This window comes from Heterodontus francisci, chromosome 2 (assembly GCF_036365525.1).
Source record: "Heterodontus francisci isolate sHetFra1 chromosome 2, sHetFra1.hap1, whole genome shotgun sequence".
NCBI lineage: Eukaryota > Metazoa > Chordata > Chondrichthyes > Heterodontiformes > Heterodontidae > Heterodontus > Heterodontus francisci.
In genome coordinates this window covers 136,792,757-137,081,114 of record NC_090372.1, presented here as the reverse complement: position 1 = coordinate 137,081,114, position 288,358 = coordinate 136,792,757, and the positions used below count along the sequence as shown (strand labels likewise).

At 44.5% G+C, this 288,358-nt stretch overlaps 2 protein-coding genes across 2 annotated transcripts; one reads left to right on the top strand and one right to left on the bottom strand.

Moving 5' to 3' along the window:
- The first annotated feature begins 68,083 nt into the window (after positions 1-68,083).
- Positions 68,084-188,303, top strand: LOC137347149 (insulin-like growth factor-binding protein 4). The gene is made up of 4 exons (XM_068011301.1): positions 68,084-68,520; positions 163,291-163,490; positions 172,819-172,947; positions 184,779-188,303. Exons 1-4 carry the CDS (start codon positions 68,172-68,174, stop codon positions 184,929-184,931), a joined length of 831 nt encoding a protein of 276 aa, XP_067867402.1. The 5' UTR covers positions 68,084-68,171; the 3' UTR covers positions 184,932-188,303.
- Positions 188,253-193,364, bottom strand: igfbp3 (insulin-like growth factor binding protein 3). The gene is made up of 4 exons (XM_068011315.1): positions 192,792-193,364; positions 191,440-191,660; positions 190,826-190,945; positions 188,253-188,989 (listed from the first exon to the last, which is right to left on the bottom strand). Exons 1-4 carry the CDS (start codon positions 193,132-193,134, stop codon positions 188,870-188,872), a joined length of 804 nt encoding a protein of 267 aa, XP_067867416.1. The 5' UTR covers positions 193,135-193,364; the 3' UTR covers positions 188,253-188,869.
- Between the last annotated feature and the right edge of the window lie 94,994 nt (positions 193,365-288,358).

The window sequence follows — 288,358 nt, the reverse complement described above, 5'->3', positions numbered from 1 at the left end:
GAGGAGATAGGGGAAGTGTTAAATGAATATTTTGCGTCAGTATTTACAGTAGAGAAAGAAAATGTTGTCGAGGAGAATACTGAGATTCAGGCTACTAGGCTAGATGGGATTGAGGTTCACAAGGAGGAGGTGTTATCAATTTTGGAAAGTGTGAAAATAGATAAGTCCCCTGGGCCAGATGGGATTTATCCTAGGATTCTCTGGGAAGCTAGGGAGGAGATTGCAGAGCCTTTGTCCTTGATCTTTATGTCGTCATTGTCGACAGGAATAGTGCCGGAAGACTGGAGGATAGCAAATGTTGTCCCCTTGTTCAAGAAGGGGAGTAGAGACAGCCCTGGTAATTATAGACCTGTGAGCCTTACTTCGGTTGTGGGTAAAATGTTGGAAAAGGTTATAAGAGACAGGATTTATAATCATCTTGAAAAGAATAAGTTTATTAGTGATAGTCAGCACGGTTTTGTGACGGGTAGGTCGTGCCTCACAAACCTTATTGAGTTTTTCGAGAAGGTGACCAAACAGGTGGATGAGGGTAAAGCAGTGGATGTGGTGTATATGGATTTCAGTAAGGCGTTTGATAAGGTTCCCCATGGTAGGCTATTGCAGAAAATACGGAAGTATGGGGTTGAAGGTGATTTAGAGCTTTGGATCAGAGATTGGCTAGCTGAAAGAAGACAGAGGGTGGTGGTTGATGGCAAATGTTCATCCTGGAGTTTAGTTACTAGTGGTGTACCGCAAGGATCTGTTTTGGGGCCACTGCTGTTTGTCATTTTTATAAATGACCTGGAAGAGGGTGTCGAAGGGTGGGTTAGTAAATTTGCGGATGACACTAAGGTCGGTGGAGTTGTGGATAGTGCCGAAGGATGTTGTAGGGTACAGAGGGACATAGATAGGCTGCAGAGCTGGGCTGAGAGATGGCAAATGGAGTTTAATGCGGAAAAGTGCGAGGTGATTCACTTTGGAAGGAGTAACAGGAATGCAGAGTACTGGGCTAATGGAAAGATTCTTGGTAGTGTAGATGAACAGAGAGATCTTGGTGTCCAGGTGCATAAATCCCTGAAGGTTGCTACCCAGGTTAATAGGGCTGTTAAGAAGGCATATGGTGTGTTAGCTTTTATTAGTAGGGGGATCGAGTTTCGGAGCCACGAGGTCATGCTGCAGCTGTACAAAACTCTGGTGAGACCGCACCTGGAGTATTGTGTGCAGTTCTGGTCACCGCATTATAGGAAGGATGTGGAAGCTATGGAAAGGGTGCAGAGGAGATTTACTAGGATGTTGCCTGGTATGGAGGGAAGGTCTTACGAGGAAAGGCTGAGGGACTTGAGGTTGTTTTCGTTGGAGAGAAGGAGGAGGAGAGGTGACTTAATAGAGACATATAAGATAATCAGAGGGTTAGATAGGGTGGATAGTGAGAGTCTTTTTCCTCGGATGGTGATGGCAAACACGAGGGGACATAGCTTTAAGTTGAGGGGTGATAGATATAGGACAGATGTCAGAGGTCGTTTCTTTACTCAGAGAGTAGTAGGGGCGTGGAACGCCCTGCCTGCAACAGTAGTAGACTCGCCAACTTTAAGGGCATTTAAGTGGTCATTGGATAGACATATGGATGAAAATGGAATAGTGTAGGTCAGATGGTTTCACAGGTCGGCGCAACATCGAGGGCCGAAGGGCCTGTACTGCGCTGTAATGTTCTAATTCAAGTTCTAATTCTAATGTTCTAATGTTCTAATTCAACCTCTCTGAGAGTAGCTGTAGCTAGTTAATTAGGTAGCTAGCTTAAACTGGTTTCTGAGCTCTAGCAGAGCTCTAGCAAAATTGACTCATCATTGTTTACAGAGAGTATAAATTCAGGGTACTCTCAGTGCTGCTTGAATGCACAGAGGTTAAAGAAAGGAGTGTGTAGAGTGAGGGAGTTCAGTGAAGAGGGAACTATAAATTAATTAAGAAAATAAATTTAATTTAATTAACACAATAAAGATGGCAGGACAGGTGATATATCACAGCTGCAGCATGTGGGAGTTCCTGGATGCCATGGCAACCATGTCTGTAGTAAGTGTCTGCAGCTTGAGGAGCTTTGGCTCAGAATAGATGAACTGGAGGCTTAGCTGCAGAAATTGTGATGTATCAGGGAGGGGGAAAGTTACCTGGACACTTTGTTCCAAAAGGCAGTCACACCCTTAGGATAGGGTTGTCTGATTTGTTCAGTGGTCAGGGACAGGAGGGTATGACAGTGAGTCAAGCAGGTATGGGCATCATGAAGGTTGGAGTGGAGGAGCCTCAGCCCTTGCAATTGAGCAACAAGTTTGAGGCTCAGGCAGCTTATATGGACAAGAGCGAGGGCTGTACTGTGGATGAGCAGACTGATCATGGCACCATGGTACAGAAAGCCATTCAAGTGGGGGTAGTTCAAAGGAATGTTGTGATAGTAGGGGACAGTATAGTTAGGGGGATAGACACTGTTGTCTGCAGCCAAGAGCGAGAGTCCAGAGTAATGTGCTGCCTGCCTGGTGCCAGGGTTCCGGACATCTGCTCAGGGCTGGAGAGGAACTTGGAGGGGGAGGATCCAGTGGTCGTGGTCTATGTAGGTACCAACAACATAGATAATTCTAGAAAAGAGGTTCTGAATAGTGAGTCTGAGGTGCTAGGCACCAAATTAAAAATCAGGACATCAAAGGTCATAATCTCTGGATTATTACCTGAGCCACATACAAATTGGCATAGGGCAAATAAGATTAGAGAAATTAATGTGTGGCTCTCAGACTGGTGTGGTATAAGTGGGTCCAGTTCGTGGGACACTGGCAACAGTACTGGGAAAAAAGTGGGATGCACCGTTGGGATGGTCTACACCTGAACCATGCTGGGACCCGTGTTCTAGCGAGCTGCATAACTAGGGAATTAGAGAGGGTTTTAAGCTAAATAGTGGGGGCAAGGGACCAAATCTGGGAAGATGTGGTAAATCAAAGATTAGAGACAAGGCAGGAGAGAAATGCATTACTAAGCGAAACGATAAAGAGACTGTGACAGGAAGGGACAGAGAGTACAAATCTAAGAGAAAATTAGCAGAGGCCAGAGGTTACAAAAATAATAAAAGGACAAAACTGAAGGCTCTGTATCTGAATGCACGTAGCATTTGAAACAAAAAAGATGACTAATAGCGCTAATAGAAATAAATATGATCTGATAGCCATTACAGAGACATGGCTGCAGGATGACATAGATTGGGACCTTAATATGGAAGGTACATGACATTTAGAAGGACAGGAAGCTAGGAAAAGGCTTTATTAGCCCAATAGAGAGCGATAACCTAAGTTCAGGAAACCAGGATGTAGAAGCGGTTTGGGTACAGAAATGATAAAAGTAAGAAGTCACTCGTGGGAGTGTACAGGCCCCCTAAAAGTAACCACATGGTAGGATGGGGAATAAAGGAAGAAATAATGGGAGATTGTCAGAAAGGTATGGCGATAATCATAGGGGATTTCAATCTACATATATACTGGAAAAATCAGATGGGCAAAGGTAGCCTAGATGAGGAGTTCATTGAATATTTTTGGCATAGTTTCTTTGAATAGCACATTCTGGAGCCAACCAGAGAACACTCTCTCTCTCTCTTGGCATTTCTTCGCGGACCAAGAGTTTGGGAAGGTTGTGCTCATTGGTTGCAGGCCCACTGGTGGTTAGTCAGGCCTATCCGTGACTGGCAGATTCTTCCACAGCGGGTGCAAATGAAGGTGTAGTTGCTGCTAGGGGCTACTGTATCTATCCTTCTCCTCCTTTTCTCTTTCATGCTTGTTCTTCGCTCAGTCTCAAAGGTATCTGTAGCACTCCCAATGTAGCATCTCCCGGCATCAGGATCTGTGGCCTGTGCTTCCCACTGGTGATGGTCGATGTGGCACACAGAGAGGGACTTCTTCAGGGAGTCCTTTAAGTGCTTGCATGGGGCCCCTCTGTTCCTTTTAGCAGAGGTCAGCTCCCCATACAACATGATCTTGGGCAGGTGACTGTTGTCCATCCAGGAAACGTGATCCACCCAACGCAGTTGACTTTGCAGGAAGATGGTCTCGATGCTGGTGATGTTGGCTGTTTCCAGGACTTCAATATTTGTGATGCGGTCCTGCCAGCTGATCTTGAGGATGCTGTAGAGGCAGCGTTGATGTAAGTGCTCTAGAAGGCGTACATGACAGCGATATAGGACGATGACTCGGCGCCATACAGAAGGGTAGTGAGGACTATGGCTTTGTACACTTTGTGTTTGGTCTGTGCTCTGAGGCTATGGTTGTTCTACACTCGTTTGTAGAGTCTGCTGAATGTACTGTTTGCTTTTGAAAGCCTATTGTCCACTTCCTTGTCTATGGTGGCATCAAATGTGATGATGCTCCCCGGATAGGTAAATTGCTTGACGGCTTTTAGCTTGGTTCCCTCGATGACAATGCTTGGTGGTCTATATTCTTCTTGGGGTGCAGGCTGATGCAGGACCTCAGTTTTCTTTAAACTGAGTTTTAGTCCAAAGAGTTGTGCCACCTTGGAAAAACGTGTTGTTATACGTTGCAGGACTGACTAACTGTGGGCCAGGACAGCACAGTCATTGGCAAAAAGAAATTCACAGATGAGTTTTTCTTATGTCTTTGTGTGAGCCTGAAGACTGTGGGATCAGAATTCCTCCCCCCCAACTGGACTGTAAAACTGGACTTTGTGGAGTATGGGGAAGGAACCCCAAACCCCATGGACACTAGTCCTGTGAAAAAGAGCCAAACCTCAATACAAAGCACACAGAGGCAGGCTGCATTCCGATGGGTCAATTTTCAAACATTCCAACATCACAACAGCACTGATACTGTTAAAGGACTGGAATTTGCGACATTATTATAAGAGTGACAGAGGATAACTGCCATCATGTTAAGTGATTGGGGAAGCCATTATTATAACTAACTGGCTCCAGAGCACAGCATTCACTCCTGTCAAGACAGGAGAGAAACCTCTTTCATGGCTATTAGCTTTGTAGCCTGGGTTACCTCACCTTGGTGGGGTTCATTGTTCTCAGTCAGGGAAATCAGATCAGCACTAAATGGATCTGTCTGGACCAGGCAGATAACAGAGGAAAGAGATTAAAAGTGCTGATCATCCAGCAGGGTGGCTTCAGGAGATGTGTTCATGATATTTCGATAAGGATCATCATAAAAAGGACAAGATCGAAGGGTTTGGGGCTACAGTTATGTGAAGAAGGGCGGGGACCGGTCGTCTCAGGTCCAGGCCTACAATCAACATTGGTAATGACCAGCCGTGTGGGTGATGTGACTTTTTCAGTCAAATTTTGAAGGGGTTTGTACTGTGGGGCCTGCAGTCGGAAGAAGGGTCAAATTTGGTCATCTTGACTCAGGGCCTACAATCAACACTGGTACCAACCGGCCGTGTGGGTGATTGTAAGTGTTTTCAGCCAAATCGTAGTGATCTTGGAATGAGGGCTTTGGGACAAAAGCGTAGTGTTTTTGCCTGAAATTTGTAAGTTTAAGCCAAGTCGTAGTAACTTTGTTTTGGGTAACTGGGGACAGTGGTCAAATCACTGAAGGGTTCAGCTGGGAATTGGGGTGTCAATTTTAAGTTACTGCAGGAGGCTTTGTACTGAGGACAGCTTTGTTTTATTTCTGTTTCAACTAACCATAGAGGTGTCTGCATTAGGGATATTATTGGATTCAATAAAACAACAATTCATGGTTAAGCCAAACCCTGTGTCATGTGCAATTTTGTTCTTGTAATTCCTAAAGTCCAAGACTTGTAGTAAGGGGGTACGGGAACGGAACCTCTTACAAGACGCCTGAGGTTGAAAAAGCCTCCATCAGTCTGGAAGTATACATAAACTCTCCTTAAGGTCTTCCGTTGCCTGCTGCAGCATCATGCTGAAAAAGATGGTGAACAATGTCGGGGCCAGGACACATCCCTGCTTCACGCCATTGGAGATTCGGAAGGGACTTGAGAGGACGCTGTTTTGCTTGACTTGTCTGTATTGATTTTCATGAAACTGCTTCACAATGGCCAGGAACCTGGGTGGGCATCCAGGTTTTTCAAGGATTTTCCAAAGTCCATATCTGCTCACAGTGTCGAATGCCTTGGTGAGGTCTACAAAAGTGACGCATGGGCCTTTGTTTTGCTCATGAAACTTTTCTTGTAATTGTCTGAGTGCAAATTTAAAAAAACACCATGTCTGTGGTGCCTCTGTTTGCTCTGAAACCGCACTGACTCTAGGGAGGTTTTCTTCTGCAATGGTAGGCACAAGCCTGTTCTGAAGTATTCTAGCCAGAATCTTCCCAGCAATAGAAAGGAGGGTGATCCTACGGTAGTTGGAGCAGTCTGATTTTTCTACTTTGTTTTTGCACAAGGTGATGATTATGGCATCACGACGATCCCGTGGAATCCTGCCCTATTCCCAGCAGGCAGTGAAAAACTCATGGAGCTTGGTGTACAGGACAGGGCCACCATGCTTCAAGGCTTCGAGTGGAATTCCATCGACTCCGGGGGCTTTGTTGTTCTTCATCTGGTTGATGGTGGTCACAGTTTCCTCCAGAGTTGGGTTTTCATCCAGTTCTTCTTTGACGGGCTGTTGTTGGATGCAACTGATGGCAGGATCATGCACTGTGCACTTGGCACTGAAGAGTGTTTCTAATTATTAATGAAGCAGCTGTCCCTAACCAACAACTTCTTTCAGCAAAGAGATCACTTCAAGACCACATGGATGCGTCCCCGCTCAAAACACTGGCACCTGATAGATTACATCTTGGTGCGCCAGTGTGACCTAAAGGGCATCCTGCATACTAGAGTCATGCCCAGTGCTGACTGTCATACAGACTACAGGCTCGTTCGCTCAAAGCTGAACTTCCATTTCAAGCCTAAGCCCAAGAACAGGCCTAGAGACAACCCATCAAAGAAATTTCAAGTCAGCAACCTGCAAACCTCATCTTGCAGAGATAGATATCAAGCAAGCTTGCAGACTAGACTGGAACATTCCGGATCTCACTGCTGATTCCACTCTCGAAGAACTCTGGGAACACATCAAAGCTGCAGTGCTGGATACTTCCAATGAGGTCATCGGACCCAGCACCAAGAAGAATAGGGACTGGTTTGATGAAAATAACAAGGAAATTCAAGATCTGCTAACAATAAAAAGGTCAGCACACTGACCCGAAACGTTAACTCTGCTTCTCTTTTCACAGATGCTGCCTGACCTGCTGAGTGGTTCCAGCATTTCTTGTTTTTAGCTCATGCTCTGTTCGCTAGCATGTTTCAAAAGACCTGGATAAATATCTGGTTGGGGTGAGAAGAACATGAACAGATAGAGATGACTAAATGTTCTGAAAAGCACAAAGGATCCTTGGCATGCAGGTGCATGGAAACATTGGGCTGGATCTTGTGCTTAGCCTGAAGGTGGGTTTCGTGGCAGGGGACCCGAAGAATCGGAGCACAATTGTCGCACGGAACCTGATATCATAATTCTGGGTTCCGATTTTCCTGGAGGCGGCAAGGTTCTGTGGCGACACCTCTGCCGCTCTGCGACAGGACCATACTTTAAATATGTTAATTACCTTTTTGCACTAATAAGAATTCACTACGAACCATCCAGCCGTTCGCAATCTTCTGCTTGATGTGTGGCACTCACCTGCCTTCACCTTCCCGTACTTGAAAAGCTGGCGTCACCGAGGTGACAGTCCTTGGTGCCTGCAATGGTTTGTTAAGTTTTACCTTGCTATCCTGCAGAATTTGTTGCAACATCAGACACTGCCACTCAGGTTAATGCCCAGAAGTGAGGGGAGGGAGGGAACTCTGCAAGTGTATATCTCTAGGCGGGGTTGGGGGGAGTGGAGCGGGTGGGTGAACTCTGCAATTGTTTACCATTGAGGGGAGGAATGGGGGTAAACTCTGCAATTGTTTGGAGTTGGGGGGAGGGTTGGGGGTGAACTTTGCAAGTGGATGCACTATTTGTGGGTGTGGGGGGCAGAACTGGGAAACTGCTGCTTTTGTCAGGGGTCCAGTGCAGGCAACTCAAATGATATTCCGATGGTCATATTGGTTCGCACTTATTTAAAGGTTGTGCGATCAACATCATGCCATACCATAGAGCTCATGCTGAAATACTGCTGAAGCAGAAATTAACACAAATCTTTGCCCAGATAGGTGTACATGACCTTTTGAAGGAATCCAATGGGTATGATCCATCCTGTTTTCCTGGATTCCCTTGCTGTCATGAGGCATCTCTGCTGGAGGTGGGCCCAAGAGGCAGGTACAGCCCAAGAGGCAGGTACAGCCCAAGAGGAAGCCCCCAAATGTGAGCAGCAGCAGCCACCAAAGGGGCAGAGGAGCCCGGATACACCAGGGAATCTATCGGACTTGGATGACATACTCCAGATGTCAGAGCGCCAGTGTCAGAGACGACTGTGGATGACCATAGAGGCTGTCACACATGGCTGCACACTGATGAATATTGTCCTGCAACCAATGGGCTTTGGTGGTCACCCTATGCCTGAGGCCCTCAAAATTACTGTGGCCCTAAATGTCTACACCTCTGGATCATTCCAGGGATCCACTGGCGACATGTGTGGGGTCTCAATCCACAGTGCACCGCTGCATCAAGGAGGTGACCAATGCTCTGTTCAGGAGGACCAACAACTGTCTGCTACAGGACTGACCCTGAGAGTCAGGCTGAGATGGCCATTGGATTTGGGGCCATTGTGGGATTCCCATAGGTGCAAGGTGTCATCGACTGCATGCATGTGGCCATCAAGGCTCCCACGAACCAACCAGCCGCCTTCATAAACAGAAAGGGGTTTCATTCCATCAATGTCCAACTAGTGTGCGACCACAGAAAGTGCTTCCTACAAGTATGTGCCCACTTCCCAGGCAGTTGCCATGACTCGTACACATTGCGCCAGTCCCAGGTGCCACTGCTTTTCACTCCCCCTGTTCACCTTCAAGGATGAATTCTTGGGGATAAGGGCTACCCCTTGATAACATGGCTTCTGACACCAGTGAGGAACCCCACCAATGATGCTGAAGAGCGTTACAACACCTATCACAGCTCCACCTGAGTGACCATCAAGCAGGCCATCGGTATGCTGAAGATGCGCTTACGCTACCTCGATAGACCTGGTGGAGCCCTACAGTATGCACCAGACAGGGTTGGATGCATCATTGTAGTCTGCTGTATTCTGCACAACACTGCAGTCCAGAGGGGGCAGGCCTTGCAAGATGGAGGTATGGGAGCAGGGCACATCCTGGGCACTCAAGAACAAGCATGCATGGGAACACAAGAGAGCAGTGATAGAGGACCAACATGGCAAGCAGCGAGCAAGGTAGGCATGGTAGCGACTGATAACTGAGCACTTCCACAATCCCTGATGTTCAATAAATATATTTGAAAACACAACTCACCATCTTGTATGTAGTCTGAAGTCCTCTGCCTCCGTAACATCTGTCTCTCCAGCATGACCAGCTGCAACAAACTGAACCATTGCCCATGTAACTTCATTCGTGCAGTGTCACATTATGCCTATTGGCATGGCAATGATGTCAATGGTCACATTGGCGTGTCTGTAAGGCTTATGACGCAATTGAAAGACACATAATCACTCCATGGTGGAATGAGTTATTCAGACAATAAAGGCTGATGATTGGCAGGGCAACACATTTAATTGAAGTGCACATGACATATCTGTCTCACCCGTGAATACCCATACGTGTCAAGGTGTCTTTTTGATAACTTTGTGGGTGCCTCTTTGCAGTGTTACCTCTCCACTGGCAGCTGGACTGGAGGCAGGCTACTGATCACGCTACCCATTGGCCTGGGATGACCTCGGTGGTCGTCCTTTGGGTGCCTGAGGCCTAGAGGGTCCTGGCTGCCTGAAGGCCTCCTGCACCAGCGCAGGGTTGTCCTCAGTTGTCACAGCTGCTGGAGCTGGACACACTGGCGGAGGGGCTGAGGAACCAGTGTCCACACTTGAATTGCCCTGAAGGGAGACCCCAGTAGTGGAGCAACATCTCTCCTCCTCTCTCTCACGGTTTGTTGGAACCTCACTGCTCCCCGGAGAAGGACCAGGAGCAGGAACACTTTCCATGCTCCTGGTCCTTCTCTCACCCTGCCACTGCTGAATTGAAGTCATGGTCAAGGCAAGGGTTTGCAGGTCATGGCACATCTGTGGAATGTGGCTCTCCATGAGAGTCGCCAACTTCTCAATGGATGAAGCCATGCGCTCACGTGCCTGGGACATGGCACCAGTCATGGCATAGATGGACTACTCCATCATCCACTCAAGGCTGCGCATGACCTCTGGCATCTCTGCCAGATGTTGCCTTACCACTCCCTGCAACTCCAGCATGCCCTGTGCTGTCGACACCAGAGGCTCATCATCAGCCTGGGGCTCAGCATGGGCCTGTCCACCCACAGTCCTGCGACTGTCATAGGCCTTGGCTGTCTCAGCCTCAGCCAGCTGCTCTGGCGCGTGTGCAGTGCTCCCACCAGCTTGTGACCCTGACTCTAATGCTGATCGGATACCCACCGAGGTGAGAGTATCTGCACTAGTGGAAGGTGCAGAAGTGTCATTGGACGGTGCATCCTCTAAGTGTTGCTCTCCCTCGGAGGTTGTTGTCGTTCCCTTGGTGCCTGCAAGCATTTTTGAGTGCCGCCTCGCAAGGTACAATGTGAAGAACAGACATTCAGGTGTTATGGTACACGTTGCAATGATGACAGCATAGCATTTGCATATGAGATGTAATTTCGATTCATGCCGTGTTTGGCAATGATCACTCTCTTCAACTGGGACCCTGAGCTCCAGTCCGATATGGCTCCTTGGCTCCTGGCTAACTCCAGTGCCTCCTCTTCAGCCTGTGACACAGGCCTCAGGTCAGCCATCCTGTCACTGGTCCTGGATGTCTCCCTTTTGTTGTGGGTCCACTTCTCCTGAAAGATCAAGGATGCAATCACTGTTAAGTTCCAAACATCCCTACAACACGTCAATGCTAACATGAGCCCCTATTCTGCACCAGGGGGAAGTCACCGCTCTCATAATGCCCCTAACTGTCATGGATCTAACTTGGGCTACGATAGAAACAAGGGGAACTGGTCTCACTTAGTCAATACTCTGCTCTCATTATGCTATGACCTTCCTATCATTAGAACGGCTGTGTCAACGGTGTACCTTTACTTACTTGTGGGCAAGTGGATCGCAGCAAGCTACATGGAACCACAAAATTTACCTTGGCTGAGCATAGGAGGTCATTGACCCTCTTCCTGCACTGAACCCAGTTATGATGGGTGACCCCCATGGCTGCTGACCTCCTCTGCGATCCCAGCCCAGTGTTGTTTGGTCAGGCAGGAGGACCTCTCTTCCATCGCTGGGGAAAAGAACCTGCCGCCTATCTCTTGCAGCCTGGAGGAGAATCAGCAGAGAGGCATCCCTGAAGCGTCTGGCCACCCTTGTTCTGACCTCTGACATTCTCAGCACTATGCCCAGAGGTTCTGCTTGCTGAGGTTGCAATTGATGCTAATGTACAGATGTTTTTGATGAATGAGCTGCTGTAAATCCAAGGAGAGGGTTAGGCTTAGGGGGCTGGCAGCCTTTTAAAAATGGCACCAGCACCTGATCCAACATCAGGTGTCGCTGTTCACAGTGTCGCCAATGCCGGCCCCGCCATGTGACTGGGGGGATGGCTGCCGTCATTATGGTAAGTGGCCGCCTGCAGCATAATCACAGTGGCATGGCCACAAGGGTCATGTGCAGGACTGCCGACATTTTGCTCACCTGCTGCCACTCCTGGTGGTGCGATTACAAAATCCAACCCATCATATCAAAAAAAATTAGTCAGAGACCAATTATGTAGGATATAAAACTAGATGGATGTTCTATCTTTGCCAGGGCAGGGTAGATGCTTTGTGAAATAAAAGGTTTGATGTGCCCAAGTGATCTTTTCTGATTCCATATTTACTAATGGTTCTATGTTGAACAGGTTTCAGGTTCTCACTACGCTCTCAAAAGAAATAACTATGATCACCACAAGGCTTGAAATAAAAAGGGATATATGATCTCTAACTGTCTCTCAAATTTCAAAAGGAGCCGAAATTAAAACACGCAACTAAACATAAAATTGTAATGGAAGATTTGTTCCAATTCCACTGAAGGAAGATTTAAAATAACCAATGTCCCTCAGGCTATTCAGTTCATATGTTAAACATAAACTATCTGCAATCTCCTGAGCTAATAAAGAACAAGTTCAAGCCAGATGTACAATTGAAACTGGCACCATTGCACTATTTAGTTATAAATTGACAGGTATTTATAGCCTCCCATTAAACTGCAAACTTTATATGTTTACATTGTCATTATATTTGTTTTTGTTGCATGAAAATCAAGATCCAGAGGAAGCAGAGGCTGTCACATGACCTTAGAGGTCACTATCCCCACAGATGCTCCCTTCAATCACCAGGCTTTCAACAGATCCTAGTGCTGTGCATGTCTCTCTCAGGACATGCTCTTATGCTATGTTTTCTTCATATGAAGTTTTCACATGCATGTGCAAATTACTTGACTAACCTTTAAGGCGTGTGACCCTGTGTCAGCCTTTGTATTTTGGCTCCATGACACTCAAGCATTTCTGTTGTTAAGTAACTGATACAACTCCCAGACTCCCTGAGATGTCTTCAATCTGTTTTGGCTGTACTTCAGTCTCTAATCTTTTACCGCCATTATGCTCACAGCTCACAGGATATGGCAACTTCACTTTGAAGTTAACAATCTTCACTGCTATATAAAGCAATTTACAAGATCATTAACTCAGTTGCCAGACAACATCTTGCAAAAAAAATCTTCTAAATTCTTAAAAGTAGCTATTGACATGCTAGCAATAGGAAGTGTTACCTGCAAGAGCTGGAAAATAACCTGGGGCGATTTGACACTTATGCTCTTTCCCTAGCAATATAATTAAATTACAACTGCACTGTGCTAGTTAAAACTTGTGGGGTGTATATTGCGAGAAATCTGTTCAGAAGTAGAACATTTGTTTTTAACAAAAAGGCTTTGAATGAGCTGTTATGTAGGCCTGTATCATAATTTTCTTAGCGACAAGGACCAAAAAGAGTGAAACAAAGGCTGGGATTTCAAGGGATCTGGTGGGAAAGGGAAGGCAGAACTGGAAGCAATGGCAAAGACCCTCCCATTCTGACTCCCATTCTCATTGGCATCTTGTGCTGGCCAGCCAATTAATGGCCAGCAGCAGAGTGGCTGGCCACCCAGCGGCCGCCGCCGGGCTTACAGGCAGTGGCCGAGTCATTACCTGATGAGGAAGGAAATTCTGGTGCCATGTTTCAAAGGCCGCCAACACTCGAGCCCTGATTCGGATGCCCATTTCTGCATCATTCCTCCCAGCAACCATCCTCCAAAGATTAGGCCTGCCAGCATCTAGCTATCAGTGACCCCTCCAGCATCCAGCTACAGTGACCCCTCCAGCATCCAGCTGCCAATGATCCCTCCAGCATCCAGTGACCCCTCCAGCATCCAGCTGCCAATGACTCCTCCACCATCCAGTGACCCCTCCAGCATCCAAGCTGCCAGTGACTCCACCAGCATCCAGCTGCCAATGACCCCTCCAGCATCCAGCTACCAGTGACCCCTCCAGCATCCAAGCTACCAGTGACCCCTCCAGTATCCAGCTGCCAATGACCCCTCCAGCATCCAGCTGCCAGTGACTCCACCAGCATCCAGCTGCCAGTGACTACACCAGCATCCAGCTACCAGTGACCCCTCCAGTATCCAGCTGCCAGTGACCCCTCCAGCATCCAGCTGCCAGTGACCCCTCCAGCATCCAACTACCAGTGACCCCTCCAGCATCCATCTGCCAGTGACCCCTCCAACATTCTCAGAAGTAAGCGTAGGAGAAAAGCCCTTGCAGGCATGGCATGATCCTGGGTGGTCCCATGGTTCAGTGACAACTCCCTGCAGGGTCTCCTCCAGGCCACTCGGGCAAGGCAGGAGGTTCTCTTCCCCAAGGAAAGGAGGAGGAGACCACTGCGCCTAATGAAGTGAGCCTGGATGGACATCACAGAGGAGGTCAGCAGCCATGGGGTCATCTAGCTGCAGTGCCTCAAGCGCATCAATGACCTTCTCTGCTCCACAAGGGTAAATACTACAACTCAGTTCCCTCTGGGGGGGTAGCAAATGGATAAGTGTTATGGTGTGGATGGTGGAGAGGGACAGCCCACCATGTTGGTGCCAATGGGTGCAGGCTGCAGCATTTCCTTGGAAAGAAATGGCGATAGCTCTGTCAAGGGGAGCAAGCCTGGCACTGCCGACCTTCGCAGGGTGGCTCCAGCGTGAGCCAATGCCACATGCATACTATTGGCCCCAGAAACAGCAGCAAGTTTGTAGATGATTTGATGTTTTGTTTGCTCTAGTGCGGTTATTAACATTGTTCTTCCACGTTCCCACAGAAGAGGGCCCAGAATGCCAGTGAGAGGGGCCAGACCAGTGCGGAGTCCCAGTCATCACCATCCTAATGCCCATTGGAGGAGGAGGCCCTAGAACTGGCAGGGATCATGGTGGCCACTCCATCGCAGACGGTGAGGTCAGAGTGCAGTCGCAGGAGGGTGAGTTGTCTCATCACCAAGCCCAAGGGAAACCTTAGGCGAGCATGAGGGATAGTGTTCATGTGTCCTCCAATGTACAGACATCGATGTGAGATGCAGGCAATTTTGGGCTCCTGCCTGGAGGGAGGCAAAGTGCCGATCATTCTGTTCTCTTTCGCAGGTCAACCACAAGAACAGAGAGCTGCTGTCTCCAGTGGACAATCGTCCACCTCTGAGGAGGTGGAAGGGACCTCAGAGGGTGCGTCATTACATTTCCCCACACCCTGCGCCAACGCAGATACTTTCAACTTGGTAAGTATGCATTTGTGAGTAGATTCAGGGGCACAAGCTGGTGAAAGCACAATACATGCGCCTGACCAGCTGTCGGAAGTTGTGACAGCCAAGGCCACCGACACTCAGAGAAGTGTGAGAGGCCAGGCCTATACTGAGCCCCAGGTTGATGACGTGCCTCTGGAATCGTTCGTGAAGTGGCAGATCCTGGAAGTCCACTGCGAGGTGTTTGGCGGAAATTTCAGAAGGTATGTGCACCCTGGCTCGGACAGTGGAGGAGTCCACCCAGGCCACGAGGGATGCAATCTGTCTCTTGTCTCAACATGTGGCCTCTTCCATCGAGAGATTGAGGACTCTCATGAAAAGACACAACCAGCAGGCCAGTTAATGGATGCTGGAGATACACACAGACCTGTGTGCCATCAACTTGTCCATGAGCTCTATTCAGCATAGGCAAGGCAAGGCAAGGGAGGGATGTGACCTGGAGTTTCCACCACATGCTCTCCTTCTCAGGTCAGCAGGAAGGTGCAAGTGTGCCTTATAAGGGAGGGGGAGCAGCTGCATTCTGTGTCTGTGGGCTCCTCTAGGGTGCTCCTGCTGTGGCCAGTGACACCAGTGTCTCAAGGTGCCGCGAGGTCAGAGGAGGCTCCTGCACCTGTGCAGGAGGCCCTCAGCATGCCGGGCCTTCCAGGACTCAAGCAGTCAAAAGACAGCCGCCAAGGTCATACCAGGACACAAGGCAACAAGGATAGCAGCCTGCCTCCACCACAGCTGACACTAAAGGGGGAAGCACCTTGTAGGAGCACTTGTAAAAATAATTAAGAAAAAAACACTAGATGCACTTGGGACTCATGGGTGAATAGATAGTTAATGCTTCACTGCTTGTGTGAGATGATTTATGTAATAAATATTGGATTTGGTTTCTGTTAATTTCCATCCATTGCTGGTGACCCCCTGGCAGTGCAAAAGTAGCATGGGTCGACCCAAGGGCTGTCTGTTCATCCTTTTCACGTTGTGGAAGTACCAGGTGGTAGTGACCGAGGGGGTCTGGGCTAAGAGCAAAGTTGAGTGGCATTAGTGTTGGTGGAATGTTGACTGGTTGGCTAGTGGGAATAGTTAGCTGAAAGGAGTGAGTATAAGAGCCTCACAAGCCTCCCTTGTACCTATGTCACCGTGCCCTCCATGCGGCCCCTCATGTCTTTCAGGATGCTGTGGCTGGTCATCAGATTCCTCATGTTCCTCCTTCCCTGAGGACTCCTCGCGCTCCACTAAGTCCTCAGCAGCCAAGGCCTCCCCCCTCTGCAGTGCTGGGTTGTGTGAAGTACTCCAGACCACTACTATCTGGGAGACCCTTGCTGGGGCATACTAAAGGGCCCTTCTGGAATGATCCAGGCACCTGAATCTCATCCTGAGGAGACCAATCGTCAGTTCAACGGTGGCAAAGGTCACCGCATGGCTCGCTTTGTAGCATTCCTCTGCCTCCGTCCTAGGGTTCCCACTGGTGTCAGCAGCCATCTCATCCCTTGTCGGCAAGTATCCATCCTTGAAGGCGCATGGTGGGGGTGAAAAGCTGTGGCACCTGTGGGTGCCAGAGAATGCAAGTGTCGTGGCTGCTTTCGGGGTACTGTGCACACACCTGCAGCATCCGTTGACAGTGGCCGCAGATGAATTGCACACTGAGGGAATGAAATCCCTTCTGGTTAATGAAGATTGCCAGCAGGCCTGTGGGAGCCTTGATGGCCTCATGCATGCAGTCTATCACACTTTGCACCTGGGGGAGCTCTGCCATGGCGGCAAATTCTCTGGCTCTCTGAGCCTGACTGTCTGCTGTCAGTTCAGTAATGAATGTACTGATGTACTGGCTGGCCCTCCTGAAGAGGGCATCTTTCACCACCTTGATGCAGTGATGTGCGGCTGATTGGGAGGTGCCACACATGTCTCCGCTGGGCCCCTGGGATGATCCTGAGGCAAAGAAATACAGGGCCACAATGATCTGGACAGTCACTGACATCGGGTGACCACCATTACAATCAGAGCTCATCTCCTCCGCCATCATGGCGCACAGAGGACACGGCCTCTCAGGAGAGACACAGTTTAAGGCAATGCTGCCTCTCTGATATCTGGAGGCAACTCCTCCTCTGTCTCTGTATTCTTGCAGCAGGGTACCTTAGTCACTGCGCTGGTGCCTACTCGCAGTCCGCTCTGGGGCCTTCTGCTACTTCCCCATCAGGAGGCTGCACCTGCAGGTGGCCAGCAGCTCTCTGCTGTCCCAATCTGCATGCTCGCACCATTCCATTTTTCAGGTTCTCCTCGCTGGAAGTCCCGGGTGCTCCGGTTTCCTCCTACAGTCAAAGACTTGCAGGTTGATAGGTAAATTGGCCATTGTAAATTGCCCCTAGCGTAGGGATGTGGTAGGGAATATGGGATTACTATAGGGTTAGTATAAATGGGTGGTTGTTGGTCGGCACAGACTCGGTGGGCCGAAGGGCCTGTTTCAGTGCTGTATCTCTAAATAAAAATTTTTTTAAAAAAATGAATGATACCCACTTGGGCACTGCCAGTCTGGCCGGTACAGCCTGCCAGTAGCTGTTCCAATGCTGCCCAATCCACGCACCTCTCCATCCCTCTCTAGTGAACCCCTGCCAGGAGCACGATCTCATCAAAGCGGTCTCGACCCCAAAGCAATATCTGCCCAAGCAACTAAAGGGGAAAAAAAAACTTACTCCACGGCTGTCGAGTGCAGCAATGAGCTGCCGCCCATTGCCGCCTTTAAAAGCTGCTGAGGCTCCGACACCCTGTGCCCTTACTGTTAAATTTGGAGGGGTCCTTTAAATCACGATCAGTTACCTCATTAACAAGCTTAAATCCTTGTCAATTGCTACTTTCAAAATCACGAGTGGCGTCCTCACGTGGCTTCTCATCCACCACTTGTAAAATCCGGGTCTGGCGTGATGTCGTTGTTGGGGGGCTGAGCCGATTCCATCCTACGTAATGTTACAGCTCCCATGTCTATTGCCGTCCGTTTCTGCGGCATAAAATCTCTGTCAAAGTATTTTTGCCGAATTGGATCAAACACCAAAGGGTATTAAAGGTTTGAAGTACGAAGTGGGATCAGTCATCAGAGGAAGGTGAAACAAGTGGTGTCATGGAGCAGACCTCTACCATAAGAATAAACACAAACTCATCTGTCAGCTCCTCTTGGCCTGGACCACCAGCTGATATAATACACGTCCAGCCCATTACTCTCCTAAAATGGCAAAAGGGGTCCTTTGTCTGTCATGGGATCTGACTTTGCAATTTAAATAAGTTCCTAACAGATCTGAGGCAAATGTTCTAACTGCCCAGCATGATGATTACAGCGGCTACTGCGATAGTGGGAATGAGATGGGAAGTCATTCCTTACCATTTCTGGGATGATACCTCCACCTTTTCAATGGGTCGGAGGGCTCAAATTCTACCCAATGGGGCTTATGAGGTTACTTGTTAATGTTTTAATAAAGCCTTTTAATTAATGAGTTTCATTTGGATGTTATTGAGCTCCTTTTCCATTCATGCCCACTTTATATGAGTATGCTTGAGAGCAGGGGACAACACATTAGAAGAATGGAAACATTTCAGTCAGTGATAATAAATCAGAAAACATATTCATGTGCTCTAGCTATTCCTTTTCTCTTGTTTTATTGGGTTTATAATTGGACTTTTTATTGATTTTAGGAGACATTAGAATTATAGACAAAATTTTCCATTGCAGACTGGACGTCCCCGGACACATAAGGGTGCTGTCGGGGGGTGATGGGCCTACCAGCTACTCAGAGCAGGTCCAGCTGCACCAGTTATGCCACCTGTCCCTCCTCTATTATCTTCCTCTAACTCAACAGCCACCTCTCTTTCATCATCATCCACTCCATCAGCAGATATCCCTCCTTCTAATACTACTTACAGGCATTACTTAATCACTTAAGTAATTCCAGTTGTGTCGCTCATGTTTGCACTCCAGGAGGTTGGGCCATGAATCCTGCTGACACTTCAGAAAGTTGGTGAGGTGAAGAGTGCAGATGGGTTAAAATCAAACCCACTGGATCAGGCATTTAAGTCATGTTCTGAAATCTTATTCAAAATTCTCGTTAAATTAAGCAAAAGATCTTATACTGGTTGTAGAACGCTTTCATGAAATTCAAAAAGCAACATACTGTGGATACTGGAAATTTAAAATCAAGATAGAAAATAGTGGAAATACTCAGCAGGTCCCGCAGCAACTGTGGAGAGAGAAACAGAGTTAACGTTTCAGGTCGATGTTCTGATGAAAGGCCATTAACCTGAAACATTCTCTGATTCTCTCCACAGATGCTGCCAGACCTGCTGTGTATTTCCAGCATTTTCTTCTTTTATGAAATTAGTCTAATTGCCACATGATAAATTCACCTAGCAGATCACGGTGGTAAGGATCAGTGAAGACTCTGTAGAGCTCTATTTAAAGGGACCATCTCCTTCAATCAGGCGGGTTGCTGGTTTGTCCTGTTCAACTGCTGAATAACACCTGGGCCATTACTTGGGCTATTCTTTGAATTCCACGACTGACTCATGGGGCTGAATTTTCCAGTGGGTGTTGGGACCCCAACGCGGGCCCATATAGGTATCTGTAGCTTGCCCATGTCATCAGTGCACCTACCGGTGCAACCTTCCAGGAGGCGGCCTCCTAATTCGCCTCCTCCATGCTTACCATCATATTAAGGACGGTTGGCACGTTCCCAAGGTTGATGGCCCAATCAGAGGGCCGCAGCACAAGACAGCTGGCAGCCTCACCGAGAGAGGTGGATGCTGCTGAGGCAGAAGGGCGACCTCAAAATGGAGTTGCTTTCAGTTGCCTGCATTGAGGTCAGAAAATAAAGAGGCCCGAAGCTGGTAGGGCCATTGGAGTGGAAGGGAAACCCTTCCGTGCAATTGGTTTCAGGTGTGGTGGTGAATGGAGCACGGAGCCTCCAATGGCCCCCGGCCTGCTACCGGGATGCCGCCTCCAATGAGGTGCTGAGCTCCGCACTCGGCTGGGAGTGGAGATTGGGGGCACTCCAGCAGCAGAAAACTACCAGACCCGTCACGAAACGGCCCCTAAGATCACCCCTGGAAAATTCCCCGGAGGTGGGAATGCGCAGGGAATTGTCCTGACGCGAGTCCCCCCTATTTTCCCACCAACCCCCCAAACCTCCAACACTGTCTCCATGGGGCCGGAAAAATTCAACCCCAGGAGTTTAGGGACCAACTTTTCCTAGCTCTGGAATGATTATCTACCTTGCAAATATTTTAACCCTCTCATGCGTGAACTGGTAGATTTGCCTTTTGGGCTGGAGAAGGAGGGGAGCAGCAAAGAAGACAGGAACAAGCAAGAGCAGCTGGGAGAAGGAGGAGGGCATTGTGGAGGGGAGTCCTTACCCACAGTAAGTCTCCGGTGAACACTTTTTCCATATCAACCTAACTAAACAGCAATGTATGAGGTTCCAGCACTTCGTAAAGGAGGTTGTAATGGAGTTCAGTCACCTGCTGAAAGCACAACTGGAGCACCAAACTAGGACATGGGTAGCACTGCTTGTGGCTGTCAAGATCCCAGTGGCCCCTCATTTTATGCCAAAGGGCTGTTTCAGGTTCTAGCAGGTGACATCAGTGACATTTTGCAATTTGCTCTTCACTACAGTAGCAGGAAGGTAACCAAGTCTCTCTAATTCACGTGGAACATCTATACCTCCTTCCTCATGGACCAAGAGAAGCGAATAAGTGAACATGCATGTCAGGTGTCTCCAAAGTGCAAGGGGTCATAGAATGTACTTGCACTACTTTGTGCACTCCCCATTGCCAGACTGACAACTTCCTCAACAGAATAGGTTACCATGCCCTCAATGCCCAGCTTGTTCACAACCATAGACAGCACATAATTCAGGTTTATGCCCAGTTTTCTAGCAGCAGCCACGATGCCTTCATCCTGTGCCAGACCTCTGTCCTAGCTCTCTCACGTCACAGGCTGTCTACTTGGCTCAGACACAGAGTCAGTCTACAATGAGAGCTGTGTGACCATCCAAAATCTCCTTGAGCAGACCATTGACATTTTCAAATAATGTTTTGCTGCTGGAACTGTTCTGAAGGCGTCCTGCAGTACATCCCTGACCACGCCTCCCAATTTCCTGTGTGCTGCTTATGGCCTTGCACTGCTTTACAGAGCGTACAGGCCTCAGCATCACCTGGGCAGGAATAAATGAAGGAGAAGGAAGAACATGAACAGTGTTACGACCATGGTGGAAGGATTGCACTGTTAATTCAGTCCCACTTCTTCACAGGTCACAGCACATCAATACATTTTCCCACTGACCAAAACAGCCAATTAGATACTCTATTTATCCCCAGAATAAAGCACACCAACCAGGTTTCTTTAATCAACAAAAAATTATCCATTTATTACAAAACCAAGTCTTAACCAATAATGAAGTAAATCTATATATGAATCAAGATATTTAAGCTCCTTATTTTTTCCTAACCCTCATGCACACAGATACATCCAAAAACCAGTTAACTGGGAAAAAAGGGATTTTGGTTTATAGCTGTTTCATAGGAATAAAAGGAATTAAAAAACTTAGACTACCATGATCTGGAAGGAAGTTCTTCAGTTTGGCGAGGTGTCCCAAAGTCAAATAGTTGGATTCCACTCAAAGTCTTTCCAGGTAAGGTTGATGAACAGTCTGTGATGGGTAGGCGTTCAAAGAACTTCAACATAGCCTTCACATAGGTCTTCCATCAAGGGTGTAGCAACAGGTAGCAACAGGTTATAGTTCTCACATTCGATGCAAAAGTCCCTTTTTTGAAGATGAAAGATTTCTGCAAATTCAGTGTTTCTTCGAAAATGCAGGAGGCAACAGTATCACTTCATATAAGCTTTTGCTTTTCAAGAGCAAGGATTCTTTACAGAGAGGTAATACTTTTCTGGTTCTTCTTCTGATCTCTAGGCAGATCAAAATCAAACCTTCCAGAAACAAGACACATGCCAAGTCATAAATTCTGTCTTGTCACTACAGAGGGTGGCTCTTTGGTCAAATCCCCTGCTGATTTCCTTGAAATTACCGGCTTTCCGGTCCTTGTTTACCAGTTCAACTTTTGTTGATCTTCCTTTCAAAACATCCATAAAGTTCAGCTATCTTCAGGTGTCTCGATGTTGACTGAAATCCTTCTTAGTTTTTAAAAATATAGAATCCCAAGTTTTAATACAAGAAAATGGAAATCCTCGTAACAACAGCATCAACCAGCAGTCCCCCAGGCTGCTTGAACTGTCAGGGAACAACTGATACAAGACTGCTTCACCTGAACCATCCCTCCCTTCTCTCATTCACCAACCTGCCATGTCTATAATTACCCTCCTTATAATCACCATTTGATTGCCCTCCTGCGATCCATCCCTCACACGTATAAATAATAACAACAAATCCAGAATACCCAAGTTCATGGCAAGATTTGGATAACAGTTAACTTGCAGAATTGAGAATCGTCCTTGCTAAAGACATTACTGCCTGTCTTTGTGTGCATGTTGACCTTTGCTTGTGCTCTTACAAAGTATGTCCCCAGTGGCTACAACTTGGGAGGTGGAAGATTGCTCAGCTTCAGATGGCCATGATGGGTGACCTTGAGTGCCTGGCTGCAACCTGCAGCATCTTGGTGTGGGCCCAGCTGGCTGTGTGGCACTGACAAGGATGTTAGTGGGGTGTGTAGCAGGAGAGCAGGCATGCTTCCGTCCTGAGAAAGTAATGGATACAGAACATGTCTGCTGTAGGAGAAGGAAATGGAGTGAAGAGTGGTGCAGTGATTGGATAAAGTGAAAGGTAATGGGGGAGAAGGGCGTTGTGAGTAGTGGGGCTGCAGGTGGTACAAGTGTGAGCAGGGATTAAAAGAGGTTTAAAGTAGAATTCTTACCTTGAAGCGCTGATGAGTTCAGTAAATTTTTATTGCCATTGTAACCATGGCCTGGGAGCTAAGCTCCTGATAGTCACCTCTTTGGACACTTCTGTCCACTTTGAAGGTGTTGCCTTAAGGATTTTCTCACCTCAAGAGGGAAAACAGGATCTGCACAAGGACCTCTAAAAGTTTATCAGAGAATCTGGGTGACTTATCTGCAGTGCTTAAAGCCATGTTTGCCCTTGGACTGCATTTTCTTCTGCCTGCAGCCACAGTGTAACTCCCCTTTATGAGTTGCAGACTGCCTTTAAGTGGTATTTGTGATGCCTGATTTCCCATCCCTTCTAACAGCCAATAAGCAGTATGGGTAGCATTGGCTGTACACCTGACTAAAGGTAATGACTTCCCACCACAATTTTCATGTGGACCCTTGCTAGATCAAACTAAAACGTATCCCTCTGTCCTTTTCTCCTTCCATAGCTCTGCTCAAATCAATCAAATACAGCATGCTTTTCGAAAAAAATGTTGTCTTCCACCTTTTTCACTGTAAATTAAATTTTAAATGTCAAAAATAAGCTTTTAAGCAAGGTAATAGAAATAATAACATTTCTTAAAATATTATGACTGCACAATTGGGCACAGATGTGAAAAAGTGATGCATGCAGTGCATGCAGCTACTTCCAGTGCTGCCTACGCAGCACTCAGTGCTGGGAAAGGCATTAAAACCGGGCGTGCCATGCATGTGCTAGAAGCTTCAGGAGAGGTCTGATCGTGACATCAATCAGCCGTTCTGGCTGATTTAATGCAAGTTTTCATAACTTCGACCACGCATGTGCTAATCACTCTCAGTTTAATATGCGTTCAGCTACACGAGGGACTCTGCACTAGTGCTATTTAAAAAGGCAGCCATCCAAATTGCCATCCAAGGAGAGATGCTTTTGACTTACTTCTGCTGTGGAAAAGTTTGTGGAAGTACTGTGGCTTGTTTTTGGAGGTCTATTGGTGAGTAGGTGCATTTATTCAGCAAGGCAGAGGGCTGGTGTCAGGAGTCCCACGCCAGGCCAGAAAGATGAATCAAATCCCACCTTGGCTGTATGGGGGTCTATGGCTGCATTTTACGGGACTCAGGCAGTTAACTGCCTTTAAGGACGGGCATCCCACCTGCAAGAGCTGTCAGCCAATCAGAAGGGCCTGCAGCTCAGCATTCCCAGCATTGGGAATGGTGGCTACTACTGGAACTGCTGTAGGCCCAACACCAGGTGCAGTTCTGGTGCCCCGGACTCCAGGTAAGTGGGGCGGGCTTACCGAGGCCATTCAGGCTGGGGGGGGGGGGGGTTACTTGTTGAGGGCGAAGGGAGGGTATTGGTGCAGGGAGCCGTCCGAGGACCACAGATTTCCCAAGCAGGAGATCAGCCCCCCCAGCCCCCCCAAGCCCACAGGGAGGCTGTCTGGTGTTACTGGGTGGATTCTCCACATGGCAGAAGGGCCCCCTCCAACCCCGGCCATTGGTAAAATGCCAGCCATGGCAGGTAGAGGCCCTTAAGTGGCCATTAATTGGCTACTGAAAGGCCTCAATTGGCCTCTGAGCTGGAAGGCCGTCCTCCACCCCCTGACTCACCTCACTATTTTATGGCCACACCTCCCACCCTGCCCATCCCTAGCGGGCTGATAAAATGTAGACCCAAGTCTGAAAGATGTGTGGGGGACTGTAGTTGTAGTGTCTCTGGGTCTGCAACATAACTGAGAAATGAAGCAGAGGCTGCAGAGAGGTACCACACTACAAAGAGGGACAAGGCAGAGGGCTCTCCACAGAAGGCCCTGCCTACCATGTGTTTTTGGAAAACACTTTTCATTATCTCCACCTCACACAGGAGCAATCCCTGAGGCAACTCAGATTCAACAAGGAGATGGTCATAGAACTGTGTCACCTCCTTCAACAGGACCTGCAGCCTAATGCAAGGATGAGGACGGAGCTGCCAATGGTCGGAAAGCTCATGATCACATTAAAACTCTATGCAAACAAATCATTCCAGGCAGGATCAGGTGATCTATCCAACATCTCCCAGTATGGAGTCCATTGCTACATCCTGGAATGTGACAGAGGCCATATATGCAAAGAGAGGTAATTACATTGTGTTCTCTCTGTGCAGGGAGAAGCAGGATAAGCAGGCATGTCGATTTGCCAAGATAGCAAGATTACTGATGGTGCAGGGAGCCATCGGCTGAACACACTTGGCTCCGTGGGTCCCTCATACCAACGGAGAGAAGTAAAGGAATCGCAAAGGGTTACACTCCATTAATGTGCGGTTCATATGTGAGCACAAATCGTAATGTCAGTGACTGCCTGCTATCCTGGCAGAAGCCACAACACTTTCATTCTGAGGCAGTCTGGCATTCCCACCAACTTTGAGCCTCCAAGTAGAACCAGAGAGTGGTGGCTAGGCGACAGAGGCTCCCCCCTCCACCATCCGACAACGTGAGGACAATGGGCATGTCATGAAAGCCATGGAACCACTGGGAACATCATACAGCAGACCAACAGCATTCACAAGCAATATGCCTGTTGCCTGGTCCGCTCCATGGAGCCCTCCAGTACATGCCGGAATATGTCTCTAAATTCATGATGCTGTTTTTGCTGTGTCCTCCACAACATCACCATCATTAGGGTGCAGCCATTGCCACCAAGCATCCAGAGGCCAACTCAGGAGGAGGAGGAGGAGTACAGAGTGAGGATGCAACTGGGACCTCTACGTTCTAGGAGGGCTGTCCGAGAATGCCTGCTCAGACTCCATTTCCCTAAGGAGAACATCTCCACTATGGTTCCCCCATTCCCCACATTACCATACATATGGTACCATCAAAGGTCTCCTTGTCCAAGATCCTGCACTAAAAACCACCACCAATAACCTTTCCATAACATCTTTATCCAAAACCACATCACTTATACAAACAATAATGAACTACTCATCCTTGTGTTATGACCGAGGCAGGAGGAGCGCATTGTTTATTCCAGTCCCACTTCTCCACAGGCCACAACATATTTCAATGTTCCCACTTACCAAAACAGTCAATCATAACAGGGGCGGCACAGAGGTGCAGTGGCTAGCACCGCAGCCTCACAACTCCAGCAACCTGGCTTTGGTTCTGGGTACTGCCTGTGCAGAGTTTGCAAGTTCTCCCTGTGACCGTGTGGGTTTCCTTAAAGTGCGCCGGTTTCCTCCCACAGCCAAAGACTTGCAGGTTGGTAGGTAAATTGGCCATTGTAAAAATTGCCCCCAGTGTAGGTAGGTAGCAGGAGAATTGAGGGAAGGTGGGGATGTGAGAGGGGAAAATGGGATTAATGTAGGATTAGTATAAATGGGTGGTTGATGGTTGGCGTGGACTCGTTGACCTAAAGGGCCTGTTTCGGTGCTGTATCTCTCTATATACTCTATTTTTCCCCCAAATTATCAGTTTATTATAAACCAGGTTTTAACCAATAATTAAGTAAAACATACTCACAAATTGAAATATTAAAGCCCCTTATTTATCCTAGCCCTCACACACACACACACACACACATACATATCGGTTAACTGGGAAAAAAATAAAAGGGATTTTTGTTTCCAGCTGTAACAAAGCAATAGAAGGATTAATAAAAAAAACACTGAAAAGAAGGTATGGAAAGATGTTTGTTTTGGTTAGGCATCCCAAATGTGTGTCGACGGATGTCAATGGGATCTTCCCAGAACAGTTCTTTCCAAGTGATGATGATGATCAGTTTGGGTATGCCTTCCAAGAGATGGAGCTACAGAGGCTCCAAATAGGTCTTACAGCAGGAAGGCAGCAACAAGGTTTCAGTGCCTGTACATTCGGTGCAAGGTTCCTTCAAAGGGGTTTTGGAATTTGCCACATTGGAAATACAGGTTTTTTTTAAAGAGATGAGCTTGTATTCTCTTCTGTTGCAGGCAACAACTCAACTTGCTTTTTTAACATTTCAAATTGAAACTAAAACTTTCCAGAAGCAAGCCTCCTGACAACCATAAATCTTGGCTTGTTACTTCTTTGTAAACATCTCCCCACGTCAAAAACAACCCCTGCTGCGTTATTTGAAAACAAGTGCCTTCCAGTAAATGTTTATAGTTCAAACTCAGTTTAAACCTTCTGGTGACCTCCCTTAAAACAAAACATCCAAAATTCCAGCATCCATGGATTCCTTTTCAGTTTTAAGATGCAAATTCTCAAAAATTTGCAAAAAAATGGAAACACTCGTAACACTTGTACATTCCCTTACTGCCTGTCTTGTGGGTGTGTTTCCCTGATCTAGTACTCCTATTCAGTGCTATCCCAATGTCTGCAGAATGGTTGTTGGAAGACTGCTGATGCTCAGTGAAGGAGATTGTAGATGACCTTGTAGGACAACCTTGTGCAGCTCTGGGCCTAGAAGGCCCAGCTTTGGACTGCACCACCTCTGCACGGGTGGCAGCAGTTTCACCTGGCTGGCTGGCAGGTGGTAGCAGTAGCAAAGACACTGGTGGAATAGCAGGGTGGGAGATCCTGTTATCTTGTGGGAGGATAGAGGAGCTACTGCCACTTCCATGGGCTGGTATCTCAGCAATTCTATAACCTGTTGGGGACAGATTGCTGGACTGCTGTGAGATACTGCATGCCCCTTTGTGCATTGAGATCTTCAGGCATGACAGCAGCAGTCTGTGGCAGCAAGCATGAATTGCATGACCCCCGACTGAGCTTCCACTGCAGCACTGAGATGTTGGGTGACTTCTGCCTGTGCTGCAGTGGAAGCTGAGACAGCAGCCATCAGAAACTGCATCATGACTGGGTCTGCATGTGCTGCCACTGCGGAAAGGATGGGCTGCAAGCTCTGCACAATGCCCTCTGTCACACTGGAGCCAGACTCCTTCATGCTCCTTGGCAGTGAGAGAAGGCTGTCTGGCAGGCCTGCCAATGCCCCAAGTATCTCCGTCTGCATGTTCATCAGCGTTCTCCTGTATGCCGTCCCATCAAAGTCCTCATCTGAGTCCCTGTAGCAGAACTCGTCTGCAACCTCCCCCTCCAGTGAGCCAGCACATGAGCTGTCCTTTCCCCTTGGCCTGGTTGCAGCACACCCATGCCTAGTAAATCACCATGTGCAAATCCAAACTCTATACTAACCTCTAAAGTTTATGCAGTGCCAGTATCTGAGCTGGAGGCTGCGAGTGTAAGATCAAGTGACAGTGCTTCTTCATCAGTGGTGTCCTGCTGCTCTATCCTAAGGCTGCTATGGCTGGGCAGGTGGCTTTTCTTGGTTATCTGAAAGCAGAAAATCAGAGGGGAGGTTTGGCATGAGGGAAGTGGTGGAGGGGTGGATAGCAAAATGTCCATGGCAACATTATCTGCAGCTGGCCTTCGTGTCAGGTAGAAGTATAAGGGTGAGATGGGATTTGAGCAGGGGCAGGAACATACTGTCATCCTCAATGTTCTCAGCGATGCTAGATGCATTGGGCTCTATATAAACTTGGCCCATGATCAGGAGCAGCCGCTTCTCTTTAGGGTTCAGGAGATGCAGGTGTGCCTGTCCTCTGCTGCTTCTGCTCTGCTCCCTTCTGTATTGTGCCAACTTGTTCTGTAAAAGAGAGGGAAAAATGTCAACGATTGTGTTGCAATGGGTTTGGGTGATGTGTCTGCCATGGATGAATAGCTGGAGGCATGTGAAGGCAGTAGGAGATGGGTGTGAGGCTGGCATCGTTGGTAGGTGTAAATACTTTACAATGAATTGGAGAGGATGAATTTCCAAAGATTTATTTCAGGAAAACTTCACATTTAAAATTATTAACAACTGTTTTTTTTTATTATGAACTGCTCAATTTTTGGCAGTTAAATAGAACTGTGATTACTGTGTCTGTGGTTTCTTTGATCCACATTTAGGCCTGTACTTCCTTTGAAAAAAAAAATCCTGGTTTTTGGGTGGTCGCCTGGTTTGTCTGCAATATCTTCAATATTCTCTCTGGGAGTCAGTTGCAAACATCAATCACCATACAAGGGAGATAACAGGAGGCCTCCCTGAAAAAATACACAAATGCATCAAATTCCCAAAATTTACTCCTACTTTCATTGTGCCCTTCAACTACTACTCCTTATTACAGTGACAACCGCTTGTGCCTAAAACTCTTTCAGGCTTGACTCTAGCCATATATTCCAATGTAGTGCTGCTTGAGTGTTAGGTGGTTATAAGATTGGTGGCTGGGAGTGTACCAATGCAGACTGAAGTAACACCCAACTGAATGATGTCAGTGTCCTTGAAGGACCTGCCTCTAATCACATCATTTGTGTATCCAATGCTTACTGAGTTCAAACCAGAAGCTACCTTTTGTGCTGGCTTTGGAAGCTACTGCTTGGTTGCTGGTCTGTCAAGAAAAATAGTAACATCTGCATCAACGCCATACAACCGGCACAGTGGCGCAGTGGTTAGCACCGCAGCCTCACAGCTCCAGAGACCCGGGTTCAATTCTAGGTACTGCCTGTGTGGAGTTTGCAAGTTCTCCTTGTGTCTGTGTGGGTTTCCTCCGGGTGCTCCGGTTTCCTCCCACATGCCAAAGACTTGCAGGTTGATAGGTAAATTGGCCATTATAAATTGCCCCTAGTATAGGTAGGTGGTAGGGAAATATAGGGACAGGTGGGGATGTGGTAGAAATATGGAATTAGTGTAGAATTAGTGTAAATGAGTGGTTGATGGTCGGCACAGACTCGGTGGGCTGAAGGGCCTGTTTCAGTGCTGTATCTCTAAATAAAAGATAAAAAAATAAAAAACCCATTAGTCCTGGGTTAATTATCTACATGAGAGCAGATTAGATAATGCCAATTACACCCTGAAAGCCTGAATTTGGGCGCTCTTTAGGCCATCTTATGGAAACAGTCATTGCTGTAACCCTGGAAGTCAGATTACAGTCACTAGGTCTTTCCTCACATTATGCCACACCTCCTGTATTGCATTGCAGATGAGAGTTTTGGATTCTTTGAAAGCTTCTACCATCTGCACCACATGACCTGATATTGTCTCCACTGTTGCATATGAGATCTACCCTCCTACATCATAGATCTTTTAAAGGCTTGGCCAAGAAATCTCAGTCCTTGGGCTCCTTCGCCAAAAGCAGCCATTTTGGCTCCTTGTGGAATGAGTTTGGCTGTTTCTTCTTCCAGTTCCTCCTGCTCTGTGGTTCATTCAATGATAGATCCTATGTCTCATAGTGTCCTAATTCCAAACGGGTGTATCTAGGCTGCTGCTGGAATATGTAAGGTACCATGAAAGAGTGGGTGAATCATGTGAAAGGTTTCATGGCAAATGTTAGGCTGTTCATCAGATGTTTTCTGCAAGCATTCAGCATGGGTGAGAGACAAAAAAAATATTTGCTTTCAGAGGGTACACTGACCGATGAATCAGATGATATGACTGACCAATAGCCTGAGGTCTTTGAAGCCATCAGAACCTGACAGCTCTCCTCTCAGTTCTCCATATCTCACAGCCTCCCTGTAGTTTCTGCCCAGAAGTTGCAGAGCTTCCTCCTCACACCACTGAAAGGCCTAATGGGAGCCATTCTTCCACCCATACCTTTGCCTCTGGTTGGGTACATGTTTCTCACTTGCAAACAACAGAAAAAATGTCGTTCATGCTCCAGGTTAATACACAATGAGAGTAAAATTCAGCTTCAACAGGGTTACAAAATGAATGTTAGTAGATCGACCGCCCATTATAAACCGACTATATTTCTTTTCCATCGTCTTTTTATCTGGTGGGGCCATAAATTGCAGGAATATAGTACCAGCACTTGTGAGCTGCAGTGAGGCATCTGCTTGATACCAACAGCTCACCGGTGGCATGTAAATGAGCTCTGGGCCTCAAAATGGTTTGACCTCATGACAGCATGTAGTGAGCACGATACACTACCACCAATGCCCATTCTCCGCCTGAAGCTAAAGTTGGTCTTCATTTTTCATAAGAACATAAGAAATAGGAGCTTGAGTATGGCATTCAGCCCTTTCAGCCTGCTTCACCATTCAATACAATCATGGCTGATCTTCTACCTCAGCTTCACCTTCCCACACTATCCCCATCTCTTTTTATTCCCTTACTACCCAAAAAATCTATCAATCTCTGTCTTTAATATACTCAAAGACTGAGCATCCACAGCTCTCAGGGATACAGAATTACAAAAATCTACAAACCTTTAAGTGAAAAAATTTCTCCTTATCTCAGTCTGAAATAACCAACTCTTTATTCTGAGACTGTGTCCCCCTAGTTCTAAATTTCCTATCCAGCAGAAACATCCTCCTAACATCTACCCTATCAAGCCCCTTAAGAATTTTATGGGCTACAAATTGGATAGCCCCATTTTTGGACGCGGGGTTCATAATTCATGACCTGCCTGTACCGATTAGGAATGAGCTGGGTGGCACATAAAATTGGGGCACACATCTCATCTCCATGATTGTTGTGTCATGCAGACCCCCACCTGCCAAGAATGAGGCATAGTAATTTCATCATATGAACATTGATTTTAAGCTATTGCTGGAGTGAAGAAACGACTTGTTGAGGATCAGCAGACACTTGACAGGTAGAACATTTGCATACTAAGAGATAGTGCTTGGAGAGACAAAAGAATTGCTCACTGATACAATTAACAGAGATTGGGCGGGCAATGGTGATCCACATCTTGTCGGGGTAAGAGACAGCACTACACCCCACCTCCCCCCCACCACCCCCAACACTGAGAGCTTTGAAATCCACAAATACAGGAGTGTTTAAACCAGTTAGTCACATGACTAATCTGCTGGCCAACTTGGAGTTTTGAATTGTGCCACACAGAAAGGGACAGAAGACAGTTTGCAACTGAAGCTGGAACAAGGAAGCCTCTCTCCTGGCTGGCTCTCTCTCACTTTCTCCCAAGCCACCGGACCTATGGAAGACACATTAACCTCAAGAGAGAAAAGACTCCGACATCGAAATAAGTTGAAGTATGCACTGGGCCTCAACGAATTGCAGGACTTGTCGGCAACCAAAGGCTCCACATTTTAGTGCTGTATCTCTAAACAATAAACAATAAACAATAAACAATTAAACTTAGAGGACTATAATTATAATCCCAATATTGCCTCAAATGTTTCCTCTTTATTCTTTCTACTTTTTCTGTCTCTATCTGCGTGTGTATTTATCACGTATGTATGCTAGCGTGGTCACATCGCATATTTGTAGTCGTTGACCAGATTAGAGTTTAAGATGAATAAACTTCCACCTGTCTTGTTTAAATCGAAGGAACTCTGTCTGATTTCTTTGCCTTACAATTGGAGTAGTGAACAAGGGTTCACTGAGGTGGAGCTAAAAATACGGTGTTTCTAAAATTAAACCCTGCTGCATTTAAACCAAGCAAAGGCTGAGAGGGAACCCCTAGATCCCTTCTCATCTGGTTGTAACAGTAACATGGCCCAAGGTGGATTCCGTGCTGAACTGATCTCTGTAGCGCTGCCAGTGGCCTCAGTGCACTGCAGGTGGCAGAGTAGCATTCTGAAAACTGTACATGCTCCAAGCATTCTTCCCTTTTTAAAGGCACTGTCCCGAGAAAAGAGAAGCTGCAGCAATGCACAGACAGCTGGATAATCATTTTGGAACACTGATGGAAAAGGAGGATGTTACACCACACCAGGGAAAGGGCTCCCTGCTTCAGCAAAACCACCTTGGAGGTACTGATCCAACAGGTGGAGGCCAGGAAAGAGGCTATGTTTCCACCGGGGCGGGGGGGAGGGGGAGTGGGGTGGGGGGGTGCACTGGAAGCCTTCACAAATTAACTTCGGTAGGGAATGGGAGGAGGTGACAAGGGAGATTAATGCCCAGTGTGCAGCACTAAGGACATAGCAGCAGTGCTGGAAGAAGTTTAATGACCTCACACAGATGGTCAAGGTGAGTGACTGCATCTCCACATCACATCTCAGACCCACCACACCACCCACTTCTCACACTGCTCAATGTTCCACACCTGCATCACTCATCCAGCAACACACACTGACATTCAGGACTCATCCTTAACACCTTTAAACAAAACCTCACCCACACATACCTTCCAATCATGGCAGCCACACACACACACCGCTCCATGCCTCTGCAAAGTTACAGCTATTCAGCTATGGTAGGCATACCACCCAAGCACATAGACACAGACTCATTGATATTCTGATACTCAGTCATCTCTCAAGCGGGAGAAGGTGATCCACAACAGGAAGGAAACCTACAGAACTAGCGAAAGACCAGCATGCCTGCATCCCCTCAGCAGCCTCAAGGAGATGGGCCATAGAATCAGTGGACCAAAACTACACAGCCAGTGGCAGCCGGCGCTCCTGAGGTCAACAAGGATGATGGTAAGTTGCTGACTTCTGCACCTTCTCCACTCACTCCTCACTCTCATCCTGAAATATGTCATGACTTGGAAACCGCAAATGAAGTAACTGTGGACCTTTCTTTCCTTCTCACCTGCCCTTCTCTCAACCATACCCTCCCCTCATGCTTTTGTGCTTTAAGATAGCCAAAAACTGCCACCTGGTCCAGCACGGCAGCTTCATGAGGAAGGGTGTGAGCAACACTAGAACTCTGAGCAGGAAGCATTGTTACTTGTCTTTACATTTGGAGCCACTAGCTCAGATACTGGCACAGTCCTTACCTTGGAGGGTAGTATTGAGTTAAGCTCAGCACATGGTGAGTCACCAAGCATCAGTGAGTTGCAGCCAGCCTGGAGAGATTGGTCAGCTTGTGCATGGACTCCCCGGAGGACGAGGTCGCAGGTGTGTTCTGTTACAGGGGATTCCGATGACGACCTAATTGGGGCTGATGACAAGAAAATGCTGATGATGATGCATACTGAGATGTTTGGTGCATTGGTTAGCCTGTTGCGTTGTTGGGTTTGCATTAGTAGCATTGTATGGAATTCTAGAGAGATTCTTAGACTCCAGTAAAAGTTAACTAACAACTCTTTGCTATTTACTGTTACTATATACACTTTCCGCATGCCACCACAAGCTACCTAAGCTAGCATCCTTCATGCTGCTATACATTCTCCTTCTCAAGTCTATCTCATGTGACTGTTGCATCATCATTTGTACAATGGGAGGGTGTCTCTAACTGTCTTCGATATTAAGCATAGTCAGTATGAGGAATTAGGCGCCAAATTAAGAAGCAGAACCTCAAAGGTAATAATCTCTGGATTATTACCTGAGCCACGTGAAAATTGGCATAGGGAAAATAAGATTAGAGAAATTAATGCATGGCTCAAAGACTGGTGTGGTAAAAGTGGGTTCCGGTTCATGGGGCATTGGCACCAGGACTGGGGAAAGTGGTGGTTGTACCGTTGGGACGGTCTACACCTGAGCTGTGATGGGGCCGGTGTTCTAGTGAGCTGCATAACTAGGGAAGTAGAGAGGGTTTTAAATTGAATAATGGGGGCAAGGGATTAAATTTGGGAAGATATAGTAAATCAAGGAGTAGAGGCAAGGCAAGCGAGAAAGGTATTAATATGGGAAATGATGAACAGACTGTGACAGGAAGCGACAGAGTGTACAAATCTAAGAGTAAATCAACAGATAAGGCTAGAGGTTACAAGACAAAACTAAAGGCTCTGTATCTGAATGCACGTAGCATTCAAAACAAAACGGATGAACTGAGAGCGCAAAGAGAAATAAATAAGTATAACCTGATAGCCATTACAGAGACAAGGACGACATAGATTGAGACCTGAATATTGAAGGGTACATGGCATTTAGGAAGGACAGGAAGCTAGGAAAAGTGGAGGGGTAGCCCTGTTAATTAATGATGGTATTAGCGCAATAGAGGGGGATGACCTAAGTTCAGGAGACCAGGATGTAGAAGCAGTTTGGGTAGAGATGAGAAATCATAAAGGCAAGAAGTCACTTGTGGGAGTGGTGTACAGGCCATCTAACATTAACCACACGGTAGGATGGGGTATAAAGGAAGAAATAATGGCAGCTTGTCAGAAAGGTACACCGAAAATTATGGGGGCTTTTAACCCACAAATAGACTGGAAAAATCAGATGGGCAGAGGTAGCCTAGATGAGAAGTTCATAGAAAGTTTTTGGGATAATTTCTTGGAACAAAACATTATGGAGCCAACCAGAGAGCTGGCTCTACTATATCTGGTATTGTGCAATGAGATAGGGTTAATTAATGACCTCATAGGTATCCCCTAGGTAGCAGCGATCATAATATGAATTAATATTACATTCAGTTTGAGGGAGAGAAGAGTGGGTCTAAGACTAGTATTTTAAACTTAAATAAGGGCATGAAAGCAGAGCTAGCAAAAATGAACAGGCAAATTAGGTTAAGGGATAGGTCAATAGAGATGCCGTTGCAGACATTTAAAGGGATATTTCAGAATACACAGAATAGATACATTTCAACGAGAAAGAAACATTTCAAGGGAGGGAACTGCTATCCATGGTTAATTAAAACAGTTAAAGATAGTATCCAACTTAAAGAAAAAGCCTATATTTGCACAAAGATGGGAGGCAGGTCAGAAGATTGGACAGAATATAAAAAACAGCACAGAATGACTAAAAGATTGATAAGGAAGGCAGTATTTGAGTACGAGAAAAAGCTAGCTAGAAATATAAAGACAGATAGTAAGAGTTTCTATAGATATTTAAAAAAGAGTTAACAAAGTGAGCATTGGTCCGATAGAAAGTGAGTCTGGGGAATTAATAATGGATAATAAGGAGATGGCAGATGAATTGAACAGATATGTTGCATCGGTCTTCACTTCTGAGGATACAAGTAACATCCCAGTATTAGCTGTATGTCAGGAAATGGAAGGGAGGGAGGAACTCAAGAAAATTACAATCACCATGGAAGTGGTACTGAACAAATTGTTGGAAATGACAAGTCCCCGAGTCCTGATGGACTTTATCCCCGGGTCTTAAAAGAAGTGTCCACTGAGATAATTGATGCATTAGTTTTAATTTTCCAAAATTCCCTAGATTCGGGGAAGGTTCTGTTAGATTGGAAAATAGCGAATGTAACTCCTTTATTCAAAAAGGGAGGGAGACAGAAAGCAGGAAACTACAGGCCAGTTAGCTTAACATCTGTCTTAGGGAAATTGTTAGCAGCTATTATTAAAGACGTCATAGCAGGGCGTTTAGAAAAATTCAAGGTAATCAGGCAGAGTCAACATGGTTTTGTGAAAGAGAAATCATGTTTCACCAATATATTGGAGTTATTTGAGGGAGTTACATGTGCTGTGGATAAAGGGGAACCGGTGGATGTATTGTACTTAGATTTCCAGAAGGTATTTAATAAGGTGCCACATCAAAGTTTATTGCAGAAAATAAAAGCTCATGCTGTAGGGGGTAACATATTGGCATGGATAGAAGATTGTCTAGCTAACAGGAAACAAAGAGTAGACATAAATGGGTCATTTTCTGGTTGGCAAGATGTAATGAGTGGTGTGCCACAGGGATCAGTACTGGTGCTTCAACATTTTACAGTTTACATAAATGACTTAGATGAAGAGACCAAAGGTATGTTTGCTAAATTTGCTGATGACACAAAGATAGGTAGAAAAATATCTTGTGAAGAGGACATAAGGGGGCGATAAAGGAATAGATAGGTTAAGTGAGTGGGCAAAGACTTGGCAAATGGAGTATCGTGTGGGAAAGTGTGAAATTGTCCACTTTGGCAGGAAGAATAAAAAAAGAAGCCTATTATCTAAATGGTGAGAGATTGCAGAGCTCTGAGATGCAGAGGGATCTGTGTGTTCTAGTACATGAATTGCAAAAGGTTAGTCTGCAGGTACAACGACTAATTAGGAAAGCGAATAGAATGTTATCGTTTATCGCAAAGGGAATTGAATACAAAAGTAGGGAGGTTATGCTTCAGCTATACAGGGCATTGGTGAGACCACAGCTGGAGTACTGTTTCTTCTTATTTAAGGAAGGAAGTAGATGCGTTGCAGGCAGTACAGAGAAGGCTCATTAGACTAATACGTGGAATGTGGAGGCTGTCTTACAAGAAAAGATTGGATAGGTTCGGCTTGTATCCGCTGGAATTTAGAAGAGTAAGAGGCGACTTGATTGAAACATGTAAGAAACTGAGGGATCTTGACAGGGTGGATGTGGAAAGGATGTTTCCCCTTGTGGGAGAATCTAGAACTAGGGGTCACTGTTTAAAAATAAGGGGTCGCCCATTTAAGCCAGAGGTGAAGAGAAATTCTTTTTCTCAGAGGGTCGTGAGTATTTGGAATTCTCTTCCTCAAAAGGTGGTGGAAGCAGAGTCTTTGAATATTTTGAAGGCAGAGGTAGATAGATTCTTGATAAGCAAGGGCATTGAAGGATGTCGGGAGTGGCTAGAAATTGGAGTAATCAGTTCAGCCATGAACTTATTGAATAGTGAAGCAGGCTCGAAGGGCCAAGTGGCCTACTCCTGCTCCTAATTTGTATGTTCGTGTGTTCATAAGCCTTTACATCCTTATACTATATCTTGCCTGAAGTCTTTATCCAACTGTTGTGGTCAAGTGAGGAGGCCCGAATGGCTTCCCTCTTTTCCCTCTGTTTGTTGGACCACAACAGGTTTAATTCTTTTCTTAAAGTGGATGTAAAGATCAATTCAGTATGTGTTTGATTACTTACTTGCTGTGATCATAACATGAACCAATCAGACAGGTTTTCTTAAGACAACAAAGAAAGAGGTTAACTATATTGTACCTAAACCAAACTAATAAAATAATAAACAATGCACCAACTTTCACTCTGTAATGCACACAGTAGAGGTTTACACACACACAAATAGGTTATAGAGTGGGGAAAGGTTGACTGGTTGAGTTAGAGTCCAGACTAAGGTATACAGTCTGTGGATTTTGTTGATTCGACTGCCTTCTAGCTGAATTCAGTGGTCCTGAGGCTTTTATTTTGAAGAGGTAGATCACAGGTTCAGTGAGTCTCTTAGAGATAGTGATGCGGATGATTTCCTCTGATGGGGTTTCTGATTGTAGCAAGAATATGAAAAGGTGGTCAGTCAACAAGCAGGATTTGAAAGCTTTCAGGCTGGAATGGAGAAAGATAGAGAGAGGGATCCCCATTTAGGGTCTGCTCATGTCGGAGTCTAATTGCTTCTCCTCTGCTGCGGAGAAAACCCCAGCTTAAAACCACAGATGGGGAATGGCTTGTCACATGACAGTCACTGATTCAAACACAACATTTAGCAGTATTTCTTCTTCTCGCTAAGAGAACAGGTAGTCCCTTTATGCTTCCTAGGTCTTGGTTCTTGCTGGGAATTGCACAGACATTTTTTTTCTTCCACCTCACAAGCATTGCAGTGCAGGATACAGCGTTGCCAATTAGGTAGCCAACTTAAGCTGCCAGCAGTTATCCTTTTTTTAAATGTTCATCTTAAATTTCTTCAAAAAAAAATGAATTCAGATCTCCAGTCAGTGAATTAAAGAAAATTAGCATTCAACAAAGCACACTGGCGTAACACCTCACCACGATGCAAAATGAAATGTACAACAGCAACATTTCATTCTGAGGTCACAAATTAAGTAAAGAAACTGTACACACACTCATCAGTCTCACTGTCATGGCCATAGTCCAGTTTATTTTTATTAACCAGGGATTGTGCACGAGCACAATTGGGAACTTCAACTGCTTTTGACTGGGCTTAATCAGCTTGCATACACTGAATTTCCCTGTCTATTTCTACAATATCTTCATTTTCCAGTTTCTCTTTATCAGTGAACTCAACCCTGGATTCAAAGTTGTTCATAATTTTGTGAAAATCACCCAGTGCATTGTGTACATGTTTATTTTTCTGTGCTCATCTAGCCTGACCCACAATTCCTCCTCAGTTAGGATACTTGAGGTGCAGTCAACACCGCCATCACCACCCTCTAAATCTGCTGCACTGGCAGGCTGTGACTAGTGGGGTACCGCAAGGATTAGTACTTGGGCCCCAGCTGTTCACAATATATGTCAATGATTTGGATGGGGGACTAAATGTAATATTTCCAAGTTCGCGGATGACACCAAACGAGGTGGGAATGGATGCTGTGAGGAAGATACAAAGCGGTTTCAAGGGGATTTGAACAGACTTAGTGAGTGGGCAAGAACATGGCAGATGGAATATAATATGGAAAAATGTGAGGTTATCCCCTTTGGTAGGAGGAATAGATGTGCAGAGTATTTCTTAAATGATAAGAGATTAGAAAGTGTAGATGTACAAAGGGACCTGGATGTCCTCATCAATAAGTCACTGAAAGCTAACATGCAGGTACAGCAAGCAATTAGGAAGGCTAATGGTATGTTAACCTTTATTGCAAGAGGATTTGAGTACAGGAGTAGCAAAGTCTTGCTTCAATTGTACAGAACCTTGGTTAGACCGCACCTGGAGTACTTTGTGGAGTTTTGGTCCCCTTACCTTAGGAAGGATATTATTGCCATTGAGGGAGTGTAACGAAGGTTCCCCAGACTTGTTCCCAGGATGAAGGGACTGACCTATGAAGAGAGTTTGGGGAATCTAGGCCTGTATTCTCTAGAGTTTCGAAGAATGAGAGGTGATCTCATTCTCATGATCTCATTGCGCCCATAAAATACTGAAAGGGATAGACAGGGTAGATGCAGGTAAGATGTTTCCCTTGGTTAGCGAGTCTAGAACCAGGGGACAACATTTCAAAATAAGGGGGAAGCCACTTAGGACAGAGATTGAGGAGAAATTTCTTTACTCAGAGAGTTGCAAATGTTTGGAATTCTCTGCCCCAGAGGGCTGTGGAAGCTCAGTCATTGAGTATGTTTAAAGTAGAGATTGACAAATTTCTAAATACCAATGACATAAAGGGATATGGGGATAGTGTGGGAAAAGGCATTGAATTGCATGATCAGCCATGATCATATTGAATGGCGAACAGGCTCGATGGGCTGAATGGCCTATGTTCCAATAAAAACCTTTTGAGGCTGAGAGTTTTCCTTTGGCTTATGAGCTTTTCTGTGTCTCCCATCAGAATGTAAATCTTTAATTTCTAGGTTTTCATTCTTAATTTCCTCCTGCACCTTGGTCAGTTTCCTGGGACCTAGGTGATAGGGATTTTGTTTTATGGGAAGGGTCTTTCCTACATCCACATTGTGTAGGATTAAGGTTGTGTACCCTGGTTTATCCCTGCAGATCCCTTTAAACGGTGTGAGTAGCCTTGTTAGGTCTTGTCACTGTTCTGCATTTAGATAGGAGAGTACAGTGTCTAATTTCCCTAACATTTCAGTGTTAGCTAACCGGATGATAGGGGGTTCGATTTGAGAATCTTCCTGGCCTCCCTCTAACTTGTCTTCGCTGTCCCTTTCACCCTCCTCTTTCCTGACTGCCTGACAGACTTGCACTTGTTTGTCCCCTTCTTGGCTTTGATACCATTTTAACATATTGATGTGGCATAGCCTTTGCTTTTTCCTACAATCTGGGTTGTCAGTTATCTAGTTCACATGGCTAATTCTCTATTTGGGCCACTAAACCGGGCTTTCAATGGTTCTCCCTGTATTGGTACTAACACATGGTCTCCAGGCTGAAATGTTCTGGCCTTCACATGTTTATCCACCTTCCTTTTCATAATTTCTGAGAAGTTTTTCGGTGTTCCTGAGCCACCGTACAGGCTCTTGCGAGCCGTTCTCGGAACATGGAGATGTAGTCTAACAGGGAAGATTTGTCCCTGGGTCTCAAAAACCTTTCCTTGATTAGCTTCAGAGGACCTCTCACCTTGTGTCCATAAACTAATTCAAAGGGCCTAAAGCCAGTGGACTCATTAGGTGAGTCCCTGGTAGCAAACAGAAGAAATCCCAGCCCTTTGTCCCAGTTATGGGGGTACACATAGCAGTATGCCATGATCATTGTCTTTAGGGTCTGGTGGTACTGCTCCAAAGCCCCGTGTGACTGTGGGTGGTCGGCTGCGGGCTTTAACTGGGTTACCCATGACCTTTTGAAAAACACTAGACATAAAATTTGTGCCCTGATCTGACTGGATCTCAGCAGGCAGCCCATACTGGGGAAGAATTGGGTTAGCCCCTCCATCACTACCATGGCAGAGATAGTTCTTAAAGGGATAGTCTCTGGAAATTGAGTAGCCACATCCATAATGGTGAGAAGATGATGGTATCCCCCTTTTGTTTTTGGCAATGGTCCCATACAATCTACCAGCACTCTGCTGAACGGTTCCCCAAAAACCGGTATGGGAATTAAGAGGGTAACTTTTATTGCAGATTGAGGCTTCTCCACAACCTGGCACGTATGGTAAGTCTTACAAAACTCCACTACATCCTTGTGGAGTTGTGGCTAATGAAAATGCTGTCTGACGCGAGTTTGGTTTTTCTGATGCCGACATGTCCCGCCTTTGGAATCTCGTGCACTATTCTCAATATTTCCCTACAGTACCTCAGCAGCACCACTACCTGGTGAACCACTGTCCACTCTTCTTCTGTATGTCTGTGAGGAGGTCTCCACTTCCTCATCAGCACCTCATCCTTTAAATAGTACCACTCTGGAACTCCCTCTTCTTCTGCTTCAGTTCGGGCAGACTGTGCTAACTGTTTTATCATCGGGTTGGCTTGCTGAGCCTCGACCAAGGAAGACATGTTTAATCCATCCTTTGAGTCCTTTGACTTCCCGAAGAAGGTTTCAGATAACCAGACATTACAAGACATCTGTCTGCAGTGCCAGTTCAGCTTTCTTTGACGGAGATTGTTTGGCCATGAATCGGGTAACCACACAGTCAGGAAAAATGCCAGGGATCGTTTCCTGTAACTGCTCTGATTCCCTGACCTCTTTCAGTCTCTCTAAAACCACTGGGGAAGCTATCACCTTTGCCCTACCAGATCATTACCCAGGAGCAGGTCGGCCCCGTCCACAGGCAAACTAGGGACAATCCCCACGGTTACTGGTGTACCCGGTATAAAGGAGTGGGCATATATTTTCCTCTGATACCATTTACTAGCACTCTAGCATTCAAAGAACTCTCTGGGGGAAAGGTCATTCCTTTTCCCAGCAGAAGGGATTGGGTGGCCCCTGTATCCCTAAGTATGACTATGGGCTTACTGTCTCACTCGAGGACACTTCTGGACACAAAATTCTGGTAACTCTCAGGGATTTTGTTAAGTTTTCCCACACTTTCAGTGGTATGTTTACAGGGTGAGACTGCTGCAGTTAAAGCGACAGCCTGGTTTGTTGTGCTTTCTATCAGGGCCCCTTTTCCTGCACTAGGCTGTTGTACCCTGACTAAATCTATGGGTTTTCCCCGTAACTTCCAGCAGTCAGTTTGAAGGTGACCTGCCTTGTTACAATGGAAACATACAGACTTCCGGGTGTCATCCCTGCTCTCAGCACCTTCCTTTTTGGCTGTGTTTCCATCTCTCCCTTCTCGCCCATGGCGTTTCATCCTCCGATCACTCTCCCACCTTCTATCCTTTTCAGGTTTTTGAAGGTGACTAGGGAAGTCTTTCCCTTGGAGAAAGGGCTTGTGAATAAGTGTATAATCATCAGCCAGGATTTCTGCCTGCCTGGGTCTTGGAACCTTTTGTTCCTCCACATGGTTTCTTATGGAAAGGGGAACCAAGTTTTTGAACTCCTCGAGGAGGATCACCTCTTTAATGTTTTCATAAGTGGACTCTATCTTAAGTGCCCATATCCATTGGTCAAAAGCTTTACCCTTTTGAACTCAATGCAAGTTTGCTCAGGCTGCTTTCAAAGAGTTCAGAACTTTTAGTGGTATGCCTCTGGTCCCAGCTCATATGCACTCAGGATAGCATTTTTAGTCATCCCATAATCTGATGAATTCTCATCAGGCAACAGTTAATAAGCCTAATGGGCTTTTCTGTCAGTTAGTTGTGCAATAACAGTGTCCAGCTGTCTACAGGCCACTTCAACTGTTTTGCAAGCTTTTCAAAATGGATGAAAATTGCTTCCATATCCCCTCATTGAACTTTGGTATCAACTGGGAGGACTTTAAGAGCTCAGCACCTGGTCCTGAGCTAGGAGTAGTCCCCTCACTAACGGTGCCTTCACAGGGTACGTTGGGTCTTCCCCTATTTAGTTCAAGCTGCCTTAACTCCCTTTGGAAAACTCTTTCTTTTTCCATTTCCTCCTTTTTCTCTTTCCTCCCTTTCTTTTTCTTTCCTCCCTTTCTTATTCCCTTTCTTGGATTTCTCTCCCCTTTTTCTCTCTCTGGAAAGCTTTTTCTTTCTCTCTTTCCTGAAACTCTCTCTATTCTTTCTCCTGCTGGAAGTCTCATGCCGGTCTCCTCTGTTCTAGTTGTACCTTAACTCATGTTACTTTGTCTGTTTCAGATTCTATGCCAGTTTCCAGTTCTTCAGTATAAATCTTAAAATGTCTGGCCACAAAGGTTTTAGGATTTCAGGCTTCCTAGCTTTTAGTTGGATAGTAATCTCTAATTTCCCAGCTATATTCCTCAACTCTTAACCTGGCCCAAGTGATTTCATTCTGTTCTAGGAAGGTACTGGCCTTGAATGTGGACATTTTAGTACTCTAGCATTGAAAACCACAAGAAAACCTGTACTGAAGTTTTAAAATTATTGCTGGGGATCAATTTGGTTTCCTGCTTCCAATTTCCCATTTGTCTTTGGGTTTGATCCAAGACGTGAACCCCCAAATTTCTGTTGTGGTCAAGTGAGGAAGGCTTTCCTCTTTTCCCTCTCTTTGTTTGACCACAACAGGCTTAATTACTTTTTAAAATGGATGTACTGGCCAATTCAGTAGGTGTTTGATTAATTATCTGCTGTGATCGTAACAAGAACGAACTGGACAGGTTTTCTTGCGATAACAGAGAAAGAGGTTAACTTACTGGAAGTTACATACATGAATACACAAGGCCCTCTTCTTTGCAGACAGAAAGAACATGGATAAACATTGTGCCCGTTCCAGTTAAACAAAATAAGTGACAGCCATTCACTAGTTCATTGCTCAGGGCAATGCCTTGACCAATCAGAGTCAAGCTGCCTGGTTTAAATTTCAAACAGAGTTTGGCAGTTAACTGTCAGTTACCATAAACTGGCACATTCTCCATGGCAATGCCTCGACCAGTGTTCACTTGCCAACCAATCAGCACTCTCTTCTCATACAGTATAAAGTCGTTGATTTCCCTGACATTGGTATTCTTGCGGATTGTCCTGATGAGTACAAGACGAAAAGCTTCGACAACATGTCTCTATTTTCAGCAATACTTTAGGGAAAAGTGATCATAGTATGTTAGAAATTTCCATTAAGTTTAAAAAAGATGGAGTTCATTTCCAAAACTAGGGTCTTAAATCTAAACAAGGGCAATTATGAAGTTATGAGGAGCAAATTGGCCATGGTGGATTGGAAAAGTACATTAGCTGGCACAGACACGATGAGCCAAGTGGCCTCTTTCTGTGCCTTAAACTTACTATGATTCTATGATTAAAAGTTTTTTTTTCTTTTTTTATTCATTCACAGGATGCGGGTGTCACTGGCTAGGCCAGCATTTATTGCCCATCTCTTATTGTCCTTGAGAAGGTGGTGGTAAGCTGCCTTCTTGAACTATTGCAGTCCATGTGAGGTAGGTACACCCACAGTACTGTTAGGAAGGGAGTTCCAGGATTTTGACCCAGCGACAGCGAAAGAATGGCGATATAGTTCCAAGTCAGGATGGTGTGTGGCTTGGAGGGGAACTTGCAGGTGATGGTGTTCCCATGCATTTGTTGCCCTTGTCCTTCTAGTTGGTAGAGGTCGTGAGTTTGGAAGGTGCTATCTAAGGAGCTTTTGTGCGTTGCTGCAGTGCATCTTGCAGATGGTACACACTGCTGCCACTGTGCATCAGTGGTGGAGGCAGTGAATGTTTGTGAATGGGGTGCCAGTCAAGCGGGCTGCTTTGTCCTAGATGGTGTCGGGCTCTTGAGTGTTGTTTGGAGCTGCAGCCATCCAGGCAAGTGGTGAGTATTCCATCACACTCCTGACTTGTGCCTTGTAGATGGTGGACAGGCTTTGGGGAGACAGGGGGTGAGTTACCCGCCACAGAATTCCTAGCCTCTGTCGTGCTCTTGTAGCCATAGTATTTATGTGGCTAGTTCAGTTCAGTTTCTAGTCAATGGTGACCCAAAGGATATTGGTAGTGGGGGATTTTGCGATGGTAATGCCATTGAACATCAAGGGGAGATGGTTAGATTCTCTTGTGTTGGAGATGGTCATTGCCTGGCACTTGTGTGACACGAATATTACTTGCCACTTATCAACCCAAGCCTGAATATTGTGCAGGTCTTGCTGCAACTCGACACCGGCTGCTTGAGTATCTGAGAAGTTGCGAATGGTGCTAAACATTGTGCAATCATCAGCAAGCATCCCCACTTCTGACCTTATGATTGAAGGAAGGTCATTGATGAAACAGCTGAAGATGGTTGGGTCGAGGACACTCTTGAGGAACTCCTGCAGTGATGTCCAGGGACTGAGATGATTGACCTCCAACAACCACAATCCTTTGTGCTAGGTATGACACCAACCAGTGGAGAGTTTTCCCCAATTCCCATTGACTCCAGTTTTGTAAGGTGTGCCTTGATGCCATATTCGGTCAAATTCTGCCTTGATGTCAAGGGCAATCACTCTCATCTCACCTCTTGAGTTCAGCTCTTTTGTCCAGGTTTGGACCAAGGCTGGAATGAGGTCAGGAGCTGGCGGAACCCAAACTGTGCAAGTGCCACTTGACAGCACTGTCGCCTTTATGGTGACTCCTTCACCATGTTGCTTTGCCTCCCATGTAGGCACATGCAAGCCCCAAAGAGGAGAGAGGTATGGAGCACTCATATTGACATAACACAAGAGCCATTGACTCTTCCTGCATCGGACCCAGTTGCATTGGGTGACCCCACGGCTACTGAGCTCCTCTGTGATCTCCATCCAGGTTTGCTTGGTCATCCCTTGGAAAGAGGGTCTCTCGCCTTTCCTTGTAGCCTGGAGGAGAATGAATATATATCATTCCCTATTGCCAGAGAAAGCCAAAGACAGAGAGCTCTAGGATTCAACAGGATTGCAGGATTCCCCATGGTAACCATTGACTGCACTCATGTGGCCATTGGAGCTCCTCATTTAAACTTGGAGGTGTTCAGGAACAGGAAGAGATTTCATTCCCTCAATGTATAGCTTGTCTATGACTGCTGGAAGTGCATCATGCAGGTGAATGCCTGCTATCCAGGGAGTGAACATGAATGCATTTACAACGAAACAGTCATTCGTGCCACACCTTAAACTTCAAGGTTGGCTACTAGGTCACAAGGGTATCCTCTGATGCCATGGCTCATGACTCCCCTGTGAAACCCCTAGACACCAGTTGAGCACTCAGCCACAAGGAATATCATTGAGCAGACTATTGAGATCCCGAAGCAGAGGTTTGGATTCCTTGAGCGGTCAGGAGGTGCCCTGCAGTACATGGCTGAGAAGATGTCCATATTGGTGGTGAATTTACTGCAATCCCCACAATCTGGTGATTGCTGTTATTACCAACAATTGTGCCAGAGGGTCAAACTCAGGAGCCACAAGAGGAGGAAGAAGAGTAGGGGAAGGAGGAGAAAGAAGAGGAAGAGGAGGAGGGGAAGACATGGAGGAGGAAGGAGAAAGAGGAGGAAGTGGAGGAGGGGAAGAGGTGGAGGAGGAAGTGGAGGAGGGGAAGGGGAAGAGGATGAGAGGAAGAGGACGAGGCAAAGAAGACAAGGGGAAGTGGAAGAGGGATAAGAGGAGGAGGGGAAGAAGAGAAGGGGAAGAAGAAGAGGGGAAGATGAAGAGGGGAAGATGAAGAGGGGAAGATGAAGAGGGGAAGACGAAGAGGGGGAAGACGAGGAGGAGGCGTGAAAGAGGGTGAAGACAAGGAGGGGAAGAGAAGGAGGGAGAAAAGGAGAATGGGAAGAGGAGGAGGAAGGGGGAAGAGGAGGAGGAAGTGGAGGAGGGGAATTGGAGGAGCGTAAGTGGAGGTGGGGAATTGGAGGAGGGGTAAGAGGAGGAGGGGAAGATGAGGAGGGGAAGACAGGAGGGGAAGACAAGGAGGGGAAATGAAAGAGGGTGAAGACAAGGAGGGGAAGAGGAGGAGGAGGAGGAAGAGGAGAAGGGGAAGAGGAGGCGGGGTAAGAGAAGAAGAGGAGGATGAAGAGGAGGGAAATTAGGGGGAAAACCAGAGGTTTCCAGGATGGGAAGAGGAGGAGGGGGAGTGGAAGAGGGGAAGAGGGGGAGGAGAAGAGGGGAAGGGGGAAAAGGAGGAAGGGGGAAGAGGAGGAGGGTAAGAAGGGAAGGGGGAAGAGGAGAAAGAGGGAGAGGAGGAAGAAGAAGAGAAGAAGGGAGACTTGGGGGAGCACCAGAGGTTTCCAGGTGGACAGGCTGCACCTGGGAGGACGCTCGCTAACATCTAATTGAAGAGAGCTTTTGAGGGACGTCGCACACCAAAAGACCCTGGCGTACATTGTCACATGATGTACCATCCTTGACTGAGGATCCATCAGGCAGTCCATCATCTGTGCACAATCCTTTCAACCCCATCCCCATGAGAGTTCCAAGAAGAAACGACCACTGATTCCACCACAACCCAACTACCATCATCACTCTTCATCAACATCAAAAACAAACAAGGGAAACATTACACAACTAACAGCATTTACAAGTACTGAACTATTCACCCAGTGCTTACCCTTAGTGGCTATCTATAAGTGCTCTTGTGTAATCTAGAGCTTCTACAATGTGCAACCCCAGTGGCAACAGAAGGTGAGGTGGATGGCTGCTCAGAATCTGAAGAGAATAGCTCAAATGCCCTCTAAGGACACCCTCAAGAGGCTGTGAGTCATGATGGCCCCGCCTCAGACTGCACCAACTCAGCCCTGGTTTCAGCAGTCTGGGCAGCCTGGCATTGCAAGGGCAATGGTGCAGTGGCAGGGAGCGGAGCAGAGAGAGGCCAGTATGTTCCTGCTCTATGATGCCTGTACCGCTATATCAGGGCATTCTGTTCAGCCTACCCAGATGGAGGACAGATCTCTGGGAATCGGAGACACTCTGCAAGCCCCTTTCAACTGAGAAGCCCAGAGCCACCATGGCAGCTGCCTGAGCTTCGTTTGCAGCACTTTGTTGTTCCATGGAAGCTGCTATAACTGCAGGAGAAACTATGACCTCAGTCATCAGACATTGTTTGAGGTTGGGCTTCACAGGCCACTGGATGGAATTGGTCAGCCCCTCCATGCTGGAAAGAATGGGTTCCGGGCTCTGTGTCCAGCTATGGCAAACAGGCTTATTAATAGCTAACTTATTATGTACAGTACAGAGCTTACTATTTACAGAACTTTACTCGAGGTGCTCCAGTAGCAGAGTGACATAGGCTTGTAGTCACATGACAATGTCCTGGTACTTAGCTCATTAGCATACTAAGATCTTAAAGGGACATCACTCTTAAAGGCAATCATACAACACTCTCCATCTCCCAAGCCACAATGCATAGGCTTTCAGATAGTCTCTCCATTACGCCAAGTATTTAGTTTGTCGCACCCATCAGCCTTCTTCTGAATCTTGGCCCTGCAAGATCCTCATCTGACTGCTCTCGAGCAGAACTAATGTGCCACCTTTCCCCCCAAAAGGTGGCATCTGTAGTGTCCCTTCTACCCTGCGTGATTGCTGCCTGCTAGTGCCTGGTGTGTCCCACCATAAGTCACTCTCTTCTAAGCTAGCCTTTAAGTTACACGTGATGCCAGTCTTGGAACTGGTGTCTGCTACCGTAGTAAGTATTGACGCAGTGCATTCTTCCTCGCTCTCTGCCTTCTCCTCCTCCCATTCCTTCTCGGTGCTGGTTGCTTGTCTTGAACCTTTTCCATGGGTGCAAGGTGAATCTTGCTCCTGGGAGCCTGCAATGATAAAGCTGGAAGGGTTAGGGTGCAATGTACGTGGCCCCTGTAGTAGTGATGAGACCATATGGGGTTTGGGAGTGAGTGTAGGTTTGGATGGTGAGAGATCAGGAATAGTTGCGCACCTATAAGGAAGCTGGAGTGGCCACATACCTCTGGGCAATATATCCCCTGTTCTGCCTCTGACCATGAGTTCTCCCACTCCCTCCTGATTATGGCCAGCACTGCCTCCTCAAGGGGAGTGATCGTATGCAGACGTCATTGGCCTCCCACAGTCAGGTTCCGCTGCTGTCTGTTATGTGCTATTTATTTCCATTTCCTGGAAGTGAAAAAGTGGTGAATATGAATGAGTGTGTTGCCAGGTGTAATTGTGCGTGATGCCTCACATGTTTGAAGGGCTGTGACATGTGTCTGAGGTGCGAGCAATGCCTATGAAAGATGCACTATTGCTAGGTGTGTGAATATAAGTGTAGAGTTAGATGGTGGATGAAGTGTGTTGAGGTTCTGATGCTGATAGTGGTGGAGTAATTACTGAGAAGTGTGTTTGGGAAAGGGGATCATACCTTTACCACTCATGGCAAATCATTAAATTTCTTGCAGCACTGGAGCCATGTCCTGGGGCCAGGATTCCTGCCTGTGTCCTCCAGGGCAATCCCCTCTCACGTGCCACGCATCAGCTGCCTCTGTGTCCTCCTTCCCCCCCTGCGGTTGGAGGACATCTCTCTCCCTCTGTACTTCCTCCACCAGCAGCTTCAGTGCCTTATCAGAGATCCTGAGCATCCTCTCTTCAGCTCTTTGAGACATCCTTCCACTCCCAGCCAGCACGCTCCACATCTTCACTGGAAATGGGCAAGTGCAGGCTATACATGCACCTCCAGGAAAATTGTGTCAAATCAGCAGTTGAGTGCTCAACCTGCAATTGTCAATTTCAGTGTTTGCAGGCATGTTCAAATCATGTTAATCATCAATCAGCCTGAAAACTGGGTGATAAATTCAAACTTTCAAATGGGCATCGCATAGTACCATGTAATGCCTTTTCTCACCCTTTGGTCAAAATAACCCCTTTAGTCACAAAAATATGGTGGGTTATTTGGTCAACGGGTGAAAATAAGTGGTAAATGGGTGCAGTGCTAATAAGACACACCTGTTTGAAAGTTCAGATTTAGCACACAGTTTTGATCCTAATCGCCTTTAATAAAGCTGTGCTGCCTTTACTTAATTAATCCACATTTGTCCATTTAAACTGACTGGCCTGTAGTTGCTGGGTACGTTCTGACACCCTTACTTGAACAAGGGTGTAACATTTGCAATTCTTATGTCCTCCGGCACCACACCTGTATCTAAGGACAATTGGAAGATTATGGCAAGTGCCTCTAATTTCCACCCTTACTTCCCTCAGTATCCTTGGATGCATCTCTTCTGGCCCTGTCTAATACCTCCTATTGATCAATTTTTAGCCCATCCAGTGTCTCCACTACCTCCTCTTTCACCATGACTTTGGCAGCATCTTTTTCCTTGGTAAAGACAGATGCAAAGTACTCATTAAGTACCTTAGTCCTGCATCCTGCCTCCAGGAGTAAATCCTCCTTTTACCACCCTTTTACTATTATATGCCTATTGAAGACTTTTAGATTTCCTTTTATGTTAGCTGCCAGTCTCTTCTCGTACTCTCTTTGATTCTTAGTGGTTTCTTAAATTCCCCTCTGAACCTTCTATATATTATGGCACCCCATCCACCACCTTCAACATTTACTCCCTTCACCACCGACACACACTGGCAGCAACGTGTACCATCTACAAGATGCATTGCAGCAATTCACCAAGGCTCCTTCAATAGCACCTTCCAAATCTGCGACCTCTACCATCTAGAAGGACAAGGGCAGCAGATGCATGGGAACACCACCACCTGCAAGTTCCCCTCCAAGCCACACACCATCCTGATTGGAACTACATTTGCCATTCCTACACTGTCGCTGGGTCAAAATCCTGGAATTCCTTTCCTAAGAGCACTGTTGGTGTACCTACACCCCAAGGACTACAGCAGTTCAAGAAGGCAGCTCACCACCCCCTTCTCAAGGGCAATTAGGGTTGGGCAATAAATGCTGGCCTAGCCAGAGATGCCTACATTAAAAAAATCGGCCTTGTTTTCAATAGTATTATCCACCTGACATCTGTCATTTGCACCTTTTTTCTGCTTCATCTTACCTCATCTCTTTCATCATCCAGGGAACTTTTTTTTTTAGAGATACAGCACTGAAACAGGCCCTTCGGCCCACCGAGTCTGTGCCGAACATCAACCACCCATTTATACTAATCCTACACTAATCCCATATTCCTACCAAACATCCCCACCTGTCCCTATATTTCCCTACCACCTACCTATACTAGTGACAATTTATAATGGCCAATTTACCTATCAACCTTTTGGCTTGTGGGAGGAAACCGGAGCACCCGGAGAAAACCCACGCAGACACAGGGAGAACTTGCAAACTCCACACAGGCAGTACCCAGAATCGAACCCGGGTCCCTGGAGCTGTGAGGCTGCGGTGCTAACCACTGCGCCACTGTGCCGCCTCTGGTTCTGTTTGCCCTACCTTTCCCCCTTATGAAAATGTGCCTTGACTGTACACAGACTATCTTCTCTTTAAAGACAGCCCATTGTTCAGTTACTGTTTTGCCTGCCAATTTACTTGGGCCGGATCCATTCTCACTGCATTGAAGTTGGCCCTCTCCCAGTTAATTAGCTTTACTTTGGCTTGCTCCTTATCCTTTTCCATAGCCACCCTAAATCCTATGATGCTATCGTCACTCTCCTCTAAATGTTTCCCTGCTGATACTTGATTCACATGACCCACCTCATTCCCCAGAACCAGATCCAGCAATGCCTCCTTCCTCATTGGACTGGAAACACACTGATGTAGAATATTCCACTGAACATCCTCTAGAAACTCTTGCCCCTATCTGCCTTTTACACTATTTCTATCCCAGTATATGTTAGGATAATTAAAGTCCTCCCAATGGAACTATTCTATAATTCTTACACCTCTCTGAAATTTCCTTGAAAACGTTGTTTCTCTATACCTTTCCCATTAGTTGGTGGCATGTAGAATACACCCAGCAATGTAAAAGTACCTCTATTATTTCTTAACTCTAACCAAATAGATTCTGTCCTTGACATGCCCTCTCTCTAGCACTGTAATGTTCTCCTTAATTATTACAGCTACCCCTCCTCCTTTCCTTCCCTATCTTTCCTGAACACCTTGTATCCAGAAATATTTACGATATAGTCCGACTCTTCTTTGAGCCAGGTTTCCATTGTTGCCACAATATCATATGTCCACATAGCTATATGCATCTGCAGCTCACCAACCTTATATACCACACTCTGCACATTCATATACATGCACAGTAAACCTAATTTAGATTTTATTACATTCCCTCCTGCTCTGACCCCACCTAATGCCTTATTATTTCCTACTCTAGTGTTAGCTGTCTTTCCCAATTCTCTGTGCACCTTGGTTTTCCTCTCTAATTTACCTCTTGATTCCCACACCCCTGCCAAGTTAGTTTAAACCCTCCCCAATGACACTATCAAATGACCCCATAAGGACATTGGTCCTGGCTCTGTTCAGGTGCAAACTATCTGGCCTGTACAGGTCCGAGTTCTCCAAGAACTGGTCCCAATGTGCCAGGAATCTAAAGCCCTCCCTCCTGCACCATCTCTCCAGCAATGCTTTCATCTGCTCTATCCTCCTATTTCAATGCTCAATTGCATGTGGTACTGGGAGTAAACCAGAGATTACTACCTTTGAGGTCCTACTTGCTAGTTTCTTTCCTAGCTGCCTGCAGGCCCTCATCCCTCTTTCTACCTATGTCTTTGATACTGATATGGACCACGACATTTGGTATCCATAGGACACCACAACATCTATAAACGTGCTATTCACGGAACTCTCAGCCTCACGGATGCACAGCAGTGACACCAATTGCTGCTCTAGCTCAAAAACCCAGAGATCAAGCTGCTGCAGCTGACGACACTTCGTGCAAGGGTGGTTGCCGAGGACATGAGAAGTTGCCTGGAGTTCCCACATGGAACAGTATGTGCACTCCACAGGTCTGAGCTGCCTTGGCATGCCTCTATTCATTATATTATTCAACTTCTTTCTTCTTCTTTGGCCTCCTTGTCTTGAGAGACAATGGGTAAGCGGCTGGAGGTGGTCAGTGGTTTGTGAAGCAGCGCCTGGAGTGGCTATAAAGGACAATTCTAGATTGACAGACTCTTCCACAGGCGCTGCAGATAAAATTGGTTGCCGGGGCTGTTACACAGTTGGCTCTCACCTTGCGCTTCTGTCTTTTTACCTGCCAACTGCTAAGTCTCTTCGACTCGCCACACTTTAGCCCCGCCTTTATGGCTGTCCGCCAGCTCTGGCGATCACTGGCAACTGACTCCCATGATTTATGATCAATGTCACAGGACTTCATGTCGCGTTTGCAGACGTCTTTAAAGTGGAGACACGGACGGCCGGTGGGTCTGATACCAGTGACGAGCTCGCGGTATAATGTGTCCTTGGCGATCCTGCCATCTTCCATGTGGCTCACATGTCCAAACTTACTGCTTAAATAAAAAAAGACTCACCAGCTACTCACCAATCAGCAGTATTTCCTTTGCTGGCGTCACTTTATTTTGTAGGGAGGTTAACTAAAGTGTTTTTACTTGACTCCTATTATCTAAAAGCCTTAGATTTCACTTTACTGAAAAATTCAGACTTCTTTACTGTTCCAATCCTCTATTATTTAATTTCTTAACTTTATTCCCTAGATCTGATTGATTAATTAAGCACTGATTTTAATTGTATGATAAATTATAAAATCAGATTTAGTTTTAGCTTTTATACGAATGAATCAATTAGGTCTTATTTTATATAATAAAAACAGAAAGTGCTGGAAGTACTCAGCAGGTCTGGCAGGATCATGGAGAGAGAAGCAGAGTTAACATTTCAGGTCTGTGACCTTTTATCAGAACTGGAAAAGGTTAGAAATGTAATATGTTTTCAACAAGTGAAGGGGGGGAGGGGGTTGAAGAGAACAAAAGAGAAGGCATGTGATAGGGCAGAGAGTAGGAGAGATTAAATGGCAAAGATGTCATGGGAGAAAGGCAAAGGGAGTGCTAATACTTGTGGTGAAAGTCAAAGCATTAGTCCAGAGAGAGTGCTAATGGCAGAATAACGAACAGCTCTGTCCAAAAGTACAAACATGAAAAAACAAGTTTAAGACAGGCCATGGTTAGAAACTAATAAAATAAAATAATAATTTAGAAGGCTGAAATCTGAAATTGTTGAAATCAATGTTGAGTCTGGAAGGCTGTAGAATGCCATATGACTCTATGACTAATTGGAAGATGAGGTGCTGTTCCTCGAGCTTGCGTTGATGTTCACTGGAACACTGCAGCAAGCTAAGGACAGAAACATGGGCATGTGCGCAGGGGGGTGAATTGAAATGGCAAGCAACCGAAAGCTCGGGGTCATGCTTGCAGACTGAGCAGAGGTGTTCTGCAAAGCAGTTACCCAATCTGCGTTTGTTCTACCCAGTGTAGAGGCAACTGCTCTTGTGAGCAGCAAATACAGTATACTAAATTGAAAGAAGTATAAGTAAATCACTGCTTCACTTGGAAGGAGTGTTTGTGGCTTTGAGGTTTGTGGTGAGGCGAGAGGAGGTAAAAGGCCAGGTATTACACCTCCTGCGATTGTATGAGAAGGGGCCATAGGAAAGGGATAAGGTGTTGGGGCTAATGGAGGAGTGGACCAGGGTGTCACAGAGGGAACAATCCCTTTGGAATGCTGACAGAGGAGGGGGCTAAAAAGCATTTGGTGGTGACATCACGCTGGAGGAGGTGGAAATGGCGAGGATGTAGCTTTGGATGTGGAGGCTGGTGGGGAGAAAATGAGGACAAGGGGAACCCTGTCACAGTTCTTGGAGGAAGGGAGGGCAGAAGTGCAGGAAATGGGTCAGACATGATTGAGGGCCCTGTCAACCATAATCGGGGGAAATCCTCGGTTGAGGAAAAAGGAAGACATATCAGAAGTGCTGTTATGGAAGGTTGCATCATCAGAACAATGCATCAGAGATGGAGAAACTGGGAGAATAGAATGCACTCCTTACAGGAAGCAGGGTGTGAGGAAGTGTAGTCAAAGTAGCCATGGGAGAAGGTGGGTATATAATGAAAATTAGTGGACAGTGAATCCCCAGAGATACGAACATACAAACGAATTAGGGGCAGGAGTAGGCCACTCGGCCCTTCAAGCCTGCTCCGCCATTCAATAAGTTCATGGCTGAACTGATAACCCCACAGTTCCACCTACGCCCAATAACCTTCCACCCCCTTGCTTATCAAGAATCTATCTGCCTCTGCCTTCAAAATACTCAAAGACTCTGTTTCCACCACCTTTTGAGGAAGAGAATTCCAAAGATTCACGGCCCTCTGAGAGAAAGAAATTCTCCTCATCTCTGTCTTAAATAGGCGAACCCTTATTTTTAAATAGTGACCCCTAGTTCTAGATTCTCTCACAAGGGGAAACATCCTTTCCACATCTACCCTGTCAATACCCCTCAGGATCTTATATGTTTCCATCAAGTCGCATCTTACTCTTCTAAATTCCAGCAGATACAAGCCTAGCCTGTCCAATCTTTCCTCGTAAGACAGCCTGCCCATTCCAGGTATTAGTCGAGTAAACCTTCTCTATACTGCCACCAACAGACTTACATCATTTCTTAAATAAGGAGACCAGTACTGTACGCATTACTCCAGATGTGGTCTCACCAATGCCCTGTATAGCTGAAGCATAACATCCCTATGTTTGTATTCAATTCTCCTTGTGATAAACGATAACATTCTATTAGCTTTCCTAATTATGTGCTGTACCTGCATACTAACCTTTTGCATTTCATGCACTAGGACACCCAGATCCCTCTGTATTTCAGAACTCTGCAATCTCTCACCATTTAGATAATATGCTTCTGTTTTATTCTTCCTGCCAAAGTGGACAATTTCACACTTTACCACATTATACTCCATTTTCCAGGTCTTTGCCAACTCACTTAACCTATCTATATCCCTTTGTAGCTCCCTTATGTCCTCTTCACAGGATACTTTCCTACCTACCTTTGTGTCATCAGCAAATTTAGCAACCATACCTTCGGTCCCTTCATCTATGTCATTTATATAAATTGTAAAAAGTTGAGGCCCTAGCACAGATCCCTGTGGCACATCACCCATTACATCTTGCCAACCAGAAAATGACCCATTTATGCCAACTCTCTGTTTCCTGTTAGCTAGCCAATCTTCTATCCATGCCAATATGTTACCCCCTACACCATGAGCTTTTATTTTCTGCAATAACCTTTCATGCGGCACCTTATTAAATGCCTTCTGGAAATCTAAGTATAATACATTCACCAGTTCCCCTTTATCCACAGTACATGTAACTCCCTGAAAGAACTCCAATAAATTGGTTAAACATGATTTTCCTTTCACAAATCCATGTTGAATTTTTCGAAATGCCCTGCGATAATGTCTTTAATAATAGCTTCTAACATTATCCCTTAGACAGATGTTAAGCTAACTGGCCTGTAGTTTCCTGCTTTCTGTCTCCGTCCCTTTTTGAATAAAGGAGTTAGATTCGCTATTTTCCAATCTAACAGAACCTTCCCCGAATCTAGGGAATTTTGGAAAATTAAAACTAAAGCATCAACTATCTCACTAGCCACTTCTTTTAACACCCTAGGATGAAGTCCATCAGGACCTGGGGACTTGTTAGCCCGCAGCTCCAACAATTTGTTCAGTACCACTTCCCTGGTGATTATAATTTTCTTGAGCTCCTCCCTCCCTTCCATTTCCTGACATACAGCTAATACTGGGATGTTACTTGTATCCTCAATAGTGAAAACTGATGCAAAATATCTGTTCAATTCATCTGTCATCTCCTTATTATCCATTATTAATTCCCCAGACTCTCTTTCTATAGGACCAATGCTCACTTTGTTAACTCTTTTTTTGATTGTCTACAGAAACTCTTACTATCTGTCTTTATATTTCTAGATAGCTTTCTATCATACTCTAATTTTATCTTCCTTATTCATCCTTTGGTCATTCTTTGCTGTTTTTTATATTCTGTCCAATCTTCTGACCTACCTCCCATCTTTGCGCAAATATGGGCTTTATCTTTAAGTTTGATACTATCTTTAACTGTTTTAGTTAACCACAGATGGCGGGTCCCACCCTTGGAATTTTTCCTTCTTGTAGAAATGTATCTATTCTGAAATATCCCCTTAAATGTCTGCTACTGCATCTCTATTGACCTATCCCTTACCTTAATTTGTCAGTTCATTTTAGCTAGCTCTGCTTTCATGCCCTCATAATTGCCCTTATTTAAGTTTAAAATACTCATCTTGGACCCACTCTTCTCTCCCTCAAACCTAATGTAAAATTAAAACATAATATGATCACTACTACTTAAGGGCGCCGTAACTATAAGGTCATTAATTAATCCTATCTCGTTGCACAATACCAGTCTAGTATAGCCTGCTCTCTGGTTGGCTCCATAAAGTATTGTTCCAAGAAATGATCCCAAAAACATTCTACGTACTCCTCATCTAGGCTGCCTCTGACCATCTGATTATTCTAGTCTATATGTGGGTTAAAAGCCCCCATCATTTTCTCTATACCTTTCTGACAAGCTGCCATTATTTCTTCCTTTATATCCCATCCTACAGTGTGGTTAATGTTAGGTGGCCTGTACACCACTCCCACAAGTGAAATCTTGCCTTTATAATTTCTCATCTCTACCCAAACTGCTTCTACATCCTGGTCTCCTGAACATAGGTCATCCCTCTCCATTGCGCTAATACCATCATTAGTTAACAGAGCTACCCCTCCACCTTTTCCTAGCTTCCTGTCCTTCCTAAATGCCATGTACCCTTCCATATTCAGGTCCCAATCTATGTCGTCCTGCAGCCATGTCTCTGTAATTGCTATCAGATCAGACTTATTTATTTCTATTTGCGCTCTCAGTTCATCTGTTTTGTTTTGAATGCTAAGTGCATTCAGATACAGAGCCTTTAGTTCTGTTCTTTTATTATTTTTGTAACCTCTAACTTTCTCTGTTGATTTACTCTTAGATTTGTACGCTCTGTCCTTTCCTGTCACAGTCTGTTTATCATTTCCGATATTAATACCGTTCTCTCTTTCCTTGTCTCTACTCCTTGATTTACCATACCTTCCCGAATTTGATCCCTTGCCCTTATTATTCAGTTTAAAACCCTCTCTACTTCCCTAGTTATGCAGCTTGCAAGAACACCGGCTCCAGCACCGTTCAGGTGTAGACCGTATCAATGGTACAGCCACCACTTTCCCCAGTACGGGTGCCAGTGCTCCATGAACCGGAACTGACTTCTAACATACCAGTCTTTGAACCACACATTAATTTCTCTAATCTTAATTGCCCTATGCCAATCCAGAGATAATTACCTTTGAGGTTCTGCTTCTTCATTTGGTGCCTAGTTCCTCATACTGTCTATGCCGAACCTCTTTCCTTGTCCTGCCTGTGTTGTTGGTACCTACATGGACCATGCTGACTGGATCCTCCTCCTCCCACTGTATGTTCCTCTCCAGCCCTGAGCAGATGTCCTGAACCCTGGCACTGAGCAGGCAACACAGCTGTCTGGACTCTCGCTCTTTACTGCAGAGAACAGTGTCAATCCCCCTCACTATACTGTCCCCTCCAACCACTACATTCCTTTTATTGTCCCTCCACTTGAATGGCTTCCTATACCATGGTGCCATGGTCAAGTTGCTCATCCACCCTGCAGCCCCCACTCTCATCCAAACAAGCTGAAAGAACCTCAAAACCCCTGTTGGACAATCGCAAAGGCTGAGGCTCTTGCACTCTTGCCCTCTTGTTCCCCTTACCTGCCTTAGCTGCAGCCACAGTCTCCTGTCCCTGACCACTGACCAAATCAGAAGACCCTATCCTAAGGGGTGTGACCGCCTCCTGGTACAAAGTGTCCAGGTAACTTTCCCCCTCTCTGATGTGTCACAGTGTCTGCAGCTCAGATTCCAGTTCAATGACTCTGAGCCAAAACTCTTCGAGCCGCAAACATTTACTGCAGACATGTTAGCCCTAGATCACACTGGCATCCAGGAGCTCCCACATGCTGTAGCCGTGACACATCACCTGTCCTGCCATCCTTAATGTGTTTTAATTAACTATTTAATTATGTTATTCAATTATTTATTTTCCTTTTTTATATATATTTTATGAAGCTTAACTTTACTATTTTAAATGTTATAATTAGAATGGACCTTAATCACTTACCAGATACTCACCAAACAGACAACTTCTTCCCAATCACCTACCTGCTTGCCTGTGATGTCACAGCTTACCAGGTACTCACCAAACAGCTCCTTCTACTGCACCGAAGCAATAACCAAATACTGGAGGGTTAGAAGAATACAAAAAAAGAGGAAAAATGGAAAAATGGAGCACCTCTGCCCCCTTCACCGAACTCATCACTCACCAAACTCGAATCTCCAAACTCAGCTTTTAATCTGCACTCCCTGAGTCTAATAGATGTTACCAATGATAATGAAGCTTTGCCAGTACTAATAAACCTTATTACTATTAGTAAACCTTACAAATACTGATAAACCCTAATAATACTTGATACAGCTTATGTTTGAAGTTGTCCTTATTTGAACTAATACACTCACTACTTGTCTCTCTCTCACTCTATTATAAATTATAAAATTCTCTTTAGTTTTTAGTTTATATACTAATAAATATATCAAGTGTTATGCTATGTTTGATTTAAATTAAATTAAATCTTACCTGTATACTCACTCCGGTGGCTGTCTGTTTCCTGCTCTCACTGTCAATTGTGACATCACTCTGATGTCACTTTTTGATTTTTCTGCCCTGCTCCTGCTGCTCCCGCTGTGCTCCTCTCGCTCTCTCTCCACTCCCGTTGTGCTCCTCTGTCTCCGCTCCCGCCGTGCTCCTCTCGCTCTCTCTCCACTCCCGTTGTGCTCCTCTGTCTCCGCTCCCACCATGCTCCTCTCGCTTTCTCTCTGCTTCCGCCGTGCTCCTCTCTCTCTCTCCACTCCCGTCTTGCTCCTCTCTGTCTCGCTCGCTCTGTCTCCGGTCTCTGACTCTGGGCTTTTGGCCAGATGGAGATAGAGAAGTCGAGGAAGAGAAGGGAAATGTCAGAGATAGGCTATGTAAAGATGAGAGAAGGGTGGAATTTGGAATCAAAGTTGATGAAGTCTTCCAGTTCGGGGCGAGAGCAGGAAATGGCACCGATACAGTCATCAATGTACCAGAAAAAGAGTTGGGGGAGGAGGCCTGAGCAGGACTGGAACAAGAAATGTTTAACATACCCCACAAAAAGACAGGCATAACTAGGACCCATGCGGGTACCCACAGCAACACTCTTATTTGAAGGAAGTGAATGGAGTTGAAGGAGAAGTTGTACAATGTGAGAACAAGTTCAGCCAGGCAGAGGAGGGTGGTGGTGGATGGGGACTGGTTGAGCCTCTGTTCAAGGAAGAAGCGGAGAGCCCTCAAACCGTCCTGGTGGGGGATGGAGGTGTAGAGAGATTGGACGTCCATAGTGAAGAGGAGGCAGTTAGGGCCAAGAAACTGGAAATTGTCGAAATGACGTAGGGCATCAAAAGAGTCACGGATGTAGGCAGGAAGAGACTGGACTGGGGAGAAAAGATAGAGTCAAAATAGAAAGAAATAAGTTCAGTTGTACAGGAACAGGCTGAAACAATGGGTCTACCAGGTCAATCCTGTTTGTGTCTTATTTTATATTTGATTAATTTAGATTCAATTAAAACATTACCAAAATATTTACCCCGACCTGCTTTCTGTTTCCCCGCACTCTCTGCTGATTCTGATGTCACTCTGACGTCACTTTTTGATTTCTCCTGTGTTTGATTTGGCTCCCACTCCTTTCTATCCCGCCTCCGATCTCCACTCTGTTCCCATTCCTTTCTATCCAGCCTCCGTTCTCCACTCTGTTCCCACTCCTTTCTATCCAGCCTCTGATCTCCACTCTATTCCCACTCCTTTCTATCCCGCCTCCGATCTCCACTCTGTTCCCATTCCTTTCTATCCAGCCTCCATTCTCCACTCTGTTCCTGCTCCTTTCTATCCAGCCTCCGATTTCCACTCTATTCCCATTCCTTTCTATCCCGCCTCCGATCTCCACTCTGTTCCCATTCCTTTCTATCCAGCCTCCGTTCTCCACTCTGTTCCTGCTCCTTTCTATCCAGCCTCCGATTTCCACTCTGTTCCCACTCCTTTCTATCTGGCCTCTGATCTTCACTCTGTTCCTTTATCTCTGGCTCCGATCTCTCGCTGTGCTATTTTCAAAATAAAAGCGGGATCTGCATGTGGTGAGTCACCAGACAAATTGGGCTGCAGACAGGGGAGGGGGAAAGGATAGCACAGGGGCCAACTCACCACAGGACAAGGCCGCACAAGAGTTCTGCTGCACAAGACTCAGATAAGGACTTTGATGGGACAGCCTACAGAAAAAGGCTGATGGAAAACAACAACAACTTATATTTATATGGCACCTTTAACGTCAAAGACTTTTCAAGGCACTTCACAGGAGCATTATAAAACAAAATATGATGCCGAACCACATGAAGAGATATTAGGTTAGATGACCAAAAAGTTGGTTTAAAGGAGTGTCTTAAAGGAGGAAAAGGAGGTAGAAAGGCAGAGAGATGTGAGCAGGGTATTCCAGAGTTTAGGGCCTAGGCAGCTGAAGGTGTGGCCACCAACAGTGCAGTGATTAAAATTGGGATTGCTCAAGAGTCCAGAATTAGATGAGCGCAGATATCTTGGAGAGTTATGGGGCTGGAGGAGATTACAGAGATAGGGAGAAGGAAGGCTGTGGAGGGATTTGTAAACAAGGATAAGAATGTTAAAATCAAGATGTTGCTTGACTAAGAGCCAATGGAGGTCAGCGAGCATAGGGGTGATATGTGAATGGTGTGAGTCAAGGCATGGGCAGTAGAGTTTTGGATGACCTGAAGTTTACAGAGGGTAGAATGTGGGGGACCAACCACGGGTGCATTAGAATAGTTAAGTCTAAAGGTAACAAAGGCATGAATGAGGGTTTCAGAAGCAGATGATATTAAGGAGGCGAAAATAAGCAATCTTGATGATGGCACAGGTATGTGGTCAGAAGTTCATCTCGGGGTCAAATATGACACCAAGATTGTGAACAGTCTGGTTTAATCTAAGACAATTGCAAGGGAGAGCGGCATGCACCTAGAAATCCTTCGTGCAGTGGTAAACCTGTCAGAAGGTCTGCTGTCACTGGCAAGGAGCATAGAGGAGTTCAGCTCCAACTTGGTTTATGGTTTAGCGCAGAACTTGGAGCTCATTCTTTCCAGCGTTCCAGTGGTGGCCAAGTGAACACTTGTGGACCCGACTATGATGCAGCACCTGATGACTGATGACTCAGCTTCCATGGCAGCACAAGCGGAAACCACCCAACATCTGAGTGCTATAATGGAAGCTCAGACAGAGGTCATGAAATCTCAGCTTGTTGTCATGCAGGCACAGACTCCTGCCATTATTGCTGCAGATACCAGTGCTTAAAGGGTTTCTGAATTTCATAGCAGTTTTCAATCTGTGCTCTAGTAAATTACTCGGATTACTGAGGACTGCTCTGTGGGATTGGCAGTGGCTCCATGAAGCATGATGCACACACTGTTTCTGGCTTAGGGGAGGTAAGAGAAATGCTCCCCGAATACTCTTGGTGGATAAGGCTTCCTGTTGAGAGTCCTTTTGTCCTTACTTCTCCTCCCTCTGCGAGCAGCTTGTCCTCTCTGCTGTCTCTGTTCCATCTCTATCTCATGCTGCAGCCCAAGGTGAACTGCAACTATCGTACCCTTGAATGGAAGCAAGTGGTCTGACCAGAACCTTGCAGTCATAACAAGGCCTTCTCCATGTGCAGCACCACTCCCTGTCGACCTCATCATCTGTCAGCAACTGTTAAAATGTCTACAAACTGAAACAGAACCTATAGAAAGTTGTGCATGATCCCTTTAAATAGCACTGGTTGGGGGTGCGGTGGGGGGAGGGCGGCGGGAGGGAGTTTCCTTTCCTGCTGCTGAATTCATTTTCAGCTGTGTGAGATTAAGAGAGGGTTGTACTTGGAGCCAGGAGATCAAAAATGACAGCATTGGCAACAAATCAGTGTTATGCGCTGACTAATGTCATGATCTGCCTACTCTGCATACTTCCAGCACATGCTCCTAAGACCCGCGCTAATGCCCTTACCAAGATGCCATTCAGCGCAGGCCACACCAGAAGTGTGCGCGCACATTGTGGATGCCATTTTGGTACCAAAATTAGCACATACAACTAAAACTATGGCACTTTGGAGCCCGGTTTTTCTGTCTAAAGCTTTAAAAGTCTCAAACTTGACCCCAAACCAGATTTAACATGCAACCAGGAGGTGGGTTTTCCAATTAAATATTCCAAAGAGGTTACAGCCTCAGATTTAACCTGCTTTGCTGGTTTAACACTGGCCTAATGGGTTCCAAGGCCTCAGTAAACCCATCAGCTGAAGGGAGGCAAAGACAGCTTTGGGGAGAAAGTAAGTGCTTCTCCCCCAGCTCCCTACTCTCATCAATTACTCCCCCCCCACTCCCTTATCCAAGGGATTAGGAATCAGATACCCCCACCCCATGCTCCTGTTAGTAGCTGCAAGCTATTTACCTACTGCTACAGTCTGTTCTGGTGTGCTTCCAACCAATTGAAACTCAAGCCTGTCAATCAGGCTGACTTCCGAGCAGGGGTCCTGTCAACAAACAACCACACACGCTGCAGAGTCAAAACTCCACAGCATGCGGGGAAACCCAAACTTCCAGGTTTCCTGACAGAAACTCAAGATTAGGGTCTATGGCCAGGATTTTACCAGCATGATATGAGTCCCAATGTTGGGTACCAATTTGGATCCTGAACTCACACGGGCAAACAGCAGGACTGCAGCACCAATTTTACCAGCGATAGCCAAATAACAGGCCGCCACCAGAACCACAATCCCATTAAGGATGACGGCTTGCCTCTCTGACCTGCCAGCCCAATGAGAGGGCTTGCAGCTCTCTAGCCTCAGCAGTGCCTCAATGTAGCTGGCAGACTCCTCACACGGCAGGGAACCGTTCTGACGCTGGCAAAATGTCGGCTGGGTGGTATAATGATCATCAATAAGCCAATTCATTACCTTAATTGGCCGGCCGCCTCTGGTTGGCAGGTGGCCGAGCCCCTTCTGTTCCTTCCTTTGGTAATATCTCATGGCGGTGAGAACATGTTGAGCTTCCCTCCCTATGCTTTCTGCCACCATTTTACCACCCCCTCTGCCACCTAGTCCATCTCCAAAGGACTTATATTTCTCCTGAAGGAAAACAATCACTTTTGGTACACTAATACAAGATGTCGGCCCATCGTTTCTTAACACTCATGTTGTGCATCCACTCACTTTCCGCAATGATACATCATAAATTCACACTGTCAATGTGGGAGGGGATATTCTTATATAATTTGTGATCGATGAAAAGTTGCCACACTTAATACGATATAGTATCTGCATGATTTGCATGATTTGCATGATTTACAGTGTCAGTGGTAAGTTTAAGTGAGTGGACAAAACTATGGCAAATGGGGTTCATTGCGGATTATTTTGAGTCATCCACTTTGAACCCAAGAAAACTGAATCGGATGATTTTCTAAATGGTGAGAAACTAGGAATTGTACAGGAGCAAAGAAATTTGGGAACCTAAAGTGCACAAATCATTAAAAGCTAGTCAACAGGTACAAAAAAATTCAGAAGAGAAGATTAGCATATTAGCCGTTATGTAAAAGGGGCTGGAATGTGAAGGAGAGGAAGTTATGCTTCAGTTGGATGCAGCCTTGGTCAGACCCCAGCTGGAGTATTGCATTCAGTTTTAAGCATTCCACCTCAGGAAGGATATATTGACCTTGGAGTGGGTGCAGTGCAGATTCACCAGAATGATACTGGCTGGGACTTAGAGAGTTATGTTATGTGGAGAGGTTGCATAAACTTGACTTGTATTCCCTTTGAGGGGTGATTTGAGTTAGGTGTTCCAAATGTTGATAGGATAGATACGGTGGGGGAATCAAGAACAAAGGGACATAATCTTGAAATTACAGCTCAGCCATTTAGGAGCAGAGTCATAGAGTTATACAGCACAGAAACAGGCCCTTTGGCCCATCATATCTGTGCCGGCCATCAAGCACCTAACTACTCTAATCCCATTTTCCAGCACTTGGCCCGTAGCCTTGTATGCTATGGCATTACAAGTGCTCATTTAAATACTTCTTAAATGCTGTGAAGGTTCCTGCCTCTATCACCTCTTCAGGCAGTGCGTTCCAGATTCCAACCACCCTTTGGGTGAAAAAATTCAAAGTGATTATTGACAACGCAGCCGGCAGCTGACGTCATCCGACTGCGCCAATCTGCACACTTGCGCAAATTGGTCCCTACCCTCTGCGCATGCGCTGCGTTCCACATCGCCAGGACTGGTTGCACATGCGCAGATGACGTCATCGCGTAACGTGGGCAGAGGGTGGGGGGAGCGAAGAGTGGGGAGAGAGCAGCCGAAGACCTTGATGGTGGCGGGTACGCTCTCCTCCTTCCGACCGCCGCCCGCTCCCGACCTCCGCCCGCTCGCTCACTGCCGCCCATCTACTTGCTCATACCCCCCCGCCCGCTCACTCACACCCCCTGCCCACTCGCCACTTCCCCCTGTCCGTCCACTCCCTCCGTCCCCTCCCCGGCCCACTCCCTCCCTTCCCCGGCCCGTTCGCTTTCTCCCTCCCCAGCCCGCCCGCCCACTCCCCGGCCCACCCGCTCGCTCCCCACCCCAGCCCGCTCATTCCCATCCCCTCCCCGGCCCATTCGCTCTCTCCCCTCCCGCCATTGTGTGCTGCTATGTGTTTAGGTTGCCATCATGTGATTATTTGAGCAGCGTCATCTTTAATCCTTGCAGCTGCCTGACGTCGGAGACTGCGACGTTTTAGTAGCATAGGCTGCATTTGCGCATATGCCACTGCACCGCTACCTAGTGGTTGCGTTGTCAGCAAACGCTGCCAAAAAAAAATTCTTCAAATCCCCTCTCAACCTCCTGCCCTTACCTTAAATCTATGCCCCCTGGTTATTGACCCCTCCGCTAAGGGAAAAAGTTTCATCCTATCTAACCTATCAATGCCCCTCATAATCTTGTATACCTCAGTCATATTTCCCCTCAGCCTTCTCTGCTCTAAGGAAAACAACCCTAGCCTTTTCAGCCTCTGTTCATAGTTGAAATGCTTCAGGCCAGGCAACATCCTGGTGAATCTCCTCTGCACCCTCACCAGTGCAATGACAATCCTATAGTGTGGTGACCAGAACTGTACACAGTACTCCAGCTGTGGCCTAACTAGCGTTTTATACAGCTCCATCATAACCTCCCTGCTCTTATATTCTATGCCTCAGCTAATAAAGGCAAGTATCCCATATGCCTTCCTAACCACCTTACCTACCTGTGCTGGTGCTTCAGTGATCTATGGACAAGTACACCAAGGTCCCTCTGACCCTCTGTACTTCCTAGGGTCCTACCATCCATTGTATATTCCCTTGCCTTGTTAGTCCTCCCAAAATGCATCACCTCACACTTCTCAGGATTAAATTCCATTTGCCACTGCTCTGCCCATTTTACCATCGTCCTGTAACCTAAGGCTTTCCTCCTCACTATTTACGACACCACCAATTTTCGTGTCATCTGCGAATTTACTGATCATACCTCCTATATTCACATCTAAATCATTAATGTACACTACAAATAGCATGGGACCCAGCACCAATCCCTGCGGTACACCACTGGCCACAGGCTTCCACTCGCACAAACAACTCTCGACATCACCCTCTGCCTCCTGCCACTAAGCCAATTTTGGATCCAATTTGCCAAATTACCCTGGATCCCATGGGCTCTTACCTTCTTAACCAATCACCCATGTGGGATCTTATCAGAAGCCTTACTGAAGTCCATGTTGACCACATCAACTGCTTTACCCTCATCTACACATCCAGTCACCGCCTTGAAAAATTCAGTCAAGTTAGTTAGACACGATCTCCCCCGACAAAGCCATGCTGACAATCCATGATTAATCCCTGCCTCTCCAAGTGGAGATTAATCCTGTTCCTCAGAATTTTTCCCAATAGTTTCCCAACCATTGATGTTAGACTCACCGGCCTAGAAGTATTTTTTCATGCAAAGTAGAAACCTAGAACTCTCTCCCCAAGAGGCTGTGGATGCTAGGACAATGTAGCTTTCAAGACTGAGATAGATACATTTCTGTTAGGTAAAGGTATAAAGGGATAGAGAATAAAGACAGAAAAGTGGAGTTGAGGTGCAGATCAGCCGTGATCTAATTAAGTGGTGGAGCAGGCTAAGAGGGGTTGAATGGCTTTCCTGTTCCTAATGTTCCTATGAATAACCACTAAAATTGTTTATCCCATATTAACCATACATTGTAAAATATTACTGCCAAACATGTAAGGAGTGGAGTGACATTTGTTGAAAAGCAATAAAAATACATAGACATGAAAAATATAGTAGCATCTAATCCGAACACAAACATGTTAATTGTCAGTGCTGTTCATTTAGTTATAAAGGCTGTGCCTGTTTCTGGTCAATATCAAAATTGAAAACAACGAATGAGGAGACCGTCCAGCAACTCTCTTGATTCTTAAAGAGCTAGACTCCTAACAAAATGTTACCATAGTTAATGCTTTCTTCAGACATCAACACAGTGTTTTAACCCAGCTAACTATATCGTCTCGTGACTTTTGTCTTGCAAAGACTTTTTCCAGGCAACTGATGTCGGCTGCCAGAAAATGGATATCTAATTTATGTTTAAATTCTATTACATCTACCTCAATGCTTTTCAATCATTTTTACTTCAGTTTCTTTTACAAAATGAAGAAATTATAGAGATCAAAGGTGTGTTAGTGTTCACTGTCACTGTTGCTGTACTGTTAAGTACAAGGAGAGCAGATTTATTGCTTGCTGAAAAAGTAATGAAGTTATCACTGTACATCCATCTGTTTCTTGGGATAAATAGAATGTCAAGTCACGACTATGTTGTTTTGGCTATAACCCAATTTTTCAAGTTCCTACTGGTACAACTATGTATTTAAGACCCAGCGAAAGTATTTTTCCACTTCATGCTGTACGATTACACCCACATGTACGGAATAGCTAATCAGAGTCCTGACCGGAATTTATCACTAACTAGTCTAACCATTGTATAAATAATCCTGATTGCCCTCGGAGAGGCTAGGTATTGTGAGTCCGCTCCGGTTCTCCATCTGGTTTACTTACTGTGTTTCAATGTGTCTTTTAAAGTATTGGAGTGTTCTGCTTGCACTGCTTTCACCACTGATGCTGGAGGCATCTGGGCCGATCCGCTGCTTGCCCTGCACCGATGAGAGGTTGGCACACTGCCCACCCGTGGATAATACGTGCACAGAAGAGATGGTGAGGGAACCCGGCTGTGGCTGCTGTCAGATGTGCGCACTGTCTCGTGGCCAGCCATGTGGGGTGTACACAGCACGCTGTGGCACGGGGCTCCGCTGTTACCCCCAGCTCGATGAAACCAGACCTTTGGAGACACTCATGCAGGGACGGGGCATATGCACGGAGCTAGCTGAGGTTGAAAGGATTCAAGCAATACAAGCAGGTAACCAAGAAAAATACATTTGTAATATGGTGATGGAAAGAACCAACCTAATATGTAATAATTCCTTTGTTATTAGTAATAGCATGATACTCTAACTTTGCTGCAGTTAGAATTATTAGAATAAATGAAGATAACGTACAGTTGCTGGTACAATTGGACACTAATATCACTTATAGATGGACTATTGGTTTGCTTACCCGAAATTCCTACAAAATAAAAAGGGTTTGCACTGAAAATGAATGTATCTTCACGTGCTGGCTAATATTTATCCCTCAACCAACATCTCAAAAACAGAATATCCGGTCATTATCACATTGCTGTTTGTGGGAGCTTGCTGTGCACAAATTTGCTGCTGTGTTTCCTACGTTACAACAGTGACTACACTTCAAAAGAATTTCATTGGTTCTAAAGTGCTTTGTGATGTCTGGTGATCATGAAAGCCGCTATATAAATGCAATTCGTTCTTTTTACAAAGACCTTTATAAAATGGCACAATTTTGAGATGTTTATATATAGTAAAAACCGAAAGAGGTGTGAGTATTCTTTAGTGTTTGAAGCCTTGTTCTTGCTGATGTTTGACTGCAGGAGTGTTTAGCTTACAGATCATATGTTTCTGATGATAAAGCACCTTCTAATAAATGCTTCATTTGCTGCATTCCAGAGAAATGATCAGAAACACACATGAAATAAACAGAACTATGTCGGGGGGGATAGTGCATTCAATGCTGCTGAGCGCAAGACAAATCTATAGTATTCTATAACGAGTTAAAAAATAAAATTACAAGCAAGGAATATTTTGATTTCATTAAAAAAACATAAATGTGTTAAAACGGAGCTGGAAAGTGTGATATGATTTACTTCATTGCTTGCAACAACTATGTAGCTCAAGTCTGTCATGCTTCTGAGTCATTTGATCTATACCCCCTCAGGTAGTGAAATCTGGATCATACTTGTCATCGTTTATATACACTTGTAGAGTTCACTCATACAGTTGTCCTCTGTGTAGACCATAACACAAGGAATGTTTCATGGAACAGTGCCATCAAGTCATAAGCTGCACACTAAATAAAAGAAAGAAAAGCAGATATTTTTGTTTAATATATTTTAAAATTATGATCTCTGGGGGAGCCAAATTAGAGCCAGATGTTTGTGTTGCTTTTCAGAAGTGTGTTTATAGTCAGAGAAGATTAGCACAATGTTTCTGTTCATATTAAATCCTGTTATGGTATTATCCATTCCTCATCCCACCCCACATACACGCACACAGCTGGAACAACATGGCATTCACCAGCATTTTATGGAATTCAGAATTTAAGATGAAAGGTGCTGATGCATACAGAGATTTAAGGATCTCCTGAATGATGAGGATTTCCAAGCCTCTTTTCATTCCTGTGAAAAATGATCAGAACTCACATGCATACACAGCATTTGAGAGTTGTGGATCGACCCCACTTATGAAATGATTTGAGAGAGGAGATATGATTATGGATTTCCAAACAGCCAGGAAAGTAGACTCTGAATGCAGTGAGTACTTTGAAATAATTTTTAAAAATGTTAGGACATGTTTAAGAATATCAACTCACATAAGTTTGATAAGATTTCAAAATGAACAGCCTGTAATTACAGTAATGCAGAGTTTGGAGATGAGTTGTTTCAAAAGGGATTAAAACAGATTTATCGCTGAACAAAGATATAGATGGCGATAAGCTTCTATCTACGGACAGCTGATCTAAGATGAATAGGAAATGGAGGAACAAATTGTGGCTGCTCACTGAACAGTGCCACTGAACCATACAGGCCAGGAAAGTCCTGGTTTCTACCCCAATTTGTACACTGTTAGCTGATCTCAGCTGGGAGGTAGCAAGAACATTAACATTTGCCTCACTATTACTAGGCTAGAGAGAGAGAGAAGACCACACAGGACTCATGCTATCAATTGCTACATAGTGACTCCTGCTGGAAATGTTGCGGAGATATGGTAGGTATGAATTTCGACTTGGCCAATGCCTGTCATGGTCACTTAGCCTCCCTCTCTAGCAGATCATATAAAGAATGGCAAGATCAGTGATTGCAGCCAGCACCGTGCCACAGCATTAGTGACTTCTGGAAAGAAAGAGAAAGAACTGAGGGATAAAAGATCTGGGCTCCGATTTTAACTCTGGGCCAGTTAGAAGCTCACCTGCTAGTCCAGAAATGAGTCCTGGGGTATTTTAATTACCAGATCTCATTTAAATCACACCAGCTGACTCCGCACCTGTTCTGGGTAGGAAGTTGGCAGGTAGTGACGAAAAATCTCGCTCCCCAGACACCACTCCTGCCCCACAGGAAAAGTAAAAAAACACATATTTTTGGACTTTTTCTGGCCCTGATTCTTCTCACCACTGGGTTGGCTCTGTAGCTTCCCACTAACTCCAGCAAGTTGAAATTGCAGGCAGGTCCCGATAGCCTAATTGTGCATATGTTAAAAAGGACCCAGGTATCATTTGGGAGGTGTCCTGGCTGCTGCAAGACAAACACAATAAGGCCGTGATTGATTAATTGCCAGCGGCTTTGGAGCGTGTAAGTAACCTGAACAATTTTAAATGCCCATCTGTCTGTCGTCTGTTGAATGGAAAGGGTTATAATCAACCCCATGCTCTGGAAACAGTACAAATCCACTAATATGATGAACCAAACAACCTACTCTCATGTCAGATTTAAATATCTCTTTATAATTAAGCTTGTGTGAGATATCCTGAATTTCACTATTCCTTTTCACAAGTCTTGTAAATCTGGCTTCCTTTGTTTCCTATGACCGGCGGTGATTGTTAAGTGGACATGCCACGGAATGCACCCCAATTCTCACTCATACTGTGAACTGTTCTACAATCAGTAATGTGACTCAGCTCCTTCTCGATTGTAACACATTTGTACTGATTGTGGTTCTCTGGTGTTCACATAGTACTTTGATAGGTCAGTGGTTGACTTAAGTGCATAGCTGTACGAAATTTTGTGCAACAGTCGTGCATTATAGATAGATCTTAATTAGCATGATTCAATATGTTCCCATTAGGTTATTAACCTGTTTTCTCCTTTATGTGCTTTTCATCTCAAAAGCATTCACTTATTAGGCATTCTCTATGAAATATTGGGAAGAATTTCTGTTGTGGAATTTATTTTTTTCTTTTACCTGTAACTGAAGATTTGCCTAATTTAACTTGTTTTTTTACTGTTATTGTTTTTAACTTGCTGTATTTTAATGGGTTGGAATATAAATCTTATAACCTAACATACTGAATGTCACTGTATGAAATTGAAAATATAAGTATAGCAAAATGCATAAAATGGGCAAAAGTTAGCATTTAATGAAAGTTAAAGGCTAAAATGTTTCTATTGTTAGGAATCAATACATTGAATATTTAAAAAATAGCATTTTTTATATTTTTATTGGCATTTCAGAAATATTTTTCATCAGTTGTTAAGTGGAATTAGCTGCATTTATAGAACTTGTTGTGTAAGCAGGTTTCTGATACTGTGCTGTCTACCAACGATGCAATGCAAGGATTGCCTGCGACCTCACAATTGCTTGGTTTTGCCCTGTTGTCATATATGAGACATTTCATCTGAGTTTTACAAAGTGGCTTTCTCAATGTTTCCAGTCAATAACAACAAGTTTTTGATCCTTTACTGGTTGTCAATAACATTGAGTAAGCATGTGTCTTCAATGGAGCCATTTTTGGTTCGCTGTGTAGAAACGCCACTGATCTGATCTGTTTGTAATAATTTCTGCTGTGCTTTGTTAGAAGACAGAGAGTTTGAAGTATGCATTAAAGTCACCATCAAAATAAGTCACAAGTGCTTTATGACAACAATGGTTCTGTGTGCTTTCCAATAAGCTGTACAATTTGTACCAAAACATAAACTCCACAGCTCAAATCTTCTCCCTCACCTTTCAACCTAATAATGAAGGCAAAACTTGGATGGCCCAATGAATTTCTTTTGAAGTGTAATCACTGTTGTAATGTAACGTGGCAGCCAATTTATGCACAGCAAGCTCCCACAAACAACAATGTGATAATGACCAGATCATCAGTTTTTTTAGTGATGTTGGTTGAGGGATAAATGTTGGCCATGGCAACAATGGGTCAAAATTAGCTACAAAGCAGAAAAACAGAAACGTTGCACATTACTCATAAAATGATAGTGAAATAAAGCTATTTAACACAGCCGTCCATGTCTCCGCTTTAAAGACGTCTGCAAACGCGACATGAAGTCCTGTGACATTGATCATAAGTCATGGGAGTCAGTTGCCAACGATCGCCAGAGCTGGCGGGCAGCCATAAAGGCGGGGCTAAAGTGTGACGAGTCGAAGAGACTTAGCAGTTGGCAGGAAAAAAGACAGAAGCGCAAGGGGAGAGCCAACTGTGTAACAGCCCCGACAACCAATTTTATCTGCAGCACCTGTGGAAGAGTCTGTCACTCTAGTATTGGCCTTTATAGCCACTCCAGGCGCTGCTCCACAAACCACTGACCACCTCCAGGCGCTTACCCATTGTCTCTCGAGATAAGGAGGCCAAAGAAGAAGAAGAGGAAGAAGAAGAACACTGCAATTAAATCCTGTGAAAGTAGGCAGTTGCGACAACTAAATTTATATGTTCAGCATCAAGGCTTTACTAAAAGTTTGATTTTCATGGTTAGAGCTGTCAGTCTGCAAAGGTCACTTGCAAACCAAAATTAGATATACAGCACTGAAACAGGCCCTTCGGCCCACCGAATCTGTGCCGACCATCAACCACCCATTTATACTAATCCTACACTAATCCCATATTCCTACCAAACATCCCCACCTGTCCCTATATTTCCCTACCACCTACTTATACTAGTGACAATTTATAATGGCCAATTTACCTACCAACCTGCAAGTCTTTTGGCTTGTGGGAGGAAACCAGAGCACCCGGAGAAAACCCACGCAGACACAGGGAGAACTTGCAAACTCCACACAGGCAGTACCCAGAATCGAACCCGGGTCCCTGGAGCTGTGAGGCTGCAGTGCTAACCACTGCGCCACTGTGCCACCCTCTTGTGCCTACTTTTGATAAAGGTGCAAACTGCCGACTACTACGTGGATTCATTTGAGTCAGGTGATGTGACCCAGTGGCATATGAACTCTGTCATGATTGAAGGTAACCAGAGTAGCTGGGCTCTGCTTTCATTGGCCAGAACACTTGCATCTACATGCTGTCAGCTTCCATAAATTCTTCCAGGCAGAAGAGTTGTGGCTATCTTTTGTAAAGGAAGCCATTAGAGGGTCAAAGCATAGCTGTCATGCATGTTTATGAAATGAATGTTTCCTGTCAGCAAAGGCTTGAGAAAGGGTTAATTGATTGTGCCTTTTAGTTCAAACTCAGGAATCAACATAGTTCTGAGTTAATCATCACCTCATCTTGTCTACCTAGTTAGTCATTTAACTGAACTTCTCCAATTTTAAATTTCCCTCAGGGTACAAATGACTTTTATATCCCTCAAGTCTTACAGTCATTACATTCCCTGTAATCAAATCACCAGAAATGAGGTCTCCTCTGAGGTCTCCACAAATATCATTAGATATCAGCCAGTAGGAGGCACACAAAAACAATTTGCAGACACTTCTGCCTCTGATGTTTCTTCTCTGTGGCAACATAAGCAATTTGGCAGTGTGCAAGATTAAACCTGCACCCGTTCCCCCCTATCCCCCACATTTGTTATTGGTTTCAAACATTAGTTGTTCAATGAGCTGTGCCACTGTGCTAAAGAAAAGCTTTGCAGTTTCCAATAATCCTTATCCAAACTCAGTCTGACTTCCAAAATGTTTGGAATGTTTAATTGCAATTTGTTCTTAATTTTAATGAGGTAGTCAGATGTATATGTAGCTCTGGTGTTGATTGAGTGAGTGGATGGTGTATAATTGGGGCAGCAAACCCGAGGACCTTTACTTGCCTGACGGCACAGCATGCCACTCTGTGACTCTATGACACTCTGCAACCAGGGCACATTTTGAGAGCAAAGGGCACTTTTGTATGTTTCACTTGTATAGATTTGAAGTACTTACAAATAGATTTAAAATACTTACAGGCACAATTTTGTGTGTTCAGCATCAGAAATATGTTAAAAATTTAAAATGGGTGCTGTTTATATTTTATTTTCAAAATGTGTTTTTTTTTAAGAGGGTACTGTACTACTATCAGGAGTAAAACTTTGTTTGGTTGCATTCTTTGTTCATACAGGATTTTTACAATGTTACATTGTATTTATTGTTGATTTAGATTGTGGCTTTTTTGTATTTATTTGGATTGTTGACAGCTTAATGTAAGTTACTGCAAACACAGTTCAGAAGATAGCCATCATTTGGGTTACTTTTCAATTTGCTGGTTTGGAGAAGCAACAGGAATATGTGAGGGGGCATGAAAGGGACACGTACTTAAATCTGAGGTGGTATTGCCAGAGCACCCTCATGCAACCATCAATAATTAGGGGGATAGAGGGTAGGCTATGCTGCCACAATCGATAGGAATACCCCAGGAGGGTAGGTTTCCTATTTGATATCAGGGCAAGGGATATTTCATAGCTGCTAGAAAGGAACTTGTAAGGGAATAGAGAATGAACTAGTTGTTCTGGTCTATGTCAGAACCAATGACATGGGAAAGAAGAGGGAGGAGCTCCTACTGAAGGAATATCAGATGCTAAATTTAAAAGCAGGACTTGAGGTGGTCATCTCCAGTTTACCAACTGAGGCATGTGCTAATGGCGTAGTGGTAAACAGATAAGGACAGTTAATGCAAGGGTAAAAGATTGGTGTGGAAAGAAGCGGACCAATTCACGGGACTTTAGTACCATTCTTGCTACAGGAAAGAGCTGTACAGCTGGCAACTGTACCTGGATTGGACCATGTCATAGGAGAAAGAATAAAAAGGACTGTAGTAAGGCCTTTAAACTAGAGAAGGGGGGTGTTTCGTCTTTATGTTGTTTCTGGTTCCCAGATGTTGGAAAGAATCACACTTTAAACTTGGAAAAGGATGGAGTCAGTCTTGTTTATTTCAGCACCATGCTTTGTGCTGCAGAACCCTGATTCCACTGGTTCTTGTGTTACAGATAACATGACACCCCAGTGCAGCAATGAATGTGGCCCCCTACTGGAAAACTTAGACATAACAACTAGTTCCTAACTAATTAGTTCCTAACACTTTACAGATAGTATAACAATATATACATATATAACATCCTCTTTCTTTAAAACATAATGTCCCTATATCAATATAACTGACGATATAAATAAAAAAGATCATCTGACTTGTGGAAATAATCTGAACCCCTTTTTAGAGTCTTTTATAGCATGCATTCTTTTTTTATATTATTCACAGCATCACTTGGGTGGTAAGATGTGCCTCCATCTTGTAGATTTGGCATTTGGTGAGTTGGCCCTCTGTACAGCTGATGTTGTGTCATTTGCTGGTGATGTTGTTAACATTGTCTCGCTAGATAGTAATGTTTCCAGTGTTGTTGGTAGTCTTTTCTGTTGTTCCAGCACAGGTGTAGGTCGAATATGGATTCTGTTCCTTCTCATTTGGTTACCGGTTTCGGTCTCAATGATATATGACCTTGGAGTCTCAGCTTCACTAACAACTTTTGCTAGGCTCCAGGTTTTCATGATTGGATCCTGTAAGTGTATGGTTTGTCCTTTCAACAGCTCTGGTAGGGATTTAGCATATCTGTTGAAGTGTTGAAGTGTTGCTCTCCTTTTACCTGTGCTTCAGTGGGTTGTTGTCTCACTTCCTCCTGGTCACTTGAAGGATGTATTTTGCTTGGCAGAGTTGTCTTATATTTTCTTCCATTTAACAGTTCTGCAGGTGATTTCATGTCAGCCTTGAGAGGTTTGGATCAGAGCGACAATAAGACCAGGTTTGGGTCTTCCTTCATCTCTTGGCATTTCACAAGTGTTCTTTTGACCGTCCGGATGTGTCTTTCTATAAATCTGTATCCCTGTGCGTAGTGTGGTGATGAGGTGATGGTGTTGAACTGATACTGGTCAGCGAACTCCTTAAATTCTCTGGATGTAAATTGGGTGCCATTGTCACATATTAATCTTTCAGGAATCCCTTGCTCAGCAAATAGAACTTGTACTGCTGAGATTATTGTTGTGGCTCTCAAGTCTTTCATCTTGCAGATAAAAGGGAATTTTGGGCAGCAGTCTGCATTTATGAGATACCATTCTTGATTATGCATGAATAAATCGACTCCTACAGTATGCCATGGTCTGGGTGCTACTTCAGTAGCTATTATCTCCTCTTTCTGTTGTAAGTTGCTGTGCTTTTGGCATACATTGCATGTAGACACCATATTTTCAATATCTTTGTATATGTCTATCCAGTTCACAGCATATTTGACTCTGAGCTTACACTTCACCATTCCCATATGGCCTTCGTGTATCTTTTGGAGAAGTTCTTCCTGCATTGTTTTGGGTATGATTATTCTGGATCCGGCCAGCAGAACACCATCTTCTAGTGAGATGTCATCTCTGATAGATCAGTACTGCTGTATTGCTGGCTGTGTGTGCTGTATCTCATCAAGCCATCCCTGGCTCACTTGCTGAGATAGCATCTGTAACTCCTCATCTTTGCTGCGCTCATCTATAATTTGACTTTAAGGCCAAAGGGTAGATGCAGGAATTTGTACCATCCAAAGAGTGTGCTGAATGTTGTCAACAGTGAAGATTCTGCGTCTAGCTTCACATTCCAGTAGCCATTTCTGGCATCAAGCCTGCTGAAAACTTTTGTCCCGGTCAGTGCTGGTGTGATTTCTTCCAATGTTGGAATAGGATAGTGATCCCTCTTTATTGCTTGGTTAAGATCTTTGGGATCTAGGCAAATTCTTAGCTGTCCATTTGGCTTCTCTCTCACCATGATGGAATTTACCCAATCTGTAGGCTCCGTGACTCTGGCGATCACCTTCTTTGCTTCCATTTCTTGGAGCTCTCTTTCAAGCTTTCCGTTTAGTTCTACTCGTACTTTACATGGGGATTGAATCACTGGTTTCATCGCTGGGTCAATAGTAATTTGATACTCAAAATCTTCGAAGCATCCAACCGTCTCGTCAAAACGCTTTGGGTGCATTTGTACCAGATCTTCTTTGCTTCTTATCGGAGGGCACTTTTCAATGGGTGTATTATCTTCAACCCTCAGTGTCACCTCTTTCACCTCATGGTTTACTGAGATAATATGCAGCTCTTCACAACTGCTCAACCCCAGGATAGCTGGATCACCTGTTTCTGTGACGCAGAACATACAGTTAACGTCTTTTCCTTTGTGTGTCCCTCTGATTTGAGTTGTTCCTAGCAGTCGAATCTCAGTTCCCCCCTATGCTGTTAGCACGACGTTGTTTGGTCTCAGAGCACCTTCCCTTGGATCACCATTTTTCTCCAAATTTTCAGGAAAGATCTGCTGGTATAGTCTGAGCGGGATGATGTTACTCTGCGCTCCAGTATCAATCTTCACCTTCAGATTTATCGTTGTGGGCTTATTTCTCAGCCTCTTCCTGATCTGAATGGTTGTGTGAATTTCTTTTCTCTGGGAACTGTCACATCCAGTCATTTCGTGCAATTCCATGGATTCTATGTCTATCATATTCTCAAACCAATCGCCATCTTCCAGGGTATGGATGTTTTGGTTTCTTTCACTATTCCTTCGCCCTGTTACTCTGGGTCTGATGACTTGTCTACCACCTTCTTGCCTTGTTCTGCACATCTTTTCCCAGTGATTGGTCTTTCCGCAAGCTCTGCAGATTGATCCATATGCAGGACATTTCCTTCTATCTGTCAATTCATGTGGTTGTCCAAACTCCAGCACGTATTTCTCTCTGTTTGGTGTGCATTCATTAGTTGTTGTTTCACTGCATCGACCCTGCTGCCTGTCTCTTGACTTAACTGAAGGCTAGCCATTTGGAAGGTCAGAATCTTCAACTCTCTGCTCGTGGCTTCATGTGCTCTGGCAGTGTCTACAGCCTGCGATATTGTGAGCTTGTCCTGTCTGATTAGAGCTTTCTGTACTTCAGGATGTGCAGAACCCCAAATGAGCTGATCTATCAGCCGTTCATCTGTGTCCTTAAATTTACATTTTCTGGCTGCATTTTTCAACCTTGCTACAAAATTGTCAATAGGCTCACCTAGTTCCTGTCTGAGGCCTTGAAATTCATATCAGTCTATCCGATGATTTGATTTTGGCTGGAGATGGGTGCTGAATCTTTCAAAAATTTTGTCTGGGTTTCTGCTGTCCTCTTCGCTTAGGTCCCAGCTGTTAAATAAATGTAAGCCTTTATCTCCAGCCCACAGAAGGATATAGCTGACCCTCTCCTCTTCACTAGTGCCTTTTAGGAAACTACTAAATGCCAAATTGCACATTTGTTTCTCAAATGCCTCTACGACATCATCAGCTCCCCAGTTCATGATGGGTCGTAGCAATGCATTCATTCCCATCCTGGGAGACACTTAGATTTTTTTTTTAGAGTTTTCGCACGAGTCACTCTGTTTTTCTGTCTCTCTCTCTGGCACTAACTTGGGTCACATTTCTCAATCTGATGCTTTTAAAAATGTTGTAGGTTTACTCACAGACACTCGCTGCCACCATGTTTCATCTTTATGTTGTTTCTGGTTCCCAGATGTTGGAAAGAATCACACTTTAAACTTGGAAAAGGCTGGAGTCAGTCTTGTTTATTACAGCACCATGCCTTGGTGCTGTAGAACCCTGATTCCACTGGTTCCTGTGTTACATATAACATGACTCCCCAGTGCAGCCATGAATGCGGCCCCCTACTTGAAAACTTAGACATAACAACTAGTTCCTAACTAATTAGTTCCTAACACTTTACAGATAGTATAACAATATATATTGTTATATTTGAGAGGATAGAATATTAGGTAAAGATAATAAAAAGAAGAGCTGAGAGCCAAGGTCAACGTACAAAAACAAATGAAGATAACATACATATGCAGTGAATAGAAAATATTATGGGAAGCAATAATAAAGTAAGTGACAAAAAAGCAGGAGCAATGTAAAATAAGACCATATTAAATTGTCCACAAAGCAATGTTTCAGCAACAAAACAGGGGAAATCGAGACAATAATTAAAACTGAGGAAATAAATGCAATAGGGGTAGCATAAATATGGTATAGACAGGACAAAACTGGTAGTTAAACATTGTAGCTATAACGCATTTAGAAAAGAAGGGAAGGAAGAAGAGGTGGTGTTGTAGCTGTGTTAATCAGAAATAGGATGATGGCAACAGCAAAAAGGACATAACTAACAAACTATTTGGTGAGATCTTTAAAATGAGTGAAAAAACAAATAAACTGGCAATGAAAGGAAGTGAAAGGCATTGGAGTTGTTACAGTTTGTCCAAGACTCATTTCTGACCCAATATGAAAGGAATCCAACAAGGGAGGAAGCACTGCTAGATTTAAGAATGGGAAATGAACCAGAATCAATAAAATAAATAAGCATCGAAAATCATTTAGGGAGCAAGTGTGGGAGGACATCGAAGGAGTAGTGATCACAATATAATAAGATTTAAGATAATAATGATTGCGAGAGACATAAATAGTACAAATACCAAAGTAATAGGTTGGGAAAGAGCCAACTATGAGGGCATGAGGATCCAAATAAGGATGATAACCTGGAGAAAATTACTGACAAAGAAGTAGAGTGGAAATATTTAGAGGAGATCCGAAAAATATATTCTCTTGAAAAATAAGAACAAACCAGCTGAGAATGAAATGTTGTCAATAAATAAATCAATGAGAATAAAATTGAATCTGAAGAAAAAGGCAGGCATATTTAGATAAACAATATAGGAGAGGATGACAAAAGGGAATATAAGTGTAGGAAAGCGGTTAACAAGATAATTAGGAAGCCAAGAGGTAATATGAAAAGAAAATATCAAAGAATATAAAATGAAACAACGAATTAGTCTATAGGCATATAAGTAATAAAAGGAGAATTAAGATAAAGTCAGTGAGGGATGAGCAAGAAAAACTCACAGGAGATGACACTGAAATGGCAGTGATGTTGACTAGATTCTGTGCCTCAGTTTTCACGGATATAAGTACTAAACAGTACAGGAGAGCTGTAGAAGTCAGGAGGAACATTAAAAAATTAAGATAGAAGGAGATGTCAGACAAACTGGTCAAACTTACACAGGACACAAACCTGTGTCCACATGGATTGCACTCATGGATACTCATAAACTCTAGGCAAGAGATAAAATTAAGTTTTCATAAAAAAGGAACAGTGCTAGATCACTGGAAAATGGCAAATTTAATTCTTATCTTCAAAAAGGGAGAGCTACAAAGGAAACTACAGACCAGTTAGATTAACATCAGTCATAGGAAAGATGTTGGGCTGAATTTTATTTTCCTGTGACCGGGAGCAGAGGCGGGCAAAAAAATGTGGGCTGTGTGCCGCAATGCCACTGTGATCTAGCATGCAACGGCTCATCTGCATACGCTTGGCAGCCCGCCTCCCCCCAGTCGCATGACAGGAGGCGGGCTCTGTGATGCCAGCAACAGTGTCAGCTGCCTCTGCGCAGGCGCTGACGTCATTTTTAAAGGGCTACCAGATCTGCACAGTTGAAGCCCATATCGCCCCCACCCCCCATCCCCTCCCCCACCACCCCTCCATATACTGTAAATTGATTTCTGGCCGGTTGCTGCCCCCCTCAAAACACTTGTATTTTATATGTGACCTCCCCCCACCAACAACTACACAAAGTGCAGAAGTCACCGTTTTCCCCCTCCCCTACAGTACACATTCAGATTTGACCCTGTTTCCCCCTACCCCTCCCCCACTACACTAAAAATCCTAAATTCCCCCTTCCCCACCTTGGTGGCTGCAGCTTTCCCAGGACAGGAAAGTGAAGGTGCGTGAGTGCCGGCCGTCGCATGGAAGATCACAGTCAGCCGGCAAGATTGCAGTGAAAGGTATGTTAATTTATTCATTTCCTTTATTTTAATATTTAAAGTTGGGTCCCGTCGTCGAGTGGCAGGGGGACCACCATGGAGCCTCACCGCCACCTGGAGGATCAGGCCCGACAATCCCGGCATGGGACTCCATGACGGACCACTGCCTCAGCGATCTTCTGGAACTCCTGCCACGGAGCCCGACATAGGGAGCTCAACAACATTCAGCTTGTTAGAATCTTTGCAAAAAGATTGGGTAGTTAAATGTCTAGAGACTAAAAAATAACAAATGGTCACCACAAATTTGTAAAAGGAAGGTCATGTTGAAGCAACCTTACAGAATTCACTGAAGAAATAAGAAAAAGAGTAGAGTAAGGAAAATTTCTCGTCCTGACAGAAAGTGGGCAGTGGTGTTCCACAAGGATCCCTGCTGGGACCACTGCTGTTCACCATATACATAAAAGATTTGCAGTTAAAAATTGGAGCAATGGGGCTAAATTTTACCGGCCCCTTGACGCTATGGGTCGAGGCAATGGGGCCGGTAAAATTATGAACATACATACGAACATACGAATTAGGAGCAGGAGTAGGCCACTCAGACCTTCAAGCCTTTTCCGCCATTCAATAGGTTCATGGCTGAACTGATTACTCCACATTTCCACCTACCCCCGATAACCTTCCACCCCCTTGCTTATCAAGAATCTATCTACCTCTGCCTTAAAACTATTCAAAGACTCTGACTCCCCCGCCTTTTGAGGAAGAGAATTTCCAAAGACTCATAACATCTGAGAGAGAAATTTTTTAAACAGTGATCCATAGTTCTAGATTCTCCCACAAGGGGAAACATCCTTTCCACATCCACCTGTCAAGACCCCTCGGGATCTTACATGTTTCAATCAGGTCACCTCTTACTCTTCTAAATTACAGCAGATACAAACCTAGCCTGTCCAATCTTTCCTCGTAAGACAGCCTGCCAATTCCAGGTATTAGTCTAATAAACCTTCGCTGTACCGCCTCCGACGCATTTACATCCCTTCCTTAAATAAGGAGACCAGTACTGTACACAGTACTCCAGATGTAGTCTCACCAATGCCCTGCATAGCTTAAGCATAACCTCCCTACTTTTGTATTCAATTCCCCTAGTGATAAACGATAACATTCTATTCGCTTTCCTAATTACGTGCAGTACCTGCATACTAACCTTTTGCAATTCATGCACCAGGACACCCAGATCCCTCAGCATTTCAGAGCTCTGCAATCTTTCACCATTTAGATAATATGCTTCTTTTTTATTCTTCCCGCCAAAGTGGACAATTTCACACTTTACCACATTATACTCCATTTCCCAGGTCTTCGCCCACTCACTGAACTTGTCTATATCCCTTTGTAGCTCCCTAAAGTCCTCTTCACAAGTTACTTTCCTACCTATCTTTGTGTCATCAGCAAACTTACCAACCATACCTTCGGTCCCTTCATCTAAGTCATTGGTATAAATTGTAAAAAGTTGAGGCCCCAGCAAAGATCTCTGTGGCACACCACTCATTTCATCTTGCCAACCAGAAAATGACCCATTTATACCAACTCTCTGTTTCCTGTTAGCTAGCCAATCTTCTATCCATGCCAATATGTTTGTTACCCCCTACACCATGAGCATTTATTTTCTGCAATAACCTTTCATGTGGCACCTTATTAAATGCCTTCTGGAAATACAAGTACAATACATCCAGTGGTTCCCCTTTATCCACAGCACATGTAACTCCCTCAAAGAACTCCAATAAATTGGTTAAACATGATTTCCCTTTCACAAAACCATGTTGACTCTACCTGATTACCTTTAATTTTTCTAAATGTCCTGCTATACCATCTTTAATAATACATTCTAACATTATCCCTCAGTCAGATGTTAAGCTAACTGGCCTGTAGTTTCCTGCTTTCAGTCTTGCTCCCTTTTTGAATAAAGGAGTTACATTCGCTATTTTCCAATCTAACAGAACCTTCCCCGAATCTTGGGAATTTTGGAAAATTAATACTAACGCATCAACTATCTCACTAGCCACTTCTTTTAACACCCTAGGATGAAGTCCATCAGGACCCAGGGACTTGTCAGCCCGCAGCTCCAACAATTTGTTCAGTACCACTTCCCTGGTGATTATAATTTTCTTGAGCTCCTCTCTCCCTTCCATTTCCTGACATACAGCTAATACTGGGATGTTACTTGTATCCTCAATAGTGAAAACTGATGCACAATATCTGTTCAATTCATCTGTCATCTCCTTATTATCCATTCGTAATTCCCCAGACTCACTTTCTATCGGACCAATGCTCACTTTGTTAACTCTTTTCTTTTTTAAATATCTTTAGAAACCTCTTACTGTCTTTATATTTCTAGCTAGCCTTCTCTCGTACTCTAATTTTACCTTCCTTATCAATCTGTTCGTCATTCTTTGCTGTTTTTTATATTCTGTCCAATCTTCTGAGCTGCTTCACATCTTTGTGCAAATATAGGCTTTTTCTTTAAGTTTGATACTATCTTTAACTATTTTAGTTAACTACAGATGGCCGGTCCCAACCTTGGAATTTTTCTTTCGCGTTGAAATGCATCTATTCTGTGTATTCTGAAATATCCCCTTAAATGTCTGCCAATGCATCTCCCTTATCCTAATTTTCCAGTTCACTTTAGCTAGCTCTGCTTTCATGCTCTCAAAATTGCCCTCATTTAAGTTTAAAATAATTGTCTTGGACCCTACTCCTCTCTCCCTCAAACTTAATGTAAAATTAAATCATATTATGATCGCTGCAATCTAGGGGCGTCTTAACTATGAGGTCATTAATTAATCCTATCTCATTGCACAATACCAGATCTAATATAGCCTGCTCTCTAGTTGGCTCCAGAACGCATTGTTCCAAGAAATTATCCCAAAAACATTCTATAAATTCCTCATCTAGTTTACCTCTGCCCATCTGATTTTTCCAGTCTATATATAGATTAAAATTCCCCATAATTATCACTGTACCTTTCTGACAAGCTGCCATTATTTCTTCCTTTCCACCCCGTCCTACAGTGTGGTTAATGTTAGGTGGCCTGTACACTCCTCCCACAAGTGACTTCTTGCCTTTATAATTTCTCATCTCTACCCAAACTGCTTCTACATCCTGGTCTCCAGAACATATGTCATCCCTCTCTATTGCGCTAACACCATCATTAATTAACAGAGCTACCCCTCTACCTTTTCCTAGCTTCCTGTCCTTCCTAAATGCCATGTACCAATCAACATTCAGGTCCCAATCTGTGTCATCCTGCAGCCACATCTCTGTAATGTCTATCAGATCAGACTTATTTATTTCTATTTGTGCTCTCAGTTCATCTGTTTTGTTTCGAATGCTACGTGCATTCAGATACAGAGCCTTTAGTGTTGTCCTTTTTTAATTTTTCTCACCTCTAGCCTTATCTGTTGATTTACTCTTAGATTTGTACGCTCTGTCCCTTCCTGTCAGAATCTGTTTACCTTTTCCCATATTAATACCCTTCTCTCTTGCCTTGTCTCTACTCTTTGATTTACCATATCTTCCCAAATTTAATCCATTGCCTCCACTATTCAGTTTAAAACCCTCTCTACTTCCCTAGTTATGCGGCTCGCTAGAACACTGACTCCAGCATGGTTTAGGTGCAGATCGTCCCAACGGTACAGCCACCACTTTCCCCAGTACTGGTGTCAGTGCCCCACGAACTGGAACTGACTTCTGCCAAACCAGTCTTTGAGCCACACATTAATTGCTCTAATCTTATTTGCCCTATGCCAATTTGCATGTGGTTCAGGGAATAATCCAGAGAAGGGTGGGTTAGTAAATTTGCGGATGACACGAAGGTCGGTGGAGTTGTGGATAGTGTCGAAGGGTGTTGTAGGGTACAGAGGGACATAGATAGGCTGCAGAGCTGGGCTGAGAGATGGCAAATGGAGTTTAATGCGGAGAAGTGTGAGGTGATTCACTTTGGAAGGAGTAACAGCAATGCAGAGTACTGGGCTAATGGGAAGATTCTTGGTAGTGTAGATGAGCAGAGAGATCTTGGTATCCAGGTACATAAATCCCTGAAAGTTGCTACCCATGTTAATAGGGCTGTTAAGAAGGCATATGGTGTGTTAGCCTTTATTAGTAGGGGGATCGAGTTTCAGAGCCACGGGGTCATGATGCAGCTGTACAAAACTCTGGTGAGGCCGCACCTGGAGTATTGCGTGCAGTTCTGGTCACCGCATTATAGGAAGGATGTCGAAGCTTTGGAAAGGGTGCAGAGGAGATTTACTAGGATGTTGCCTGGTATGGAGGGAAGGTCTTACGAGGAAAGGCTGAGGGACTTGGGGTTGTTTTCGTTAGAGAGAAGGAGGAGGAGAGGTGACTTAATAGAGACATACAAGATAATCAGAGGGTTAGATAGGGTGGATAGTGAGAGTCTTTTTCCTCGGATGAGGATGGCAAACACGAGGGGACATAGCTTTAAGTTGAGGGGTGAAAGATATAGGACAGATGTCAGAGGTAGTTTCTTTACGCAGAGAGTAGTAGGGGCGTGGAACGCCCTGCCTGCAACAGTAGTAGACTCGCCAACTTTAAGGGCATTTAAGTGGTCATTGGATAGACATATGGATGTAAATGGAATAGTGTAGGTCAGATGATCGGCGCAACATCGAGGGCCGAAGGGCCTGTACTGCGCTGTAATATTCTAATTCTAATTCTAATTCTAATTATTACCTCTGAGGTTTTACTTCTTAATGTGGTGCCTAGTTCCTCATACTGACTATGCAGAACCTCTTTCCTTGTCCTTCCTATGTCATTGGTGCCTACATGCACCGCAACGACTGGATCCTCCCTCTCCCTCTGTAGGTTCCTCTCCAGCCTTAAGCAGATGTCCCGAACCCTGGCACCGAGCAGACAACACAGGCATCTGGACTCTTGCTCTTTGCTGCAGAGAACAGTGTCAATCCCCCTAACTATACTGTCTCCTACAACCGCTACATTCCTTTTTTCTCCCTCCATTTTAATGGTTTCCTGTACCACGGTGCCATGGTCAGGTTGCTCATCCACCCTGCAGCCCCCACTCTCACCCAAACAAGCTGAAAGAACCTCAGATTTGTTGGACAATCGCAAAGGCTGAGGCTCCTGCACTCTTGCCCTCTGGATCCCCTAACCTGCCTCAGCTACAGCTACACTCTCCTGTGCCTGACCACTGACCAAATCAGAAGACCCTATCCTAAGGGGTGTGACCGCCTCCTGGTACAAAATATCCAGGTAACTTTCCCCCTCCCTGATGTGTCGCAGTGTCTGCAGCTCAGACCCCAGTTCAATGACTCTGAGCCGAAGCTCTTCGAGCCGCAAAAACTTACTGCAGACGTGTTTGCCCTGTATCACACTGGCATCCAGGAGCTCCCATATGCTGCAGCCGTGACACATCAACTGTCCTGCCATCCTTAATGTATTTTAATTAACTATTTAATTACTTTATTCAATTATTTATTTTATTTTCCTTTTTTTAAACGTTAGGATTAGAATGGACCTTAATCACTTACCAGATACTCTCCAAACAGGTAGCTTCTTCCCAAACCAATCACCCACCTGCTTGTCTGTGATGTTTGACGCTATGTTTGATGTAAATTAAATTAAAAGCTTACCTGTATACTCACCCAGGCAGCTCTCTTTTTCCTTGCTTTCACTTTTGATTGTGACGTCACTCTGATGTCAGTTTTCAATATTTTCCTTGCTCCACTCCTGCTGTGCTCCTCTCGCTCTGTTTCCGGTCTCCAATTCTGGGCTTTTGACGTGTTTTTTAAACCTCCGCTCCCACTGTGCTCCTCTCTCTCAGGCTCTGTCTCCAGTCTGCGGGCAGAGGGCGACCTCAACCCATGACGTCAAGAAGGGCCCACTGCATATTACTGGCGGCAGCGGGACCTTGGTACGACCCCCCCCGCCACCGACCACCACCTGGCAACAGGTCCTTCATCGGCATATGCAAATTTAGATTAATAATATGTAAATAAAATTACCTGCAGGCAGTGGCAGGCACATGCTGATATTATGGCCGCCATTCATGTTTCGAGCGCCTTCAGAACTCTGTACAGACTGCAAAGGCGGGAACCTGGCGGGGAGGGGTTAGGAATAAAACAATCTTACTTGGATGTGGGGATGGTGGGAAGGGGTGAAGGGCAAAAGTTTGAAGGTTGGGGGGTAAAGTTCGGTTTTATTATCCCAGGCAATTAAATGACCTCTTGGAGGTGGGGGGAGGGAACGTTTTTATTTAATAAAAATTGATCATGATACACCTCTAAAAATTAAAATTAATTGTAAGGGCTTAAAGCCCTTTAAAAATGGTGCTGGCGTCTGCACAGTGGCTGCAGGCGCCGTTGCTGTGGACACGGTGGCCACCCCTTCTACATCATCGAGGACGGCCGCTCCGTCCCCTCAATTTAAATAAGCCCCGCACATGTAATTTTGCAGGGGCTCAGGGATGGGCATCTGCGCGGGATGCATGCCGCCATCAGAGTTGGCTCACAACGGCGCACACGTAAATTCAGCCCATGGTATTTAAAATTTTCAGATGACACAAATTGGAGTATAGCTAATAATGAGGAGTATTGCAATAAAATGCAGGAAGACTAACAGGCTTGCGGCGTGGGCAGATAAATGCCAAATTAAAATGAATATAGCAAAGTATGAGGTGGTTCATCTTGTTGGGATGAATAAGGAAGACAATTATTCTTTCAAAATAACAAACTACATGGAGTAGAAAAGCAAATCTGTGAATACAGATACATAAATGGCTATATGTAACAACACCAGTTGATAAAGCCATAAAGGTCAGAATCTTCTGGACTTAAAAAATTCTCGAGCATCAGGATCATTTGCAGGTCTCGGCCCTGCTCATGTCAGTGGTGTGCCCCCCCGGTTGCCTCTGAGTTTGCCACCTAATTATGGATAGCATGCGGAAGATTTGGTCAGCAGTGCGATTGAGAGTGCTACATTTCATGGGATATCGGCAGTCTGTACAGTGTACCCACACCCCGCAACCTCCTGGTAAAGATTGACTCCCTCAAAAATGATGATCATGCTTCACACATCTGCCACCTTGGTTCTCTCACTACTCTCGGAGAAGTAATGTATCCATGCAGAATCATTTTTTTTATTTATTCATGGAATGTGAGCATTGCTGGCTAGGCCAGCATTTATTTCCCATCCCTCATTGCCCTTGAGAAGGTGGTGGGGAGCTGCCTTCTTGAACCGCTGCAGTCCATGTGAGGTAGGTACACCCACAGTGCTGTTAGGAAGGAAGTTCCAAGATTTTGACCCAACGAAAGTGAAAGAACAGCAATATAGTTCCAAGTCAGGATGGCGTGTGACTTGGAGGGGAACTTGCAGGTGTTCTCATGCAACTGCTGTCCTTGCCCTTCTAGGTGGTAGAGGTCGTGGGTTTGGTAGGTGCTGGCGAAGGAGCCTTGGTGCATTGCCACAGTGCATCTTGTAGATGGTACACACTGCTGCTAGTGTGCGTCGGTGGTGAAGGGAGTGAATGTTGGTAGTGGTGGATGGGGTGCCAATCAAGCAGCCTGCTTTGTCCTGGATGGTGTTGAGCTTCTTGAGTGTTGTTGGAGCTGCACTCATCCAGACAAGTGGAGAGTATTCCATCACACTCCTGACTTCTGACTTGTGCCTTGTAGATGGTGGACGGTCTTTGGGGAGTCAGGAGGTGAGTTACTTGCCGCAGGATTCCTGGACTCTGACCTGCTCTTGTAGCCACAGTATTTATATGGTTACACCAGTTCAGTTTATGGTCAATGGTAACCCCCAGGATGTTGATAGTGGGGGATTCAGCAATCGTAATGCCATTGAATGTCAAGGGGAGATGGTAAGCTTCTCTCTTGTTGGAGATGGTCATTGCCTGGCACTTATGTGGCATGAATGTTACTTGCCACTTATCAGCCCAAGCCTGGATATTGTCCAGGCCTTGCTGCATTTCTACACAGACTGCTTCAGCATCTGAGGAAACGCGAATGGTACTGAACATTGTGCAATCATCAACGAACATTCCCACTCTGACCTTATGATGGAGGAATGGTTATTGATGAAGCAGTTGAAGATGGTTGTGCCTAGGACACTACCCTGAGGAACTCCTGCAGTGATGTCCTGGAGCTGAGATGATTGATCTCCGACAACTACAACTATCTTCCTTTGCGCTAGGTATGACTCCAACCAGTGGAGAGTTTTCCCCCTGATTCCCATTGACTTCAGTTTTGCTAGGTAGGGCTCCTTGATGCCAGACTCGATCAAATGCTGCCTTGATGTCAAGGGCAGTCATTCTCACCTCACCTCTTAAGTTCAGCTCTTTTGTCCATGTTTGAATCAAGGCTGTAATGAGGCCAAGAGCTGAGTGGTCCCTGCGGAGCCCAAACTGAATTTTGGCCAGAATCCTTTCGGTCTGTCTCAGACTTCCAGCTGATTTAAGCTGACATTAATTCTACTTGGAGTATCATTACTGAGGAAGAGCATGGTGCTCATTATTTTCTCCTAGTATTCATGAGTACGATCTTGGGCTCATTCTCAAATTCTGCTTTGTTTTATTTCTTCCCCTACCTTTTTACTGTTGTACTATTAAAATACTAACTTACTGTTATGTTTTATATCTCCATTTATAATTTTTACAGGTCCTTCTTTGACTCTCGGTTCATCCTCTTATCATGTTTCCATATGTTCTGCATTCGTCCCGGTTAACTCCTTCACCTTTCTCCCTACAGGATTTATGCATACTATTCTTCCTTCTTCTTTGGTCTAATGGCCTGAGCCCTGCTGTTTTGCTCCTTTGTTGACCTGAATATCTGCCAGTACAGGCAATGATGACTCCTTGCTGTGAGTTCGCCTCCTTTGAGCTGATGACCTCCTGACACCATGTGGGACCCAAGTGATGTCCAGAAAATTTCATTGCATTGGTGAAATAGGGGTTAATTGTATATTTAATTACCTGAATTGGCTTCCTGCTGCTCTGGGCAGGTAGCCATTGCCCTGGGAGCCCGCCTACAGTAAAAGCACATGGAGACAGGAACACATTGAGGAGCCGGCCCAACACTTTTTCAGAACTTCTGTGGCCCCCGCCACCGCCTCCAAAGCCACCTTCCAGGGCTGGGGAAATTCCGGCCAAAGAGTGAAAACAATGTTTTGGGGTTTATTTATTCGAGAATAGAATACAAAAGCAGTGTAGTATAGTTAAATGTGTGCAGAACCTTGATTAGGCTGCTTGAAGTATTGGTCCCCCATACTACAAAAAGGGATATTGAAGCAATAGAAAAAGTGAAAGAAAATTTGACAAAAATGGTAGTAGCATCCTCTCAATCCCAACTATTGGAAAAGATTAAGCCAGAAAAGAGAAAACTAAAGAGCAGACCTGATAGGGTACTTTCAAATTATGAAGGGGATTGATATGGTGGATTTGGAAGAACTGTTTCTAGTTGTGTGTGAGTCCATAATCAAGAAAGCATAAATATAAGATAGCCTGTAACTGATCGAATGAAGAATTTAGTAGGAATTTCTTTACACAAAGTGGTGAGAATGTGAAACTTTGCTGCCACATGCAGTGATTGAAGCATATAGCACTGATACATTTAAGGGGAGGTTTAATATGTACACAAGGGAGAGCGAATGGAGGGATATCAGGGCAGGGTGAGAATGGAAAGAGTCTCGTTGGATACTCATCTGGTATGCCCATTCAATGGGTGGAATTTTCTGAGCTTGCATCTGCACTCACGCCTCTCTCTCCAGGCACCTCCTCACATCCCCATCTTAACAGCCAACACTCACCCTCACCCTAATCTGATTTATTCTATTCCAGAAAGTCAGGTGATGAAGGATAGAACTGGAACCAGTCTTTACACACTTTAATAATCATTTATTTACAGAGATACGTACTACAAACATGCGTCTCCGAACCCAACAACCACTGTTTCAGTCTCTTTCTATTTATAGGAACAGAAATGAATCCCCAGTTAATGCCAACTACCTGTATAAAATTAATGTACAATAAACAGATTCCCTTCTCACTCTTTAAATAAAAATTAGAGTTTATATGTACAACCAGAAATTCAAAACAAATTAAATGAAAGACCTCCATATTCTGTATAAAGCATTATATTGCAAGACACCTCTTCTCTAGGACTCCTAACAATTTCTTTGCATAAGCATTTCTTTTTGTAAAACAATCTGACAGTTGATGACCTGCATCGACTCATTTAATCTTAGAGATTTCCTTTCTCTTTAAGTAATTGTTTCAAGCCAAAAAAGTCAATCTGTAACCTTTTCTCACTCACTTTTCAAAGTATACATTATCCCACAATAAACTATTATCTACGTAACATTCAATGGGTATTCTGTCTTCAGTACACCCCTTGTATAGAATCTAATTTAAAATATTTGACAAATAGAATCCCATATTCATTGCCTCCACAAAAGCTAGTGTATCAGCAGCCAAAGTACTTTTAACAATCCTTTTTATTTTCTTAGCTTCCCAAGCTAAAGGACAACATTTCCCATTTGCATCCATCAGAAAGATTATGAAACCAGCTGCACCAGAATGCCCATCAGCAAGTTTAGCATGTGAAGTATCACTAAACATGTTGAGCTTCATGTTCTTTGGGTCACCTAAGGATGGGAACTTAATTATGCATTTATCCAGATCTAACTTTCTTAATGATTTATTTGCCTTCAAAACATTCTCTATTTTAGAATGTTTCATCACAATACACAACTCCAACACATCCAAACTTGCATCTGATCTAGTTTGAGTGCACAACCTGTTCAACAGGCCAATCAAGCTTCACAATTGCTCTGTGTCTTCTTTAAATATATCATCGTTCTGTGATGACCTCGTATGATTAACCGGGATGGGCGTAACACTGTCTAATTAGGATTTAATGTTATTCCAGACCTACTTAGCTTAGTATTTAAACCAATATATTTAAAGGCCCCCAAGTCTGACTCTCAAATTTAAATGTTACACTAATCTTATTATTAATACATTTCTCAAATTTCACAGTACTGCCTCATTAGAAATCATCAACATGCATCATGAAGATGTCTGAAATGTTTCCTTCATGATACCAATAAAACACTGCAGATCTACTTTTAGTTGTACACAACCTAGCAAGAAAGTATGGAAGAAACAAGGGACACAGAAAGCAGGAAACTACAGGCCAGTCACCCTAACATCTGTCATACGGAAATTGCTCGAATCCATTATTAAGGAGGTTATAACAAGATACTTAGAAAATCATAATGGGATCAGGCAGAATGAACATGGTTTTGTAAAAGGGAAATCGTGTTTAGCTAATTTATTAGAGTTCTTTGAGGAAATAACAAGCAAGATGAATAAGGGGGAACCTGAAGATGTGGTGTACTTGGATTTCCAAAAGGCATTTGATAAGGTACCACATCAAAGTTTACTCAACAAAAGAAGAGCACATGATGTAGGGGGGTAACATATTAGCATGGCTAGCGGATTCATTAGCTAACAGGAAACAAAGACTAGGGATAAATGGGTCTTTTTCGGGTTGGCGAGCTGTAACTAGTGGAGTGTCACATGTTATGTTTTTGCTGGTTTACTGGATATTATATATATGTTTTATCTCAGAACAATGCAGATATGATTCTAGTTCTAAATCAACAACAGGTTTATTTACGCTACTTTAAAATATCTCAGCACTTACAAGATTTCAGTACAATGTCTTTCTCAGAGCACTTTTGTAGTTACCAGAACTTTCTAGCCTCTCTTTCAGTCTCAGTTTCAAACTAGGCTCAAGTAATCAAGCACAGTGAACACTGATCAGTGAACAGACTAATACAATCAAACCATTGAACACTACACCTCAGGGATCAGTGCTGGGGCCTCAACTATTTACAATCTATATCAACGGCTTGGATAAAGGGGCTGAATGTATGGTAGCTAAATTTGCCAATGACATCAAGATAGATAGAAGGTACATTGTCAAAGAGGTAAAGAATCTACAAAAGAATATAGATAGATTAATTGAGTGGTCAGAAATTTAGCAGATGGAGTATAATGTGGGAAAATGTGAGCTTGTCCACTTTGGCAGGAAGAATAGAAAAGCAATATATTATTTTAATAGAGAGAGATTGCAGAACTCAGTGGTACAGAGGGATCTGGATGTCCTGGTACATGTATCACAAAAAGTTAGTATGCAGGTACAGCAAGTGATTAGGAAAGCAAATGGAAGGTTGGTGTTTATTGCAAGGGGAATCGAGTATAAAAGTAGGGAAATTTTACTGCAGCTGTACAGGGCCTTGGTGAGTTCACATCTAGAGTACTATGTACAGTTTTGGTCTCCTTTTTGAAAAAGGATATAATTGTATTAGAGGCAGTTCAGAGAAGGTTCACTCAACTCATTCCTGAGATGAAGGACTTAGCTGATGAATAAAGGTTGCGGAGGTTGGGCCTTTACTCATTGGAGTTTAGAAGAATGAGAGGTGATCTTATTGAAACATATAAGATCCTGAGGGGACTTGATAGGGTGGATACCAGGAAGCTGTTTTCTGTTGTGGAGGAGACTAGAACTAAGGGACAGTTTAAAAATAAGAAATCCCCCTTTTAAGACAGAGATGAGGAGAAATCCTCTTCTCCAGAAAGCAGTGGAGGCTGGTTCATTGAATTTATTCAAGGCTGAATTAGACAGAATTTTGATAAACAAGGGAGTCAAGGGTTATGGGGTCAGACAGGAAAGTGATGTTGAGACCACAGTCAGATCAGTCATGATCTTATCGAATGGCAGAGCAGGCTCCAAGGGCTGAATGGCCGATTCATGTTCCTATGCTCCTATTCCTAGGATAGATCTCACCAGAAAAAACACACCCTGGTTACATCATGCAGGCCATTGACACATTTATTTAGTTTCCATAGTTTTCCTTCTGCATCAGCTACTTCTTTGAGCGGTTTCAGAAACACTTCTCTCTGAAAAATATCACCCTGGAGAAATGTGGCCTTTATGTCGATTGATCTACACTCTAATGAATATGTAGCCAAAACAGCTAAAAGGATTTTCAAGATTAATTTTCCAACTGTGGGAGAATCCACTCTAATATCTGGATCACCCAGTTGCTCTTCAAAACCCCTTGAAACTAGCCTCGCTTTGGCCTTATAAGTCCCATCAGCAAGGACTTTTTCAGTACAAATCCACCTATGTGATGTAGAGGAACAAATCTGCAAGAAAATTAAAGCGAGGTGCAAGAATTATAGAGTAGGTATAATGGGGAACTTTATCCTAATACAGACTAGGATAGTAACAATGTAAAGGGCAGCGAGGGGCAAGAGTTCCTAGAGTGTGTTCAGGAGATTTTCTACATCAGTATATTTCTAGTTCAACAAGGAAGGAGGCACTGCTAGACCTGGTTCTGAGGAATGAGATGCCAGAGGTGACTTGATTGAAACATATAAGATCCTGAGGGGTCTTGGCCAAGTGGATGTGGAAAGGATGTTTCCCCTTGTGGGAGAATCTAGAATTAGGGGTCACTGTTTAAAAATAAGAGGTCGCCCGTTTAAGACCGAGATGAGGAGAATTTTTTTCTCTCAGAGGGTCGTGAGTCTTTGGAATTCTCTTCCTCAAAAGGCGGTGGAAGCAGAGTATTTGAATATTTTGAAGGCAGAGGTAGATGGATTCTTGATAAGCAAGGGGGTGGAAGGTTATCGGGGGTAGGTGGAAATATGGAGTAATCAGTTCAGCCATGAACTTATGGAATGGCGGAGTAGTCTCGAAGGGCCAAATGGCCTACTCTTGCTCCTAATTTGTATGTTCGTAACATTTCGGGGACAGTGACCATAGCATCATAAGGTTTAGGTTAGCTATGGAAATTGACAAGGAGCAATCCAGAGTAAAGATAATTAATTGGGGGAGGGCCAACTTCAATGGAGTGAGAATGGATCTGGCCCAAGTAAATTGGAATCAAAGATTGGCAGGCAAAACTGTAACTGAACAATGGCCTGCCTTTAAAGAAGACAGAGTTTGGGTAGAGTCAAGGTACATTCCCACAGGGGGAAAGCTAGAGCGAACAGATTAAGAGCTCCCTGGATGATGAAAGAGCTTGAGAGTGCGATGAAGTGGAAAAAGGGTGCATATGACAGATGTTAGGTACAATTAATAAAGTTGAAAACCAGGCTGAATATAGAAGATTCAGAGGGGAATTGAAAAAACAAGTAAGAGAAGCATAGAGTATGAGACGAGGCTGGAAGCTAACATAAAAGGGAATCTAAAAGTCTTCTATAGGCACATAAATAGTAAAACAGTGGTAAAAGGGGTGGGGGGGGGGGTGGTGGGTGACCTAAAAGTGGCATGCAGGCAGCGGATGTGGCAAAGGTACTAAATGAGTACTTTGCATCTGTCTTTACCAAGAAAGAAGATGCTACCCAAGTCTTGGTGAAAGAGGTACTTGAGCCACTGGGCGGGATTTTAAGAGCTTGCTGCCGATCGGGCCACATGCCAGTGAGCAGCCGCAATCTCCTGTGCGGCAGCTCACTTAAATGGCGTGGCCCACCCCCAATCATGTTGTGATGGGGGGGGGGGGGGCTGTCCGCCGCCAGCAATGGTGTCAGCTGCCTGTGCGCAGGTGCTGCTGCCTTTTTTAAAGGGCAGCAAGCCATGCCGGCACATTTAAATTTTTAAAGAAGTAACACCCACAAAATTAAATAAATAAATTTATAACGCTCTTTTCCCACCCCCCAATAACAATTACCGTAACTATTTGCCCTTTCACCACCCCCCCAATAAATACCTAGCTTTTACATGTGATATTCCCCCTCCACCCTAAACTGCACAACGTTTAAAGGTCAACCCTTTACACCATCCCCTACACCTCTTAGGCTTATTTGACCCCATCCCCCACTGCCCCGCACTGAAAATCTTACCTCCTCCCTGTTCCCCACCAGTGTGGTGCCGCATTTCCCCAGATGGGGATTTGAAGGTGCGGGTGTGCCGGCTGCCGCACCAAATATCGCAGGAAAGTCTATTTAAATGTATTCATTTTATTGATTTGAATATTTTAATTGAGGTCCCGACACCCAGTGGTGGGGGGGGGAGGCGCCATGGACCCTCGCCGCTGCTGGGAGGATTGGAGCGGGCGGTCCTGGCGTCATAGTCTATGGCAGGCCTCATCTGGTGCCATCTTCAGGCCCCCCCTGCCTCGGAACCCGACCACTGGGGGAGAACAGAATCCAGCCCACTGGAATTGAGAAAGAGGTGGTATTAGATACACTGGCTATACTTAAAGGTGATACGTCACCAGGACCGGATGAGATATACCCAGGGATACTGAAGGAAGTAAGAATGGAAAGTGTGAAGGCACTGGCCATAATCTTCCAATCCTCCTTAGATACAGGGGTGGTTCCAGAGGACTGGAGAATTGCAATAGTTACACCCTTGTTCAAGAAAGGATGGAAGGACAATCCCAGGCCAGTCAATTTAACCTCGGTGGTGGGAAATCTTTTAGGAAGGATAATTCAGGACAAGATTAATATTCAAACGTAGATTAATTAAGGAAAGCCAACACAGATTTATTAAGGGGAAATCATGTTTAACTAACTTGCTTGAGTTTTTTGATGAGGTAACACAGAGGGTTGTTGCGGTAATGCGGTTGCTGTAGTGTATGTGGACTTCCAGAAGCATTTGATAAAGTGCCACATAACTGGCTTGTCAGCAAAGTTAGATAAAAGGAACAGTAGAAAAATGGATACAAAATTGGCTGAGTGACAGGAAACAGAGTTGTTGTGAATGATGAACAGTTATTTTTCAAACTGGAGGAAGGTAGATAGTAGGGTTCCCCAGGGGACAGTGTTAGGACCACTGCTTTTATTGAATAAACTCAGTGTATAGGGCACAACTTCAAAATTTTCTGATGAAACAAAACTTGGAAGTATTGTGAACTGTGAGGAGGACAGTGATAAACTTCATACCTGCAAGTCTTTGGCATGTGGGAGGAAACCGGAGCACCCGGAGGAAACCCATGCAGACACAGGGAGAACTTGCAAACTCCACACAGACAGCACCCAGAATTGAACCCGGGTTGCTGGAGCTGTGAGGCTGTGGTGCTAACCACTGCGCCACTGTGCCGCCCCACCACTGGGTGCAAAAAGATTCACGAGAATGGCTCCAGGGAACTTCAGTTATGTGGATAGATTGGAGAAGCTGGGGCTGTTCTCTTCAGATAAGAGAAGGTTGACAGGAGATTTGATGGAGATGTTCAAAATCATGAGAGGTCTGGACAGAGTAGATAAGGAGAAACTGTTCCCATTGGCAAAAAGATTGAGAACCAGAGGACAGCGATTTAAGGTGATTGGCAAAAGAAGCAATAGTGACATGAGGAAAAACATTTTTACGCAGCGAGTGTTAAATATTTGGAATGCACTTCCTGAAAGTGTGGTGGAGGTAGATTCAATTGTGGCTTTCAAAAGGGAATTGGATAATTATCTAAGAGAAAAAATTTGCAGGATTACGGGAAAAAGGCTGCGGAGTGGGACTAGGTGAGTTGTTCTTGCAGACAGCCGGCACGGACATGATGGCCAAATGGCCTCTTGCTGTGTTGTAACCATTCTATGATTCTATGATTCCATTCTGCATAGGAACATTTGAAGGTGCAGGTCAAGAAAGGACAACTGCAGTCCACTTAGCAATCTTAAAGCTCAAAACATACCATTAAATTCTGTACAGAGAAAATTTTATTAATTAGCACTTCCAGTGCTGGAACTTTGTATGCAAAAGTTGCATGTAGAAGTCAACATGCCAAATACACAGACTGCGCAATTTTTTCATTCATTAAAATTAACATAGCATACAAATGTCTTATTGGCCATTTGACAAGGTTAATCATGTACTGGATACACCTCAAGGGCATTTGTGTAAACCATCAGCAAGGATATCTACCATTACAAGACTCCACTGGTTATACATAGCCTGGTGAATATAAGTAATAAATCCCCAGGGTTACATTTCATTTATTCCAGAGTGTGGAAGGGGACTAGGAAAGAGATTTATGAAACATTGACAATCATTGGACATGGTGGAGGTACAAGAAAATTGGAAACAAATTAATCTGATGCCATATTTAAAAGTCATCGTTGACTGCAAACCCATTCATATTACCTCCATTTGATATAAAGCAATAGAATTATGAGTAATAAACTGCTCATTTGTACAACAATAACCGAGTTAACAGCAGTCAACATAAATTCAGAAGGGTAAGATTCTGCCAGACAAATTTTCTCAACATCTTTTTGGAAGTGACAAACTGGATTGTGGTAAGACTTATGACGAGTGTAGTTAGACTCATAATTGGCTTTTGACAAAGTTCCACATGTACATCTAGTAATTAAACATAAAGATGTGGGAATTCAGGATAAACCCTTGGAATGGAACTTAGGAATAGGAGTAGACCATTCAGCACATTCAACCTGTTCCTCTGTTCAATTTAATCATGGATGATTTATAATATTTGGTCCATTTATGGAGTAGCTCAATGGATTAAAGAGAGGTTGAAAGGTAAAAAACAATGAGTACTCTTTGAGCATTTAGTCAGAGTGAGTGGAAGTACTGACTGCAATGCCTCAGGACTCAGTGCTGGGCCCACTGATTTACATGAACAATTTGGATTCAGAAATTCAATGCAAAGCAATCAAATTTGTCAGTGTTACAAAACTAGGAGGAGAGTTCAAATAGAAGAGTGAATTCAGAAACAATTTGGATAAAGTAAGAAAAAGGGCAGAACAGGGACAACTGAAATTTCATACAAACAAATATGAAGTGCGACATGAAGAGAAGAACAGATGACACTTAGACTTCACAAATGGTGTTGAAATAGCTAAGGATGAAGTTGAAAGAGACCTAGGAGTCTTGGTAGATTCAATGCTAAACATGTCCAAACAATGGAGTGCAACAGTCAAGAAAGCAAATACATAGCAAACCAATAGAATATAAGTCAGAGGAGGTAATGATCAAACATTATAGTGCTTTAGTTAGACCACACCTTGAAAACTGCAATCAGTTCTGGTCACTAAGACATTCGAGCAGTGGAGGCAACAGAGAAAAACCACAAGATTAATATCCAGTATCACGGCTCACAGATATGAGGAAAGTTTGAAGAAAACTGGAAAAATGCCTGGAAAGACGGCATCTGAGAGGTCATCTTCATTGGATATATAATATCGTTAAGGGTACAGAAAAAATAATCCAGATTACTATAAATTAAACAGGAGTAGAACTGGGGACATAGGCCGAAATTATTTGGGCCCTTTGGGGACGGACTGGGAAGTGGAAAGGCTGGCAAAATGGCACAGGAAGGCATCAGGAGCGCGCCTGACGCTTCCCTGCCGGCATGCCATTTTGCCAGAGGTGGGAAAGTTGGCGGCTCAGATGCTTCTGAGAAGCCAATAGAACCACTTAACTGGCCAATTAAGGGCCACTTCCCACCTCCACGGGCACTTTGTCTAGTCAGAAAGGCCCGCATTGGGAGATTGCCGGTGCTTCATAACCACCCCCACCCGCTCTGATCGCTGGAGCCTGGCCTACTACCCCCAACCCAATTCATCTGTCTCCCAGGGTACCCAGTCATTGAGTAGCTCACTCCCTGCAGCTGCAGCCTCATCAATGGCCGCTGCTAGCGGTGGTGCTCCTGAGGCTACTGAGCTGCCGGCCCTCTGATTGAGTCAGCGGCTGTTGTGGGGGGGTGGGGTGAGGGGGTGGCGGGGTGAGGTGGTGGCTGGCATCCTTAATTGGATGACAGCCTGGTCATGGCCTCTTAATTGGCTGTCACCGACAATATGCTGCCCCAAGACTTGCCACCCACCAAAGCGGGGTTACGCCCCCTTTGGGCCCCGGTGACAGGAATTCTGTCGTCTCCAGAAAATTCATCCCCTAAATTAAAATTAGAGAAGGGTACTTTTAAGAGTGATATCAGGAAGTTTTTCTTCATATGAAGATTGAGCAACATCTGGAATAAACTCAGTGGATGGTATTTAATGGAGGTGACAGAGGTCTTGCCCACTGGCTGAAGAGCAGGGGAGAGCCCCGCGTCACCGCTTTTCAGGAAGGCCCACCCTATCACATGTCAATCAGGCACTTAACTGGGCAGCAGTGGGCCTTCCCCGGGATTGGGACCCTGAGGATGGAAGTCCCGCCCATTGAGACCTGATGACCAATCAGAGAGGCCAGCAGCTCTTATACTCAACAGTGCCACTGTGCAGTTGATGACTGCTGCCAGTAATGCACCCAACCAAGGTCCAAGATCATCGATGGACCCAGTCCACAGGTGAGTGATGGCCGGAGTGGAGGGGTCATGGGGGAGGGGGATTGGTAGCAAGGGGAGGGGGATTGGTAGCAAGGGGAGGGGGGTGGCTCTCAGCGGGCCCGACCCCTTCCTGATGCCGGGTCCCTCGACCAGGCACTGAGTGCCTTTGAATGAGGGATTCCAACCCCACCTTACCATCCCGAGAGCCAGCAAGCAACCCACAAGGGTTTGTTTGTTGTGCACCCTGTGTGACGACAGGCCCGCCCGCCGCTGTGGCAGTGGGATGGGAAGGCCGTCCACGGGCCTTCCCACCAGGGACTTAATTGGGGTGGAGACAGGAAGGTGTAGGGTCCTCATCCGCCTATATCCTGCTTGATTAAATGCTCACCCGCCTTTAAACTCGCCACAGGAGACAGCATAAAATACCGTCCAGTATTTCCACATCCCACAATTTCCCTGAGGGGTTAAGCAGTGCTTTTTGCTCCCAAACATGAGGACCACCCTCCCATCTATCACAGCACATGGCATTTTTCACTCCCCAGTACGTTTCACCAAGTTTCTACAATCTATATCCTAACTCTTCTCAATAACTTCCCCATCATCTTCCTGTATAATTGTAACAAGCAGGAAATTAACGGGATCGGGTCAGTCGCCCGTTTGATAGTTCACCCAATTTTATTTTCTGAACAGTGTGTTAGCAAGTAGCCATGCATAGTGCTATTAGGTTGCATTACAATAACTTTAAGTATATAAAGCCCTTAGAAAGTGTGACTGTGGCAGCACTAATTATTATTTCTTATATCTTGAATATGTGCCATGCTGAAATAGCAGCAAGATTATGTGAGGGTTTGCCGTGGGAAAGCAGTGAATGTGGAATAAATTTATAGGCAACAATAAGGTAATTTTCAACTTTGCCATTTGAGTACAATCCTAGCGGAGCAGATCATCCACCTGTTTCTGAACCTGTTCAGTTTCTCTGTTGTTAACCTCCCAGGCTGGAAAGATAGGAATTACCCCACTTTGTGAAGCATTCCTGGGTTTTTGGCCAAATGGTGTTATTTGGTAGCAGTACTATGCCTCATTTTTTAAGGTGTGTCGTCTTCTCCCTCTTTTGTTCCTAAGTTCTGCAGGTAATTTGTAGACTTTACAGACTGGCTGTCACTTCCTGGCAGGAATGTATACTGCTTTCTCCTGGGAAGCTTGCTCTGGAGTTCCACATGGAGTACCCTTTCTCACTGTGCCCATGCAGCAACAGATCTGCTTCACCAATCCTCAAACAGGAGATTGGACATTGCACTGTTCCATCATTAGTCCACTGACACTATTTTATGCCTTCACATTAGGTTTCCTATGCCTTTGCTGTTACTTCTCCCCCCTTCCTTCCAACTTTGGCAAAAGACCACAAATATTTCGGATTGATATTGAACCTTTATAAAGGTTGAGGCAACAGTTGGCTCCCATAAGCTCCCACACCTCTTTAACTTTGAGCTGTTAGCTGATACTAACTATTCAAATGAACTGACATAAAGAATAAAGATCAGGATTTATGGAGCGCCTTTTACAACTTCATTGCTGTGATTTCTTCACAGCCAATGAAATACTTTTGAAGTGTAGTCACTGTTGTAATGCAGGAAAAGCAGCAGCCAATTTGAAAACAGCAAGGCAATAATGACCAGATCATTGGTTTGTTTTGTGTGATTTGATTGAGTGATAAATATTGGCCAGCACATCAGGAGAATTCCCCTGTTCTTCAAAAATTTTACATCCAGCTGAGAAGGCAGTCAAGGCCCTATTTTAACATCTTATCTGAAATATAGCACCTTCAACAGTACGGCATTCAAGTCTCCAAAGTGGAACTTAAACCTATGACTTTCTGACTCAATATGCTTTAGCCGAGCATTGTTCTAGCAACCAGCCATTTCTGGTCCTGCTTCTTTGGGATCACAAAATTGTCCCTTAGACACAATGCAGGTGAAGTTGGGCTATGCTAGTAACATGCATCAGGGTAATAGTGAATTGTCTGCCCATTTTACATTATGTCAATTCACTATGTACCCATTTCATGCTATTGACAAAAAACTGATTTGTCTCCTATATATGTTTGCTCAATTTCCAACATTGTTATTTCCAGTATTTACTGGAGATACAAGTACTTTGATTTATTTATTTTTCTGTCCTCCCCGTTAAAACTTTACTTTCAGTTTTTTTTTTGTCTGATTGTAAAAGATATTTTTGTCCCTCTCCCACAGCAGAATTAGAAGTTTCCCCTGTCACATTTCCAATGAACAGGATTTTGAATAAGTGATCATTTTCCATGATCCAGATCAGATTGGTTGTACTGTCCTAAATTTTATAATGTGAAAAAATTTAAATCCTTTTAATTTTGAATTGTTTTCAATGTTATTACTGGCTGATTTTTGGTCTGGTTGCAATATGAAAGGAGTTATCACAATACATCTAACATGGAAAAACAAAGTATTTACATAATATTTATCACTTAAAATCAGTTCATTCAGCCCAATAGGTCCATGCTGGTGTTTATGCTCCACACGGGCCTCCTATCACTCTTCTACATCTAACCCCATCAACATATCCCTCTATTTCTTTATCCTGCGTGTAGTTATCTAGCTTTCCTTAAACTCGCCTCAACTACCCTTTGTGGTAGAGAGTTTCATATTGTAACCATTCACTGGTAAAGAAGTTTCTCCTGAATTCACTATTGGATTAGTAAACCTTATACTTACGGCCCCTAGTCCAGTCTCCCTGACAAATGGAAACATCTTGAAGAATAGGTGTGTAATTGGCAAATGAATTTCAATATAAAGAAGTGTGAGGTAATACATTTTGGTAGGAAGAATAAGGATGCCCCATACTCCTTAGAAAATAAGAGCTGAATTTTGTGGGCCCCTCTGAGACGGGTTCAGAGACAGGAGGGCCCATAGAATTATGAAGGAAGGAGCTCGGGGGTAGAATTTAGTCTGGGGCTCCCCATCCCCCTACCCTGCCAGGGCCTGCTGGTCTGGCCCCGGTGAACCCACCTCACTTAACTTGGGTCTGGGCTCCAACGCTGGGCCTGGGTCCAAGGCCTCTTGCAGTAGTGGCAGTGACCACCACTCCCAGTGACGTTGCATCACTACTCTGCTGCTGTGATTTGCCAGCAGCTCTTGGAGGTAGGATCACCGTCTTTAAAGGCTGTTAATTGACCTGGCGCCATTAGATCATGCTGGGGGGGGGTGCAGCAAATGGGTAGAGAAACAGTAGGAATCTGGGGGTACAGATACACAAATCAGTAGTGATGCACATTAACAAGGCCATAAATAAAACAAGCAAAGCATTGGGATTTTTTTCTGAAGGATTAGAATTGAAAATGAGAGAAGTTACATTAAACCTATATAGAATTTTGGTTAGATCACATGTGGTGTGGTGGGTTATATTTCTCCTGGATGGTCATTTTTAAAGATTCTCACTGCTGTTCTATTTCTTTGTTTGTCAGTAAATTTTTGCAGTTCATTTTCCCTAGTTCAATTCTTATGGTCTTAAAGACAGCGTTCTTCCCCACCTTATATTTTGGTCTTTGCCAACTTATGTCCTTCTCAATCTTTATCTTAAACCTTATTATTTTGTAACCGCTATTGCCTAGATGTTCCCCTATGCTTCCTTCTCTTATCTGTTCTAATTCTTTCCCCATTACTAGATCCAGCAGTACTTCTGTTTTTGGGCTTTTTGGCTAGGACAGCATTTATTGCCAATCCCTAATTGCCCTTGAGAAGGTGGTGGTGAGCTGCGTTCTTGAACCGCTGCAGTCTTTGAGGTGTAGGAAATCCACAGTGCTGTTAGGAAGGGAGTTTCAGGATTTTGACTCAGCGACGTGAAGGAACAGCAATATAGTTCCAAGTCAAGATGGCGTGTGGTTTGGAGGGGAACTTGCAGGTGATGATATTCCCATGTATCTGCTGCACTTGTCCTTCTAGGTGGTAGAAGTCTCGGGTTTGGAAGGTGCTGTCCAAGGAGCCTTGGTAAGTTGCTGCAGTGCATCTTGTAGATGGTACACATTGCTGCCACTGTGCGTCGGTCGTGGAGGGAATGAATGTTGAAGGTGGTGGATGGGGTGCCAATCAAGCAGGCTGCTTTGTCCTGGATGGTGTTGAGCTTCTTGAGTGTTGTTGGAGCTGCACCCATCCACACAAATGGAGAGTATTTCATCACATACTGACTTGTGCCTTGTAGATGGTGGACGGGCATCGGGAGATAGGAGGTGGGTTACTCACCACAGAATTCCTAGTCTCTGACCTGCTCTTGTAGCCACAGCATTTATGTGGCTGGTCTAGTTCAGTTTCTGGTCAATGGTGAATGCCATACTGTTGATAGTGGGAGATTCAGTGATGGTAATGCCATTGAATGTCAAGGGGAGATGGTTAGATTCCCTCTTGTTTGAGATGGGCATTGCCTGGCACTTGTGTGGCGCAAATGTTACTTGCCACTTATCAGCCCAAGCCTGAATATTGTGCAGGTCTTGCTGCATCTGGACATGGGCTGCTTCAGTATTTGAGGAGTCACAAATGGTGCTGAATATTCTGCAATCATCAGCGAATATTCCCACTTCTGAACTTATGATGGAGGGAAGATCATTGATGAAACAGCTGAGATGATTGGGCTTAGGAAACAACGCTGAGGAACTCCTGCAGTGATGTCCTGAGACTGAGATGATTGACCTCCAGCAACCACAACCATCTTCCTTTTTACTAGGAGGGGAGCTTGTGCTCCAACCAGCGGAGAGTTTCCCCCCTGATTCCAGTTTTGTGAGGGCTCCTTGAAGCAATACTCGGTCAAATGCTGTCTTGATGTCAAGGGCAGTCACTCTCACCTCACTCTGGAGTTCAGCTCCTTTGTCCATGTTTGGACTAAGGCTGTAATGAGGTCAGGAGCTGAGTGGCCCTGATGGAACTCAAACTGAACGTCAGTGAACAGGTTATTGCTGAGCAAGTGCCGCTTGATAGCACTGTTGACAAACCATTCCATCACTTTGCTGATGATCAGGAGTAGACTGATAGGGCGGTAATTGGCCATGTTGGATTTGTCCTGCTTTTTTGTGCACAGGACATACCTGGGCAATTTTCCACATTGCCAGGTAGATACCAGTATTGTAGCTGTACTGGAACAGCTTGGCTAAGGGCAGGGCAGGTTCTGGAGCACAAGTCTTCAGCGCTATTGCTGGAATGTTGTCAGGGCCCATAGCCTTTACTGCATCCAGTGCCTTCAGCCATTTAGAGTCATACAGAGATACAGCACTGAAACAGGCCCCTCGGCCCACCGAGTCTGTGCTGACCAACAACCACCCATTTATACTAATCCCATATTCCCCACCACATCCCCACCATTCTCCTACCACCGACCTACACTAGGGGCAATTTACAATGGCCAATTTACCTCGCAATCTGCAAGTCTTTGGCTGTGGGAAGATAATGGAGCACCCGGTGGAAATCCATGCGGTCACAGGGAGAACTTACAAACTCCACATTTGCTGCCCACCCCCCCCCCCCCCCCATGAACTAATGGCGCCAGGCCAATTAGCCAGTACCCAGAACTGAAGCCGGGTCGCTGGAGCTGTGAGGCTGTGGTGCTAACCACTGCACCACTGTGCCGCCCATCACTTGGTATCACTTGGAGTGAATCAGATCGGCTGAAGACTGGCATCTGTGATGCTTTGGAATTCAGGAGGAGGCCGAGATGGATCATTCACTCGGCACCTCCGGCTGAAGATAGATGTAAATGCTTCAGCCTTATCTTTTGCACTGATGTGCTGGGCTCCCCCATCATCGAGAATGGGGATTGTTGTGGAGCTTCCTACTCCTGTCAATGTTTAATGGTCCACCACCACTCCCGATTGGATGTGGCAGGACTGCAGAGCTTAGATTTGATCCGTTGTTTAGCATGCAAGAAGTCCTGGGTTATAGCTTCACCAGGCTGACAGCTCATTTTTATATATGCCTGGTGCTGCTCCTGGCATGCCCTCCAGCACTCTTCCTTGAACCAGGGTTGGTCCTCCGGCTTGATGGTAATGATAGAGTGCCAGGTCATGAGATTACAAATTGTGGTTGAATACAATTCTGCTGCTGCTGATGACCCACAGCATCTCATGGATGCCCAGTTTTGAGTTGCTAGCTCTGTTCAAAATCTATCCAATTTAGCACGGTGGTAATGCCACACAACATGATAGAGGGTATTCTCAATGTGAAGATGGAACTTTGTCTGCACAAGGGTTGTGCGGTGGTCACTCCTACCAATGCTGTCATAGACAGATACATCTACAACAAGTAGGTTGGTGAGGACGAGGTCAAGTAGGTTTTGCCCTCTTTGTTGGTTCCCTCACCACCAGCCACAGACCCAGTCTAGCAGCTATGTCTTTTAGGACTCAGCCAGCTTGGTCAGTAGTGGTACTACCGAGCTACTCTTGGTGGTGGACTTTGAAGTCCCCCAGCCAGAGTACATTTTGTGCCCTTGATACCCTCAGTGCTTCTTCCAATTGGGTGTTCAACATGGAGAAGCACTGATTCATCAGCCGCAGGGGGTGGGGGTGGGAGGGGGGAGGCGGGTGGTGGTTGGTAGGTGGTCGGTGGTAATTAGCAGGATGTTTCCTTGCCTATGTTTGACCTGATGCCATGAGACTTCATGGGGTTAGGAGTCAATGTTGAGGACTCCCAGAGCAGCTCCCTCCCAATTGTATACCACTGTGCCGCCAGCTCTGGTGAGTCTGTCCTGCCAGTGGGACAGGACATACCCAGGGATGGTGATGACGGTGTCTGGGCCATTGTCTGCAAGGTTGGATTCCCTGAGTATGACTATGTCAAACTGTTGCTTAACTAGTCTGTGGGACAACTCTCCCAATTTTGACACAAGGCCCCAGATGTTAGTAATGTTACAACCAGGTAAGAAAGGGGTTTAGGGGTCCCTCTCAGCCTTCACCTGGTCTTACTGTAACTGAGTTTAATTTCCAAAACACTGTTTTGAGCTCCTCCTTGGTGAATCCTTGTTCACCGCTTTCCAATTATAAGGCAAAGAAATCAGCAAAAATTTGAGCACAAAGCTCAAATTTATTAAACTTAAACTTGAACTCTAATTCGGTTAATACCAATGGATACACAACATGCCCAGGCTAGCTTGATATGCAATACACACATGCAGATAGAAAAAGAACAGAGCAGAAGAAATAAAGTGGAAAAGCTTGAGGCAATCCCTGAAGAGGGTTTTTGTTACGGATCTTCGAGCTCACTGTAGAGTCCTTGATTGTAGGTAGATCTTGCTTTTCGTTGGGGCCCAGTATTCTTCTTAAACCTTGTTCGCAGTTGGAGACTTTTCTCTCTTGGGGTTCATGTGACTTTAGTAGATTTGGAGTTTTGTGAGAAAGAGATGGGAGCAGACAAAAGAGACTGTGGCGAGCCAGCCAGGAGAGGTCTTTTCAGTCCAGGAGCAAACAGACACTCTCAGTACAAATTGTTTTTATAATTCAGAAAAACCCAGTTTGCCAAGCAGGTTAGTCATGTGACTAACTGGTCTGACCATGCCTTGGCTCTGTGGATTGTATCATCTTAGCAGGGCCTGGAATGCGCTTCACTGCCTTCAATGTCTGGTGCTCAAAGTCCATTGTGGGTTAAATGGCTCAGGGAACTTACCTCTTTTGTCCCTATCGGTATGCAACTGTCCTCCATCCAAGTCTGGAAGCCCTTGTAACAGGCCTTCTCTTCTTCCCAGCAACAATTAGAAAATTTAATGCCCATATGGTGAAATTAATATGCCTTATTCTTGGCAGGTGGGGGCCCAGCATGACAGTAAGGAGGACTTTGCAGGGTTGACAGGGCTGGGTTTGCCATTGTCATTTCCAGTGACTAGGATGATGCTGGGTGTTGGGTCCGGTTTCATTCCTTCTCTTAGTCTTTGTAGCGGTTTGAGAGGTTTTCTGCGACCTCTTCTTGTCAGTTTGTTTGCGGGCAATTCAAATCTTTCTTGGTTATTATTCTGCATCCTTTACTCATTTCACATATTTGCTTATATATTTATTCTTCCACCTCCTTTCCACTACTAGATGGTCTATAGTATACCTTTATTAGCATGAACCTTCCACTCCATTTTACGTGCCCCCCCCCCTCCCCCACCACCAGCCTACTCTTTGGGGTGGGTGTAAAATTCTGGCCATTCTTTTTTTTGGAAAACTGAAAAGGATTCCATGGATGTTTTTTTCACTGAGGTCATTGAAAGGATAGTGAGAGGACTTAGAGTCATAGAGTTATACAACACAGAAACAGGCCCTTCAGCCCATCGTGTCTGTGCCGGCCATCGAGCTCCTAACTATTCTAATCCCATTTTCCAGCACTTGGCCCATAGCCTTGAATGCTATGGCATTTCAAGTGATCATCTAAATACTTCTTAAAAGTTGTGAGGGTTCCTGCCTCTACCACCACTTCAGGCAGTGCGTTCCAGATTCCAACCACCCTCTGGATGAAAATTTTTTCCTCAACTCCCCTCTAAACCTCCTGCCCTTACCTTTGTTTGTAAACAACCCTTAATCACCTGTATTCAAATAAATGATCAGCAGGGGCTTTTTGACTTGGAGAAGATGTTTACAGAGAAATGACCGGTCAAGATTTCTCGGGGTCAGGAGGCTTGTCTCTTGAGATATTGTTTTTTTGGTATTGCTTTGGGCAGTCAGTTGGGGTTTGGACAGTGTTCTGAAAAGAGTTTTAAAAAGCAACCAAGAGACCAGTCACCCCAGCTCAGCCTTTTCCATCTCTTTGAAAAGTCTGCCAGCTTTTCCATCTCACTGAGAAGCTCTTAGAAGCGAGTATAAGAAATAGAGAAATTGATGCTGCATTCCTCCTGAAAAGCCTGCAAGAAACCCCTGTTGCCACATTTCGTCTGGAAAGCCTGCCAAACTGATCCTCAACATCACCAGAAAAGAACTGCTTTAGGAAAATCCCAGAGACAGCCATCTATGCATATTTGGGACACCAAACTAAAGAGGGACAACTGACATCTTTTCATATCTTCTTTTTTTTTTCAAGAATTAACAGGTATTTGGCCAAAGTATTCTTTTTTGTCTGTTTTTTTTGTAACAGAGCTCTAAAGAAAGAATTTTTCGGTTTGTGTGTGTGGCTAAGGTAAAAGGGAGCTTTCATATTTCACTCTGTGTGTTAATGCTTTGCTTCGTTACTGGTTATATCTTCTTTTATAATAAACCAATAATTTTGTCGTTAATTAAAGAAACCTGGTTGGTGTATTTTATTCTGGGATAAAAATAAAGTCTATGATTGACTGTATCAGTAACTGGATAAACATTTAACTATATGTTGTAATCTGTGGAGAAGTGGAACTAGAAAAGACAGTGCACTCCTCCCGCCTCAGTCATAACAACATATGATGGTTCTGTGGTCTCACCCCTACAAAAGATATTATTCCATGAAATGTTTGATCAATCTTTTTCATGCCTAGCCCAAACCCTTCAATCCAACTCCTAACCAGACTTGTAGACAACTATTTCAGAAGGAGTTAATTGATGCAAGGTACAATGCTTTTGCTGGAAGTGGAAATAAATAATTACTGATTTGTAAACTTGCTTGAAGATTGTTAATTACATACTTGTATCAGATCGGAGTTTGCAAGACACGTTAAATAAAGTACATCACCTGTATTTCTCAGCATTTTAGATATCTGAATCAACTTTCTTTTCTCTAATGAAAACCGTTCTGAAAACCTCTCATCATAGCTGAGAGCCAGAAGATCATCTTTGTCATTCTTTCTTGAGCACAATCCAATGCATCAGTATCCTTTAGACACTAAATATTTAAATATATGTACAATATTTTGAATAAGGCCTTATACGTGACCATGCCGAAGACTTGTGAAGTGATGCATTTTGGGAAGTTAAACCAGGGCAGGGCAGTGTTCCGAAGAAGGGTCACTGACCCGAAACGTTAACTCTGCTTCTCTTTTCACAGATGCTGCCAGATCTGCTGAGTGGTTCCAGCATTTCTTGTTTTTATTTCAGGACATATACAGTGAATGGCAGGGCCCTGGGGAGTGTTGTTGAGCAGAGAGACCTTGGGGTGCAAGTACATAGTTCCCTGAAAGTGGCAACACAGGTAGACAGGGTGGTGAAGAAGGCATATGGCATGCTTGCCTTCATTGGCCGAGGCATCGGGTACAAGAGTTGGGACGTCATGTTACAGTTGTACATAACGTTGGTTGGGCCGCATTTGGAGTACTGTGTGCAGTTCTGGTCGCCGCACTACAGGAAAGATTTGATTAAGCTAGCGAGGGTGCAGAAAAGAATCACAAGGATGTTGCCTGGTTTGGAGGGCTTGAGTTATAAAGAGAGATTGGATAGGCTGGGTCTGTTTTCCCTGGAGCGAAGGAGGCTGAGAGGGGACATGATAGAGGTATATAAAATTATGAGAGGCATAGATAGCGTAGATAGCTAAAACTAGAAGGCATAGATTTAAGGTGAGAGGGAGGAGGTTTAAAGGGGATCAAAGGTGTAAATTTTTCATACAAAGAATAGTGGGTATCTGGAATGAGTTGCCAGAGGAGGTGGTGGAGGCAGGAACAGTAGCAACATTTAAGAGGCATCTGGACAGGTACTTGAATGAGCAAGGCATAGAGGGATATGGAATTAATGCAGGCAGGTGGGATTAGTATAGATAGGCATTATGGTTGGCATGGACACGGTGGGCCGAAGGGCCTGTTTCTATGCTGTACGACTCTATGACGATAATAATTTTTTTAATAATAAAATGCCCTTCATTTGGATCACAGTACTTAGTTAGCCTTGCTGATACCATCTTCACATTGGCTAGACACTTTCAGCGATTGGTCAATCATCAGAGAATTACAAAATCATTTTATTTTTCTTCACTGTCTATACAAATTTCATGTTGATTACTCTCATTAACTATGTTTTGCATTTATTCATTTTACGATTCACTGGCTTTTCTTTACTCGATCTATCTATTTGATTCAGATCCCTTTGAATGCTACCGATCTCTGACATACACGCAACCTGATCACTTGGTGGAGCTAATGTGAAGGACAGATTGCAATCTGTTCCAAATCTTGCATTGTGCTCGATTCATTGCTTTAACTGACATAAAGGCTTAATTGGATTCAACTGTGTGCTTGCTCAGCAGACATTTGGTGAGATTGAAAGCTAGCCTTATAGTGATTTAGTAACATTAGCCTTAGGGTTTATCAGATTTCTAGTAGATCATTTGATCTGATCTTAATCAGTTAAATGACCATGTAGAAAATTAACAAGAAATACAAAAACTGACGATAAAACCTTCTACAAATATATAAAAAGGAAAAGAGTAAAATGAGCATTGGTCCCTTAGAGGGTGAGACTGCAGAATTAATAATGGGAAATGAGGAAATGGCAGAGGCTTTGAACATGTATTTTGTATCTGTCTTCACAGTAGATGACACAAAAGGCATCCCAAGAACAGTTGAAAATCAGGAGGCAAAAGGGAGGAACTTAAAACAAATCATTATCACTAGAGAAAAAGTAATGGGAATACTAATGGGACTAAAGGCTAACAGACCTGATGGCCTGAATCCAAGGGTCTTAAAGGAAGTGGCTTCAGAGATAAAGGGATGCATTGGTTGTAATATTCCAAAATTCCCTAGATTCTGGGAAGGTCCCAGTGGATTGGAAAACCGCAAATGTAATACCTCTGTTCAAGAAAGGAGGGAGACAGAAAGCTGGAAACTATAGGCCAGTTAGTCTAATGTCTGTCATTAGGAAAATGCTCGAATCCATTATTAAAGAGGTAGTAGCAGGACATCTAGAAAATCACAATATAATCAGGCAGAGTCAACATAGTTTTATGAAAGGGAAATCATGTTTGACAAATTTATTCGAGTTCTTTGAGGATGTAACAAGCAGGGTGGATAAAGGGGAACCAGTAGATGTAGCGTATCTGGATTTCCAAAAGGCATTCAATGAGGTGCCACATAAATGGTTACTACACAAGATACAAGCTTATGGTATTTGGGGTGATATATTCGCAAGGATAGATGACTGGCTAACGAACAGGAAATAGACAGTCGGGATAAATGGGCCATTTTCAGGAAGGCAAATTTTAACTAATGGAGTGCCACAGGGATCAGTGCTGGGGCCTCTATTTACGATCTATATTAAAGACATGAATGAAGGGACCAAGTGTATTGTAGCCAAATTTGCTGACGATACGAAGATAGGTAGGAAAACAAGTTGTGAAGAGGATACAAAGAGAGTGTGAAAGGATATAGATAGGTTGAGTGAGTGGGCAAAAAGTTGGCAGTTGTCGTAAATGTGGGGTTTTCCACTTTGGAAGGAAGAAACGCAAAGCAGAATATTATTTAAATGGAGAGAGACTGCAGAATGCTGCAGTAGAGAGGGATCAGGGTTTCCTTGTACATGAATCACAAAAGGTCAGCATGCAGGTACAAGAAGTAATTAGGAGGGCAAATGGAATGTTGGCATTTATTGCAAGGGGGATGCAGCTGTACAGGTTGAGTCCACACCTAGAGTACTATGTACAGTTTTGTTTACCTTATTTAAGGAGGGACATACTTGCATTGAAAACAGTTCAGAGAAGGTTCACTAAGCTGATTCCTGGGATGAGGGGTTTATCTTATGAGGAAATGTTGAGCAGGTTGGGCGTGTACTCATTGGACTTTAGAAGATTGAGAGGTGCTGTTATTGAAATGTATAACATTCTGAGGGGGCTGGACAGGGTGGATGCTGGGAGGATGTTTCCCCTCGTGGAGGAAACTAGAACTAGGATCCACAATTTCAAAATAAGGAGCCTCCCATTTAAGACGGAGTTGAGAAGGAATTTCTTCTCTCAGAGGGTAGTTAATCTTTGGAATTCTCTTTCCCAGAGAGTAGTGGAGGCTGGGTCATTGAAAATATTCAAGGCTGAGTTAGACAGATTTTTGATTGACAAGGGGAGTCAAGGGTTATGGGGGACAGGCAGGAAAGTGGAGTTAAGGCCACAATCAAATCAGACATGATCTTATGAATGGTGGAACAGGCTTGCAGGGACTAAATGGCCTACTCCTGCTCTTATTTCTTATGTTGTTATGTTCTGAAACTACTAATATTTCTTCAGTTTATTCAACACCTCTCCAAATAATTAAATTCTATAATTTCTATAATTTTTTGACAATGGTAATATCTAATTAAATACAAAATAAATATGGTAATTGTATAAACATAGTATTAATGCCATACTGTTATTAATAATATTTAAGCAGCATCATTAATACAACAGGGTATTTTACTATAAATTTCTCTACTGCCCAAATTGGGAATAGGGCATTAGACCAAAAAAGACGATAATTGGTAGGAAACGAATGGTTGATCATGCACATTTATGGTTTTCACATTAAACTTTTAGAAGTTTTAACAGACATACATTTTATATAATAGAGTATGAGCTACATAAGTAGTACATATTCACAGTAGTAATTGCTTGGTGGTAAAGCAATACAATGGGCGGCACAGTGGCGCAGTGGTTAGCACCGCAGCCTCACAGCTCCAGTGACCCAGGTTCAATTCTGGGTACTGCCTGTGTGGAGTTTGCAAGTTCTCCCTGTGTCTGCGTGGGTTTCCTCCGGGTGCTCCGGTTTCCTCCCACATGCCAAAGACTTGCAGGTTGGTAGGTAAATTGGCCATTACAAATTGCCCCTAGTATAGGTAGGTGGTAGGGAAATATAGGGACAGGTGGGGATGTGGTAGGAATATGGGATTAGTGTAGGATTAGTATAAATGGGTGGTTGACGGTCGGCACAGACTCGGTGGGCCGAAGGGCCTGTTTCAGTGCTGTATCTCTAAACTAAACTAAACAGTTACTCCGAATCTACACTTTGGTAACCTATGAAGATATAATTTGAACTAAAATATCTTCAAAATTCTCAGGACAAAAGTTGTTCTCAAGGAGAGTCAGGCCTTTTTCCAATAAAGCTGTTATGTGAAGACAAAATGTAAAACAGACTATAATCCATCCTTCATGACAGAGACATCTACAGTCTCCAGATGATTCTAGATTCATTCATCTGCCAGGGCGCATTAGCAGAATATCTGCCCCCAGATGTACCATTTTCTGTTTGGTTCCTACCATGAGGATTGGCTAGAAAGCAAACAACTAAAGTCCAGCATGACTATATTGCACTTTCAACAGTTTGTAATCAATTCAATTTGCTGGTCCGTTCGCCAACAGGAGGGAGGATAAAGAAGTGGGAGCAGCGGGGAGGATAAAGGATTGGGAGCCATGGGGAGGATAAAGAAGTGGGAGCAACAGGGAGGATAAAGGATTGGGAGCCGTGAGGAGGAGAAAGGAGTGGGAGCAACGGGGAGAATAGATTGGGAGCCGTGAGGAGGAGAAAGGAGTGGGAGCAACGGGGAGGAGAAAGGAGTGGGAGCCGTGAGGAGGAGAAAGGAGTGGGAGCAACGGGGAGGATAGATTGGGAGCCGTGAGGAGGAGAAAGGAGTGGGAGCCGTGAGGAGTTGAAAGGAGTGGGAGCAACGGGGAGGAGAAAGGAGTGGGAGCTGTGAGGAGGAGAAAGGAGTGGGAGCCGTGAGGAGGAGAAAGGAGTGGGAGCAACGGGGAGGAGAAAGGAGTGGGAGACGTGGGGAAGAGAAAGGAGTGGGAGCCATGGGGAGGAGAAAGGAGTGGGAACAGCGGGAAGGAGAAAGGAGTGGGAGCAGTGAGGAGGATAGAGGAGTGTGAGCAGCGGGTAGGATAGAGGATTGGGAGCAGGGGGGAGGATAGAGGAGTGGGAGCAGGGGGATGGATAGAGGAGTGGGAGCAGGGGGTAGGATAGAGGAGTGGGAGCAGGGGGGAGGATAGAGGAGTGGGAGCAGGGGGTAGGATAGAGGAGTGGGAGCAGGGGGGAGGATAGAGGAGTGGGAGCGGGGATAGGATAGAGGAGTGGGAGCAGCGGGTAGGATAGAGGAGTGGGAGCAGGGGGGAGGATAGAGGAGTGGGAGCAGGGGGAGGATAGAGGAGTGGGAGCAGGGGGGAGGATAGAGGAGTGGGAGCAGGGGGAGGATAGAGGAGTGGGAGCAGGGGGGAGGATAGAGGAGTGGGAGCAGGGGGAGGATAGAGGATTGGGAGCAGGGGGGAGGATAGAGGATTGGGAGCGGGGGGAGGATAGAGGATTGGGAGCAGGGGGGAGGATAGAGGAGTGGGAGCAGGGGGGAGGATAGAGGATTGGGAGCAGGGGGGAGGATAGAGGAGTGGGAGCAGCGGGTAGGATAGAGGAGTGGGAGCAGGGGGGAGGATAGAGGATTGGGAGCAAGGGGGGTGGATAGAGGATTGGGAGCGGGGGGAGGATAAAGGATTGGGAGCAGGGGGGAGGATAGAGGATTGGGAGCAGGGGGTGGATAGAGGATTGGGAGCAGGGGGGAGGATAGAGGATTGGGAGCAGGGGAGTGGATAGAGGATTGAGAGCAGGGGGGAGGATAGGGGAGTGGTAGCAGGGGGAGGATAGAGGAGTGGGAGCAGGGGGGAGGATAGAGGAGTGGGAGCAGGGGGGAGGATAGAGGAGTGGGAGCAGGGGGAGGATAGAGGATTGGGAGCAGGGGGGAGGATAGAGGATTGGGAGCAGGGGGGAGGATAGAGGATTGGGAGCAGGGGGGAGGATAGGGGAGTGGTAGCAGGGGGAGGATAGAGGAGTGGGAGCAGGGGGGAGGATAGAGGAGTGGGAGCAGGGGGGAGGATAGAGGATTGGGAGCAGGGGGGAGGATAGGGGAGTGGTAGCAGGGGGAGGATAGAGGAGTGGGAGCAGGGGGGAGGATAGAGGAGTGGGAGCAGGGGGAAGAGTAAAGGAGTGGGAGCAGCGGAAAGAGTAAAGGAGCGGGAGCAGCGAGGAGGATAAAGGAGTGGGAGGAGCGCTGAGATACAGACCAGCGGGGAGGATAAAGTAGTAGAAGCAGCGCTAAGAGGCAGACCAGCAGCGGCAGGTGCATGGGTTCAGATCAAAAAAAACATTGGTGGGACATAAGAGAAAAATGGATAAGTGACTGGCTGTGGCACAGACCCGGCTGGAGACGCCAGTAGCAGCCGAGGATGAGAGGGAGAGAGAGCGGGGGATATCACGGACCTGGCTGGAGGATTTGGGGGATGGAGGTGGCAATCTGGAGGTGGGAAGCGGCAACCTGAAGTTGCTCTTTTTACGTGCCAGAAGGATAAGATCACACCTGCCTTTGTCGGTGCCGTTAACATTAACAACAACAATATCAGGAGCTAATTTGCTAAGGCGGTAAACCTGACTAAGTCTGGAGTGAAGTCCCATTAGATGGTTGGTGTTTCTCACAAGTTAGAAACTTCTGGCAACTCCTGCAACCAAATGGGCCCCAGACCTATAGGCTTTCATTGTCCCTCTGGACACCAGCCTATGAGGTCGAGAGGGGCTTGCAGATGCTAGGCAAGTCTGCACCTCCTAAAACCATGCATAGCCTAAGCAGCAAACAAAGAAAGGTAACCTTTCGACTTGGAAGCTGGAATGTGAGAAATATGTGCCCTGAAATGAGCAGTGACCCACCCTCCACAGCAAGTACACGAGAGAGAGCCCTGATTGACCGTGAGCTACACAAGCTTGATATCGAATTGCCGCTCTACAAGATTAGCCGACACAGGCTCTATTCGAGAGGCTAATTACACCTTCTACTGGCATGGAAAGAGTGCTGAAGATCACCGTGAGCATGGTGTAGGCTTCACAGACAGCAATCGGCTGACACAGTCAATTGAACCACCAGTAGCAACCTTGGAGTGCCTCATCCCCCTGTGGTTATCATATGATGGAGGCACAGTCAATATCATATTGGTCTACGCACCAACTCTGACTGCCAGCATCTCAGATAAAAAGCATTTCTATGACCCCCTAGGTGACTTTCTGAGGAACATCCCAAATGGCGAGAGGTTATTCATCCTGGGTGACTTCAATGTATATACTGGGACAGGCAGTGATTCATGGTCAATGTGCCTCGGTCATGATGGGGTGGACAAGATTAACGATAATGGACAATGCCTTCTTGAGCTTTGTGCCTTGAATGAACTCTGCATCACCAGGGCAGACATCATCACAAGGTATCATGGCATCACCCAAGGTCTGGACATTGGCACCAACAAGACCGAGTCATCATATAGAGGCGCGATCTACTCAGTGTTCTTCACACCCGCACCTAGCACAGTGCAGATTGCGACACGAACCACTCTATTATCAGCAGCAGAGTGAAGGTGCACCCCCCCAAAAGTTCCACAGCTCCAAACGTGACAATCCACCATGTATCAACATCCCTTGCACAAGCAATGATGCCAAATACCAGCACTTCGCACTGTTGATAGAACACTTGCTACCCGCAGAGCCTTAATAGGAAGCGCTGATGCTGACATTGAACTTAGTGACTTCCAAGCTTCATCAATCATATACGAAGCATCATTTGGTGAAGGCGGAACCCACAACGAAGGCTGGTTTGAGACCTACTCAACTGAGATGATATCTGTCATTGTTGCAAAAAACAAAGCCTACATAATGCACAACATAAAACCAAGAGCTAAGAAACTGCACGAGCTGAAAGTAGCCAACACAGCTGTGCAAAGGACAGGGAGATATTGCACAAACAAACAAACACTGGATCAACTTATGTCAAGAAATTTAAACTGCATGTGACAAAGGAAATCCACAAACTATGTATGAAGAGAGCAGTAGGGCGCTTGGCTCTGCCATCACCTAAGTTGCTCCCCTGAAGTCGGCAGATGGTGAAGTGTTCACCAACAGAAGTAAACAGATGTTCTGCTGGGTTGAACACTACTGTGAGCTGTACTCCTGTGAGTCAGACATCTCCCAGTCCGTGCTTGATGCTCTCCCACAACTTCCTGTCATTGATGAGTTAGATGAAGAACCCTCATCACAGAAGCTTGAGAAGGCCATAGACAGACTAACGAACAGAAGGGCGCCGAGCAAGGACAGAATCTCAGCCGAACTGCTCAAGCACAGAAAGTTCCATCTATTGCCACACCTTTATGACCTTCTCCTTCTCTGCTGGAAAGTAGGCTCTGTTCCACAGGAGATGCGTGATGCCAAAATCATCACGCTATACAAAAACAAAGTGCAACAACTACAGGGGCATCTCACTCCTTTGCGTTACTCCTGCTCACACTAAATAACACCCCAATGGAAGTGGTTAGCAAATTCTGCTACCTTGGGTCCACGGTGACAGACAATCTGCCCCTAGATACAGAGTGTGATACACGCATAGGGAAAGCAGTTATCACCTTTGGCTGACTCGCGAAACGCACATGGGATAACACCAAGCTGACCCTTAGGACAAAGCTGATGGTTTATAAGGCCTGTGTTCTCAACACCTTGCTGTATGGTTGTGAAACATGGGCAACTTATAGCTACCAGAAAAACAAAAGCTCAGTAACTTCCATCTTCACTGTCTGTGGCGCATTATGGATACATCTTGGCAGAACAAAATCATAAATGCGGCAGTTATCTCTAAGGCAGAACTCCCAAATGTGTTGGCACTAATCAAACAGCATCTTCACAGAATCAAACACATCCTCAGGATGGAAGACAGTCGCATGCCCAAGGGCCTTCTGTATGGTAAGGTAGCCAGGGCCAGACGACCAGTGGGGCACCCAAAGTTTCACTTCAAGGATGCTTGCAAGAGTGACATGAAGGCCCTAAACATCAACTGTCGTACCTGGGAGTCACTAGCTGGCAAAAGAGGGAAATGGCGACATATTCTGTGGACTGGCATGCACTACCAGACGACCAGTGGCTACAGCAGTTTGACAACAGGCGCCAATGCCGAAAACAACGGGCTGAATTTTATGCTCCGCTGGAAGGCGGGATTTTAGGTGGGGGTTAGCAGAGAATCAGCGTGGAGCCATCTGCCATGGAACCCGATGCCGTAATGCTGCATTCCAATTCTGTTAGAGACAGCGAATTGCCATGGTGGCACTTCTGCACCACCGCGATGGCAATGGCTATTACCATGTTAAACACTCTTTAGCATACATCTGAATGTAATTTATAGCGATCTTACCAGACGTTCGCAATCTTGTGTTGGGCGTGCGACACTCATGTGCCTTCAGTTTCACATCTTTAAAAAGCTGGCGACACTGAGGTGAGAGTCCTCAGTGACTCGAAAGGGTAAGTTATTTTGCCACTGTCATCTAGTGGAAGTGGTTGGTTGGAAGAACTCAGCAACTGCATTGTCTGTGAGGGGGGAGTTGGGAGACCTCTGCAAGTGGTTTGCCTATGACGGGGGAGTTAGGAGAACTCGGCAACTGCATTGTCTACTGTGGGGCCAACCTTGCTCGGACCTCTGACATGATCAGAGGATACCCTGTGGGGCTGCTTGCTGAGTTTTAACTTTTTGGAAAAGCACAGAAATGTTGCTTTAGTGAGCTTCTGTAGAATGCAGGGAGATAGTGAATGCAGGGTTGGCAGGCTTTTAAAGATGGCACCTGGTTCTACATCAGGTGATGCCATGAACACCGTCTCCATTTCCGTCCCCGCCACATGATTGGGGGGCGGGGGGGACGGCTGTCTCCATTATGGCCACCTGCTGTGTAATCACGGCGGTGCAGCCGATCATGGGACAAGCGTGAGCGCCACCATTTTGCTCACCCACCACCGGGTGTGGCAGCGTGATCATTAAATCCAGCCCAACAGCTCATAGCCTCACTTGGCAGCTACATGTGTGAGACTTGTGGTAGATCCTGCCTCTCAAGGATTGGCCTTCACAGTCATCAGCAAAGGTGCACCAAGAGAAGACACACCACCTAAATGGATTGTTCTCTGCGTGTCCATCACCATTCGTAAATGGAAGGATGCCAATCCAATGATTACCTCCCCCAATCATCTCGGATACTCAGCAATACAATAGTTGGCGTATTCAGTCATTACTCAGTCTGTATACAAATATCCTTTCATTGTTTTCTTGAAAGGATGCAAATGTGAAGTATGTCTATGTAACAATTACAACTACATCTACAATATATTGGTTAAAACTTCTAGGCCCTAGAATCTCTGGGGGCCTGTTCTATTGGCCTAAGTGTAATGAAGCAGGGCCCCACATCTGCCCTTGCCAATAGACCCCATTTCAAATTGCAAAGGTGTGTGGATGGGGGGGTGGCATCCAGCTTTCAAGGGCACTTCAACAGCGTCTGCCATGTACCAATAACTGAAATAGTGTCCCACCACTCTGACAGTGGAACAGCCCAGCAAGGATCCAATCGAGAACATTCTTTATAACTTTCTGTCCTCAATGGAGCAAAAAGGTTTCTTTGAAAAGGTTCCTCTGGAGTGTCCGTGAATCTTCTGCTAAAGTTATGGCAGGAGATTAGGAGAACTCCCATCAGAAATTACTACTGTTTAATTATTAATCATCTACAGTACTCAGCTAATGTATTGGAAATACATTATCTGCTGGCAAAAGATTATCTGCCACGTTAAAAAAAAACGCATATTTGTTATTCATAGCTTAGCTGTAGTTCTACAAATATTTTGTCTTGCAATCATCCGGGGTTTGAGCTTCAGAATATTTGGAATATTTTGTACTATCTAGTCTTGCTAAATCTAGGCTTTATATCACAATTGTTTTCAGTGCCTCCAATGCTGATGCTGGAGATGGAGTTGCAGTACAGCAGTATTCACTTGTTCTTGGGTTTTGGTTTCATCTGTTGGCAACATTAGTGTAGGTATCTTAACAGGTGTACTTTGATTCTGAATGTTCAAGTACATTTTCTGAATGGCTTAGGTGATGCCTAGCAAACAGACTAACCTGTTGCATCTCTAACTTTTTCTAGTTTTGACAAAAGGTCATCGACCTGAAACATTGGCCGGGATTTCATGTTGGGCGGACGGGATCTGGCCACCGACTGAAAAGTCAGTGGCGAACCTGCTTTCGCCTTTCCTGGGGATCTGACCCACATTTTACAGGTCCCCAGGCTTTAATTGTTTCGAGGCGGGACTTCCACCCGTTTGATGGAGGAAGTCCTGCCTCAATCAGCAGGCCGGCAGCTCTTAGTCCCAGTAGCACCACCTGGAGTGGTGGCCACTGCTGGGACTGCAGCCCAGCCAAAGGCATGGAGCCAGGAAGACAGGTAGGTTTTGGTTGCCTCGCCAGGGGTAATCAGTCGGGCCCCGGTGAGGCAAGGGTGGTCGTTTGGGGAGGGAAGGGTGGGTGTGTTGGGGTGCTGGGGATGGTTGAGGTAATGGGGGCAGCCCTCCATTGGGCACCCTGTGCCCAACGAGCAGGGGCCCACCTCGGGACGCTGAGAAACCGGCTGCTTTTCCCAGGCTGCTTTTCCCAGCTCCAGGACACCCGCTTGCCACATGTAAAATCCGCGTGGAGGCAGCCAACGCCCCTTAAGTGGCCACTTAAGGCCCTTGATTGGCCTGGGGCAAGCAGGCTGTTTCTCGCCCACACCCCCACCCCCTCCACTCCACCACCGCCCTACATAAAGGGAGGAGGAGGCGGCTGTGGGTCGGGAAAGCTTCCCAGAGCATCCCGCTCCATTTTACGCCAACCCCGCCACCATCCGGCTCGTTAGGGTGGAGTAAAATTCCGGCATCTCTCTTCATAGGTGCTGCCAGATCTGCCATTATTTCCAGCATTTTCTGTTTTCATTTCAAATTTCTAGCATCTGAAGTATTTGGCTTTTATTTTAGAGTAAGGCCAGGATTTAACGAAGAGGCGGTGGCACCACCCTTTGGCTGGAAAGTCAGGGACGAGCTTGCGAGCCGGCTCTGGAAGCCATGATTGTATTTTACAGTCATTAGGCAGTTAATTGTCTGAGGTCGTGGCTTCCGCCCCTCTAAGACAGGATGTCCCGCCTCCAAGAGCTGCCGGCCAGTCAGAGGGTCAGCAGCTCTTCAGCCCTCGCAGTGCCACCAGGAGCAGTGGCCACTGCTGGCACCGCAGCAGGTCATGGAATAGCAGTTATCGAGGAGTGGAGTGCAGATAACTGGGGTCGGGTCTCGCTGGGGCCAATCAGCCAGAACCTGATGAGGGGTTGGGGTGTCGCACTTGCCGCTGTGGGGGGGGGGGCCTCCATGGGGCACAGGATGCCTGATCAGAAGGGACGTGGCCACAGGGAAGCCACGGGTTTTACTGGGTAGCCTCCTCAGGTAAGATACCAATGGCAGCAGGGAAAGACCCTTAAGTGGCCATTAATTAGCCAATTAAGGACCTCAATTGGCTTAAGGGCTGGTGGGTAAAATACTGGTGGAGGCTTGTAGGCAATGGGCACACTGCCCCTGCAAACCCCCCCCCCCCACCCCCGATTATAAAGCCCCCAACTCCCAACCCGGTCCCGGGGTGGGGTGTGGCATAAAATTCCAGCCTAAATACCGACCCTTTCTTTTACATAATGCTATGCTGAAATGTCCTGCATGTGTTTTTGTATAATCTCTGATCATGTAAACTGTGGTAAATAATGATTTTGTCTTTGCTCACAATATTATTGCCTACAGCAGGTTCTTCTTGGAAATATTAATATTCCTTGAAACCAATAGGCACATCTGGCTTCGCTTTTGGCCATCCTGACTTTGTAATGACTATTTCTTACAGCATAGAATGTTCTGCAGTTTTATCTTGTATTTTCAGCATTTCATTGGTTGTAATGGATAATGCAGTACATATATTCAGCTATATCTTTCTTCCTCTTTTGGTTCATAGCTTGGTTAATAATGTTTTGACAGTGAGCTCACAACTGGGATTTATTTCCCTTGTTTATGATGGACATCTGAATTGCACCCTGGGAGTTCTGTGATCATATTCTGCACGAGTGATACTGCAGTAAGCGATTTTCATACTGCTTTCATGTGATTTGAGATCAGTTTCCACTTTAACCTTACGCCAGAAACATATTTATGGATTTTCCTCACCAGCTTAAAACAAAATATTGTTCACTTTATTAAGGGGGTGAACTTCTGTGGGGGTTCTCCCAATCATCCACTGTAATTTTGGCAATGGAGCCACAAAAAATCCTGATTATTTTTCCCACCAGTGGTATTTGGAATTTATGACTGGGCTGGCCTTGCAGGCATCTACATCTCTTTACACTTGCCAGATGTATTACAATTCTTCTCACTTTTAAAATGTTACCCATTACTTGTGTGTGTGCTTGATTAGATCTATGATATTGTGACTTATGCTCACAGTAGATCAACTTTGAACAATGATAAATACCTGATGATGAAATGTCCATGAACTTTCCAATTATTGCATCACATTATTTAATGTTGTCATTGACAGATTGAATAATCCAAGAATATCCTCTGTTTTGTCACCTGTTCAGTAAATCAGCATTTTTATTTACCTAATTACAGTTCTAAGAGCTCATTCCAACATGATACACTAGCATTCCCAGTGCTTTGCATCTCTTCCTTTCCTTGGGCTTGGAGAAATTACATTTTCCTTAAGGAGAAATATTGGTTTCTCTCATATTTAGTTCTAGTTGACACTTAACTTGTTTTAGAAGGTCCGAACAGTCTTTGATCTGCAACACAAGCGGCTTTCCCTGCTCAGTATTCGCATTGTGTTTTCCTCTTCTTGTTTACCAACAACATCCCAGCAGTTTAGATTAACAGTTTCTTTTTGTTTTCAGTCCTTTACGTCAATGGCTTTTGAAGAGCAGGCGGAGGTTTTGCATCTTCCCCCATCCACCCAAGGTCATCCCAGCAACTTGGGCTAGTGGCCAGGACTTTGTGTACCAGGTCCTGGCTGAGTTCCCAGCTATTCTGACAGACTCATGCCAACATTACAGCAGGAGTTCATTGGAGGAGCCACATATTTTCAGACTATACTCTCTTGGCTGAAATACATTTACCATGTTACCAGTGGTCATGCTCATTCCCAGTTTATTAATTCAATTATTTTCTGAAAACAAAACTTTTCTTTTCCTTCATTTATTTCAGTTACACATACACAGAATTCTGTGAAACTCAACTTGCCAATTTTATTAGTTTTTTCCCAGAATATTTGCCTAACAACTACATATAGGAATGAGCACTTTAACAGCAACGGATAAATGAGTTTCTACGAATATGTCAGAGCTGTTTGACTTCAAAACAAATTCAAATATTTTTGACTTGAATTTGGGTTTAGTTCCAACATTTCTTTCCCAATTACCTCCTGTCCTCTCCTGAAGTGACTCATGCTGAGCTATGGCGCTACAGGCATTCCTGCTACTTTATCAAGGTTGCCATTCTCAGATGGTGGGGGAATTTTATGCTCTCCCCCATGGGGATTTTGGAGGTGGGGAGGGCATATAATCGGGCAGAATGGTGACGCTGGTGGACCCTGCCACCCAAATTAAGTCTGGGGCGGGAAAGCCTGTGGAGGGCCGATCCCCCTACACACACCTCCCCTGAGACCCCCAACCTGCGGCACCCCTCCCGCCCTGACTCACCTGTGGCCTGGGTCCAGCGTCTCTGGTGAGTCCAGTACCAGCAGCAGCCACTGTCTCCGCAATGGCACTGCTCAGTTAAAGAGCTGCTGGCCTCTGATTGACCAGCAGCTCTCAGCAGGCGGGACTTCCGGTGCCAGGGTCCTTAATCTGGGGAAAGCCTGCCACTTAAGTGCCTGACTGACACATAATGCATCGAGGCTTCCCCAGAGGAGGCAATGGGGGGCTCTCGCTGGCACTTTAACCGGTGGGCAAGACCTCCCATCGCCCAGATAAAATTCCAGCTGTTATGTGTGCTAAACAGCTCAGAGGGAGGCTGAAGTCACGAAAACAACTCATATGTCACCTTTACCGTGGAAAAATGTCCCACAGCACTTCACAGAGGTGTAACCGGATAAAAATAGAGGAGCTATTAAGATGGTCAAATAAACTTGGTCAAAGAAGTGACCTTTAAGGTCATTCTTAAAGAAGAAGGAGGTAGAGCGACAAAGCGGGTGTAGGAATTCCAGAATGTGGCTTTAGATGGCTGAAGGCTCAGCTACCAATGGACAGAGACTGACCAATGCCAGAGTCTAAGAGGCCAGTGTCGAAACAGAACATTCTGTCTCCGTCTTGGGAAATGACAGGAAATTCAGTTCTCTAATCTTCAAAAATCAGTTGGGCATCACCAGATGACTAATTTTATTTAATTTTGGGATGCAAGCAATACAGGCAAGGCAGCATTTGTTGCCCATCCCTAGTTACTCTAAGGACTTTAAGAATCAAGCACATTCAACTGCAGCTACATATAAACCAAACCAAGTAGAGGTGGCATGTTCCCTTCCCAGAAGAATATTAACAAGCCAATGTTTTTTTTTTAATGTAGTTTTCATGGTTATTTTCTGGTGCTACCCCGCAAATTAAAAGATTTTTTAATTCAAGTTTGCAATTTATTTCTGGTAGGTAAAGATTCACATCTACCTTTTTGGGGAAGAGATCACAAATGATGTAGCATTATTTATAGAATCATAGAATGATACACTACAGAAGAAGGCCATTTGGCCCATCATGCCTGTGCTGGTTCTTTGGTAGATCTATCCAATTAATTCCACTCCATTGTTCTTCCCCCATAGCCCAGAATTATTTTTCCCTTCTAGTATTAGCAATTTTCTTTTAAATGTCATTATTGAATCTGTTTCCATCACCCTTTCAGGCACTGTGTCGCAGGTCACAACAACTCGTTGTGTGAACAAATGTTTCCTCATGTCCCTTCTGGTTCTTTTGCCAATCACTTTAAATTTGCGATCTCTGATTACTAATCCTTCTGCCACTGGAAACAGTTTCTGCTTATTTATTCTATCAAAACCATTCATGTTTGTGAACATTCTTTCAAATCTTCCTTTAAGCTTCTCTAAGGAGATCTGTCCAGCTTCTCCAATCTCTCCACCTAACTGAAGTCCCTCATCCCTGGTACCATTCTAGTAAATCTCTCCTGTTCCTTCTCCAAAGCCTTGACATCCTTCCTAAAGTATGGTGCCTAGAATTGAACACAATACTCTCGCTGAGGCCTTACCAGGGTTTTATAAGTGTTTAGCATAACTTCCTTGCTTTTGTACTCTATTCATCTATTAAAAATGCCAAAGATCCCATATGCTGTTTTAAAAGCCTTCTCAACTTCTCCTGCCACCTTCGAAGATTTGTATACCTACACTCTGGGGGCTGAATTTTAGCAGCCCCTCGATGCCGCGCATTGCGAGGTGAGGGCTGGTAAAATGCTGCGGGGAGAGGCCCGCCTCGACCCGCGACGTTGAGACAGGCCTGCCACATTTTACCAGCAGCGGTGGGACCTCGGTGCACCCCCTACACCCCATAGCCGCTGCATGACAGCGGCACCACAATCAACATGTGGTAATAATTACTGACCTATGCTGATTATGCAGCCCACCGCCTCTCCACCGGCACTGCTGGATTTTTCATTGAACGGGTGGCTGTCACGTGCCGTCCCGTTCATGATCTGAAAAGACGGCAGGTCCTCACTCTGCATTACGGAAGGGAGGAGGGAGGGGGATACACAGGAGTCTAACTCTGCATTCTTAAAGGGAGGAGGGGGGGGAATATGCAGGGGTCTAACTCTACATTCTGGAAGGGAAGGGGGCGATATGCAGGGGTCTAACTCTGCATTCTGGAAGGGAAGGGGGGATATGCAGGGGTCTAACGCTGCATTCTGGAAAGAAAGGGGGGGATATGCAAGGGTCTAACTGGGAGGGGGGATATGCAGGGGTCTAACTCTGCAGGGATGAGGGAGGGGGGATATGTAGGGGTCTCACTCTGCATTCCTAAAGGGAGGGGGGAATACACAGGGGTTGCACTCTGCATTCTGAAAGGGAGGGGGTCTGGGATTACTGGAGGGAAAGCTGTGCTGGCACGAACGGAGGTACTGTGAACCATCCCTCTGTTAACAGTGTATGCTCTGTGTTTGTGAGGGGGCAATAGCACACTAGGCACCCTTTGTGTGGGGAGGGTGCCAGAAAGGGCAGGAGCATTAAGGTTTTACGGATGATGTGGGCAATCGATTCAGCTGGAAGGATCTTGATGTGGTCATGCTGTGCCACTGAGCGTTGACCAAGATGGGCAATGACATTGGCACGCCATATAGTTGATCCAGGAAAGCAACTGGTGTACCCATCAACACCAATCCATGCCCTGTTAGGAACCTTCGAATACATGAAGGGTTCAACTTTATTTATCACGTGGAAATATGTATGGCTCATCCTACATTGTGTGGTCATCTGCACATAAGGATCTGTATGCACCAGAGGAAATATCAACAGGCAGGTGTGATCCATGTAGAGGCCCCCGGTCGTGAGCAGCAGCCCCCAAGGGGAGCTCCCCGTTATGGTTGTCGTGCATCTACAGGCCCCACATGGCATGTCATCAGATGTCAGAGCACCAGTGTCAGAGGAGATTGCACATATAGAGAGGGTGGTGACATGTCTCTGTGCCCTGCTCAAGGATGACCTGCAGCCCACTGACTCCAGTGGACATCCCATGCCTTTGTTCCTCATAGTGGCATCGGTTCTCAAGCCTGACGCCTCTGCAGCATTTTAGGGGCCCTCCAGAGACCTTTGTGGGGTCACACAGTCAGCAGTGCACCGCTGCATCAGGGAGGTCACCAATGCCCTACACCGGAGGGCCAGTGAGGATGTTCGCTTCAGGACGGACTCTCACAGCCAGGCCCAGTGGGCCATTGGTTCTGGCACCATTGCCGGAGAACCATAAGTTATAATGTTCATAGACTGCAATCATGTGGCTACTAGGCCTACTGCCAGGCTACCACCTGAAGACATCACCATTAAAGGAGCCCTCTCAATCTAGGTGAAGCTGGTATGTGAACACTGCAGATGCTTGCAGTGAATGTGTGAACACCTCTCAGACAGCTGTCATAACACCTGGTCTTGCGCCAGTCCCGGCTGCCACCACTGTTCACTGAACTGACTCAGATGGAGGGGTGGCTTCTTGGAGATAAGGGCTATCCTTTGCAGACATGGATGCTGGCACCTGTGAGAGACTCCACCACTGCTGCAGAGGAGAGATAGAACGCCAGCCACTGAGCTACCTGAGCCACCATCGAGCAGAAGATTGGCATGCTGAAAGAGTGCCTCCAATGCCTGTATGGATCAGGTGATGCCCTGTACTACGGGCCGAAAAGGCCACCTCCATTCTTTGCTGCTCTGTACAACTACGCATCCAATAGGCCTGGTATGATGAGGAGAGATGTCAATAGGATTCCTCCTTGGACTAAGAGGGCGCTGAAGACCTAAAATATGAAAGACGCATGGGAAAGCAGATGGCACCCGGGCTCTGCACACAGGGCTAGCAGTGAAATAGGGCTGCACGGAAGTGGCTTATCAGACAAAGGCTCTCTGCTCCATAGGAACCGGCATGAGCTCTGCAAGCCACACATCACCCTCGCTCACCTGCTGTGCACCAGTCCACATCTGCAGCATCCCTGTGCAAACCATTAGAAGCAGCAGCTGACTGAGCCAATGTCCATGTCACTGCAACTGTGGAGTCACTCATGTGTAATGATGGCATGGCAATGATGTTATTGCATACGTTGGCTCTCCTGAAGGGCCAACGGTGCAAAGGGATGTGACATTAGTGCTACATGCTGGCACACATCATTCACACAGAGAAAAGGACATATGTGTTGGTGAGAAACATTTAGTGAAAGATGTGTTTACATTGCTGTGACACCCGTGCATTCCCATTTGTGTCAGTGTGTTCTCTGCAAACCTCTGTAATACCTTTTATGGTCATTTAAGTCCCACATCCTGGAATGTGCAATTTTAAGATTACTCACCCAGGTGCAGCATGCCTACAAGAAGGAATGTTACACTTGAGTGGGAGAAGAGGATCGCAACTTCACAGGACACTGGGACACAGAGCAGGGTAAGTATGTGGCAACAAAGGGGAAAGTGCTGGGGTCACTCAGCAGGTCAGGCAGCATCTGTGGAGAGAGAATTAGAGTTAACTTTCAGGTCTGTGAACTTGGACAAGTTAACTCTGCTTCTCTCTCTACAGATGCTGCATGACCTGCTGGATTTCTGCAGCACTTTCTGCTTTGCTGTCAGATTGACAGCAACCCCATTCTTCAGCAGTCAGGTAAGTATTCTTTGACAGCTGTCAGGAAGCAGGTGCTGGGACGCTTAAAATAGATAGGGCCCCAGCACCTACTGCACAACTGTCAAAGGGTTCCTCACTGAACCGAATGTCCCGCTTCTCCCCACGTAATATCGGAGGGAGCCTTGGCGCAGTGATGCTGATGAGCCCACGCACGTAATATCACAGGGGCTCTGCAGCGGCCATTAAATGCGGGCGCCGCGCTGAGTTTAAAGGGCACCGCCACAGACAGCGGTGCCCCAATAAAATTCGACCCTAGGTCTCTCTGTTCCTGCACCCCCTTTAAAATTGTACCATTTATTTCATATTGCCTCTCCTCTTTCTTCCTACCAAAATGTATCACTTCACACTTCTCTGCACTAAATTTAACTGCTACATGTCTGCCCATTTTGCCACTCTATGTCCTCCTGAAGTCCACTTCTATTGTCTTCATTGTTTTCTACATTCCTGAGTTTGGTATCATCTTCAAACTTTGAAATTACGCCCTGTATACCAAAGTCCAACTCATTAATGTACATAAAAAAGAACAGCGGTCCTAATACCAATTCCTTTAGAATACCATTTTGTTCTTCCCACCAGTCTGAAAAGTAACCCTTCACTATTTTTTATCCATGCTGCCACTATCCCTTTACTCCTATGGGCTTTAATTTTGCTTACAAGTCTAACATGTAATACTTCTTCAAATGCTTTTGAACATCCATATCCGCAACATCAACTTCATTACCCTCATCAACCCTTTTCATTATGTCATCAAAGAACTCAATCAAGTTAGTTAAAAACGATTGGCCTTGAACAAATAAATGCTGACTTTCATTAATTAGCCTGCATACTTCCAAATGCCAATTATTTTTGTCCCTAAAAGTTTCTCCACCACTAACATTAGACTATCTGGCCTGTGGTTGACAGTTTGATCCCTCTTCCCTTTTTTGAACAGGTGTGTAACATTTGCTTGACTCCTGTCCTCTGGCACCAGCCTCTTATCTAGGGAGGATTGGAAAGTTGTGGACAGAGCCTTTGCAATATCCACCCTTACTTTCCTCAGTAACCTTAGATGCATTCCATCTGAACCTGATAACTTTTCCACTTTGAGCACTGACAACTTTTCAATGACCTCCTCTTGTCCATTTTTATCCTATCAAATATTACTACCACTTCCTCTTTTATTGCTATATTGGCAGCATCCTCCTCCCTAGTGAAGACAGATGCAAAGTACTCATTTGGTACTTCATTCATGTCTCCTGTTTCCATAAGAAGATCTAGTTTTTGGTCCCGAATTGGCCTCACCCTGCCTTTGACCACCTATTTACGATTTATGTGTTTACAAAAAAAACTTTTGAGTTCCCTTTTATGTTAGCCGCTAATCTATTCTCATATTCTTTTTTTTGTCACTCATTCCCTTTTTTAGCTCTCCTCTGTACTTTCTATATTCAACTTAGTTCTTCACTATTATGAATCTTGTAATGTCATAGGCCTCCTTTCAATGTCTCATTTTAATCTCTATATCTTCTGTCATCCAGGGAGCTCCAGTTTAGGATGCCTTTCTTTCCTAACATCTGGGGACTTGTGCCAAAATTGGGAGAGCTGTCCCACCGACTGGTCAAGCAACAGCCTACTCTAGTCATACTCACCAGATCATACCTTATTGGCAATGTCCCAGACTCCTCTACCACCATCACCTGTCGCAACGGCAGGACACGTTCACTAGAGGTGGCGGCACAGTGGTATACCATCAGGAGGGGGTGACCCTAGAGGTCCTCAACATTGAGTCCGGACCCCATGAATTCTCATAGCATCAGGTCAAACATGGACAAGGAAACCTCCTGCTGATTACCACTTACCACCCTCCCTCAGCTGATGAATCAGTGCTCCTCTATGCTGAACACCACTTGGAAAAAACACTGAGGGTAGCAAGAGCGCAGAATGTACTTTGGGTGAGGAACTTCACAGTCCATCACAAAGAGTGGCTCAGTATCATCACTACCAACCGAGCTGGCCAAGTCCTGAGGACATATCTGCCAAATTGGATCTGCGGCAGGTGGTGAGAGAACCAACAAGAGGGACAACCCACTTGACCTTGATCTCACCAGTCTACCTGTCACTGTTGCATTTGTCCATGACAGTAGTGGTAGGAGTGTCCACTTACAGTTCTTGTGGAGATGAAGTCCCATCTTCACACTGAGGATATCCTAAAGCATGTTATGTGGAATTACCACTGTGCTAAATGGGATAGATTCGGAACAGATCCAGCAGCTCAAAATTAGGCCTCTATGAGAAGCTGTGGACCACCAGCAGCAATAGATTTGTATTTAAAACAAATTTGTAACCACATGGCCTGTCATATTCCTCACTCTGCCATTACCATCAAGCCAGGGGATCAACCTGGGTTCAATGAGTACAGGGGAGCATGCCAGGAGCAGCACCATGCAATCCTAAAAATAAGGTGTCAACCTGGTGAAGATAAAACAGGATTACATGCATGCTAAACAGTAGAAGCAGAATGTGATAGACAGAGCAAAGCGATTTCACAACCAATGGATCAGATTTAAGCTCTGCATTCCTGCAACATCCATTTGTGAATGGTGGTGATCAATTCAACAACTAATGGGAGAAGGAGGCTTCACAAACATTCCCATCCTCAATGATGGGGGGAGCCAGCACATCACTGCAAAAGACAAGGCTGAAGCATTTGCAACCACCTTCAGCCAGAAGTGTCGAGTTGAGGATCCATTTCAGTCTCCTTCTGAGGTCCCCAGCATCACAGATGCCAGAATTCACCCAATTCCATTCACTCCACGTGATATCAAGAAATAGCTGAAGGCCCTGGATACAGAAAAGGCTATGGGCCCTCACAACATCCCAGCAATACTATTGAAGACTTGTGCCCTAGAACTAGCCGTGCCCCTAGCCAAGCTGTTCCAGTACAGCTACAACACTGGCATATACCTGACAATGTGGAAAATTGCCCAGTTGTGTCCTGTCCACAAAAAGCAGGACAAACCCAATCCAGCCAATTACCATCCCATCAATCTACTGTCAACCATCAGCAAAGTGATGGAAGGTGTCACTGACAGTGTTATCAAGCACCACTTACTCAGCAGCAACCTGCTCACCGATGCTCAGTTTGGGTTCTGCCAAGGCCACTCAGCTCCAGGTCTTGGTCCAAACATGGACAAAAGAGCTGAATTCAAGAGGTGAGGTGAGAGTGGCTTTCCTTGATATCAAGGCAGCACTGGACCGAGTGTGGCATCAAAGAGCCCTAGCAAAATTGAATTCAATAGGAATCAAGGGAAAAACTCTCCTCTGGCTGGAGTCATATCTAGTAGAAAGAAAGATGATTGTGGTTGTTGGAGGCCAATCATCTCAGCCCCAGGACATTGCTGCAGGAATTCCTCAGGGTAGTGTCCTCGGCCAAACCATCTTCAGCTGCTTCATCAATGACCTGCCATCCATTATAACGTCAGAAATGGAGATATTCACCGATGATAGCATAGTGTTCAGAACCATTCGCAACTCCTCAGATACTGAAGCAGTCTGTGCCCACATGTGGCAAGATCTGGACAACATTCAGGCTTGGTCTGATAAGTGGTAAGTAACATTCATGCCACACAAGTGCCAGGCAATGACCATCTCCAACAAGAGAGAATCTGACCATTTCCCCTTGACGTTCGACAGCATCAACATCCCGGGGGTTACCATTGACCAGAAACTGAACTGGACTAGCCACATAAATACTGTGGCTACGAGAGCAGGTTAGAGGCTGGGGATTCTGTTGCAAGTAACTTACCGCCTGACTCCCCAAAGCCTGGCCAACATCTACAAGGCACAAGTCAGAAGTGTGATGGAATACTCTCCACTTGCCTGGATGGGTGCGGCTCCAAGAACACTCAAGAAACTCGACACCATCCAGAACAAACAGGCCACTTGATGGGCATCCATTTATCACCTTCAACATTCACTCCCTGCACCACTGGTACACAGTGGCAGCAGTGTCTACCATCTACAACATTTACTGTGGCAACTCGCCAAGCCTCTGTCGGCAGCACTTTCCAAATCCATGACCTCTACCACCTAGAAGGACAAGGGCAGCAGATGCATGGGAACACCACCACCTGAAAGTTCCCCTCCAAGTCACACACTATCTTAACTTGAAACTATATTGTCGTTCCTTCACTGTCAGTGTGTCAAAATCCTGGAACTCTCTAATAGCACTGTGGGTGTACCTACCCCACATGGACTGTGACGATTCAAGAAAGCGGCTCACCACCACCTTCTCAAATGCAATTAGGGATGGGCAACAAATACTGGACTTCCAGCAGAGCCCACCTCCCATGAACAAATAACAAAAAAAATCAATAAAATAAATAAATTGGCATCAGTGGGATACAGCCAGTCCCTGTATTTGAGAGCAAATCAGTTCAAGGTTCACTCTGGCTTTTATTCAAGAATTTCTCATGCAATTGACTTATTTCCAAGAAATTCAAGCACTTAGGGCTGGATTTTGCAAGTAGGCTTAACGTCCCAATGTCGGGACTGGAAGCGTGTGCCACAGCCGCATGCGAGGTAAGCAACCAGGATAATTCAATCTTGACGCGGCCAGCCAATTAACTGCAGGCAGGTGTTAGGGGTTGAGGGGTGGGGGGCGGTGCTGACCAGTCAGGGAGCAGAGGCAGGTGGTGAGACGCTGGATGAGGCTCTTCATTGCAACTCGGCCTCTGTGAAGAGGCTGGAGGCAAAACATCATGCTGCAAGAGGTCAACTCTGGAGCCTAGCCAGCTCTGCATTGCGCGAATGATCAATGAGCGAGTGCCTCCTGAATAAAAGAAGGAAGGAAGGTGAAGATATTGCTGCATAAAGATAAGTCTTTATTGGTGAAGCTACAACTGGCAGTAAGGATCAAAGGAAACACGAATGTATAAAGGCATCGTGACCCTGCCTTGCACGTATCTCAAGGCCACTCTCTTGTTGTCCCTGAGGTTCCTCGTCTGGTGTTGCTTGCCCATCTTCCCCCTCTGCATCCTCATCATCTGAGGAGGCAGTATGCTTCTCATTATCCTCATTGTTCATCAGCTCCCCCCTCTGCAGCGGCAGGTTGTGTAGTGCATTGCACACCACCACAATATGTGAGCCCTCTGCTGGGGCATATTGAAGGGCACCAATGGATTAATCTGGGCACCTGCATTGCATCTTCAAGAGACATATGGCCTGCTCGATGATAGCTCGGGTTGCCCCGCGGCATATGCTGCACCTCTTCTCTGCATCCGTGCTGAGGTAAGTAGCCATCTCTTTAGTGGGTAGTCCTCATCTCCAGAGTCCATTCTTGAAGGTGCACGGGGGGGGGAGTGAAAAGCTCGGGCATCTGGGAATGCCTTAGTATGTAGCCGTTGTGGCTGCTTCCAGGATACCATGCACACACCTGTAGGATCTGTTTGCGGTGGTCACAGACCAGGTGTACATTGAGCAAGTGGAGCCTTAATGGCCACATGCATGCAGTTAATGACACCCGGCAATTGGAGAAATCCAGTGGTGGCCCCGAAACTGATAACTCTCTCAGTTTGACTGTTGTCATGAAGATGCTTCCATTATTAGTATTTTTGAAGACATGTGTTTAAAATACTGTGGAAAATACCTGAAAAGATGCCTGGACCTTTTTTTTTAAAGGGTCACTGGAAGGACACTTGGGACTTTGTTTAAAAACAAACATCTACTGCAAGTTACATGTCTTAAACTAAGTAAACAGCTAGAGCCTTATGGACTATGGAACTGTTTGGACTTAGAGATGCCACATGTCTGGGGTTATGGCTGTTTTAATTTCATTTTTGGATATGGTTGGAGTTCATTTGGTGTGTATCCTAATAAGGGAGAAGCCACCCAACTCATCCTTTTCCACCTGTTTTGAAAAATTTTCTGAGTATCCAGTGTGATATCTGAAATCACGGATGCAGTAATTCTCCCAAAAAGCCTGCAAGACTGCTCCTCAACGTCTCCTGAACAGAACTGCTCCAGAAAGATCCCAGTGACAGCTGTCTACATGTACCCAGATGCCAAACCAAAGGGCCACCTGGAACATTACATATCTTATCCTTTTCCTTCAAGAATTGACAATAACTTGGCCAAAATATTTTTTTTTTAAAGTTAATCTCTGCAGAGCCAGTTTCTTTCATTTTTCTTTATTTTTTTCTTTAACCGGTGTGTGTAAGGGTATGTTAGAATATTTTAGAAGGGTAAATATTTATACTTTCATATTTAAAACTGTGTGTTAGTAAGCTTTGCATCTTTATTGAATAAGTCTTGTTTTATCATAAATCAACTATTTTGTTGTTTATTAAAGAAACCTGGTTGGTGGATTTTTATTCTGAAACTAATATAGATAAAAGTATATAATTGGCCGTATCCATAACTGGGTAAAACATTTAAATATATGTTGTGACCAGTGGAGTAGTGGAACGAGAAAATGACAGTGCATTCCTCCAACCTCAGTCGTAACACTGTCCAGTTCAGTACAATAATGGATTTATTGGCTGGCTCTCTTCAAGAGGGCTTTGGTCACCATCTTCATGCATCGATGTACCGCTGACTGAGAGATCCCATACAAATCTCCAGTGGATTGCTGGAAAAAAACGGAGGTGCAGTAGCTCAGTGCCACTGGCATTGGGTGGCTGCCATCTCCATTGGGCCTCAGCTCGCCTGCCATTATAGTGCACAGGTCTGTGATTGCCTCGCTTGAGAGGTGCAGTCTTCAGTGACACTGACAATCAGACACTTGAAGGTATCTGAGCCACTGGCAGTAGAACCTTGCTGCAGGGTACCCTCTTCTGCACACAGGAGGTTGTTCACATTCCCCTCTGCGTCCATTTCCTGCATCCCCACCCCGAGGCTGATGCTTCCGTCAGTCCTGAGGTTGCTGCTGTCCCGCCGCCTGTGGCTGCAGCTCCCTCCCTCTTTGCTTTTCCTCTTCACTAGAGCTTCTGCCTCCTGAATGAACAATGCCCATGGCAGGTGGACACTCTCAGTTTTCAGGGCCTCTTACCCAGATGCCTCATCCCTCTGCCACACCCCACCTCATCTTCCATCCTGTTTAATCCACACAAGTGCCAGTTCCAAGAGGGTACTTAGCGGCATGCCTCTGCAGTGCTGGCGCCTTTGCCCCCACTCCTGGCAGAGATATCCGATGCCTGCGCTGCTCCACCCTCCTTGCCAAGCAACACTGGCTGAATCGATGGCTGCCAAATGAAGCCAGCACTGACCAATTGTCTGCTTGCTGCCTCCATACACCTGGCGATGCTCTGAAACCCCATGATTCCCGTGCACTTTCTGGAAAATTGAAAAAAAACCTTAAAATAGCTTTCAATTGGCAATTCAATTGTCTTAATTACCCTTTTGGCCCAAAGAGGCACAATATCCTCCCACCACACCATCCACCCCTTGGAATATCTGTTTCTGATGTGAAGACACCATACTTCCATTTTGACGTTTTTCATCCCGATATTCCGCTCTCCCCCATTCCCCGACATCGCCTTTGAGCCCGCCTCTAAAGGGCCCATAAAATTCCAGCATTAGGTTTATATATTTTATGACTGATCTCCCAAACATGGACCTTCAACATTAATATGAATCAAAATGAACATGAGAAACTACAGCATAAATTAAAATGATTTCAATCTTATTGTTTGGGCCTCCTTATCTCGAGACACAATGGATACGCGCCTGGAGGCGGTCAGTGGTTTGTGAAGCAGCGCCTGGAGTGGCTATTAAGGCCAATTCTGGAGTGACAGGCTCTTCCACAGGTGCTGCAGAGAAATTTGGTTGTCGGGGCTGTTGCACTGTTGGCTCTCCCCTTGCGCCTCTGTCTTTTTTCCTGCCAACTACTAAGTCTCTTCGACTCGCCACAATTTAGCCCTGTCTTTATGGCTGCCTGCCAGCTCTGGCGAATGCTAGCAACTGACTCCCACGACTTGTGATCAATGTCACACGATTTCATGTCGCGTTTGCAGACGTCTTTATAGCGGAGACATGGACGGCCGGTGGGTCTGACACCAGTGGCGAGCTCGCTGTACAATGTGTCTTTGGGGATCCTGCCATCTTCCATGCGGCTCACATGGCCAAGCCATCTCAAGCGCCGCTGACTCAGTAGTGTGTATAAGCTGGGGGTGTTGGCCGCTTCAAGGACTTCTGTGTTGGAGATATAGTCCTGCCACCTGATGCCAAGTATTCTCCGAAGGCAGCGAAGATGGAATGAATTGAGACGTCGCTCTTGGCTGGCATACGTTGTCCAGGCCTCGCTGCCGTCAGAAATATGTCAGAAATGAATATACTGAGGTATACTTTCCTCCATATGTATAGTTACTGTATAAGCACATTGCATTCTAGTGAAATAATTTTCCTCCAACTTTCTCTACATAGTTGGAGATATGCTTATTTGCCTATATGACATACTTTACTTTAATCCTGGACATCACTTCTCCTTATCTTCTATTTGAAACTGAGGCAATTAAACACCGGGCTTGAAATGTTAAAAAGGTCAAAAGCTTGTTTTACTGCCATGCTTACCATTTCCTTTTTAAACAAACAACCCTTATCTGCTGTAAGCAAAGTAAATTTGCACATTAAGCACCTTTCAATTTTGTGATACAGAGGACGATTAACAAAAGAAGCTTTCCCATGGAGTGAAGTTATTTTACACACCCATCAAATACAGTGATTAACTTGTCTGATGTGGGAGGTAAAGTAAAAAAGTACAAAGCCTTTTTAGAAAGTTATCAGATTGTCTTGATTTGGAAAGCAATGATGTGACACCAGATCTAATCTCACTTTGTGATTAGTTTAGTTTACTATCAAGTGCCTTTGTTTGCCAATGTGAAGTTCTTTTAACTGGTATGTTCGGTGAAGCTGGTAATTGAGGAGTGTGTACTAAATGGTTTGGAATGGAACAATGATGGTATCTCACTGTTATTGTGGAGGAAGACATTTCAGGTTGTGCATATAGGTAATTGCTGTTTGGAGAGAATGGTAGCCATAACTTAATATCTCGAGTTAGTGTTCCCTCTTGTCAGTGTGTATTGTGAAGAGTTAGTTGTACATTATATTTTTAAAGAGAGAAGCGTGTACCGGTGTCCAAGGACAAAACGGGAGAGTAGTTACGCTGTTACCTTGCCTGCCCCAGTCAGGTCATTGAACTTTTTGTGGTACTGGTCTACAGTCCTGTGGATAAAAGAGTTGGTACTCAGCACCAGTGTCACCTCCTTCCACACAGCACATGATCTTTTTTGGCAGCTTTCCTGCCATGGATACGTAGCACCCCAACCCTCCTGTGTTCTATTTCATCCAGTGGGATTTGTAGGTTGGACTTACTATAGGTTTGCCATCTTCTTCTTGCCTCTTTGCCATGCCTTTGCCTCAACATTGCCTGCCTCTGCCAGGTTTAACTACATTAGATATTGAGTATTGCTGAAAATAGAGACATTTTGTCGAAGCTTTTCCTCTTGCATTCATCAGGACAATTCGTAAGAATACCAATGTAAGGGAAAACAACAAATTTATACTGTATGAGAAGAGAGTGCTGATTGGTTAGCAAGTGTACTCTGATTGGTAGAAGCGTTGCCATGGAGAATGCACCAGTTTATGGTGACTGACAGTTAACTGCCCAGCTTTGTTTGCAATTAAAACCAGGCAGCTTGACTCTGATTGGGCAAGGCATTGTCCTGAGGAATGATCCAGAAAATGGCTGTCACTTATTTTGTTTAGTTGCAGACAGAAAGGACATGTGAACACATTGCACCTGACGGTGGATGGCTAAACTAATTGTCCACCATATCCATTCAAGCTTGTGTCCCTTGAACTTACAGGAGTGGAGATGAGGGCCCTAGCAGGTGAATGGCCAGGATGAGACAGAGTAATTGTTTTAATGGAGGATCAAAGGTGTGGTGAGGGTGTGGGTGAGCAGACCAGCAGCTATAGAAATATCATGGTGAACGGAGGGTCAGGCGCGAGACAGTTGGGATTTTGAAAGTGCAGTTGTAAGTGAATTGGGAGAGAGTTTTTCCAGGGGCATTCACAGCAGGAAGTAGGGTTGGGGGGGATAGGAAGGGAATGTGGGAGAACAGCAATATAGAGGAGTGATCAGAGATGGCCTTATCTGTGATTGATAGGATGGGAATAGTGAGGTCATGTGAAATGGCAAGTCACGAGTGTAGCCAAGAATATGGATTGGGGAGTTTACATGGAGGGTGAGATTAAGGGAGGATAAGAGGGCAGTAAATTCAGAGGAGAGGAAACATGATGAATTCAGATGGAGGTTGAAATCACCAAGGATGAGACGTCACTCAGTGCAGAAGCTGAGGGCACAGTGAAGATATCTTGGTGAGAATTTTTATGGTACTTGGGTGAGCAGTAGAGAAAAAGGATTTTAAATGAGAGGTGAAGGGGTGAAACAGGGTGAGATGCTCAAAGGAGGTGAATGTGCCAGAGGAGTAAAGAGACAAACCAAGGTGTGATTTTGTGATAACAGACATACTGCTGCTGCCATGGGAAGGTAACATAGAAACATAGAAAATAGGAGCAGGAGTGGCCCATTCGGCCCTTCGGGCCTGCTCCACCATTCAAAAAAGATCATGGCTGATCGTCTAATTCAGTACTCTGTTCCCGCTTTCTCCCCATATCCCTTGATCCCTTTGGCATTAAGAAATATATCTATCTCCTTCTTGACTATATTTAATGACTTGGCCTCCACTGCCTTCTGCGGTCGAAAATTCCATAGATTCACCACCCTCTGAGTGAAGAAATTTCTCTTCATCTCGGTTCCAAATGGCATACCCCGTCTAGTCTAGACAGCCTGTCTAGTCCTGTTAGAATTTTATCGGTTTCTATGAGATCCCCTCTCATTCTTCTAAACTCTAGTGAATATCGGCCTAGTCAACCCAATCTCTCCTCCTACGTCAATCCTGTCATCCCAGGAATCAACCCAGTAAATCTTCTTTGCACTCCTTCCAAGGCAAGAACATCCTGCCTCAGATTAGGAGACCAAAACTGCACACCACACTCCAGATGTAGTCTCACCAAGGCCCTGTATAACTGCAGTAAGACATCCTTGCTCCCATACTCAAATCCTCTTGCAATGAAAGCCAACATACAATTCGCTTTCCTAATTACTTGCTGCACCTGAATGCTTGCTTTCAGCGACTGGTGTACAAGGACACCCAGGTTTCATTGCACCTCCCCCTTTCCTAATCTATTACCATTCAGATAATAATCTGCTTTTCTGTTTTTACAACCAAAGTGGATAACCTCACATTTATCCACGTTATACTGCATCTGCCATGCATTTGCCCACTCACCCAACTTGTCCAAATCACATTGGAGCCTCTTTGCATCCTCCTCACAGCTCACATTCCCCCCCAGCTTTGTGTCATCTGCAGACTTGGAAATGTTACATTTAGTTCCCTCGCCCAAGTCATTAATATATATTGTGAATATCTGGGGCCCAAGCACTGATCCCTGTGGTACACCACTAGTCACTGCCTGCCACCTGGAAAAGACCCGTTTATTCCTACTGTCTGTTTCCTGTCTGTCAACCAATTCTCAATCCATGCCAGTATATTACCCCCAATCCCACATGCTTTAATTTTGCACACTAACCTCTTACGTGGGACCTTATCAAAAGCCTTCTGAAAATCCAAATACCACATCCGCTGGTTCTCCCTTATCTATTCTACTAGTTACATCCTCAAAAAACTCCAGTAGATTTGTTAAGCATGACTTCCCTTTCGTAAACCCATGCTGACTTTGCCCAATCCCGTTTATGCTTTCTAGGTGTTCTGCTATCACATCCTTTATAATAGACTCTTAGCATTTTCCCCACTACTGATGTAAGGCTAACTGGTCTAGAGTTCCCTATTTTTTCTCTCCCTCCTTTTTTAAATAGTGGGGTTACATTTACCACCCTCCAATCTGTAGGAACTGCTCCAGAGTCTATAGAATTTTGGAAGATGACCACCAATGCATCCACTATTTCCAGGGCCACTTCCTTTAGTACTCTGGGATATAGATTATCAGGCCCTGGGGATTTGTCAGCCTTTAATCCCATTAATTTCTCTAGCACTATTTTTTTTTGCCTCAACTAGGTATCTGCCAAGGTCATAATGTCATAATGTCAACACAATCATTCATAATAAGTTTATAGATGGCAAGGACCTTGTTCACAAGTGAAGGGACATTCTGGACAGAAATGCAGAAAGGAACAATGAGAACTGATCCACTGGCAGGGTCCACAGGGCCAGCACTGAAGGGGTGAGTTGAACATGGAGGAGACTGGCAAAATTAACCTCCAGCAGGCGCACTGGGCAGGAAGGTCAGTGAGAAAGTAGGATGGTGTAGTTGGGGTTGGTGCTTGTAAGGAGGCAGCATCGAGTGGCTCAGTGGGCCCTTCGGAAGATGCCAAGAGAGGCACAGAGGGAAGCTGTAGCCTTTTCTAAGAAGGTGTCAAGCTGGAGAATTGGTAGGTCAAGGAGTGCAAAAGGGTTGGGGTAGGAATTTGGGAGGGCAGAGTACTTGAGAGGGGAGAAATGGAAGGAGGCATGACAATAGGAAAGAGGGGTTTAGGAGGGGTTCAGAGAAAATAAGTAAAAGATTGGAAGAAGAAAAGTGGAACTAGAATTGTTGGACTTGGGTCCGGAGTAGCAGCCAAAATGCACACACAAATGGACATGGGGAATACTCAAGTTGTATAGGCCTGGTTATGCAGCAATTATTAAATAGGATGAAAACCGTCATGAGAATCTAGTCATGTTAACTGTCAATCAACTCACTGAGCCAAGCATTTTTCCTTACCTGCTGTCCCACACCCGCACAGGTTGCTGTGGCAACCTTCAGCCAGAACGAAAAACAAAAAACGCTGGAAACACTCAGCAGGTCTGGTAGCATTGGTTGAGAGAGAAGCAGAGTTAACATTTCAGGTCAGTGAACCTTCTTCAGAACTGGCCGATATAAGAAATGTAAAAGATTTTAAGCAAGTAAAGCGGGGGTGGGGCAAGAGATAACAAAAGAGAAGGTGTTGATAGGACAAAGTCACAGAGTAGCTGACCAGAAGGTTATGGAGCAAAGGCAAACAATATGTTAATGGTGTGCCGAAAGACAAAGCATTAGTACAGACAGGGTGTTAATGAACTGAAAACTGAACAGCCACAAACACAAACATGAAAAAAAACATAGTGGGTAGGCACAGTAGAAACAAACTGAAAAAAACTAAAATAAAATAAACACAAAAAAGAAAAAAGAAAAAATAACTAAAGATAAAAGTAAAATGGGGGGCCCTTATGCTCTGAACTGTTGCTTTTAAAGTTGCACTCTAATTTCTATGTGCCCCAGCACATTACTCCCATTTTACATGGGATATAAGTCATTGACTACTCCAAGTGTTATACAAATCAGCTATACAAATATATAGAGAGAGGGGGAGAGAGAGAGAATTCCTTATAACCAATCACTATTGAAAAATAAAACAATATTCGCTAAACAGTAATAATTATAAGAGAATTTGGGTGCAACTTGGAAAACTAAATCGTAACAGGGTAACTAGAAATTCAAATCAGTTAATTAAAATTTCACATTCATGTATGAAATCCTCCTCCCCGACTGAAGTTCAATATTCCAAATATGAGCATTTAGTGAAAAAGTTCAAGTACATCCACAGATAACATTACATAGAAATTACAACATGGGAGCAGATTATTCAGTCCAACCAATCTGTGTTGTCGTTTATCCTCCACACAGTTAAGTCCATGACCCATTTGCCTTTTCTGCTCCCAAATCCCTTTCTTTTAGCAACCTATTCTTAAAATTTGGCATTGGCTGGAATTTTATTCCACCCCCCCCCCCCCCCCACAAGGAGCAGGCTGGGCGGCAGGGGGTGGAGGAGCATAACATCAAGCTTGATGGCGTGGGGTGCCATGCCTGTCGCCTACCTGCTGTTGTATGATTGCCTTTAAGAGTGAGGTCCCTTTAAGATCTTAGTGTGCTAATGAGCCAAGTACCAGGATACAGTCATGTGACTCAGAGCCAGAGTAACTCTGCAACTGTAACATCCAGAGTAAGGTTCTGTCAATAGTTAGCTCTGTACTGCATATAATCGTCTAGCTGTAAATAAACCTATTTGAGATCTTCAACCAAATGGACTCCACAAATATCATTTATGTTGCATCAGGCAGCATACAATAACTCATTATATGATGGCAGCTGTGGTGAGAAGACAAAGTCTGAGGTTGAAGACCACGGTTAGAACAGCTCTGAAAACGACCTTTCTTACATCCAGTAGAGAGGAAGTTCAAGAAAAATACTGGCTCAAATGGTGAAAAAAGAAGAACTTACTTCAAGCTGTAGAAGGCAGAGCACAGAACGACAGGCTGCAAGTGATACTGCTTTTAAAAAAAAGCCTTGAAGTCCTTCAAAAGATCTTTTTTTCAAAACTGCGTGTAAAAAAAAACCGGGGAAGACCCAACTCCTCTCCTAGGCTGATCGAGGACGGTGCCATTACAGGAGGCGTCCATTAGAAAAAACGTGGGAAAACCCACTGCAGAACCTTCATTCACACAGCCAAAGTTTTAAAAAAACATTAAACTACTCCAGCATGAATAAGAGCTTCCATTCACAAAGCCACAGTAAAAAATAAATTAAAACCACTTGAGCGTGAAGAACATAAAAAAATGCTAGCAGCTAGTGAGCAGCTGTGTAAACAGAACAGACTTAAGTGCTGGAAGCAAGATAAACACATAACACTAGCAATCACCTGCTTCTGTCAATAAAAGCAGCATGTCTAAATAACAGAGAAGTTTCTAAAAGGGAAACAGTACAGAGTCATAGCATAAATCTTAAAGCAAGTTCCAAAGCAAAAGAACAGCAGAAATATGGATACCAAATTTCCCAGCATGAACTGGAAGGCCTTGGATATTCTATCCGAGTTCCAAATGATCAAACAAAGAATGCAGTTATTCTTCACAGATCAAATAATTGTAGAATCAGAAAAACAGGCTGTAAAATACTAATAGCTGTTGGTAATGAGGGATTACACAGAATCAACACTTCTGGATTATCAAAAGAGCACCAGAAATATCCAACAAAGATATGGAAAGTGCTGGAAGATTAACTCCAATTAAGAGAGAATTTTCAAATTCACCACCTGGAATTGATGTCCCACTGGCAAAAGTCACAGGAATCAATTGACCAGTTCATCAACAGATGACATAGTAAAGGCAACGAATGTGACTTCTCATAAACTGAGTTGTTGGACTGAATAATGGAGATAGTGATTGTATCGATACCCATTGAAGTATTTCAGAATGACCTCCGAGGGAAAAAGGTCACAGCATTGATGCACTGCTGGAAGATGGCAGGAAATATGAAGCCATTGTAGCTGTACAACAGAATTTGCAAGCTCTAGATGCAGCCAACAGCATCAGTGCCATAACTAGGTCAAAAAGAGCAAGCAGGCTGTGTGTTAAGTGCAGTCTGCCCACACACGGTGAAATTGCCCTGCATTTTGTGGCCTGTGCAAGGTGGGTGGTGCAAAAGGACACTGGGCCCGCCTATGCAAGAAATCTAGCTCCAAAGACATGGCCAAAAGTCAAAGCAGGACACAGACAAAGAGACGACAGGCGCAGCAACAGGGCAACAGCAGCAAGGAAAGCGCCAGAGACCTGCGCAAACACAAGTTGATACACAAAGTCCACAGTGAAACAGACCTGAGACAGGACTCAATGAGGAGTAATTCTCAGCCAGAAGACAAAGAGGCATTCTACATTGTGACCCTGACACACCACATTGATTTCTTTCTTTTGGGCCTCCTTATCTCGAGAGACAATGGATACGCGCCTGGAGGTGGTCAGTGGTTTGTGAAGCAGCGCCTGGAGTGGCTATAAAGGCCAATTCTGGAGTGACAGGCTCTTCCACAGGTGCTGCAGAGAAATTTGTTTGTTGGGGCTGTTGCACAGTTGGCTCTCCCCTTGCGCCTCTGTCTTTTTTCCTGCCAACTACTAAGTCTCTTCGACTCGCCACAATTTAGCCCTGTCTTTATGGCTGCCCGCCAGCTCTGGCGAATGCTGGCAACTGACTCCCACGACTTGTGATCAATGTCACACGATTTCATGTCACGTTTGCAGACGTCTTTATAACGGAGACATGGACGGCCGGTGGGTCTGATACCAGTGGCGAGCTCGCTGTACAATGTGTCTTTGGGGATCCTGCCATCTTCCATGCGGCTCACATGGCCAAGCCATCTCAAGCGCCGCTGACTCAGTAGTGTGTATAAGCTGGGGGTGTTGGCCGCTTCAAGGACTTCTGTGTTGGAGATATAGTCCTGCCACCTGATGCCAAGTATTCTCCGAAGGCAGCGAAGATGGAATGAATTGAGACGTCGCTCTTGGCTGGCATACGTTGTCCAGGCCTCGCTGCCGTAGAGCAAGGTACTGAGGACACAGGCCTGATACACTCGGACTTTTGTGTTCCGTGTCAGTGCGCCATTTTCCCACACTCTCTTGGCCAGTCTGGACATAGCAGTGGAAGCCTTACCCATGCGCTTGTTGATTTCTGCATCTAGAGACAGGTTACTGGTGATAGTTGAGCCTAGGTAGGTGAACTCTTGAACCACTTCCAGAGCGTGGTCGCCAATATTGATGGATGGAGCATTTCTGACATCCTGCCCCATGATGTTCGTTTTCTTGAGGCTGATGGTTAGGCCAAATTCATTGCAGGCAGACGCAAACCTGTCGATGAGACTCTGCAGGCATTCTTCAGTGTGAGATGTTAAAGCAGCATCGTCAGCAAAGAGGAGTTCTCTGATGAGGACTTTCCGTACTTTGGACTTCGCTCTTAGACGGGCAAGGTTGAACAACCTGCCCCCTGATCTTGTGTGGAGGAAAATTCCTTCTTCAGAGGATTTGAACGCATGTGAAAGCAGCAGGGAGAAGAAAATCCCAAAAAGTGTGGGTGCGAGAACACAGCCCTGTTTCACACCACTCAGGATAGGAAAGGGCTCTGATGAGGAGCCACCATGTTGAATTGTGCCTTTCATATTGTCATGGAATGAGGTGATGATACTTAGTAGCTTTGGTGGACATCCGATCTTTTCTAGTAGTCTGAAGAGACCACATTGATGAAGTCAAACAATTGGAAGCTTTCGCCGCTATTAACATCACGTGCCCAAAGAAAGCTGGCAAACATACTCTCAGAGTCAAGATTGATACCGGCGCTAGTGCAAATATCCTACCAGTCCGAACACTCAAAGATATGCACCGGAGTCATTGGAAATCAATAATACATCTGACAACTGCCAAGTTATCTGCGTACAATGGGTCACCCATTCCTTGCAGTAGCACACTGACAATGCAATGCAGCTATGGCAAGTCGGCATGGAAACTGCATATATTCTACCTAGTAGACACGAGCGGACCAGCAGTGACAGGATTACCAGTGTGTCAGGACCTCAACATCGTGACCATTCACGAGGTCACCAAGGTACCGATTACAGCAGAAGAGACCAAGGGTACCCGCATTGAGTCAGTCTATGACCTGCAACAAATGTACCCGGACAGGTCCGATGCCACAGGAAATTTCAAAGGCGATGCCATACTGCACCTCAGAGAGGATCCAATTCCATCAATCAACCCTCCCAGAAAGTGCAGCATGCACATACAAGAAAAGTTTAAGCGTGAGTTAGATGACATGGAATGTAATGGCATCATCTGTGCTCTGCATCATCACACAGACTGGTGCAGCTCAATCACGTGCATACTGAAGAAGGATGGGGCAATCAGCGTATGTCTAGATCAGAGGCGTCTAATCCCTAAAGAGATGCCCCCACAAGATTCTGACATTAGAGGAACTGAAACTCAAGTTCAAAGGAGCCAAATTCTTCTCCAAGTTGCATGCTAAACATGTATATTGGTTGGTAGACCTAGCTAAGGAATTTCAGGAAGTCACCACCTTCAGAACACCATTTGGAAGATATTGCTGCCTTCGGCTTGTGTGTCATTCAAGAACCGTTTCAGCAACATATGGACAGAATTATAGAAAGCGTGCCTGGATGTATATGCGTTGCCGATGACATTGCGGTAACGGGCAAAACCACAGAAGAGCATGATCGAAATCTTCACTCACTGTTGGCAGCAGCTCATCGCGAAGGGCTTGTTTTTAACAGCAAGAAGTGAAAGATGAATGTGAGTCAGATTAATTTCTTTGGATTTACCTATTCAGGTCACAGAATCTGTCTTGACCCAGCAAATTCGAAGATGTAAGGCATATGCCTACCCCACAAGGCAAAGAAGACCTCCAGAGATGCCTTGGATTTTTTAACTTGTTGGCACCATACATTCCAAATTTTTCTGACAAAGCATCTTCGCTGAGAGAGCTCCTAAAGAAAGACGTACTGGTTGTATGGCAGAAGGACCATCAGCATATGATTGAGTCTCTCAAACAAACATTGTCAGCAGAAACCTGCAGTACTACGATCCAAGGAAGCATTCAATCCTGGAAGTCGCACCGCACAGAAAGGGCTAGGAGCGTGCATCCTATAGGATAGCAAACCAATTGCATTTGGGCTCAAATGCTTATCCTCAGCACAGTCCAATTACTCAAGCATAGTGAGTGCAGACAACTCTGCCAAGTCACCATCTGTCCAAATTCTCCGAGATGCAGGAGACACTGCTCGATAAACAGGGAAGAATAAAGATGGTGCATGATGACACGCAGGGATGGAACTACCTCAGCTATATATAGGACAAAAGGTCAGGGTCATACAGCACTTGCTCTGGTGTTTGGGATCACAAGGTTCCATACCTACTTGTCCGGTAGCAGTTCACAATGGAAACTGACCACAAACCAAGAGATCTGTCAAAATAGCAACCATGGCCATGTGGAACAGGGTGGCACAGGAAGTGAGGGGTAACTCTTAATTGCCCAGGACTGCCCTCCAGTGCAGTTTTTTTAAATGATCTCACAAGGTCAGCAATGGTAAGTATAATGGCTGCAAGCTTCTATTCATCCATATGTAACATTCTACAGACCAAATGATGCAGTAACAAACTTAAGGATACAAACATCTGAGCTACATGAAGTGTACAGACTCTTTCACATGGAACATTAAATCTTTGGAGAATTCTACAATGGTTGTATTCCCTTTGAAGAAACATTTGGGGAATTTTCCTCTGCAATCCGACCAAAATTGGGACTGCCTCTAGCCATACCTTTTTCATAAAGTGGCAGCTGGGTGTCAGGCCTTTATCTCCAGTGGGTTTCCCTCCTTTCTGCCTCAGTTACCACTGCTTCCAAGAGCCACCACCATTTGAAGAGTGCTGGAAGGCCCCAGGAGGCAATGATAAAGACCCTGCAATCCTCCAACAGACAGAAATGGCTTTCCACTGACCTCTGCTCCCTCCACCTGGTCCCAAGTATTACCTACTGAACGCTTCGAGGCCTTCAGTACAAACCTGCCTTCTAATCTTTGAGCTTTTTTGCTCCTTTAAGGTCCCTAACCACACCTTCTGTGCTACACGACCAGAGTTTCCTTGGTCACGCTGGTGGGTTCCCAGCAGAAAGCAAGAAGCCCTCTGTACATTAGCAATGAGCCATGACCCATTAAAATAAGTTTTGGTTGGGGCAGAATTGAAAGAGTGGGTGGAAGTCCCATCCCACTGGAACTCTGCCCTGAAAAGAAGAATGTCCCCACTCTCACTTTCTCTATAGGAATTTCATAAGACATGTAACACAAATTCTCAAATAAACCAATCTCTGACTGAAAGCAACAACCATTCTGTTCTCACACAGGAAAAAATAATGTTCATCATTCACAGTGATGATGAGCTATAGCAGAAGGTAGAGCATTAGTCCATTAATCCAGCAGGAGGACAAAGCAATTGATATATTCAGATTCCATTAAACTGAGGCAATGGGGGAAGGGGACATGGGCAGTCTGTTGGTTTGTCCAGAACGATGTTAATGCTGAAATAGTCGTTTAGTAGTACAGAACTTGAGTACTGCTGAAAAAAGAGACATGCTGTTGAAGCTTTTTCACTTCCACTCATCTGATTGGTCGAGGCATTGCCATCGAGAATGTACCAGAGAACGATTGCCCCTCATGCGTTGTTTTATTCACAGGTAGGGACCTGTCCTCTGCAGGCAAACAGAACATCTCCAGGCTTTGCACCTTTTTTGACGTAAGCAAAAGCATGAGGGACAATAGTTCCATGGTGCATTCTCCATGGCAACGCCTCAACCAGAGTCTGCTAGCCAACCAATCAGCACCCTTTTCTCATGCAGTATAAATTGTTTCTCCCTTTGAAATTTAGCATTCTTGAGTCTGTCCTAATGAGTGAAAGATGAAAAGTTTCAACAGCATAACTCTTTTTTTCAGAAATACTCAAATGTTAATGTTCAAGATCTTAAAAAGGTTTCAGTTTTCTGACATATAGTGAGGAGACCCTTAAATGAGAAAAATGGGAAGGAAATGATAGCAAGTAGGAAACTCATTGAACTTCTCTGTCTTTCTCTCTCCAAAGAAGCTGGAAGCAGGGAAGAATAAGCAGATCATTGAACAATTGGCAGGACCCTCAAAAAGCAAGGGACAGCCAAGAGAAATTCACTCCCCCTGTCATTCACCCTTACAATCCAGATAGATTCACTTAGGAGGAAAAGAGATGAGAAGTGGTCACACAGCTAGTAAAAGGAAGAAGTAGTGGAAGTGGGATAGGATGTTCCTGATTGGAACAAAGAAAACGTCAGTCCCTGGATGAACAGCATTTGGACAATGATCTTGTGGATCCTCCCATGAAAAGAAGAAACCTAGGAAAGCTCATATGAAGGCACGACAGAGTTTCTCTGATAACGTGAAGGAGATGACAAGGCTGGGGGCAAAGCCAAATGGCCTCTTTTGCAGCAACTTAGAGGCATACTAAATAAAACAGAGCAAGTAGGGGCAAATGATAGTTGTAAAAATCACTGCTTACATCCTATTGAATACAGAGTCCAGGAGGCAAGTCATCACCTCCAGTGTGCAGACGTTTACTCTTGATGTTCAAGCCTTGAGTGATGAAATGAAGAAAACAATATCTACCAAATTTCAAGATCATCAGGACAGAATTTCAAACAGTTTGCATATTATTGCATGTACTCTCTCTCATGGATTAAAGGATATTAGTAATTCCATAAGGTCTTTTTTTCCACAGAACAATAGCAACCAATATCCTCATCCAATGCCTGATGAGGGAGCAGGAGAGATCCCTAAGGATATTGCCTTCCCTCAGGACATCAGTACCAGAGCGTTCTCTGCTCAGTCTCCTCTAATGCGTTCACAGGCTGTGGAGGTTCTAATCCCAGAGAAGCAGTCTGTTACATTCCATCCCAGGACAGCAGCGTGAAAGGAGGGGCACCTCTCTGCCATACTCATAAAGAGCAGCTATCCACATCTAAGACCCCAAGTCTTCAGGTTTTACTTAGAGGAAGTGTTAGACCAAGAATTAAGAAAACATGAAATGTCACAAGGGTGGCGAATCTATTGACTTCTCAGTTACAATCTTCCAGAAACCTTATACAATTGTTGCTTTCAGAAGTGTTATTATGGCGTTCATGATTTTTCTGTTGAAAGCATAAAGTTGCACTAGAACTTTTGGATGAAGGGACCCTCATGGAACTTCAGCTTTTAATGATAAATGGAGTGTTCGAAAGGCTTATGCATTAAAACGATGTGGAGCATCCTGGTTCTTCCAGATATTGTATAATCTCATCACATGGGACTGACCTGCAGTTCCAGATATCATAAATTTTATTCTGTTACTTTTAATGTGAATATATTGGCGAGTGATCCCATGGAATATGTTCTGTGGCCTGCAGTGTTAGAATTTATTGAAACCCATCAACAAATGTGGGCCTTGCCGGCAAAATCCACATCCCATGAAAGAATAAAAAGAAATCAGAACCTACCTTTTTATATTCCCTTTTAGCTGGGAGAGATTTGAAAAGAAATTAATAGGACCCATTCTGCATTAATAAACCCAAACATTATAATATTCAGTCCTGGCTAATTGACAGAACCCATGGAAATTCTGCTATCTTTGACCAATAGACACATATTAAAAGTATCAGAGTAAAATGTATCATTACTGGTAACTATGGAGCAACCTTTCAATATAAGAAGTATACACCTGATTTTGAATCTTTGAAAATTGATTTTGTGTACAACAAGCTTATACAGATTGGAAACACAATTGTATCCAAAAGCTTTGGACCGTTTTCCATTAATAACTTTGAAATATTTACATAATTCCAGTAGGATTTTTACATTTAGACCATTTTCAAGGGATTTGAAAAGTACGGTTAGATGCCAACATATCCATTATGTGCTTAGGCTTTGCAAGGCATAGATTATTAAGTAGGAATTTTATTGTTTTTGAATGGTCTGAGTTATGAGTGGATAATAAACTTATCGATAAATATTATATTTTCCAACCCAATACATCAAATAGAGTTATGCGAATTGACCTAATTAGGTGGGAAAGTTTTAGAAATGATAATAGAATATAAAATGTATGGGATTTAATTGGAGCTTATTAATTGCTAAGCAGTGTACTCCTGAAAGTCACTTACATTAACATAGATTGTAATGTTGTGGTTGTATGTTGCTTACTGAATGCCTCAATTACCAATTTTAGTTATATAGGCTAAGAGATAGATGAAGTGAGCAGCAACATTTTAGCCCCTTGAGGGACTGAAGTCATATAAATCATAAGAGCAAAGTTTGAGTGTTTATTAATAATGTCTGAGCTTCAAGTTATGTAATTTTCTGAAAAGTATTATTGTGTTTATTTATAGACCGCATTTGTTGACAACGCGAACGGTAGGTGGCGCTGTTTTGGCACATGCGCAAATCCAGCATGTGCCACTAAAACGTCACAGATTGCGACTGTAGCAGCTGCCAGGACTAAAGATGGCGCTGCTCAAAGAATCACACAGAGGAAACCTAACGAACACGTGGCAGTATACAATGGCCGGAGTGAGAGAGCAGCGCGGGGGCCGGGGAGAGCAGCGCGGGGGGGCGGGGAAAGCAGCGTTGACGGTGGCGCGGGGGGGAAAGAGAGGGAGGGGGAAAGAGAGGGAGGGGGGTGGAAAGAAAGGGGGGAAGAGAGGGAGGGGGGAAGAGAGGGAGGGGGGAAAGAGAGAGAGGGGGCAAGAGAGGGAGGGAGGGGGGAAAGAGAGGGGGGAAAGAGGGGGGAAGAGGGGGGAAGAGGGGGGGAAGAGAGGGGGTGGGGAAAGCGAGGGAGGGGGAAGAGAGGGAAGGGGTGGGGAAACAGAGGGGGGAGGAAGAGAGGGGGAGGGGGGAGGAAGAGAGGGGGAGGGAGGGGGGAAAGAGAGGGGGGAGGGGGAGGAAGAGAGGGGGAGGGAGGGGGGAAAGAGACGGAGGGGGAGGGGGGAAAGAGACGGAGGGGGAGGGGGGAAGAGAGGGAGGGGGAGGTGTGGAAGAGGAAGAGGGAGAACTGGGGGAGAGGGTGGAGGGAGGGGGGAGCGGGATGGTGGAGGGGAGGAAGGGGAGAGGGGGGAAGGGGAGAGAGGGGGGAAGGGCGAGAGTGGGGGGGAGCAGCGGAGCGGAAGAGGAGTGCCTTTTTCTGTGCATACGCCAGAAACACAACAGCAAAAGACTTACCGACCAGTCCCTGGACCCGGCGACACCAAGGTCTTCGCACACTCGCTCCCCGCAGCTCTCTACGGCCTCTCGCTTCCGGCCCTCTCCATTCAGCCATTCCCTCCAGCTGCGGATGCCCAATCCAGTTGCTTCTCCCCTACTTCTCCACAGTGCTTCAGGCATTGCAACTGTCTGGTCCCTGCATTTTGCATGCTCCCTCTCCCCACCCCTCCCTGCTCTCCCCACCCCTCCCCCCTCTCCATCTTCACCTCCCCCTCTTCACCCACCCCTCCCTCCCCCTCTTCACCCACCCCTCTATTCCCCTCTTCACCCACCCCTCTATCCCCCTCTTCACCCACCCCTCCTCTACCTCGCTACCTCCACCCCTCCCTCTACCCCCCTACCTCCACCCCTCCACCACAGTTGAATATCTGAAGTGCAGTTGCAAAGTCGGGGAAATAGCATGCAAAACAAAACCTCAACAAATCTGGGGTTAATTATTGAGAAGTTTTATTAAGTTCATTAAGCATCCGAGGCACTGCTGTGCATGGATACATGAGTGTTGTGTTTCCAGCATTCCCGTTAGACAGACAGGCCGAGTCTCTGATATGCACAGCTAAAGAGATTGTTCCTGCAGAGCCTTGTGGTGAATGAACGATTGGCTCTCTATTCCACTACTGTATTGTCCATGTGAAGAAGGAAAAGTCACAAGAATCTGAGCTCAGTCTATTCTTGGTGAATGTCCCCCAAGCGCATCCCAATGTGCATTCCCAATTCATCCATAAATGCAATGTTCCTTTCCACATCGTGACGAGCTCCGCAGCATGATCCAGTTGCCTTCGTTGCTTGAATGCTGACCTTAAGTCTCAAGGATTGTTTTCTCGACGGCATGTTTTACATGAAAAGAAATAAAGCAAATCAGAGTCAGAGCTTGCCTCCCTCCATCCACTGAAATTACTGTTTTAGATTTAGAGATACAGCACTGAAACAGGCCCTTCGGCCCACCAAGTCTGTGCCGACCATTAACCACCCATTTATACTAATCCTACACTAATCCCATATTCCTACCACATCCTCACCTGTCCCTATATTCCCCTACCTATACCAGGGGCAATTTATAATGGCCAATTTACCTATCAACCTGCAAGTCTTTTGGCTGTGGGAGGAAACCGGAGCACCCGGAGGAAACCCACGCAGACACAGGGAGAACTTGCAAACTCCACACAGGCAGTACCCAGAATTGAACCCGGGTCGCTGGAGCTGTGAGGCTGCGGTGCTAACCACTGCGCCACTGTGCCGCCCTAAGGTTGTGCACACCTTTTTAAGTTCTGCAGTGAAGGCACCAATTGATAACGTCGCCAATGAAGCACTTATTACCCACCTCAGATGCAGGAATCAGCACATCCTTGCGTCCTCTCCTGCACTGCCTCCTTTGCTTGAATGTCGTCCTTGAGTGTCAAGGATTGTTTTCTCAAGGGCACGTTTTACATGAAAGGAAATAAGGAAAGAACATCAGTGTCAGAGCTTCCCTCCCTCCAATGAAATTACTGTTGAGCATGCTTTATGCTCTGCAGTATAGGCATGTACTGATAACACCGCCAATGAATCACTTATTACCCACCTCAGCTGTAGGAGTCAGGATGATGTAACTGCCCCTATCTCGTGATGGTTCAATGCTGCTCTCAGGGAAAACATGAATGATGTGAGGGTGCTGGAAAAAGAAGCACATTTCTTTTGGACTATGAACATAAAGCAGGCCATTTAGCCCAGCTGTTCCCTGCTAGTGGTTATGCTACTTGTGCGTCTTCCCATCCATTCCCATTTAATCCTGCCTACTACTATCAGCATCACCTTCCATTTCTTTCACTCTTACCTACCTTTGCCTTCAAGCAACACTGAGGATGGGGAACGGTGTGGCTGCACTCCCACCTCACCAGTTGTGTACGCAGCAAGAGCATTCACATTTGTGCTACCACTGGACACGGCATGCTTGTTTCTTTTAGTGCTCAGTCTCTTCTTGCTGAATGTTCCCCAAGTGCTTGACCCGTTTGGACGCCCTCTCTGCTTGACAGGCAGCAGCTGGCAATTGTGGAGTCTCACAAGGCTCTGCATGGTTGTTTCAAAGGCGGATGGGGAAACAGGTGGCTGTGTGTCCACGTGCCCTGCTCTGATGGGTGCAGGAACAGGTGGCTGTGTGTCCACGTACACTGCTCGGATGGGCGCAGGAACAGGTGGCTGTGTAACTGAACAGCAAGGAGAAGGTACCGCAGGTGGGGGAAGTGGAGCTTTGAATAGGCAGGCGTATGTATGTTGTAGCTGGTACCATTGATCTGAAAGCAAGCGGTATTTTTCCTTGTAGCTGAGGGGCCTTGGCTGTTCCTCTATAATCACAATGGCAGCAGCCACGCCTGTCGTCGTTGGTGTCTGAGATGCACGCCAGCGGCAGTTGGGGGCAAGCCTGTCCAAAGGCAGATGCAGATGTCTCTGCACAACAATAGCATGTGAAACATAACAAGGCACATCACAGGATGTGCCTGCAGACCATGCTACCTGTTCAAACATCTCAAGTTTACTGCTGAAGTCGTCATAACTCTCGAACTCCTGGGTTGTGAAGGTGGCAAGGAACTGCTCTGTGGAATCTACTGACATTGCCATGATCGAAGTTTGAAGTTCAGGAAGGCTATTAAGGGACCACACGGGAAACATGAGATGAGATAAGAAATACAGAATGCACTCCATTGAAACGTTACAAAAACAAAAGTGACCGTTTAGATGGTAGGTTGTTCGCTGGACTGCAGCACATGTACTGCCTGCACACAGCAACTCACAACAGGGACTGGAGCACATGCGGTGCCCCAGACAATGGAAATGTTTTCAGAGCAGCTTACCTTGGAACAATCTCCTCGGTCTAATAAAAATGAAGCAAATCTCCAAAACGACTAAATAATTCAGATAAAATGCAAGAAAATGCCCGACGAAACCTCTCCTCCTTCCACTTTCAAAAACTCGTGCCGAAGCTTTGACGCATGCGTCAATATCGGAAGATTGACGCATGCGCAGAGGCCAACCTGGCGCGTTGCCCGAGGAAGACGACGTAACGCGATGACGTCATTTGCGCATGCGCAAGGCGGTCCTGGCAAACCGGGCCGCAGCGCATGCGCAGAGAGCAGGAGACCGTGTGCGCACCGCGTCATCTGCGCATGCGCAAACTGGTCCTGGCAAGCCGGACCGCAGCGCATGCGCAGAGAGCAGGAGATCGTCTGCGCATGTGTGCACCGCGGCGCAGCCTGATGTCGTCAGCGCTGGCGAAGCGTTGTCATGAATCACTTTGTTATTTATATAAGAGATATTTACTATTCTATAACCTTCCTGTATTATGTGAGACTATTTCTTTCCCGGTGACCAGATGTAATCCCAACTCCCTGGCACTAATGCCCAACACAACTGCATAGAAATAAAGGCCGCCAAATTCGGCTCCGTAGCAGCTGTACTTTCGCTGCTACAGGTGCTGGTTTAGTCTCAAAATGGCATCTGTGCTGCTTTTGTTCACTTCCAGCACACCCTGTGCCGAATGCCATTCTGGTGAGGGCATTACGATTGTGTGCTGGAAGCATGCTGAGTAGGCTGCTGGTGACGGCAGTCATTGTCTAACACTAATTTGATGCCAGAACTGCAATTTTGGACTTCACCATACTAGTTAATGCCATCTCTTAAACATGCATAGCTGAACATTTGTTCAGCAACACAAAGACCTCACCTCTCCACCCCTTCATCCAACAATGCTATTTAAAGAGAACATCAACAACTTGCAGGTTATTTGCTTATTACTTTCTATTGATTCTGCTTGAATTTTTGCAAGTACTGGTTATTTGGAGGAGTTGCTGACACTTGCTGCTGCACGTGGGGAAGACATTGGCTGTGACTGCCAGGGCTCTGGGCATACCACTTGCTACCAGTTATGGGTGCCATTGTAGCAGACCCCCTCAGGCTGCATATGAGTGGGAGATGGTGCAAAAGTAGCAAATAAGAAGACAACCTGCTCACAGAAGAAGGAGGGCGAGGAAGGAGAGAGGGCTGTCATCAGAAGACCTTATCCACCTAGGGTCTTCCGGGACCACTTTTCTTACCATCACCTAAGCTAGGAGCAGTTTGTGATTGTCATCTGCGATTCATGAAGGAATTTTGCCACCTCTTGCAGCCTGAGAGCTATCAGTGACTGTGAAGGTGGCCGTAGCCCTCAAATTCTACATGTCAGGATCCTTCCAGGCTGGAACTGGTGACATAACCAAAATCTCCCAGTTTGCTGTCCATTTCTGCGTCATAGAAGTTACAGTGACAGAAGTGCATGCCAGGCAAGTGGACTACATCATGTTCTCTCTGAACAGAGAGAAGCAGGCAGAGCATGCACGTATTCCTGCTTTGCCAGGAATGCGGGCTTCCCCATAGTGCAGGGTACCATCGACTGCACACATGACTTTTCAGGCACCGCATCTTAATGCTGAGATGTACCGCAGCTGCAAAGGTTAACAGTCACTCCATCTGCAGTCGGTGTGTGACCACGCTCAGCACATCATGCTGGTAAAGTCTACTATCCTGGAAGCAGTCATGATCTGTTCATCCCGTGCCAGTCGGCTGTCCTAGCAATCTTTCAGCCACCGTGTCAAACCAGAGGGTGGCTGCTGGGCTATCTGCTCTACACCTGTCTGCTGACTCCCCTCCACAACCCAATCACACATAATCAGTATGCATGTAATGAGAGCCATACTGTCCCAAGAAACATCATCGAGTAATTGAGTGGTTGAAACAAAGTTTCTGCTGCCTCAACTGTTCTGAAGGAGCCCTTCAGTATCACTGGAGCAAGATATTCCAATTCATAGTGGTGTGCTGCATTCTCCACAACCTGGCCATCATGAGGAAACAACCCTTGTCACCATGGGAGGATATTGAGAGGGGTAGAGGAAGTGAGAGACCTTGGAGTGCATGCCCACAGGTCCCTGAAGGTGGCAGGACAGGTAAATAAAGTGGTGAAGCAGGCATATGGAATACTTTCTTTTATTAGCTAAGGTATAGAATACAAAAGCAGGGATGTAATGCTGGAACTGTATAAAATACTGGTTAGGCCACAGCTAGAGTACTGCATACAGTTCTGGTCACCGCATTACAGGAAGGACGTAATTGATCTGAAGAGAGTACAGAGGAGATTTACAAGAATGTTGCCAGGGCTTGAAAATTGCAGCTATGAGGAAATATTGGATTGGCTAGGGTGGTTTTCCTTAGAACAGAGGAGGCTGAGGGGTGACTTAATTGAGGCGTACAAAATTATGATGGGCCTAGATAGAGTAGACAGGAAGGACCGGTTTCCCCTTGCAGAGAGGTCAATTATCAGGGGGCACAAATTTAAAGTGATTGGTAGAAGGATTAGAGGGAACATGAGGAAAAACTTTTTCACCTGGAGGGTAGTGGGTGTCTGGAATTCACTGCAGGAACTGTGGTGGAGGCAGAAACCCTCAACTCATTTAAAAGATCCCTGGACATGCACCTGAAGTGCTGTAGCCTGCAAGACTATGGACCAGGTGCTGGATGGTGAGATTAGATTGGGTGGCTAGTTTTTTCCTTCTGTGCTGAAACTTTTCTATGGTTTTGGCAACAACCTCAGGAGGAGGAGGAGGAAGAGAAGGAGGCAGCAGCACACCCACATTCTGAACAGGCTGTCATAGTCATAGAGAGATACAGCACTGAAACAGGCCCTTCAGCCCACTGAGTCTGTGCTGACCAACAACCACCCATTTATACTAATCCTACATTAATCCCATATTCCCTACCACATCTCCACCTTCCCTCAATTCTCCTACCACCAACCTACACTAGGGGCAATTTACAATGGCCAATTTGCCTATCAACCTGCAAGTCTTTGGTTGTGGGAGGAAACCAGAGCACCCGGCAGAAACCCACACAGTCACAGGGAGAACTTGCAAACTCCGCACAGGCAGTACCCAGAACTGAACCCGGGTCGCTGGAGCTGTGAGGCTGTGGTGCTAACCACTGCGCCACTCCATGATCATTGTCCATGATCATTTAATTCAACTCCAGTTCTCTTGAATACAATCCCAGATCTGCATTGTCCAATAGTCGCACACCTTACAATCCCTTATTTATGGACCATCAAAGTGTCCCCTTGGCCACATTGCTAAAATGAAAGCCACCACAAAACAACCACACTGTCCTAACTTTGTGCAACAAAACATCCAATAATACGTACAAAACTCAATGAATCACCCTTGCGCATTCCCTTACTGTTTGTCTTGTGGGCACCTTTGCCTATCTTGGTGCTCCTGCACTGTGCTGCTCCAGTGGCTGCAGCATGTGTTGTGTTTTCCTCTCCTTGTGTTTGTGTTGACTATACACAAGTACCAAACATGTATAAGGGATTGGTTAACATATAAAGTAGGTTATTTATTGATGACTATTCAGCATGTGTACAACAAGGAGTGATCTGACACAGGTGTGGTCTGGACAACTACTCTCTATCGACTCACAGGCAGAGTAGAATTCACATGGGATGCAATTTTAAGGTGTGGTTATGTTTTCGATGGACAACAGTGTAAAGGAAATGATGTAATATATCAGGGTGGGGTTAGCCAGAGCAAGATAGAGTAGTTTGGGAGCGAAGAGTCCCAATGGTTGAGAGCTCTCACTGACTGGATTAGAGTGAAGGAAAGATGCACACTAGATTTGGAAGAGTGAAGGATATAAGCAGGAACATAGGGCTGGGGGACGTCGCAAAGATCGTCATAGAGTCAAAGAGTCAGAAGGAGACCATTTGGCCCATCGAGTCCATGCCTGCTCTCCATGGAGCTATCCTGTCAGTCCCACTCGCCGGCTCAATAAAGTCTATTTCTCTCATGTAGCCATCCAACTTCCTCTTGAAATCAGCAATTGCCTCCGCTTCCACTACCCTTGTGGGCAGCGAGTTCCAGGTCACCCATTGCATAAAGAAGTGCTTCCTCATATTCCCCCTGCATCTTTTGCCCAAAATTTTCAATCCTAGTCCTTGTACAATTTGTTAATGGGAACAGCTTTTCCTTGTCTAACTTATCTAAGCCTATCATAATCTTGTACTATTAAATCTCCTGTCAATCTCCTTTGTTCTGAGAAGAACAGACCCAGCTTTTCCAACCTAACCTTGTAACTAAAATCCTCCATCCCTGGAATCATTCTGGTAAGTCTCCTCTGCACCCTTTCAAGGACCCTCACATTCTTCCTGAAGTGTGGTGACCAGAACTGGACGCAATCCTCCAGTTGGGGCCTAACCAGAGCTTTCTAAAGGTTCAGCTGCTCCCTGCTTTTTTACTCAATGCTTCTATTTATGAATCCCAAGATCCCATAACCTTTACTAATCACTCTCTCAATATATCCCGCCATCTTCAAAGATCAGTGCACAAGCACCCCCAGGTCTCTCTGTTCCTGCACACTGCTTAGCACTGTATGTGAGGTGAAGATTTTGAAATCTGTCTGTTTGGGTGATGGGAAGTCATGGGGGTCAGTGAAGAAAAGATTAGTTGAGCTGAACTTATTCTGGGATAGAATGCAAACAATAAGATTCTTGGATGAGTTAGAACTTATGTAGGGTGAAACTTGGGAGTAGACCTTTGAAAAATTGAAACCTGGAAAAGATGAAAGTAGGAATGAGGGTTTCAGCACTGGTGTGAGTGAGGCAGAGATGGAGCTGGGTTATGTGACAGATGAAAATGGGTGATCTAGATGAAGAATAAGATATGTGTTTGAAGCTCAATTGAGAACCAAAGATGAGGTTAAGCCTTGTTATACATCATGTTCATTAAGATTGTGATCATGAGGTTTTACAAATGACATAAACTGATAAAAATTCTGAAAGTTACCTCTTTATCTTGCAATAGATTATTGACTGTTCTGATATTTGTAAAATCACTTTCTGGACTCGTTATTAACATTTTTACTGCCTTGATTTTAGCCTTGAAGATGCTGGGGATACTGCAGCTATCCTCAGCTTCTTCTGGGTTATGGAAGAGGGAAGAAATTCAGGTAAATTTCTATTCCTGTTCATTATCCAGTGACTCATATTGGAAAATGCGCATCTGTTGATGTGCAGTGAGGACAGGATCGAGCTTGACTGTGACGTTTCTCGTTACCAGATAGTCTGAGGTGCTTATTGTTTAGGATGACTCATGAAGAATGGTCACTTGGGAGGGATATTTGGAAGCCTATTGCCATTTGTGAACTGCACACCACCATGAACCAGCAATTCAGAAGATCAGGGAGAAATCTGCAGAAAAATAAAGAGGAAAATAAAAAGCAGACAACCTGCGTAACGTGGGGGGTTGACTGCTGGAAAGGATACCTCAGCCACCCATTAAACTAGCAGTAGAAAAATGGTGGTGGAATGGAAAAAGTCTACCACTTTAACTCTGGTTTGCTGCCAGGTGGAGGAAATTAAAATGCCACCAACCTCCCTCACCTTATGTTACTGATGCACAATAGTTGTGAACAGTCGCACACACATGTGATTTGTGGTTATATTTTATTGAACTACTGTTGAGCGATGCAGAAGAAAGTTTATTTGGCAAAGGATTATTTAAAGAGACTTTCGGTGTTGATACATTTTGGGGTTTTAAAGGGCAATTTCCCAAGGCAAATAAAGAGTTCCATTTCTTTCTACTCTATAATATTTGTGTTTGTTACTAAATGGTCTGCACAGTCTGGACACACATTACTGTCTCAGCATTCTTGAACATGTTACACTGCTTATTAAAGACAAATTAGAAAAGAGTGATTTCATTCTGATAAAAAATCCTTATCTTTCAGACCCACCATAGTTATTTCATCAGGCCCTTGCTAAACTAATTTTGAACTCCAGCCTTGGAATCATCCCTACTTTGAAGAAAACTAGCATTTATAAAAATGAGGCACAACATTTATGGGAATTCACTTCAGAACTCTTTGTGTTGGTGTTGAATTTCATCTTTAAGTTGACGGTTGTTTGCACAACAAAGTGCCAGCTTGGCTCAGTGGCATAACACACTTGCCATGGGTCAGAAGGTTGTGAGGTTGAGCCCAACATTAGGATTTGAGTGCATAACCTAGGGAGATACTGCAGTTCAGTGCCAGTCAATCAACATCAAAAAATATAGATTCATCTTGTTGCTGTTTGTGGCACTTTGGTGAATCCAAACTTTTGTTAACCAAAAGTATTAAGGGATATGGGGCAAAGGTGGGTATTTAGAGTTAGGCCACAGATCAGCCATTATCTCAATGAATGGTGCAACAGACTTGGGGGTTCAATGGCCTACTTGTTCCTAGTTACCCATCCATATCATAGTGAATGCATTTCAAAGCAATGTATTGTCTGTAAATTATGTGGAACATAAACCCCAGCATGGGCTAGTTGGGCTGAATGACCTGTTTCTGTGCTGTAAATTATATGTAATATGTAAAGCACTCTTGGACATTTCTAATAGATGCAATAAGGCACTATATCAATTCCAGTTCATTCATTCTTGTTTACTGGAGGAATACTACATTGTCAGATGTTCCATATTTTGGATGGGAGATCCCATCTGCCTGTACATGTACAGCTATCAGCTAACTCCTTTAACAGTGTCTGCCTCGCCAATGCATGCTCAAGCTGCAGTTTTGTTGAGACTTAAAATATTTTCAGTGCTTCTATGAAAACTGTCATTTTCAGAAAGTCAAGAGTCTGATGTGGAAACTGAGAATCCCAGTCCAGGTGGCACGGAAGGCACGCAAGATCGGTTAGCAGGCACCAACTTCAGGTTTATGCCAGCTCCTGGGCATGACAGACTGTTCGATACACGAAATTCAGCTGATGCACTGATGGGAATGAGGGCACGAATAAACTCCAAACAAAAGCCAAGAGAGCAGCAGGTAATAATCAGAAATTTCTTGAAATCATTTGGAAAATTTTGATTAAATTACTGATGGCTTGATATTGGTAAGCATTTGTCCAAGGTTTCTTTTATCATTGCTTGATAGTTAACGAACGTCTCACCAACTCATTCATCCAAATACAACACTCTAGACAATGTTCATGCTGGTTACACATATTTTTCTTTTTTTAAATTGTATTTCCCCTCTATTTTCTCCTCTCTGCCATTGGCTCTGGTTCATTCTGGGCTATGATTCCAGGAATATAGGTTGCGCAATAGTATTTTGTTGAGACAGTGACTATCGACAGTTTATTTGATCACAGCACACAACACAGCTAAACGCAATCATATTCTCATTAGTTATTCACGCACATTGATGCTTTCCAGCAACCATTTAATATTCAGGAGTGAGAACACTGGTAATTTTTTCCCACTTAAACCAAGGTTAGTTAAGCCAATTATTGCTCCCTACCCCTGCCGTGGCTCAAATTAATAAGTCAACACACATCTGGGATCAATTCTGGACTTCCTGGTCTCTATGGCCCTGTTATTCATTACTTTAAACAGCTGAGCAATTGTAGAATTACCTTTGAAGCAATTGTAAATCAATGCTCTGATGTTAAGTTGAACACATAGCTCACGATTTTCCAATTTTAAAGAAAAGAAAGACTTGCATTTATATAGAGTCTTTCATGACCACCAGCCATCTCAAAGTGCTTTACAGCCAATGAAGTACTTTTTGAAGTGTAGTCACTGTTGTAATGCAGGAAACACAGCAGACAGTACGCACACAACAAACTTCCACTAACAACAATGTGATAATGAACAGATAATCTGGGTTTTTGTGATGTTAATTGAGGAATAAATATTGGCCACGGCACTGGGGATAGTTCCCCTACTCTGCTTCAAAATAGTGCCATAGGATCTTTTACATCCACCCGAGTAAGCAGATAGGGCCTCGGTTTAATGTCTCATCTGAAAGACGGCACCTCCGACAGTACAGCACTCCCTCAGTACTGCACTAGAGCATCAGCCTTGATTTTTTTGTGCTCAAGCTATGGAGTGGGACTTGAACCCAGAACCTTGTGACTCAGAGGGAAGATTGCTGTTATTTGCTTTATTGACTGAGGCCTAGAGTGTAAGAGAAGGGAGGCTATGCTAGAACTGTATAAAACACTAATTAGATCACAGCTGGAGTACTACATCGAGTTCTGCTCACGACATTACAGGAAGGATATGATTGTATTAGAGAGGGTGTAGAGCAGATTTACGAGGATGTTGCCAGAAATGGAGAATTTTAGCTATGAGGGAAGATTGAATAGGCTTTTCTTTGGAACAAAGGAGGCTGAGGGGTGACTGAATTGAGGTGTATAAAATAATGAGGGGCCTAGATAGAGTGGATAGGAAGAACCTATTTCCGTTAGTAAAGAGGTCAATAACCAGTGGGCATAGATTTAAAGTAACTGGCAAAAGGATTAGAGGCAAGCTGAAAAGTAATTTTTTTCACTGAGAGGCTATGGCGTTCTGGAACTCACTGCCTGAAAGTGTAGTGGAGACAGAAACCCTCATCTCAATTAAAGTAGTAGACACTTGGATATACACTTGAGATGCTGTAACCTACAGGGCTACACACCAAGAGTTGGAAAGTGGGATTAGATTGGATAGCTATTTTTCAGCCAGCATGGACACGATGGAACGAACGCCCTCCTTCTCTGCCATAAATCTTTGTGTTTCTATGTTTCTTCGGGGGTCAGAACATCAGCAAGCTAATTTTCCAGTGATCATTTGCATTTTTGAGGCTCACTCCCCAGCCTCTGCCGGTGAGTCTGCCAAGATGGGAATGGACATTGGTTATGGATGGCCTTGAAGACCTGCTACAGTTTACTATGTCTAGTAGCCTCTCTGGTGAGATTTAAAAATTACTTTGAAATTGATAAAAGCAAGTGGCTAGCTAAGCTAATGCAATCATTCTGCGATCAATTGGCTAGTCTTCTCTGGGCCCTTTACAATTGAAGGGAGCCCTCTGCCACCCAGAGCAATGTTGACAGTCAGGGGCAAACAAGTGTTCCTTGTGCTCAGTGTTGTTATGTCATAAATGACATAATTAGGTCATTTAATCTATTTCTGGTATTTGCATAGCATTACAGAATGCCCATTTATAAGCGGGCAACTGTCTTCTACTTCTTTGCTAGTTCCAGCAGGAAATCTGAGGATCAGAGCAATCTGAATGGAAAATCTAGGGATCGAATATTGATCATTTGATATTCGTTTGATAACCTTATCACCATGTGACACTAGAAACCTGTAACAATCTTTGATAACTTGAATATAAAAGTTGTAAGCCCACTTTAAAAGTACAGTAGTTACACTATCATTATGCAACATGCTTAGTGACAATATGATGCATCCTGTCTACATCGGTAGCAAATATGGAGTCTACTTCTGTCAATTTTCTACCAACTTGGAAAGTAGCACTGGTATCAAGAACATTTGATAGAGATGATTGTGTCCTGTTAATGCTCTGGGTTGACTATGTATCATTACTATAAACACAATGTTTATAGAATCAAAGAAAGTTTAAGGCACAGAAAGAGGCCACTTGGCCGATCGTGTCTGTGCCAGCCAAAAAACGATCCACCTATTCTAATTCCACCTTCCAGCATTTGGTCCGTAGCCCTGCAGCTTAAGGCATCTGAGGTGCATATCCAGACTCCTTTTGAATGAGTTGAGAGTCTCTGCCTCAGCTACATTTTCAGGCAATGAGTTCCAGATCATCACCACCCTCTGGGTGAAAATGTTTTTCCTCATCTCCCCTCTAATTTTTCTACAAATCACATTAAATCTATGCCCCCTTGTCACTGACCTCTCTGCAAAAGTGAATAGTCCCTTCACCTCCACTTTATCCAGACCCCTCAAAATTTGTACATTTCAATCAGATCTCCCCTCAGCCTTCTCTGTTCCAAGGAGAACAACCCCAGCCTATCCAATCTTTCCTCTTAGCTGCATTTTTCAGTCCTGGCAACATCCTCGTAAATCTCCTCTGTACCCTCTCCAATGCAATTACATCGTTTCTGTAATGAGGTGACCAGAACTGCACACAATGTGGCCTAACCAATGAGTTATACAATTCCAGCATAACCTCCCTGCTCTTGTATTCTATACCTTGGCTAATAAAGGAAAGGATTCCATATGCCTTCTTAACTACCTTATTGACCTGTCCTGCTACCTTCAGGGATCTGTGGACATTCACTTCAAGGTCCCTTACTTCCTCCATACTTCTCAGTATTTTCCTATTAATTGTGTATTCCTTTGCCTTGTTTGACCTCCCCAAATACATCACCTCACACTTCTCCAGGTTGAATTCCATTTGCCACTTTTCTGCCCATCTGACCAGACCATCAATATCTTCCTGCAGCCTACAGCTATCCTCCTCACCACACGGCCAATCTTTGTATCGTCCGCAAACTCCTTGATCGTGCCCCCTACATTTTCGTCTAAATCGTTAACATACACTGCAAAAAGCAGGGGACCCAGTACCGAGCCCTGTGGAACCCCACTGGAAACAGCCCTCCAGTCACTAAAACACTCGTCAACAATTACCCTTTGTTTCTTGCCACTGAGCCAATTTTGTATCCGCCTTGCTGCATTTCCCTGGATCCCATGGGATTTTATTTTTTTAACCAGTCTGCCATGTGGACCTTGTCAAAAGCCTTGCTAAAATCCATGTAGACCACATCAACTGCACTACCCTCATCTATCTTGTTACTTCTTCAAAAAATTCAATCAAGTTGGTCAAACAAAATCTTCCCTTAACAAATCCATGCTGACCTGACCTTGATTAACCTGTGCCTTTCTAAGTGACAGGTTATCTTAACTCTCAGAATAGATTCCAATAATTTGCCCACTACTGAGGTTAGACTGACTGGCCTGTAATTATTCGGTCTATCCTGCGCATCCCTTTTTAAACAGAGGTACAACGTTAGCAATTTTCCAATCTTCCAGCACCACATCTGTATCCAGTGAGGACTGGAAAATGATGGTCAGACCCTCTGCTATTTCCTCTCTTGCTTCGTTTAACAGCCTAGGATACATTTCATCTGGCCCTGGTGATTTATCAACTCTCAAGGATGCTAATCCCATTAATACTTCCTCTCTCCCTATGTTTATCACATCCAGTACTTCACACTTTTCCTCCTTAACTACAATATCTACATCGTCCCCCTCGTTTGTGAAGACAAACGCAAAGCATTAATTAAGAACCATACAAATATCTTCCGCTCCTAAACATAGGTTACCTTTTTGGTCTTTTATGGGCCCCACTCTCTCCTTAGTTATCCTCTTACTCTTAATTTATTGATAAGACATCTTTGGGTTCACCCTTGTTGAGTATTGGGTTCACCCTTATTGAGTATTCATCCACAGTGCACCACATATTGTACATCGATGGCAGGAGAGCAACCTATGCATATGTGTGAACTAATACATGTCCACATGTTGAATATGCATAAGCATGTGGAGTTCAAACAAATATGCATGGGACCCTCTCCAACTTGGGGACTGTTAAAATCATAAAACTCGACAAGCTGTTCAAGTACGCAACTCTAGTCTTTCCACCCGCCATTGCTTCAGAGCTAGTGATGATGTTACACAGTGTAGCTGCAGGATTATATATCCTTTCAATCAGCATAACTTCATCTATGATATTATGTAACACAAAATAATTTAATTTTATGCAAATATCCCCTGCTATTTTATTTGACTTCTAATATTTGCATTGGAGTAACTTTGTGAGGAGAGACTCCTGGTATGAAGCATCTCTAGATGGGAACACAGGACACAGATTTTGTCCAATAGTGTATCGTCCTATCTCTGACCCATGTTCTCGCAGCAGAGCTTCATGACCATAAGGTTATCATAGCCGTAGTTATGTATGGAATTTAAATATACAGCTCAATCTCCATTGGGTATAAAATTGGGCTTGGATAATCCACTTAAACTGTATAAAGGCATTTTTCCTGCCATGCACAGATTGCAAGCTGGCGACAAATGGACTCAACTTGCATTATTGGGTTGGATTTTAAGAGCCTGCCGCCGATCTCGGCGGCGAGATAAAAAAATGGCGGCCCTTGCAATGGCTCATTTAAATAGCTAGGCCATCTCAGCGTCGACCTCCATGGTGGCCTCTGCTGGAACAATCTTCCGCCTCCCCCCCACCCTGCCCCCATCCCTCCACAGAGCCAGACGTCATGGGCTAGATAAAATCCAGTCCAGTGTTTTCATTATGGGTGACAATAAACAGGATTACTGTTTTCAAATGAGCAGGGTGTATGTGTTCCATCCGCTGTTAATTTAGGAGGTAGATGTGGCAGGATTGGATTCACATACTAACAGGAGTTTTTGCAAAAATGTTTTTATTTGTTAAAAGATTTGCCCCTCCTTACTTGCTAGGTTGACAATCAAATTCATTCTGTGAATGTCATCAGAAGTTTTCCATATGAAAATGTCACACATCACCAAAATCATCTCTATATAACGTTGATAATGGAATATTTCAGTTCCTTACAAGTATTGGACTTAGTAGGTGAACCTAATCTGAATCTGACAAACCGCAAATCAAACTTCAGCTACTCCCTGTACACTTTGTTATTAATCATAATTAGAACATTGTTGTGTATTGGTTGTGCTACCATTATTCACATTCTCGGACAATAGAAGGAGTATGCAACCTACACAAGTGTATACATGTTATAATAGAATATGCGACTTAGTCTCTTCCTTACACTTGTGCCTTTGTACTTCGCAAACTTGCTGCTCTCTGTGTTTTGCTGCCTCCACGAAGAGTCTGTCTTGATGTGTAATTTTGGTGAACCTATTATTTGGGCTTTGCTCTTCCCTCGCCTCTTGCTCTCCCTTGAATGCTGCAGGAAGTGGAGAACAAGAGAAGATAAAGCACCATTCAGCAACTTAGAACTAGGCAGGCATTTATTGGTGAAAAATTGAAAGGTAGAAAACAGAATAAGAGGAGGAAAGAATAAGACAGAGAGAAAGAAGCAAAGATTTTAAATGAATGATTTCTTTAAAATTATATAATCTTCTCTATGATCTGGTTAGATTAACATAGGAAGCGGGGAATTCATAAAGCTAACTCACAAAATATACCAATCTATTCAATATTCTTTGTGCAATGTCTTCAAATGACCACATGGAGGCATGATCACGTTCTTGATTAAACCTAAAGTTTAGTAAATTAAAAGGCATCCATATGAAAAGTACTGTCATGCCTCATTCATATTTTTTTCATTTACCTAGCTATATGCGGTAATATTTAAAAGACATGGGACTGTGATATTTTCTTATTTTTGAGCAGTTTTTCTTTCCTTCCAGATAAATATTTAGTTGAAGTGTTCCAGTGTGAAGAGCAGGAGAGAACCGTTTCAGTTAAGAGACAGTGAAACAGCCCATCCCAACTGACATCAGGCAAAAGAATCACATTTTACCACATTGTTTGCTCTAATCAGTAGTCACTGTTAAACTTCTGGCATCATATTAAACTAAAAAGCACAGCTTCTGATCCATTCTCAAACAAATGTCACTGAATTAAATACCCACTAATGCACACAGTATGTAGTGTGGACATCAGCAGAGTGAGACTGCTGAGTTTCCTCTTCATCAAATGTCTTTCGGCCAGGGTCTATGGGAGGGATCTTTGAGTGGGGATTTTTCTGTGAAAAATAGATGCTGTTTACATTCATTATTGTTATTCAAACTGTTAAAGCTTTCCGTGCTGTAGATTTGGTGGTCTAGTGAATTAGACATTGGGGTGGATTTTACCAGCCTTCTAGGGATGTGCTGGGAGGCACGTGGGCCCTTAAAATGGTGAGGGAAGGCGGTGGGGTGGAATGCCCATCGCCTTCTTGCTGCCGGTGGCATTTTACGTGGCGGGTGGGACCTCTGCCGCATGGAGAGCCCGCCTGGTGAACCCTGGAGGCCTCCATGCAGGCCCCGGGGGAGAGGCCAGTCTCATAATTGGGCACTCCGTGGCCCACGGAGGGCCCCCCAAACGGCAAAATCTGCCCCTGTTCTCACCAACTAACCCCCTTGCCGGAGCCTGCCTAACTGATCCCGTCGACCCCAGAGCCGACTCACCTTGTTGTGAGGGCAGTGTGCATTGCTATGTCCTCAGTTGGGTGCATTCCCAGCAGTGACCACCGCTCCCAGTAGTGCTGCTGAGACTGAAGAGCTGCCGGCCCTCCGATTGGTGAGCAGCTCTTAGAGGTGGGTTGTCATCCTTTAAAGGGACGGGAGCCCCAACGGCAACTAACCAGCCAGATGGACCAAAAATGTGGCCGAAGCTGGGGTCCCCCTGCCTTTCGGGCCCATTGTCAGGGCACCCACCATCCTGACTAAATTCAGCCCATTGTTTCTTCCTGGGATGTAGTTTTGAATACAGTTCAGTCTAATGGTTGAAATTCCCTCTGTCTGCTGGCTATATAAGTATTTTTTGGGAGGCTTTGACAGACGTCGTAATAGGCATGTTCTTAAGGCAGAAGAAAGTAGCAATAAATTAGTATCTTCACTCAGAAAGGTCAGAAGAATTGGTGTTACGGGTGGAAAATGTCACAATTGTGCAGTATTGGATTTTTTTTGAGAATGAGTTCAGGTGTACTTTAATGGAAGAATAACAAGGCCTATACTCTCTATCTAATCATGTTTTAGTGAGCTTGGACTGCTTGATCCAGATACTTAGTGCCTGAAATCAAATATACCTCAGTCCTTACCTTACCTCCGCCACTGCTGAAACCCTTATTCACATTATTGCTACCCCAAGATTCATCTTCAACCACTCCTCTCCATCCTTACACAGACTTCCAGGGGTAGAAGTTCAACTTGCCACCCAGGTGTATAACTGGCATTGCTGACCCATGGATATGAAAATCTGGCAGTCTCTGTCACAGGCAGCCAATCTACAATGCCAGCTTTACACCCAGGTGACAAGTTCAAACTCTACCAGCAGCAGCCAAAACTTTGCCAGTGTTGTGTCCTGCAAGAAGAAAATGATTCTGCATTTTGATAAGCATAAAGTTCACAAGTGAAAAAATTGTTTTCACAACTTCATAATCAAATTTATTCAGTATATAGATAGGACCTAATATTCATTCATAAGTTCATTTTTATGTTTTCCAATTTTTTTTCATGTTATTTTACCACTGTATATAATTTTCCACCCACAAACATTATTCCTTGGCTGAGAAAGTGAATGGATAATTTGCTGTCAGGTCTCTATCAAGGACACTCTTAAATTACTCACTGCTAGGTACAGGATAGTGGTTTGAGATAACTCATTGTGGTTGAGCATCTGACTGCTGCTCGGTGCCTCTTGAATGGTCAAGCCAAGATTGGGAAACTATTTGGTTAAGAGTTAAGGATTCAATAGTGTATCTTAGCTTTTATATTTAATGGTTGATGTAGCAATCCATTGTTTCACTGGAAGACAGAATTGTTTCAATAATGTTTTTTTCCTTTAAAGAGATGAATTATCAGTAATGTGTAGGTAATGTATCAACACTATTGATCTCTGTCTATGCCCTTTCCTTCCTGGCTATTCTCAGAAATTTAGTGCTAAACAGTAGAGGTCCGTGACTTCAGTACACAAGTAGCATTGTCCTTATTGATCCCTTAGGAAAACAGTTGATATCTTTAAAATGGGTTAAGTTTACAATTTTCCCCCCAGACACACTACGTTAGCTCAAATCTGTATAAAAAATGATGCTCTACAGATTTGAAGTTTCATTTCTGGACCTCATCACAGCTTTAATCCAGACCTGGAGACAAGAACTGACTTCAGAAGGAGAGGTGGGAGTAGCTGCCCTTGACACCAATGCAGCATTTGACCAAGTGTGGCAACAAATGGGATCTAGTAAAACCAGTGTCAATGGGGAAAACAGCAGAACCTAGACACCTGAAAAGGCAGATAGGGCCTCAGTTTAACGTCTCATCCAAAAGACAGCACCTCTACAGTACTACATTGGATTGTCGGACTAGGATTTTGTGCTTAAGTCTTGGAGAGGAACATGAAACCACAACCTTCCGACTGAGAGATAAGTGCACTACCAACTGAGCCACAGCTAACATTGATTATAGTAAACTGGAAAAAAAGTGAATATGGTCAGAATACACCACTAATTTTTAGGAGTCATGCTCGAATTAAGGAAGGGTTAATGATGTAGAATATTTACATTTGTGTTTTACTATAAATTATGTGGAGCTTACTGTACATCACATAAAAAACCTGGCTCATAATGTCAATACTATGTTAATTCTACCAGGGTCCTTGCCAGGAGGAAATGCAGCGTGCCATTGACAGGATTATTCTGATTCAACAGCATACTAATGAAGATCTTTACAGGTTTCACATCCCGAACTGTGATAAGAGAGGATTCTATAACTTGAAACAGGTATGTGGATTTTTACAGTTAAAAGCATAATGAAGGATTTAGAAATCTCGGAACAAGAGTAGGCCATTCAGCCCCTTGACCTGTTCAGCCATTCAACTAGATCATGGCTGATCTATATCTCAACTCCATTTACACACCTTGGATCCATGTCCCTTAATACCCTTGCCTAACAAAAACTTATCATTCTCAATTTTGAAATTTTCTATTGGTCTAGACTGAACAACTTTTTGGGGGAGAGTTCCAGATTTCCACTATCCTTTGTGAAAAAGTATTTTCTGGCATAATCCCTGAATAGCATATGTCTAATTTTATGGCTATGTCTCCTTGTTGTGGACTCCCCCACCAGACAAAATAGTTTCTCTCTATCGATGCTATCAACTCCTATCTGGAAGCAATTACAAAGCAGGGTGTGAGATAGGGAGACCTGTCTGTTGAACAGTCGCACAAGCTCATCCCCTGTTTACAACCAGCATGTACAGTTCAGAGTTAATATAGGTTGCTGCAGCAGGCTTGTTCTTGCATACAATATACTAAAATAAGCCTCTGATCGCGTTCCTTTGGCACACCAACATGGACTTGCTAACTTTTTTTTTCATTCTCATCTTTCCTAAGATGTCTATCCTTGTTTCAATTTTCACTACTGGCACCCTAGTGTTTCCTGAAAACATATTGCCCAAAGTTTCTGCTCTTTTTCAAGGGTGCAAATCAGGTATTCTGGGAAAAGAACAGCTGGGAATTGGGGCAGGACCCAATTCCACTGGGTTTCTTCCACTATCTCAGTCCTATAGTAATTTCCAATGGGGAGGGGAATGTGGACAGGTGTCTCTTTCTCCTGCTTCCCCATCCCAAGGGCAGTTTTAGAGCATATCTTGGGGATGCTAAGCTCTTCCAGTGTGGAACAATACTTTGTGAAGTACCTTGCCGTTTTCTGTATAAGTTTCATCTACCATTGTTTGCCCACTTCTATACATTGTGCAGTTCATTTTGTATCTTCTAAGTGCGCTCACAGGAACACTTATCCTTACAATAGTGCGCATAGACCCAGGATCATATATCTGCAGCTCTTTGAGAAGCAGTTCACAAGGAGGCTGTGCTTCTGTAGGGAAGCTGTCACAGAATTGTGTCACACCCTGCAGCAAGACTGGCAACCTAATGCCACAACTAATGCAACACTGCCTGTTCAAGTCAAGGTTGCAGCAGTCCTGAAATTCTTTGTCTCTGGCTCTTTCCGGACCACCACTGGGGATTTCAGTAACAACAGTCAGTCTCCAGTTCTTGCATCCACTCCATTAATGTACAACTGGTGATCACTAGGATCTGATCATGAAGGTCTCTGCCTATCCTGACAGCTGTCATGATCAGAAAATCCTTCATTTCCTCCACTCTTTGCACAGCAGGTGAGAGGTTGGCTGCCCTGGGGTTACATTACATTCAAATCCATGGCTCAACCAGAGCCCTCACTGGGCAGTCCTCTAGCAATGCTTCCACTGGTAGATTATTCCAGTGGCTTGCTACAATACAGTCCACATAAAGGACTCAATATTTACCTTCCCCCTCACACCCACTTCCACTCCAACCCCACAACAGGCGATGGGCTGGGTGGAGTTAAAAAATAAGAAGAATGGGGAATACGACCCCAACCTTCTATGTACGCACCCACTGCTGTTTTCACAGCGGCAGGTTGTGTGGCATCCTAGTGTCAAAATGTGGAAAGGCAGAGCACTTCATTAACATATTTGCAATACAATGCAATTGGGAGACTGATTTAAATTTTACAGTTACTGCAGAGGGCCTGGAAACCAGGCAGTGAAAGGGAAGCGTGAGCTAGAAGGAGTTGGAGTACTCCCTCCGGCCACTCAAGGAAGTCTTTAGCCTCCTTTCTGAAGATTTTGGACAATCCCACGCTCCCCTTCAAACCCTAATTGACAACTTGCCCCCTCTATTCCCCTAGCCCTATGGCCCAATCACTGACCTTCCTCCCCTCCTGTGATGTCCTCTCTATCACATACTAGCTCCAAATGCTGAACTCTCCATGCTGTGATTAAAGCAGAAGCCCCACCCACCTCTAGCTCCTGTTGTATACTGTTGATAGTGTTTAAGATGTTAGGTTGAGCTTTGTCTACAGGAATCTCAGAGTCTGTGTAGGTCTAAATAATAACTCATTTATTGCATTTACACAACTATATACACTCTCCTTAAGCCCGTCTTGCTAGTACCTCTCATGATGCTTCCTGCTTCTTCCAAGCCTAGTACCCATGTGACTATTGCATCATCATCACCACTACAGTGGGAAGGGGTTATTCTCACTGTCTCAAACATTAACCCTTTCAGACTCTTATACTACAGCTCCAAACACCAGCCTTCCTCCCTCTGGAATGTTTTACCCAGGGGTCTCTGGCAATGGATCCTGCTGCGGAGATTCTCGCCTAGCAGCTGGCCAGCTTCCAATTGGGCAGCTGCCAACCAAGAAACACAAGACAAAAATGATAATGAGGTCCTGTTATTAAATTCAACAGGATTGTCACGTTCTTGGCCTTGTCGGGTTACTCGGCTGTTTGCAGCCTCTCCCGCACTCTCCCCGCAAATATCTGGGACAAATTGTCACAAATCGTGGTAGTTGCTATATGCTACATAACTTTGCTCTGAAATTGGGACAAAATATTTGGGGCTAGAAGTTGGATAGCATTGAATTTTGGGCACTGGGGACACAATTTGCATGTGGCTGAGCAGGTCCCACACTTTGGAGTAGGAGTTTCCTACTCCTCCATGCTGCCTGTGGCCTCTGCGCTCAGCAAGGGGGGCCAGCAGTGTTGTTTGCAGACCATGTGATGCAGCCAGTCTGTTCTTCTTAAAGGCAAGCTGTCCCTCTTAAAGGGAAGCTGCAATAAAGAATATGGCTGTAATTTAAATTATTGCAAATTGAGCACTAAGGCATAGAGAGTGACGGATGCGGTGCTGAAGGCATTAGTGGTGGAAGTGGAAGGGAGCAGGTGCTCTAGGAGGTCAACTCCCGAGGACCTGGCATAAGTACCACAAGAAATCGCATACATTTGGTCAATGCCAGTGAATGCATCATCACATGATATCGCCTACCCACCACACGACCAACCTGTCACATCACACCCCCATCACTCACCCAGCAGCATGCTCTGGCACTCAGGGCTCACGCCTAACCTTGCACACCTACCAATGCTGCGAACCTCACACCCACCCCTCACTGCTTTGGCAGGCACATCACCCAAACACAACCACTGACATTCTGCCCTCTCTCTTGCAGGACAAGGTGGTACATATTAAAAGGGAGACAGAATAGTACCTGCAAGGGACAGGGACACCTGCACCTCCTGAGCCCTATGGAAGAGATGATTCTCTGTATCATAGGGCCAGCTGTGTCAGGGCCTGTGGCATCCGGCATTGCTGAGAGCATTGGAGATGATGGCATGTTCTTGCCTTATGTCCCCTTTCACCCTGAACACCCTTATCCTGCTATCTGGCATGATGAACAAGCTGCTGATGGTATTACCATGGACCCCTTGCTCCCAACTCTCCCTCCTTCTCTCACACCAACCTTCTCCTTCTGACTTGCTGCTTTCAGACACCCAAGAACTGCCACCTGCCCAGCCATACTTGCCCCAGAAGGAGGAAAGAGAGCAACAGCCACAGTACCAAAAAGAAACAATCTTCAGCCAGAAGTGCCGAGTGGATGATCCATCTCAGCCTCCTCCTGAAGTCCCCAGCATCACAGATGCCAGTCTTCAGCCAATTTGATTCACTCTACGTGATATCAAGGAACGATTGAAGGCATTGGATACTACAAAGGCTATGGGCCCTGACAACATTCCAGCAATAGTACTGAAGACCTGTGCTCCAGTACTTGTTGCACCCCTAGCCAAGCTGTTCCAGTACAACTACAACACTGGCATCTACCTGGCAATGTAGAAAATTGCCCAGGTATGTATTGTACAGAAAAAGCAGAACAAATCCAACACAGCCAACTACCACCCCATCAGTCTACTCTCAACCATTGGTAAAGTGATGGAACGTGTCGTAGACTGTGCTATCAAGCGGGACTTGCTTTAGCAATAACCTGCTCAGTGACGCTTAGTTAGGGTTCCACCAGGGCCACTCAGCTCCTGACCTCATTACGGCCTTGCCTCAAATGTAGACAAAAGAGCTGAACTCAAGAGGTGAGATGAGAGTGACTGCCCTTGACATCAAGGCAGTATTTGACCAAGTATGGCATCAAGGAGCCCCAGCAAAACTGGAGTCAATAGGAATCAGGGGAAAACACTCTGCTGGTTGGAGTCATACCTAGCACAAAGGAAGATGGTTGTGGTTGTTGGAGGTCAATCATCTGAGCTTCAGGACATCACTGCAGGAGTTTCTCAGGGTAATGTCCTCGGCCCAAACATCTTCAGCTGTTTCATCAATGACCTTCCTTCAATCATAAGGTCAGAAGAGGGGATGCTCGCTGTTCATTGCACAATGTTCAGCACCATTCGCGACACCTCAGATAATGAAGAAGTCCGTGTAGAAATGCAGCAAGACCTGGACAATATCCAGGCTTGGGCTGATAAGTGGCAAGTAACATTCGCGCCACACAAGTGCCAGGCAATGACAATCTCAAACAGGAGAGAATCTAACCATCTCCCCTTGACATTCAATGGCATTACCATCGCTGAATCTCCCACTGTCAACATCCTGGTGGTCACCATTGACCAGAAATTGAACTGGACCAGCCACATAAATGCTGTGGCAATAAGAGCAGGTCAGCAGCTAGGAATTCTGTGGCGAGTAACTCACCTCCTGACTCCTCAAAGCCTGTCCACCATCTACAAGGCACATGTCAGGAATGTGATGGAATAGTCTCCACTTGCCTGGATGGGTGCAGTTCCAACAACACTCAAGAAGCTCAACACCATCCAGGACAAAGCAGCCTGCTTGATTGGCACCCCATCCAGAAACATTCACTTCCTCCACCACTGACGTACAGTGGCAGCAGTGTGTACCATCTACAAGATGCACTTCAGCAATGCACCAAGGCTCCTTAGACAGCACCTTCCAAACCCACAGCTCCTACCACCTAGAAGGACAAAGCCAGCAGTTGCATGGGAACACCACCACCTGCAAGTTCCCTTCCAAGCCACATACCATCCTGACTTGGAACTATATCGCCATTCCTTCACTGTCACTGTGTCAAAATCCTGGAACTCCCTTCCTACCAGCACTGTAGGTGTACCTACCCCACATGGACTGCAGTGGTTCAAGAAGGCGGCTCATCACCACCTTCTCAAGGGCAATTAGGGATGGGCAGTAAATGCTGTCAAAGAACAAAGAACAAAGAATATTACAGCACAGGAACAGGCCCTTCGGCCCTCCAAGCCTGCGCCGATCCAGATCCTCTATCTAAACCTGTCGCCTATTTTCTAAGGGTCTGTATCTCTTTGCTTCCTGCCCATTCATGTATCTGCCTAGATACATCTTAAAAGACGCTATCGTGCCCGCGTCTACCACCTCCACTGGCAACGCGTTCCAGGCACCCACCACCCTCTGCGTAAAGAACTTTCCACTCATATCCCCCCTAAACATTTCCCCTCTCACTTTGAACTCGTGACCCCTAGTAATTGAATCCCCCACTCTGGGAAAAAGCTTCTTGCTATCCACCCTGTCTATACCTCTCATGATTTTGTACACCTCAATCAGGTCCCCCCTCAACCTCCGTCTTTCTAATGAAAATAATCCTAATCTACTCAACCTCTCTTCATAGCTAGCGCCCTCCATACCAGGCAACATCCTGGTGAACCTCCTCTGCACCCTCTCCAAAGCATCTACATCCTTTTGGTAATGTGGCGACCAGAACTGCACACAGTATTCCAAATGTGGCCGAACCAAAGTCTTATACAACTGTAACATGACCTGCCAACCCTTGTACTCAATACCCCGTCCGATGAAGGAAAGCGTGCCGTATGCCTTCTTGACCACTCTATTGACCTGCGTTGCCACCTTCAGGGAACAATGGACCTGAACACCCAAATCTCTCTGTACATCAATTTTCCCCAGGACTTTTCCATTTATTGTATAGTTCACTCTTGAATTGGATCTTCCAAAATGCATCACCTCGCATTTGCCCGGATTGAACTCCATCTGCCATTTCTCTGCCCAACTCTCCAATCTATCTATATTCTGCTGTATTCTCTGACAGTCCCCTTCACTATCTGCTACTCCACCAATCCTAGTGTCGTCTGCAAACTTGCTAATCAGACCACCTATACTTTCCTCCAAATCATTTATGTATGTCACAAACAACAGTGGTCCCAGCACGGATCCCTGTGGAACACCACTGGTCACACGTCTCCATTTTGAGAAACTCCCTTCCACTGCTACTCTCTGTCTCCTGTTGCCCAGCCAGTTCTTTATCCATCTAGCTAGTACACCCTGGACCCCATGCGACTTCACTTTCTCCATCAACCTACCATGGGGAACCTTATCAAACGCCTTACTGAAGTCCATGTATATGACATCTACAGCCCTTCCCTCATCAATCAACTTTGTCACTTCCTCAAAGAAGTCCTAGCTAGCAGTGCCCACATTCCATGAATGAATTTAAAAAAAGGCCCATCACTTGGCACCCACAGCCACAAGCTCAGATACTGTCACTGCATGTATCTTGAAGGCTAGTGTATAGTTAGGACCAGCACATGGTGAGGCAACCAGGGCTTGCAGTCAGGTCAGGGACAAAGGAGGGCCGGCTTACTGGAACGTGAGGCGGTATGCAAGTATTGCTGCAGAGGACTCAGATGAAGACCTCAATGGACATCACACAGGACAGCACTGATGAGGATGCACTGAGATGCTGGATGCATTGGTTGGCCTGCCAGACAGCCTCCTGTCAATGAGCATGGAGGAGTCTGGCTCCAATTTGGCAGAGGCCATCACGCAGACTTTGACTTCTCCACAATCTCAACTCCATCTCTCTGTCATTCTGTAGACCTAAAGGTACTGCCACTTTGCAATAGGCAAAGTTCTGAAAAATAACCTTACCCGCAATTTCAGTGCCTGGCCCTTTAAATAACTCTAGTCAGGGCCCATCTTGCAGCTTCAAGCTTGTTTCCAGAGTGAACAATGAAGAGGCTGCCTGCACATGCATTGCCCAAATTTGGGATCCTGGCATCACATCAGCCAGTTGGGCTGTTTGATGTCAGGACAGCTTTGATTCAAGGTCTTCTGGCACACGCAAAAGATGCACCTGTGTGCCTTTCACTTTCAGGGATCCTGCGCAGGCCACACAGAAAGCAGCCAGCGGTGCTTTACACCCCGAGAAGAGAAGTAGGCCTCCATAGTGCGATTCGAGGCTGCACTATGAAATGAATTTCTAGTCCATAGCAACCATTGGACAAAGACTTTCAGTAAGATGATAAAGAGGATGACAAAGAACTAGCGGGGCTCCAAAAGTTGTCTTCAGCCAAAACTGTTCAGCAGCAGCTCACTGATGTGCACAACAACTGAACACTGTACCCCCTGAATTGTCTGTCTCTCCAGTGAAACATTAATATCCAGGGATGCTGATGGAGAATTATGGGATGGGTGGTTGATAGACATGTTAAATAGAAAGATTTACTGTTGTGATTTCAAGGGTAAATTTCCCTGTGATCACATCTTAGGCTTTTTGACCAACTGACTGATATTTCTCACATGCCAATTAGATTGCTATATTATTCTGAGCTACATTGTTTCAGAGTTTGCTTTAACCAACCAGCATTTTTTATTAATATAATTTTTGGAGGTTAGCAATAATGCTGGGAATTGTAGATCTTAATTTCTGTTTACTTAAAAATTGTCAAATTGTCATTTACCTGTTGGGGACTAAGCCCTGTAAGTATATGTGATAGTGCACTGGTTTTGTGCAATATTACTGGGGAGTTGAGATTAGTGGTGAGGAATTATATAATATATATATTAAAATGATGGACCCTGTAAAGATTCTTTGCTTTCGACCAAATGTTACTTTTGATGTATGTTACCTACAACTTTGTAAATAAAATGAATAAAAAATGTTATTACACCTGCATTAGAAAGCAAATTTAGATGCCCTAAGAGATGGTGGGTAAGGTGTCCAGCAGGATCTATCATTTGCTCTGAGTTCAGCATAATGAGCTGATACTCCATTTCAGTTTACAGTACCGACCCTTTTCAATAAAGTCAATCGTGAGCAGATTTTGTTTTGCATTTGTCTTATTGCCCATTTTGTAGTTTACCACAAAGTAACATTTGTGAACATGTGAAGTAACATTTTACAAGCAGCAAAAAAACTTTAATATCTGTATAAGAAAGTTTTCAATGTATATCCCATTATAGCATATTTTATCAAGCTAACTTTCACCAAACATGTGCAAAGGGTGTAGGACTGAAAATAGTGAATGCCACGAATGTCTTGACACAATGAACTTATACTGACATGCAACATTTTCCTGTACACCCTGAGTATTTTACTTGGAATCTGGGAATTTGTTTTTCTTTCCTCCGGTGATTGGAGATAAATGTGAAGTGTGTTATGACAGTTAATTTATCAATTGGCTGGGATCTCCAGCATAAGATATTTGCTTCTGAATCAGTAACACTGACTCTCATGAAGGAAATCAGTGTTACTGCTCTCTCAGTGTGGAGCTTTGTTCACTGGGAGCACGTATCAGGAAATCATGCAGGCACAACCCTTGATTTTTCATTCATAAATTTGATGGATGGACCATCAACCATTGCATCCATACAGTTTTTTCAGCATGCCTTCCTGGTGGATGAGGCTCTGCACTAGGAGTGCAGAAGTGGAAACTTTAACCTGTTTGACAACATAACAATGACTACACTTCAAAAACAATTCATGAGCTATGCATGTCCTTCATTAGAGAATTAACATGCTACCTAATGGAATATTGAGAGCAGTTCAATAAATTAACAGGAGCCTTAGAAATTACAGCACAGAAGACATTCTGATGGTTTGTCTCAGTGGTTGTACTCTTGCTTCTGAATCAGAAAAAATTGCACTCAAGGCCCACTCCAGGGACTTCAGCACTTAATCTAACTTCAGTATTGAGGGAAACTGCATTATTGGAGGGACTGGCTTTTGAATGAGACTTGAAATAGATGAATTTTGTTCTATTGTCAGAGTGGGTTCATTGGCATGGGAGGCCAGAGAAACGCCACGGAGCCGTCCGCCATGGAACCTGGCACCGTAACGCTGTTTGCTGATTTTGTCGGATGCTGGGAAGTACCATGGCAGTACTGATGCCCCAACGCGACAGCATCATCATTTAAGTGTTATAAATACTGCTTTAAATAAATTTGAATCTCATTCCCTATGAACTAACAAAGGGTTTTCAATTTTGTGTGTGACGTGCTGCACTCATGTGCCTTCAGTTTCTCAATTTTCAAAAGCTGGCGCCACTGATGTGATAGTCTCGGTGCTGCGAAAAGGAAGGTAACCTCATTGGAAGTTTTTAGGGAAAGTGGGCTTTGCAGCGGCCATTGCTGCTATGCTGAGTCAGTCTGCAAGGGATTTGTATGTGAATGGGGGGGAACTCTGCAAGGGGCTTGTATGTGAATGGGGGGAACTCTGCAAGGGGCTTGTATGTGAATGGAGGGAACTCTGCAAGGGGCTTGTATGTGAATGGGGGGAACTCTGCAAGGGGCTCGTATGCGAATGGGGGGGATCTCTGCAAGGGGCTTGTATGCGAATGGGGAGAACTCTGCAAGGGGCTTGTATGTGAATGGGGGGAGTTCTGCAAGGGGCTTGTACGCGAACGTGGGGAACTCTGCAAGGGGCTTGTATGTGAATGGGGGGAGATCTGCAAGGGCTTATGTGTGAATGGGGGCAACTCTGCAAGGGGCTTGTATGTGAATGGGGGGAGTTCTGCAAGGGGCTTGTACGCGAATGTGGGGAACTCTGCAAGGGACTTGTATGTGAATAGGGGGAGCTCTGCAAGGGCTTGTGTGTGAGTGGGGGCAACTTTGCAAGGAGCTTGCTTCTGAATGGGGGTAACTTTGCAAGGGGCTTGCTTGTGAATAGGTGGGAGCTCTGCAAGGGGCTTGTGTTTAAATGGGGGGGAACTCTGCAAGGGGCTTGCTTGAGAATGTGGGTGGGGCCACCTTTGCTCTGACAGCTGACAGGGTCAGAATGATACCTTGAAGGGGGGGGGATGGGGCTGCTTGCTGAGTGACAAATTTATTACAAACCCCAAAAGTGTTCATTTAATAAGCTACTGCTCAATGCCTGGAGAGACTAAATGCAGGGCTGGCAGCCTTTTCAAAGATAGTGTCAGCACCTGCTCCAACATCAGGTGCCGCCGTGAATAGTGTCTCCAATGCTGCCCCCGCCACGTGATTGGGGGGGGAACAGCCGCCTCCATTATGCAAAATGGCCACCTGCCACATAATCGCAGCGGCGCAGTCACAGACATCACAGGCAGGACTGCCGCCATTTGGCATTCCAGACATAGTGTCTTTTATGGTCTTTAAGGAGGCTTTTTTGGCACATGGGGTCTATGCCGGCCCTCCATGGAGCGATCCAGTCAGTCCCACTCCCCCGCTCGATCTCCCTAGCCCTGCAAGTTTCTTTCAAGTGCCCATCCAATTTTCTTTTGAAATCATTGATTCTCTCTGCTTCCATCACTCTCGTGAGCAACAGATTGTGTTGACTGAGAGGTAAATTTTGGCTAGGGCAAGAGAACTCCCTTGCTCTACAGTGTCATGGGGCCTTTACCCCCATTAAACAAGCAGATGTTGCTTCAGTTTAATGTCTCAAGTAAAAGATAGCATCTCCAACAGTATATTACGCCTTTAGTATTGCATCGAAGAGTCAGCCTGGATTATGCCCATAAATCCAGAATGGATCTTGAAGCCACTACTTTCCGACTCAAGATCTATGTATCTATCTCTCTGTACCTGCCCATCACTGTTAAGAATCTTACCATTTAGGGTATACTTTCACTGTACTTTTTTCCAAAATGTACTATTTCACATTTTCTGCATCTACCACTTGGTCAGCCTCTCTATCTCCTGCAATCTCCTCTAGTCTTCATCACTGTTTGCCATTCCTCTAATTTGGTACCACCAGTATAGGAAAGAGATTACACAATGGGGTGCAAATTGATAACTGTTTTTCGGGTGTGAGCAGATAGCTAAAACAATGGTTAGGCTTATGCATTTGTAAAGTAAGGGCCAGATGCCTGTTAAAGGTCACAAACTGGTCACCACATGAGTTGGACAGGCGTTGGACCTGCTCCTTTCATGATTCTTCAGTGGCCCCTGTAATCATCAGGCAAAAGGTAAATTTTTGATTTTCTTTCTCAAAGTACACTGTCCTATGGAGCCATAAGTGGTAGTGCTCTTCCGACTCCACAGGAGACGCAATGACCCCTCCCCCAGAACCCCCACCCCCAACAGAACTTACCTGAAGGTCATTGCTGGTGAGACGAACAACCTGATATTAATTTCTTCCAAAGGGAAATCTGCCTGTGTTGGCTTGATCAGTGCCAGCAGCTCTCTTGAGTATACAGATCAGGCCCAAGGACCAATTCCTATTGATCTGGTTATTCTGTGCAGAAAATTGCAAATGCCACAAATCAGGTGTGTTGATACTCCACACCTGATTGTTCAGTCTGCCTTCCCTTTGAACAAGGCTACACACAGCAGCACTAAGTTAGATTATGCTGTTTTGCATGATTATTTTGGATGGTTACATTGGGATTTTTTTTCTGCACATTGCAAATAACAGCTGAAATGTTTATAAAAAATCATGCAAAGTGGACAATAAATATTCTGCACTTATGTTTTAAAAGTGTGAATCATCACTGGATGGACAGCGTGGAAGGTGTTGGTGTGTTTTTCGCTGGAATGGAAAGAGAATCCCTGGCTCTCCAGAAGTGCAAGGTGATCCCCAATGCCACAGGCATGACAGACATGTTTCATCATCAGCAGACCAAAGTAACTGAAGTGTCTTAAGAAACTGATGAGGCATTAACATCTTTGCTTTTCTTTCACACGTTACACCATAGCATTTGAAGGTGATATCTGCAAGGTTACAGTTATCTTTCATGTATGTAAGCTATTTATTTCCTGCTTTTTTTAGTTTAAAGATTGCATTTAAAAAAAGAATATCACATTGATGATAGCATCTTTATAAATTATCCAGTGAAATAATCTACTGTTGCTAGTTGCACTTTTGGTTCACTACTAGATAATATGCATGAGAATAATCCTGTTGTGTAAAATACATAACTAGATTACTCTCAGTTGAAAAAAAAGTAGTATCTCAAAAGTCACTGGGTACTTTGCAAGTCTATATGTATAATCAAGGGTTATAACACATTAGTATTGCCATAATGGATCTCATGGCCTTAAAATAATATAAAGCTCAAGTCCTATGCCACAGTCAGAATTTCTGCCAATGTTAATTGACCATTGCCTCCATCAGAATCAAAGCATCTTCAAATCATACATCCAATCAATTTTTCGACATCAATATTTTATAGAACAGAAACATAGTAGTGTGTTTCATGGTGATACATGTCTTCAGGTTCATATAGCTTTTGTTAACTGCCCAAACTTCAATCATGTGCATTGTAACATCTGTGCTCTTACCTTGAACATACACCTATGTAAAATACTTGGTACATCTCGTATTAATATAGAAAATGAACTCATTTGGTGCTGAACCTTTTTTGTCTAAATGCATTCATCATCTAATGCTACATTTAAATGTTAATTAAAAACAAACACAAGATGATTATTTTATTCTTATGGTGCAAAATTACATTATTGTCTTATGTTTTTAACAATTTTGAAGTAATGAAAAGGATTAGTGTTGACCCTTTGCACTTTGAGCACATAGCTAAAGGTAAAAGCCTGATGCCCACTTTCCCAAAAGGGCCGGGCATAGGACTCCGTGGCGGTGGAGGGGCCAGAGGAACGTTCCGGCGGTGGCGAAGCTCCATGGCACCCCCTCACCCACCCCCCCACCGGCTGCTGGGTGACGGGACCCAGATTAAAATATTCATATTAGCAGAATGCATATATTTAAATAAAATTGACTCTAATCAACAATTGGGCCGCGATCTTCTGAGCAGCGGCCAGTGCTCACATGCCTTCACTTTCCCATCTGGGAAAAGCAGGCACTACAATGGTGGGGAAGGGGAGAACTTAAGATTTTTAGTGTGGAAGGTGGGGAATGGGTCAAATTTACATCATTAGTGTAGGGGATGATGGGAAGGGGTGGCCTGTGCACTTTGTTCAGCTTGGGGGTGGTGGGGAGGGAGAAGGTAAAGTGTGGAAGGTAAGTGCTGTGGAGGGAGAGGGCAAATAATGAATTTTACTGTTATCGGGGATGGGAAAGGGGCAGCTGAAATTTAAATCAGTACAGTGGGGGGAGGGTATAACTTAAAAAATTTAAATTAGCCGGCTGGGCTTTATAAATGGCATCAGCACCTACGCACGGGCAACTGACGCCATTGCCAGTGTTGGAGACCCCACCCCCTCCACGTGATTGGGGGGATGGCCCAACGCATATTATTGTAAGCCGCCACGAGGAAGATCGAGGCGGAATGGCGACAGTGGCCCGCAAATGCGGGCCGCCATTTTTTTCGCGGGCCGCCGCTCCCCTGCCCTCCCACAAGTGGCTTTGCTTCAACTAATGTTCAGACACATACATATCTGCCATAAATAAAGCTGAGACATCACTGTGCTCCGTACCAGTAGCAAAGCAGCAGAAAATCCATTATCAATCAATCTTCAGAATATTGAATATAAAAAAACATATGAAACTGTCTGAAATGGTCAGTTAGTATACGGCAACTCCTTGGTCATCACAAGGAGCTGAATTTTATGAGCGCGCCGCAAATCACAGTGGCATGCTCTGATCTCGGTGTTCTGCCCGCGCGGATCTGCCATCGCTGAGCCCCCGTAATATTTTGCGCAGGGGCTCATTTAAATGGAAGGGGCGGAGCAGCAACCCTTGATGTAGAGGGGGCAGCTGCTCCGTCCCCGGCAACGGCGTCCAGCGCCACAATGCAGGCACCACGCCATTTTTAAAGGGCTTCAAGCCCTTCAGGTAGATTTAAATTTTTAAAGGTGCCACCACACAGAAATGAGGAATAAAATTTTCCTGAAACTTTCAATCCCCTTTTCCACCCTAGCCCCCCAAAGTTATCAATAAATAAAATAACCTATCCCCCCGGAAAACCAATTTTTTCAATGATGAAGTTTCACCTCCCAATGTCAGCACCTATGACTCTCAACCCCTTCCCACCAGCCCTACACCCAATCGGAACAGTTTACCCTGTTCTCCTCCCCCCTCCCCACCAGTGTCATGCCACGGAACTCCAAACGGCGGCTGTATGTAGCGCGGCCTTCCCAGCATCGGAGGTCGTGGCGGGCCTTTCCCGGAAGAATTTTCTGGGCCCCAACGCCACAACCCCAGACATCAGAGGGCTAGTAAAATTCAACCCTAGGTTTAACTGAGTCAGAAGTGGGAGAACTTAGCTAACATTCTGCCAGCGAGGAGTTTTTTTTCAAACAAGTCTGCTAAAATCGTGGACACCCGACTGCTTCAGGAGTCACCTTTGCCAGGTGTCAATTCTGATCAAGTAATTCTCATTTTGTTTTTACCATCTTAGCACGAATAAGTGAAATAAAATACAACTTTAATTAAGCAACTTTTACTTTCACCATCATTTTATGTATTGAACAGTTATAAATGGAACAAAATTTACTGCCTTGTTTTCTTTTTTGCTTAAGTAGTGATATTTCCTGTACCAAAATTGGTGAATTCAAATCCATCATAACACAAGAAAACGTGACTAAACTTTTCATGAGTAAAGAATGCTTGCAGTGGAGCAGTTATTAGATTAAATAACAGTGTATTATTTTACTGATTGGAACTTTTGTGTAGAATCAATTATAATTGTGTTGAATATATTAGTTCAGTAAAGACAGGAGAATGTGATATAGGAAGTTTGATGTCCTGCACCTGCTAGATTTTCTGATGATGTCTTAATAGCCTGTAACCACTAGATGGCAGTCATACATTTGTTCACATTTTCTCATTTACTGTAATTGTTTTTAATCAATCAAAATTGTTATATGGTAGCATATGTCCTTTTAATGCAACTGCATCATCTAAATTTTATTTTACAGAATCATTACATAATTCTGATCCACAATTAATCAACATATCTTCAGTGAATTTTTGATTTGTGTAATATTGTGGTACTTATTAAGCTACTGACTTGTTGCTGCAGAGAATATAATGCTTCATGTTTATTCGGTTTAAATAATGTTTATTAAAAAACATAATTATATTAAATACAGACCATATTCTAACAGAATATTCATTTCATTTCAGGAAAAATAATCATATGACTTTTTAGTAACATGAAAGCTTTTTTAAAAAAGAACAAAAGTCCTTTTTAAATTTTATAGAAAGTTTTACCCGTGAAGGCTAGGTTCCTGTTTCAGACCTGCAGAACAAGACATTTAAAAATATGTAGCATCATACACTAATATTTTTACATAAGAGCACAAAGTCTGTCAGGTTCAAATTGGTCACAGGCAGTTTTTAAATAGTCAAGTGGAGATTCCCTGATTGCTTTCTGAAGTGCCTTTTCCTTGATACTATAGTGCAGATTTCTTGGGAATTAAAAAACTCCCACTCTTTCAGGGAGCTGGAAGAATATGTGGCAGGGTAGAACTGCATCATCTGGGCTGAAGAAAGCCCCCTTTCCCAACCTAAGCTGGCAGCAGAACTCACAGCTCTAGAACAGAGGCAGTCCATGCCTACTGCCAGTTGCTCTGAGGTCTCTGATTGATCAGTGTCTCTTGCTCATTCTCTTTCTCTCTCACCTACATACAGAGTCCACAGGAGCTGCAGGCTTCCTCACTTACTCTCAAAGCTGTAACAGCGCAATTCCCCATTTCTGTCATAGCTGGGCAGCCGAGTGCCATATTTATCCACACACCAGCAGAGACCTCGCTTCCTGCCTTTCGAAGATCGGCACTGTGATAAAGAGGAGAAAAAAGTCAAAAATGTTTTAAAAAACTATAATGCCATTTTCCCTTTAAACAAAATACAGTAATTAACAGCCAAATTACTTGTTATAGTCATTAAAAGGTCCGTTTTTATTGGGTTTCCATGTTATTGACTGAGTGAGTTAGGGATGCTGAACAGTATTCATACTGTTAGCAAAGCTTTGCCTCACATTTCTCAATTCTGCTTCTTACGACAACAGTAGCTGCAGCACAGCAGCCATTCTTTCCAAGACTTCAGAAGCTGCCGCATCAAAATATCTTCAAGGGGTAATGGTGTACAATGCTGTTGGGTAGGCAGACCTCTGTCTTAAATTAGTTTTCTGTCACAGTGCACTGGATCTCTTAGCAGTTTGCAACACAGTAACAGGTCTCTGCTTGATGCTTTCTAATGTTTTTTATTCTTAGAACTTTAGCAAGTTTAAAGTGGATTTCACAGTCAACATTATCTCCTGATACTAAGGTGAGGGATATTCATTTCTAATTATAAAAACAGAAAATGCCAGAACTACTCAGCAGCTCTGACAGCATCTGTGGGGTAAGAAACAGAGTTAATGCTTCAGGTCTGCGACATTTCATCAGATTACAGACCTGAAACGTTATCTCTGTTTTTCTCTCCACAGATGCTGCCATACCTGCTGAGTATTTCCAGCACTTTCTGTTTTTATTTCAGATTTCCAGCATCTGCAGTATTTTGCTTTTCCATTTCTATTTAGTTTTGTTGAAATATTACAATACAGCCTTCCTGAGCACCAAGCTGTAGTCTGTGTTCCATGTTGCAGAGTGCCTATATACCATAAAAATAATAGAATGATTCAGCAATTGTAGGTTCAGAGGGAGTCAACCTCATTCTTGATGTGATAAAAGAGTGGAAAGCTGCAAAATCTCTCCCTCAGAAAGGTGCTGAGGCTAGTCAACCGAAAATCTCAAAACTGAGGTTGACACATTTTTGCTAGAAAAGGGTATTACGGGGTACCAAGGTGGGTAAATGGAGTTGATAGAAATCAGTAAAGATTCTAATTGAATGGCAGAACAGGCTCAAGAGGGTGAAGGGCCTACTCCTCTTCCTATGTTCGTACATCATTTGCTTCCAGCAGCAGTTACTAGTTGAGAAGGTTCCCACAGAGATTAGTTGTACGGTTACTTCTAATCCAAAAATAATTTGGGGCATAAATTACAAGTGTCAAAAATGCAAATCCTACTGGGTCAATGGTCACAGATTTTAAGTTATTAAGATTAATCGCAAGTGACGGATGCTTAGTCACCTGAAAAGATGGCAACTTGCATTTCCACCCCCTCAGTGAGCCAAAACACCAAACATTACAGATACAGAAGAGGTGGGACAGTTATGACAGGATCACACTACCTACAATCACTCACTCCCAATATTTCCCAAAAACATGCACAAATTTCAGGTCAGTCCTAGGTGTAAGTAATAGATCAATGTTGGGTATTATTTTTGCACAATTCACAAAAAGTGTTAAGTGTATGAACTATGCCCAAGAACAAATTGATTGTAACACCTTTCCTTTTGTCTTGAATATTAAATTATGAGCAAAACGTCAGGAATGGACTGCAGACCCTTCAATGGTGCAGCAAAGAAATTACTAGGAGTTTCTGCATGTTAACCAGTACATTATCTGCTTGGTAATCCATATGCTTTACATATGTTAGGGATAGAACAACATTGTTTTCTTGCGAGACAACTTCAGTGAGTGCATCTTACACATAAATAGGAAGGAAAACATTTATCAAATGGAACAAAAAAAGGAAAGCTCACAGCAATGGGGCTGAGATATCCACAAACCTGTTTTTTCTTGTAGAAGCCTTTCTTGTCACAATTTGGAATGTATACACCTCTGGGGCTCAGAATGGATACAGCTTTCAGATTATTTAGGATGTCTTCCATTTCTCTCCGACAAGGACCCTGATAAATATATTGACAGAAAAATCTCATGATCTTTGATACACAACAAAAATAAACTTTATTTTGTGAAATTAAAATCAGTCCTTCTGAACTAAACAGTAAATATAAATTTTGAATTTCTTTAAGCAAGATTTTATGCATTGAGACTGTAATACGTTTGGATGCACTGGGATAAGAATTACAATCGTTGCTTGTTTAGTGACATTTCAAATACATTTTTGTTGATTTTCTGTGTTCAGCATTTCTTGTGCAATTGTGAACACACTGAATAAAAAAAACACAAGTGTAAGATTCAAGTAGAAATGCTGCAGTGGAAATCTTCAGTGCATTTATGGAGTCACTACATAGAGTCAGACGAATTCTTAGCTCTCTGTGGTAGGTAGTACATGTGCATCATTTGATTTCACAAATTGGAGGGACTTTCCTGTTGAACAGGAGATTCAAATCTTACAAAATGTTTATAAATTTAAGAGAGGGACCCACTGCTCACTCACATATTCTGTGTCATGTTTAATTTCTGAAGAAAAGTTGGTAGTTTCAGTGTTCTCTGCTTCATTGTTAATTTTGTACAGCTGGGATTTTCTTGATGCTTCTTTCTGCAACAGCTTATTGTGCTGTTGATGAGTTTTACTCTCTTGCATTCGGTGTGTGTTGGGACTCCACTCATTCCCGGAGTTACTGGCATTCCTTTCTTCCTCTGAACGGTTGGCATTTCCTAAATGTAAATATTGGAGTCACATCAGTAAAGCTTGGTTCAAAAATCCTATGGAACAAAAGTCTTTTTTTAATGCAGAAGCTGCATGAAAACCAAACTGAGGAGTGTGTGTGTGTGTTTGTGGGGGGGGGGGGGGGGGGGGGTGTGAAACAGCGAAGAGTACAAAATGATGTAACTTCACCATACTTCCGTTGATTCCAGTCGTCAGTCTATCCTTGCAAGGCTTTTAAAGAGATCGCCAAAAAAAAAGCACCAGATGGTGGTGAGTTAGCATCGCCAAAATACATGCTCACTCCAATAAACCAAATATCTGTTAGCAACGTTACTAAAGCCACAAAATTGTGCCCCGGTGAGAACTGGAAATTGTAATTAATTCTTATCCCTATCTTTTCAGTAATAAAAATTTTTAATTCATTTTGCACTGTTGTACTATTAGTATCACTGCCGTAACCAAATATACACAGAACGAAGCTTTAAGAATTTAAGAGCAACACCAGTGTCAGCACGAAATACGTGCTGCAGCTCTATTCCACATGTATAAGCAAGCGACTTCTTTCAAAACAGACGTTAAAACACATCTAAACCGAAAGTTCAATACATTGTATATATTTATTCAGCTACTAAAAGTACAATTGAAGTAATTCAAGACAGAAATTAACTTTTAAAAAGTTACTACCAATGCAACGTCGTTGCTCACCCCGACGAAAGGGCCAAGCACACTACCTTGTTTAAAACATAAAGAGGCAATGTTGCCATTTCTCCCAACTCCAACAGTGAAGCTACTGTTTAAACAGTGCTCGGGTCAACACCCGCTTCCTAGCGAGTAAAGAATATAAACTTAGCATCAGTTAAGTTGCAACCATTCAAACGCAGCAATGATGCAACCACTGGACTCCTCCACTTCAATACACATTTTTTTTAATGAAATAAGAATTAAATTACATCTCCATGTATAGTTACTGATGTGCTTATCTCCTAAGAGAAGCAACTTTTACTCCATTAAGCACCAAAATCTAAAACAGTTCTTGAAAATGGTGTCATTAACAAAAAGGAAATTACTGCATCTGCTGGAAATCGGAAATAAACTACTAATAAGTAAACTTTCGCCCTGTAAAATGCATGATTCTGTACCTGCAGCGGTCAGGAGGATGCGGAGTTTCGCCGTCTGGTTAGTGCAGAGCCCCTTCCCCTCCAACAGTGCCTGCAACGGTCTGCTTTCGCTCGCCTGGGGCAGACAGGTGAAGCCGGAGGCGCAACGCTCCGTGTACACGCCGCACTGCTGCCCCTGGCGGAGGGCGCAGGTCATGCAGCAGCCGCAGCCCGGCTCCCTCACCGGCTGGCAGTCGCCCTGCAGCGGTTTGCATTGCGCCAGCGCCCGGGCGTCGCACGGCTCGCAGCGGACGACAGGTCCCAGAGAGGCGGCTAACTTGACACTCACCGCCGCCACGGCCAGCACACACAGCGCGTACACCATGGTTTATTAACACAGTCTTGCCGAGCGAACGCCGCGGGTTCACGTCTCTGGGAAGAGCTTCTCACAAAAAAAAATATTTTTTTACAAAAATCGAAAGGGGAAAAAACAAGTTTGCTGCTCCGCGGAATTCAGACCGAACTTGTAGGAAAGTTTCCTTTTTCTTATTTTACTTTTCTTTTAAAATGAACTTTACCCGCTCGCACTTTCTTCGACTCCGAGAAACCAGGAGCGAATGCAGGTTCTCTTATATCAAGAAAGGAGAGATCCCGCCCCCGGAATATGAATAATTCACTCGCCTCCCATTGGATTTACGCAGTTGGTTATTTGCTGATACAGTTTTCGGGGCGGGGCAATTGTTTTACCCCTTTTCTCCCTCCCCATCCCATACTAAACCGGCTTCTTTTCTCTTTCCACAAGCCGCCGAAGTGACTGCCACCCCGGAACACGAATAATCAATGCCAGTATCATGCTGGGCTCGGACAACAGCTTGGGCTATTCAAGTTGCAGGGTGCCACATAACCTTTTTGTCACTGAGAGATCGTCAGTTTATAACAGATTAAATCATTGTTTTAAACTAAGAAAAGGCGTCCATCCGACTACACTATACTAAAGTGTGACCTGCGCCAAAATTGATGATTAAAGTTGATCATTTTGCAAATGATAGATGGAGACTGTTCTCAGTCAGGCGGAAAGGCTTCTTGTAACTTCGACTTTCATTCACCTGAGACAAATGAAATGATTCTGCACCGATGACTTCTATTGTTAGATGTTTAGTCGTCGGAACGGTCTCACATGTTGCGCCTCCCTCACCAAAAACCAGATGATTCTAACTTGCTGAGGTCAAAACTGACAGCGATTTCTTACACCTTCCGCCGCACGTCCGCCTCCTGTGCTTTAGGAGATAGCTGAAACCCATTTGTTCTGAAGAAGCAAGGTCGCTGCGAAGCGACCGGCAGCTCTACTTGTTGAGAGGACGGAAGGCAGGAATAGAACAGCTTCAAGTTTAGTGTAACATTTTGAGATTTTTGAGAAATGTTGCCTCTTGGTTTCAGGTTCGGTCTAGGATACATTCTGTGCAGTAGATACCTGCAAATCAGTTCCACAAGTTTAAAAATGTGTATCTCCTCTACCACCACCTACCCGCCACCCCCCGCCCCATTTCACCCCGCAAAATCTGGCACGCATTCGGTTTTTAAATGTCGTTTTATTTAAGCACGTTGGGATTTTATGTTTTATGTAAACCTGTTTCAGCTTCCCCCCCCCCCCTCCCCACCACCACGTTTCTTGGCCAAAAAAGGAAATGAGAAAAGGAAAGAGGTGAAGCATTTGCGGAAAGCTGCTCGAAGTGCAGCTTGGGGAGGGTTGAAGTTGTCTGCTGCCTCTTGGCGTGCGCTTTAACCCGAGCAGGACAGCCCAGGCATCGAGTCTGCGATTGTTTAAACCGTGTCCTAGCAACCGTGCACACCCTGAGCAAGCAAGGGGAAAGGATACAAAGACATTCAGAGACATTACTGCTGCACGCTGCCCCCACTTTGGCTTAATCACCCAAATGTGCACCGCAATGCAGTTCGGAATAGAGCTAAAAGCGCAATCAAATAACAATATTAGCGATGCACCATTAATGTTTGTGTTCATTAAAAAATGGCTATTTTCGAGTCTTTGTGGTGCTACTTTTACACATGTTCGCTGCCAGGGCCTCACACACAAAGAAACAAAGTCGGGTTTGGATGGATTAACAACCAAAAATGAATCTGCTGGTGATGAATTGTTTTAACCGAGATTGACTTTGTTTAATTGAGCGTGACTTAAGAAGGGGAGTGAAGACAGAAAGGAAGTGAAAGGTGGGCAGGGGGGATTTGCGGTTGGTTGTAGGGAGAAGGAGACTGCTGCCGGTGTCGGTGCCGGTTCTGGTACATTGAACTGATCTCCCCGCCTCAATCCATAGCCTATTGTTCCAGCCTGGTCTCCCGGCGCCAGCCGAGAGCATGCGCGGCAAGAGTGGCCCGCCAGCATAGCGCCGAAAGTCGGTATGGAAACAATCTCCCGTCGCTTGACGATCTCACCTCCCGACATCTCAGTATTTCAAAAAAAAAACAGACAAGGTCAGAGCTTAATAACGTCTCTCCAAAATGTAAAACCACCTCAGCTGTTGATGCAAAGTTCGGTAGGTGTGATCTGTATGTGGCCGATTACTTGGTCAAATCCATCATCTTGTTCCCACCCCCATGAATAGCTGACAGGAGCCCTGACCAAGGGTTAGTGACTTCAAGCGGCAGTCCCACCTTCCCTCTCCACAGATGCTGCCTGACCTGCTGCGTGTTTCAGCATTCACTTCAAAAAAAACCTGATTCTAACTTTTTGACACTGCCACGACTTTAATAACTCAATTTCCGTTTCTTTTAGGCACAATGCTAAGCTTTTTACCAATGTTTAAGGGATTGCATTCCAAAACTCTGCTCCTTTATAATTAGGATCCCTGGCTATAAATCGAATTCAAATTGGAGGAGACGACAGTTTTCTTTTTCGATTTTTACTCGCGTTTGGGGGGCTTTTACTCCATGGGTGGCACAGTGGTTAGCACCGAAGCCTCACAGCTCCAGCGACCCGGGTTTGGTTCTGGGTACGGCCTGTGCGGAGTTTGCAAGTTCTAACTGTGACCTTGTGGGTTTCCACCGGGTGCTCCGGTTTCCTCTCACAGCCAAAGACTTGCAGGTTGATAGGTAAATTGGCCATTGTAAATTGCCCCTAGTGTAGGTAGGTAGTAGAGGAATTGAGGGAAGGTGGGGATGTGGTAGGGAATATGGGATTAATGTAGGATTAGTATAAATGGGTGGTTGATGGTCAGCACAGACTTGGTGGGCTGAAGGGCCTGTTTCAGTGCTGTATCTCTCTATGCATCCATCCATTTTTCCAAGGAGACTACAAATTCGGGGCCTTGTTCATTAATGATGCCCTTTCTGTCAATCTGTCTTTATCATGTAGGCTCATTTTAATTGAAACTTCTGAATAACAGTAATATCTTATATGTGTGTGTGTAGAAAAAAGCTGTTTTACGTGAGGAGAAGCAGATTCAAGCCAAAGAAGATAATAGGATGCTTGGTTAAAAGATGGGCTTTAAGGAGGGTCTTAAAGCAGGAGAGGGATGTGGAGATGTGAAAAGGTTTAGGGACAGAGGTCGAGGCTGTGGGGTGACAGCATGTCCACTATTGGTGGAAGGAAGGAGGGTGTGAAAAAGAGGCTTTAGTCAGTGGGACGAAGACTGTGGGGGGTTGTAGGGCTAACAAATATATGGAGGGGTAAGGTCATGAAGCAATTTAATGACAAGGACAGGAATTATATGTTTTAAACCATTGGGGAACTTGGAGCCACTGTAGGTCATTAAGTATGGTCACAGAATAAAATGGAGAAGCTCAGATGTCTCAGCTTCCACTTCCCTCAATGCCTCTCCTGCACCTTTCCTATCCCAGCTCCACCACTACATGTTGTATCTTCTCCACTGGATGGATGCAAAAGATGCGATGGCACTATTCGAAGAAGAGCAAGGGAGTTCTCTCAGTGTTCTGGCCAATATCTATTCCTCAACTGACACCACTAAGACAGATTGTTTGGTCATTATCTCATTGTTGCTTGTGGGACCTTACTGTGTGAAAATTGGTTGTCATGTTTCCTACATTACAACAGTGACTATACTTCAAAAACACTTCACTGTCAAGTGCTTTGGAATGACGTGAGGTCATGAATGACATTATAAAAATGCAAGTTTTTCTTTTTTATGTCTCTTCCCAGTTTCACCAGACAGATCTGCTCCATGACACCCATGATTTTGCATTTGTCCACTCGCAGCTCCTAATCACTCAACAATCCTTCTTTCGCCAAATGCTCACTAAGATCATTAATTTTTCTCTCTCCTCTGGCATTCAACAACATCATCTGCAAGTATGGTACCAGCTTCCACATGTATGAAAACTATGCCCAGCTTTACCTCTCTACCACCAGGCTTGGTCCACAACATTTGCTGTACTGTTCAACTGCCTGTCTAACATCAAGCTGTGAACATGGCTCCAGTTCAAAAATGGCAAGAGAGAAGCAATCATCTTTGTCCATCACCAAAAACTTCAAGCCAGAAAGTGCTATCCTCCTTCATGAATACTGATCAGCTTGAACTTAGTGCATAAGCTTGTTATCCTGTTTGCTTATGAGGGTGCCAGAGATACTCTTGAAGACAGACACTTCCAACTCCTCAATATTGGCTGCCGTCATCCCTGCCTCACCCCCACTGACATTCTAATCCATGACTTTGTCACCTCCGAGCTCAACATCTCTAATGCCATCTTTGTTGTTCTTGCAAGTTCGACCCAATGCAAACTTCAACTCATAAAACCGCTTCTCTATCATCCCTGTACTGCTGACTGATTCTCCACACTTGTTGCTTTCAGAATTCTCCTCCTTCTCCACAAATTCCCCCCTGGCCTTGTTTCACACCCACCTGCAACTTTTGCATCTCTGTGCGAGCTCGCACCCTCCATTCTTCAGACAGACCACCCATGCACTATTGTGGCAAAATCGTCAATCATTACATCCCAGCACTCTACATACGAACATATGAATTAGGAGCAGGAGTAGGCCCCTCGGCCCCTCAAGCCTGCTCTGCCACTCAATAAGCTCACGGCTGAACTGATTACTCCACATTCCCACCTAGCCCCGACAACTTTTCACCCCTTTGCTTATCAAGAATCTATCTACCTCTGGCTTAAAAATATTCAAAGACTCTGATTCCACGGACTTTTGAGAAAGAGAATTCCAAAGACTCAGGAACCTCTGAGAGAAAAAAAAATTCTCCTCATCTCTGTCTTAATTAGGCAACCCCTTATTTTTATACAGTGACTCCTAGGTTCTAAATTCTCCCACAAGTGGAAACATCCTTTCCACATCCACCCTGTCAAAGCCCCTTAGGATCTTAGACGTTTCAATCAAGTCGCCTCTTACTCTTCTAAATTCCAGCGGATACAAGCCTAGCCTGTCCAATCTTTCCTCATTAGACAGCCTGCCCATTCCAGGTATTAGTCTAGTAAACCTTGTCTGTACATCCTCCGCATTTACATCCTAGAACTTGCTTCCCAAAGCCCTCCGTCTTGTAACTTTCAAACGCGCGTTCTCAACATTTAATTGTCAAAAACTATCCGATAGCCGTGCTCCCGAACTCCAGTCATAGCTTTGCTGTGATCTCTCTCTCTTTCTATATGATAAAGGCACCGTGTCAGCACAAGTGGTCTAATCGTACAGCCTTGTGCGACTGTCACTTTTTAAAATACCCCATCATTGAAAAGTAATGATTCGAGTACATTTAAAAGTTTCAATATAAACTTTGTAATCTGTAAGTCTAAATGATAACGCTGTGGACTGTAAAAACTCTCATTTCCAATTCATTTTTGGATGCTATCTTCGGTATGTTGACTTGGACAGATAGCAGGGCTTTAAAATGTTGAATCAATAACGATCATATCAATAATAATTACACCAAAATGGCAAGACGGATAAAGAGGATAAGAACTTTTATTTCATTGAATTTCTTGTTCCGGGTTTATACATATGTATGCGATTTAGTGAGTTTCAATTATGATATTGTAGGTTGTCATATGTTCACGATGACCGTGTTCCTCAATTTGTTTAAATTTCCCCAGCATGTCAAACATACATTGGGCTTAAAGCCATGTCTGGCATTCAGTTTTCATTTTACATAATGGAACCGATGCTGTTTAAAGTTCAAAATAAATCATTGCACAAACATGTTTAACAAATTAGATGTTATATTGCATTAACTAGTCGCCCCCACCCTCCTTTAGCTTAAAGCACACATCGAAAACTGTCATCTTTCAACGTCCCCTATCTATTATAGGTGGAATTAACATCAACCAGCTGATACCCACCGTGAATTCCGTAACTGAGCTTGCAAGCTTTTGAAGTTTTGCACTTTTCCTTCAGCATTGCTGGAGTTCTCACCTAAATTGTAATCTATCCTGTCCATAACATACAAGGGAAGGCAATTCTTGATAACTGCTTGATTACAGATAGGAAGCGAAGACAATATACCCCTTCCACTTAGACAGTGGTACCCGTCTCAGGTTGAATTAGAAAAACAATTTCAACCGCGACTCATGGCTGGAACCGCACTCTGATGACCAGCAGAGTGCTCTACACATAAGTACTTGCAGACAGCATGTGAAGAACTTTGCTGCAGTGAGGTACATTTTGCAGGCAGAAGTGGCAGCTTTACTCTCTCTCCCTCTCTCTCTCTCTATATATATATAAAATCCTGACTATTTTCTATATCTATTGGCGTTATACTCCATCAGGTGTCTTGTCCAATCAGTGTGAGGCTGCCTCCTGAGGGGAGTCTTACATCGCTGTGCCCTGGAGTCAGCTCGGGCCTGTCATTTTTGCGTTATCCTTTGTGAAGAGAAAGGGCAAACTCCTTTGAGACAACACAAAAGTGGCACTACTTTAAATAGTTGCGCCCTGAAACTGCCTGCACGAATAATGGACAAAAATGGCCAGTATTTGGTTACTTCAAAATTCAAAATCAATCTGGATTTTTGAGTTTCAAGAACAACGGCCTTTTATCTGGGATTTGGATGTGTATCGCTCTTGTACTGTTTAATATCGCCGGTTGTTTTTTCTTTTAGCTCTCACCAAGTATTATTACCAAATTTCGTAGTAGATTATTTTGCGAGAAAGCACTCCTGCACAAGGGTCTACATCTAAAACGTTAACCTGAATCTTCTCTGTATAGATGCTGACAGACTTGTGCATTTCCATTTTTCTTTTAAATGTGAGAAAGATTTATTTATAGCATTGTTGAATCAAATGGAGTTGGGTTCTGATTCACGTTTGATGTTGCATTTAAAAAGCTATTTTTGATTTAATTTGACCCTTTTATAGAATAACCAAATGTTCTTTTAAATATTATAACCCATTAACGTTGTTTGTTCACAGGAACGCGAATGGGTTAACGCTAAACTGAGTGAATGACCGAATGCGTTTGTTTTAAACAATTATTACAATTGGTCACTTAAAACTCAGTTAGTGATATTTAAATTATATTTTGTTTCTTTGTACTCCATTTCCCTCCAGCAGAGAACCTGACAATCCATACTTGAATCCAATCACGGTTAGAATGTGGAGCTCGGTACCAGAAGGAGTAATTGAGATGAGGAGCATAGGTGGTTTTAACGGGGAGCTAGATTAGCAACTGAGGGAGAAAGAAATAGAAGGATATGTTGATGGGGTTAGATGAAGATTGGGAGGAGGTTCCTATGGAACATACACTCTAGCATGGACCTATTGGGCCTAATGACCTGTTTCTCTGCTGTTAATTCTATGTAATTCTATGTAATCTGATTTGAGATGATATAGATCGATGTCAGATATTCAACATGTTTGCACACCAGATTGTTCTATTTGAAGGAGTACGCGTGCGAAAGTCGCACAATTTATTGCAAATGTTTGAAAGTTTAGCTTACGTGTTAAATTAACTTTGGACTCGTAGGTCGCCTTATTTTCAGTAAAGGCAACTACAAATGTAGACATCCTACATCACCACATACATGTATACAAGCAAGATGACAACCTCTTTTAACAGATTGAAAGAAACCCTTTCTGGTGAGCCTCAGTTATTTTAAAGAAGGCCACCCTGAATGATATCAATTCATTGGTAACCTAGTTGCTTAATCTATTTTAATATTTAATAGTTGAATCTTTACTGGACTCTTTAAAAATAGTACAGTGATTTCTGCTAAATAGGTCGATCTTGTAAGGAGCTGACCACTTGGTTATGAATTCAGTTTCTGCATTGTTTGCTGCACGTTGCATTTGTTAACATTCCCGGTAAATGATGCTGTTTCCTGCTTAACCAGTGTCTCTCTCCTAACTGTCTGCTGTTGCGGTTGGGGAGCAGTTTTTGATGACTCAGCCGAAGGTCAAATGAGGAGAAGGATTAGAAATGTTCGTTTCGTAACCTCAGGGCAAGCGGTTTGCTGTTAGATGACACGTCTCCCCATTTCCTCTGTCACATGGACTACATGTATTTTTTTCATAGAGTGCTATTGACGTGAACAGCAGTGGGCGTGAGCGCCCGACTCTTCCGATACAAAGTCATTTTTTACTCGAAATGAACAAAAACCAGGATGCGTCCGGCCACAGATAGGCCATAAAAAGACGTAAATTGGAAATCACGTGCCCAACGAAGACAATCTTCCCACTGCTATGGTTGTTACGCAAGAACTAAATCAAACTGTCGGAAGTTATGATACGACGATCACGTTAAATATACAGAAATGCGCTTTCTGTATCATTCAATATCGTTTAAATGATCTTGCAGTTTCGATTGCATACAGATGTTCCCCATTGGAGTAAGGACAAAAAAAGTCAAGAACAACACATTCTGTAATTAACTGTGATTTCCGATTGCCATTTATTTCCGTTGGAAAAATATTGAAAGGGATTGAGCGAATAGGGATAACCCTAATCTTTGATCTGTGGGGGGTTATGAAGCTACATATGTGCGTGTGATAAATACGGTGTTATGATTATTCATTTAGCATTTGAGTTGAATGCTAATTAAATGAACAAAACTATCAGTTAGCTTTAGTTCCTCTATCTTAGAGGATATCATCCGCTGACGACCTTCATGGGCATCACTTAAGATCACTTAAGATTGGGATCGCTGCTGGGCCCTCTGTTGTTTGACATTAATGACTTGGATGTGAATGTAAGGGGCATGTTTAGTAAGTTTGCAGATGACACCAAAATTGGTGGTACAGTGGACAGTGAAGAAGGTTGTCTAAGGTTACAACAGGATATAGATAAACTGGGAAAGTGGACAAGGGATAGGCATTTAATGCAGACAAGTGCGAAGTGAAGCATTTTGGGAAGTTAAACCAGGGCAGGACATATACAGTGAATGACAGGGCCCTGGGAAGTGTTGTTGAGCAGAGAGACCTTTGGGTGCAAGTACATAGTTCCCTGAAAGTGGCAACACAGGTAGACAGGTTGGTGAAGAAGGCGTATGGCATGCTTGCCTTCAAAGGCTGAGGCATTGAGTACAAGAGTTGGAACGTCATGTTACAGTTGTACATAACGTTGGTTAGGCCGCATTTGGAGTACTGTGTGCAGTTCTGGTCGCCGCACCACAGGAAAGATGTGATTAAGCTAGAGAGGGTACAGAAAAGATTCACAAGGATGTTGCCTGGATGTTGGAGGGCTTGAGTTATAAAGAGAGATTGGATAGGCTGGGTTTGTTTTCCCTGAACGAAGGAGACTGAGAGGGGACATGATAGAGGTATATAAAATTATGAGAGGCATAGATAGGGTAGATAGAGTCTGTTTGCCATGGTAGGGGTGACTAAAACTAGAGGGCATAGATTTAAGGTGAGAGGGAGGAGGTTTAAAGGGGATCAAAGGGGTAAATTTTTCACACAAAGAATAGAGGGTATCTGGAATAAGCTGCCTGTGGAGGCAGGAACAGTAGTAACATTTAAGAGGCATCTGGACAGGTACTTGAATGAGCAAGGCATAGAGGGATATGGAATTCATGCAGGCAGGTGGGATTAGTATAGATAGGCATTATGGTCGGCATGGACGCGGTGGGCCAAAGGGCCTGTTTCTATGCTGTACGACTCTATGACTCTATGTCTCAGAATGCAATTTGTGTAAAACACCTGCACAAACAAAAGAATCTTCAAAATAGTGTATTTTATTAAGTCATGAATTTGATTTCGAGTGACATCTAAACTTTGAGGTACGTGTTTTTTACACATAACCTGCCTAACGGTGCTTCACCTAGATAGTTTCGCAAGGGCCTCCTAGAGAGTGTCACTGTATGAACGGGGTTTATAGGTTTCTGACACAAATGTGATTGTTATTTTGATATGTAATCTCTGTATGCCACAAACCAGCTTTGCCTCTAGCAAAGTTAGAGAACTTAGTAAGGCTCTTTGAACGAATGTAACCTCAATCAGCTTTAAAATTATTCCTGCAGAGGAGTATGTCTAAATTGTTTTAAGTCACCCGCAGTTTAATTTTCTATCTGTCTCCCACTGATGTTGCCATGATGGCTTTTTGATCTAAGTCAGAATGAGAAGCATCAGAAAGTTTGAAATGCCACTGGGAGGATGGTAGGTATGAAAACTTATAGAGTCTTGGTTTAATACCGGGTGCCAGGTTTCTGACTTCAAAAGAATAGCTAACTTTGGTTATCAGCCTCTGAAGAAGGTCATTTCATTCTGAGCTAAATGTCAGCAAAAAGGAACATAACAGTTCAATCTCTAAAAACACTCTGCTGCCCATTCTAAAACACAAGCTGCCTAGTGCTTTATCATGTCCTAAAAGCTAATTGTATAACCTACAAAGAAGGAGGATATGAGGGTCTCTCGTGGAAATAGATGAAATAGTACATTGCATAGGTATGGCAAATCCAGATTATTAAGTAGGATATAAAAAGTAGGAGACAATAACCTGGGACAAAATTAATTAGCATTTGGAAAAGTATGGGCAAATAAATGAAATTCAGCATGGATTTGTTAAAGGCAAATCATGTTTGACTAACTTGATTGAGTTCTTTGAGGAAGTAATAGAAATGTTGATGACGGCAATGCAGTTGATGTATATATGGGCTTTCAAAAAGTGTTTGTTAAAGTACCACATAATAGATTTATTTGCAAAATTAAAGCCCTAGGATTAAAGGAACAGTAACAGCATGGATACAAAATTATCTAAGGAATAGAAAGCAGAGAGCAGTGGTGAACTGTTGTCTTTCAGACTGGAGGGAAGTACACTGGTCTTCCCTATGGGTTGGTATTAGGATCACTGCATTTAGTTTAGTTTAGAGATACAGCACTGAAACAGGCCCTTCGGCCCACCGAGTCTGTGCCGACCATCAACCACCCATTTATACTAATCCTACAGTAATCCCATATTCCTACCACATCCCCACCTGTCCCTATATTTCCCTACCACCTACCTATACTAGGGGCAATTTATAATGGCCAATTTACCTACCAACCTGCAAGTCTTTTGGCTTGATATATATTAATGATTTGAACTTGGGTATACAGGGCGTACTTTCAAATTTTAGAGATGTTGCAAAACTCAGGAATATAGTAAACAATGATAATAGAGTTCAGGAGGTCACACACTGACTGGCAAAATTGGCAGACACGTGGCAGCTGAGAAGTGTGAAGTGATACATTTTAATAGGAAAAGTAAGATGAGGCAATATGAATGAAATGATTCAATTTTAAAGGGGATTCAGGAACCGAGGCAGCTGGGGGTGTATGTACACAAATCTTTGAAGGTGGCGGGACAAGTTGAGAATTCTGTTGAAAAAGCATATGAGATCCTTGGCTTTATTAATAAAGGCATGGAGAACAAAAGCAAAGAAGCTATGCTAAACATTTATAAAACACTAGTTAGGCCTCAGTATTGTGCTCAATTCTGGGCACTGCATTTTAGGAAGGATATCAAGTTCTTGGAGAGGGTGCAGAGGAGATTTGCTAGAATGGTACCAGGAATGAGGGACATCAGTTATGTGGAGGGACTGGAGAAGCAGAGAATGTGAAAAAGAAAATTTGACAGAGGTGTTCAAAAAATCTTGAATGGTTTTGATAGGATACAAAAAAGAGAAACTACTTTCAGTGGCAGAAGGATTGGTGGAAGACACAGATTTAAACGATTGACAAAAGAATCAGAGGTGACACAAGGAAACCTTTTTTCACACAGTGAGGTATTGTGATGTGAAATGCACTGCTTGAAAGGGTGGTGGAAGTTGATTCAACCGTAACATTCAAAATAAATACTTGATGGGGGAAAAATATAGGGCTGTGGGGAAAAAGCAGGTTAATGGGGTTAATTGGATAGCTCTAGAAAAGAGCTGGCACAGGCACAATGTGCCTAATGGCCTCCTTCTTTGCTGTATCATTCTATGATTTAAAATGGGAATTGTGCAAAATAAATTTAGGACATACAGGAAAAACCTAATTGCTCAAAAACCCTCAATGTGCTCCATGAAATACAAGGTATGAGTTGATCTGAAATAAATCTCACTTCCTGCTTTTGCAGAGATATTACCCTTTGATTTTAAAAAGGTCAATGTTTCAGGTAAAATAGTGGATAGAAGAATTTTAAATGAATGGTTAGTACTTGCGTTTATTATCTCATAGATTAATTTCAAAGGCAAAACATGTTAAGTGTTTGGAGTAACACACCCAGCAAGGCAATACAGAAAAAAAAACATTGGTATTAGCTTAAATACAATTAGATGCCAAAATGTGAGAATTAATGGACTACAGGGTGTCCCTTTTTAGGCCGAATGGCTTTTATATTCAAAAGACATAGGGGGAGAAATGCAACTTTCAATCATCCACTTAGTACTTACAAACGAGTAGTCAGCAGTTGTAATTCAGAGATGAGGGAGGAAACTCTGCCAGCCCTATTATTTGGGCATTGTTTACCAAATTCACGGTCAAATTTTACAAATTACAGGGTCACAGCTTTTTAAGAATCGTGAATTTCACGATTTCATGAATTTAAATTGCAAATTTCACGGTGTTGCAACAAACCATGAAAATTACCTATTTAAAACAAAAAAAGACAAGGAAGGTTTCTGATTTCAAATGGCATTTATTGTATACTCAAAAACTATTGTAAAAAGCTGACTATAAACAGGTGACATTCTTTACTTACTGAAGTCAGTGGTTGAATGTGAGCATGAAGCAATCTGCAATTGTCTCTTTATTCATTCCCTGTTTCTGTGCTGTAAACAGCCGTACGTGTTTAGACACAGTTCTCTCCATGTTCACAGAGTTTGTTGGAATTGTCAGACAGCACCATGCTAGCCTTGCAAGTCAGGGGATTCTGCATTCCACAGAGTTCCAAAACTGCAGCACAGGCAAAGTACAATCTGCTTCTTTTACAATGCTTTTATAAGCAGGAATCTCCAGCCTACAGTTCTTATCAAAGCCAGGAATCGCATCAAATGAGTTTGCATCGACTGTCAACAGGTGCATTTATGGAGGGTCAACGATATGCACAGCTTTCAGAAATACCGCAGAAGGTTGTTGAAACTTCTGAGCTGCTTTTTCTTCACCATTTGACTCTTCCCTGTAGCAGAATTATTATTTGAGCTACTTTGTTCTGGAACAAAACACCTTGTTACGACCACTTTCCAATTATAAGGCAAAGAAATGAGCATTGACAGTGTATTCGGCCATCTTAGTAGTTAACCTGGAATGCTTCAATGTCTGGTAATCAAAGGTCCATTGTGGATTAAATTGGAGTAGAGATTAGCTCCTTTGTCCTTTGAAGTACTGTCTGTTGATATGCTAATGTCTCTCACCAGCCAAAGTCTCCAATTGTTATTTTAAAGCAAGTTCTTTCTTCACCAACAACTGTTTAAAATCAATGTTCATGTGGTGAAATTAGTTTTCTTCATTCTTGGCAGGTGGTGGGGGGGGCTTGCCTGACACCTCCACACCCAGAGGAATGAAATGCGATTTGAAAAGAAAATGGTGCATTTCATTACAGGGTTTGAGAGTAATATAAGATACAGAAATAAAAAACATGCATTTCTCTCATTCATTTCCATTCATTCAACAATCTTAAACCTTATTAAAAATGGTCTTCTGGGTGCCAGGGCTGCTTTGATTTTCATTTTCTTTTTCCGTCAGGAAAGTTAATAGCAGGTGGGTCTATCCTGAACTTTCTGAGCCAGGCAAAGACTTTTGACTTCAAATGATGGGGACTGTGACTTTTCCTCTGACTGTGGGGGAGGATTCTTTGTTACTCTCCCCTTTGTTCCCTGGGACGCTCCTGCCTGCAGGTATTTGTGCAGACTTGGCTGCACTCTCCTGTGACACTTCGACTAGGTGAGGCATCACCCTCATGGTTTCTGTGTCCCTTAGCGGTCTCTGTTTGTCTCTGCAGGCTCCTGTAAATGCCGTTAGCAATTCTTTTGGGGTGCTTCTAGAGTCTGCATTTATATAGGAGGATGTGAGGTCTAACTTTTCAAATATTTTGGCGTTGGCTGACCAGACAGTAGGGGTTTTCATCTGGGATTCTTTTTGAACTTCCTTTCACCTGCCCTCTATGTCACTTTTCCCACCTCTTTCTAAATTTTTGCCAGCCGTGTACCTCCCTGTCCCCTTTTGTTCTTGGTGGGGGTTCCTTACAATTCACCAACCCTCTGCTAGAGGGTCTCCTAACACCAGTGCAGGACTTAGGGGCGCAGGTTTCACTGTAGGTTGGGGTTTCCCCTAAACCTAGCACATGTGGCAACTCCTGCGGTACTTTACCACTTCTTTGTGGAGTTTTGGCCAGTCAAACTGCTGTCTTATGCAGGCTTTGGTCTTTTGTATACCGGCATGTACAGCCACTGTAATCTCATGGGCCCTTCTTAATATTTCTCCCTGGTACCTCTGTGGCACCACTAGCTGGGGAACTACTGTCTACTCCTTGCCCTCAGGTCTGTGAGGAGAACTCCATTTGCTCATCAGTACCTCATTCTTTAAATAATAGCAATCAGGGACACCCTCTGCTTTACTTTCAGATTGGGCAGCCTGTGCTAACACTCGCAATACTGGGTCGGCTCGCTGAGCCTCACCTAGGGAAAATCAATTTAATTCATTCCCTGAGTCTCCTAACTTTCCAAAGAAAGTCTCGGACAGACAGACCTGGTCATCTACCTGCAGGCTAATTCAGTCTCCTCTGGGGGAGCTGGTTTGAGCATGGCCTGATCCTGTTACTGCCCTGTCTCTCTGACCTCCTGCAGTCTTTCTCTCACTACTTGAAGGGCTACTACCTTCTCCCCTGCCAGGAGCAGGTCAATCCCGTCCACAGGCAAACTAGGAACAATCCCTATAGTCACCAGTCCCAAAAGTAGGTCGCACTCCAGTTGCACCCTGTGTACAGGTACAGGCATACACTGCCCTCCAATACCATTCACCACCATTTTGGTGTTCACTGCACTCTCTGGGGGAAAAGTCAGTCCTTTCCCAGTAAAAAGGATCTCGTGACCCCTGTGTCCCTGAGAATCATTATGGGCTTGCTTGCCCCACTCGAGGGGTATGGGGTTACTCTCCATTCAGACACAAAACCCTATAAAATTTTCCTGGGTCTCACTCTTACTGCAGTTAAAGCCATAACTTGTTCTGCTGTGTTTAGCATCAGGTCCCCGTCTTCACTGAGCAGGTGTGCCCTGATTAACCCTACTGGTTTTCCATTTAGTTGCCAGCAGTCAGCTTTTAAGTGCCCTGTTTTATTACAACGGAAGCACACAGGTCTTCAGGTCTCACTCTTGCTCACAGCACCTTCCTTTTTGGCGAGAGGAGGGCCCCCTGTGTCTCCTGCTTTCCTGTCTCTCCCAGGACTGCTTGGGCTCCTATCATCTTCCCACCCTTTGTCCTTTTCGCATTTGTGGGGATGACTAGGAAAGGTTCTTCCCTGGGAAACCGACTTATAAATTAAAGCAAACTCATTGGCCAGGAGGGCCGCTTGCCGGTCTCTCTGGACCCGCTGCTCCTCTACATGGGTCTTTGTAGAGAGTGGGAGATACTATTTAAATTCCTCAAACAGAATTACTTCTTTGAGATTCTCATAGTTGAGCTGTACTTTAAGGGTCCACAGACACTGGTCAAAAGCCAGCTGCTTACTTCTTTCAAACTCCAGATAAGTTTGATTAGCTTGCTTCTTGAGGGTTCTAAACTTTTAGCGGTAGGCTTTGAGTACTAATTCATATGCCCAAAGGATAGCATTTTTTGTCAGTTCATAATTTGATGAACTCTCATCTGGCAACAGGGAATAAACCTCATGGGCTTTTCCAGTTAGCTTGCTTTGTAGTAAAAGAGACCAGGTCTCAGCTGGCCATTTTAGCTACCTTGCCAGTTTCTCCAAGGGCACAAAAAATCCTTCTACATCTTCCTCATTGAATTTTGGAATTAGTTGGGCTAGTTTTAACAATATTGTACCCAGCCCTGAATTGTGCTCCTCCATATTGGCCATGCTTTCACTAGGGTTATTCTGTCACCAACCGCAACCCCCAGTTAACTCAAGCCACTTCAGCTCTCTCTCTTCGCATTCCTTCCAGAATATTCTTTCTCTCTCCCTCTCCTCAAATTCAAGTTTCCTCTGTTCCAATTGTATCTTTAGTTAACAATACCCAATTGGAGTCTGCTTCCAACCCTGTTTCTGCTTCTTCAGATTCAAGGGAAAATTCGTTGGCTACTAGCCATAGGAGTTCAGACTTCCTAGCCTTGCCACGTACAGTGATCCCACACTACTCAGCTATTTTCCTCAACTTCTCCATAGACAGGGTGGCACAGTGCCACAGTGGTTAACATTGCAGCCTCACAGCTCCAGTGACCTGGGTTCAGTTGTAGGTACTGCCTGTGCAGAGTTTGCAAGTTCTCCCTGTGACCACGTGGGTTTCCTCCGGGTGCTCTGGTTTCCTCCCACATGCCAAAGACTTGTGGGTTGATAGGTAAATTGGCCATTGTAAAAAGAAAAATACCCCTAGTAGTGGTAGGAAAATTTGGGGATGTGAGAGGGAAAATGGGATTAATGTAGGATTATTATAAATGGGTGGATGATGGTCGGCACGGTCTCAGTGGGCCAAAGGGCCTGTTTCAGTGCTGTATGACTCTATAACTTATCCCAAGTTATTTCACCCTGGCTTGGAGAGCTATTTGCTTCAGTTGCAGATGTGTTAGTATTCAATCACACACAACCACATGAAAACTTGCTCATTTTATTTTGCTTGGGAACAATTTAGCTTCCACTTCCAATTTCTCTTGTTTGTCTGTGTGTCAATCCCAGACACTAGAACCCAAATTTCTGTTACGACCAGGTGAGAAAGGTGTCTAGGGGCCCCTCTCAGCCTTCACCTTGTCTTACTGTAACAGAAATTAATTTTAAACACATCGAAATTAATTTTAAACACAGGCATGCAATTCTGGTCGCCACACTACCAGAAGGACGTGGAGGCTTTGGAGAGGGTACAGAAGAGGTTTACCAGGATGTTGCCTGGTCTGGAGGGTATTAGCTATGAGGAGAGGTTGGATAAACTCGGATTGTTTTCACTGGAACGACGGAGGTGGAGGGGCGACATGATAGAGGTTTACAAAGTTATGAGCGGCATGGACAGAGTGGATAGTCAGAAGCTTTTTCCCAGGGTGGAAGAGTCAGTTTCTAGGAGGCATAGGTTTAAGGTGCGAGGGGCAAAGTTTAGAGGGGATGTGCGAGGCAAGTTCTTTACACAGAGGATGGTGAGTGCCTTGAACCTGCTGCCGGGGGAGGTGGTGGAAGCAGGTACGAGAGCGACGTTTAAGAGGCATCTTGACAAATACATGAATAGGATGGGAATAGAGGAATACGGTCCCCGGAAGTGCAGAAGGTTTTAGTTTAGGCAGGCATCAAGTTCAGCACAGGCTTGGAGGGCCGAATGGCCTGTTCCTGTGCTGTACTGTTCTTTGTTCTTTGTTTGTTCTTTTGTGTTTTTAGCTCCCCCTTGGTAAATCTTTGTTCACCACTTTCCAATTATAAGGCAAAGAAACCAGCACAAACCTGCTTTCTTAGGTTTAAAGAAGAAAAGTTGAAATTTACTGAACTTAAACTCTAATTCGGTTAATGCCTACAGATACACAATGCGCCCACACTATGCATATGTGATACACACATACAAATAGAGAAAGAAAAGTGCAGAAGAAAAAATAACGTGGAAAAAAGTTTGAGGCAATGTCTGAAGAGTTGTTGTTATGGTTTAGTTTAGTTTAGTTTTAGTTTTTAGTTTAGAGATACAGCACTGAAACAGGCCTTTCGGCCCACCAAGTCTGTGCTGACCATCAACCACCCATTTATACTAATCCTACACTAATTCCATATTCCTACCACATCCCCACCTCTCCTTATATTTCCCTACCACCTACCTATACTAGGGGCAATTTATAATGGCCAATTTACCTACAAACCTGCAAGTCTTTTGGCAGGAAACCGGAGCACCCGGAGAAAACCCACGGAGACACAGGGAGAACTTGCAAACTCTACACAGGCAGTACCCAGAATTGAACCCGGGTCGCTGGAGCTGTGAGGCTGCGGTGCGAACCACTGCGCCACTGTGCCGCCCATTGATTAGTCTCTGTTGGGGCATGTTGTTCATCAAGGTCCCAGATCCCCTGTTGCCCTCTCACATTTCCTGCAATTTGAGGCACAATATAGTTATGAGCTGAAGAGTGAGGAAAGAAAAATAACAGATTTGAGCACACCACAAGATGCTCCCCTCCAGTTCTTCGAGCTCACTGTGAAGTCGTTGATTGTAAGTAGATATTGCTTTTTGTTGGGGTCCAGCATTCTTCTCAAACCTTGTTCGCTGTAGGAGACTTTTGTCTCTTGGGGTTCATGTGTCTTCAGTGGATTCAGAGGTTGTGAGAAAGAGATGGGAGCAGACAGACTTTTCCTGCTCAAACTGTTTGTACAAAATCAAAAAACTCTGGTTGCCCAGCAGGTTAGTCAAGTGACTAGCTGGTTTGACCATGTCCATTTGTGTATACAGCCATCTTAGCAGTCAACCTGGAATGCGAGCTCTACCACCTTCAACGTCTGGTGATCAAAAGTCCATTGTGGGTTGAATGTGTCAGGGAATGGCTGCTTTGTCCTTCCAAACACTGTCTATTAATATGCAAATGTCTTTCTTGCCCTGGCTGATCTGTTTAACAAGTCCTTTTTTCACTTCAGTAACAGTTTAAAATCAATGTTCATGACAAAAGTCATGTTGCTCATTCTTGGCAGGTGGGGGCCTAGCATGACAGACAGCCTTGGTACTTTTTACTACAGGGGGCTTCCTAATTGGCCACCTGTGGACTCGCAGTCAAATTAATAACAGCAGGCGGGCTCCTGATGCCTCTAGACCCAATCAGAGTGCCGGCAGCCTGTAGCCTCAGCAGCACCAACAGGAAAGATGGGCGCTGCTGAGGCAGGTAGGAGACCGCAGGACACATGCAGGTAAGTAAATTAAAAATATGAAGTTCAGAGGGCTGAGGGTCGGAGTCGAAAAACCTCCCGTGTGATCGTTGAGGCCAGGGAGGCTACCTTTTCTGCTCGCAGTCCCCACTTGGGCCAATGATTCGGCTCCGATGGCCCCCCAAGCTGCCGCATGGAGGCCGCATTCTTGAAACTGTCGGTCTCCCCACATGGGGAGGGCTGTCCTGCCATTGGCAAAATACCGGCAGCCCTGCCAATGATCCTTAAAAGGACCTTTAATTATGGAAAATGAGACTGGCAGCTGAGCCGCCTTGCAGACCCCCAAGCCACCTTGCATCCCGCCACAGGAAAATTCACCGGTAGTGGGACCGCGTCGGGGAGCCATCCTGGTGTGGCTGTCTGCTATTTTACCTGGCACTTCCCCGCCCCCTCAATCCGCTGCTTCCAGTCCACCACCCAGGGGCCAGTAAAATTCTGCCTACGATATTTCCTGCATGGTACTGCGTGACTAAGGTCAGGATATATGGAGTCAGGCCACAAGTACCAGAATAGATAGTAAGCTGGCTACAAAACAAAAAAAAAACAGTAGGGGATTAAAGGTAGCTACTCAGACTGGCTAACTGTGGGAAATGGTGTTCCAGAAGAATCAGTGCTGGAATCGCTGTTGTTCATCATTTACTAAAATGACTTAAACTCAGGAATTCTGAGTACAATTTCAAAATTTGTAAATGACAACAAATTTCGGGTTGTAGTTAATACAGAGGAGGACAAAATACAGGAAGACAAGAATACACTTGCAGAATGGTCATATTTCAGTTCATTTACAATTACCTAAGTGTGAGGTGATACATTCTGATAGAAAGACTAAGGAGGGCACATATCCCTTGGAAAATAAGTGTCTCAATAGGGCAGAGGAACAAGGGAATCAGGTACAGATATACAAATCAATAGAAGGAGCAATGCTGCTTAATAAGGCCATTAAAAAAACTAATTGGAGCACATTTCTAGATAGATTGAATTACAAAGCAGAGATGTGTATAGAATTTTGTTTGGACCACACTTGGAGTACTGTGAACAGTTCTGATCATATTATACAAAAAGAATACAGAGGCACTGGAGAAGGTGCAAAAAAAAAATTACTGGAATGATACCAGAACTGAGCAGTTATACCTATCAGAAAAGATTAAACACAATGGAGCTCTTTTTTCTAGAAGAGAGAAGACTGAGAGGTTTACCTGATAGAAGTCTTAAAAATCATGAAAATGTTTGATGGGGTATGCGTAGACAAGATGTTTCCACTTATGGAGGACACTGGAACTAGGGGCCATAAATATAAGACAGGCAGGGATGGAAATTAGGAGTTACTTATTTACTCAGAGAGATTAGACTATGGACTTTGTTACCACAGGAGTAGTTGAGGGGACTAGCATAGATGCATTTGAGGGGAATCTGGAAAAACACATGAGGGAGAAAGGAATAGAAGGATATACTAATTGGGTTAGAGGCTCCTTAGACAATCTTTATTCATTAAAGGGCTGAATTTGACTGGCTCCCAAGTGGCTGGAACGGAGGTGGGGGGCGATAAATGTTGTCCTGCCACCAGGGAAGGTTCCCAGTGGTGGGTAGGAGGTGGGCTGCGAGGTGGATTGGCTGCCTGATCCAAGGAGGCCAATTTGCAAATTAAATGCTCTTTTAAAGGACATTTTACAGAGCTGCCAGCATTTTGACGGTGGCAGGGCAGCCCCCGCCACATGGGGAGGCCACCAGCTTCATGGAGGTACTTCTCTGTGGCAGCCAAGGGAGCCAGCAGAGCTGGAGGCTGCATGGCCTCACGAGGGGTCCACGATAAGCAGCCCCGCGGCTCAATGATACCCCCGGAGGGGTTTCTCCTCAATCCCGCAGAGCCAATTAAGAAGCTGCCTGTGATAAATCACCAAGCCGGTCCTGCTGCTGCCAAGTGTGGGCTCAGGACCTGCTTTTTGTCTCGACGTCAGGGTCTCGAAGCCTGCGGTAAAACTCAGCCCAAAGTGTTTCAATACATGCTATGTAACCTGCGTCATTGTCATATACCATTTCTGAGTAAAGAAAAAGGAAAAACAAATAAAGGCATTAAAGTAATAAATAATAAAATTGGATAACAAGTCTGGAAGAGAAGAAAATTAAAAGATAAACAGCACAAAAAGACTAAAGAAAGAAGTGGGGACATATTTAATAAGGCAAAATAATTGCAGAAGGCAGTATGCCCAGATCCAAAAGTGACCTTGAATCTGAAAAACAATAGTAGCCAGAGCTTTTTGTCTGCATTAGCAAGTCTGAGATCAGGTTTATTAATGGGTAGTAAACTACCAGCAATATCCTCCCTGAAATTAATTTTCTTCACTACAGTACATCACCAATCAGTGCTAATACATAAGAGTGAACAAGTAAGGCCAGAACTACTGGATGAATGACAAGTGCTCATATACACATTGTGCCTTAATCCACAGTATTTATGCTGTGAGGGCAGGGTAAGGGAATAAATGCACTGAAGCAAGTTCCCAAAAAATAAGCTAGGGAGGGAGAAAATTTGCATGTATTAATGGAATGTAATTTTAAAAAAATAAAGCCACTTGTTTTGTCCTTTGGTTCTATCTTATCTACTCTCTACCTATATCCTTGTGATAGGAGTGGGATACAAACATGGAAGTGTCCAAAATCTGGACTTTTTGAAAGGTGGCAACTCAACCGTCAGATTTAGTTAACACTGGGAGATAAGGCAAATATGAAAAGGTGCCTTGAGTAAAATCATGAGTAATGAGATAGTGACCTGAATTTTCAAATGCAAGATATAAGTTGCCAGTTGGAGGACAGGACTTGAAATGCCAGTCAGGAGAATCTGATTTGATATGGGCAAGAGTTGCCAATTAGGAGAATGGGACCTGAGGTAGCACAATGAGAAATTGGGTATGAGTTATTAGTGCATATAGGAGGTTAAGCTGTCAATTAATGGGATGCTGCGTTACACTGGGCATAAGCTGACAATTAGGACAAACATGAGTTGCCAGATGGATAAAATGTAACATGGGCAAGAGGCACCAGTTAGGGAGATACTGATAAAAATGGAAAATAGGCTGTTAGAAATACAGAAAAAGTGAATTGGTATTCAGTGGGAAAAATTAAAAGAAAAGGATGAAATGCTACACTCTAGCTTGAGCAGAATCAGCTATTTTTTTCAAATTAACTACAGTAGAGCAATACAATGTGTAGCCTTATGCTGAATAAAATATTATTGATATTTGTTGGCTTGTAGAATTATAGCTAAAATTTGTAACAATGGGTACAGTACTTCTAGGCATACACAAATCTAAGCATCAAAAGCTACAATGCTCAGATTCAAAAGGTTTTTGCAACTTTATGACCAATGACACTGAAATAATATATATTGCCTTGCACTATTGATATTTAGATTAGATTAGATTAGAGATACAGCACTGAAACAGGCCCTTCGGCCCACCGAGTCTGTGCCGAACATCAGCCACCCATTTATACTAATCCTACACTAATCCCATATTCCTACCAAACATCCCCACCTGTCTCTATTTTTCCCTACCACCTACACTAGTGACAATTTATAACGGCCAATTTACCTATCAACCTGCAAGTCTTTTTGGCTTGTGGGAGGAAACCGGAGCACCCGGAGGAAACCCACGCAGACACAGGGAGAACTTGCAAACTCCACACAGGCAGTAGCCGGAATCGAACCCGGGTCCCTGGAGCTGTGAGGCTGCAGTGCTAACCACTGCGCCACTGTGAAAAATATGAAAATATTTTGTATGAAAACTTTTTTCAAAAAATGTATGTGCTAAATCAGTTTAGTAGGACTTTATTACTTAACCATTCCTATCTTTGAGATTGGAGACACATAACATTGAAGTATTAAAAGACATTTTGAGAAACTGAAATCATCCCATGCAGAAATTAAGATCAAAAACAGGATGTTGGGTTTGATCAGGAACATAGAAACATAGAAAAACTATGACACAGAGGGAGGCCATTCAGCCCATCGTGTCTGTGGCAGCTGAACAAGAATCATCCAGCCTAATCCCACTTTCCAGCTTTTGGTTGGTAGCCCTGTAGGTTACAGCACTTCAAGTGCATAATCTAACTTTTTTTTAAACTTAATGAGGCTTTCTGCCTCTACCACCCTTTCAGGCTGTTAGTTCCAGAGCCCCACCATCCTCTGGTTGGAAAAATGTTTCCTCAAATCCCCTCTAATCCTTCTGCCAATTACTTTAAGTTTATGCCCCTTCATTGACCTCTCTGCTGAGGGATATAGGCCCTTTTTATCCACTCTCTGTAGGCCCCTCATAGGGCTGAATTCTATAAGTTTGTCGCCGAAAGCAGCAGCAGGCGAAAAAAATGGAGGCCCGCCCATGCGGGCCACACGTCAAAGAGCCCCCACGATTCCAAACATGGCAGCTCATTTAAATAGCTGGGGCAGGCTGCACCCCCCCCCCCACCACCCCCTTTCACATGGAGGGGGTGGGTTGTCCATCTCCAGCAATGGCGTCAGCTGCCTGTGGGCAGATGCTTACGCCATTTTTAAAGGGCTGTCAGCCCTATTGACAAATTTAAATATTTAAAGAAACATTAAATGACATTGAATAAATATATCTCTTTTGCCCCTCTCCCACCCCCCCCAGTAACAATTTAATTATTTGCCCTTACCCCCCAAAACACTTATCTTTACCATCTGATCTTCCCCCTCCCACCACCCAACAGCACAAACATTAAACTATAACCCTTCCCACCATCCCCTACGACCATGGCATTGGTTTGACCCCATTCCCCCCCATCCTGCACTGAGAAACCTACCTCCTGCCCCCTCCCCGCCAGTGTTGTGCCTCATTTCCTCGGACGGGGATCTGAAGGCGCAGCAGTGCCAGCTGCCGGGATGAAGATCGCAGTGGGACTTCAGGAGGCTACCGGAGAGTTATTAATGCAGGTATTTTAATTTGTTTAAATATTTAAATTGTGGTCCTGTCACTGAGCGGCAGGTGGGGGCACCACCACGAGGCCTCACCGCTGCTGGCAATATCAGGCCAGGCCCTGCCGGCATCGAGGTCCGTGGCGGGCTTCATCCCAGGCCATTTTCAGGCCCCCCCCCACCGCCACGGATCCCGATGTCAAGGGCTGTACAGAATCCAGCCATAATTTTGTACACCTCAATTAAGTCTCCCCTCAGCCTTCTCTGTTCCAGAGAAAACAACCCCAGCCATTCCTATCTTTCCTCTTAGCTAAAAACCTCCATTGCTGGCAATATGTTCATAAATCTGTTCTGTACCCTCCCTAGTGCGATCACATCCTTCCTGTAATGCAGTGACCAGAACTGTATGTAATCCTGTAGCTATGGCCTGTCATTGCTTTATACAGTTCTAGCACAATCTTCCTGGTCTTATATTCTATGCCTTGGCTAATAAAGGAAACTATCCCATATGCCTTCTTAACCACTTTATCTACCTGTCCTGCTACCTTCAGCAATCTGTGGACATCACTCCAAGGTCCCCCTGTTCCTCTGCACTTTTCAGTATTCTGCCATTTATTGTGTATTCCCTTGCCTTGTTTGCCCTCCCCAAATACACGGCTCAGGATTGTAATACATTTGCCAGTTTTCTGCCCATCTAACCAGTCCCTTGATATCTTACTGCAATCTACAGCTTTCTCCCTATCAGCCTGTTCCAATGAAATGCCAGACTGTGAACATCAGAAGTTTTCATTACCCTTTGAGATGATTTCAACCTTGAATGAGACATATCAGAACAAGGCATTAATATAACAGTGATTACAGCACAGGACTGGAAGCAAAGCATTTCAATGCATCGCCATGGTTGATTGGCACTGGCATAAATGATAACCTTTAGAACAGTGGCTTTCAGATTGTAGATATACCAAAGACACAGCGCCTATTCTTTTATGTGATCACGTCAGTAGAATTGCAAGTTTAATAATAGGAACTGGCATCCTGTAATTTTTAGAAGGCTATTACTCTTTAGAGGACTGTAAACTGCCAAGCCTAATCCTGTTTTATTTCCCCACCCCACACCTCATATTTATTCCTGTACCTTTTACAGGAATTCTAACAGTAAGGAACAGGAACAGAGGAAAGATACCACATCATTTCAGCTTTGCCAAAGTTATAAGGTGACCTTAAAAGAGATTGATTTCAAACTAATAAATTACATGGCAATTACATGACCTTAACTCTTATGGTGCTGAAGTTTGCTTTCCTTAACCTAACTGGCAACAATAAACTGGCCTAGAAATTCACTTACACCAACCTGCCTCCATGAACTGGACACAGGATACAATCGCTGTTCCTGAGTGAATAGGCCAAAAGAGCACCTGATATTGGGCCTTGGGCCCCATTCAAATGAGGCTAGCAAGCTGCAGCCACCTATTGGTCATCCCCAAACAGTTTGTCAACAAAGAGGCTTGGAATTTTGTGCTGCTTCTGCAGCATTAGCAGCGGCCTCAGGTAAGTGATTAAAGAGGAAGGGAAGTTCATTGGTCAGAGGCCAACTGAAGCAGACAACCATCGGTGGGACGGGAGTAGTCCTGGGAGAAGTGCTCCTGCATTTCTTGGCTCCATTTCTGCTATGTATTTTTTTTTAAGCTACCATTTGGATGGTGGCCTGCATCTAAAAGCCCTTGAAGAACTGTTGGTTGTCCTCCATGTAAACCTGATGCTGGCTGAATTCAGGGCAACCCAACTTTGCACCAAGGTGTCAAACAGGTGTTATGCCCCTTCAGTGCATATGGAAAGGGCCTAATTTTTGTTTCAGATGTAGGCCCAGATGCCTATTTTATGCCTAAATTAATATGACGGATGAATTTCTAGACTGTAATCTTGATTTAGTTTAATTAACAAATTAGATGAACGCTTAGAAAAAATCTGACGTGATTACATATTGACTGAAGAGTTATGTATTGTATTAAAAACAGAAAATGTTGGGAATACACAACAGGACCCTTAGCATTGAAAAGAGGGAATAGATTAATATTTCATACCACAGAACACAATTCTTAGTTTTGAAGAATGGACTACTACAAATTTTAACCTGTCTGTCCCCCAGATCTATACAACCTCTGTGTTTCCAAACTTATCTGTTTTTATTTCAGATTTCCAGAATTTGCAGTTTTATTAAAACATCTCTAGTTATGGTAATTCATCTTCAAAACTTTATGAACCTATCTTTAACTGCAAACTTAGTAAACATCCAACAATTACAAGCAAGAAACAAATCATAATTGATTAGATTATCAGGCATGCTCTGTACCTATGAATGTAATCTACCTCCGCTCCCATTTCTGAGTGTTATATATAATTAAACATCTTGATTATTAAGCACTTATAGATTGCGTTACACTGTAGTTGAACAATTTGAATATTACATTTGCGCAGAACAAACCGTTTCAACAGAAGTGTACTGATTAGTTTCCAGTTTTAACAAAATGTTTCATATCTGTGCTCAGTCATGCAGGGAAACTAAAATGTGTTGACGTGTGATCACATGTGATTTACGCTTTCACTGACATGCTCAAGAACAGCTTCTTGACATTTATGGTGCGCTTTCAAAGACGATTGGCGTTTTAATGCAGATTGCTTCCTTTTGAAGACCCATCTACACCATAATTCAAAATGATTAGAGCTTCTAAGAATGTGAAAGGCTGTGCTGTTAATTAACATTAGCCTTAGTGCACATGAGCCCAGGACACACTGCACCAATGCCAAATAGTTGCTTGGGCAGACTGAGCGTCTCCAACAGAAGCAAATTTACACCAATGTATAGGCGGCCATTGTACACTGCTTCTGTCTCACTTCAATGTGAATGCTGTGAGGGCAGCCCCAAATCCTATCTGCTATCTTGATCTACCCAGACAGAGGTATCAATATTCCATAGTATAACCACTCTGGGGTTGAAGGTTGAGTGTAGGCAGTTAATGGGTGACTCATTAATGGCAGATGATGTTTAAAGAGAATTTGTTAGCAAGTTAATTTCCTTTGCATTCTACAAAATTTGCTTCATATGAATAACCTGATAATTTTTTAAGGAGACATTGAATGAAAAAAATTAAAAACATTTATTTTGCCCCCTCCCACCCCCCAATAACCATAGAATTAATTACTTGCCCTCTCCCCTGTAAAAACATTTACCTTGTTCACCTGACCTTTCCCCCTCCCAAAGTGCATAAACTTTAACCCTTCCCACCATTCCCTACACCAATGATATTACTTTGACCCCACTCTCCCCCCACCCGCTGCATTGAGAAATTTACCTCCTCCCCCTTCCCCACCTTGGATCCCCGGATGGGGATCAAAAGGCACGTTCGTGGGCGAGAATGTAAATATATTTAATTCAATGTTTTAAATTTATTTAAATATTTAAATAGTGGTCCCGTCACCAAACGGCAGGGGTGCTGCCACAAGGCATCGCCGACAACATCGGGCCGGGCCCTGCTGGCATCGAGGTGCGTTGCGGCCCTCTCCCCGAGGCACTTTCCGACGTCCCCTGCCATGACCCCCGACGTCGGGTGTCTGTAAAATTCAGCCCAAGATGTTGAAGTTTTAACTGTGACTGATAACAAAGCAAACCTCAAAAATACATAGCTAATATTGCCATTTTGAACTTTACAGCTATTTATTATTGTTGTAGCTTTGTAAAGAATTTGTGGGTAATTTTAATTTTAATTTTGAATGATAGTGTTATTCAGGCAATTTCAGATCAGCCTCCTGTTATACACCTCTCCTAATTTTAATTTCCATTCACTTCAATGGGAATGATTATTGGGAGAGCTATACAATGGATGGCCAATCCAACATCACCTGTTTAACACTATTGCTCAAAGTTAAAATTAGCTCCTTTGAAGTTTGCAACTAAATGAGATAGAAGTTGTGAGTGTGATGCCTATTTTGTCAAGTGTTGAGCATACATAAACACCTGAAAGTTAGATGGTATTCCATTATTTCAAATACTTGTTTGAATCAAAATCTTCTCTCCCTTATGTTACAGAAGACATTAGCCTATTTAAAAATGAACACTCTATTGAAATAGTTTGTGTTACAACTGAGGTTGGAAGACTGCCCTGTCTTTTCTAATTCCACTTCTCCACGGGTCACAAAATATATTTAAATGTTTACCCAGTTTCTGATATGGTCAGTCATAGGCCGGAATTTTTCGGCTCCCGCCAACTCCAGGGCGGCCGGGTCGGAAGCAGCCGAGAACTCCGAATCCGCTCCGTGCCACCTGCCAACTGGCATCATGTGCGGGGCTGCCAATTAGCGGCCCCTTGGCGTATTCGGCACCCGACAGTGCACGAGTGGCTGGCTGATTCAGTGGATTTGGGGGCAGAGCCAATGACAGCACTTTGAAAAGGCAGACAGCAGTACAGAGATTTGGGGGCGGGGCCAATGTCAGCCCTTTTAAAAAGGCATACAGCAGTACAATGGAGCAGCCGTTCAGGGGAATACAGCAGAGGAGGAGTTGTCAGTGTAACTGCCGAGGTGACCAGCTGACTGGAAAGTGAAAGAGACAAGGAACAGTGACAGTGCCCAGGGACAGGAAATGGGCCAACAGCTGCAGACAAAATCCAGAGTGATGGAGGGGAGAAGGTTCACCACAGCCCCCAGGTTCTCAGAGGAATCGGCAGGTCCTCCTCCAGGCGGTGGACGCGAGGCGGGACATATTATTCAACGCTGATGGCCAAAGAAGGCCCGCAGAAGTGACCAAGAGGGCTGGCTGGAGGTTGCCGAAGAAGTCAGCAGCCGCTATGTGGAGGACATGACTCCAGTGGCGCAAGCACAGTGACACAGTGGTTAGCACCGCAGCCTTACAGCTCCAGGGACCCGGGTTCAATTCTGGGTACTGCCTGTGCGGAGTTTGCAAGTTCTCCCTGTGACCCTGTGCGTTTTCGCCGGGTGCTCCGGTTTCCTCCCACCGCCAAATAGGTAAATTGGTCATTGTAAATTGCCCCTAGTGTAGGTAGGTAGTAGGAAATATGGGATTACTGTAGGATTAGTATAAATGGGTGGTTGATGGTCGGCACAGACTCGGTGGGCCGAAGGGCCTGTTTCAGTGCTGTATCATAAAATATAAATATAAAGCGGCTCAATGACCTGCTTTGCTCTGCCCAGGTAAGGGGTACTCCTCATTAATCTCATTGTGAATGTGTCAGAGAATGATCAGTCTATCCTAATGATGCAAGGTGGTAACCAGCAATGAGCAGTCCTTGCCTGCTGCATTGTATTTGGACGCAGGATGGGCAGGTCTGGGATGCATGGTGATCCAATAGTGTTCAAATTGTGCACGCATTGCAGTCGCGCTGAAATGCAACAACAAACCTAATGGGTGAGAGACCAAATCATATGTCTAAACTAGGTGTGCTTGTTCAAATAGGAGAAGAGGGCTCACAATGCCCAAGAGAGGTCCCGGACCAGTGGTGACCAGGGCAATTAGGCATACCTGACAAGTATGGAGGAGCATGCCTTGATGCTGGCAGGGGAGGACGGAGGACGCGCCATGGCAGATGGTGAGGTTGGCGGCTCTGGTCGTCAGAGTGAGTGACCCATAATGTGGTGGGAGTGTGTAAGGACCGGGGGGGGCGGGGGGTGGTGCTTGGGGGGACAGTTGAAGTAGTGATTGTCTCATACCCTTAAGTGTGCTAATAAAAGATGATGCACACAAATGTGTGCAAACTGCAGTAAGGGACATGTGCTGCAACCTGTGGTGCTGATCAAATTGATCAATCTGATTTTACCTGCAGGTGAAACATATCAGCAGCCAGGAGGGGTCTCGGGGGCTCAACAGTCCTCCTCTGAGGATGAGGAGATCGCCTCAGAGGATGCACAGTCACATCATCGCACCTAACCAAGTGTCAGCGCAGAGACTTCCACCACAGTTGGGATTACTGTCTCCACGAAAACAATGTCGCTTATGGGTGTTAGCACAGCACAATCACCGGACCAGCCACCAGGGGCAGAACTGACCGATGCCTCACACACTGGGAGGAGTGTGGGAGGCCAGGCCAGTGCACACCTCTAAGAATATCCAGTCGGCGGGAGATGTTGCACCTTCAACATGCGGTGCATGAACATCTGACGGAGTTGCCAGAGACACTGCGAGGCATAGCACATACCCTGGAAACTTCCTTCCAGGGCATGTCTACTGCAAACTCTCAGGCATTTGTCCATCTGGAATCCTCCGTTGACAGCTGCAGTGAAGGGGCTAGTACTGGAAGCCATCCGTGATCTCAGGGAGAGTGTAGCCTCCCTGGACCAGGCCATCAGGGTGCAAACTCAGATGGGCATATCGCAGGTCGAGGCTGCTCATCCCTCTGAGGTTAGCTTTGAGGACCTGTCGAGCCTCAGGAGGGCACAGGGCAGCAGCCGATAGCACATGGGAGCTCCTCTCAGGGCACTTCTGGTGCATCATACAGCCTCTTGCTCCCTCCACTAGTGACATGTCAACCGCAAACTCCCAGGGTGTTGGAAGGTGTACCTGATATTTCTCATGAGCACCCTGACATGCCACAGCCTGCACAGCTGTGAGCAGGCAGAGGACGTCCGCCAAAGTCATCAAGAGCAGGGCGGCAACCTGATCAGACACCTGGTGAGTCGGGTGGCGAGGGATCGTCCACACGTAAGAGCACCCGCAAACGTTTTAAGAAATCACAGTAACATCACTCCTGATTCACTGGGTTTCCTTCTGATTATTTATTTCAGTTGCAAATTACATGACTGTAAATAAATTTGTGATTTGAACATGTAACTTTGCATATGTCATCCATGAGGTAGCATCAGACATCGTTGCGCTGCTGAAGCGGTTATATATGAGATGTCACACAATTGGGTTGGGTTCATCATGATGTTGTTTTTAAGCTGATCATCTCTTCCCTTAGATGTGCATGTCTTTCCCCTCTTGCAATCCCACAATGGCTCACTGCATGCCACCATGTGAACTCTTTGTCTGGAGCGATCCTCTCAAGATAAACGCCTGCTTATTAGGACATGTCGGGTCTCTCTTGCTCTTAATTCCGGAGGGCATTCTGCTTCCTCTCCCATGCCATCATTTGAGTGTTGCCCATTGTCCTCATCAGAAACTCCATCTTCATCTGATGACGCCTCCTCAATGGCATCTCCCCTTTCCATCGCCAGGTTATGCAAGGCGCAGCAAACGGCAATAATCCTGGATACCCGTGTTGGCGAGTACTGCAGCACTCCACCTGAGCAGTCCAGACATCTGAATCTTATCTTGAGCAGGTCAATCATTTGTTCGATTGTGACTCTTGTGGCCATATGGTTCTCATTGACCCCTTGGGATTCTCACGGGTGTCATCAGCCAAGTCTTCAAAGGATAACCCCTGTCGCCAAGTGTCCAACCTTCCAGTATGTCCAGAGGACGGAACAGAGCAGGCACCTGAGAGTTTCTGAGAATGTAGGCATCGTGGCAACTCCCTGGGTACCGTGCACAAACCTGCATGATTCTCTTGCAATGATCACATACAAGCTGAATGTTCAATGAATGCAAGCCTTTTCGATTGATGAATGCCTCTGAATGAACTGCTGGTGATCTAATTGCCACATGTGTACAGTCTATCACGCCCTGAACCATTGGGAACCCAGCTATTGCACTGAATCCTCGTGCACTTTCAGCCTGGCTGGTGTTGTCCATTTTGAAACTAATGAAATTGTTAACACGTCTGAACAGTTCATCAGTCACAACCTTTATGCAGTGGTGCGCAGCTGCTTGGGAGACTCCATACAGGTCTGTTCTCGAAGCTTGGAAAGAGCCACACGCATAAACGTTAAGGGCGAGGGTCACCTTTAGAGCAACCGGCATTGGATGGCCACTGAGGCAGTTTGAGGCTATATCCACTGTGACCATCTCGCAAAGAACTATCATGGTCTCACAAGACAGACGCAGCGTTCTTCTGCACTGGCGTTCCGACAGGTGCAGGTAGCTCAGACGCGATCGGTATACCCTGTCGGATGGGTGACATGTCCTGACATGTGATCGCTCTCACCCGACTCTGCCACCTGCTCCCCCTCCCACCAGCTGATTGCGCATGGCCGTGCCCAGCTGTCCTTTTGCCCCTGATTGGGGCAGGGTCCTCCTCCTCTGAAGAGCTGCGTTCAGAATGCACAATCCCCATCATTGGACTGGTTACCTAATTCAGTGACAAAATCTTTAAAGTTCCAGCTGTCAGGACAGGCACACAGAACCCCCTTCCTTCCACTCACTTCTAACCGAGAAAGATAGGTCCCGAGCTGCAGTGAGTCAGACACACTTGGAGATCTGTACACAAGCTACAAATGTGTACAAATTATATAAAACACAGAAACGTTCACAGCTAAGCAACACCACATTGATTGCCTACCTTCCGCCCTTTTAAAGCTGCCAGGTCCCAACACAATCACTGACCCGATTTACGGCTGTAAAATCAAATGGCCACGTAAATTTCCAGACAATTGGCTTCTCGATTGCTTTAAGTGCCTTGAAATTACTTGCGGTCGGGCGTCCAAACGTCGACTCGATCGCGCCCGACTTCCTGAATTGTAAAATGGCGTCTGTGTGTGATGACGCCGGGGACCCGACCCGAAGTCATGGGATGCCATTTTACCACCTGGATGCCTCCAAACAGACTCGATTCAGGTAGGTAAAATTCTGACCATAGACTACTCTTTATCCCAGAATAAAATACACCATCCAGCTTTCTTTAATAAACAACAAAATTATCAGTTTATTATAAAACAAGACATAACCAGTAATGAAGCAAAGCATTAGCAGACAGATTGATATACGAAAGTTCCCTTTTACCTTAGCCCCCCTCATACATACACACACACACACATACCAGTTAACTGAAAAATAGAGATCTTCTTTTCAGAGCTCTGTTACAAAAAAAAACACATTGGCCAAATGCTGCTAATTCTTGAAGAAAAAAGAGAAGTGGAAAGATTTCAGTTGTCCGTTTTTTGGTTTGGCGTCCCAAATATGTGTAGACAGTTGTCACTGGGATCTTTCTAGAACAGTTCTTTTCAGGCAATGTTGATGATCAGTTTGGAAGATTTTCCAGGAGAAATGTGGCAACAGAGGTTTCTGGCAGGCTTTTCAGGACGAATGCAGCATCGATTTCTCTATTTCTTACACTCACTTCGAATACTTTCTCAAAGAGATAGAAAAGCTTGCAGGCTTTTCAAAGAGATGGAATAGGCTGAGTTGGGGTTTTGTCCTTGGCAGGTTGATTTAAAACTCTTTTCAAAACACTGTCTAAACCCCAACTAACTGTCCAAAGTGAAACCAAAGCAATACCTCAAGAGTCAAGCCTCCTGACCCCTATAAATTTTGACCTGTCATTTCTCTGCAAACATCTTCTCCAAGTCAAAAAGCCCCTGCTGGGTATTTATCTGACGACAGATGACTTCCAGTAAGGGTCATTTACAAACCAAGTCCAAAAGACCTTCTGATGACCTCTTTTCAATGACCCCAGTGAAAAGTACATCCATGGAATCCTTTTCAGTTTGCCCAAATAAAACAATGTTCATAATTCTGAAGTACATGAGTCCTCAAAAAGAAACCTTACAAATATATAGAAGCACCGTCACAACACTTCCCCTTGGAGGAATGAAACACCATTTTCAAATGTGTTTCATTACAGAGTGGGAAAAAACAGAAGGTGAAAAATATTTTAAAACACATTTTCACACTCATACTCATTCACTATTTACCTGTAGCTAATACAGTTCTGTTTTATACCATCTTTGCACTCAGATAACTCCAAGTCAGGATGGTATGTGGCTTGGAGGGGAACTGCAGGTGGTGGTGTACCCATGCATTTGCTGCCCTTGTCCTTCTAGGTGGTAGAGGTCACGGGTTTAGAAGATGCTGTGTAAGGAGCCTTGGTGCATTGCTGCAGTGCATCTTGTAGATGGTACACACACTGCTGCCACTGTGCGTCGGTGGTGGAGGGGATGAATGTTTCTGGATGGGGTGCCAATCAAGCGGACTGCTTTGTCCTGGATGGTGTCAAGCTTCTTGAGTGTTGTTGGAGCTGCACCCATCCAGGCAAGTGGAGAGTATTCCATCACACTCCTGACTTGTGCTTTGTAGATGATGGACAGGCTTTGGGGAGTCAGGAGGTGAGTTACTCACTGCAGTCCTAGCCTCTGACCTGCTTTTGTAGCCACGGCATTTATATGGCTAATCCAGTTCAATTTCTGGTCAATGGTAACCCCGAGGATGTTGATAGTGGGGGATTCAGTGATGGTAATGCCATTGAATGTCATGGGGAGGTGGTTAGATTCTCTCTTGTTGGAGATGGTCATTGCCTGGCACTTGTGTGGTGTGAATGTTACTTGCCATTTACCAGCCCAAGCTTGGATATTGTCCATATCTTGTTGCATTTCTATATGGACTGCTTTAGTATCTGAGGAGTTGCGAATGGTGCTGAACATTGTGCAATCATCAGCGAACATCCCCACTTCTGGCCTTATGATTGAAGGAAGGTCATTGATGAAGCAGCTGAAGATGCTTGGGCCTGGGACACTACCCTGAGAAACCCCTGCAGTGATGTCCTGGAGCTGAGATGATTGATCTCCAACAACCTCAACCATCTTCTTTTGTGCTAGGTATGACTCCAACCAGTGGAGAGATTTCTGCCTGCTTCCTATTGACTCCAGTTTTACTAGGACTCCTTGATGCCATACTTGCCAAATACTGCCTTGATTTCAAGGGCAGTCACTTTCACCTCACCTCTTGAGTTCAGCTCTTTTCTCCATATTTGAACCAAGGTTGTAATGAGGTCAGAAGTTGAGTCGCCCTGGCAGAACCCAAACTGAGCATCACTGAGCAGGTTATTACTAACCAAGTGCCGCTTGATAGCACTGTTGACAACACTTTCCATCACTTTACTGATGATCGAGAGTAGACTGATTGGGCGGTAATTGCCAGGTTGCACTTGCTCTGCTTTTTGTGTACAGGACATACCTGGGCAATTTTCCACATTGCCAGGTAGATGCTAGTGTTGTAGTAGTACAGGAATAGCTTGGCTAGGGATGCGGCAAATACTGGAGCAAGATCCCCAGTACTATATCCAAAATGTTGTCAGGACCCAGAGCCTTTGCAGTATCCAGTGCCTTCAGTCGTTTCTTCATATCATGCAGAGTGAATCGAATTGGCTGAAGACTGACATCTGTGATGATGGGGGCTTCAGAAGGAGGCCGAGATGGATCATCCACTTGGCAGTTCTGGCTGAAGATTGTTGCAAATGCTTGAGCCTTATTTTTTGCACTGATGTGCTGGGGTCCCCCATCATTGAGGATGGGGATATTTGTGGAGCTACCTCCTCCAGTTAGTTGTTTAATTGTCCACCACCATTCATGACTGGATGTGACTGGATCTCACAGCGTCCCCAATTATATGCTACAACCAAGGTGGGAGGAGTGCGCTGTCTTTTCCAGTTCCACTTCTCCACAGGTCACAGCAGATATTTAAATTTTTACCCAATTACCGATATGGCCAATCATAGACTCTACTCTTTATCCCAGAATAAAATACACCAACCAGCTTTCTTTAGTAAACAGCAAAATTATCAGTTTATTATAAAACAAGACAGAACCAGTAAAAAAGCAAAGCATGAACACACAGAGTGAAATATGAACGTTCCCTTTTACCTTATACTCTCATGCACACACACATGCATACACACGGGCGAACTGAAAATTAGAGATTTTCTCTTTAGAGCTCTGTTACAAAAAAAGACAAAAAAAGAATACTGTGGCCAAATACTTGCTAATTCTTGAAGAAAAAACAGAAGATATGGAAAGATGTCAGTTGTCCCTTTTTTGGTTTGGCATCCCAAATATGTGTAGACGCTGTCACTGATATCTTTCGAGAACAGTTCTTTTCAGGAGATGTTGAAGATCAGTTTGGCCGGTTTTCCAGGAGAAATGCTGCAACAGTGGTTTCTGGCAGTCCTTTCAAGAGGAATGCCGCATCAGTTTCTCTATTTCTTACACTCGCTTCAAAGAGCTTTTGAAAGAGATGGAAAGCTGGCAGGCTTTTCAAAGAGGTGGAAAAGTCTGAGTTAGAGTTTTGTTCTTGGCAGGTTGATTTAAAACTCCTTTCAAAACACTATTCAAACCCCAACTGACTGTCCAAAGCAAAACCAAAGCAATATCTCGAGTCAAGCCTCCTGACCCCTACAAGTGTTCATACAATAACATCACATAATATGATTCCCAGGTTAGTGATACCTCTACAACATAAAAGAGGAAACCAGCACAATCAGCCAGTATTTGAAATTATTCCACTCCGAAGTCTCCCACATTTTCATTAATATTTGTTTCCTCATATTGTATATACATATTTTTCAGAGAAAATTGGTGCTTTCAGGGAAGCTTCAGGCAGATCCTGCAATAGCCAAGGGCAGCTTCCTCTGAAAATTCAATTTTGTAACCATCGTATTAGCTGGCAGAAACGCTGTGTCACCGTAAATGCAACCCCTACTGCAGCACAAACTATTGAGGTGCTATACTCTATTAATTTGTACTGTTCCCATGAAACAGTAATGGTGTACATTTTTTAGAACAGACACAATGGGCTGAATTTTACCCTCATCGGCTGGGAGCTGTCCACCGACCAAAAAGTTGGTGGCAATCCCTCCTCCACCTGGCCTGGGGATCCACTCTGGATTTTACGGTCCCTTGGCCTTTAATTGGTCTTGGGCGGGACTTCCACCTCATTGAGGCAGAGAGTCCCGCCTAATGGAACTGCCGGCCAATCAGTGGGCTGGCAGCTCTTAGTCCCAGCAGCGCCACTGGAAGCGGTGGCCACTGCTGGGACTGTAGCCCAGCGTCACGAAGAAGAGAAAGGATGGCCCCAGGAGAAGGTAAGATAAGAAGGTGCCTGACCAGGAGGGCCCCCCCGCTCCCCCAGCCAGGCCGTCAGAGAGCCACCTGCTTTTGTCAGGTGGCTTTTCTTGGGCCTGAACCGCCTGATTGACCGTGGGTAAAATACCCATGGCGGCGGGCAAAGGCCCTTAAGTGGACATTAACTTGCCATATAAGAGCCTTGATTGGCCTGGGGCAGGTGAGCTGTTTACAGCCGCCGCTGCCGCCCCACGTAAAATGGCGGCGGAGGCGGGAGCGTGCGCCTCCATCCCGCTCTTTGGAAGGGGGGGGGTATAATTCCAGCCAATGACTAATCATTTCATTGCTTGTCACAGCTTGTAAATGTGTTAAAGTGGCATGGAAATCTTATTTTTTATTTGAATAATAACACTGTTTTAATGTTGGCTACAATTCCCCTTCAGACATAGCTACAGTATTGTTTTCAGACCAGTAGTAGTATGACAATAAGCAGTAAAACCAGAACAACCTTTTTGGAGGGGATGTAAAATATAGAAGCTTGGGATTTTTGATCAGGTCACCACATTTTATGCATGTAAACTGAATGGGCCCAGTTGAAAAAATGAGCTGAGTTCCATTGCAGTAGATTTCAGTTCACTCTTGCCCCATCCCATTTGCCACTATAATTTCTGTTGGATGCAGGATACATAGGATAACTGAGACAACACTTACCTCATGACATTGAAATGCTCCATTTGTATCATTTTTTTCCCCTTATTTGTACTGTTTCATTTTTTCATCTTTATAAGAATGTAATGCAACCATAATATTAATGTGAAACCCTATTGGAAATAAACTTCTTACCATGGTGCTTCACCTTGGTGCCATTGTATGAAAAACGTGCTCTTAAATCTAGTGTTTTTTCTAGGTCTATCCTCAGTGGCGGGCATGCCACTAAGATGGCTGGTTGATGGACGAGAGGAGGGCATTCTGGAACTGACATGGCTTCATCTCACAGCAGCTATAACCTGAGATGAACCTGCTCTAGATTGAATCTATTGTGCTGCTGCATGGGCAGCATGGTTTTCTTTCTGCCACATTTCTAAGCATCAGAGGGAGAATGCTGGAGGACAGGCCTATGCTACTTTGTTGAGAGACAGCAATATCATCCATGTCCATCCCTGCAATGCCACAAATACTAAACACTGCCTACTATATGACCAGCAAAGTCCTGCATCATGGTTGTCTTTAAATGGTCACCAAGCCTTTAAAATCAAAAAGAGGCAGTCTTTTCCACACTGGACCTTTGTGACAGAGATATGATCATCTACTGGGAAAACACAGACTTCACTTTGACCTCTGTCATGGGACCTCCACTGCAGATATCTCTGGAACTGTCACATGCTCCATAATGGACTGCAGTGTTATGGTTCTACCCCTAGTGTCCTACACATAGTGCCAATGGACTCCCCCTTCTGATCTGCTATCCGCAGCATATTATCTGATTCAGCACACAATCTCTGCATCAATAGTTGATGCTCTATGAGCATCTTTCTTCATCAAAGAGGAAATGCATTACAACACTCAGGCTGTAGCATCTTCCTTGTAATGTGAAACAAATTACTGTTCCTGAACATTCATGCTCTATATATCATTCAATCCATTCAATGCTGCTTCACTTTTTAACTCTTCTGGAGTAGATATCAAGATTTGCTGCTTTTGACTGCTTTTGGGTGATGGTGCATGTTGTGTAGTGCTAGCAGTGATAGTGATAGATTCAGATGAGGCTGTATTCTCTTTCTTTTGCACATCTAAAGGAAGATAAGAGAGAAAACCAACATCAGGACATACCAAAGCACTTTACAGCCAAAGAAATCCTTTTGAAGTAATAGTTTTTGTTGTAATATAGGAACTGTGGCAACACATTTACACACAGCAATGACCAACAAATAGCAATGCAATAATGACCAGATACTATGTTTTAATGATGTTGATTGAGGTATAAATATTGGCCAGGAAGAACTCCCCTGCTGTTCTTGGAAATGGTACTGTGTGATCTTTTTCATCCACCTGCAAGAACAGATGGAGCCTTAGTTTACCATTTAGTATGAAAGACAGCACTTCTAACAGAGTTGCACTGGAGTATTAGTCTGGATATTTTGCTTAAGTCTCTTGGAGTGGGATGTGCACATGTGACTTTCTGAATCAGAGGCAAGAGTATTACCAACTGCACCACATCTAGCACTTAGAAGACATCAGAGCTCAGAATACTTTCCTGAAGGGTGGAGTGCACATTATCAATTTCAGTAGAAGGAATAACTTGAGAGTGTTATATGGTTTGCTCACAATTAATGTAGCTGCAAAGTGATAATAATATGGATTAGGGTTCAGCTGATGAGACAGAGGTGAGTAATTCCATGGGTGTAAATGAAAATGGTTTTAACGACAAATAGGATGAAAGGAGGAAGCTGAGGTCAGGGTAGAGCAATATGCTAAAACATTGTATCTCTGTGTTAATCCTTAGATGATGCTGGGCCAATTTTTATTACTGTTGCATTGTGCTAGCAGGGTCCTTTCCAACACACACAAATATTTAATTAGACTCACAAATTGAGTAATGGTATCACTGGACAGAAACATCGGATATTTTGCTGACTCTGAACCACACCACAAAACTATTGAGCCCAGCATTTTAGTTGCTGCAGTCCAACTTGGACCAGATATATGAGATTGTGCAGAAATGTTTTCAGTTTTCTTGGCCATTTCTTTGAACAAAGGCAAAAGTCCTTTTATATCACATATAATTTTACAATGCAGATTCTCATCATATTTAAATAATTTTACCTTGCAACAGTATATGCCAAATAATTAAAGAATGATCTCATTGTTACCATCAACTTAAACTCTGTATAATTTAAGTGCACAACATAGCATTTTAAAGGATATTTTGATTAATATGAAAGAAACTAAAATGTCTGCCAAAAATTCAAGAAGCACTCACTGTAACTAAGAAGTAAACAACTCTTTGCATGATTGTGTCGATGAAAAAGCAAATCATTTGTGAGTACTGTGAACATAGAAAAATTTCTAGTTTTACTATGTGTCAATTGGCCATTATTACATTTAGAACCCAAGTTTCAATCGTGTGCATTGTTCTGTCTAGGACATGGGATAAGATTACTCAAGGGACAATAAATGGAGACAGGATGTCAGTATGTTTGTACAGTACTAGATGATGTTAGTTTAACTGATAAAATCTATTGTTAGAAGAGGGGAAATCAGCCTATGCTGGTAGTCAGGCACTTTAGAGTGCAAGTACCAATGAATTGTGCAAATTTAATACCAATTGTAAACATGATATTAATTAAATGCTCACAAAATCAGCAAGTCATAGTTGTTATGCTAGGCCCCCACCTGCCAAGAATGAGGCACATCAATTTTGTCATAAACATTGACTTTTAACTGTTGTTGGAGCGAGGAAATGACTTGTTAAACAGATCAGCTGTGGCTGGAAAAAAACATTTACATACTAAAAGACTTCGAAGGTGAGGAAGTGCATTCCAGGGATAAGCAGAATACAATCCACAAGGGCCAGGACTGGTTAGACCAGGTGGTCACATGACTACCTGGCTGTTCCAGGGTTTTTTTTGAACTGGCCACAGAGAGTTGGAAGTCAGAAAGTCTGTTTGCTCCTGGACTGAGAAGATCTCTCTCCTGTCTGCTCCCATCTTTTGCTCACAAGCCTTTGAATCCACTGAAGACACATGAACCCGAAGAGAGAAAAGTCTCCTACAGCGAACAAGGTTTAAGAAGAATACTGGGCACCAATGGAAAGCAAGATCTACCTACAATTAAGGACTGTACAGTGAGCTCGAAGAACCATAATAACAACTCTTCAGTTATTGCCTCAAACCTTTCCACTTTATTTTTCTTCTCTTTTCTGTCTCTATTTGCATATGTGTATCACGTATGCATGCTCGCGTGGGACGCGACGTGTATCCATAGGTGTTAACCAAATTAGAGTTTAAGTTTAATAAATTTCAACTTTTCTTCTTTAAACCTAAGAAAGCCTGTTTGTGTTGGTTTCTTTGCCTTATAATTGGAAAGCGGTGAACCAGGATTCTCCAAGGGGGAGCTAAAAAACACAGTGTGTTTAAAATTAAACCCTGTTACTGTAAGGCCAGGTGAAGGCTGAAAGGGAACCCTAGACCTCTTTCTCACCTGGTCGTAACTCAGTACATTGCCAAATAATAACAGGAACTCATGGTCCTGTATTCTATAAAAAAAATTGTGTTTAATATACATGAATAATGTAGTTGATATTACTGTGTTGTACCGTGTTGATATTACTGTGTTAGAATGCTGTTACTGGTAAAAAAAAAGTCCCATTAGAAGTACATTTACAGTATCATTAACCCACACAGAGTGATCCTGGCACTCACTTTCTCAAGTCTAATTTAGAAAAAATAAAAATTATAATTGAAAAGCTGACCCATGTTGCAAATCACTTTCCCACCAACTAAAATATACAATTTTGAAAGTGAGTTATAATCACCCATCTCCTAGATATTTGGAATAAAGAAAACTCCAGGCTCCAAACAAATTGTACAATCTAATTTCAGTTACTGGTGTACTTTATAATATATATAGTAAATTCAAGTTATAAAATGAACATAATTATTTCCACTCATAGTTATTCATAATTGTGTCAAACAATAATTTTACATGTAAATAAACATTAGACTAAGTTTTGGTCATTATGTGCATATGCCATGTGCATTCATATTACGTATGTGGCCATAAATAGCTGGAAGTGATATATGTCATTAAGTGTTTTGGAAAGATGAAGAAGAGCTTTGTATCACAAGATAATCGTATCTCAGTAACTATTATCTTATCTTAGAGATACAGCACTGAAACAGGCCCTTCGGCCCACCAAGTCTGTGCCGACCATCAACCACCCATTTACACTAATCCTACACTAATTCCATATTCCTACCACATCCCCATCTGTCCCTATATTTCCCTACCACCTTCCTATACTAGGGGCAATTTATAATGGCCAATTTACCTATCAACCTGCAAGTCTTTGGCATGTGGGAGGAAACCGGAGCACCTGGAGGAAACCCACGCAGACACAGGGAGAACTTGCAAACTCCACACAGGCAGTACCCAGAATTGAACCCTGGTCGCTGGAGCTGTGAGGCTGCGGTGCTAACCACTGCGCCACCCTAAACTGACTAGTATACATGGAAATCTTTGTTTAATGTTATTTGTTTTATTGCTTTCATAAATAATATGTAAGGCAGTTGTTAGCTGAAAGAAACATCCTTTTTATTCGATCACTAGCAAAACATTTTAACATATCTATTAATTCTAATGGTTCACCCCTGGTGTTCTACCCATAAGTAACAAATAATTCTTCCCCATGTTTTGGTGAAAAAAACGCGAATATTTCAACATCAACTTGTATTTATGTAGTGCCTTTAATGGAGTAAATGTCCCAAAGTGCTTCACAGGAACATTACGAAACAAAACTTGACATTGAGCCACTTAAGGGGATATTAGGATTCGTGGTCAAAGAGGTCGTTTATAAGGTTGGGTAGAAGCATCGTGTTTAATTGACACGGGAGCAGAAGTGTCAACCATTACCAATGACTTCTTCAGAGAGAACCTAGCTGAAGAGTGTGAGCTGGCAGACATCTCTTCACTCATCCGATTCTCTGCTTTGCAAGGATAAGACGACCCCTATCATGGTTATGTCGATCTCTCCATTATTGGTCCTGGGTCACACCTTTCACCACTTCAAATTTTTGGTACTTTGTAACCCAATAGATACTCCAGTAGAAGTAAGGACGTTGAGAATACCTGCATTAGGATCGAATATGATGAGAAATATTTGGGCATCCCTGGAAAGCATATACAGTGAGAAGTACATGCAAAATCTTATAAGCTTGGCAGGAGGAGTTTGCCTGTGTGGAGTTTGCAAGTTCTCCCTGTGACCGCGTGGGTTTCCGCCAGGTGCTCCGGTTTCCTCCCACCGCCAAAGACTTGCAAGTTGATAGGTAAACTGGCCATTGTAAATTGCCCTTAATGTAGGTAGGAGAATGGTAGGGAATATGAGATTAATGTAGGAGGGGATGTGGTAGGGAATATGGGATTAATGTAGGAGGGGATGTGGTAGGGAATATGGGATTTATGTAGGATTAGTATGAATGGGTGGTTGATGGTCGGCACAGACTTGGTGGGCCGAAGGGCCTGTTTCAGTGCTGTATCTCGCTACAACTCTATGACTCTATGACTCTATGAGGAGGCCCAGGGATCTTAAGCTTGCTTCAGGCACTCAAGGTGTATCAGCCTATACCTGACCTTAGAACCGTCCGAGAAGCAGGGAATCGAGCTGTTCTCCTACATGCCCACACTATCACTATCCTTGAAGGGTCATACCAGCCATTGCCAACTGGTCAACATCCAGCCTTGTTGCAGCATCACGTTTCTCACGTAACTGAGCTATCCACTGGAGTAACTCTTGGAGCGGCTCTGTATGGGAGAGAAGAGTTGAGTACCCATGCAGATCGCAAATTTCAGTGATAAAGATGTTTGCATCCAAACAAGAACTCCCATTAGTGTCCTTAAATCTGCAGCTGTTGTTGAAAGTGGACCTCCTGGGGAAGACATCTCTAACCTCATCTCAAAGATGGGGGGCTATCAGTGAGTTGGAGGAAACACAAAGGCAGTAGCTTATCTCGACACTTATAAAGTACATGACAACTTTTAGTAAGGATGACAATGACATTGGTTATTGTGATTTGGTGAACCATCGGATTGTGATGGATGATAACCGCCTGGTAAAGTTTCCTCACCGCAGGATCCCACCACATCATTGGGATGAAGTCAGGGTGTACCTGCAGAAGTCTTTGGAATAAGGTGTCATCTGAGAGTTGTCGAGTCTGTATGCCTCACCCATAGTCCTCGTGAGGAAGAAAGATGGGACTACCGGGCACTCAGCATGAAGACTCATAAGGACAAGTATCCTGTACCTAGGATTGAAGAAGCATTACAGGTCCTCAAAAGTGCAAAGTATTTCTACAGTCTTGATTTGGCTATAACCAGCTCCCAATCATTGAGAAAGACATTGGGAAGACTACATACCGAATGAGAACCATGGGACTTTATGAATACATGAGAATGCTGTTTGGGCTTTGTAAAGCCCCTGCCACCTTCATGCGCGTAATGGATAAGGCCTTTGGCAACCTCAATTTCCAGTCCTTCCTGATCTATTTGGACAACATACTCACCTCCGGTTCGAGATTTGAAGAGAGTGGGAGACTGGACACTGTCTTATCCTGCTTGTTGAAGCTCAAGTTGAAAATCAAACCAGGGATTTGCTAACTTTTCCAGACAAAAGTATGGTACCTTGGACACCTTGTCACCAGTGAGGGCATAACTCCAGATGAAGAAAAGATCCACGTTGTATGAGAGTAGCCCTGGCCTACCATGGAAAGAGAATTACATTGGATTCTTGGTCTAGCTGTCCATGATCTACTAAGGCAGACAGAAAGTGTTAGAGGAGCTAGTGGGGAAAGACATACTAGACATTATGCTTCACAGAGCATCGCAAGGGCCTGAACGCAAGCATGTGAAGACTCCTTTCTCACTCTCAAGCAGAAGCTCATCTCATCGCCAGTCCTTGGTTACCCAGATTTTGATCTTCCTTTTATACTTGAAACTGATGCCACTTTCCTTGTTCTAGGCTGTACTATTGCAGGTTCAGGGGCTGAAAATGGTGGTTATCACCTAGGCTAGTTGGAGTCTCAAGCTATACAGAGTATGCATAATTATTCCAGCATGAAACCCAAACTGCTAGCTTTGAGGTGGGTTATTTCTCAAAAGTTCGGAGATATTCTAATCAGTACATAGTTTGAAGTTTTTACAAACAACAACCTGCTCAGCTACTTACAGATATCCACCAAGCTTGGAGCAACAGAGACCAGATGGGCAACCAAACTCTCTCAGTTCAGATTCCAGATAAGATACAGGTCCAGCAAAAGCAATGGAAATGCTGATGCCCTCAGCCAGAAGACTGACCATGGGAGGGAACCCACCTCCGCCAGGTTAGAGGAGATTACAGCTGATGCCATGCACTTGCCTCGAGCAAATGGCCGCATTCAAAACCCAATCCTCCATGAAATCTGGGCCAGGATTGGTTAAAACTGTCACCAATGTGCTTATGAATGAGATTCAGACCAGATCTAGAAGGGTAGAGCCACACACAGTCTCATATTTGTCATTTATCTCAAAGGAGGACCTCAGGCAGCTTCAACATGTTGATGCAGACATAAGTAGACTTCACTTCTACTAGAAAACTAAACATCCATCCATCCGTCGCTACCTTCTGAAGGGGTCCAAATGGGCACGTAAACTGTTGAGGTGCTGGAAAAGGATCAGGGAGGAAGATGCTGTTCTCTACTGACTTGTCCTCATAACATCTGTTGAGAGTACCCATACAGATGATGGACTAAGAAGGTCATCTTAAGCGAATAGGCTATCATCCTAATCCTCACTATTTGCCTAGATCTGTGACTAACGAAGGAAATATTGTCACTACTGTGGATTCCAATATTTTAGCTATTGTGGCTCAAACAAACTTGTTAATTTTGCTGTTGCTTAGTAAACAGTAGATGTTGATATGTGTAGTTGCTGGGACAGCAACTCATAAGCAGTGAAAGGTTGTGCTATCTCCTCATCAGCTGCTGTGAACTGATGAGCAAGCATTTCTTGGAGTTTGGAGTAGCTTTTGCTTCATCAGATGTTCTCCTCAGACTGCGCACCTCCAGGCCAGTAGGTGGTGGTGGCGGTAGAGAGCACCAGGTTGGTGCAGTTTTCAGTGCCCGGATGTCCCTTCGGGGACTGGAGCAGTGTATTTGGTGGGCTCAGGAATGGAGTGAGAGAGCCATGGGCAGCAGTTGGAAGCATGGGCCAGGAGAAGAAAGAGCTGGAGGGAGTGGCCTAAGGTCTGCGTCGGTGATTGGGAATTGGTGCTAGCAAAGGGGGAATTGGGGTGTGCATCCAGCTACTACGGGCCACGGAGGACTAGCTAGGGACCACGGAAGCCCCGGAGATCGAGATGCCCTGAGATGCTGAAGAGGCTTCTGGTAATCTGGATATCAAAGTAATCCTGTGGTTCACGGATTCAAGTGGAACTAGCAACAGGAGGGCCACGAGTGCACCTGCTCTCAACTTTGTTCTTGTGGTTTGTCAAGTGCAGTATTTAAGTCTAAAACCTCCTTGTGAAGAGTGTGTATAAGAGGTTGAGGGAGAATGTTTCAGAATAGCAAACCGGCACTCCTGCTGAAGAGAGGATTCCTGTGTCCCATTGTTTAACAAACAAGTCTGCAACACTGCTGATTTGAAACAAAGAGTTAAACTCTCAGTGGTTCTCCTGCTTTCAGGTGGCGAGCAATGGCCATCCGCTGTGATGAGTTTGTCTCTTTCAGATAAGTTTTTCCTCTTCACAAATGTACTTTCATGTTTGGTGTCGATGGAATAAAGGGATACTGAGTTGGAACCTTCACATGTTCAGTGTGCTTTTTCTGGTATTTATAATAAGAAGATAACTTTAACTATGCAGATAGATGATAAAATAAGTTTGAGGAACTACATGGATGTATATTAACTTATTAACATAACTGGGAGTTATATGTATCTGAAATGGTTCTGTGTATCTGATTGATAAGTTGACTTAATGAAAACTTGGAACTTCAAATATAATTCCAAAAAAGAACATATCATAAGTTTGATCCTGTTACTTAAAATATGATCAGGGCATGTTTAAACGCTCTGCTTCTCAGCTGCCTAAAACTACCTTTTGAAACTTCTAATCAGACTTCAAATTTCTAGATGTGTGTCTCAATTTCAGAATGAATGGCGGGACAATTGGGGCACAGAAAAGCAAAGTATAACATAAGTATAACATCAGTGAACTTCCTTGGCTCTGCAAGTTTGTCAGTGAGTAGCTGAGCCACACAGATCAAAACGTTTTAGGTTTCATTATCTAGTGTGTCCTGTGTCAATTGATCTCAGTTGAAACTACGGTAGGGCTTCTTTAATTGGTCTCAGTTTATCTGGATTAGGGAGTGAAGAATCAGTCAAGGTATCTACTAATGATAACTCATCAATAAACCCTGATAAAAAAACGTACAGATGTGAATGTTGCTGAGGGTAGAATGAGATTCAGGTATGCTACCCTCTGGGATCAAATAGTCGAACGACACTCATTATCCAGCTTTATGCACAATAACCACTCCAGTACAATCCCATTGGAACCATATCCTAGCATTGAGTTAAAACTTTCAGGACAGTGGTGGCGCAGTGGTTAGCACCGCAGCCTCACAGCTCCAGCGACCTGGGTTCAGTTCTGGGTACTGCCTGTGTGGAGTTTGCAAGTTCTCCCTGTGACCGTGTGGGTTTCTACCAGGTGCTCCGGTTTCCTCCCACAGCCAAAGACTTGCAGGTTGATAGGTAAATTGGCCATTGTAAATTGCCCCTAGTGTAGGTCGGTGGTAGGAGAATGGTGGGGATGTGGTTGGGAATATGGGATTAATGTAGGATTAGTATAAGTGAATGGTTGTTGGTCAGCACAGACTTGGTTGGCCGAAGGGCCTGTTTCAGTGCTGTATCTCTAAATAACTAAACAGGTGGGGAGAAAATTGGTAAGCTTTTTAAAAAAATATAGCATGATTATGAAAATAGCAAAATACTGTAAAACTGTAGAAATCAAATTATCGATTATGTGCTTTTCTGAGTTTAGGATCAGTGTACATTTTTGAATTTATTCTTAACTACATCTAAGCCTAATAGGAGACTGATCAATACAAACAATGTTCTATTCCTTAAAGCTTACACCATTAAGTGAAAACTTCACATTAAAAGATCCGAATAATCTATATCTCCATCACCATCTATTCAACAGTTCCATAGTTGTGTAGACATTGTATAGAATGAGGCAACTAGAATTCACCAGTGAAAGCACTAATTACTTCCCAGTTACTCTCTTTACTAACAGCAAGCAACAAAAATTTAATTGCAAGCTCATAAACGTCAGGCAGGATATGATGATATGTTAGTAAAACGTCTTTGTCAAATTTTCCCACGCAGAAAAGAGTCTAGAGGCTAACCCTGATGAACAGTGGTTGTACTTTCCCATGGCATTAGCTCATTTAACATCAACGCAGAGAGGAAGACTGCGTGTTGTGCATAGAATTTGATAGGTGAATCCTGTGTCCCAGACAACAATCCAAACTTTGAATACCCACGCTGTTCAATGATCTGAAATTGTGGGATGGGAAATCTCTTCTTCCTGAGCCCTCTCACTTAGACAGTTTGAGAAGCCACAGTATACATTCTGCATCAATTCAATGAGCATTTTCAGTACACAGTAATACAACCCCATAAAATGTAATCCCATAAAAAAACTTATAAATTGTCTCCTGCAAATTTCCACTAAAATATCCTATTGTTTTACATCCTGACATTGGAGCAAATGAGACAGAATTGCTGAATGAAAAAAAACACAGTTCATATCTCCAAATATTTGGATATCCAAACATGCTCTGGCAAAGACTGTTTGATAACTAATAGGATACTTTTCTTAACATAGACATACTTAGATTAGCTGCTCCTATTATGGCAGGCTTCTTTTTACATACCTCACAGTTATGATTAGACAACAAATACAAAGGATGTAGTACTCCCAATGAGCGTGGCCTTTGGAGATTCCAGGCATTATACAATTTATCCAAAACACTTGAGTTTTTAAACATTATTTTGAAACTACATACCTGGCCTTTATTTTTAATCACTGTCTATCAAGCTATGATTGGTTATCCACTGGGAAAATGGCAAAAGCACATTTAACTTGGAACAAAATTGTTGTGTGGCAGCTTAATGTCATAGTGACCTTGACAGCAACAGGAAGAGCTGTCCCCATCCTTGAATTTGTTTATCAGGCTATAGCAGTTTGGTTATGATTCTGAAGTGAAATGGAAACACAGAAGACAGGTATCCTCTAACAGATCATTGTAGGAGTGGTGTAGTCAGGAAGCATCTGTGGAGAGAGAAACAGAGTTAACATTTCAGGTTGATGCCCTTTCATCAATTCTGATGAAAGGTCATCGACCTGAAACATTAACTCTGTTTCTCTATCCACAGATGCTGCTGGACCTGCTGAGTATTTCCAGCATTTTCTGTTTTTATTTCAGATTTCTAGCATCTGCAGTATTGTGCTTTTGTAAGAGTGGTGTGACCTGTTGACATAGGTTGTGGGTGGTGCAGGACTGTGTGAGATTTCTTTACAAATGATGTTGTATCATGCAATGCTCCTCCTTCAAAACATTTGGTTGTATGGGAGTTAATTCAATGGGAGTGATTATCTGAATAACAGTTGGAAGTAAAGAACTTTGCCCACTGTCAGCACCAATCAGAGAATTTTGTATGCACTGCACTCAAATGTCCATCTATTGAAATTAATGGCGGAGATTTTTAACTTCCGTAAAATTGATGTTGTAGATCAGCTGCCTGTTCTAAAAAGCACCCAGTTTTCATTGCCACAAAAATTAATGAAAATGAAAACCTCATGGTCTCTGCAATGGACTGTCGATCTGCAATGTTGGTTTTACATAGCAAGTTGGAAATCTACCCGACTGATTCCTCAATGCAAGTACAGATTTGGAAGACTTAGACTGCTTAGTCCCACACTCCCAGCTTAGGCTTTACTTGTATTGTTGCAGTGATTTGTCATTTTAAATGCAAATGCAGCACAGCAGAAGTAATATCTGTGCAAAAATAGGCAGCATGAAGGAACAAAAATATTCTTTGAAAAATGTTACATACACAAGCTGAAAAATGCTTCCAGCCAAAAAACCTATATTTTAAATACAGCCTAAGCAGCAAACTAGCTTTAAGAATCATCATTAAGCAGGCCTTGACTGTTCAGCATTCACGGCCCAGTTTTTATGGGCAAGGGTAATGTTATTGGTATGCCTTGCGTGGTCTTGTGAAATTCAGCCTGGGACCAGTTTTGACTACAGTAAAATTCTAAATGAGGTCCATGCATGCCAGGAGCGTGGCTTCATTCCACCCATCAAAATTGTCCTTTGGAAAATTAGGTGTGCGCAGAAGCTTTTACGAGTTGGTGGCATAGTTCTGCAAAAACTTGGCACTTAAGTGGAACACGTACAGTTATAATCTACAGGGTGAAGAGGAAACTTGAATCAGACAAATAGATGGGATTGAGATAAACAGAATGTTTCCACATGTTACTGCTGTTCTAATACTTCAAAAATCTGCCCCTTTACTGAATTCACTGGTTCGATTTTAGTTTTTTATATTCGTTCATGGGATGTGGGCAGCGCTGGCTAGGACAGCATTTATTGCCCATCCCTAATTGCCGTTGAGAAGGTGGTGGTGAACTGCCTTCATGAACTGCTGCAGTCCGTGTGGGGTAGGTACACCCACAGTGCTGTAAGGAAGGTAAGTCCAGGATTTTGACCCAGCGACAATGAAGTAATGGCGATATAGTTCCAAGTCAGGATAGTGTGTGGCTTAGAGGGGAACTTGCAGGTGTGGTTTCCCATGCATTTGTTGCCCTTATCCTTCTAGTTGGTAGAGGTCACGGGTTTGGAAGGTGCTGTCTCAGGGGCCTTGCTGCATTGCTGCAGTGCATCTTGTAAATGGTACACACTGCTGCCACTGTGCATCGGTGGTGGAGGGTGTGAATGTTGAAGGTGGTGGATGGGGTGCCAATCAAACAGGTTGCTTTGTCCTGGATGGTGTTGAGCTTCTTGAGTGTTGTTGGAGCAGCACCCATCCCGGCAAGTGGAGAGTATTGCATCACACTCCTGACTTGTGCCTTGTAGATGGTGGACAGGCTTTGGGGCATCAGGAGGTGAGTTACTCGCCGCAGGATTCCTAGCCTCTGACCTGCTCTTTAGCCACGGTATTTATGTGGCTACTCCAGTTCCTGGTCAATGGTAACTCCCAGGATGTTGATAGTGGGGAATTCAGCGATTGTAATGCCATTGAATGTCAAGGGGAGATGGTTAGACTCTCTCTTGTTTAAGATAGTCATTGCCTGGCACTTGTGTGGCGCGAATGTTACTTGCCACTTATGGCCCAAGCCTGGATATTGTCCAGTTCTTGCTGAATTTCTACACGGACTACTTCAGCATCTGAGGAGTTGCGAATGCTGCCGAACATTGTACAATCATCAGCGAACATCCCCACTTCTGACCTTACGATTGAAGTAAGGTCATTGATGAACAGCTGAAGATGTTTGGGCCTAGGACATTACCCTGAGGAACTCCTGCAGTCATGTCCTGGAGCTGAGATGATTGACCTCCAACAACCACAACCATCTTCTTTTGCGCTAGGTGTGACTCCAACCTGCAGAGAGTTTTTCCCCTGATTCCCATTGACTCCAGTTTTGCTACGGCTCCTCGATGCCATACTCGGTCAAATGCTGCCTTGAAGGGCGGTGGATGTTGTCCATATGGACTTTAGTAAAGCCTTTGACAAGGTCCCGCATGGCAGACTGGTGCAAAAGGTGAAGCCACACGGGATCAGAAGTGAGCTGGCAAGATGGATACAGAACTGGCTCGGTCACAGAAGACAGATGGTAACAGTGGATGGGTGTTTTTCTGAATGGAGGGATGTGACTAGTAGTATTCCGCAGGGATCAGTGCTGGGACCTTTGCTGTTTGTAGTATATATAAATGATTTGGAGGAAAATGTAGCTGGTCTGATTAGTAAGTTTGTGGACGACACAAAGGTAGGTGGAGTTGCAGATAATGATGAGGATTGTCAGAGGATACAGCAGGATATAGATCGGTTGGAGACTTGGGCAGAGAAATGGCAGTTGGAGTTTAATCCGGACAAGTGTGAAGTAATGCATTTTGGAAGGTATAATGCAGGTGGGAGGTATACAGTAAATGGCAGAACCCTTAGGAGCATTGACAGGCAGAGAGATCTGGGCGTACAGGCCCACAGGTCACTGAAAGTGGCAACGCAGGTGGATAAGGTAGTCAAGAAGGCATTCGGCATGCTTGCCTTCATCGGTCGGGGCATAGAGTATAAAAATTGGCAAGTCATGTTGCAGCTGGACAGAACCTTAGTTCGGCCACACTTAGAATATTGCGTGCAATTCTGGTCGCCACACTACCAGAAGGACGTGGAGGCTTTGGAGAGGGTACAGAGGAGGTTTACCAGGATGTTGCCTGGTCTGGAGGGCATTAGCTATGAGGAGAGGTTGGAAAAACTCGGATTGTTTTCACTGGAACAACGGAGGTGGAGGGGCGACATGATAGGTGTTTACAAAGTTATAAGCGGCATGGACAGAGTGGATAGTCAGAAGCTTTTTCCCAGGGTGGAAGAGTCAGTTACTAGGGGACATAGGTTTAAGGTGCGAGGGGCAAAGTTTAGAGGGGATGTGCGAGGCAAGTTTTTTACACAGAGGGTGGTGAGTGCCTGGAACTTGCTGCCAGGGGAGGTGGTGGAAGCAGATACGATAGCAATGTTTAAGAGACATCTTGACAAATATAGGAATAGGAAGGGAATGGAGGGATATGGGCCCCGGAAGTGCAGAAGGTGTTAGTTTCGGCAGGCATCAAGATCGGTGCAGGCTTGGAGGGTCGAATGGCCTGTTCCTGTGCTGTACTGTTCTTTGTTCTTTGTTCTTTGATGTTAAGGGCAGTCACTCTCACCTCACCTCTTGATTTCATCTCTTTTGTCCATGTTTGAACCAACGCTGCAATGAGGTGAGGAGCTGAGTGGCTGTGGCGGAACCCAAACTGAGCGTCACTGAGCAGGTTATTGCAAAGCAAGTGCTGCTTGATAGCACTGTCGACGACGCCTTCCATCGATGATGATCGAGAGTAGACTGATGGGGCAGTAATTGACCAAGTTGGATTTGTCCTGCTTTTTGTGTACAGGACATGCCTGGGCAATTTTCTTCATTGCCGGATAGATACTAGTGTTGTAGCTCTACTGGACCAGCTTTGCTTGGGGCAAGTTCTAGAGCAGAGATTTTCAGTACTATTGCTGGAATATTGTCAAGGCCCATAGCCTATGCAGTATCCAGTGCCTTTAGTCTTTTCTTGATATCACGCAGAGTGGATCGAATTGGTTGAAGACTGGCATCTGTGATGCTAGGGACTTCAGGAGGAGGCTGAGATGGATCATCCACTTGGCACTTCTGGATGAAGGTTGTTGAAAACGCTTCAGTCTTATCTTTTGCACTGATGTGCTGGGCTCCCCCATCATTGAGGATGGGGATATTTGTGGAGCCACCTCCTCCAGTTAGTTGTTTAATTGTCCACCACATTTCACAAGTGGATGTGGCAGGACTGCAGAGCTTAGATCTGACCCGTTGCTTGTGGGATCGCTTAGCTCTGTCTATTGCATGCTGCTTACACTATTTAACATGAATGTAGTCCTGGGTTCTAGCTTCACCAGGTTGACACCTCATTTTGAAGTTTGTCTGGTGCTGCTCCTGGCATGCCCTCCTGCACTCTTCATTGAACCACGGTTGATCTCTTAGCTTGATGGTAATGGTAGAGTGAGGGATATGCTGAGCCACGAGGTTACAGATTGTGGTTAAGTACAATTCAGCTGCTGCTGATGCCCCACAGCGCCTCATGGATGCCCAGTTTTGCATTGCTAGATCTGTTCGCAATCTATTCCATTTAGCATGGTGGTAGTGCCACACAACATGATGGAGGTTATCCTCAATGTGAAGACGTAACTTTGTCTGCACAAGGACTGTGTGGTGGTCACTCCTACAAATACTGTAATGGACAGATGCATCTCTGACACTCAGATTGGGGAGGATGAGGTCAAGTATGTTTTTCCCTTTGTTGGTTCCCTCACCACTTGCCGCAGACCCAGTCTAGCAGCTATGTCCAATCGGACTTGGCCAGTGATGGTGCTAACGAGCCACTCTTGGTGATGGACATTGAAGTCCCCCACCCAGACTACATTCTGAGCCCTTGCCACCCTCAGTGCTTCCCCCAAGTGGTGTTCAATATGGAGGAGTACTGATTCATCAGCTGACGGGGGAGTGGTGGGTGGTAATCAGCAGGAGGTTTCCTTGCCCATGTTTGACATGATGCCATGAGACATCAGGGGATCCAGAGTGGATGTTGAGGCCTCCCAGGGCGCCTCCCAGGGCAACTCCCTCTTGACTGTATACCACTGTGCTGCCACCTCTTCTAGATCTGTCTTGCCCATGGCACAGGACAAACCCGGGGATAGTGATGGTGGTGTCTGGGACATTGTCAGGTATGATTCCGTGAGTATGACTATGTCAGGCTTCTGCTTGACTAATCTTTGGGTTAGCTCTCCCAACTTTGGCACAAGCTCCCAGATATTGGTAAGAAGGACTTTTCAGGATCGACAGGGCTGAGTTTTCAGTTGTCGTTTCCAGTGCCTAGGTCGATGTCAGGTGGTCTGTCCAGTTTCATTCTTTATTGACTTTGTAGCAGTTTGATACAACTGAGTGGCTTGCTAGACCATTTCAGAGGGCATTTAAGAGTCAACCACATTGCTGTGGGTCTGGGGAGTCACATGTAGGCCAGACGAGGTAAGGACAGCAGATTTTCTTCCCTAAAGGGACATTAGTGAACCATATGTGTTTTTATGACAATTGACCATGGTTTCATGGCTGTCATTAGACTAACATTTAATTCCTGATTTATTAATTGAATTCAAATTCCATCTTCTGCTAAGGTGGGATTTGATGCCTTGTCCCCAGAACAATACATTGGGTCTCTAAGTTCCTAGTCCAGCGACAATACCACTATGCCACCACTTCCCTGTAGCCCAAAAACCCAATTGTAAGTCAGGTGATGCCACGCTTGAGTGTACCCGACTTGAAGTCTGTTGACCCTGGCTGTATTTCTGGGTTCAGCTCATAAGCACCAAGGTGGGCAGCGCCAGTTTGGATTATTGGCTTCTATTTGATGCTCACTCATCAGGTGGTGGTTAATTCATCTGCTGCTGAAGATCTTAAAGACCCGCAGCAGTTTAAAGGGGCACTTTTTTAATGATTACTACTGATACAGTGGCAGAATCTGTGGGATATATCTGCAGTAATCATGGCAACAGCAGGACTCCTCACTTTGAGGAGGCAGCTGTCGAAATCTTGCTGTGACAAGTACAGCAAAGGAGAGATTTCCTTCTCCCCCCTCCCTCCCCCCCCCACCCCAGCTGATAGCCATTAATTCAGATGAAGGGTGAATGGGAGGACTTGGCAAGAAGTTGCTGATGAAGTGAATATCAGGAGTACTGTACAGATGACCTGGATTGACTGTCAGAAAATGTTTAATAACGTCATCAGGGATGGCAAGGTAGCTTCATAGTTATACAGCACAGTAAGTATACTAGCATGATGTGCTCCCTCTTCTTCACACATTGCTAATTATTTGTCTGGCTTCCCATTACTCTTTATTAGGCTGCATTGTTCATTTCCCAAAACCTCCCTTATTCAGTATTAATACTTAGCCCTTCAGTAGTCCTTCCACCATTAGAAGTCTCTACAACTCTGTACACTTGCAGCATCTGAATGAGGAATATTTATGTCTTCCCAACTCCTATGGCTTATGTGTTGATGAACGGGTGTTGGCATATGTTACGATGGCATAATCAGCTACTCAATACATGCCTCTGTTTTTGTTGCAGAAGAGACACTAGATTCAATGATACATCACATTTTGGACAATAAAATATGGTGGCAAGATGTGCAGATAGTTACATTGTATGGCTGTGGAACAGACACTCAGTTCTGAGCAGTCTTTAGTATAGCAGTACAGCAATTGAGGATTGTGAATTATTTCAGGGCATGGGGAAGATAGAGGAATAACTGTTGATATAAAAGTTACATTGGTTGATTAAGAAAAATCATTCTATAAAGGTCTCCTGAATGAGAAAAGTGTTTTTGCTGCTGCATCCTTTGGTTCCTCAGTGATGTCGTCTAGTTGCGTATCAGATGCCTTCTGGTCCAGATACTCAATGTGGATAACTCATCATGCAGCAAATTTATAGAGAATGCAACACACCGTAAGGATTCTGGAAACTTTAGCTGTACTGACTGGAGGATGCTCCTTGGCTTATCAAGGCAGTAGAATTGTTGCTTTACCATGTTCGTAGGCTGGTAGAGACAAGCACCTCATCATACTTATGCTCCACTGCTGTTCCTGGATGGCACAGGGTGATCATGAACCAGGGTTGAAGATCTCCTAAGAGCTAACCTTTACATTTTTGGTTAGCACCAAATAATGAAGACATGGTGAATTGCTGTAAAATAAAAGGTCCATAACTGCTGCGAGAAAAAGGGCATCACCTGCATTATCCTATGAAGATAGTTACGGACAGGCTGCACATTGATTGAGCAGGAGCGCTTGCAGTTCCTGTATAGTTCACTCTTGTGCAAAGGAGCACAAATGACTAAATTCATGAAATCTCATGAAACTGCCATTTGGAAGAATCCTATTGCTCTTTTCTGTTCTTGCTTGCCCATGGGAAAATGATATAATTTCTTGCTCTTGCAAACAAGGCTTAATCACTTCCTTTGTGCATTGCATTATGACCAGGTGAGGAAAGGGTCTCAGGCTCCCCTCTTGCCCCATCTCTTGTTTGGCCATAGCAGGGTTTATCTTTTAAAATACAGTGATTTTAGCTTACCACCTCAGTGAGCTCTTGCTCACTGTTCCTTGAATATAATTGCAAATGAACCAATCAAACAGGTTTTCTTGAGTTTAAATAAGAAAGATGTAACTTTATTAACCTTATCACTCTAACCTGATCAAAAAGTACTAAAATACGTGATGCATCCAAGCTCGCGATGCATACGAGAGGCACACACACATACAAATAGATACATAGGGGAAGAAAGAATTGGGAGGTTGAAGTAGAGTTGGTAATAAATGGAACACAAATGCTGTCCTTAAAGTCCTTAAGATAATGTCAGATGCTGGTGCCATATTTAAAGGGCGATCAGCCCTGCATTCACTGCTGTCTTGTTTAAAGGAGTGTCTATCCTACTGACTAGAAGACCCTTCCTGCTGCCTGATTGACTGGAAGACCCTTTCCTGCTGCCTGACTGACCAGAAGACACCTTCCTGGGTGCTTCTGACCCACACATGAGGCATTATGCTCATGTGCCCACCCCTTCATACATGGAGCTCCACATCAGGCTTGGTTGGGATGAGGAAATGGCAAGCCCTTAACCCCTCAATACTTATGTTCTGTCATGCAGGTCATGGTCATCCCGAAGGACAAAGAGGTCGAGAGACCAGGGTCCAGCCATCTACATCTGGGAAGAGGCAGGATCCTCAGAGGGAGCATCATCACATTAATCCCCCACACCCTTCATCAGTGCAGATGCTTTTGCATCGGTGGGTATGCACTCGCAAATAGATTCAAGGTCACAAGCTGGTAAGCACAGCACAGACATGCCCGAGCAGCTGACAGTCAGAGGACTGTGGGAGGCCAGGCCCATGCTGAGCCCTAGGCTGATGATGTGCCTCTGCAGTCGTTGGCAACAAGGCACCTGCTGCAGCTGCAGAGGGAGGTGATGGTGGAGCTGCCAGAGGATAAGCGCACCCATGCATGGACGATGGAGAAGTCCAACCAGGCCATGAGTGCTGCCATGTCTCTGGTGTGTGCACACATGGCTTCCTCCATCGAGCGTTTGGTGACCTTCGTGGAGAGCCAGATCCAGCAAACCATTCAGTGGATGCCAGAGATTTGCGCAGAACTGCATACCATCACTTTTTCCATGAGCTTTGTGCAGCAGTGTGCCTTGCAAGGGAGGAGGAGTGGCTGCCTTCCACATCTGGGGGATCCTCTCAGCGTGCTGCTCGTGTGGACAGCATTGGCACAACCCCTCTGCCAGTGAACTGAGTGCATCCAGTAACTGTGATGACAGAGGAGGGTCATGCACCAGTGTAGGAGGCCCTCAGCATGCCAAGGCCCTCTAGGCCTCAAGCAGCCAGAGGGCATCCACCAAAGTCATCCCAAGCCATGGGGCAGCCGATCAGCAGCCTGCTTCTACGTCAGCTGTAAGTGCAGGGGTGGCACCTTCTAGGAGCACTCGTAAGCGAATTAAGAAGAGCACCTAGCTGCACCTGGGGTTCATGGGTAATTAGATTTTCAACATGTGAAGATGTGATAATGTTGTGCCACCCAATAAATGTTTGATTCACTGCTGTTGGTCATCCCTTTGATTCTTGCTGCCTTGTTAGAGTTCATCTACAGCCTTGCTCCTTCAATGGGCTGTTAGTGTTGGAGTAGGCTGCGTCTGGTCAGCTCTTCAGCTTTGCCAGTGTGCGCTGTGAACCTGGACACTAGGTGATGGAGTACTAGATGAAGGAGGTAAGAGCAGGTCTGCATAAAGGTGAGGTTTTATTGCACTGATTGTGAAAGGGAATCAGAGTCACAAGAAACGGGTGTGTTTGAAAGCATCCTGAGCTTCCCTTGTGTGTATCTCATCTCCCCTTGCCTCTGGTCCGAGGGGTTCCTCATCTTGTGCTGCTTGCTCAGCAGCATCCTCCATATCCTCCTCATTGGATGAGGAGTGATGATCGATGATGTCCTCATTATTCAAGGCCTCCCCACTCTGTAATGCAATGTTGTGCAGAGAACAGCAGACCACCATGCTATGCAAAACTCTCACTGGGGCATACTAAAGGGCCCCACCAAAATGATCTAGGCATCTGAATCTCATCTTCAGCAGCCCAACGGCCTGCTCAATGATCATTCAGGTGGACCCGTGGCAGATATTGTATCTCTCCTCTGCATCGGTACGTGATTCCTCGCGCGAGTAGCCATGCCTTCAATGGGTAGCCCTTCACCCCAAGAATCCATCCCTGAAGGTGTGGTGGGGGGTGGTGCACTCTGTTACCTGGGACTGTCTCATTATGTAGCTGTTGTGGTTCCTTCCCAGGAAATGCACACACATTGGAAGGATCTGCTTTCAATGGTCGCAGAGTAGCTGGTCATTGAAGGAATGGAAGCCCTTCCTGTTGATGAAGGCCGCTGGCTTGTCTGTGGGAGCCTTGATGGCCACATGCATGCAGTCAATGACACCTTGCACCTCGGGAAATCCAGCAATGGCTCCATAGCCGATGAACCACTCTAGCTGACTTGCCAGGTTGGTTTGGTAGCACACATAGTCCCCCACCTTTTGAGCAGAGCATTGGTCATCTCCTTGCTACACCGATGGGCTGCAGACTGGGAGATCCCACACATGTCCTCAGTCAATCCCTGGAAAGAGGCTGAGATGTAAACGTTGAGAGCCACGGTGACCTTCAGAGTCACTGGCATTGGGTGTCCACCAAACCCCTTGGGTCTCACTTCGTCCTGAAGCATGGCAGATAAAGCGGTGGCCATCTCCCTGGAGAGGTTCAGTCTGCACTGACATTGCCGCTTAGACATCTGGTGATAGTTCAGCCATTTACGTCAGGCTCTCTCCTGAGGATAGGCGCGTCTTGGTGCTGGGGGCTGTTGGCATATGCCGTTCTCCGGAGTGCCTGCCTGAAGGCTGGCCTTCTTGCTGAACCTGATGTTCCTTTTGTGCCCTGCTGGTGCCTGGACCTCCCTCCCTCTGAGCTGCTCCTCCTTGGGGGAGGGGGGAGTGGCGGGGAGTCAGACCCATGGCAGGTGTGCTGTCTCCTAGTCCTGCACGTTCTTTACAAGTGCGCCATCGAAATTGGCAGCTGGTGAAACAATGACAGCTCACGCGTGGGCCGCACATCGCGGAAACGCCACAATCCTAAGCGCGGCGGCTCATTTAAATAGCTAGGATGGGCGCCACCCCCCGATCATGTGAAGGGGGTAGGCTCTCTAACCCCGGCAATGGTGTAAGTTACCTGTGCACAGGTGCTGACACCATTTTTAAAGGGTTTTGAGCCCTGCCGTTAAATTTAAATATTTAACGCTAATGTGAATGAAAATTAAAAACATTTATTTTGCCCCTCTCCCACCCACCCAATAACAATTAAATTAATTACTTGCCCACTCCCCCCCCCAAAACACTTACCTTGTCTACCTGACCTTCCCCACCACCAAAGTGCATAAATTTTAACCTAAAACCCGACACCAATGACGTTACTTTGACCCTGTTCCCCCCCCACCCCTCCAGCACTGAGAAACCTACCACCTCCCCACAAGTGTTCCGCCTCGTTTCCCCGGATGGGGATCCGATGGTACAGGTGTGCTGGTCAACGGCAGGTAGATCGCAGCAGGACAGAAGGCAGTGGTGTAATTATGATTAAAGGATTCATTTCCATTTATTTAAATATGTAAATGGGAATTCCGTTGCTGAGCAGAAGTGGGGGGGGGGGGGGGGCGGCCACGAGGCCTTGCCACCGCCGGCAATATCAGCCTGGGCCCTCCGTGTCGGGGTGCATGGCGGCCCTCTCCAGGAGGCATTTTCCAGCTCCCCCCTCACCACGAACCCCAACGTCGAGGGGTCTGTAAAATCCAGCCCATACTATTAAAATGAGACCTGTTACAACCCGGTGAGAAAGGGGTCTAGGGTTCCCTCTCAGCCTTCACATGGTCTTACCGTAACAGGGTTTAATTTTAAAACACCATGTTTTTAGCTCCTGCTTAGTGAATCCTTGTTCACTGCTTTCCAATTATAAGGCAAATAAACCAGTACAAACAGGTTTTCTTAGGTTTAAAGAGGAAAGGGTTGAAATTTATTAAACTTAAACTCTAATTCAGTTAACGCCTACGGATACACGACACACCCATGCTAGCATGCATACGTGATATACACTTGCAGATAGAGACAGAACAGAGCAGAAGAAATAGAGTAGAAAAGTTTGAGGCAATCTTTGAAGAGGGTTTTTTGTTACGGATCTTTGAGCTCACTGTAGAGTCCTTGATTGTAGGTAGATCTTGCTTTTTGTTGGGGCCCACTATTCTTCTTAAACCTTGTTCACTGTCGGAGACTTTTCTCTCTTGGGGTTCATGTATCTTCAGTGGATTTGGAGTTCCGTGAGAAAGAGATGGAAGCAGACAGAAGAGGCTGTGGCGAGCCAGCCAGGAGAGGTCTTTTCAGTCCAGGAGCAAACAGACGCTCTGAGTTCAAGCTGTTTGTACCATTCAGAAAACCCCAGGTTGCCAAACAGGTTGGTCATGTGACTAGCTGGTCTACCCATATTTTGGCTCTGTGCATTGTGTCATCTTAGCAGGGCCTGGAATGCGCTTCAATGTCTGGTGCTCAAAATCCATTGTGGGTTAAATGGATAAGGGGAGTAACCTCTCTTGTCTCTATTGGTATGTAAATGTCTTCTAGCCAAGTGTCTGGCAGCCCTTGTAACATGCCTTCTCTTCTTCCCAGCAACAATTTGAAATTTAAATTCCTTGTGACGAAATTCATATGTCTCATTCTTAGCAGGTGGGAGCCCAGCATGACAGACCCCAGGCCCAATCTTCAGTGAGCCTTGGGCCTCCAACCTCTGGCACTCGCTTGCAGCATGCGTCTTAGTCTAAAAATAGGCCGAATCCAATTTCTACCTGAGTATTTCCATGACTGAACAATGCTTCATACTTCGAGATACAGAAAAATGCCCAAAAAGTTAATTTTTTGAACTACTAATCTTTTTCACTCTGAGCTGTTACATAGTAGGGAATTTACCTGTTTCAGATATGATTGATGAAAAGATGGCAGAAAGTATTAAAAACAAGTTGTTGATTTCTTTAATGGAAAAATGTTGATTGGCTAAGTGCAATTGTCCTGCAAACTTGTGAAATATGTTCAGTCTCAGTCAGGGGTCGGCAAGCTTTTTTTTACCAAGAGAGCCTTCATAAAAAAAGTTTGCCCAAAATTAAATCTACTGGGAGCCGCAAGACGAAAATTTGGCAATTCTAAAACAAATACACGGCAAATTGCCAAGTGTCTCTAGTAGTATGCATATTTTGCATTTATAATAAAATACATGCATTGAATTTATGTATCAATTGAAAACAATTGAAATTAAAATGGGCTTAATTCTGAATTATTGCCTTTTTTGCTTTTTTCTTTACTATGGTTTTGTCAGTAAAGTCATCTTTAAAACAAACTTTCACTTAAGATGCATAGAATGAAGACAAATTTTTCAGCTATTGCTTCTCATGATAAAAGAAATAGTTTCTAATAGAACATTCAGAATAATTTATCATCTTAGCTATATTAGAAACAATAATGGTCACAATCATAAAACTTGTTCCTCAAACCAATAGCATGATCTCTAACTGTGGTGGAGCAAGATCATTCGAACAGGTTTATTTAGAGCAGTATGATTTTTTTGTTAAAATAATCACTGGAAACTGTAAAGTGCAGCATAATGATTAGCCTTTAATTCCCACAATAAAAACACGACTCTTACTTAATTTTTTTTAGGCCTTTTTCATGCGAATGCAGCACAACTGGGAACTGCAATTGAGAGGTTCAAGAGCTGCATGTGGCGCTGAAGCCACAGGTTGCCGACCACTAATCTAAATGATTAGCCTGTGTAGCAGATTTGGTTTGAAATTCCTGGGCTCACTGCACCATCACAGATATGACAGGCTGGGGATCCTATTCTGCCGCTGAAATCTGCACCATACCTTGATGGATTGCATAGGCGAGGTCAACTGATTAGAACATGGGTGTGACTTAGACACCCATCTGGATGGTGGGAGGATGAGGAAAAGTTGATAGAGTCCTAGAGAGATACAGCACTGAAACAGGCCCTTCGGCCCAACAAGTCCATGCCGACCATCAACCACCCATTTAGACGAATCCTACATTACTCCTATTTTCCCTCTCACATCCCCACCTTCCCTCAATTCTCCTACCATCTACCTATACTAGGGGCAATTTTTACATTGGCCAATTTACCTATCAACCCACAAGTCTTTGGCATGTGGGAGGAAACCCACACAGTCACAGAGAACTTGCAAACTCCGCACAGGCAGTACCCAGAACCAAACCCGGATTGCTGGAGCTGTGAAGCTATGGTGTTAGCCACTGTGCCACCCAAATGATGCTAGAGAGCCATTCAGGAGGGCATGGGCCCAAGTCTGGCTCCATATTTTTCTTTTAACATTTGGCAACCTGCCCCCTTTATAAAAGGCTCATTTGCTTATCATGCTGATTCTTTTCAAGGGTGTGAAGGTCAGGACCCAGGTGGGCCTCATACCCTCTGATCCAGGGTCATAGACACCAGTAATTTTGGTAGAAAGGATGTGGATTTTGTTTGGGACAAAAGGAACTTCCACCCAACAATGACCAATAAAAACCTCAAGGTGGATCCTCCTCTGGTTGGAAACCTGCCATTATCGGGTCTAATCCAATTTTCCTTGCCTGTTTGGCCTCTTGCACCCATTTTAATGCCCTCCCCTTATCATTGCATGAGGAAATTTGATGCCAATGTCCTCCAACAGATTAACTACTGACTGTTGAAACAATCAAAAAGAAAATTATTTAGATTCCTTATTCACTGGAATAGTAGTGAGGTGGAGCCTTGCTGTTATTGTTCCTGCATTCTCTCCTACATACCTTTAGGGAATGCTAATTTCTTTCCCTGAGTTTTCCTGAACAAATGAACCAATGTTCGCATGCTAACTATCCTTTTGTACAACACCAGTATACTTGGGACAGTATTCTACAGCTCCGAAGCAGACCGCTTTGGAGCAGGTAGCAGGGTGGGAGGGTGGGAAGCGTAAAATCATGCAGTGTGGCGTTGGGACAGACTTCCAACCTCATCACACTGGGTCCACATTTTACCAGCATGGACGGCGTCGACTGAGGGTGGCATGTGCTTTTTCAAAACCGGCAATTGAGAGCTTGAAAAGATTGTTGAAGATCCAATTGAACAGCATTTTATTTGAGGAGTGCACAGGGGTCACAGGGCATCGGAGCCCAGCGGGTATTTAAGGGCGCCAACAAGGCAGCAGATGAAGTCATTGCTGCATTCGGCAGCCTTAGGGTCAGGGAGTTCGCCTTCACTGGCAGGGTGGTGTAGCATGGTCAGGGCATTTAGCATGGAGGAGGGGGAGTTGAGGAGCCAGGGATCTGGTGTCGAGCCTCCTTCATGCCATCAAGCTCCTAGCATTCGAGAGGGGGCGGTGGCTGAGAGTGGGTGGGATGGGCAATGTTGAGAAAGTAATGGCAGAGTGGCCTTTCAGACCAGCAATGCCTAAGTGCCATGGGCATCGTCCATTCAGGAGGCGGGTCCTTCAGGGAGGAGGGGAACCAGGGAGGGAGGTGCGAGACATGAATCTTGTCAGCAGCAACCTCATTGCCACCTGCAGTAGCAACCTTGGGATGGGGAAAACGGCAGAAGGCCGCATCAGTGCCCTCTTTGCCCACTCTGAATGGTAGGTCTACACTGCTGGCTGGATGTCTTCTGAGGCTGCTGCAAAGATGGTCACAGGCTGTTGGGCAGGAAGGGCTGCGGCAGCATTCCAGTTTTTCATTGCCATTGAAGGCTAATCATATTTACATTTCCTACACTTGGTATGCTTTTTCACAAAATGTGGGGATATTTTGGGGAAAGGTTAAAAACAGCCATTAAATGGGTGTTGTGCTAATAAGACATGTCTGTTAAAAGTCTGGTTTTAGCCCTCAACTTTTGGGATAATTGGTGGTTGCCACGATTTAAACATACCTAGAAGCTCTAATTTGTATATTGTGCATTGAGCCCTCAAGCACCGCCGGATAGTAATAACTTTCGTGGAGCAGTATATGTAATGGAGGCCGCTGGTCAGTTAGAGTTGCCTGCAGCATTGCCAATACTGAATGGACACATGTCGAAGGCAACCCAGTGGTGCAGTGCTGAACATTAAAACTGGCAGAGACAGAAGACTGCGGCTGGGTCATGAGAGATGAATGACAATGTGTATGTCTGTATTTGCAGAAGAAGAGAGCTCACAATGCCAGGGAATGGTGACGGACTGCAAGTGGATTACCATTGCTGGCATACTGACACTGATGGAGAAGGAAGCAATGGATCTGGGATGGATAGAAGCAGATCAGCATGTTGCTGAGGGTGAGGCAGATGTGGATACCCTAGAGAGTGAGTAACTACATGGAAGAGGCCATGAAACCTACTGATGAGCACTGACTATGGCCCACCTGTCCTCACTACTGAAAAAGGGAGCTCCAGCAGGAGAATCAGAAGGAGTTGTTAGAAAGCACAGCACCCTTATATCATTCTTCTCATTATTGCAGGTCAAGTCAAAGACGAGGCACCATTGACGGCAGCCGAAGTGCTTGAGACCTCACAGGAGAAGCCACCATCTGAAGAGGCAGTGTCACATCATTCCAGTGCACCCTCCACCAGTACAGGTACTCTCACATTGGTCAGCATTTACACATGAGTAGAAAGGGTGGCACCAATTGATGAGCACTGCACAGACACACGCGAGCAACTAATGGAGACAGTGACAGCTGTGGCCACTCCCACTTGGAGGATTATGGAAGTGAACAATGATACTCAGCTTCAAGCAGATGGCATGCCTCGGGAGTCAACATTGAAGCAACAGGTGCTAGAGCAGCAGTGTGAGTTGTGTGGACATCTGTTGGAGTTGTCAGAGGCTATGCGCACCCATGTGTGGGCGATGGAGGAATCCATCCATGTCATGAGTGTAGCTATGTCTCTGGTGTATGAGTGCCATGGCCTCCTTAATTGAGAGAGTGCCAACCCTCATGGAGAGCCATATGCAGCAGATCACCCAGTGGATGCAGGAGGTGCGTGCTGACCTGCACACCATCGCCTCATCCATGAGCTCTGTGGAGCAATGGCTGGGCGAGAGGGCCACAAGACACTTGAAGTCCTCACCAGGTGCTCATGATCTTCAGGTAAACAGGGAAGGACAGGTGGGCCTTGAAAGGCTTGAGGAGCAGCTGCCTGAAGGTCCAGGGGGCTCCTCTTAAGGAAGATATTTGTGAGAGTAAATCTGGGTCCCTTAGAGGCAGAGAGAGGAGAAATTATAATGGTGGAAAAGGAAATGGCATAAGACATTTAACAAATACTTTGGGTTGAATTTTATTGGCATGATAGAAGTCCCGCCGCTCAAGCCAAAAGCGACGGGAGCTGAGGCCACATTTTGCCGGCGGGAATCACTTAATTGGCTGCTGCCATTGCTGCTGTCCTATTAAAGAGGGCAGCTTGCCCCCAAGAGGTCTGGCAGCTCAGCACCCTCAGCAGCATCACAATTAGCGGTGGTCATTGCTGAGGCTACAGCTACAGGGAGAAGGCACCTCAATGGCCAGGCCCCCTTGAAGACAGGTAAGTTGGGTTGGGGGTAGGCAGGCTCCAGTGATTGGGGGTGCCGGCATTACTGGGGGCAGGTGGCAACCATTTCTACAGAGGGGCCTATCCATGGGCCATGGAGTGCCCAAAAAAAGAACCCCCGCACCTACCAAAGCCCACTGGGAGATCGCCAGATTTCATTGGGCAGTCTCCCCACATGGCGGTGGGCTCCCCTGGCTGGGGCAAAATGCCTGCAGATGCAGGAAGTGGCCCTTAATTGGCGACTTAAGTGGCTCAATTAGCCTCCTGGAGGGCGGCAGATCTGCCAACATTCCCACCGCTAGCAAATGGCATGACAGCGGGAAGACATCGCACACCCCCCTTGACACCTTACCATGCCATTTGGCCAGCCTTCCCGTCTCCCTGCCCAACCCACAAAGGCCTGGAAAATTCTGGCCTTTGCTTCTGTCTTCATGGTAGAAGATACAAAAAATATTCTGGAAGCATTGTGGAACCAAGGGTCTAGGGCTGGATTTAGTTGCAATGGTGGGGCTCCTGACACCAGGTCAAAAAAGTGGTGGGCACCCCGCCTCAGCTTTTCATAGCCCGCCCCAACCCCCTCACCAGCACCGGCACAATTCAATGGTGCTCAGGCAGTTAATTGCCCAGCACCAGGGTCCCCGTCTCTTTAAAGATGGGATCCTGCCTCCAAGAGCTGCTGGCTAATCAGAGGGCTGGCAGCTCAGTAGTATCAGCAGCACCAGTGGGATGGTGGCCACTGCCGGTATTACAGGAGGCCTAGGAGCAGGAACATCACTGGAGACCTGGACTAGAGCTAAGTGATGCAGAGTTTCTGGGGCCAGTCTGGCAGGCCCAGTGATGGATGGGGGAAGGTGGGCGATGAGTCCGGGGGAGGGGTGTTACGGGAGGTGGGTTGTTTGCCACCGAGGACCCTCCGTGGGACACTGATTGCCTAAGGCGGAAGCACCCCCACCAAGCCTGCAGAAAGGTCAACTTGTTTCACTGGGTGACCTCCTCATGTGGCAGAGACCCCCACCCCCCCACTGGCTTAATTCCAACAGCGGTGAGAAGAGGCTGTTAGGTGGTTAATAACAGTCCACTTGTCGGCCTCTGAGCGGGAAGGCCGTCTTCAGCCTTTCCCCTCCCCGATTTAATCGCATTGCGACGGAAAGGCAATGGGCCCTCCGTCCCCTGACTCCTGTCACAATTCTATGGGCCCCCAACTAGAGTATGGTGTCCAGTTCTGGTCACCACACTTTAGGAAAGATGTGAGGGTCCTTGAAAGGTTGCAGAGGTAATTTACCATAATGGTTACAGAGATGAAGGAATTTAGCTACAAAGTTAGTTTGGAGAAGCTGGGGTTGTTCTTTGAGCAATGGAGGTTGTGGGGAGATCTGATAGAGATGTACAAGATTCTGACAAGTTAAATAAGTTAGTCAAAGAAAATATGTTCCCATTAATTGATGGTACAAAGACTAGGGGACACAGATTGAAGGTTTTGGGTAAGAGATGTAGTGTGATGTGAGGAAGAACTTTTTTTGCAGCGAGTGGCAATGACCTGGAAGACGCTGCCTATGAGGGTGGTGGAAGCAGAGACAATCAATACTTTCATAAGGAAGGTTGGATAGGTACTTGAGGAAATAAATTTGCAGGGCTATAGGGATACAACAGGGGAATGTGACTGACTGGATTGCTCTACAGTGAACTGGCATGGACTCAATGGGCGAATGACCTCCTTCTGTGCTGTAATGACTCTATAAACCCTATGACTTAGATAAGGGGACCGAGTGTAATGCATTGAAGTTTGCTGATGACACAAAGTTAGGTGGAAAAGTAAGCTGTGAAGAGAATGCAAAGAAGTTGCAAAGGGATGTAGAAAAGTTAAGTGGTTGGGTAAGGGAATAGCAACTGGAATATAGTATGGGAAGTGGGAAGTTATCCACTTTGAAAGGAAATATAGAATAAATGGTAAGAGACTCGTGTTACGGTTAAGTGGGGAGGGGTCGCAGTGCTTCTCTCTTTTCTCTGTCCTTGTTTGTCCACAACAGATTTAATGCTTTCTTAAAGTCAATGTACTGGCCAATTCAGTAAGTTTTTGATTACTTACTTGCTATGATCATAACAAGAACCAATCGGACAGGTTTTCTTGAGTTAACAAAGAAAGAGCTTAACTTTATTGTACCTAAACTGAACGAGGAAAATAATAAACAACGTGCCAACTTTCACTCTCCCACACTAGAAGTTTACATCACACAAAAATAGGTTACAGAGTGGGGAAAGGTAGATTGGTTGAGTTGGAGTCCATAGAAAAAGGGGTATACAGTCTGTGGAATTTGGTGATTCGGCTAGCTTCTAGCTGAATTCCTGAGGCTTTTAGTTTGAAGAGGTAGATGACTGGTTCGGTGAGTCTCTTGGAGATAGCGATGTGGATGATTTCCGCCAACGGGGTTTCTGATTGTAGCTGAATTATGCAATGGTGGTCAGTCAACAAGCAGGATTTGAAAGCTTTCAAGCTGGAATGGAGAGAGAGAGGGGGGACCCCCAGTTAGGGTCTGCTCATGTCAGAGTCCAGTTGCTTCTCCTCTGCTGCAGAGAAAAGACCAGCTTAAAACCACAGGTGGGGAGTGGCCTGTCACATGACAGTCACTCAGTGATTCAAACATAGCATTGAGCAGTATTTCTTCTTCTTGCTAAAAGAAAGAGAACAAACAGTTCCCTTAAACTTCCTGGGTCATGGTTCTTGCTGGGATATTAGCAGACATTTTGTCTCCCTCATCACAGTCTTTTGCAATGTAGGATACAGTGTAGCAAACTAGGTGATGATCTTAAGCTACTAGCAGTCATTTTGTTTTAAATGTCTTTTTAAGATAGATTTTTAAAAATATATATAAATTCAGATCTCTAGTCAGTGGATTAAAGAAAATTATCATTCAACATAGCACATTGGCGTAACAATGGGAAATGTTGTTATTTACAGGGACTTGGTGTCCTTGTACATGAATCACAGAAAGTTTACTTGCAGGTACAATTGTGTCAGGCCTTAGTGAGACCACACCTCGAGTACTGTGCACTATTTTGGTCTGTGTACCAAAGGAAGGATGGACTTGACTTAACTGTGGTGTAATAAAGTTTCCCTAGATTGATTCCTGGGATGACGGGATATTGAGCAGTCTAGGGCCTATATTACCTAGAATTTAGAAGAATGACAGGTGATATAATTGAAAGATAAAAAATGTTTAAGGGTGTTTGTAAGTAATAACTGTATTTCATTTTCTGATTACACAAATCTCTGTGATGGGGTAACAATGAAGAAGGAGACTGATTATCTTCAGAGAGAATTGGAGCAATCATGCAGGTGGCTAATGTATAGGAGCATAAAAGTAGAAGCACATAGGCAAACTATCAGAGAGTTCAGGAGAATAATAAATGGGTGACCATCTGCAGGTTAGAAAGAGGAACTTAGTGGAGGAATCCTGGGAGTGTGGCACCGTCAAGCAGGTTTTCAGTGCGGAATACCAGTGAGGGTGATATAAACCTGGGGATTGCAGTTTAGAGCAAATGGGGCAAATGATTGCATGGGGTGTGGTGGGGAGGGGGGTGGTGCAGTGGTAGGGGCACAACATAGTGTAGAAATGCAATGGTCATAGGGGTTTGGATGCACAGGTTTTTGGGCAACCACCAATGTGAGTGTCACATGGAGTGCTGCCTCCCTGGTGCTAGTGTAAAGAACATCACTGAGAGGGTGCAAAACATTTTGAAGGGATAGGGGAACAGCCAGAAGTCATCATCTATGTGGGAATCAATGGCATAGGAAGGGAAAGGTTGACATTCTGCAGTTAGAGTTTCAGGATCTCGGAGGGAAATTGAAGGACATCCAAGATAGTGCGGCACAGTGGCGCAGTGGTTAGCACCGCAGCCTCACAGCTCCAGCGACCCGGGTTCAATTCTGGGTACTGCCTGTGCGGAGTTTGCAAGTTCTCCCTGTGTCTGCGTGGGTTTTCGCTGGGTACTCCGGTTTCCTCCCACAGCCAAAGACTTGCAGGTTGATAGGTAAATTGGCCATTATAAATTGCCCCTAGTATAGGTAGGTGGTAGGAATATGGGATTAGTGTAGGATTAGTATAAATGGATGGTTGATGGTCGGCACAGACTCGGTGGGCCTAAGGGCCTGTTTCAGTGCTGTATCTCTAAATAAATAAAATAAATAGTAGTCTCTGGTTTACTCTCAATGCCATGCTCTTGTGAATACAGGAATAGTAGGAGAGGACAGGTTAATGTGTAGCTAGATAAATATTGCAGGGGAGGACTTCACATTCCTGAGGCCTTGGGACCTATTCTGAGGCCGAAGGATCTCTTCAAGGTGGATGGGTGGCAGCTCAACAGAGCTGAGACCAATGTTGTTATGGAAAGGCTGTGGGGGAGGATTTAAACTAGTCTGGCAGGGGGTGGGCACCACGATGAAGCATTAGAGAGAAGAAACAAGGTGCATAAAGGACTTGGAGGGACAAATAGCACAAGAGTAAATGAAGGTTTAGAAATAGCAGGGATCAGACAGGCAACAAATGCAAGGCAATCTAAGATGCATTTGGAGTGCAGGTAAGTAAATGCACGGAGAGTGGTAAATAAGGTTGGTGAGCTGTGGGCACAAGTCGTCATATGGGACTGTGATATAGTGGCAATAACAGCACCAGGCTCAAAGCAGAACAGGATTGGGAACATAATATTCCTGGCTACAAAGTATTCAGGACAGATGGGGAATTATAAAAAGGAAGGGCCATCGCAGTATTGATCAAAGAAACTATTATATGATGTAGTTGAGTGGTCAAAGACAGAGGGCTGAATTTTGTTCTGCCCTTGGAGGAGGGCATGGAGGCATGAGCCAAATATAATGGCAGGGTGCGCCGTTCCCAATGCTGCCTGGGCCCCCTGCTGTCTTGTCTGGGGCAAGGAAGGCCGAGGACAGCCTTTTCGCCCCCTGCCAATTGAGGCCCTTAAGTGACCATATACTTAAGGGCCTCTTCCAACCTCCACCTCAATTTTGCTGAAGGTGGAAGGGCCCGCCGCCGTGGGGAGCTGCCACCAGGTGGAGCCTGGCTGCCTCCTGGCAGGGTCAGGGGTTCCTCCTTTTGGAGGCAATCCAGGGCTCCCAGAGGGCTCCCGCCATCAGTGATTGCTGCCCTTGCTGGGAAGAGTCCCCCCCAAGCCTCACCAATGCCTACCCCACCCTGCCTGAATGGCCCCGATGACCCTGACCCCACTTACCTCTCTGGGGTCTTTAGCACTTTTTTCCTCTCCTCAGTACTGCACAGAGTCCAATGGAGGGCTGAGGTGGTTCTCACCCCACCTTCCAGCCTGCTGCTGGGATCCCTGTCGCCAGAATAAAATGCAGCCCAGAGTCTATTTGGTTAGAATTAAGGAATAATAGGAGGGCTATTACACTACTGGATATATGTTATAGGCCACCAAATAGTAGGAACAGATAGAGGAGCAGAAGTGCAGGCAAATTACATAAAGAAGTAAGAATCTGAGGTAGTGATAATGGGGGACTTCTATTATTGTAATATAAACTTGGATAGTAACAGTGTACAGGGCAAAGAAGGGGAGGAATTCCTGAAATGCGTACAAGAGGACTTCCTTGATCAGCATGTTTGCAGCCCAATGAGAAAGGAAGCAGTGGTGGATCTAGTTCTGGGGAATAAAGCTGGGTAAGTGGTGCAGAAGTAGAGCTTTTGGAGAGCAGTGATCATTGTCAAAATCTGCATAGCCAAGAGGTAATAGATTGAACACTGAAGTCAAGTCTTTATTCAATAATTAGTTTTTATTTGCAGAGATACACATTATGTACTGTGCACCTCTAACACTCCAGCCCTCTTTTGGGTTGTTCCTATGAGCACAGGTGAATCCCCAATTCATACGCTCTGCCTGAATACAACTAACACCCAATTGTTATACAGTTAACAATCATAATATCATTAGGTTTGGAACAGTTATGGAAAAGGGCAACGGACAATAGTTATGAAAGTGCTTCCATTTTTTAATGTTATTTGAGGACTTGTGTTTAAAAATTGTGGAAATTGATTCATTTGAAAGACTGAAGAGATTCCATAGGTGCTGGAATTTGATTTTCTTTTCAAAAAAAAGGAAGGACTGGAGACCTTGTGTAAAAATAAACCCTTACTGGAAGTCACATGTCATAAGCTAAGTAAACAGCAGGAGCCTTAGGACTATTGGAGTTGTTTACAGAGAAGTGACATGTCAAGATTAATGGTGGTCAAGAGTTGGTTTCATTTTTGGTTATTGTTTTGAGGCAGTTGGGAGTAAGCCTGCTAAGAGAGAAGCCACCAGCTCATCCCTTTTTCCACCTTTTTGAGAAACCCTGAGAATCCAGTGTAATAGCTGAAACCCCTGATGCAGTGATCCTCCTGGAAAGCCTGCTAGACTAATCCTCGACACTGCCTGAAAAGAACAGCTCCAAAAAAGATCCCAGTGACAGCTGTCTACACGTATTTGGATTCCAGAAAAAAGGGCCATTTGGGAAAATTCCATATCTTATCCTTTTTCCTGCAAGAATTGACAAGTATTTGGGCAAAGATTTTTTTGTCTTTTTCTGTAAAGAGATCTCTGCAGAGAAAAATTCTTTAGTTTTTCTTTAACTGGTGTGTGTGTGTGTGTTGGGGTAATTTAGAAGGGAACTTTCATATTTCAACTTATGCGTTAATAAGGTTTGCACCTTTATTGAATAAGTCTTGTTTTGTAATAAGTTAATAATTTAGTTGTTTATTAAAGAAACCTGGTTGGTGGATTTTATTCTGAAACTAAAATAAAGCATATAAACTGGCCATATCGGTAACTGGGTAAAACATTTAAATATGTGTTGTGACCCGTGGAGAGGTGGAACTAGAGAAAGACAGTGCACTCCTCCAGCCTCAGTCATGACATATAATTGGGGGCTCATCCGGGATAACCCAAAGCCAATGAAGTGCAATTGTAAGCAGGGTAAGAATAATTGAAAAGGAGAAAAGAAAAACACCTGGTTTCTTGTACATCAGAGTAAAGCTTACACTACCAGAATGGCTACTTTTGATGCAATTGTGTTTGAGCAGCAGTCTGGAATAGATTGAGCCTTTAAAAGCATTGTCCACTGATGAGCTGTCAAGTGTGGTGGAGTACTTGAAGTTAAACATTAGGCCAAAAGCAAAGTGGGCTGAAATTCAGAGATGAGTGGCCAGACAACTGGAGATTGAAGTGAAAGAGCCAGATGGACTAGTAGAATTGGAATAAGACAAGGAGGTAAAACTGGCACAGACTCAGTTCGATAAAATGAAGTTAGGGCTAGAATTTCAGGCGAGGGAAAAGGAAAATTAAAGGATATTTCAAAGGGAACAAGCAGAATGATAGGAGAGAGAAAAGGAAAAAGAGAGAGCATTTCAAAGAGAGCAAGCATCGTGGCAGGAGAGAGAAAGGGCAAGAGAAAGAGAGGATAAGGATAAAGGGAATACCAGATTAGAAGGCTGGAACTAGAAAAAAAAAGGATGCCCTTGACTTGACTGAAAATTCAGGTGGGGTAAGACCTGACTCCAATCCAGGACCCAGTGGGGAGCTATTTAAATTTGGGCAAGCCCTCCCAAAGTTTGAGGAAAGGGATGTAGAGGTGTTTTTCATTTCTTTTCAAAAGATAACTAAACAGATGAGGTGGCTGAAAGAAAACTGGACACTGCTCATGCAAAACAGGATGATTGGCAGAGCTCATGAAGTTTATGCTATGTTTTCTGAGGAGGCTTCTGCAGGTTATGAGATGCCAAAAAAGGCTATTCTCGCTGCTTATGACTTAATCCCTGAAGCATATAGGCTGAAATTCCGGAACCTCTGGAAACAGCCTGGGCAGATTTATATAGCATTTGAGAGGGTAAAGCAAATTAACTTTGATCATTGGATGTGGGCACTAAAGGTAAAGGCTACGTATGAGACCCTTAGGGAACTAATTCTCCTGGAGGAATTTAAAAATTCACTCCCTCCATTAGTAAGAACCCATGCAGAGAACCAGTCGGTTTCAGTGGCCAGACAGGTAGCTGACATCACTGATGATTACGAGCTTGCTTACAAGCCCAAGCCCTTTATCCGTCACTTCCACAAACCCAAGAAGGATAGGAGGTGGGAGGGTGAAAGGAAGGCAAGTATCCGGAAACAAGAAGGGACAGTTGGGAATGCCCCAGGATCTCCTCCTCCAGTCTGAAAGGAAGATGCTGAGGGTGGAAGTGAGGTCTGAAAGTCTAAGTGTTTCCATTGTCACAAGGTGGGCCACCTTTGTGCAAAATGCTGGAAGTTGCAGGGTAAACATATGGGACTTATTGGGGTACACAATGCCAATACAGAGAAAGGAGCCCTGACCGAGAGTACGACAGATCAGGCTGTAGCTCTGACTGCTGCTGTAAGGCCAAGTACAAAAACCACTGTGAGCGTGGGGAACGTGAACAAGATACCTGAGAGTTTTAGGGAATTCTTGTCAAAGGAAAAGTAACTCCTTATCTCTCAAGTGAGGCAGGTAAACCTACAGTTATACTTAGGGATACAGGAGCCACCCAAACTCTTTTGCTGGGGAAAGGCATAACTTTTCCACCAGAGAGCACATTGAATGCCAAAGTTTTAATGAATGGCATTGCCGGGGAGTATATACCCGTACCTTTGTATCGGGTGCACCTGAAGTGTGACCTAATGTGACCCGAGCAATGGCTAAACAAGTTCCGTTGTCAGAGGTCAAATTGGCACAACAGACAGATAACTGAATATCTGAAACTTTCTTTGGGGATTTGGATAATCCGAAAGAAATGTTCAACAATTCTCCTCTGATCAAGGCTCAGCAAGCCAATGCAGAGTTAAGTAAAGTGGCACAATCAGCTCTAACTTAAGTTGAAGCAAAGGGAGTTCTGGAAGGCTACTATATTAAAAATGGGATTCTGATGAGGAAGTGGAAACCACCTCACAGAACTGCGGATGAAGAATGAACAGTAGTTCACTAGATAGTGGTACCACCCAAGTATCACCGGGAAATATTAAGGATAGCCCATGAAATTCCTATAGCGAGACATGTAGGGATCCAGAAGACCCAATCATGTATAAGTCGACAGTTTTGCTGGCCAGGTCTTTCTAAGGATGTGGTGCAGTTTTGTAAAATGTGCCATACGTACCAGATTGTGGGAAAAATGCAACCTGCCATAAAACTGGCACCTCTAATTCCCAGTTTTTGGGGAACCATTTCGTAGACTGTCTGGGACATCTCTCCTAATCTCTCTCTCTATGACTCAACATCTGTTTCCTTATCCCAGTTTATTTTTTGCCTCTGTACTTGGGATGTTTTCCACATTCATGGTGTGATATAAATGTAATTTGATGTTATAACATTTTTTGTTTATGATTTTATTACGATTGGCACTTTTAATGGATCTTTTGTTGTTAACTAATTATATATTTACTTATCTGTCCACAGCTTTCTTTCAGCAGGTTATAATCAACGTGCAGGGCAAGAACTAATTGCACTCATCGCATTTGGATCCATTTGAATTTTGGACAAAGATATTGGCCATTTTCACCAGCTAATAATCATCATCTACTTTTCATTTCATAGTAAGTTATGGAAAGAAAACCAGGCAGATTTACAGCTTAGCTCGATATTGGGAAAGTACTGGAACAATGCCATTCACTTTAATCAGTGGTTTGTTGTTTACTGTGGTGGAACGGTATTTGCATCTTGTATATAATCTGTCTGTTTCATCCCCCCCTTGCTTTGATTAGAGCTCACCATTCTCAATGCACTAACACCCAGATATTTGGTGCCAATCAATTCTGCACCTGCAGCGTGATCATTTGTTTAGCTCTCAATTTGTGTAGATTCATCTTCATGCTAAAGAATATGTTCTGTTTTTTAAAAAAAGCTTGTATCATACATGCTACAAAGAATTATTTTAAGAATCAGTAGCATCAGACCTCCTTATTTCCCCCAGGAACACCTGAGCTGTGTGGTGGCATTGCAACATTCTCCACTGAGAAAATAAGTCCACGCAGAATGCAAGTAGCAAAACATTACAAAGCTTTGGTACTTCCTTCTGAATAGTGGACTCCTTGAGGTCTGCTCTTTGTTTGTACAAGTTCAGTAAATGTCAGCTTTCATATAAGTTTGAGTGGGTAATTCAAAGGCATTCCCATGCAATTAGTGTCTGGCAATGTACCAATTAGTCCACCACCTTGAGGGACACTGCCTCAATATGATGGCGTTCAGTCAACATAGGCATGCAATGTTTTAAACCTTAAAGTTATTGGGGGTGAAGTTGGCCACGGGTAGGGATACAAAGCAGGTAGAATCACATTGGCCACCTGTTATACCCTCTACCCGATATTTAGAACCATTTACTTGAATAGAATTGAATATTAAGCGTCTTGTGTAATGGTCGACAAACATAATTATGCTTGTTTTGCATCCCCACCATATGTCCAATTTGATCCCCTTCTCCTTTCACTCAATGGACTACAAAAACCACCAAAACAAGTTCTAAAACAAATCATTACTTAGAGTAAGTCTGTCTGTTGAATAAGAAATAGAAAAGAAAAACTTAAATCCATGAAAACAGTCTTATGTAATGAAATAAAAGGAGTAAGAGAGAAAAGCTGCAATCTCTAATTAAACACCAGAGGATTGAAAATCTTGTAAAAGGGTTAAACAATTAATTAAATTGTTTGTCGCCCTATTGAAGCATGCAAAAAATGAAAATATTCATTCTCTGACATATTGTTGGGGAGAAACATTAAATATCTGTAATAATTTCAACTTTGAAGGAAGGATGGGGGGTTTGAAAGTAAGAACATAAGAAATAGGAGCAGGGATAGGCCATACAGCTCCTCAAATCTGCTCTCCATTTAATAAGATCATGGCTGATCTTCAACCTTAACTCTGCTTTCCTGCCTGATCACCATATCCTTGAATACCTTAGAGTCCAAACATCTATCAGTCTTAGTCTTGAGTAAACTCAACAACTGACCATCCACAACCCTCTGGGGTAGAGATTTCCAAAGAGTCACAATCCTCTTAATGAAGAAATTTCTCCTCATTTCAATCTGAAATGGCCTACCCCTTATCCTGAGACTATGCCCTGTAGTTCTAGACTTTCCAGCAATGGGAAACAGACTATCAGCATCTACCCTGTCAAGCTTTCTCAGAATGTTATTGATTTCAATAAGATCAATTTTCATTTCTCTAAATGCCAGGGAATATAGGCCCATCCTTGCCTACATTAATTTTACGTCATTGGACAACCCTCTCATCCCAGAGATCAATCTAGAGAAACATTGTTGCAAACCCTCTAAGGCAATTATATCTTTCATTAAGTATGAAAACTGTACACAGCACTTCAGGTGTAGTCTGACCAAAAGCCTGCACAATTGCAGCAAGACTTTAGAATGTTTGAATTCCAACCCCTTTGTATTAAAGGCCAAAATGCCATTTGCTTTCCTAATTACTTGCTGTATCAGCATGTTAACTTTCTGTGCTTTGTGTTTCCCTCTGAATGTCAATATTTAATAGTTTCTCACCATTTAAAAAATGTTATTTTTTTTATTTTTCCTACCAAAGTGAATAGACGCATATTTCCCCATATAATACACCATCTGCCACCTTCTTTCTCATTCACTTAACCAGTCTATATCCCTTTGCAGACTCTTTGGGCAGGATTTTCCTGGCCCTTTGGTGGGCTAGGAGGTGGGGTGGTCAGGAAAATAGCAGAGAGCTGCATCGGGACAACTTCCCAACGCAATCCCGCCACCGAGGAAGTTTTCCAGTGGCAGGACTGGTTGTGGATCAGCTGCCTGCCAAACGGAAGTGGGCTACCAATTTAAGTAATTAAAGGCCCTATTAAGGGAAATTTTCCTCAATCCATGCATTTTGCCAATGGTGGAGAAGCCCCCACTACATGGGGAGACCACCAGCTTCATGGAGGCAGCCTCCCTGCAATAGGCCAGGGGAGGAGGGGGGCCATCAGAGCTGGAGGCTCCACACCCCAATGACAGGGCCATGGACAGGAAGGGCAGCCCCAATGGGCCATCCAGAGGGTCCTGCCTGATTGGCCCCTCTGATTTTAAACTTTTTACTTACTTTTCCAAGGGTGCCTCAAAATAGAGGTGCCCTCTCAGCCCCTGACCTGCCTCAGCAGCATCCACCTCTCCTGGTGGGTCTGCCAAGGCTTCAGAGCTGCCGGCCCTCTGATTGGGCCAGCACCATCTACATTCCACCCACCGTCCTTAATTGGACAACAAACCCAGAGGCAGCCAATTACGAGGCCACCTCCGGGAAGATTGCTGAGCTGCTCCCGCTGCGAGAAAGTGTGGGTTCAGTGCCCTTATTTCGTCCCAACATCGGGGTCCCAAAGCCGAAGGTAAAATTCAGCCCTGTGTGTCCTCATCAAAGCTTACTTTCCCACCTAGTTTTGTATCAGCAGCAAACCTAGATACATGATACTGAGTCCCCTCATCAAAGTCATTAATTTAAATTGTAAATAGTTGTGGTCTCAGCACTGATCCTTGTGGCACCCACTTGTAACAGTCTGCCAACCAGAAAATGACTCGTTTACTCCTACTCTGTTTTCTGTCCTTTAACCAATCCTCTATCCATGCTAATATATTACTCTCAATCCCATGGGCCCTTCTCTTGTGCAAAAAACTTTCATGTGGCACCTTATTGAATGCCTTTTGAAAATCCAAATACATTACATCCACTGGCTTCCCTGCTAGTTGCATCCTCGAAAAACTCTAGTAGATTTGTCAAGCACGATTTTCCTTTCATAAAAACATATTGACTCTGTCTAACCATATTGTAATTTTCCAAGTGCTCAGTTATTACTTCCTTAATAATGTATTTCAGCAATTTCCTGATGACTGATGCTCGGCTTACTGGCTTGTATTTCTTTGTTTTCTCTCTCCCTTCTTTCTTGAATAGTGATGTTACATTTGCTACCTCTCAATCCACTGGGACTATTCCAGAATCTAGGGAATTTTGGAAGATTCCAACCAGTGCAACCACTATCTCTGTAACCACCTCTCGTAGAACCCTACAATATCAGTGCAGGGAATTTGTTGGCTTTTAGTCCCATTAATTTCTCCAGTACATTTACTTTACTAATATTAATTACTTTAAGGTTCTCACTCTCATTCAACCTTTGGTTCCCCACTATTTCTGTTTTTATTGTGTCTTCTATTGAGAAGACAGACTCAAAATATTTGTTTAATTTCTCTGCCATTTCCTTATTCATCATTTATAATTTCTCCTGTCTCAGGTTCTAAGAGACCCATGTTTACTTTTGCTACTCTTTTCCTTTTTACATACTTGTGTTACAATCTGTTTTTATATTTCTTGTTGATTTACTCTCATTCTATTTTTGATCTCTATGACTTTTTTGATCATCCTTTGCTGTTATCTAACATTCTCCCAATCCTCAGGCTCATTACTCTTCCTGGCAACATTATAACCCGCTTCTTTGAAAGAAAGACTTGCATTTATGTAGCACCTTTCAAGGCCAGCGGACATCTCAAAACACTATCCAGCCACTGAAGTACTTTTTGAAGTTATAGTCACTGTTGTAATGTAGGAGATGCAGCAGCCAATTTACGCACAGCAAGCTCTTACAAACGAAATGTGATAATGACCAGATACTCTGTTTTTGAATGTTGATCGAGGGACAAATATTGTCCAGGACTCCAGAGATGACTCCTCTGCTCTTCTTTGAAATAGTACCATGGGATCATTTGCATCCATTTGAGAGAGCAGAGGGACCTTGATTTAAAATCTCACCCAAAAGATGGCACCTCCAACAGTGCAGCACTCCCTCAGCATCACACTGGACTGTCAGCCTCGACTTTTGTGCTCAAGTCTTGGAGTGGAACTTGAACCCACAATTTTTAGCAAACCTGCAGAGACAAGAGTGCTACCAACTGAGCCATGGCTAGCATCTGATACTATCCAAGACAACTAAAGCCATCCTTAACTTCCTTAGTTAGCCATGGATGAATCTTTTCCCTGGAGCTTTTATTTCTCAATGGAATGTAGATTTGTTGTGAATTATGAAATATTTCTTTAAATGTTAATCATTGTTTATTTACCATCATACCTTTTAATCTAATTTCCCAATCTACCTGAGTCAACTCACCCCTCATACTATGTAATTGGTTTTATTTACATTCAATACTCCAGTTTCAGACTTATGTATGTCACTCTCAAACTTAATGTGTAATTCACATATAATGATCACTCTTCCCCATTCCTGGCTATGAGATTACTAACTAACTCTATCTCATAATACAAAACAAGATCCAAAATAGCCTCTTTCCTGGTTGGTTTCACAATGTATTATTATAGGAAAGTGTCTCAAATGCATTCCATAAACTTTTCCTCCAAACTACGTTTTGCCAATTCAATTTGTCCAGTCTATATGAAGATTAAAGTTCTCCATGGTTATTGCATTGCCTTTGTTATATCCTCCTTTTATTTCTTGGTTAATACTCTGTCGAACAGCATCGCTATTGTTAAGGGGCTTGAAAACAATTCCCACCAGTATTTTCTGCCACTTGTTATTTCTTATCACTACCCATACCTATTTTACTTCCTGTTCTTCTAAGCCAAGATCCTTCTTCACTACTCTCCTTATGTCAGCCTTTATTATCAGGGCTACTACCCTCCTGTTCCATTTTGTCTGTCTTTTTGAAATGTCAAGCAACCTGGAATATTTAGTTCCCAACCTTGGTCACCATGCATCCATGTCTCTAATGGCTATTAGATTAAAGTCATTTATCTCTATTTGTGCTATTCATCCATTTATCTTGTTCTGAATGCTTTGTGCATTCTAATAAAGCACCTTTAATTTTAACTTAACTTTTCCCTGATTTAACCTTATTCATTGATGTATTTATTACCATTAAACTCTTTGGGGAAAAATTTCAAGTACTCCTGTTTTTGGGCATGGGGGTCATGATTTGTGATTACACTGCACCCGACCCTGTTAAGGCAGTCAAGATGAAAACATCATGCTGCCTCCTCATTTGAATGATTTCAGTGTGCAGCTGAGCGTGATGCACATGTGTTTCAGCTAGTCTGTACATCTTAAAGGTAGTCTGCCCCTCTTAAAGTGGAGCTTCACTCATTATAGAGAAGCTGCTGCTGATTGTCTGTGCAGGATGTGTTTGCCCAAGGAGAAGCACACCAAATGGAGCAGCAGGCAAGAGAGAGGGATCCCAGGTTTTCCAATGTGGTGTTGTAACATTACTTGATCCTTTAATGTGTGATCTATTGTAAGACTACCAGGACTACAAGTAATATCCAAAGTAAATGTGGATTTTATGATACTTTAACTGGAATATATATATACAAACAGTTACTGCACGAGCCACATCTAAACACATCTCTATCTGACAGACTCCACCCACAACTAACTGGTCATGTGTGACATGACACTACTTCCTTCAGTGACTTTCCCTCACAGGTCCTCTCTAAAGGTGGTCCCTTCTTAAGGTGGTCCCACAACATCCCCCTTTTTTCCAAAGATAAAAACATATAAAAATAAAAAATAAGCAGTGATGTTGCGGTTCAGACTAACTATATATGATGCAGATTTTTTTTTATTTACAGGTAAACAAATTTAACACTCCCTAAAAGGTAGAGGAGGTTTGCTTATTCATCCCAATCTTGTCATTGTGAATCTCTTCCTAGAACTGAGCTCCTCTGAGACGCAGACCTCTGGATAGGACTTTCTTTCACTGCGCTCGTAGTCTCTGTACATTCATCTTCAGACTTTGTCTTTGAGTGTGTCCGCGATGACACAGGGTTTTCACATGTAGTATTGTGCTACATCTCGCTGAGTTGACTTTGGTTCTGTCTGAGAGTCTGGACCCTGGACTTCATATGATCTGGGCTGGTCACATATCCTCGCAATCTGTGCAGAATACCCAGTTCCCAATGTGTGATTGAGGACTCTGACCTTCTGTCTCACTCGCAATCGAGCTAATTCTATTCCTGCGTGCCTGTCGTGTGATGCCTTCACCTTACCTTGTTCAGACAGAAGTATATCCTTTACTGTTGAAAATGTAGAGAGGTGATGATTGGGCAGGATAGTTCTTACCTGCCTTCTAAACTTCAACTCTGTAGGTGACGGTAAGCCTATGTACGATGGAGTAGCTCAGAGGTGCAGCATTGCAACTTTGAGATCTTGTCCAGTCTGCCTCCGATTTAAAATTAGTGATATGATGGTGCGCATCATGTGCTCAGCCATGCCATTGGAATTTGGATAATGTGGCGATGATGTCACATGGCGGACTCCCCACCTGGCACAGATGTCTTGAAATGATCTTTCTGCATATTGCGGCCCATTATCGGAGATAATTTCTTCCAGCTTGTCAAATAGGCTGAGCAGGGCACTGACTGTATTAGCAACCATTGCACTTGACGTATCTCGTAGCTACCTGATGTGGGAAACTTGGTGAAGTAATCCATGACAAGGAGGAAATCATCACCTTGCACGTGAAATAAATCTGTACCGATCTTCGCCCATGGATGTGATGGTGTTTCATGTGGGATCAAGGATTCTTTCTGTTGATTTGGCTGACAACATTGACGTCCCTAACAGGATTTCACCACCATCTCAACATCACTGTTGATTCCTGGCCAGGAGACCAGCTCTCTGGCAAGGCATCTGGCACATTCTGTTCCCAAATGCCTTTGATACAGTTGGGCTAGGATATCAGAATGCAGAGTGCCATGCAGGCCCCCCACCTGCCAAGAATGAGGCACATTAATTTCACCACACGGGCATTAAACCTCAACTTGTTGCTAGGAAAAAGAGAAGGCCTGATATAAGGAATTGCCAGGCCTCTGGCCAGAAGGATATTTTTTTGCATAGTAACAGACACTGCTTGGAACAAAGGACCAGTCCCTGCTTCCAATACACAGAACAGACATGGTCAGACCAGTTTAGTCACATGACTTACTGGTTGTTGCTGAGTTTGAACTGAGCGTTTTAAATTGGAGAAACAGCATTTGAAGACAGAAAGCTCTTGGCTCCTGGACTGAAGCAGACTTCCTCTCCTCCTGTCTGCTCCCATCTCTTTCTCACCAGCTTCGGAATCCATTAAAGACACATGAACCCCAAGAGAGAAAAGTCTCCTACAGTGAACAAGGTTTAAGAAGAATACTGGCCCCAACAAAAAGCAAGGAATATCTATAAGTAAGGATTCTACAGTGAGCTCAAAGAACCATGGCAACTCTTCAAATATTGCCTCAAACCTTTCCACTTTATTTTTTTCTTCTGCTCTTTTCTATGCCTATCTGCATGTATATGTCGCGTATGCATGGTAGCGTAGGCGCATCACGTATCCGTAGGCATTTGCCAAATTAGAGTTTAAGTGTAAGTTTTAATAAAGTTCACTTTTATTCTTTAAATCTAAGAAAGCCTGTTTGTGCTCATTTCTTTGCCTTATAATTGGAAAGCGGTGAACAAGGATTCCCCAAGGTGGAGCTAAAAACAGTGTGTTAAAAAATAAAACCCTGTTACAATAAGACCAGGTGAAGACTGAGAGGGACCCCTAGACACCTTTCTCACCTGGTCGTAATAAGAGCTTCGGGTATCAGGACCTGTTTCCCTTTGAAAATCACCCCCTGTGATATACCGAGCTCGTCTCGGTACAGCCAGAAACAGCGTAGATGTTTGGTTACTTCCTGTATGGTGTCAGGCCATCCTTCCACAATCACCTTCCACAACAACGATTTGGAGGACATCCTCAATCTCAGTATCCACACCATGGACATGCAAATCCAATGAGACATCTGCATCTTTATTTGGATTAGGCAACCTGCTCAGGGTGTCCAATATGACCAGGTTGCTGCCTGGTTTATATCAGACGTCACAATTGGAGCCCTGGACCTTCAACAAAACTCTGCAACAGTGGTGGAGCACTCGTGAGCAGTTTGCACCATATGGTTTCAAGTGGCTTGCAGTCAGTCTCCACGATAAAATGTCTTCTGTGCAAGTAGGTGTGAAACCTAACAATACCAAAAACCAGAGCTGACGCTCATATTCGATGTTAGAGTAATTGGATTGGGTTTGCGACCAATTCTTTGATGTGAAGGCGATTGGCTTCCCTTCCTGCATGATGCAGGTACCTAATCCCGTCTGATCTCTTTGATTGGGACATAATACTGTAGCACATTATGTTGACTTGACAGAGCTAACTTTAAAGACTCAAACACCTGCTGGTGATCTTCCTGCCACAAGTAACGGCTATCTTTACACAGCAGTTCCCTAAGCGGTGCTGCTTGCTCAGCGAAATTGGGGATGTACAGCCAAAATGTTAAACAGCCCTTGTAGGTCTTTCAGTTGTAGGTCTTCCCGCTTTTATCAGCTTAGACACCACACACAAAGCAAAGAACTCTGGGAAAGCTAAAGCAGTAATGACTCCAGCTACTGCTTTTCAAATTTTTTGACCCACTACCAGTTAGGTGAAAGCTCCAGTCTCCTGGCAAATTGCCTGCAGTATCACAGAGTTTCAACACCTCCCAGGGTTCTATCTGTAGCATAGCTTGCTGCAGTGTTGTAGGGTCTCCTGCTGACTGCTGTCCAGGATCTTCAGCCCCCCAGGTAGGCAGCTTGCTGTTCCTTATTTGCTCTTCGTTGGTGTGTTACCACAATGTCAGTTTTGGTGGTCTTCAGAAAAAATATATCCCACCGTTGTCACAATATAATATTACTTGATCCTTGATCTGTTGTAAGACACACAGGTTGTAATCGAAGTAAATGTGGGTTATATTATACTTTAACTGGAACATATATATATAAACAGTTACTTCATGAGCTACATCTAAACATGTCTCTCTTTGTCAGGCTCCACCCACAACTAACTGGTCATGTGTGACATAACATCACTTCCTCCAGTGACCTTCCCTTACAACCCTTAAGGTGGCCCTCTCTTAATGTGATCCCTCCTTAAGGTTGTCCCACAACAGGTGCTGGAGGCATTAGCACTTGAGGTGCAATGGAGGAGAGAAGCAATATTTTCATCAGCAACCAGGAGGTCCTCAAGGCAAAGCTTGAGAAGGGAATAGGAGCAGATAGCCAGACCGGTCCATTCTTGGAGTATGGCCCTGAGGACCTGGCAGCAATGCTGCAAATGTGGTCAAGGTCAGTGAATGTATTTTCACAGGACATTTCCTATCTACTGTTCCACCAACATCTCACACTGCTTAATGCACCACAACCCCATCACTCATCCATCAGCAATCAGTACTCATATCGAACATTAAGAGACACCATTTCACCCTCACACATGTACCAGTGGTGCCAGCCTCACATCCATCTCTCGCTGCTTCCACATACCTCCATCTATTTAGCTATGGCTGGCACTGGGCAATGGCTTTGCCAGTGACAACCGCATTCTGTGAATGAATGATTTAAAAAAGCAGAGATTAAGGGGAAATTTAATAGAGGTTTTCAAAGTCATGAAGGCTTTGATAGAAAAAATAAGGAGAAACTGTCTTCAGTGGAAGAAGATTTGGTGATCAGAGGATTTAAGGTAATTGTCAAAAGAACTGGAAGCGGCATGAGGAGAATTTTTTTTTTATACAGCAAGATGGTATGATCTGGAATCTGCTGCCAGAAAGGATGAGGAAGCATATTAAATATAACTTTCAAAAATCAATACTTGAAGGAAAAGGGCAGGGGAGCGAGACTAATTGGAAAGCTCTGTCAAAGAGTTAGCACAGGTACAGTGGGCCAAATGGATACCTTCTGTGTTTTATTGTTCTATGATTCAATCACCCAAGCACATTACAACACAATTACTGACATTCTTCCCTCTCTCTTGCAGGACAAGGTGGCCATAACAGGAGGGAGCAGCGGAGAACCGGCAGGGGACAAGCATGCCTGCATCGATGGAGTCCGCTGGAGGGGACACTGCTCCGCATTATGATGCCCCGTTGCATCTGGCGTCGCCGAGAACATTCAGGATGATGGTATGTTCCTGCCTTCTGCCCCTTCTCAACTCCAACCTCACCCTTATCCTGCTCTCTGTCATGAAATGAAAGCAGCAAATGGTGTGACCATGGGCATCTTGCTTTCCATCTCACCCCGCTTCCCTCACCCCAATCCTCCCCTTCTGCATTTCTGCTTTCAGACACCCAAGAACTGCCATCTGGCCAGCCACTGTAGCCTCATGAGGAAGGGTGAGAGCTGCAACAGACCTCTGAGGAAGAAGCACCATCACTTAACCTGACAATTGCAGCCACCAGCTCTGATACTGGCACTGTGTGAATCTTAGAGGGTAATATAGAGTCCGGAACTTTACGTGGTGAGTCACCAGGCATAAGTGGGTTGCAGCCAAGTCAGGGGGAAAAGACAGTTCATCTACCAGTTCACTGGATGGCGAGTTCACAGACCAGTTCTGCTGCGGGAGACTCAGATTAAGATTACGGGGTGGCATAGAGGCGAAGGCTGATGAATATGCACACAGAGATGCCTCATACTTGGGAGGCCTGTCAGACAGCCTGTTGTCCCATTCAGGACTGTGGAGCTGGCCGCCACTAACTTGGCACAGGGCTTTGCGTAGAGCTTGGAGCCCATCTTGTCCAGCGTGGAAGTGGTGGCCAATTCCATGACAGCATTTTCCAATTGACGCAGTGTGTGATTGCTGACGGCTTAGCTTCCATTGCAGCACAGGCAGAAGCCTCCCAATGTCTGAGTGCTGCAGTGGACGCTCAGACGGAGGTCATTAGATTTATGCTTGGTACCGTGCTGGCTCAAACTGCTGCCATCATGGCTGCAGATACCAGTGTTCAAAGGTACGTGCATGCTCTTATAGCAGTCCAGCAATCTGCCCTCCAACAGATGGAGTTGCTGAGGCGCTGCCCTGGGGGAGTGGTAGTGGCACAGTGGATCACAAACCTGCAATCTTTTCTCAGGATGACAGCATTAGTGTTCCTACCACTGCCAGTCTGCCAGTCTCATGCTTTTGCCTCTCTGGTAGCCAGCCCAGACTGCTGCCACCCGTGCTGAAGTGGTACAGTCCCAAGCCAGATTCTCACGGAGGGCTCTGCTGCACAGCAGGGCGGGAAAAGGGGTGGAAGAGCTATAGTGATAGGGGATTCTATCGTAAGGGGTGCAGATAGGCGATTCTGTGGCCACAAACAAGACTCCAGGATGGTATGTTGCCTCCCTGGTGCTAGGGTCAAGGATGTCATGGAGCGGCTGCAGGACATTCTGAAGGGGGAGGGTGAGCAGTCAGAGGTCGTGATACACATTGGTACCAACAACATAGGTAGAAAGAGGGATGTGGTCCTGCAACAAGAATTTAGGGAGCTGGGTAGCAGATTAAAAAACAGGACCTCAAAGGTTGTAATCTCTGGAATCCTCCCTGTGCTACCTACTAGCGAGTATAGAAATAGGACGATAGAGCAGATGAATGTGTGGCTGGGGAGATGGTGCAGGAGGGAGGGCTTTAGGTTCCTGGATCACTGGGTCTGTTTCTGGAAAAGGTGGGACCTGTACAAGTTGGACGGGTTGCACCTGAACTGGAACGGGACCAACATCCTTGCTGGGAGGTTTGCTAGTGCTGTTGGGGTGGGGGCGGTTTAAACTAATTTGGCAGGGGGATGGGATACAGAGTGGAGTTACAGTAGGGGGTGAGGCACAGCCAAATATAGAAGAGAAACTGAGTCAGTCTGGAAAGCAGAGCAAATATAGACCTGTTAAGGCACAAGTGAAAAATGCAAGGCTGGATTGCATTTACATTAATGCAAGGAGTCTTACTAATAAGGCAGATGAATTGAGGGCATTGATTAGCACATGGCATTATGATATTATTGCTATCACAGAGACATGGCTGAGGGAGGGGCAGGACTGGCAATTCAATAATCCATGGTATAGAATCTTCAGGCGTGATAGGGGAGGGGATAAAAGAGGAGGTGGTACTGCACTATTGATCAAGGAGGCAATTACTGCAGTAAGGAGGGATGATATCTTAGAAGGTTCCTCAAATGAGGCCATATGGGTAGAACTTGAGAATAAAAGGGAGGCAATCACTTGGCTGGGCGTGTACTACAGGCCTCCAAACAGTCAGGGAGAGGTAGAGGAACAGATATGTAGGCAAATCTCAGAGAGGTGTAAAAAGTAGGGTAATAATAGTAGGGGATTTCAACTTACCTAATATCAACTGAAATAGTCTTAGTGCAAAAGGCTTAAAGGGGGAGGAATTCTTAAAATGCATACAGGAGAGCTTTTTGAGCCAGTACATAGAAAGTCCTACAAGAGAAGAGGCAGTACTGGACCTAATCCTAGGGAATCAAGCTGGACAAGTGGTAGAAGTATCAATGAGGGAGCATTTTGGTGAACGTGACCATAACTCTGTCAGATTTAAGGTAGTTATGGAAAAGGACAAACATGGGCCAGAAATAAAGGTACTGAATTGGGAAAGGCCGATTTCAATTTGATAAAACAGGATCTGGCCAAAGTGGACTGGGAGCAGCTACCTGTAGGAAAGTCTACATCAGGCCAGTGGGAGTCATTCAAAGAGGAAATAGTGAGGGTTCAGAGCCAACATGTACCCATTAAGGCGACAGGTCAGACCATCAAGTCCAGGGAACCCTGGATGTCAAGGGATATAGAGTATTGGATCAGGAAAAAAAAGGAGGCTTAAGGGAGATTCGGAGTGCTGAAAACAGCGGAGGCATTAGAGGAGTACAGAAAGTGTAGGGGTTACTTAAAAAAGTAATTAGGAGAGCGAAGAGGGGACATGAGAAAACGTTGACGGGCAAGATAAAGGAAAATCCTAAGGCGTTTTATAAGTATATTAAGGGCAAGAGGATAACCAGGGAAAGAATAGGGCCCATTAGGGACCAAAGTGGCAATCTGTGTGTGGAGCCGGAGGACAGAGGTGAGGTTTTAAATGATTACTTTTCTTCTGTTTTCACTGTGGAGAATGACAATGTAGGTGTAGAGATCAGGGAAGGGGATTGTGATATACTTGAACATATCAACATTGAATAGGAAGAAATATTAGATGTTTTAGCAGGCTTAAAAGTGGATAAATCCTCAGGCCCAGATGAGATGTATCCCAGGCTGTTATGTGAGGCAAGAGAGGTGATAGCAGGTGCTCTAACACAAATTTTCAGATCCTCTCTGGCCACGGGAGAGGTGCTAGAGGACTGCGAATGTGGTACCATTATTCAAGAAGGGTCGCAGGGATAGACCAGGTAATTACAGGCCAGTGAGTCTAACATCAGTGGTTGGGAAACTATTGGAAACAATTCTGAGGGACAGGATTAATCTTCACTTGGAGAGAAAGGGAATAATCAGGGATAGTCAGCATGGCTTTGTCAGGGGGAGATCGTGTCTAACTAACTTAATTGAATTTTTCGAGGAGGTGACTAGATGTGTCGATGAGGGTAAAGCAGTTGATGTCATCTACATGGACTTCAGTAAGGCTTTTGATAAGGTCCCGCAAGGGAGATTGGTTAAGAAGGTAAGAGCCCATGGGATCCAGGGCAATTTGGCAAATTGGACCAAAATTGGCTTCGTGGCAGGAAACAGAGGGTAATGGTTGAGGGTTGTTTTTGTGAGTGGAAGCCTGTGACCAGTGGTGTACCACAAGGATTGGTGCTGGGACCCTTGCTGTTTGTAGTGTACATTAATAATTTAGACGTGAATATAGGAGGTATGATAAGTAAGTTTGCAGATGACACGAAAATTGATGGTGTCGTAAATAGTGAGGAGGAAAGCCTTAGATTACAGGATGATATAGATGGGCTAGTAAGATGGGTGGAGCAGTGGCAAATGGAATTTAATCCTGAGAAGTGTGAGATGATGCATTTTGGGAGGACTAACAAGGCAAGGGAATATACGATGGATGGTAGGACCCTTGGAAGTACAGAAGGTCAGAGGGACCTTGGTGTACTTGTCCATAGATCACTGAAGGCAGCAGCACAGGTAGATAAGGTAGTTAGGAAGGCATATGGGATACTTGCCTTTATTAGCTGAGACATAGAATATAAGAGCAGGGAGGTTATGATGGAGTTGTATAAAACGCTAGTTAGGCCACAGCCGGAGTACTGTGTACAGTTCTGGGCACCACACTATAGGAAGGATCGGATTGCACTGGAGAGGATGCAGAGGAGATTCACCAGGATGTTGCCTGGGCTGGAGCATTTCAGCTATGAAGAGAGACTGAAAAGGCGAGGGTTATTTTCCTTTAAACAGAGAAGGATGAGGAGGGACATGATTGAGGTGTACAAAATTATGAGGGGCATTGATAGATTAGATAGGAAGAGACTTTTTCCCTTAGCCGAGGGGTCAATAACCAGGGGGCATAGATTTAAGTCAGCGGGCAGGAGGCTTAGAGGGGATTTGAGGAAAAATGTTTTCACCCAGAGGGTGGTTGGAATCTGGAACGCACTGCCTGAAGGGGTGGTAGAGGCAGGAACCCTCACAACATTTAAGAAGTATTTAGATGAGCACTTGAAATGCCATTGCATACAAGGCTACAGGCCAAGTGCTGGAAAATAGGACTAGAAGAGTGAGGTGCTTGATGGCCGGCACAGACACGATGGGCCAAAGGACCTGTTTCTGTGCTGTATAACTCTATGACTCAAAGCCCAGTGCTGCTCAAGGTAATCTTCTGCAGTCTCCCCCAGTGAAAATTAACAGTCTTCTCAAATGCTGCAGCCAGTGCTGCATAGGAGCACTAGGCCAGACAAAGGCATCTGTAAGACAGATACTAAGGGGATACACAAAAATGAATAGTTCAGTGTTGTATGTTTCATTGAATGCGTTGTTGGATAAAGTTATTTTGGAATGAATTTTTTGTTGCTGGGTTTTATTTCAGGATTTTCACCAATAGGACGTTATGATAGTCTGTAGCAGACGGATTAAAAGGTGGGGAAATGTGGAGCAATGGTGATGATGGGATGACTTCTTAGGGAAAGTGGAGTCTCAGTAGCTGCTCACAAACAGCCTGTTCATCGTGAAGGGTTCCTGGATGCTCATCCCTGCCTCCTGTTCCTCCTCCTCCCAAGGTGGCCTCTAACTGCCTGTTGGCAAGGGCTGCACCTTCATAAGAGTGATGTTGTGGAGGCTGCAGCAGACCCACCATGAATTTGGACGGTTGTTCTGGTGAGTACTGGAGGGCTACCCCCGAGTGGTCCAAACAGTGGAACTGTTGCCTCACGGCAACAATGGTTTGCTCCATGACGTTCCTTATGACTGCATGGCTCTTGCTGTAGGCACATTGTCCTCATGTGGTCAGGTGGCAGAATGGAGTCAAGATCCCGGTCTATAGAGGGTATCTCTTGTCAACAAGCAGCCAGCCTCTGGTTCGTCATGGTGGCCTACAGATGGCAGGAACCAGTGGCTGCCACAGGTTGACGACGTGATTTCTGCTGCCAGCGGGCATTGACCGACATGATGTGTGCATGGTCATACAACAACTGCACCTTGATGGAGTGGTCCCCCTTGCAGTTCTGGTACATCTCTCCATTTGCTCTTGTGGCCTGCGGACTCACACATGTGCAGTCGATGGCTCCCTGAACCTTTGGGAACCTCACTACTCTGGCAAAGCCACATGCCCACTCCTCTGCTTTACTTTAGCAAGAGCGTAGACTATGAAGTCCCCTCTCCTGGCATGCATGGCCTCCATCACCTACCTGGTGCAATGTCAGATAGCGAACTGTGAAATGCTGGCTCTGCACCAGAAAGGATTCACTTGCATAGAAGTTGAAGGCGATGGTGACCTTGACAGCCACTGGCAGCACCGTCCATGACCTGCTGTGCGGCCATAGGTCCTGTTGAAGGAGGTGCCACAGTTCATTGACCACTGCATTGGTAAATCATAGGCAACTCACACATTACTCCTGACTGAGGTGAAGGTCGGAGAAGTACTACCTGAATATCCTTGATGGGTCGGGTCTTCTGTGGAGAGCCCTTCTCCTTCTCCCTCTGCACACAACTTCTCCTCTGTGCAGCCTGTGCTCCATTTCCCTGTCATGTTGAAACCCATAAAGGACTGCAACTATAGCCCCAATAGCTCGAATAGGCTTTCTGTCAGGATGTAGCAACAATGCCATCAAAATCCAACTAGTCACTAAAACCCCTCCAAGAACACACCATAGTACTTTCACAAACTTTGCAAGAGCAAAATTACATCAAAAGCACCTCATGTGGAGGTTGGACGGTTTCTCCTTTAAATAACACTAGTTGCGGGTTGTGGGGGGGGGTCCCTTTTGCAGCTGAACACATATTCAGATATCAGTGAATAGGAGAGGTTGTTAGCTGGACTTCCACAGCCCAAATTGGCAGAACGTGCATCAAGTCAGACAAAGAGGCTGGTTGATGGTTAGACAAAGAGACTGGTTGATGTCACAATCGGTCCATTCTGTATGCTTCTGACACACACGCAGCACAGCCATGCTAGCACCCTGTCAGTCAGGGTGCACCGTGTTGGAGGTGGCCAGAAGTGTTATGGCCACCAGTTTTTCTTCTGTAGTGCTACAGAACCCAATTTCATAGTTTGCTAATCTTTACCCAAAATTGTGTGGACAATGTGAAACGCAGTACAAACCCGAAAGTAGTCTGCCTTAATTTTGGTGTGTATAAATGTGGCAAAAATGAGTGCTATGCAAGATGTTGGAAATCGTAAAATAGGACAAATATGGTGTATGCTGTGAGAGGAATGTCAGCTGAAGAATTTTATGTGGATGTAATAGTTGGAAATCAAGCAATTGAGAGTTTGCACGCTATCATTATTAGTGAATGTAACAGCTATATAATTTCAACTGATACAGCTGCACAGTGAATATCATATCAGGGGAAGGCTACAATTGAATAGAAACCTAATTTGCAGCAAAGTAAGATAAAAAAGACATAATTTTGGCAGCCAACTCATTAGGAAAGGAAGCTGTGTTGTCAATGTCATATATAAGTATACCAAATTCTAATTATTATTTGTAGTGTCACAAAAAGGTTCACTAATGTGAAAATCTATTCCTTGTGAAAATGGTAAAAGGCTGAAGGTGATAAAAAACATGGAACAATTAAATAAGAACACAAATGTCTATCTAAGGAGACTTGCCACTTAATGATAGCTAAACAAGTCATCCAGTAATACATACAAGTAGAAATGTACTGTATGCACTCGAGGAAAATTTAAAATCAGAGCTTGTTAGAATGGAGATCTTGCCAATTTTTCAGCATATGAACTCAACCAGGATATTAAAAAGATACATTTCAAGTTTTCAGCTTTGGAAATTATGACAGAGTTTGCTCATGTAAAATACTTTATAAAGTTAGCCACGTCATCAGATTTCTGGCAGCTGAAATTGGATGAAACAAGTATTAAGTTCTCCATCACAACAAAAACAAGAAATGCTGGAATCACTCAGCAGGTCTGGCAGCATCTGTGGAAAGAGAAGCAGAGTTAACGTTTCGGGTCAGTGACCCTTCTTCGGAACAGTTCTCCATGTTCAATATTCCTTACAGGAGGTAAAGATTCTCTGGCCTCCCTTTTAATATTGTTTTAGCTCAGGGGTGTTCAACCTTTTCGCGTGAGGGGGCCACATTACAATTTTTGTCCTACATGGGGGTCCAGTGAGCAAATTTCAGAAAGATAAAGGCATTAAAAATTGATCTTACTATTAAACAAAACACAACAAATGTGCATTTTTGTGATCAAGCTTTAAATGAGAAGACTCATTTATTAACTTACTTTCTCTTCGCTGTTTTGAACACTGATTTAGTGAGATACCTGGCATTATTTTTTCTTGCACAATGTCTGCCCGCACACTTGATGTAGCAATGCAGAGTATTCCGAGTAGATGTCCATCTGTCAGGAATGATCATATTCTCTTTCCATCTCACCCCTCTCTGTGTCTCCCCCTCTCTGTTTCTTCCCCCTCTCTCTGTGTCTCCTTCCTCTGTCTCCCCCTTATTCTGTGTCCCCCCCTCCCTCTGTGTCTGTCTCTGTGATTCCTCCGCTCTCTCTCTCTGTTGCTTCCCTCTGTCTCTGTGTCTCCCCCCTCTATCTCTCTCTGTGTCTCCCCCTGTCCCCACCAGTACTATACCCCAGTGTTATACAGTAACAGATCTGTTCACACCAGTACTGTACCCCAGTGTTATATAGTGACAGACCTATCCCCACCAGTACTGTTCCCAGTGTTATACACTGACAGACTTGCCCCACCAGTACTTGTCACATCTCAGGCTGAAGGATCACACTTGAAGTCACAGATTTAACTTTAACAAAGAGTTAACAAGCTTTATTAAACACTTCTGTTCACTACTGAAGCATATGCCTATCTGACCTAACAAAAATCCACAGGTCAAGTGCTTTCCCCAAAACATTGAGTTCCTTTCAGTTTCACTTCCAAGTCCCGTATAGTCTCTAATACTCAATCATGGCATACCTCCCTTAACGGACTAAAGCATGTCCATGATTTTTCTGCCTGGCGTATATGGCTTAAATTCCATCTCTTACCAAACATACTGTTATAAATTTTTTAACCAAACTTAATAAATCATTATTTTCCTAACTCACTGAGTAAATGAATTTCTTCAATTACATTTGCTTTCAAGGGCAGCGTTTGGTGTACATCCTTTTTGTTTTGAACATAATCACAACACAAAATCTTTATACCACTTTGGTGGTCTCCTCTCACGTCGTGGCCTTCCAGTGTTGTCTCAGGAACTCTGGTCACCATGTTAGGATTAGGAAATGTTGTAGGTTCCTCTGGGACTGATGTTTCTCCCTCTGAATAGCAAGTTGTCTGCCTCCCAACAGCATCACGGGCTTGGACTTCTGGATTGCTGAATGTCAGCTTTGCCTCAGCTCTACAACTGGTTCATCTGCTGCTCTGCCTTTGTCCCCATGATAATTTTTGAAGCATGAGGAATTTGTATCATACAGTACTCCTTCTGGCAACTGCCCAATCACACTGTTTCTCTTCTTGGCAATA

Coding starts and splice junctions, on each gene's coding strand:
- LOC137347149 (XM_068011301.1), top strand. CDS start 68,172: ATGTGTCTTTTAAAGTATTGGAGTGTTCTGCTTGCACTGCTTTCACCA. Junction 163,491..172,818: donor AAAAGCCAAGAGAGCAGCAG/GTAATAATCAGA, acceptor TAATTCTACCAG/GGTCCTTGCCAGGAGGAAAT. Junction 172,948..184,778: donor GATTCTATAACTTGAAACAG/GTATGTGGATTT, acceptor ATGTTTTAAAAG/TGTGAATCATCACTGGATGG.
- igfbp3 (XM_068011315.1), bottom strand. CDS start 193,134: ATGGTGTACGCGCTGTGTGTGCTGGCCGTGGCGGCGGTGAGTGTCAAG. Junction 191,661..192,791: donor CATCCTCCTGACCGCTGCAG/GTACAGAATCAT, acceptor ATTTACATTTAG/GAAATGCCAACCGTTCAGAG. Junction 190,946..191,439: donor TTAAACATGACACAGAATAT/GTGAGTGAGCAG, acceptor TATATTTATCAG/GGTCCTTGTCGGAGAGAAAT.